Source organism: Hirundo rustica, chromosome 8, assembly GCF_015227805.2.
Source record: "Hirundo rustica isolate bHirRus1 chromosome 8, bHirRus1.pri.v3, whole genome shotgun sequence".
Taxonomy (NCBI): domain Eukaryota; kingdom Metazoa; phylum Chordata; class Aves; order Passeriformes; family Hirundinidae; genus Hirundo; species Hirundo rustica.
The window spans coordinates 31,446,069-31,719,342 of NC_053457.1; the positions used below are offsets into that span (position 1 = coordinate 31,446,069).

A 273,274-nucleotide genomic window follows, 5' to 3' on the forward strand; every position below is an offset into this window, starting at 1 on the left:
AGCAAGTGTTTACTTTTCCTGTCCACCTCATTTTCTCCATTATTGAAGATCCCCAGAGTCTTATCTAGATCCCAGTGGGTTTATACATTAACTCTCAACATTCCATTTTAAAGCAGGGTCTTAAGAAGCATCTCCACTCCTTATATACCAGACCCAGGGCCATGCAGTGATGCAAGCGTGTAACTGTGTGAAAAAAACTTTGCTTCACAAACATGTTCCAGCTTCCTGACCTATGAATTTGAATAAAATCCCACATTGCATTTTAATACAATAAATTCTTTATAACCTCTTGGGAAAAGGGCCACTTTCTTTGAAGCATTGCTTTTCCAATGGAACCCAGGGTTTTTTTCAGTCAAGAGCGATCAAGTACTGCTTTCCAAAGCAGTTGCAATGCAAAATTTGTGTTAGTACTGTCATTCAGGAGCAGCACAACCTAAATTTAAATCAATGCAGTTAGACTACTTGATTCATATGCTATTGCATGCCAGAAATGCATGCAGCATTCAATAATTTCATGTATGTACCATGACATTCAAACAAAGCACATTGTCTGTGAGAACAGTGCCTAGAAAAATCACTGCAAATGCAGTATCTTTACATATTTTTTCCTGTTAACACATTTTTCCCATTTCATTTTTCCTTTCTTCCCTTAAATCATTTATATATGAGTGGTTCAATAGTCAATAAACAGGAAATAGAGATTACAAAACCAACTTGCTCTTCTGCATGACATTTTATCCATCAATCTGTTTAAAAACAGCAGAAAAATAATTCTTTATGACCTCATTTTCTACATCCATAGTGACAGGCTTGTTGGCCTATGCCCTACAACCTACCTAATTTTTTCCTCTCAAGTATTGCCAAGGAGGTATTCACACTTTTCCAAAAGTGCACATCTCAGGCCTCTGACTGTAAGGCTTCATGCATTGGTTAAATAAAATTAGAAACCCAGCCTAAAAGAAATCAAACATGTCACAGACATCTAGACATGATATTCCATTACCAAAATTACTTGGAAATGCTACAGTTAGATGCTGTGGTTTCCTTCATTTAATTTAAAATTACTTCAAGAATGTTAATCATCTCACAGCAGTAAATCCTAAGTGTTTTCCAGAAAACCTGGAACTCTTTGTTCACACTGATTGTGATCTCCAGAGGATTAGGGGGTCTGTCCATAGAAAGGAAAACGGAGGAGAATAATTCAAAGCAGTCTTTGAAGAACACAATGCCTCATCATCTGTCCTTAACACCTCCAGTGGGAATCGGTAATGAGGATTCACCGGGGCATCCCTTAGGCTGCTCTACCTGGGTACAGGTGTTGCAGTTATGGACTCAAACCATCGTCTGAGGGCTGCAGCTGAGCCTGTCCCCCCAGGGGGCTGCACAAGCCTCTGGTAAAGCAGAGTCCCTGCCCTGGAGGGACCTGAAGCACCTCCCATGAGTGAGTTGGCCACAGTGGTCACGTAATGGCCAAACTCCTCAGCTGCTGCTCACAGTGGTGACACTGGCTGGAGCAGGACATGCCACTGGAATGATGGATCAGGACATGCCACTGGAATGGTGGAGCAGGACATCCCACAGGGCTGATGGAGCAGGACATCCCTCTGGAATGATGGAGCAGGACATCCCTCTGGATTGATGGAGCAGGACATCCCCCAGGGCAGATGGATGAGGACATCCCCCAGGGCTGATGGAGCAGGACATCTCTCTGTACTCCAGTGCATGATTGCCCACTCCCCAGCAGCTGAGGTACTGCAGCTCATTCCTCACACTCTTTTATCCCACAGCAAAGGCAAAGCCATAGGAATCGGTGAAACGCCTCAGTGCAGACCATGCTGAGATGAATTGCACCGCTCCTGCAGGAGCTCAGGAGCAGAGGTGAGGCTTGTTCCCAAATCCCTGCTGACACAGAGAACTTGGATGGTGTGTTGGAGCCCTGGCTCTCCTGTGAGCCAGCGTGTCTGCTCTGGGAACGTGGGCTATCCTCTCCCATCTGTGCCATGTCTGAGAGGTCACAGACACACAAGGGTAGCAAAGGCTCTAACTACTGCATCCCATAAAGAAAACAAGTTTGGACTCAGCCACGTGGACTCAGACTGCCAAGGAACTGGAGTTTCCTGAGTAAAAACACTTGTGCAAGCAATGGAAGCAAGAACAGAGTCTGACTTCACAGCTTACCAGGAGAGAAATAAAGAGGAGAAAAGGAAAGTAAAATTTCTTTCTATCTCACAAGGGAAAAGAGAAAAGAAGTGGATGATGTGCTACTGCCAGGATTAATGAGCTCTAGAACACCTAATAAAAGTGTTCAGGGACTTCTGCAATCTCAAACAGAAAGAAGCTGTGGAGATTTCACTCTTTTCACACATCCTACAGAAAAATCAGGAAGAAAAAAAGGGATGCATACTTGCACTGCAGAGCAAAATTCGCTGGGGCTCTGTGTTTAATTTGGAAGACAGAACATTTTGCCAGACAGAGGTGGGAGCACTGGTAGGACACAGGAACAAATTGTCTTCAACAGAGGACATTTTTGAGAGAAACTGTCCCAGGCTGAGAGCAAAGCCTCTGCACTGCAGTGGCAGCTGGGTGACGCAGCAGGAGCGAGGGCCAGCAGCCATCAGTGGGAACAAAGTGTGGGGAGATGAAGTAGAGGTTTGTGGGATGGACAGGGAGGGAGCATGAGCATCATATTCCAGCAGAAATTTCCAGAGTTGGAGCAAGGGGTGGGTGAAGGACTGTCAGAGCCATGTCGTAGAATGAATCATGGACTGGTTTGGACTGGAAGGGACCTTAAATCCCATCCAGTGCCATCCCCTGCCATGACAGGGACACCTTCCACTGTCCCAGGCTGCTCCAAGACCCAGTGTCCAGCCTGACACTGCCAGGGATCCAGGGACAGCCACAGCTGCTCTGGACACCCCATGCCAGGGCCTCCCCACCCTCACAACCAAGAAATTTTTTCCCAATATCCTGTCTGACCCTCTGGCAGTAGAAGCCATTCCCTGTGTCCTGTCCCTCCATCCCTTGTCCCCAGTCCTTCTCCATCTCTCCTGGAGCCCCTTTAGGCCCTGGAAGGGGCCTGAGCTCTCCTTGCAGCCTTCTCTTCTCCAGGTGAGCACTCCCAGCTCTCCCAGAGCAGAGGGGTTCCAGCCCTTGGAGCATCATTTCACAGTGAAACCAGCACTGAAGAGAGAGGTGACTCTGCTGGGCAGAGCTGCAGTGCCAGAACTGAGCAGACACCAAGGTGCCTGCCCTGGAGGTGCCTCACAGTGAGCTCACTGGCCCCAAAAGCTCCAGGGGAACAGCACTGAGCAGCAGCTCCAGGGCACAGCCAAGGCAGCCACAGAGTGCTGGGGACAAGGAAAGGAGGGGGAAGCACCAGCAAGGAGAGACAGGCTGGTCCCAGGTGGAGAAAACACGTGGGTTGCAGCCAAAGCAAACAAGAGATCCAAGGCTGTGGGAGCAGAGGAGGAAAACAGGGATGTGCTCAGGGAGCCTTTTCCAGAGGCTGGGAGAGAAGGGAGAGGATGACACATAACCAGCCAGGGACTGGCCACCTATTTGCACATCTCAGGGGGATCCAGGCAGCCCAACAGCACTTCTCACTGAGAAATAGGACAGTAAAGCTTACCCTGGAATGGGCCAAAGTTCACTGAGCACCATGAGAAGCACGAGGAGGGAGCAGCTCAACAAGCCCAGATGTCATTTGAGGGATTTTACAGCAAGCTCAGTAGCGGAGAGCGCTGAGGCCGTGATGCAGAGGCACCACTCACTCCTGAGGGCAGCCAGAGGATTTGCCTGCTGGCCAGGCACGTAAGAAGGAGAAAGTGGATGTGCAAAGGACACCACAGCTGACAGGAGGGCGAGTCTGGGCAGCTTTGAAAAACGCAGCCCCAGGAAAAACCTGTTTGTTGGGATGGAGCTTCGTGCGCTCAATGGCACAGGGGAACCAGCTGGAACATGAGTCACAGGGGACAGGCACCGACCCACAAAAACCAGTCAGGGCTGGCCAAAAGATGGCACCGGGGACAGCAGAGAGAAAGCCAGCCCAGGTGGCACAGAAGGAAGGAGTTAGGAGACACAGGGTGAGCTGGAGCTCCTCGGAGAGTGGAGCTATGTAACAGTGTGTCTTTTAGGAGCGGAGCCTCTGCCTAGGCCCCAATCCACCTTTCCAGTGGAAAAGCTGCTTGGAGCAAGCAATCGAGCTCTCCCAGCCACACACGCCACGAGGCTGGCTCAGCAAGAGAGAGGCAAGAAGGCCCTTTGCATGAGATCGAGTTCCAGCAAGGTTTATTCCAGGTGCCAAAGGGAATCCAGGGCAAAGAGGGGCGATTGTGTGCCCTGCTCAGGCCTAAGTGTGATTACAGCATCCTTGTGGCACAGGGGTGGCACTGAGGGCAGCTGAGGTCAGTGTCCTACAGGGAACACAGGTCTGGCCACCGGGGTCCCACAAGCAATGCATTAACAAGGAAAAAGAAACCAGGAGGATTTGGGTATCAGGAGGAAGAAGCAGGGGTGGAATTACAGCGTGTATTTCCAAGGGCAATACCTAGGGGTGTTTTCAATTGGCTTTAGGGACTCCACAGAGCTACATGATGGCAGCAAGGCCCACCAAGTAAACTGGGCAACCCAGCACAGCCAGTTCTCCAGGAGAGAATAAAGAACAACAAAAAAATCACTTTTGATCCATTTCCAAAAAGTCCCTTTACAACTCATTCAAAGCAAGTGCATCTCCTTCCTCGGCTCTTAAGTCCTGGGAAATGCAAACAGCGTTGTCATGTAAAAAGGACTGTGTTTATATCTACAGAACTGTGGTATTTTACACACAAAATGTCAAGAAAAATACAAGAAGTGAGAAAAACATATTGTCCACACTCTAGCAATAGCAGGTGGCCACCTGACATTTCTGGAAATACCTTTAATTGCACCTAATGCATTAAAAGGCCTCGAGCTTGTTGTGCTTCGTGGCTGGGCCTCCCCTGTGAAGAGGCATAAACTTCCCCAGTTTCCAGCTATTCAGCAGAAAAAGAGCCACAGCACGGCTGAACTGGCTTGTGTTCATTCCTGCAGACCTCACAGGGAGAATAAATACATTGAACATCAAGAGGAGTCCAGGTATTACTCTAAGCAGGCTCTATATAATTACTAAAAATAGATGCTATGGAAAATCCCCGTGCTTTAAGCCACTGCAGCTTTGGGCCAAATTCCAGAGGCTGTCACAGCTGACAATGTGCACGTTTGTTCAGCAGCAGCACAGGCCACATCGAGCTGATTTGGGACATTGTAATGTATGTTTTACTAATGAATTTTATGCTGGCCGTGCCAAATCAGCGAGTTTATTTGGGCACATTCCTGCAGATTGTAGAGATCGACTTGGAGCAGAAAGGAAATTCTTCACTTTTGCAGCGCTGTGGAATAAAGGGGATGTGTTCTCCCAGTCGAGGAGCACATTTGGCACGCTGAACAAGGGTCTTGAAGGCTTTGAGGAGGGTCTACTACAGCATGGTTAGAGTCCCTCGCATTTTGGAATGGACTCTTTGGGGAAGAAAATATTTTTTTCTGTTATATTTCCTATATAATCTGGGGGGGGGGGGGGGGGGAGAGGAGGGAAATAATAGAAAAAAATAATTTTTGCTCACAAGAAAATGTGTTTGGAGCCCAGTGTTGTGTTGTGTCCATTAAGGAAGAAGGAAAGAGGGTTCCTCTCACTGCTCCTGCCCATCACTGTGGATAAAAAGGGATTGTGTCACTAAGGCTGCATTGGGAGCTCTGTGTTGGGGGTCTCCTAAAAGTGGACAATGATCCTGCTCCCTTGGCTGCTTCCCATCCTCATCCCTTTCCAAATACCTCTTCCTCTCCTGGATGGCTGATGGCTGCAGCCTGGCATTAAGCAAACCAGGGAAGCTCCCATTGCTCATCACACCTGTGCTAGAGACAGGAAAATCCAGAAGTACCTGGGCGAGCAGGGATGAGCAGAGCAGGGATCCGCATTTACAGCTCTGCTGCATTCCGTCTCTGGGCTCTCAGAGCTCAGCCAAGAGAGAAAACACAAGCATTATTCGGCTGGCAGAGGAGTCAGCATCTCCAAGTGAAAACTTGTCCCGTCGGGACAGTGTGAGCAGGGGAGAAAATCTCATTTCATACAATTTGTCACCCTCCTTTGATTAAGTCTTAAGTTTTCCACGTTTTTCACCCTCTGTGCTTCTCCATCCCTCTCTCCCCCTTCCACAGTTCCCAGATTGTGCTTCCAACAACAATACCCCGTCTGAAAGGCCATTATGCAGATCCATGAATACATAATTCAGAAAAATCCAGCAACCACAACAGTCTCCCTTAACTTTTTTAACCCCATTGTGGGCCGGGTGGCGACGCTCAGCTGCGACAGGCAACGGTGGCGAGGGGGAAATATGACACAGGCAGGTTTTCCCACAGCCTTTCGCCCCTTCCCCGGGCTAATCCCATTGAGAGCACAATCCATCCCCAGCACAATGCAGGGATCCCGCCGAGGGCCGGGGACTGGCCGCAGCTCAGCTGCCCCGTGCCAGGGGGATCCCCTGCCACGCTCGGGTTTGGGGGTTTGTGGGGGCAGGAAGAGCCTCTGAGCAGGGATCCGAGCCTGGCTGCGGGTGATGGAGCCGCTGCGTGAGTCTGGATGTGAGAAACGCTCGGTTTGCGAGCAAAACCGGCACTGAGCGAATGTTCCTGAACGCCGGAAAAACCCTACCGAGCAAACATCCCAGCGCTCACACCCATTTGTCTCTGCCCCTTGCCTGCCTCCTGCCTTTTCAGAGAACACTGGAAAACAAGGCTTTACAGTCAGCACCCACACACCTCCAAACCAAAAGCAGTCCTTGCAGGGGGAGCTGAATGTGTTTTGTCTTTGTAACCCCGGGTAGACTGGCCCTGGGTGTCACTCGAAATCTGGCTCTACACAATCTGCCACGCTGTTGACTCTCCCAACAGCCCAAACACATCCTCAGTGTCTGTGGAACAGCCCCTCTAACTCAGCCCCTAAATGACAATTTCTGATTCCTGCCAGCCCGGTTTAGTGCTCTCAGTACTTTGCAGGGGTTTCCCAGGCAGCTCCATTCTCCGAAGAGCAAGCAGTCACCCCCAAGGTAATTCTGGCATTTAAATTAAACCACACAGTAGCTGTGAGCCTCTTTTTGCCCATTTCCAGACGACTGCAGTCAAAGCCAGTGCAGCAACTCCGTGCCCTGTAAAGATCCCACACAAGAGAATGGGATAACCAACTCTTCAGCCAGTGGATTAGCAGATTGTGAAAAGCCCGTCTCTAAAATTCACCACAAGCATTTCTAATGATCCATGGACTGATTTTTATTAAGTTTCCCACAAAGGTGAATTAGTGTCTTTCACTATGGCAACGGCAATAAAAGGATGTAGAATGAGTCCAAAAGGTCCTGGCTGCTGGGGAAATTGGTTGACATTCTGCAAGCCTATTCAACCAGCAAAGGGTTTCACTACGTGCTCTTCCCCCAGGCTGGTGGCTCCCATCACGTGTTCCCCTTCAGCTCACAGCCAGGGATGGGACAGGAGGAGTCCATCTCAGACTATCAGTCATAGAACTGGAGAATAATTGAGGTGGGGAGAACTTTCAGAGGTCAGCTGGTCCAGCTCCCTGTTATCCAAACATTTCCACTCAACCGTGTTTTTCATTCATAAGAATTCTCTTGCCACTTGTCCTGGAGCTTCACCTTTTCTGTCATTTCCTTGACAGAGCAGCTCCTTGATGGGCTTTACCCCACCCTGCAGCACCCACAGTGGTTCTTCGCACTGACACTCCCTCCATGGAATCACAGAATCACTAAGGTTGGAAAAGCCCTTTTGGATCATCGAGTCCATCAATCAACCCAGCACTGCCAAGGCCACCACAAACTCATGACCCCAAGTACCACATCCACAGGGCTTTCAAATCCCTGCAGGAATGGTCACTCCACCACTGTCCTGGGCAGCTATGCCAGAGTTGGACAACCCTTCCTGTGAAGAGTTTTTTTTCCTAAAATCCAATCTAAACCTCCTCTGGTTGATCTTGAGGCTGTTCCCTCTCCTCCTGTCCCTGCTCCCTGGGAGCAGAGCCCGACCCCCCCAGCTGTCCCCTCCTGTCAGGGACTTGTGCAGAGCCCCAAAGTCCCCCACTGAGCCTTCTTTTCTCCAGTCTGAGCCCTGTTCCAGCTCCCTCAGCCCCTCTTGGGGCTCCAGACCCTTCCCCAGCTCCGTTCCCTTCTCTGGACATGCTCCAGCCCCTCCATGTCCTTGCCTGAGGATGTCAGAGTTCCTGGCGGGGCTGATTAAATATCATCCCCTGTTTTTTCAGGAGGAGGAGGAATGGTGCATCTGAAGGATTAAGTGGCTCAGCACATTCCTGGTGTCAGGCTTGGCCTGAGCACAGCAAAATGGAGCATCAGCAGAGCCCTGAGGAGCCTTCCCTGCCAAAGGGGAATCCAAGCTGCTTCGTCAGAGCAAACTCCAGCAGTGAGGAGAGAACAAAGCAGGGAGCAGGAACTGCAAGGAGTGCTTGAGGTCACAGCCTGAGAGCCCTAATCAATAAGAATAAATGATAATCTTCCCCCAAGGAACCATCTGTACCTTTCAATCTTGTTTTGTCTGGAGTTGATCTAAGCAGAGGGGAAAGACATTGGCTTCTGCTACTTTTATTTACTGAGATGCTCTCTGTACTGACTGCCTTAGCCCCAACTCCATCTCACCTTACTGGAATTCCTCCAGTTTGATAAATGATTTGTGAAGTGGTCCAGCATCACTTCTTCCTTCTAGAGCACTATCAATAGAATATGCTCTCAGAGCACAGATTCCCCCAAACAGCAGGGCAAGAAAAACTTTTCAGGAAAGCAGCTGCACACTGCATATGTGCTGTGTTTATGGAAAGAGTAAACATGAAAAACAGACACATTTGGTTTTAATTCACTTTGACTGACCCAAGGAGTCCTCCCCAGAGATAATACTCAGATCAACACATAAATTTTCAAGTATGTGTGCATGACTTTCGCCGCATGTTCAAAAAGGCAGAAAGATGCGTGGGGAAGGATTTCTGAGTAAATTCACTGACACAACACCGGTTTTATTTGTGGCCTAATTCACCAGCCATTGCAGCCATGGCACAGCTGAGCCCGAGTGAAACCTGCTCGTGTAGGCAGAAGTACCTCGTGTCACCAGAGGCAAGAGCCAGAGGCTCAGACACAACACGTGGAATGATCTCCTACCCTGCAAAGAGCCCCGCTGCAGCCAACAGATGAAATCACGGGCTCAGATATCATTCGACACTGCTATCGCAACTCGATCCGCGATTACGGCTTCTGGGAAAATGTTCCCACTTCTCCCATCCAGCCAATTTTTAGGCGAGTTGAAGGCACTTTGTCACAGAAGAGCAAATTTTATATTAGTTTTATGTTATATTAGTCCTTCGCAGCAACGCAGATCTGGAAGCAGATGCCAGAACACGGTCCTTTTAATTATAACCAAAATGTTGTAATGTTTTACGTCCTCTGGACGCAAGGCTGGACCACACTGTGGTGTCCTGGCTCTCGCGGAGTCCACCTCATCAAAACATTCCTCGTGAGCTTTGCCTTAAGCATCTGTTTATGTGTTCTGCTGAGCCCAAGCCCTGCAAGGCAACTGCTCCTTTTGTTGATAATGGTGACAGCTTCAGTGTTTTTTAAAAAAGAAGCTTAAGTGGCCCCCAATTCAGATCTCTTACACTGCTTTGAAATTTGAAAATCCCAAATTTGCTTCTAACAGAGATGTAGCTGGAAGCACTGGAGGACAGCCCTGATGGCCACCAATTTATCGTAATTCTTCAAATTCAAGCCAACTGTCTCAGTACTATTCCACTGAGGAGGTGATATTGATGAAACTCAGCCAAATATGAGGGCAAAATCCCTTTTTTCAATTAGATTTTTTTTTTTTTTAAAGATCTCCAAAACAGAGTTCCACCATGCGACAACATCTTGAATTAATTGAGCTATGGGCAATCCTCGTTCTTTTTTGTGTACTATGAAATGTAGGAAACACAGATGCTGCCTGTTCAAACTGTCAAACAAGTTTCCTGATGGTAGCTCTCGTGTCTGCTACAGGCTTGTTGGTTTAACAAATGTTGTGAATGCAAAGTTGGAACATGTGTGTAAAATATTCCAATCTACAAACATTGGAATCATCAGAAACTTGGTGAAGGGTTTGTACCAACTCAAACAGCTCCAGATTTTACCATTTTCTGTTTCAAACACAACCACATTAACTGTGAAAAACCCTCATCACCCAAAACAGGAGACTTGCACAGAACTGCAGGCGGCTAAGTAAATAGTTGGCACATAAAAAGCCTTCCATTTTTCTTAGTTCGATTTAACAACAAAAACAACGCTGCAGGTAATTTATGGCCCTCCTTGCTACTACAGTCCTTGAAAAACAGGAGGATTAACTCGGTGAGAACATTGTGAAATCTCAGATAATGCATCCAATGGCCAGATACCATCTTTCCACACACATTTCCATAGGTGGAATTGTTGAGCAGTGGGCCAAGCACGAGATCTGGATGGACCTGACACACCAAAGGGCCCAGTGCAGGTGTGCAGCAGGAAAAGGGACAAGGCACAGGTGAAAACTCTCAGAAAGGGGTGAAATCACAAGAAATGTGGTTTTTCTATTGAGCCCGTGATGTCTGAGGTAACACAAATTAAGACAAACCATTGAGCTTATATATTCATGTTCCACCCTAACTTCAACATTTTTTTGGAGGACAAGTGTTTACAGTTTGGCTATAGTATGTGGCTATGTCTCGATCCAGAGGATTTTTATTTCCAATAAAAACAAGATGTATAGACAATTATTAGCTGTATTTTTAGTACCACCAGAAGGTTCAGGAGATTGTAAACCTGATTTTACTTACTATAAAATGCAATAATGAACATTGGTACAGAGAGGTTTGGGAAGAATCCCAGATGTTGGCTGGAATTGGGGAACTGCTTTCTTCGTTTGTCACACTTCTTATTAAATATCCAACTATTAATGTCAGAATTGAACTTTTTTATTAAATACCCAGCTATTTCTACACATCACCAGTGACTGCAGGGCTTCTAACGAGGACGGACTGCTGGCTTTCAAAGCCACGATTTCACTTCTGCTTGATGCAGAGTAAGAAACAGTGAACATGCTCAGTGGAGTCCGTTCATGAGGAGCTTGGTGAAGGCCAGATATGGGAGTATTTGACTTCCCTGACCTCACTTTTAAGAAAAGTCGAGTCACTTCTAAAGGCCTCGACAATTAGAGAAGGAGAGGAAAACCACTCCCACCCAGCAGCCTGGATTTTAATCTCTTACCTGGCACAGGGTGACACTCAGGGAGAGCGGTTCAGTGACACTGGGACGTTGGGAGACTTCAAAGCGCTCTCAAGAACCAGCAAATTAAAAAATAAGGTGCCCGTGGGGAGAGTCATGACATTGAGAAGCTGCAGCTCCCAGGCATTTTGGATCAATGTACAAGAGTGCTGCTCATGGGGCTTAATGAAACAATTACAGCCCTCCTGCTGATTGCCTTTGTTTTGTCCCACGAATCAATAGATTATCCACTGTAAATGTCAACGTGTTCCTGCTCTCCCAGGTCACTCTGCAAGGCAACGATGAACAGCACACAGCACTTGGCTGAACGTGCTCCTGAACTCCTGGCACAGATAAATGTCTCCCTTTCTAAGAAGTCTAAAGAACTGAAAGATGCTCGTGTGTGCAGCAGTAAAACCAAGGGCACAGCAACGAAAAAGAAACACAGAGGAAGCGTGGATGGAGAAGCAGCTGCTCAAAAGCATCAGGATCTTCAGGCATACAAAATGCATTTCTCTCTGCAAATGGGAGGTGTATTTTGACAACTTCATTCCTTTGGATTGATTGGAGGGTTTTAGGAGAGTTCTGTCTTTTCAGGGATGTCCATTTCTAATTTTCTCATCTCATTTTTTCTATTTAATTGTTCTGCTTTTCCCCCACAGTGTAAATACTAACTACTTTTATTTTACAATACAAGGCAATAATTAAACTAATGAAACTCAGAGTGAGATGTTAATAAAAGAAAAACATAGATTTAATGTATTAAAATCTGACACAAAGAAGATGCAGAAGCTCCACTTTCATCATGCTGCACTGGATTCCTGGAATATCTCCATCCCAGTGAACTGGATGAATTCAGGATGAAAATTTCCTGAACACAAGGTTTGAGAAGATCACCTGGGTTGATTTGAGGTGTCAGGAATGATCCAAGGCCAGCCTGGATGGGGCTTTGAGCCCAGGAAAAGCAGTTTTTCACTCCCTTTACCACAGTCAGCTTAGGAAGGGGAATGTTCAACACAACTGGGATTTTATGGACTGCAAAAATTTCAGGGACAAGGACAATCTCAATTTGAGGACACACGCAGCAGCTGCTGCAGCCAGGCCTCCTCCAGGTCTCTGGGCACTGCAACACTGCATTTGTATGAGAACTAATAATTAATTTATAATTGGGAACCTTGCTTTTTCAGCTGATGTGTCTTTGCTTTCACCTTGAGCAGCAGAGACAAATAAAGTCACAAAACAAACGTGTTGCAGTGCCCCTGGCAATGAAGTGTTGCAGTCTTCTGACCTCTTCTTCCAGTATTAGAAACCTTATTTTGACATCATTTCACTCCTGCACAGGTGAGAAAGAAATCTTGGTATCAAAAGAAGTTTAAGAATGAAAGAGGGATATGGAGAGAGCAGACAAACAATGCACATTAGAAATTATGAATGCTCCAGCTGCACATGGTTTGGTTGGAACATGGAAAGGAGCAGCACCAAAAGCATTTGGGGACAGATAAATCTGCCAGCTGACCCCCCTGTAATTGTTCTATTAATCTTGATTTCAGTAATTTACTGGTAATATAAAATATCTTATAAATTCAGTGTTATAAAAATCAAGATTATTTGTCTTGAAACAGCTTTTAATCCTGATTTTTAGCAGATCTGTGCTTCATTCAACTAAAAAAAACACTGAACTTTGTCAATCCCACCTGACAATTTTAATTTTTTTTTTCTGATAGACCCCAATTAAAAGCGGAGTAAAAAATTAAACTGAGAGTGAGATGTTAATAAAAGAGACTCAGAACATTTGGATACTCAGACAAGAAATAACTTTAATGCTACAACGACCTGCACAGGCTGGAAATGCCATCTGGTGGTTGCAGGTTCAGAGCACATAAGGAGAGAAAAATTCTGTTTGCTGGGACAGTGAGGGTTGGATCTCCACCATATTTTACTGAAGTGTGGTAAATAAATAGCGAAGAGGGGTCGGTGTTAAATAGAAAAATCAGTTAGAATACTGATTATGATTTGGAAAAAGTAACATGTATTTGCCAGTGTAATACACTGAAATTATCATTGCTTTGATTACTGGAGAAGCTGGCACTAGGGCCAAACACTAAAAAAGTGGATCGGTGGGACAGTACTTAAGCAAGCTCAATAAATTATCTTTAAAACACAATTTTTGGAAAGGTAATTGGGATTTTTAAGTTTAGAAAAAACACCACAGCAGGTTGAGTTGGCAACAGCCCCCGAAAAGGTCTGGTGGTGCTGCAAAGAGGAACCTCAGTGATGGCCCTGTACGGGCAGGACCAACCAAAGCAGGGTCACCTGCAACCAAAAGGATGAAAATTAGATAGAGGGTATGAAAAACTTTCAATACTTCACTGTTTACTGCACAGAATCAGCCCAAGGAGTTTTGTTAGAGATGAGTGCACACAGGGAGGGATCCTCTCGGGGTGGTGGATGTGTCCTTGCTCTGCTCCAGCCCGGAGGAGACGGGAGAAGCAACAAACACTTCTTGGAAGTCCCATCCAGCCTTCACTTTCCTGCCCCTGTGCAGACTTGGAGTGAGAATTCCAACAGAATTCATGTGATTTCATTCCTTAACTCAAGCTTTCTGCCACAAATGCAGTGATCTGCTCTTCATTTATTTTTCTATTCCACAATGGCCCATTGATTCATCCTGGACAACGACAATCAGATGTCACAGACAAAGGGAAATGAATGAAATCTGACACATTTATTTAAGCCCGTGGTGGACTAAATTATAAATAAATCCTGCTTTTTCTGCAGCACAAAGGTTGCAGACTGACTGTCCCTGTGGACTCTTCTCTCTTCTCACTACTTAACAGACTTTCCAACACTTTCTTTTGTCCTGATAGCACTCTCCCAGCAGGACTTTTGGCAGACACATGTATTGTGTGTCAAAAGTGAAGTGGAAATAACTGATGGGAAGCACAAAAAATCTGATGGGAATAGTTATAATAAGGAAATGAATAAACATCAAAACAGTAAAACATAACCAGAAAGAGCACAGCCAGAAAGCTTCTGAGCTGCTACTTGTCTGAGATGAGCAGTAAGGCCATTTTCAGAGTTAAGATTGTTCTGTATTAACATAGAGAGCATTAATACATGCTGTACTTAGGTTTATATGTCAACTGAATTAATTTCCATTCTTATTTTAATGCTGTTAGAAAACAAAGCTCTCATGAGATGAGCTTTAAATGTACTATAAAATGCATATAGCAGATAAATTTCTAGAACACTTTTATTTAGAAACCCACTGACCACAATTAGCTACATTTAGCATGAATTACTATTGTACACCTGCTCCTATGATCCACCACTTGGACTAACTCAAAAAACCCCAAATCATCTGGCAAGTGCACAAGTAATTCAGTGTTTTACACTCAGTCTGTGAGATTGAAGGTGCAGCTTTATAAATATATTGGTAAAAGATGTGGCTACAGTGCTTTGGGAAACGCTGATGATTCCCTGGAAAGTGATGACATCTGCCCTGAAATTGCCTCCACCCTTCCAAATGCAGATTCTTCCTGAAGCAGAGCTGGGACAAAAGGAGCAAGGAGAGACATGAAGGCTTGAGTGGAGATGGAGAGTGTGATCAGGACAGCACATAACACATGTCTGGAGGATTAGCTGGGACAACCAGGATGAGAAGGAATTCAGAAACGTGATTGATCAGGCTGGAGCTTCAGAGTGATCACCTGGCAATGAAATTCACAGATCTTCCAAAAGATTGATGGATGTAGACTCCACAGGAGCAATGGAACAGAAAATGTCCCACCAACATTTCAAGCTGTTCTGGGTGCTGGGCTTTGAGAAAAGTCTTGTTCAGGAATCCAGAATTACCAGGAATTCTGCCTCATCCAGTGAGAAAATGATGCAATGTTTGGTTATCTTTATGCACACAACCCAAATTTCTGCGTTGCTGGTTTGGCTCCTTAATTCAGAGACAGGTTTTTGTTCAACCAAGCTGAACTCAAATAAATAGCTAGTCCTGTCTAGTCTCCATTTGTGAAAAGTCTCTTTATTTTAGTCTATTCAGAAAAGTAGTATCAATTATATTTCATGCAATCTCTTCATTAATCTGCCCAGCTGGAACTAAACCTTAGTTCCAAAACAGGTCATGTGTTTTGAACATGATTTTAAATTTGCAGGTTCCCCTTCTAATCACTGCTACCCTTTGATGGATTCTTTAATTTTGCTGTTCACTGGACACTTGGTCACTCTCCAGGATAATGAATTTCCTACAAATTAACGCAGAAATCACATTCAGAGCTCTTATTTCTTATGATAATTCACAGAGACTGGAAATAACTTTATTTTCTACACTTGCAAGTCAAACAGGCCTGCTAAAAAGCAATTACAAACAACATGCAGGTTCTTGAATTTACTGACACGTGTTGATGCTGGACATGTGTAAGCTTCCCATTTCTTTCCAATTCATACAAAAAATAGCATTTTTTAGCACTGCTCACAACTCTGCATTTTCTTACCACCATTTTATGCTCATTTATCAACAGATGACAGAACAAGGCAACCTTACATAGGAGATTGACTCTCACAAACCAGTTACACAAAAAACCTTTTATAAAATAGTTTGTGCTAAGTTAAATATCTCTAAATTCAATAATCGTCAATGACAATATATTAAATAATATTGCAATAGTGGTGAATTTTCAGCTCCACTGAAGTCACAGGCAAAATTTACAGAACTTCATCCTCAGCCTCTGTCCCCCTTCCAAAAACAGGGATAGAGGTATCAGTCCTCAAAAATACTGCACCAGTTTCCTCCTAAAATAACACCAGAGTGAGTCAGATCTCAGCAAACCACAGGAGATGAACTCAGTTTTCGAGTTAATCTCAGTGTCGCCTGGTTTTGCTTTTTAATATAAATCCATATTTGAGTTGAGTACGAGCCAGGAGCCCAGTCTGCCGTGGTGCTGCAGTCCCAGTGGAGGTCAGAAAGTGAAAGCACCATTTCAGACTCACAGGAAATGGTCATTTACCTCCAGTGCTCACACTAAGGACAGCCTCAAGCTGTGCTCCGTTTTCAGGTTTGTACTTCTATCACTTTCCTTTAACTGCAGTCCTTAAAAGCTCCCCAAGAGAAACGGAGCATCAGATAAAAGCCTAATCCAAGGCATATCAGTAACAAATACAGACACAAAGAGACGGAGCTCTCCAGGAACTCTCAGTGGGGACATTAAGTCTGCTCCCTTGAAATTTAACAAAAACTTTTAACTTCTCCAGGAGCTCAGCGAGGCTGTCATTAAATGGCTTTGATAACCTTCAAGGTATTGCAATTCATAGTGAAATTCCTCAGTGCCTGTTAACTGATTTTATATCACATAAAAAGGTTTTCTCATTTATTTTGGTCGCAAGCCATATGGGCATCACCACTTTCCAGCACGCTGTGCAGGCAGAGAACTGTTTGACAGAGTGGTGTGAGTATTTTCTCCACAGAAAGGAATTCTTCACAATACTCTTCATGAGGGTTATTCAGTGGTTCTCCCCATGGCAGGAGGCTGAGGTAAGGCATGGACAAACCAGAAGGTACAGTGCAAAGAAACTTCTCAGTACCAGGCAACAGATAAACACACACCAGATATGATGCTGACGTGAATGACCATTTCTGCTGCAGGCTGGGGGCAGATCAATACCATGCAGCCCAATTAATAAAACACAAAATGGCTTTTTAAAGTTGCTATTGAAGCTGTACTGTCAATAACATTACAATATACACTAATTTCGTATCAAATAGATATGGAAAAACAAAGTTAAATCTGCATTGCACTTGATTCCCCGAGTTCTTACGTCTGCTCCACATAAAAACTAATGATTAATAATATTGGCCAAGTGTTTAAAATGAAATCAATGAATCCATGAATGATAGGAGATGTAACCCTCAGAGGGTAAAACTGAATTTGTTTCCTTTCTGGGGGAAAACCACCCACAAATCCTTGAATAAGAATCTTTGTTCAAAGGCTAACAGGAAACTCCAAGTTGATTCAAGGTAAATACCAGGCCCTGTTATCCAAGAAGATAAGAAACACAAATGCATTGGTAGTGTTACAGTGTTGTAATACATTACTGAATTATACAACAGCGTTATTTCCCCAAATTCCTCCAACTTATATGACTTAATAGGGACATAGACAACGTCTATAGATGAGATAATAAAGTGCTTTCACAAAGGATCACAACTTCCTGTGTTTCCAACAGAAGTATTTACTAAAATGTCATTAAGGATGTTAGCCCGTGAGCTGCTGCACCAGAAACAAAACAGTCAGTAAAAAAGCTGGAATATGGTATTTAAGTTTTCCTGTACTATTCTGCAGGAAAAAAAAAAGCACCTGCAACAAAACCCAGCAGTGGTACCTTATATCTTGTGTTTGTTAGCATAGTTCTGAAATGTGCACTGAGAGCTGCAGGATAAACCTCCCGAGCTCTATTTCCCATTAGCCATGTGCATTGAAACACCCACTCTCGTTAGACAAAGGATAAGGCTTATACCAAAAACCACTGTGCCACTTGGCTGCATATCTTTGGTATATTTATAGTGCAACTGTTCTGCTTCTTCTCTGAAGGGGAAAGTTTTCCAAAGCACTGCATCATCCCCTGCCACTGAGAACCCACCACCAACTCCTCCACTTGCTAGGACCTCTGACACCGACTTACTGCTTGAAACAAATGAAGAGTGTGCAGTGAAAATAATTTCTTCCTGTTTTTCAAATGTACTGCTGGAATAAAATTGTATCATGCCGGAAAGTAAGAGCATGTTTCAGTTCTCTTGCAAGATTTTAGGAGCATACAAACGTGAGCACAAATTTCACAGCAATTTTTAACAACAGATAGCCAAGGTGCTATTTGAAAACATCTGTAATTTAATGATTCTTAATCTAGATTCAGTCAACCTTTGTCTCTACCAAAAAAACCAAAACAAAACGAAAAAGAAAAAAAGAAAAAAAAAAAAGAAGAAGAAAGAAAAAAGACACCTGGTTTTCATTTCGCTTAGATACTTAATTATTCATAATGCATAGAAAGGCTAGAACTACTTAATTAAAATATACTGCAAGCGTTGTTTTTTCTAAACTGATATTGCTGAAGCCTTGCTGTACTGTAAGATTCACTGGAGGTGACCTTTACGCACAGTACCACGTATCGACACAAGCCTGGCTATGTACCTGTGTTTCAGCCTATCTCAGTGGGCACACCAGCACACGACTATGGGACAGCGCACCCGGGGGCAGTGCAATGAAATGTGGGGCCATTGAAACAGGGGCCATCTCACGGGCTTTCAGCTCCTGAACAGCAGCATCCTCTCTGAACAGGTCTGTCCCACCAGGCTCGCATACTGCTGCACGCTGGCCTCGTCACTCGGCCCCTTCCTCCTCTTCTTGTACACGCTGTAAGGCATCACGGTTCTCTTGTGGAGCACCTTCACCCTGCCCAGCTCCTTCAGGCGACCTTCATCGACTGCAGAGGCAAGCAGACAACACACAAACCCGTTATTTATGGTGTCCACGTCACCCTAATTGATGCCTCTAACTTCAATATGCCTAATGAAAACCACATGAAGTGAGAAAAGTCATCTGCAGATGAAAGCTGAGCTGAGCTGCAGAGCGTTCCTGAATCATGGCTGGGAACAAAACCCAGCCTGCCCAGGAACTGTGTCTGCAATGTGTGGAAAGGTAAATCGTGCATCCCACGTTTCTCATGGCGATGGATGGCATTTCTGAAAACACCTCTACTGCTGTATTTTAAAATTCACATTCATTTCGTGCTCCCAGAGCCAAAAGTCAAACTTTATCTGGGAAAGACTCAAACAGAACTGACCAGGAGAGACTTGTCTTTACAGAACCCCTTCCAAAACCCACCAGACCAGCGGGGACAAATGTATTAAAACCAGCAAGAAGCCTCCAGGATGTTTCCTCAGGTAAGCGTCAGGCAATAAACCATCTTCCCAGGTGAAACTCCCTGGCCCTCCAGCCCCAGTCTGTTTTTTCCTCAGTTTTCCTGGTTTCTGAGTTTCATTCTAGGGGTTACTCGTCCTTACTTAAGTCACTCAGAGCTCTGCAGATCAACAGGATGAGCAGTGCAAGCACTCCCAGGGTGGGTACAACACAGTTCCTCTTCAAAGACACACAGGCCACAGTTAAACCTTATTTCCTTCACATACAGACCCCTTGTGACTTAATTTATCCAGAATCAGCCACATAAGAGTGTCGTTGAACAAGTTAAAACTTCCTTATTTTTATGAATCCCATTGACACTCCTACTGCTGAACCATAATGTTATATGGCTGCTATGTGTCAGAAAAATCTGCACTACAGTGCTAGAAAACGCTTTAAAGAAACTCAGAAAACGTGCCACACATCCGAGGCCACTGCAGGATAAATTAGTAAAATTATTACAAAATAGTGGGATAAGAAATCTTGGACTTTTCTAAACTTCAGGTTCAAAATGTCACAAAGAAGAGTCAGCCCTGAATCTGAAACATGAGTTTGAGAATAGAAACCATATAAATTCCAGTAATAATAGAGATGCTTACTGGAATGCCAGTATTTTGGGACACGAACTATGCAAAGACTTCCTTTTGGACCTTCTTTCTGCTTTTAATTAATGCTTCTTAATGTTTTAAAGGAGGCCATGAAACTTTTCTCTGTGCAAGACATTCTGAAGATCCTGCCCCTGTTCATCCACAGAAATGGCCTCTCAACTTTTTTCTGCTGATTGCCTGAATTTAGTATGTGAAACTCAATGAAGGCTGCTTTACCAAGTTTGGAATGACTTCATTACTTTTATCTGTGTTTTGATTCCTGACATGAAAGCACAACGTGTTTCTTAAGACTTAACTGGGAAAACATGGTTTGAAGGAAGAAAATCTGAGCAGTACTTGCTAAGATTGTGCTCCCCACTAATTATTGTTGGCAATTACTTTAGATAAACACCAAGTCAAAAACACTTTATGGCTTTTTTTTCTCTCCCTCTTTGAAATCCATCAGGTTTTTGATGTGTGGCCAACACTTCCCTGATATCCCAATAGGCTGGCTTTACTACCAGCCCTTCTGCCTCTTCTGTTACATCCTCCTCCTTCCTGAGAGTTCACCAAGGAAAAAATCTGCAAGTTTAGCTTCTGGAGGTGACACAAGTGTAAAGTTATTTTAACTTCTCAAATTGGAAAGTTTATATTTACCACACCTCTAGACTGACTCCCAGTCTGTGCCCTGAGACGGATTTAGGCCAAGCTGAGCCCTCACAGCTCTGTGCCAAAAGCACTTTAGAGCTGTTCCCTACTCACTGTCTGACACTCATTGATTTCAGATACTCCCACAGCCTGATAGTGTGGCTGAGTTCATCTTCTGGCTTGCAGCGCTGCTGGCCCCAGGTTGGATTTCTTTGAGAGACTAAAGCTACTGTACCTTTGGCTTCACTGCAGCCTTTCTGGCTCAGCTGAACTCTGCTCTTGCTGCTCAGCATTTGTGCCTTTCCTCCACTTTTACTCGTTGCCTCCTCGCAATGAAAAATAACATTCCAAATTTCTACAATGATTACCTGTTCTTCCACTGACTCCCCTCAAAATCAAAGCTTTAATAACAAAAATAAAAGTACTGCAAAAGTACTTAAATGTGTGTAATTTAAACTCCATCTGTAAAAGAAACCTTTTGCTGAGATGTCAAGTATAAATTAAAATAACCTCAGGTACATAGTTAAGCTTTTAGAGATGGCAAATAGGAACTTGTGTCACCATCAGAACAAATCTGAAAGTCAAAACTCGGCCACCTTTCAGTTGCTGCTGGTCTGGAGGCAACATCATGGGAATTCAGGAAACTATTCCCTTTAAACACTATTTAAATATAAGCAGAATAAATTTAAGGTAATTTAATGGAAAATAAAAGCAGATTGGGCTCTGGCACACTTTAACAAAGAAGTTACTCTCCCAATAAGAAAAATTAAATATCTGCTCCTGTCGAGTGGCACATGGTGAAATTTGCTTTCTATTCAAGATGATGCCAATTGAATTCTAACAGGACTTCCCTGTGTGGCTGATGCTGGGATACAGCAGCAATCACAATTCAAAATGAGACCAAGTGCATTATTTTAAAAAGTTCCTTGCTGAAAATAAGAAAAAAGCATTGTTTTATTTCCAAGCTTTAGTGAAGAAATTTTACTTAATGACTTCCCTTTCTGGAACGACCCTGGCTGATCAGATAGTGGAACAGTATATTAGGGCAATTTTAGTCATTACTGAAATTACTGAATGCAGTACTGTTACCACTAAGAAGTTTTTAAAAAGTGCTTATTTTTTCCTCCTCACACTTTCTCATTTTTCACCTCCTGAGCTGTTGATTTATTGTAGTCTACAGAAGACACGCTGCATTTTGACATAAAAAATATACAAGGTTTCATCCCTTAATTCAGTTCCATCTATCAATATAGTCTGTATGGTCTGTATACACAAAATACAGAGCAATCAATTATGTAGATTGAAAGTTCCTGTAATTTTAGGAAACTGGGCAACTTGCAGCAGTGAACTGAAAACAGAAATATTATCCTGTAAGTGTCAGAGCTAAAATTCTTGTTGAGAAAATTCTTGTCACTTCTTCCTTTTCTCCCCCACACCCCTAAAGCAGAGAATTATTTATGCTGCAGTTGCCTATTGAAATTTGAATATAGAAGAGATTTCACTTCTAATTCAACCTTGCACTGTGACCCCACCATGACTGCAGAGAGGTGTTAAAATGTTCTGTTCCCAGCCCCACACCACTGCTAAATGGAATCCACATATGGAGGATTTCCTTTCTGAAAGCACCAAGCCTATCAGATACGCTGCTAAGTACCAGCAGAAAACAAAGTGAGCAGCAGGAGCCATCCAAAGCCTCTCCATGCAATGGGATGTCTTGGCAGGCACTGCCCTGAGCTCCTGACCCAGCTCACACATCCACCTTCACCTAAAGTGCTCAAAGGCACCTCAGCCTGCACTCACCCCAAAAAAAGGCTCCCACACCCCAGGGATGAGGAAGAACGTGAGGAGCAGGAAGCTAGAGAAGCTCCTGTACAATCCAGTCCTTATTTCTTTGCGCGACCCAAACCAACTTTCCCCTAAACCTCCTAGCTCCCTCTCAAACAAAAAAATCATTTTCAAACGCTGATAAGCATTCCTGCTGAAGTATCAGCATGAAATAAGGAGGAGTGATTTCACCTTCTTTATTCACAGCAATAGAAAGCTGGACAGCAGTGTGCTTTTCAAAGAAATCCAGAATTTCATGGTCGGGATCTTCTTCTTCCAGCTCAGGGGTGGATTAGCATTTTTCTAACATTACCTGGGGTAGCCCACATCCAAAAATGTTTATTCTTCACATGCATTAACCTTTATTATTACTCCCTAACATAAGCTGAAGTGAAAACCAGCTCCATCTGGTCAGAAAGCTGGGTAAGCACGTGCAAGGCTGGACAAGGGAGACTTGGAGTGGAGAGTGAGCCCTGAAAGAGCCTGAGAGTCTGAAAAAAGGGTGATGGTTCAAAGTTTCTGCAGAAAATTATTACTAAATCAGCTTTTTGGTGGTGGCTGAGTTGGGCCAAGCTGGTTTTGGTCCACAGTGATGTGGAGGGGCAGCCTGAGCTGCAGCATCCTGTGCCGCTCCTCTTTAGAGCCATGGCACCTCCTCCCCTTGGACACACTCCTCACAAACATGACATGTTTTAATTTTTTCATCTAGGGATGGAAGCAATCTAACTTTCCTTTAAAGTGCTTTTTTCCACTTACAGGAAAACAAGTGAAGAAATTATTAAAAGTAAAGTGACAAGTTTATTGACTTTCCTGTTTTCTAAACAGGAGAAAGGACAACTGCCAATTTCCAAAACAACCCATGTTAGTCACAGGAAAATATTTCTTATATTTTCTGTACAGAATGGACTCAAAGTTAGTAAGAAACCTAACTAAGGACTGGCATTTCTAACCCACAGAAAGAAATGTGGTACTCCTGCTAAACTCTGAAATGATTCTGCTTCTGATCCTAAGTTTAATTTCCTTTAAATGGTCCTTCAACTCCCTGGAATAATGAAAGTATTTGGCCATCATCACTTTGTAATTCTGCATCCATACTACACAGAGAACCTGAATTTTTTCCCCATCACAGAAGGATAAAACAGTGAAAGAAAGGAAAAGGCAAAGAACCAAGCCTAATTCAAAATTTAAAATATTTAAACCTGTGTCATTAACTGAAACCTCCGATTCACTTTGAAAGCAGACATTGAAGGAAACACACTCTACATTAAATTTCCTTTTTGCTTAAAAATGGAATCTCAAAAGAATTATTTCTACCTCTAAGCATTAAATCCACAGAACAAAATGTATGAAGATAAACACTTGACAGCTGCTGCATTTCCAGCCCATGGATGTGCTGGGGTTTCAATTTTGTTTCTTATTGTTTGTGGTTTCTTAATTTTGAAGCCCTTAGGATTTGCATGGTTTTTAAAGATGAACAGAATGTTCCCATTTTTATAATCAAAGAAAAAAAAATTAAAAATTCAATTTACAGGGAGATTAAAAGTTTCACGATACTCAAGCTTTCAAACTAGGTGTAAAAATGAAGAAAACAAGCACCATCCCTTGCTGGTTACACTATGGTGATGTCAATTTATATGAGAAACAGTACAGCCTTGCTGAATTTTTTTTTTTTTTTTAAAGAAAAGCTACATCTGGTTTACATGACCTTGTCACAGTTAATGATCAATGATTTTAAAACAAAGAAACTGCAAAAGGAAGAAACACATTAACTTTTCAAATTCTATGACTGAAACATAGGAGATATTAATTACTGAAAATTGAAAATTATTCCACCAGTCAGAAGCCAAACCTTTCTGTCCTTTGAATTTAAGCTAATTTCTTACCCAATTTAAAGCATAATTTCTTTTGTTCACCAGCAAATATAGGATGTCATCCTCGAAAACAAAAGGGCCAATCAGCAATACCCATTAATATTCATATTTATATAAAACAGTGAGATGAAATGTGCTTTTTCTCATATTGCCTCTTTCAAACTAGACTCATACATTAAGGAATATTAAATAATCCTATGCCTTGGGGTACAAAAATACTAACTCAAACCAAAATAAGAGTACAGTTAAAATGAAGCATAAACAACAACACACAAAAATTCAATGAAAAGAATTCTTAATTAAAACCAGGAAGCACAAGTCACAAAGGAAGTACAGTAAAATGCTCAGGATATTCTCAATCAGCCAAATCTCTGCAGTTACTCTAACAAAAAATAGGAACTTTTGAAACCACTGTTCAGAGGGAACACATTTGTAAGTGGAAAAATGCACCTTTATCAAAACGCTACCAATGATGCTTAAAACAGGGGAATTAATTTTACAGGTATAGGGATCCTTAAAGTGGAAGCTGCAACGAGGGGAAATCCTGAAGGCATCTTCCACCCCAAACTTTTGGGCTTTGTGCCTGAGCTCCTACAACCGGTTTACGACGTGGAGCTCCACGCCGCGCTCCACGCGCTCGCCCCGCTGTGCCGCAGAAACAATAACTCATTGTGCTGGGACTCCCGTTATTCCTGGGGTAAACATGAGCAGGGGCCAGCGGAAAACGTTTCCTGTCAATGCAGCAACTCGCAGCAGCTCGGGGCCTCAGCTGGGATTCACGGCTTCTGCCTTACCTGGAAACAATCCCTGCCCGCGCCGCCCAGGACGGAAATCCAACCGGACACGCTTGAAAGGAGATGCACACAAAACAAGATGCATAAAATCCTCAGCTTATTTGAGGAGCTCTCATATAATACAATCATTCTAGCCTACCTCAATATATTATCCTGAAAAAAAGGTGACTGGAAAACATCTACTGAAGGGCAAGATTTAAATAATAGAATGATAGAATCATTCAGGTTGGAAAAGCCCTCCTGGACCATCAAGTCCATCCATTAACCCAGCACCGCCAAAGCCACTAATCCATGTCCCCAAGTGCCACATCCACACAGCTTTTAAAACCCTCCAGGGATTGTGGCACCAACACCGCCCTGGGCAGCTGTTCCAGGACTGGACAACCCTTTCCATGAAGAAACTTCTTCTAATATCCAACTTAAACCCCCCTTGGTACAACTTGGTGCTGTTTCCTCTTGTCCTACCGAGGACTGACACTAATATTCCTCCAAGGATTTGCTTTTTAGGAATGCAGTGCAAAAAAACCTAGTAGTACCTGGAAAAATGTTAGTTAAATGTAACTGAACGCTTCCCATCTGAAAACAGCACGCAGTGCCTCTAAAGTCAAGATACTGTGACAACGACAACAAAAAAGGAATATAATCTAGTCAATGGCAAGCTGACAAAGATAACTTTTTTAACTTTTAGATGTTTTTCCAGAGGACAAAATGAAGTAGTCACTACAAAAGAAGTTGAATCTTTAGCACTGTTCTTGATGACTTCAAATAGGAGAAATGAGAATGTGAACTGCCAATGATGAATACTAGCAGCACACCCAGGGTACTTTGGGTTGTTTTTGTTGGGTTTTTTTCCTCTTTTAACCAAACTTTTTGGTTATCTAATCAACTTCCAGCCTTCAGCTGAAGTGCACTGGGCAGACAAGGGCCCGAAGCAGGACCACAGCAGGTACAGCCCTGTTTTGAAGGCAGGGGCACTGTGAATGTTCTCACATTCCTGTGATTCCCTCAGTCCTGTGCATGCTCTTCCTAACCCAGGTTTCCTGACTGCAGCTCCCTCAGCAGCCCGCACAAGGCAGCTTTGCAGATCAGAACTAGCAAAGTCAAAGCTTGACAGGGTCATTCATGGCCTGGCCCATTTTTGATGGACCTCACAGGCATTTCCAATGTCCAGCTCTGACTCTGGGAGTTGTATTTGCTTTGAGTCAGCACCAGGGAACCCGACCAAACTTTCTGCTGCACCAGATGTGTGTCCTCCACACTTCTCAGAACCTTTGTTAGTGGAGCTTTTCTGTTCCTTGAAGTATCCAAGTTATTTAGAAGGACACAGGAATGTTCTGCATTTTGAGTTATTCATTTCTCTTCAGAGACAGAAGGGGAAATCACAGTCAAACTCTAACAGGCACTTGGAAACAGCACATGAAACAACTCTGTCACTGGCTAGAAGGGAATGAAAACTGCTCAGATATCTTTGCAGAGACTTTAGCAAGGGACCTGTCATCTCAAGAACATAATCAAACGTGACTCTGTGGGAAAGAACATCAAACACTATTAAATCTGTGAATGAATGGTTGAGAATAGTAATGCATCTTAAATGGGAAAGATTAGGGATGGTGACCATGGTTGGGATGATAGGACAGGGAGGAATGGCTTAAAGCTGCAGGAGGGGTGGATGTAGACGGGATATTGGGAAGGAATTCTCTTCTGTGAGGGAGGTGAGGCCCTGGCACAGGGTGCCCAGAGCAGCTGTGGCTGCCTCTGGATCCCTGGAAGTGTCCAAGGGCAGGATGGGGCTTGGAGCAGCCTGGGACAGTGGAAGGTGTTCCTGCCACGGCAGGGGTGGCACTGGGTGGGATTTACAGCCCTTTCCAACCCAGACCATTCCACGATACTGTTCTATGAAAAGCCAGCACAAAAGACAAAAGTTAGAGATTATGCTTTAAGGAGTTACAGCTCCAAAACAATGGGAAGAAAATGGAAAAAATCTGAACAAACAGAAGAGTTAAATACTATTAATTAAAATATTTGAACTGCACAGAAGTGAACGTGGCAGAAAGCAGCAAGAGGATCTTTCAAAAAGAAAGGCAAAGTCCTCATTAAGACTGATATGTGAGGAGGAAAAAAACCCAGAGATGAGAGTCAAACGGAGAATTACAAATGCAAACACTTCCATGAAATAGGAAAAATTGAAGCAATTGGCAGTAGCTTATCAGCTAAATAAATCAGATTACAGCAGTCAATTTGCTGGCTAAATTAATTAAAACATGGAACCAATTACATTCCACGTGAGGGGCTGGGATGATGTCACCAGAGCAGGGAGTGAATGAGGATCATTCCAGAAGGTCTGACCCTGGCACAGGTTTCCCTGGTGGATGTTGGAGTGTGGCTCAGCACATGCCTGTGGTGTCCCTTCCATGGCTGCTCTGTGCCTGGGCCTAATTACAGCTGTTAACTTTTATCACATTTGGAAACCAGTCCCACACGCTCATTGTCCTCAGCACGAAATAAATCTGCACGATCGCTCTGCCTGTCCCGCATTATTAACTTTTAATTCCTGCTCTTGTGCTCCTAACACCTTCTGCGTATGGAAAACAATTTCTACAGGATTTGGCAGTCCTTGTCCTTCCCCATATTCCCCTGAATCTTCACCCAAATAAAAAAAAGCAGAATTATTCTGCTGGAAAATCAAACATCACAATGTTCAAAAGGTGCAAGAGTATCTTGAGCAGAAATCCATCTAAGAATCATCTTTTCAATGCAAAGTGAAATATGCCAAGATTTCTTTATTTTTCAAGGAAAGCCCAAAAAAAAAAAGGTAATTTTAAAATGCATCCATTTGTTTCACAATCTCTGTGATGGTCATCTTGGATTAACACATTTTTGAGAATTTTGCAGCCCAAGTTAAAGGTTTCATGAACCACACAGGAAGTCAGACAATTGTGCTGCTTGAGGGGCACTGATTTGCTCTGCTACATTTACGTTAAAAGCAGATCTATTTAGAATAGCAATAAATCCAAACTTTAAAATCACAAATATTTATTAAAGTTTGCATTGTCTAACTTTCACACCAATTTATGCCATGGCAGTTGCTTAGGACCCACAAATTAGGAGAACATTTCCTTTGTATTACAGAAGCACTGCATGTGAGGCTAAAACCCCATGCCAAGTCATTTCAATTTAATCCAAACATAGCAAAAAGTGAGGGAAAAAATGTGCCTGGCTACACCTTATTGGCATTATCTTCCTTTCTTAAACATCTTGAACACTCAAGGATCACACTGGATTTAGAAAGATGCATTCTGATGGCTCCAAGTGTTCATTAACTTAATTAGAAACAGAAACTCGTAAGATGTGTCTGTTCTAGAGAAACTGCTAGAAAGAACTGGGATCTCTCTCTTTTTCTTGGTTACAGAATTCAAATTTATTACCTATAGCTGTGATAACAGTGGAAAGTTACTTCTTTAGAAGACTTTAGCTTGTGATCTATCAGTCTATTTAAACTGTTTCCCAACTCTCTGAAGTACATAACACTATTTAAAAAAAAAAAAAAAAAATTATAAGCAGCAGTTGTTTTAGAGCAAAGCAGCAATTTCTCCCAAATCAGATGATTGCAGAGCTCTAAACAATTGGTTTAATGTTTTCCATCTGTGATTGCTTTGCGACCACATTTTCATCGACTCGAGAAGTTCGGTGCGTTTAGCCTTGTAAACATTACTGTGCATCACACCACCCTTCTAAACATTAACATCTCCTGTCTTTGCATTAATCCCTCTGCCTACATCCAACCTACATGGATACAGCCCTTTGCCAGGGACCTGAACTCTGAGACGTGACCAAATGGCAACCACAGTTCACTTTCAGGACACAAATATGTGATCGTGGCTTTTCTGTTAAGAGAAGGAACAAGACCAGCATCACGTTAATATATAAAAATTTTTAAATATCTTGTAAAATTAAACAGTCTCTGTACTGGATGGGGAAAAAAAGTCAACAAAACTTGTGTACACAAGTGAACACAATATTTATGTTCACATACATAGTAAATATAAAATGTGTTTGAAATACTCTTCGATAACAAACTGCACTAAAATTGTACATAAAATAAAATGTTTTAAAAACACAACACTAGAAATTATAGTTATTGAAATAGTTGTGACAAATTCTTTTTCTAGTGGAAGCTTTATGCACAAAAACATATATTTAAAATAAACAGTTTGTATAACTGCCTGCAGATTTCTGGTTTTATTTAAGTTTTATTTACTAGAACTAATAACACAGTTGCTTGCAAGAAGCATTAAGATACATGATGCAATCATTACTGAGAGGATTCAAAAGTTGTTAAATACTGGGATTTTTATTTCCATTTTACTACTCTAGCTTACTATGAGCAGCAGAATAGAATAAAATACATAGAAAGATGTATTTCTAAAGAAACAGCTTTTTCAGCTTTAAAAATCTGGTAAAAACATGTAATAAAAGTTATAAGATTAGTACAGAGAAAGACTGGAAATCTGAAGTAATTTCCTTTAGTTCAGCAACTCAGAAATGAGCAATGCGCCATGAACTCTAGGATATTACATGGAACGGGTTTTCTATAGAGTGATTCTTGTGAGTGTGAAGTGAGGATTTTCTGACCTCTCCAAAGCTTTGTGTGGTGCTCCAGGAGTTTTTCCTGAGAAGGGGAGCTCAGGCACTGATTTTAGTGCTGGTTTGGCTTTAAGTTTTGTCTTATTCTGATGGTTAAAGGCTTGCACGTGAACACGAGGCAGTTTCAAAGGCTTTTTGGAAGTCAATATCTTTCCTTTGTGCAGCCACAGCCTTGCCCAGCTCCTGATCACGGCAAAGCACAGAACAAAGCCTCTCCTCTGGATTCCACTGCCTATCGTCACTTTGGCTCACACCAGCTGGAAACAGCCTAAAGCCAGAGTTCTTCTAAGGGCTTCCACTCTGCTGGAAGAGGAGAGCAGATTTTACTGCTGTGCAGAGGTGGCAGATGCAAAGTCTGGTCTGCAGCAAGGAGTGGAAAGTGGCTGCTGGATCATTTGGCTTTGTAATCTTTTTAGAGGGTGAATCCACATAACAGCCTCCCTTATTCACCTCTACAAGTATCTATCAACGTGCTCGAGTTTGAATCCTACCATCACTTTTTTCTTGCTCTTGTCGAGCCCTCATTGCTCTACCTCCATGAACTACTACAAAATTCTTCCCGTCTTCTGTCCATGTCTCTGCCAGCTACCCACACCCTGATCACATCAGAGATCCTCACTTCTGAAGCTTCCCTCACTCTGCTTCACTCCATCTTCATTCCTAGCACCTGCAGGCAGCAATCTAAGTTCTACCTCTCACTACAGGATCCTACCCCAGAAAAATTTATGTTTTGAAGGAAACTGCTCTGTGTCTCCAGATGCTCAATTTCTTCTACAACTCTCACACGGCAAAAGATTTCTCCATGAACTCTGAAAGACAGCTAAGAAACTTCCTTAGATCCCTCTCTTTGAAACTCTCCTTCACTGTGATGTTTACAAAAAGGTCAGTTCAGTCTAATACTATTTAGTCTATTAATAGAATATAATTTAGTCTACTACTATAATTGACCAGGAAACCCAGAAGTGCCTCTCTCTCTCTCCCTTTACCCCAACCCTTTTGCATCCATCATGGTTTGTGTTAACCATATCCTCTGGAGCAGTCTTGTCTCCAAGAACACACAAAGGCAAAGGAGCCTGTGCTATGCCTTTGTTATGTGAATTTTTTTTGGTTTTTTTTTAATGTGCTGAAGAAAATACTTTCATTTTAATTAATGTATTCCGTTCAGTGCCATTTTGATTTCACTCTATTATTAGATCTGCAGGAAGCTGAACAGATGTGTATCAGCTTAGCCAATTTATCAACTTCAGCAAGCAAAATGGTTAAGACAGAAAAAGCGCTGAAGTCCTTTTGAAGTGCAGCTCTCAAAGCTCTGCTCACACAGCTTCAGCAGACACAGGAGGGTGGGAAGCAGCTTCCACCACTGGGATTGCTGTGGGCCACGCCTAAAAATTTGGATAAAGCTTTTTCACCTGGGTAACAGCCCCATGTTCACCCAAGTACAGCCCCCGTTATGTGACACAGTCATGTAACTATGAAGGCTTTGAAGCCACCACTCTCAGACTGGGACTGGATCTGCCCTCATCTGAAGTGGCTTTTTAAATGTCTTGACAGTCCAGCACTGATGGAAAGAAAGATTTGAAGTTTTCCACTAATGGAATTACCATCCCAAAAGTAGATTTTTTTACTTCGTGGAGATATTTTTCACAGACTTCTCCCAGGAGCAACAAACTGACAATCTCAACAGATATGAGAAAGAGAGAAAACATGACACTGAGTCAGTCTAGAAAACGGAAAGTGGAAGGACAAAAATGTTGCCAGGATACCAAATAAATGATTTATAGTTCTTTCCACACTGCTCTTGTTTCACAGGTAAAGCTGTTAGGGAAGACACCAATGAAGTAAAACCCTTAGGAGCAGTTTTGGGAGGAAGTCAATGGGTGTGCCCAGGAATATTTCAGCAAATGCTATAATGACTTACTTCTGCTCCTCAGTTTGACATGCTATCAAAGTCATTGACTGCAGAGCAACCTTTTAATTAACTACTTCTTTCTTTAGCATATCTCCATCTGTACTTACAGCTAATGGCTGTTAAATGAAGTTCAGCACTATCTCAATTTCCAGACTGCATCAGTATCCAAACCTTCTATCAGTGCACCACCTCACAAACTACTTAGTTCTAAATAAATGCCTGGTCACTGGTTATTAATATCAGAATCTTCATAAATCTCTCTCATTTATAAGATGATGCCAGGTCTTCTAAATTTTTCAAAGTGAACAGACAACAAAAATAATCTGTTCCAAGGCATGAGTTATATAAATCAATATTTTCTTATGGTTTTTTTTTTTTAAAAAAAAGCAGCCACATGAGTACCTTTTCCAGAAAAGTAAAAAAAATCTTATTTAGGAAAGAGCTGTGCAATGTAATGTGTATGAATGCTCAGAAATCCTTTTCATATTATAGAGGCTTGAAAGATCAAAGCACATAACACACTCTCCTGAACCTGCAATTGGTAAATTTATTACCTAAATTTTTATGATTTTTTTTTTAAAGGAGGGAAAACACATTCAAAAATTCAGTAAAATGTTGAACACATGAATTATGTCCCATACTAATTATGAACAAATTAGCATAAAATGGTATTTCCCAAATTTTCTGGCATTACAGACAGCAATAGAAGATGACCCTTGCCAGTGCCTGCTTCACTGCCCTAGGCAGCAATGAGTGTCACACCATTTCTCCCAGGGGTTTACTGGATCTGGTTATTGCCCTTGGATCCAATGCTGGAAGTCCCACTCCTGATAAATCACACCCTACTTAACCAACATAATTACGGACAGTGCCACAGAAAGCTGATTCAAGAGGAAGAAAACCCACCATCATTTGTACTGCTCCTCTTAAAATTCACTGTAACTTCATTAAACCTGCGTTAGTGACTGCTGGAGAGAGTAAAGAATGAGGAAGGGAACTGATTTCACTGGTGAGAAATGGCTTCCTCCGAGCAGCAACCCAAACCCCCAGCGCCTACGAGCTCCCAGCAGGCCCAGAGCATCCCAACGTGCAGCTATGTTTTAATTTCCTTAAACCACAGGACACGAGTCACAGCTCTAGCAGTGTCTGGAGCGAGGTCTTCTGTGCTGATAACGATGCAGAGCTTTGTTTTCTGTGGTTTCCAAATGCCTGCTATGCCACAGGGATTTCACACCATCCACAAGATGCTGCCCCTCTGCTTGCATGAGGTTTAACACCTTCACAGGCTCCAGTTTAGCACTCTCTCCTTTCTGAGGACCAAAAGCATCCCAAACACCACTGGCCTCCAAAATCATTCCCTTCCTCCTCCTACTTTGGCAATTTTTTTTCCAATTTCCCCTCACCAATCTAACAATGATGGGTTTGTTTGAATCTTGCTATAGTAGTTCTTATCATTATTAATATTCCTGTAGAGCAACAAACAGGCAGTGTGTGAGGAAAAGCAAGGAACTCAACAGCATTTCCAGAACTTCACAGTCCTGCTTAAGCAGTCTTTTCAAATTCCTTTAATTTATCTACACCCTGCACTTTGAGCAGTTAATTGCCTAGGGAATCCTACTAAACTACAGTAAAAAGTAAAAGGATCAAACAGAAAAAAAAAAAGTAAAAAAGAGTAGAAAGAAAAAACATAAAAAGAAAGACATAGCTGCTGAAGACTATGAGACTCAGACAGATAAATATGTGTTTTGGTGTCTAGAAACAGACCACAGTGTTACACACTCTTGAGCTGAATAACGCCACAAATCTCAGAATATATCACAGCCACATTCAATTGCTACTCATAGGAGAAAGAAAACTTCAAAACCAGGATATGCAACAAGTTGCAATTAATAACAAAAGTTAAGTTATTCCCTTTTCCCCCAAGCACCACACCAAGCATGGTCTAACAGCTCCCTTGGGGCCCGCCATTGGCCCAGAGTCAGTATCTAAAGCAAATTTGTGCATTTTTTTCCATTTGATTGCCTTGTTTTACAGTAGCATCACTGTATTGTGCTCTGGTCAGTAACAATTTCAACATGCCAATGCTGGTAAATCACTAAGTACCTACTTTAAACAATATGTAAAACTATGTCACATTACATCAAGATGTTTAAGGTGCTTCTGCTGTTTATTGTGTTCTTCACATCCACCGACTGTTAAACTCACTGTTTAATTGATTGTTCAACTAAATCTGCCACTCTGTTTCTTAGCAAAAGCACCAGATGCCTTTTAAGCTTCTTCAGTCTTTCCACCTTCCTGTATTGATTCCAGTTTAATTCCTTTATGCATTCATCCAATGGGAATGTAAGGGTGGAACAATTATTTTATTCGTTTTGTTCATGCCCAGAACAGCAAATATAATTTGAAAACAATCTGAAAGGCAGCAATATGTGTTAATTTTGAACTACTTAGAGTCTACAGGACAGAATGTACCTAAAATGTGCATTGCTTAAAAGATAAAATTCTCTATTTACTAATGTTTGCTGCAGGAGCTGTGAATTGCACACTTTCCATCCTTTACAGGTAAGATTTCCATGCTGCTCCAGCAGCAGACATTGGAAACACACAGACAAATTCGAGATATTTCATTCCTTGTGGCCTCACCTGCGTTTCCATCCTGGTTGAAGCGGGAGTATTTGGAGTGCTCGAGCAGGGGCAGGCATTGCTCAATGGGTGTCCACACGTAGGTCTCTGGACACAGCAGGTCTGAGGGCCTGTACTGACCCTGGCAAGGGGAAAAGATGAAAAAAAAAATTAACAAAAAAACCAAAAAGAGAGCAGTCATATCGGTTGCACAAGAACTCTGGCTACAACTTGATTTTCCAAAGAGCAAGGAATAGTTTTTAATCTAATCTCCACCAAATGAGTGCTCAGTGAAATCACAGGCTTTAGGCATTTCAGCACCATCTCAGGAGCACAAACTCAACCTTGGCACGTGATGAAAATGTAAAATTAACATAACACACTTCCACGATATCCAAGATGAACTAGGAAAGTTTTGGCTTTGCTTACTGGAACTCTGCATTTAAATTATCCTCTGGAGTTCTGCTGAGCTGGGGCCGACACTAAAAAACTCAGCACTTCCAAAAGCAGCTCATCTCAAGTGTTGGTAATTCTAGCAAATAATGGAGAAAAAAAAGAAAAAAAAAATCTAATAGAAAAACCCCGCTGAACAGTAAGCAGGACGCTATTTTTATTACATTAGTGATGGAGCATTTCGTTCATTGCTACTTAAATAGTAACACTTTAATTCATGGAGCTTTTCCTGGATTAGCTTACAGGTAATGATTAGTGAAATTCTACTATTTTTTTGGTTGATTTATTAAGAAGATATTCTTTGCAGACATTCCCAGAAACTACACAGCCTTAATTATTTTCCCCCCAGCTACAAAGAAAATCACCACCTCAGCACTAATAACCTCCCCTAATCAGATCTTCATTTGATTTAAAATAAGATTATTCAGCGGCCTATAACTTAAGTCAAAATTCTATCTTTGAGCCATTACTCATGCAATCCATACACTCTCAACATTCAGAGCCATATGGTGGCAACAGCAAATTAATTTTTAACTTGCAAATTCGTTACACATCTCAGCTTGAAAAACAGCCATACAGGAAAAAGAATGAAAAAGTTTAAGTGTACAAATTAAAAATTTGGGCAAATTAAAAAGACTGCGCATTATCAGAAGTCACCCTGCAGTTGATGCCATTAAGAGTTCTTCACACCGATTACATTAAATGGATAATTAAGATTATAATCTTGAAATGAAGTCAATTTACTGCCCAGTATCTGCTCTGAAAAAAAGGCAAAGAAGCCTTCCATGAGGTTGAGCAAGGCCTGGGAAGGGACAGCACAAAATTGCCGTGACAACCAGAAATTCCCAATTCTTTTTATACTCTTGCTGTTCAACTCTTCGTGATATTTAAAGGAAAATTAACTTTTTAAAAATATTCCCCACCAACAGTAAATTGTTGAGTAGGAAATACAAGAAGTATCTCTGATAAAAAGTCATCAGTGTCTGTGAAAAAAAGATAAAATCCCCAAGCTTCATGCTGAGCCTTGTCAGATACCTGAGGTAGATTTCTGGAAAGGTCTGTATGACTGATTATCTCATCTGAAAAACATCCAGGATTGACTTGTAACTATTACTGGGGTTTTTTTGTTTGTTTGGGTTTTTTTGTTTGTTTTGTGTGTGTTTTTTTGTGTGGTGTTTGGTTTTTTTTTATTAATTAAAGGCAAATTTTTATATTCAATTAAAACATATATTCCTCCAATTCCATTCAGAAACTTAAACCTCAAGGCCCAAGAAAATCCTCTAAAGCCAGAGAATGGAAGTGACATTTTTAAATAAACCACTTTGAAACATTATGCTCTCTAAACAGAAATAGTTGAAAGCTATGTGAAGGTAGTGCTTAAAGAACTTTTAATCATCATTACTCAGATGAAACAGTTTAAGGACTTGGGGAAAAAAATACGCCTTTTCAGTCATATTTGAAAAAAAATAGAACATAATTACTTGTTGATTTAAAGACATTTTCTCAACTGGCCAAGAAGGCAGAAATAGCCAAGGAACTGTCTTTCAGAGCTGTTGCTAAAACACAGAAAATACAAGTGGCAAATTAATCTTTCCTAGTAGCATGAGTTTAACTCATGGCTCTAAGAAAAGACAGCCCAGGCACTCAGTTTCCCTAGCAGATCCTGCTCCCACATCTTGAAATTTATCACATTTGTGAATCCCACACATGAAAATCACTGTGCAGCCCTATTCTAAATTTCCCACTCACTACTGTAACATTACAGTCTATCATAAAATGGGATGGATAAAATTAACTGCATTGAAGCATTACTGGTTTGGTTATGATTTAGAAAAACCTTCTTTAGCATTGAGCAGCACAGTAACAGGAAAAATTGATTTTCTGAACCATCACTGTAGATTCAATATTTATTTTGGGCTTCAAAATACCATAATTTGGAGAGGAAAGGGAAAAAATAGTTCTAGAGGTGACTTCCTTTAGATGTTTTCTCACCTCCAAATTTAGGAGCTTGTTAATAAATAGCTTGTTAATAAATAGGAGCCCTCCCAGAAGGCACAGGAGGCTGTGGGGATGACACATCAGTGACCCAGGACACCCAGTGCAATCAGAGGCAAAAATGAAAGAGCCCTTGGTTCTCTTTGATATCCTTCCTTCCCAGAAGTGTTTCCAAACACACCAGAAGGAAGGGAGCTCTCCTGTAAAGATGTTTTATTTACACTGCTGGTCAAACCCACATCCCATGAGTCATTCCAGAGAGGAGGGGGAACACAGGACGTGCCCAGGTGAGTTCCCAATGAACAGCATCTGCACTGTGCTTACATTGAGAGGATTAAAAAGGGAACCCACAGGACTTGATCAAATTAAATGAAATTAATTCTAAGGGCTTTTGCCTCCTCCCACCCTTTCCATAAGCATTTACCCTCAATTTATTTACTTCCTTCGGAACACTTAAAACCTCATATTTACTTATATTTAAAACCAATATATTTATTTATTTGAAAATAAACCACTACAAATCCACCTCCTACCTTCTTCCTCTCTCCCTTTATTCCTGGACTGCAAAAACACCTAAACCTGAGAACCCACACAGATTCTGCCTCATGTTCATGAGCATCTGTGCTTCAAGAAAAATGTTCAAATTTCATTACTCATTCTAAAATGATTACATCATCCAAATAAATTGACTCTGAGCATACTATTTATATTCCATCTTATTCTTAATATTGATTTGCAGCATACACCCAACATAAATCCAAAATAGAAAGGGGATCTCCTAAAAGGAAGTGCTGCAGAGGGATTTATCAGAATAGAACTTAATCAGATTTGCAAAACTGATTTTGAAAATCATTTCTCTTTGGCTTCAGATTAAATCAGCATTCGTTTCAGAAGTGATTCTGTCTATGGTAAGAAAACATTTTTGCTTTCTTTTATCTCATCAAATACAAGCTCTTGAACAGTAGAACTGTTTAAGTTGTCCAAACCATCTTGGGAACATTTAACTACAAGACTTTCAACAAAAAGTATCACCTTACAGACCATCCCTAAGCACTTGTCTCAGGTTTCAGCTTCTCAAACCCAATACCTCCTGCTGATGAAATGAACTCTGTCAATATAAAACAACTGCACATATTTCTCTCTCTGCATCTACATTTTGCCAAGAAACATCCAAGAGACAAAAATTTGCTTTTTTGAAATGTTTTTGGAAATAACCCCCGCCCCCAGTCTGGTGGAAAGTAAAGTGTCCCTGCCTGTGGCAGGGGATGGAACTGGATGATCTCCAATCCAAACCATTCTGTGACATCTCCATCAGACTGAAGGGAATTAAATTCTTTACAAATTCTTTAAAGCTATTCCATACCTTTAACCATCCTGGTTAAGCTGTCCTTTCCCCAATTTTGCTTTTCTTCTTTGAAACAGGGGAAAGAGCCACAGGGGGAAACGATTTCAATTGCAGTGTTCAACGACCATAACAACCCAATGCATAACAAAGGCACAAATTAGATTAAAAGTACAAATCAGATTAAAGATACAAAAAATAGATAAACACACAAAAGATTAGTATCTGACTAATCTATCAATGTTTGTGGCATTTTTCCTTCTATATAATATAAAAGACAGAGCCCTCAAAGTGCTTTCCCTTATACAATTAGACATGCTGCATTTTAATTGGAAGTTTCTGGAAATTAATTTTACAGAGAGACTTCCAAGCCTAAATTAATACTTCATACCATGATGGTTTTTGTTTTACAGTTTTCCAATTACAATCAGCCAGAACTTCTCTGAACTTTTGTTCCACAGGAAGGGCAAAGGCTTTAATGAGACTTTAGTCTGGAGATTACTTTTTAAATATTTTGCAAAATCTGAGGGATTTGGTAAGCATTTGAGATGAAAAACACCAGCAGAGTTTGTTTTTGTAGTCTAAGTAAAACTTAAAATGTAAAACTACCAAGAAAGACAATAGTCTCAAAAATGAAGGTCAAGCACCAGTAGCACTGAAAAAACAAAATAGGAAGGTTAAACTCACATTTAATTCTTTTATCAGGTACAGTTTACATCTGTATTCTATTTTTTCACAATAAAGCCATTGATCTTTTATTAAAAGTGAATTAAGACTGCCTTCATCTCCATTTCCAGCCAGCTGCCTAAAAAGAAGTGCTCTGGCTACGCAAACAAAGCAACCCCAAATTATCAACAGCGACCCATCAGAGCTGGGCAGCACTGTCCACGCAGGAGCATTCAGCCTTTCCCCTGGAAGACAATAATTCCTGCTGGAATCCCCCAGCAGAATGCTGCAGCAGACCCCTGATCCCTGATTTCATTCCATAAACAGAAATAAGAGTGTAAGGATCCCCAGGAGAGCCCTTGGCTGGTAACTTGACCTGCTGTGTTCTCCCAGGTCGGCTGTGCCAGCCCGGACAAAGAGCTGCACATCTCAAACCCTGTGTGCTTCCAGCTGTGCAAGGCCTAAAATACTGCAGAAAAACAACAAACTCCCCCCCTCGCCCCAAAACTGCCTCCACAAATTCACCCCCACCTCGCAGTCACTGTTTTAAACATCTTTTTAAACAAACAAAAATCCTGTAAGCAATAGGCACAGAATGAAGCAAGCAGCTCCGTTTATCCAGGAAAGATGGCTGAAGACTTCACCTTTATCTTCAAAAAGTACTGAGTTTACAAGAAAATATAAACCAAAGAGGAGTTACAGCACGGGGTAACTCAATTAACCAGTTGGATTTCACCAGGCTGCCTGAAACTCCAGTGCCAGCATCAAACAAGCCAATTTTGTCCAAAGCTGCAAACTTTGAAATAATTATGGATCCACATTTTTAGGATCCCAGAGCTGCATTCCTGAGAGCTTAGCCACCTTTCTGTTTCATTAAAGAATAATGTGTTGTAATCCCTAAAAGATGTTCCTAATAACAGCCAGAATTTAGTTTGCAGCTCACAGAACTTGAGTGCATGAAACACCAGTCCTTGCTCTTCAGAAAGATGCGTTCATTCTCTTTCAGTTACATCATCACAAAATCCGTGGAATGGGAATTTTGCAGGCAGCCAGGGAGCTGTAAGGTGCTTCCCAAGGCACCTCAAACATGGAAACTAAAGCAAAAACCACCTTCTCCCATATTCTTTGGTTTGCCACAAGTGAAATGTAAATATAATTTAATGTCATATTCCCAACAGAAATATGGAATCATAGACTGGTTTGGGCTGGAAAGGACCTTTAAGGTCATCTAGTTCCAACATTCATCTAGATCACTTAATTACATCACGATTACTTTTAACTGTCTTTCTAAATGTTCCTCAATGATGTTTAAATTGACTGTCCAAAGCAAATTTGTATATAATTTGCCAACTTGCACCTCTTTGTTTATTTCCCAAGTCCATGTAACGTACTAAGAGAAGTAACTGATAATAAACCCAAAGTGAAAATATTTCTGACATTTGTTTCTACATGTCAAACAAAATAATTTCCTGCAATTATTGACTATATATTCATACTTGGCTGTACTTCACTAAATATAAAGAAAAAAAGACATTTCAGAAGGTTTTCATAGTGTCCCTCAGGTAAATAAAATATTTCAGGTAAGTGTAAAACAGATTAAGATAAGTAAACGTCAAAAAGGAAGGCAGCCAAGTTTCACATTCAGTATCCTACAATTATCATGTAATTATTTGGCCATTAACTGCCTACATGCCCCTAACCCACCACAAAAGTGGAATTAAATTAAGTTTATCTTAAATTTCACTGAGATTGAAGGTAAATCTCAGCTCTTTATTTGCCTAAGGTGCTCTGCAAAGACGTACTTTTAAAGAAATACACTCACTTCCCCTCAAAATACCCTCAGAAACTTCTACTGTTCCTTTGTTTTCCCAACACGTGCTATTCCTCGCAATCCCCTGAACTGTTTGGATTTTGCTATCCTCATGGCTTAGTGTACACTCCAAATAGCTGCTTTCCCCTTGTCCTCTTTCCTAGAAATTATCTGAAACACCCAACACTTCCAAGCTTGTTTTTGATACTGGGAAACAGCCAACAGGTGTCTGAAAAGGCTCATGGGCTGCCAGAGAAAAAATTGCCTTACACTGAGGCAAAAAGGGAACTTTTAGGACAGGTTTTGAGGTTTTTTTTTTCCCTTTTCCCTTTAGTCTCCAAATCTGTGCAGCTTTTCTTCCTCCTTTTTTTACGCCAATACTATCCTTCCCTCCACTCACTGAGTAGGACGTGCCAAGGGAGGCTCTGGGTGTTTATGTTGAGCTCCAAGCTACGACCTGCGGCACATTAATATTCGAGCACACCATCCACGGGACCCAAGAAGCCAACAAAGTGCTGCTTGAGATAAAGCACATCCACTCCCACACGCCAACAGTTCTCCTCCCTAACACCACCGTATTAATCAACGAGATAATTCTGGTTTCGAGTTTAAAAGTGAGCGGTAATTAGCGTGGTGAGAGCCTCAGAGAGGGCTGCTGCATCATCTCCCTTATCAGCTTGGGATGCGACTGCCCAGAGCTGAAGATAAGACACAGCTCTGGGCATCCTCTCACAGCCACTTTCAAGCCCTGCTCTCTCCTCCAAGACTTCTTGCTAAGAGTTTGTCTTTTCTCGTTTATAAAGAGCAGTAAAGTGAGAGTCTTCCTTTTGTTCTAAGCAACTAAAGCCACGCTCTTAAAAGCCACAGGATCAAAGCCACTATGTCTGGAATAAATCTGCTGATAAGGCTTGCACAAAAGAGGAAGAAAAGAAGACCTGTATGTTCAGGAATTGCATCATAAAAAATGGATGACTAGATAAGAAACATGCATATTTAAATGAATATTTATGAAAAATTAATTTAAATATTTACAAGGGGCAGTGGTCAGTCTTTTATATTCCTGTTGTTCGCACTTGAGATTTACTCAAACCAGTTGGTGTCCAGTGTATAATAACATTTCTTAACTCAGACACAGGACATTAAATATCTGTGCCTATTCCCACTCCACTCCTCTTACTCTCAGTAAGAAAGATGTGTGTGTATATATATATATATATATATATATACACATAAATATATATATATATATTTGTGATTCTTGAGATTTCAGTAGCAGTCACAGTTCAGCCTGAGTTTTCCCTGGAGATGGTGTTTCACACTGCACAGCCAACAGTACAAACATTACAGAATGGTCCCTTCAAGACCAATAAAGTGCATTATTTACCCTGACACTGCTATTGTACCCTGGCTCCAGACCTTTGATGACAGCAACAGCAAATTTATGGATTCTGGGATGCCCTAGGGTGACTGTTGATCCAAAGCTGAAATAATAATATCCAAATCACAGACAAGTTTGAAGACAACTCTTGAAAATAAGAAACGAAGAGAAATACAACAAGTATGGAGCTTACATAAAGTTAGGGGCCCTTTTAAAGCATATTTTCTAAATAATTTTACATCACCAAACTATGATGTGTCTATTTTGCCTTCTTTACATTTCCCAAGGTTTGGTTCCTTTCTCTCTCTTTTTTTTTTTCTTGTTTATATCTTCTAATACGTGCAGTACACAATGGCATTTTATTAAAACAGACTATTGAAACAAACTTTAGCTTTCAATGTTGTTACATTAACTTTGTGTTTGATGTACACAAAAAAAAAAAGAGGCTGCTATGAGATGGCACTTACAGGAAAACTCTACTGGATGGAATTCCAGAGACTGCCACCAGAATATTAGGAATATTGGAATATTAAGAATATTATTAAGAATATGAATACTTTCCATAGTTTCAAATATTGTTTTATCTCTCTCATGCACTAATATTCAGGATCAGTGACACTAAACTGGCAGAACAGCAACATCCACACGAGACTGAGATTCCAAGGACTGTTCTAATTCAAGGTGTCTTTGTGCACATTTAGAGACTGAGATTCCCTATGAACTCAAAGGGTTGTGTGCTCAAAACATTTTACAGGAAAAAATTATTTTGTGACTGCAAATAAAATACAAAAAGGCAGCTAACAGTTATTGGAAATTGCCATCTAAAATTCAGTTGGGAACAGGCTAATTAAAGATGCTACCACACAGATTGCTCTGGAGCTGGAAGCCAGAATCTGTCTTATCTGTAGAGAGGCTACTCAAGAATGCTAAAAAAAAGCAGCACAGTTTGAGAAACTTAAGTGGAAAACAATAATAAAGAAGAGTTAAGCTTGTACATTTGAAGGCTATTAGCTTTCTTGAATTTTAGCCAACTTCTTCGACAACTTGATATTTTAAAGTATATTACAGAAAAAATGCAATATGAATTGCCTTTTTATCGCACAAAAATCAAAGAGTTAGGGGGAATAAAAATCATATGATTACTGAAATGGACCTGGTTTACTTTGAATCTGCAGCAGAAATTCTTAAGGAGACCCTAGCATTAAACTTGGAAAGGGAGATTAAAAAGAACTATGACAAAAAAGATAAAACCCAAGCGGGGGCCTCAAGAAGAATGCTTCATTAGAGACACAGCAACTCAGTTGACTCAGGTCTATCTCAAAAGGAGTTTATTTTGGCAGCTGGGGGAGGCAAAAGAAGAGGAAAAAAAAAATTCCCCAAAAAATAACAAGAAAAAGAAATTAGTGTCTCAATCATGTGGATCCCATATCCTTCTCTTGAAGGGCTGCCATAAACTGACAGTATTTTTTGAGTTCATTAAATTAAATGTATGAAATTAAGCGTTCAGATTTGTTTTCTTATATTTAATGTGAGGTGAAATAATCACAGGAAAAATATGCACAGCCTAATAGATCATACCCACGCTTTCCCCTCAGAGGCACAAAATTGTCACACTGATATCAAATAGCTTTAAACATTCATTAATGCCTCACTAGCTGGAGTCACATCTAAAAGAACAGCTTTCATCTGTAGCTTATGGACATATGCCACAGGAAAACTAAATTAATTCCCTGTCAAAGGGGCTTCTGCTATGGAGTTATCGAAGTAAAAACACCACACACAATGTTTACTTAATAGCAAAAATAGATAAACAAAATTAAATTTAGAGAATTTAAATGAAAGCGAGCATGTTTTAGATTTTTTTTTTCTGTACAACTGCGCAGCGGGGAAGCAGAAAATTTAAATTCAACAGAATTAAAGCACCAGCATGACAGAAATACATGCGAGGGCAGGGTGCACAATCTTTTATTTTCATTTTATAAAAATATTGGCTGTGGTTACAATGTGCCAAACATTGAAGCAATGTAAGTTAGTTTCTTAATATTCTCTGATAACAACCAGAAATTATTTTGCGGCATAAGACTCACTTCAACTCCAACCTGACTTTTCTCACAAGAACAAGCAACAAATCTGAAGGACAACACAAGAGGAAAGCAGGTATATTCTATATTTTTACTTTTCAGGTATCTGTGCAGTCTCCATTTACTCATTTTATCCATGCACAACACATGCATTGCTCTTGCAACTGCACATTCCCAGCTCCTGGATGAAATTGTCCAGAACTGTGCACCAACAGGGCACATGGAAATCTGCTTTTCTCCCTGCCCAGCTTCTCTGGATTTTTGATATTTCTGACTCTTCTCTGCCTGCATGTCTGTCTCCAGAGATGTGTTCTGTGCTTACTCCCAAGCTTTTTCCATCAGTGTCCAATCTCTCCCTGCCTCTCCCAGTGTCTCTCCAATGACTCCTCAGAGAGTTTTGCCTGGAGCCCCAAACTTTCCCTTCTCCCAGCTCCAAAACTCAAATTTTATTCCACTCAGAGCCCCTTTTCCAGCTCAGCCTTAGGGATCAGCTGTCCCTGTGTGACTGCTCAGACCAGCACACACCACTGGGAACACCATTCCCATCCTGGACTTTTCAAAGTCTTGCTTCAACCTCCAAAAGGGTTTAAAAAATCCAGCCAAAACCACACAGAACTTGCCAAAAATCCATCCAGACTCCGAGGGCAAGAAAATAAGACCTTCCCAAGGAAGTCTGGGAGAGAGTAGCCTTATACTGAATAAATAGTTTCATGCTTCTCATGCCCAGCTACCGACTCAGCCTGTGGAATATTTCAAGACATAATAAATAACAGATTAATTGACAGCTTTGCAAATTGTGAAACACTGATATTCACAAGTTGAAATAGACTCCTAATTAAGAATTCAGATGCATGAAGTTGGCTTTAGATTAAGATATGCTATGTGGGGTTTTCAAACTTTACACAATTAGATCATGTTGAAAAACAAGGTCACTTGAAAATCTGTCAGTCCAGCTTTTCTCATTTCTAGCTGCTTTCATAAATCTAAGAACAAGACATAATATTCTGAAGTCAGTAATTCGGAACAGTACAAGATTTTTAACTTCAAGGCTTTCTACCAATACACGGTACACTAGACGAGTTTTTTTAAGGCCAGCAACGAAAAATTAAATAAAATCCAAGTAACTTATCTTTAGTCATTCAACACTGAAATGCATGTAGGCCAGCACTGAAGAAACAACATCAAAAACAGTGGCACATCCAGGCAAATAGATGATAACAGTAATTTTAGGATAGAAGAAAAAGAGTAAAGTTGTAAGACAAAGGGAGACAACAGCACAGGAAAGTTCATTAGTAAAACCTTCATTTTTGCAGGATCCTGACTAAATAATGCTGTGAAATTCATAATAATGTGCCCTCAATGCACACACAAACATGTTATTCAGACAAAAAATCTGAAGGAGGAAAAGTGATAAATCTCAGTCTTTCAGTGTCTACAATTTGTATTACAAGGAGAGAATGCACCTCTGCCAAAAAATCTAAACCCCCTTGTCTCCCTTACATCTGCGGATTAAAAACTGAATAAATAAATACAAAGGCTCGCTTTACCAGTGTTCCAACCATGTGTTAGAACTTAAACCTTAACAGCAACCAAAGCAACAGCTATCTGCACAAAGGATCAAGGAGTATCTGTACAAAAAATCCAGACCATCAAAACACGTGTGCTTTAAAAGAAGTTTCTTCTATTGTCCCTAAAAATGTTTATTTTCATAGTAAATTTTCATTCATGAAACAAGTATCCTAATTTTAGGTCCATTTTGTTTGTGGAGCGTTGGTTAAACAAGGCTGCTTTGTTTGCTGGGAGAGGGGAATTTGTAAACAAAGGCCCTGTGTTCTCCCAGGAGTCCCTTCTCAGCAGGAGAGCATCCGACCACCTTGGGACCATCCCAGCACGTGGAGCTCCAACCACAGGCTGAGCTGAAGCCATCCCTGCACCAGGCTCAGAACAGACAAAAGCCTGGGGTGCAACAACAGGACAGTTTTGCCACCCCAGGAGAGATGGCTCGTGGTGTCCCAGACTGGAAAAGTGGGAAAGAAGGTTAGTGGGACCACATCCACCTCCAGCCCAAACATCTGTGAGAGGCAACAGCCCCAGCGCTGCAAGAAGCAAAATCCAAACTGCCACCACAGCCCTTGCCAGCTTCCCATCATCCTGGAATCACAGAGCCATGGAATGGTTTGGGTTGGAAAGGACCTCAAAGCTCAGCTCATTCCACCCACCTGCCACAGGCATGGACATCTTCCACTGTCCCAGGCTGCTCCAAACCTTGTTCAACCTGGCCTGGAACTCCCAGGGACGGGGCAGCCACAGCTTCTCTGGGCCATCTCACAGTACAGAATTCCTTCTCAATATCCCATCTATCCCTGCCCTCTGGCAGTGGGAAGCCATTCCCTGTGTCCTCTCACTCCATCTCTTGTCCAAAGTTCCTCTCCAGCTCTCTCGGAGCCCCTTTAGGCACTGGAGGGGGCTCTGAGGTCTCCCCAGAGCCCAGGATATATATTTGGTTCTCCTCTCCCTTTCTTTTTCTCCTTAACACTCCAAACTGAAAACCAGGCTGTAGCTACATTAGTTGTCAGAAAAAATAGTGAACTGAGAGAGCCCCAGGGCTTCAATAAATTCCCTATGAGATCATGCTAGATATAAGAAATTAATGAAAGAATAGGGCCACTAAACAAAAGTAGGAATAAGACACTGAAAACATGGCTGGATAGGGATGTATTGAAGTTTTGTTAAGCTGTTTTGCAGGAAATAATAACTGCCTGAGGACACAATACAGTAAAAATAATTGTATCCTTTCAACATGTTCTTTTTGACATTGACTTGTTTTCAAACTCCTCCTTATGTTATTAAACTCTGTCTCCGTAATTACAAACAAAATATTAAACTTCTAATCCTAGAATTCTTGTCAAGTAAGTTCATTTTTATCATACAAAGCTGAACAAAATGAGATTATAGTGGTAGCAGTCATTCCTTGTGCAGCTTTGCATCCATCATGGCCCTGTAAAACTGCCCAACACTTTTCTTAGTTGGGCAGAACACGTTCCCCATTATGCTTCCATCTGAATTTCTGCCATTTAAGGTACACAAATGTCCACTTGCATGTTTAGCAGACTGTTTAACATTATGTATCCCCAAAGTTCTTTGAGCTGAAACATCAACACTTCAGTTTTCTCTTAATACCAGATGTTTGGAAACTTTGCTTTATAAACACCTTCACATTAAAAAAACAAGTTTGGAGGCAAATGGGCTGGAATTAGTAACTATACTATAGGCTGTGTAAGTCCTGATCATTCCAAAACCCAGAAATTCAAGGATGTATTAAACATGCACCCAAATATAGGATTAGGGGGGTATTAAATTAAAACTGCATTTATAGAAGTCAAGTGCTTTGTTGCCATTTTAACAGCTTACAATCCCTCCTTTTCAGACTTAAAAAGAACTAAAAATTTCCCAGGCAATCACCTTGTTTTATTTTAAAAACAATAAAGCTGCAGCCTGTACTCATGTGCATGCACATCTTGCAGCTTCACGCACTTCCCTGCACTTTTAACACACTTAAAACAGACAGCAAAGCGTTATAAACACTTGTATGCTTAGCATGCATTTTGTCAATATTTATTGGCACAATATAAGTTGAAATGACAAAAGCTTTAATCAGTTTGAGTCAATCGAGATCTGCACATCTGAAGGACAGCAGCCAAAAATGCTGCTAAACATTTCTGCCTCTAAAAATACACTGTAACATCTCTCCACCTTCCTCCCTTTCCCCTGAATGGAAGACGGTTAAAAGCAATCAACAAGCCACACAATTTTAGTCACAAAGGCGAAAATGGAAAGAGCATGAGAAAAAATATTATTAAATAAACCATGGATATGCTGCCTATACTATCACCAAGCACCCCTTGAGAACACTAGCCCTAATAGCTTAAATAAAGAAAGAAAATCAATAGATCAGTGGAACAAAAAGCTCATCTTGTCTTCTGTCCATTCACAGAACAACAGTGCATTTGTGTTGGGACAAAGACAGATTTTGGCTCCTATGTACTTTTGCTCCACAGACCCATTCTTCTTCAATTAATTAACAATGGAGTCATTTTCACACCCTTTTTTTTTTTGTCATCCCATCTCAGTGTTATCTGTAAAAACATTTTTATTCTGAACAAGAAAAAGGGGAGGAAGCAAACAGTATCCTATGCTATTAAAAATTCTACTCCCTTGAAACCCTCCTGGTAAGAATTCCCAAATTATCCAACACATCTAACACAGCAAACAACTACTTTGAACAGTTTCAATCATTCCTTTTCAAAGAGCTCAGTTCTTCAGCTGAGAACAACTAAACAAAATAAAGTTTTTGGCAGTGGTTAATTCTCACAGGACGAGCAGAAACCTCAGGGCAGTTTCCGAAGACACCAAGGGGGGCTTTGGGGTTGTCGATTTTTGTTGTTGTTGTTTTCAATTTGCACTCAAAAAGACAACAACTCATCAAGCTCCCAGGTCTCCACAATAAGGCAACCTTTGAAAGCCTTTGGGAACTGAGTTAATTAGATTAAGAAAAAACTTTAAAGAAGCTGTAACAAAAATATTTCATTCGCCACTGACCCTCCTGCTTGGGGTCCTGCTCTGTGCAGCCTCTCAGGGCCCTCAAGGATTTTTGGGGAAAACTCAGCACCACCCAAGAGCCTTCCTAAACTCCACAAACTTCAAATGCTGTCTCTAATACCAATTAAAGAGAATACAAATCTGTTTTTAAATTACCTGCATCCATATAACCATGGTGGTTACCTCAGGGTAACACAAAATAATGTGCTCCCCTACCAGGGATGGGTGTGAAAAGACAATTAATCACCATAATCTGCAACCCAGTACTATCATAGCCTTGCTCTAGATTTTAATTGTTCATTTCTTACTTTGAGCTGCCACTTCAGGTATTTACTGTAATACTATAAATAATAATTTACTACAGTAAGGGAAGATAAAATTCTTCCAGCCGATCTCCACAAGCACTGGAAGGAGAAACCGTAAAACCCTTTATGCCCTGTCAACTCATTTTAATGCATTTCTCCTGAAAGCAAGAAAAATGCAAGTTTTAATACAGACTTAGCTAAAGCAGAATGGACAGCAGAGCAGAGAAATTCAACAGCATAGACACATTTTCTTTCTTAGCCACATAGTCACGAACCTTGACACTAAAAATAACTCAGCCCACATCCCAATTTAGCCCATTCTGAAAACTTTGTAGTTGCACAATTCCCTTCTCCTCCTTTCCACCCTCTCTCCTTGCCTCCAGAGGATACTATCTTCTTTAGCACAATGAAGGCAGTAATTCATGTTATAGAAACAAATGCTGGGAGCTGACCTCGGCATCTGAAGGCCTAATTTTAGCCACCATTCTCTAGGACAAAAATACATTGGTTGATTAAAATCTTCCAGGCTGCATTTAAATATATATATATATACACAAAAAGCTTAAAAAATGAGACTTGGAGAAAAAAAGGAATTGAGGGGTGGTTTTGGTGGATGGTTGGTAATTGAGGTTTTTAGAGAAGCCCATGAAGAGACATGTTGGTAGCCATCAGGTTTAAGAAGAAGGGTGATGCAAAAACCCCTACAAAATTAAACACAACAACAACGAAATAATAATCTTATTCTTTAGGAAGAAAAGCTTAGGTGAGACATTAAGAAAAAGAATTTCAGTGGGATGACCACTGAAGAACAAGAATATATAAGAATATATATTCTTCTATACTCACACCAAGGCAGAGATGTGCATGAGTGTATCAAGGGAGGCCCTCGGCTCACATCCTACAGGTTTGAAAAGTTAACACAAAAAGAACTGAACCTGTACTGCAGTAAAGGGATGGACTCCACAATCCATGATTCCACTTTTCCCTCCTGGCTCCAAATCACTCACCTCTAGAGGATTCTGGGACCCTCCCATCCAAGCACTGATGCTGAACTTCTTGCAAACTAGACTGTGTTTAACAACAGGCTTGAGGACAAATAACAGAACCTCATTAGTATATTCTGTTCATTAATTATACTTTTACTTGGAGACTCGGTACAGTCGGCAGCTAAACAAACTCAGACAAAGAAAACAATCATTCATAATAATGAATTATCATCTAGATTACAGTAACACTTCACAGGAGTGTACTGTGATACCTCTGTAAAATTAATGAGGTCTTAGTTAAACCAGGCCTCATTAAAATATCTCCCATTAAACCTTTCCTGGAAAATTGGAGAGAAAACATCTCTTGTGTAGATTAACTGGCTTGTCAGCCACCTCCTACTGTAAAGGCCACAAGTGAAATATGGCAGAGCCAGGAAAAGCAGGAGCTCCAGGCTTTCAGACCAAATAAATTCCACTTGACAATATTGCTTAATTAGAGCTAATATAATCAGCAAAACAGCATAAATAAGAGCAGCTGGATTTGGAATTCAATGAGAGAGCCAACACTCTGAGTTGTCACCATCTTCAATAAATGCGGTGCACAGATAAAATGAAACACTTTCAGTGACTTTGGTGACAGATTTGACTTTTCTGTAGGGCACAAGAACTTTAATATTTTGTACAACATCTGAACTGACCTGGCTGTGAACAGCTTCACATAAGGATTGTGTCAGGAAAAGCAAAGAGAATTAACTTCATAAATATGTTTCCACCTTTTTCATCACAGCACTGCACAGTGTCCATCTCTGAATATTCAAATTATCTCACTTTTGGGAATTCTCACAAAGAGACAATTACAAAGACAAAATTCAGAAGTACAGGGTGTTAAGTAGTGTTTGAGGACCATCCAATATGATTAAATCAACAAAACTGAAGTGAAGCAGCACTACATCAATTCATTTGCTTGATAGAAACTTTAAAAATACTCTTAATTCCATGAATTCTTACACTTACTAGCAAGGACAAAAGGATTTGTAGAACTATAATTGGAAAATTCTGAAAAGGGAATTTTGATCTCATTTCTCACATGAAGAAAAAAAATTAAAGACATATGAATTGTGAAATATGTTATTCTCCCTTAAAAAAAAAAAAAAAAAAAGCCACCCAAACAAAATCCACAGCTCTTTCGTTTCTGCATTTCACAATTTACAGTTCTCACTTTAACTGCCAGAGGTTGCCATGGAGTCCTCAAATGAGCTTTCAACTAAGATTTAGTGTAAGTCAGAAATGAGCTGAGTCATGAATTAGAAATGATAAATTTCCACCAGCTACCATCACTCAGAAGATGGTTTGCCTCAGGTTTATTAACATGATCCTGAATAAATCTTCTTAGCAGCTCCTTTTGACAGAGCCAGGCAAGTTACCTCCAGTAAGTCTGAAAACTGCCACTAGCACAGAACTGACCAAGAATTTAACAAACTGTGCCTCTCACTATTGGGCTTTTAAGGTAGGATTTTAGCTGACTTAAATCTTACACAAATTAGCAAAATCACATTTATTAAAGAAAATATATATATAGTGAAGTTGTCGCAAATTAACAAGATTTCTGTAACAAGTAAAAGGTGCAGAACACATCCCTGCTGATGTGAAAATGCAGGTAGTTAATGCCACATTAATCATATTTCTGTTTATTCTTCACAACATTTGGATTGGGAATCTTGAATATACAGAATATTGTTGGTTTTTTTAAGTACCACATGAAAATAGCTTGATCCAAATGAAGCTTATTTTCTCGAGGTGCAATAATGAGAAAGAATTGTTAACTTCAGAGGTCATCTGAGACTTACAGAAAGCATCATCTGCCCCGATAAAAGCCTAGAAATAATACAATCAAACATAAATATTATTTTCACTTCATTTCTGCTACAAAATTCAGTCATCTTAAACTCCATAAACAAATAAAAAGAAATGTGGATTTCTAACATTAGGAACATAAACATTTCTAACACTGGAAAAATAAATCCCCAGGGACATGTTCACTTCTCTCCCAAGGGAGTTCTAACTGACTTTTAAACTGAGTTTTAATGGGGACTTACTTTCTTTAAGTAAGTCCCCATTAAAAATATTTTAGCAGGAGAAATAAAGTGAAGCAAAAAGACATGGATGGGGTCTGTATCTGTTTCTAGAAGAAAAATGGGATTGCAGAAAAATGCTGTGTAAAATTCAGCACAGCCACAACACCTGTACTGAGGAAAAACTTAATAATTTACCAATTATACATAGCAAAAAACAACAGCTTAAGAAAAAAAATAAAGAACAATTGAATGATTGCATTCATTATCTTTACCTGCTACAAAAACATGGAAATAAACACTGATACTGATATTCTGCTTTAAATAATGACATTTTCAGTGGAAATCCCCTGTCAGCATTCAGTTATGGCTGTTGCTATCCAGAATGGAGAATCTCTTTATTCCTGCTTGCTGATGCTCATAATAATGTGGGTTTCACAACCTCTATACAAGTGTCTTGAAGAAAAAAAACCCTAGAAAGTGGCCTCAAACACTTTGTAAGAAGCTGTTAAAAGCAAAGCAGAAAAGGTTTTAAATATTTATTACTAGCAAGACATCAAGAACCAGAGAACTAATAATTTTTCACCCATGGTGTTTTCATTCTGTCCCACATTCTCACAGTTGTTTATTCCAACACTGTAAGTTCCATTTATTTGGTGCAGGCTTTCAGATAAGGAAAGGTGAAAGGAAAAAGCTTTTATAGAAGGAAGAACAAAAGGGAAAATGGTTTTAAAAAAAGCTCTAAGGGACTCTGCAATCCTGAATGCAGCACCTGCCTTCTCACATCCAAAAAACCAGACATCCCTCCTAGTCAAAACACATTTGATAAAATACACACAGAGAGATAAGGACTTCTTGCACCAGATAAATGTTGAAGGAACATTAAAGCAGCTTGATTTTCAGAAGCATTTAACACATGTACATCATGCAAAATCCTTTTGGAAGTCTTGGTCACCCTACAAGACTTCTCAAAATCCCTTTGGGTTTTAATGCCCAAGCTCCAGTAGAATTCAGAGTTGTCTTTCTCCTCAGGCACTAACCCAACCTGTCAGAAGGAGCAGCTGGGGTAAGGGCAGAGCGCTGAAGAAATCCATGTTCAATTTTAGCTGCTGATGCTCATGCAGAGGAGGATCCCAGGGAAGTCCAGGGAGGAAACAGAAGGAAGGAAGGCAGGAGGATAAAAATGATGTGAATAAGACACACACAAAAGCAGGGATTGCCTCCCCACTTGTGCAACTTAGCATTCTCAGGACTTTACTACTGTATGTTTTTGTCTTTATTATTTGCTGTTTGTTTTTAACAGTCCTGCCAAAAACCCAAAACCACTGTGTTGTCGAAACTTTTATTGCTTTGTTAGAGTAAATAATGGTTTTATAATGCAGATACGGCACTTCTTTATTATCAAACGGTGCTGCAAGCAACAGCTTGGCGCTCTATAATAAGTACTGACTTTTCAGGATATTTCATTGACTCCTTATGACCTGTTTACATAAAAAGTTGTTTTGTACTAATTGCAATTCAGATTTATTCCTATAAACTTACAAAATTCATCCTGAAAAAGCCACTAGTTTCAGGGCAACTCCAGTCCTCCAAACTACTCCCAGCTAATAATATTTTCATATTTTAAGGTAAATAGCAATAATACCAATGCGAAAATGAAGCTGAATAAAAAGATGACATACAAAGGTATAAAAACAGCAGCTATTCTTGTGTGGAATTGGTGACACATTTAGCAAATGTGCAAACCACAGAGGATCACATTAAGGCACGTCACATTAAATCTCCTTCCCTCACAAATTTCACTTTACACAGCAAATCCGAGCTTACTGAAAACATTAACTGAATTCCATCGTGAGACATGGTGAAAGAGTCTGGGCAGGGGAAGATGAGCCAGACTCCTGCGGATCTTGTGGATGTGGACACGCAGGCTACCACTGGATGCATTTCACTCCTGCACGAGGAGTGATGCTGAAATTCCTAAAAGCAGCCAAAGAAATTGGCTCTCAAGTGCCATAAAATTCCAGGGGCACCGCTTACAACCACAGTCAGTCCGAGGTATTTAGTTTAAGAATGATTAATCACAGTTGAATCAGGCTTTTGTTTCTCTTCTGACATTTCAGAGCCCTTTCTAGTATTCCATCTATCTGAAGTCTGGCCATGACTTGATACCAAAGGAGACTGTTTGAAATAATTCCATTTACTTTGGCCTGCATGCAAGTCTGGATAAAGGTTTCAGTCAAAACACCTCTTCACATCATAGAATGGTCTTAAAATGGCACACAGAGATAGCACAGCACGAAGACATTAAATCTGCTGTGCACTTCAAAGTGCTCTGAGTTATGTACCAGCATCAGTGGGGTGGCCTCCAGGGAAAGCACATCCCTGACCAAAACAAGGGCTGACCCATGCTCCAACTGCAGGGTTTGCATGCAAATATTGGAGCTGAAAAAGCCTCACAAAAACCAGAATTGTGGAAACTCGCGTAGAAAATGTCACCATCAAATCCCTCCCAGCACAAGAAGAGAAAGGGACTTACGGTCAACAGAGGCCAAATGGCCAATGCAAGGCAGCAAATACACTTATTATCTATACCAGAAACACAACCTCAAAATCTATTTAATGTCACTCACCACGAGACTCAAAATCAGTGTCAAAGGACTGCAATGGAAAGAGCAGAGAGTTCAGAAGTGATCAGAAAATACGAATTTAGTAACATGAAGCCACAGAGCGAAATTTTTTTACTTGAAGGATGCAGGATAAAACAGACAGAATATCAAAAGAAAATCCAAGGTCCTCTCAAGCATTTCTCTGATACGGCTGTTTGCTAATGGTGCTGCTTTTATTTCTGTAATTCCATAAATCTGCTTGTAAATTGCTGCATTTAACTGAAAACATTAACAACAACACAGACAGGACTTAAACACATGAGAAGCAACCCTGAGACCAACCTCATTTTCAAGTAAAATAGTCTCTTATGCTTAAAACTTTATCACACACTCCAAAATGCATTAGGAAAAAGACTTTGCATCATATGACTCCAGGAAAATATTCCAGGAGACTATTTTCCAATGTGAGAACTACCACATCTAACAGAGCCTGAGAAGGTTTCCCATAAGGTCGTGAATTTCTTCAGAGAACAATTCAAATCTTGTATTACCCTAACCTACCCAGAAAAAAATGGAACAAAGCCATTGCTCAGGGTTTTTCACTGGATTTTTCCATATTAACATAACAGGACTACAGGAATCCTTTTGTCTCAATTTAATGTAGATTTTATTTTACCAGTTTGTAAATATTAACCCATACAAGGGAACAAATCTGAGAGAGGCTGGGAACTAAAAGATATCCTAATATTGCAAAGGAGTCCCTTTCCCCCACCTTAAAGTAATTTCACTGGGACTCCACTGTTCCAAAATCACATTGCAATCAGTGTTGGCTGCTGGGGAACAAAAGGAATGGGAACAGTGAGTCAAAAGGGAGCTATATTTTAAAAACCTCTGTAATTATGTCTGATCCATGGGTTAGTTGATACTCTAACCATTCATCTTCCTGCCTGAGAATCCAGAATTCTCCAATTCTCTTGCTGTGCCAGAGGAATCCCAGCTCTAGGATCTGCTTCCAGGACTATCAGGCCTCCAATCTTCCTCTGGATTACACCCCATTCCTATACCAAATTGTACCAGTTGTGGAAAGAAAATCCTTCAGATGAAATGCTCACACTGACTCCCAATAACTACTCCCCAAATCCTGTGCCTTCACTGTAAATAAGTGCCTGTGCTCTCATAAGACACTTCTCATACAGAGAAGTGCTCCTGTGCTCAGCCTCCATTTCTGAACATCCCAGGACAATGAATTTGCAAAGAAATTGACATGAAAAAGGCTAGAAACCCAATGGGTAGCTTTCCAGCTCCTTAATTTTCTTTCCTGCATTCAATTTCCTTACCTGACACCAGTTTAGCATCAGTCACCCACAGCCTGACACTCTTCCACAGCAATGTCCTTAAGGGAAGGGAGCCTCTAACATCTCTATTAAACTGCAATAAAGCAGTCTTCGACACAAAATGCCTCTAAGTCAACCAGGCATTACTGAAATTACTTAATCTGCAAAGTCAGTACTTCCCCACCCTACTTCACCACTCCCAATCACTTCACAAGAGCAGCAGCATCATCCAGGTGCATTTCAGAGCTTAAGCTGATAATTTGGTTCTGGTGTTCTATTTCAGAGAGGGAAAAGTGGAACTACAGAATTAATGTCAATCTGATTTTCAATTCCATTACTTTTATCTTACTTCTGAAACAAATGCATCCAGGAAAAAAAAATTAAAAAACCAGAATAAAGGCCCTTGCAATTCATTTATTAGATTATTGCTGTCCCAGCAGAGAGTTATGTGTGTTTTCTTCTTACCCTCCCCAGTCCCAGCTTTAATTACCTTACACATTGACATATGTAGGTTTCTAGAAGACTAAAATATATATTCTACCAAATCACAGTCATATCAAATAGTCATTAATTCTAAGCTAGGGAAGAAAAAGAGCTTTTGTGAAGGAAACAAAAAGTAAAATCCTCCCACTACATTTTAATCAATTTCCATTATTTAAGAATGAAATCGAGAAGTGTTGTGGGAGTGTTGTATTCTTGATGCAACCATTTTCAAATTGCAGCACAGGCCCAACAAAACATTATAATAAATAATACAAATGTAGAGTGGTTCCTTTAATGCAATGCCTCATGTGTGAGCTTTATTTAATCCATGTACACAAAGTTCATTTTTTTTAGTAAAGCACTACAAGCAGCTGAACCCAAAGTTTCTTAGCCATGACATCTTTCAGAAATGGGATTTTTTTGCCATTATTGCCAGATTTGTTTCTTGAGTGCCCTGGTAAATGACATCTTTACAAGTCTTGAACCATGCAGGTTGTAGAAGAGACAAGGGATGTTCAATTGCAGTGTCTCAACATAAACAAATCACCCCAAACTTTTAAATATCTCCAAAGAATAAAGGAAATAATCAAAACCTTTGGTTCAAGCTGGTGATGTGACAGCCTTTAAAGATGATTCAGATGACAGAAGGCAGTTTTTTCCAACTCACCCATCTTCTTCCACCAAACTTAATATTCTCTTTGTTTGGCCAGCAAATGGACATGAAAATTCAAGTTGGCAAAGGGGACATGGACACACACACACACACACACACACACACACAAAATAACAAAACAAGAGGGATTTGCTCTTTTCAGAAAACTGAATCATCACAGTCACCTGCAGTGTAGGTCATAATCAAGATGAAATTCCTTCCCAACCGTCACTTTAATGAGCCTCACTATTTGAAAGGCAGCTGAAAACACTGCAGATTTTTAGCACATTTTGAGAGGGGGAAAAGAGGAACTGAAAACACTTTGCCTCTTTCTCTAGATTTTGTGAACTTTTTATCTTTCCACATTATTAGCAGATAAAAATGATTATGTGTAAGTGTTCAGCAAATTGCAATAATGTTCAGTACTCTGAAATTGTATCATAATAATATCCAAAAATAGTGATATGTTTAAAGGGAAAAGGTGCCACAATCACAAGAACTAAAACCACAACAGAGACACTCTAAAGCACTGAGGTCTGAACACAGCTGAAGCCAACAGGGGTTATTGTAAATGTTCTGTGGATTCTCCTGATCCTCTCCTCAAAATCTGCTCTGCCCCAAAATCTCTGCCCCAAAATCTCTGCTCACCAAACTTCTCACTGGCTTCATGGGCAGAGAAAGTCCCCAGCCTCAAACAAAAAATAAAGAGTAAAACCCAGCCAAGACCAAGAAGATATCTTATCACTGCCTGGAGTCACTAAGTTACAAATTTGCCAACCTCAAAAAAGGGAGAATTTTAGTGTATTGGAAGAGATACTGTAAACACGAGATAGCCAGGTAACCAAATGACCAACTGTTATCTGACAGCCTTGAAAACCTCTCTCAAGCCAAGATGTAATAAATAGCACATGCAGCTAAATTGGAAAAAAAAAAAAAAAAATCCCTAAGCCAAGTTAAATAGTAACCAGCATTCAAATTTAACCATACAAAGTCTACATTAAAATCCAAAATGACAATTACGAAATATTATGTTACTATGAACACTGTCAAAAGCTTCGAATAACAGCACACTAAGGAAATAAGTGAAAACACACTTTACCTTGTATCTCATTTTCGGGCATGAATGAATGTAGAAACCCATGTAATAAAAACAGAGATCAGGAGCTTTTTCATGAAGCTGTCTAGTAAAAGCAATTTCCCTGTGAGGGGAAAGAAAAGACTAATTACATTTGAATACAATTCTTCAAGCCATTTTACCTCTTCATATTGAAATATTTTACAGCTACCTGGCTTTTAATCTATATAAAGGACTAGACTTCTATAAAATAAAAATTAGGATCATGAACTCCAAACTAATGTTTTTTAAAATTCCAAACATAATAAACTGAAAATTATTACCTGGAAACCTAAAAAACAAATCACCAAAATGCACAACACCATGCCAGGCTTAAAAACACTTTCATTTCTGTGTTTGGTCTGCCAACTGCCTGATTTGAATTGAAATAAAAATGACTAAGATCCTCTGTTTAATATGATTCTTGTCAATATTCGTGTACATTAGAATTCTGCAGAAACTTATTGGTATTCTGGAATTCTACTGGTTAACATGGCTCAGGAAAACATCAGAGTGTTTTTGAAAAATAAGCTTCAAGGATAAGCCTCGTTTGTTCTATCATTTATGCTTCAGCAATTTGCATGTAAAAACATCCACCTTTATGAAACAAAAGGTATTTTTACCCATCCCATGTTAGTTTGCATGACTTTCTCATTTATTGTGAAAGAAAAATGTCAGTGTAGTCCAAAAAAAAGTTTGCTTTTTATTTTACTGGCACAAGGAAAGCACTGCTACTGCAGAGACCGAGCCAGTGCTTCCTCCATAATGATCATTTTTGCAGCATTTCTATCTGTGCAGATTGCTTCTGTAAGAAATTTGATAAAAAATGGATGCTGGTTCTCACTTTCTGTGTCAAAGGGATAAGAAGATGTCCCTGTTCACTGCTGGAGTTGGAAGAGATGATATTTAAAAGGTCTCTTCCAACACAATCTATTCTCTGATCCAAGATATGAGTACATTCATATAGGAAGCATCTACAAACCCTGGAGGCAATTTATCCCTTAAAATTAAATTAGTATTACTCAGTACTTCTTGATTTTTTTTATTCCTTTGGCAAGCCTGGCATTTCCAAGCAGCTTCTTCTCCCCTCATTCTCCACTCACACACCTACATATTTCAAAAGATTCTCAAATCCCATCCTTTCTGCAACTCAGCAGCAGCAGCAATTCTCAGAGTGGCATGAAGTGGAAGTGACAGCAACGCAGTCCAAACTCCTCAGAGTAAAATTGGCAACAGCTTTGAAGGTATCAGATTCCTTTGCAACTTCCCAAGTCCTCCCTAACTCAATGGTTTTTTCCCCCTTTTTGAAAGAAGAACGAGGTTGGCTCCCTCCAGGACTGTTGGGAACTCATTTTTATTGCCTTAAATGCTGCAGAATTTACAAGCTGCTTTTTCACAAGTTGAGCCATGCACGCACAGTGCAGCGACAGAGCTTTAAATTTATTATGTAGAAAATTTAAAATCATTTAAAGAATTCGTAAGCATGGATTATGTCAGTCTATTATTACATAAAGTAATGTGATATGTACAAAAACTAAAAAATAATTCTTAGGAGGACTTAGTAGTTTATATGTTCATCTTGCAAGGACAAAACCCAGTCAATTTTCAAGTATTTAACATTTGTAATGAAATAGTTCTAAAAATCTAGACCATTAAGAGAAAAAAAATCAACTCTTAAGTCATAGGAGTTCCAATGTTTTTCCACATTTGTTAATTCTGATTAATCCCATAAAATTGTCAGATCCTAATCAAAATCCAATCAAATTCAGATTAGACCTCTGAGATATTAAACTGCACGTGGTATATTACTCATAGCAAAGGTTTATGAACTAATTGCGGCAAGAAGTTTCCAAAAAGTGGCGTTTGTGCTTCACACAGTTCAAATCGTGCCATTTACTCAGTCTGGAGGCTGGCACTGAGAAGAGCTGAGAAGGAGCCTCTCAACAGGAGGCCTTGGAGAAAGATCTCACAATTCCAGGGCTCCCTTTGCACCTGACAGGGTGCAGTGCAAATCTCAACAGGTGAAAAGATTCATGCTACAGCTTCTCAGACTTGCAAATAGACATGTCTGGCATGAGGCTCCAACCCAGCTGCTTCATGAGCACCTCCCTGGGAGCACCACATTTGTCTGTGGCCAACTCATTTCATATAAACAAAGTAAAAAAGGTAAGAAAAAAAACAGAGTTACACAAGTATTTCCACTCATTTAGGGTTTGGTGGGGTTTTTTTTTTTCACTTATAGTAACAATGGAATCATAAAATTGCCTATGGAAGAAAAGCAGTAACTTGCAATTCCACATACAAGTTTTATTCACAGTGAAATGCAATACCCACAATTCCTACTGTTTTGCAAGGCCATGTTGGATAGTTAATTTCAGGCTTTAAAATTCATAGGATTACTCTCTCCATCAGGCTTTCTGAAGAGAAAGATAATGAGATTAACATACCTGAAAAATATACTTAGTGCTAGTACAGCAGGAGAGCACTAATTCAGAAGACAACGCTTTTTAGGTACTCTGTTATTTATGATCTCAATGTGCATAAAACTATAAAAGTGATTAATTTCATTTGGTGACTGGGCTAAGAAAAAGGTCAAAGGAAAAATTATTTCTACTCAGAGAAAAAAAAAGGGGCTTCTCCTGCTGAAACCAAGCAGTATTAAATTATTTTCAGGGGCAATAAAAACAAGGGATTTTGTTTCTGCGTGTTTTTTTAACCTGTGAAAGTATTTAGCTAACTAGAAAGATGCATCCCTAGTCAAGGATGGCAATTAAAAATTTACTTGGAAGGCAACCAACCCCTCCACAAGTACTTTGCTAAAGGTAGTGCTACCAGTGTATATTCAGACTAAAAATAAAACCCCACGTTTAGAAACAAGTATCAATTCCTACTGTTCCGTCCAAGCAGATAACAAGAAACGTCCTCTTACCGTAAGGCAGAGTAGACTCCCAAAGATAAGAAAGAGAAGTCTGGGTCGTAGTACAGATAGACCGAGGACACACAGTAGGGCAGGATATCAATGACACCAACAGCAATTATCTTCCCATCCAGCCAGTACTGCTGGTGGAAGGAGCCATAGCCACATTCCGGCCCGTTTGGGGCGTGCTCCGCCTAAGCAACAACAAGAAAGGGATTAACTCCTCCGACAGACTTTGTATGAAAACAGTTTTTATGAGAATTTCAACGCGCAAGGAAGTACTGTGAAAAATGTTGCTGGCCATCTGTATTTAGAAAAAGGAGAAAAGGTGTTTGAAAGGCAGGGAAAACGATGTTGGTTACTGGATCTTTTGTGGCCTTCGCTGTACTCACGGTGGGTATAAGCCACGTGTCATGCATCCCAAACTTGAATCTGAAATAGCTTCTGCCATCCAGCACTTATGGAACTGACAGGACAAACCACAATTCATCAAGCTATTAATGAATTATTACATGCAAACCTGGTGCCTCCAACACTCCCTGTCGCAGCAAGGACCCCCCAGATTCCCTCCTCCACATCCCCAAGCACTGGAAGCACTTTACCCACAGAAACTGAGTTCCTCAAAGGGACCATTAAATTTACTTCAGAGGACTTCAGATTTACTTCATTTATAAAAAAATCCTGAGCAGCTTATTCCTCATATGATTTTTACTCTCTGTAACTAACAAAACATCTTTTATCCAAGGACCTGAAACTGTGTGGCAACAAAATCTGCAGAACCTCTTGTTTGTCAGCCCACGTCAGAGCAAATCCTGCAAGAACACCAAGGGACTGGCTATTGTTGTGTGCTGTGGTTTCGGGTGTGCACTGAAGTTTGACTCTGGATGGGGTAAAGCACCTCGAGCCAGAAACTGATGCTTGAAGTTAAGAAGAAAATGATCTCCCTAATTTAAACTGTATTACACAACCAATTCTGGCACGCCATTTTCTCCCACGTCAAGTTTACTTTAATCCTGAATTCCACTGTGCTCAACTTAATTATCCATCTAGTCATGTTTTTCACTGCATTGCCAGGTCTTCAGAAAACTGCTTCTCACTCAATAAATCTGACAATATTGCCTGCTATTACCAACTGTTTTGCATTACGACAGCAGAAGGTGGGTTTAATCAAGTATTTTGATACAGTAGCCCAGACTGAAGAGATGATAGGCAAGAGAAGTTACTCTAATTGGTACCACATGTGTCAAAAGACATCAATCACGTGAACAAAAATCATTTCAACTGGCTTGCTCAACCAGCAAGTACCAAAATAAAGGCTACATAACAATATGTTTGAATTTTTATATAGTTATATACCTATAAAACCAACTGTGGAGCTACGAATACCCTAAATGTGAAATGATGAAACATTTGAGAGTAGTGAGACATTTGCAGTATGTGAGAACATGAAACTCAGATATAGCATATTAAACTGGGTTTCTCTTGTTCAGGTAAAGCCCACTTATCCAACAGTTATGGTTTCGTTCAGTACCATCAACTTTTCAACAGAGCCCAAAGAAATCACATGGTCAGCGGTAACAGTTTTAAGCAGGGACACAGTCAAGTAAAAGATGTTCTCTAAGGATTTCTCAGCACAGGTTAGGTTCCCCTCTCAGAGTGCAGTCAGCAACAGGAAAGTGAAACATCTCAAAGCCATGAGGAAATGTGGTTGGTAATAGAATACAGACTTGCTTAAAGAAGTTTCAGTTAAAACAGATTTTTCTTTCTTTGTCAAAAATTCATCATATAGGATTTAGTGAATGTTAAAGAAGATAGTCTAAGCCACCATTGAAAAGATTTTCACTGAAAGCAAAGTCTTCTGAAGTTAAACAAATGCTGTGCCTGTGTATGACCCCAAACCTCCAAAGAGCAGCACACGGATTTGGTCACTGGACCTCTGCAAACTGAAGCGTTAACATCAGTTAAAACTTTTGGTAAAGTACAATCTGCAGTTATTTCACTAATGCAGTTACAGTGAAATGTCATGAACATAAGAGAGTCTATGTTCTGGAACAGACATAATGAGCACAGCACTGATTTCAGGCAAAACAGTCAGGGATCTCTGTTACATTAAGCAAATAACATTTTAAAAAGAGTAAGATTTCTCTCCACCTTCAAAAATTCTCATACAATGTAATCCTTTATAATGCTTGTCAGTATTACATTTTCTCCCATTTCTCAATGAATACTTGGCTCCTTTAACTCGATTTCCTGTGCACTATCCAGGCAATTTGACCTGCAACAGGTCTAGAATATGAAACATTTTCCATTTCACACCACTGACATCTCCACTGGGACTGTGTTTGTCAAGGGTGATGTAAAATACACCAGTGACATCAGGGGAGCAAGCCCCACCAAAAAGAGCTTATCTTATCTACCCAAAATTATACACTAGCCCTGGAATCAATCCAGAAGGACCAAAGTATTTAAAATTAACACAGCCAAAACAATGGGCATAAATCACCAGCTCTTTCAAAGAGGTGACTTTGACAACAGTTTTACAAAATTGTCAGTTTAATGCTTAACATCAGTCAAGATGAAAAAAAAAAAAAAAGTTTAAGCAGCAATTAGAGAATAATAAATAATACAACAAAATTATCCCTCGACTGCATAACACCATGGCGCACCCGAGTGCTGAGGCTCCTTCCAGCTGCTCTTCCAGGACAAGATGGAGCAACTTGGGCAGGACAAACACTGAGATGACCATCAGTGATGCTGACACAACTGGCCCACGACATCCCCCTCACTCACTGAGCACCAAAAACAAGGAATCACACCCTGAACAGTCAGGATTTCCCCTGGAACTTTCTTCCAGGGATCCTCCCACCCTGGCAAGAGCCAGGTCCCAGCCCACGGTGTTCTGGCTGTGCCGAACCATTCCCACCATTCCACATTCGCCTGTGTGAACTGGTAAAATGGCAAATGGTTATTTGGTCTCTAAAATGAAAGGATGAATAAAGAAAACCCACCTTAAACAATTCACTTTACATTATGCTGTTTACTGCTAGAAAACTGCCTAGTTTTCTGCTACTTCATATTGTATCTTTTCTTTAAGGCATTTTTTCTGCCAGAGCCCATAGCCAAAACAGAAACTAAACTGAATAATAAAATGAGGAAATAAAAAAGACAGGAAGAGTTTGGCTGTTCATACTATTTGCAGCTAATGATAACATTAAAAACTCCAAAAATTACAAATTGAAAACATGTAAGATTTAAATTTTACTTTAAATTATTTTTGTTCAAAAGAGTAAACAGACTACACACTGCTAGATTTGCTTGTGGCAACTGTTTCAGAATAAAGAATTTCAAGAATCCCTTGGCCTCTGATATATAACCCCTTTTATTTAACTTCATCTAATTGAAGACATCTGTAGTGGTGCCACACAAAATTTAATTCAAGCTTAGAAATGTCAATAAAAAGTGTCTGTAAGAAACAATACGGGTATAAACCTGGCAGGGCAGTGTGCATCAACATCTACGTAGCCATACAAAATTAAGAATATAATGGCAGTCTGCTGCACGAGTTGACGAGGTGATAAAAGCCCTTTTCCTATAAAGTCTAATGAGCTCTATTACTCTTCAGCTTTCAGGAATGCAAAGGCCAGCGGACTCAGCAGAGAAAAGCAACAAACTCTCCACACATGGATTCACTCAAACTGCGACAGATCAAATTACCAGGGTAATTACTATAACCTGACAATTTCATTACAGTCACGCCGTCCCGAGCTCTTTAAGACTAACAAGAAAGACACTGCAAGGAATCCATGGCAGTTTGCTCACTTGAAATGAAGGAACAGCATCCCTCCTCAACTTTTACCTCAGGTTGTAGTCACACACAAGTTTAGCAAGTTATTTAGTAACACATTCTTTTCTTTTCATAGAAATAAATCAAACCCCATGAAAGACACGACCTTTTGTGCTTCTACTTTTTAATGCAGTGCTATGAAATTCAGTGGTAGCTTATTACCCAGCAAAGGAAACCTCAGGCTCCTTTGGAAACACAGCAGAGTCGTCCTTGCTAGTTGGTGAAGACAGGAATTCCGTGCCAGTCACCCTCACCGCCTCTAGTGATGGCATAGAGGACACTCCTACATTCATTACACAAAATAAACTAAATACATTCATTTCAAAACTCCCACCCTGAATGAATACGTACCTCCAGAGGGGAATCACAGAGGAATCGTGTGAACTGCATCGAGGTGGATCCAGCAGTAACACATGCCCAAGAAAACAGCCCAAATATGCAAAGCAGAAAAAGAAAGAAAACTATCAGCAACGTGGTAGGATATATTAATAGTCAAATACACTCTTTCAAATCCATGTCTTTGAAAAGCATCATCAGACTTTGTTTCTGGAAATTGCATTTAAACACTTAAACTCTCACATTCTGTTTAGAAGTACAAACTTATATTAATTAACTATGCAAAGTACTGGCTTTTCTATGAAACAGGAGATGGCTTTAAAAATGTGATGTGGGAGAATTATCAGCCTGTAATACAGGTCTGTTTCTGTGTCCTTCATTTTAAATTACACATTATCCTCCTCTGTGACTTCTTGCAACAGGGAGTCTTTTCCCACTGTTCCACTGATCACCATTGTTCCCTTATCAACAAAGAGAGGCCCTCATACCCCTTAGCAGAAATTAATTAATTTACATTCAAAATTAAAAGCAAGCTCATTTTAAGTTTAAAGAAGAGGAAGGGGAAAGAAAATCAACCTCCTGAAAGTGCAAGCATTTCAAACCTGGATTTTTGACTCAATATAAAATGATGTGCTGCCAATAATTACCCAAAAAGGCAATGTTTTAATGATCTGGAGCTTGTCCAGGATTCTCAGTGTAATAAAATACAATACTTATTTACTCACTATCATTTACTTATTTGATACAAATACTTCCTTATTGGTGGAGTCCACATTAAATACGTTGCAAAGTTCTGGTATGTATTTAATCCCAAACATTCCCTTGTTAAATAACTTCTTTAATACACAGTTTAATTCTCCCTCTTGTAATGGCTGGGTGATTTAATAAGTCAGCAGTTCCCACACTGCAAAGCAATAGTAAATAGGAAATTTAAATTAAAAGTTAGATTAAAAGAATACATATAGACACTGACAAAAACCTGACTGCTGTCAAGATTTTGTTGTCAAGAATTCCATTAAGTTCTGAGATTAATTAAAGGGGAATACAAGAAAATGGGGTGATTGCTTGTCAGCCATCCCATTTTTCCCAGGGAAGGGGAAGAGAGGAAAGCAGGCAACAATAAAAAGTGCCAGCAGTATCCACTGGTGCCTCATCTTGGTTATCTTGTCCTGCTGATCTATGGATTGATGAGAAACCTTTGGACACAGACTTTATGGAAGAACACTGAATTTCTACATTGTGATGGTGAAGGCAGGGCATTGTGCATTTTGTATAATTTACCATGTCAGACCTAGTCACTGTCACTCTAAATTACTTAGAGTTCGGAAAAAAAAACAACTGTGGTACCTTAATTAAAATGTAGAATTGGTTTTGTGGATAAGGAAAAAAATCACCAATAATATTTAAAGGAAAAAAAAGGTAATTAAAATTTTGAATTATTCAGTTTTTTGGCTGAAATAAAAACACACAGTTACAAATTCCTACGCTATGAGTGCATCCATCCCTACAGCCAGTGCTTTTAGAAAGTGCAGGTTTCAGAAAAAATAAACCATGTGCTATTAATTTTCAACTCAGAAGACCCCCAATAGTTCCTAACCTGTAACTTTAGCTGTATAGTGCAAACTAAATCCTATGGTGAGAAATCTGAGCCCACGACACTTTTCAAATAGTTTTATCAATCCTCCAGGCCCTGCTGCCCAATCCTTTGGCTCTGAGGGTGAAGAGGGAATTTTTAAGTGTACCTAAGCATAACTTCTGCTGCTACAGCTACTAGGAAAAAATTCTTAACTGCACCTGAATTTGTATCACAATCTCAAAGGAAAAAAAACCCACTGCAAGTCTTGTTGAAAATTATTTCACCCGATGATACCTGGTTCAGAGGTTGGATAATTTTCTTGAACTAGTCTGTACATTTATGTAAAAAGAAGAAACCACTAGATTCAATTTCTAAATCAACAAACTCATCTAACACTGCACAATTATTATGAACACAATTTAAAATTATCCAATAAACCATGAAAGAAATACAGCCAAAAGTTGATACTGCATTTAAAATAACTCAGTATGTCACACAAGCACAATTCGAATTCCCTTCACAAAGCCATGTTTTTCTAATTTTAATTACCAACTGATTTACATAAACTTTTAAAAGCTTTATAATATATAAGAAATCCTCAACATTTTTACTTTGCTGCAAACTAATTACAGCTGCCAGAAAGAATCATCTCAACAACAGGGAGTAAGCTTAAACATAATTAATAAACCTAAAAGAAAAAACACATCACTGAGAATGAAATCAAAGGGAGGGGAAAAAAAAAAAAAAAGGCAGAAAAATAAAAGGCAGGTTGGGTTCAACCCAAAGCTTCTTGCTGGAGTAAGAGCACGTGCACAGCTTTAAAAAGAGGTAATAAAGCAGAGTGTTAACACTTGCTCCATTTTACACATGGGGGAAGAGATTCAGCTGCTAAACCAGGAGCGGGTTTCACCTGGCAGCTCAGGGATTTCTGGAAGGGAAGGTTCCTGAGGTCACAGGAGGACATCACGTCCTTCTCAGGAAACCTTCCAGCTGTCACCAGCAGAAACTGTCCTGAGTTACCAATTATCTGAGATATTCCACAAAAAGCATTCATTTATCATTTCCCCTTTGGCAGCATTAAGAGTTTGCTTGTATTTGCAATTCACAGACAAGGAAAACTGAGTACTTGCCCTTTTCCTTGGGATGCAGAAAGGTTTTTTTAAATCCAGTCTCTGAATGGGATTAAAATAAACCAAGGAGTTTGGTTATGAGGGGGTTTTTTTTGCTTTATTTTTCACAGAAGTGGCAGGCTCATAGTGAAATAAAAAAAAAAAATTATGACAAATCATAAAACCTGCAAATCCAGTGCATCACCTCTGCGCTGCCATATTTGAACTGAAACAATCTTCCTTACCCAAAACAGATTAGAATCAGTCTTAACCATAAAGCTGTGCAGTGAAAAAGTTAAAATGAGTCAGACTTTTAATAAGGTGAGGAGAAGCTGCTAACAACCCTACCCAAGAAAAATGACCAAAATTCTTTCTGTAGAAATCAGGAAAATGGGACAAAAATGTTGCATTTTTACAGGAAAAGATGGTGCCAAACCAGCCTTGAACTGGGCAATAAACTAGAGCTCAGCAGAGGAATCAAAGACTTATCCCAGGGGTGTTTTGTAGCATATGAAATATAGCATATGTAATGTAGCATAGAGCATATAAATAATAGGGCACATAAAATGTAGCATATAGCATTTGTAGCTATTTGGCATCTTCAACAATTGCTTACAAAAATACAGACATGCTAAAACAATAGAGTTTCAGAGATATCCACAGATCTGAAGGTGAAGAAAGAGCCTTCAAAACTTAGGAAGAAGGATTTGAAGTTTACAAAAGAAAGAAGGCTTTAAAGTTTAAATGTGTATCCCAAATGTAGTTTTCACTGCAAGACTGGGGCTAATGAAACAATTGCTGCTACATTTCAGTTACAATTTCAATTCCTTTATGGAGTGGCAAAAGTCACTGAGGCTTTCTTGCTCAGAAGAAAACTCCTCTCAGTATACTGGAGGTTTATCAGTCTTACAGTGAAGAGTATTTAATTTTATTTCTATGGACTTACATAGAAAATGCAGTGGCGAAATCAGGAAAAATGAGATAAACTGAGATGCAAAAAAAAATCTGAGCTAAAATGATATGACTGTGGAAAAGTCACTTAATTGTCTGGATGCCTAAATTTTTTTTGGTCTTACAGAGATTTCATTAAAAAAATCCATGAATCCACAGCACTGAAGTCACAAGGGCCACACAAAAGGCACTAGGCTGTCACAGAAATATTCCTTCAAGTCTTTGAGTCAGAGCTACCAGGATGTGAAATCCAAGTTCACTGCAGTGAGATGTTCTGCTTCCAGGAGCTGTATAAAAAAGCTGTATAGAAGGCTAAAAATATGTACAAAGGCTATTGATTTTTAAGTATTCTCTCACTGGAATATAAGAGAGGAAACTAGGTTAGAGAGAGCTAAAAGTTTGATTAGAACTGATCAGAACGTTCTCCTTGGCATTTCTCAGACTTCTCACTCAGTTTGCTCTATTAGTTCAAGTGGATTCCTGGGAAGCAATTTAAAAAAGGAAAGGAAAAAAAAAAAAAGGGGGAGGGGGGGGTGAAAGGAAAACCTCACTCTACATATTTCAGTAATTTTTTGCACCTTTTCAAACAGTGTATCTTTTGTGTGTCCTGAAATTCTTTTCTTCCAAGACAAATATTTAGCTAAGCCCAAAGCAAGGAGAGAGCCCAGCTACTTTCACAGAGGGAACAGACAGATACTGTTTTTCTACAAGTTTGTCATTATGAAACCCTTGTGAGAAGTTAAATAAAACGTTTGCTTCAGGAGGTCTAAACATCAATAAACTGCTCACTCTTGCTCTCTCTGGAAACTACTGCAGGATTTTTATGATCTTTTATGGAAATGTTTTCTAGCTCGTGTAGCTGCCACATAGCTTGTTCCAGTCACACTTCAGCTGTGTTTCTTAAAGACAAAGACTGCTGGAAAAAGACTTGAGGATTCTGACACTGGGTCAGAAATGTGAAGCCTCTGATGAGATCATTAAAAACTGTTAAAGATGCCCTCTATTCTATCCAAATTAGCCACTGATATTGGGATCAAGAAATTTCCTTCTTCTGATGAAAAGGCAAAAAAAAAAGTTTTGACTTTTGATCCAGACTTCCACAGTTCCATACCTATATGCACCATTTCATCTGTCATATCACTTCATCTAAAACACAAGAGATTCAGGTGCCAAAGTGTTCTGAAATATCTATCTCCAGGTACTTTAGAAATCATCCTGAAGCTGGGGTAGAGCTGGACCACATCTTCCAGGTGATTTGCATTCTTCAAGGCCCTACCTGCATTTCTTACCCAGAAACAGGGATTTTTGCTGCTGAGCAAGAGTTAAAACATTTGCAGATAAGGACTGCTCTTAGCAAAGCACGGACAAGCCAGTACACAACTTCCATAAATCCAATGGAATTGGATCATCCAAAGAGCCAAACCTTGGGATTATACTGGACACAAGTACATTCTTCTTATTCTCAGATCATCCTTACATATATAAATCTACAAATTTCTTCCCAGAAATATAACCAAAGACTATTAAAAGTGACTCAATTTAAACAATAGACTCCAAATCCATATTTATCTATTTCTCTGTGCATGAATTATTACAACCAAGCTGTACTAGCATTTATTATTTTTCTTATGAAAAACAAAAAAAAAAAAGCTGGACAGACCTTCACCCACATGATTTGTCTGCATAATTATTTTACTCTTGACATGCTGATCAGCTCCATAATTTATGCTCCAACTGATCTTCCACTGATGCTAGAGGGAACCAAAGTTTTTTCAATATAAGGATGCTCTCATCTCTGTTAATTAGAGGCGTCCATTTCTCAGTTTTTCCAAGATTTCACGATTTCAATTTCTTTTCCTTATAGCTTGAACCATTTCACAAAATAAATATAACCACCACTAAGCCAGGAAATCACCCAAACAAATAAATCCTTGCAATTGATTACATTTGTGGGTGTTCTGTATGTTACAGACACAGCTCCTCAATCTAAGCATCATTACATCTTCCACTACTTTAAAAACAATCCAACAAAAAAGAAAACAACAAAACCAAAAAAAGCCCTGTTATACTGGGAATGGGAGATGGTGGCCAAAATTCTGGACCTGAGATAAGATTCACATAAAGCATTTTCATAAATGTCAGAAGAAATGCAAAGGATGGGGCAAACATTAATGCAGGTTGCTTCAATAGCTTCCAAAAATGAGCAGCTCAGGAACTTGGCTAATTCAATAGCATCCTTGGATAAATTTCTCCAACAGGCAGGGATACACCAATCTTCCTATTTTCCATTATTTTATCTTAACTCGTTCATAGCTTTAACTTCACTTTAACTATACTATACTTTAACTTCACAATCTGTTCAGGTTCCCCCTAATTCATCTCACTTTCTCCAACAACTCTAGTAAGAATATATATACATATATATATATTCCTCAAACAGTGGATGCCCACACATTTACACAGGAGCTTAATAAAGTTTTGTGCTCCCACAGAGGAAAATTGAAAAATCAGTTCTTCCCCAGCACTACTTAAGAGCAAGTATTATAAAGAAACCTTCAACAAGAAAATTGCCTGCTATGTTTTTTCCTCAGGACACCAATTCCATACAATACAAACATGCTGACATAAACATTCTTAAGTGCCAAGAAGTTTGTGTAACATCAGGAATTGACTCCACTCCAAAGCACAGAGAGAACCAGGTCAATTTTGAAGCTGAATTCCTGCAGCAAGTGATCAAAAGTTCTTGAGAGGGGTGAGAGGATTTCCAAGGTAGATTCGACTTACACCAGACAAACTAAGATAAAAATGGCATAATGAATATTTCAAAAGACTATGCAGAAAATAGTGGCTTTTATGCCAAGATAAAAACCAATCTTATTTTTTTTTTCTCTTTCAAGCTAAATTGGTTTTAATTCCAGGAGCAAGGAAGTACTTCAAACTGTTCCTAGAATATTAACATATTTGGCAGAGAGACAATGTATTTCTACCTCACCCAATCCTCTTCTTGCCACTGAAAGGGGAACAGAAGATTGTGGTGATGCTTCCAGAGAAAGGAAAGTTTCATCACAAGTCTGGAACATGGGAAAAGCTGTTTCTCCTGGAATTATCTAAGCCTGCACAAACATGAGGCCAAAGAGAGGAGATAAAGGCAAAGTAGAGAATCCCCTATGGCAAGCAATAAGGAAAAAGAGGATAAAAATCAGCTACACTATTAGCAGTGAACAGAAATCCATCTCCTTCCTATTCAACAGCAATTCCCAGGACAGCCTGTACACACCTTCAGGTGGTGAAAATCTGACTGTCCCTAACACATCTTTCTAGGCTGAAATCTTTCCATCATTGCAGAAAAATCGAGTTTCCAATCTGACCAGGTAATGCTTGGTACAAATCTGGTAAATAGCTCAGTCTCTCTTGGCATGCCTCCAATTTTTACATTATTATAATTAAACCCACTTATGCCAGCAATTATAAAAAGGGCAGAGACCACTACTTACTGTTATGAGACCTATTATTTTACTAAACAAAGTGAAATGGATTTTATGGCTTTCCAGAGTAGCATTACAGACATCTCACAAAAAAAAAAAAAAAAAAAAAAAAAAAAAAAAAAAAAAAAAAAAAAAAAAAAAAAAAAGGCTCCCCTTACACTCTTTTGAACTAAAGCCAAAAATTATGATGTGGTTTTACAACTCTACCTGGAAAACAGCCCCAGTTTACAAGGTTTCACTGCTGCAGGTAGTTCACTCTCAGGAACAGAAAATCCTGACTAGCTGACCAATAATAAAGCTGCACATCTGCAGCAGATAGAAGGATCTGAGGTAGCATTTTCATTAATTCTGCTAATGAGGAGGTTGTGCCACCTGCCAGAAAAATGGAGAACTGCTGCTTGCTCAAAACCCCGTGGCCATTTTTAATTATTTTTAATTTATTAGATTAGGATTATCCTCTGTAAACACCCTTTTAAGAGCAGGGTTTATCCATATGTAACATATTCTCATCAAGTCTCACAGGATCAGAGGGTGAGATATTTTTGCACTGTAACAGTGAGCTCCAGTTGAGCAGCATGCTTAGCAATGGAATGGAAATAAAATTGAGATTTTTAAAAGCTTCACCAGTTAAATTAAGTGAGAACATGAAAAATTAGGAAGAAGCATGTAAAAGACACCAAAGAACTTCAAGGCAGAAGATGTTTTTGCCATCAAAAACCCTCAGAAATGGCCATTTCAATAATTTAATATTTAGGTTAGCTCTAAGAGACAGCATTTCCCACCATTTAGATGTGCATTTGAAGAAGCTGTTTCCAGAAAGGTGCATGCAGTGAACTGTACCTCGTTCTCCCCACAGTCAGAAGGTGTCTCCTTGTGAACAGACATCTGATACTTGGCAAATAAAGTGGCAGATTGGTTGAAGGATGCTTTGAACTGGGGGTCCTCAAAGGAGACAGGTACTAACCTCACCTTCAGAGCAAGGGAAATACAAGCATTCTGGTTTGAGTGCATGTCATCAGATCATCTGCTTCTGAAGGTCAGGCTAGTGAAAGATCTCCTCCTATCCACTTCAAAGCCTCTGAAGTCAGTTTTCTGTCTCAAACATAATAATAAAGACAACTTCCTATTTTTACTGATATCTAACAAGCCAACTACAAATTTTACTCTTATTGCACAGTCTCAAGGACTTATTAAAATGTTTTATTTTTAATGGCAAGTTTTAATGGCACCAGGCATCGACTGCCCTGGTTCAACAATTGTTCTTGCTACATATACTGTTTCTCCAAACTCATGGCATTTTTTTCCTTCTAGAATAGAGGTGTAACACACCTGACAGTTCTCACATCTTACACTCCACCTATTCATTGCAGATTTCATTACACTTCACCTATTCAAGCAGCAACAATGTGCAAATTTAGATGGAGTGCACAGATTGCTTTTTAAAGCCTTAAATTGGAAGTGAAGAGAATTATTTCGCTCTGGTGAACCTTAAACCAACAATCTGTGTGTGTGATAAACTTTTGCTCACATCTTGGCCCTGGTCATTGTATCCTTCTGATGGAAACATTCAAAACAAAGCCAAGGAGGCCAGTTATCAGGCTGAGTGTCCAGCTGGATTTAGTTTCTATGGGATTTGTATTTTTAAGGCCCATCTCTGTCTCCAAGAGCCTCATCCTCTCCATTTCTTACCCAACAGCAACCGTACCTTTTCTGCCTGCAACTAAAACCAAATATCTGTGGCACTCACAAAGAGGTATCGAGAGTTTGCACTTTCAGGATGTTGATTTTATTGGATAGAGTATTTTACAAGCTCCTGAATATCCAATGGATATAAAATCCACATTTGCTTCTCCTAGAAGCAGGACATGTGAAATGGAGGGGAAGCTTTGCATAAAATGAAAATTGGCCTTCTGACCTGATTTATGGTTGGTTTATCAGGTGGGTCCTTGTGAATAACCATCTGGTAACGTTTATAGACCTGGTAAGACTCCTGAAATGTGGCTTTGAACTGTGAACTTGGTGGAGATGATCTCACCACCCTCACCTTCAGAAGAAGTTAAACACATTTATTATTAAAGGATCATGCAATAACTGTACATTTATACAGAACACAAACATCACAGCACAGAGAAATTTTACCCTCCTGCCTGCATAAGGGCCATCACAAATTAATTACCATTGGCCAATAGTCTTCTAATTCTCCAGCTCAATTTATGCTACTGAAGGTTTTCATATTTACCCTGAATAACAGAGGTTTTCAAACTGCAAATTAACTAAAATGCCTAGAGAAGAACTATACAATTTTCAAGAAATAATACCAACAGAAGCTATGCAGATCATAATTTTAAAGAGATTTTCTGTGCTACTTAAAATATTCTCTCATAGTCTCACACTATACTAAAAAAATACTTGAAAGGCTTGGAAGACTCAAATCTCTGCTCTTCATCCAAAAATCATGTTTCTATGGCAATAATCCCAAGGGGATTTCGAGGTATTTTTGAAATTGAAAGAGGAAGATGAAGCAGAGTTTCCATATTCAATTGACTTAAGTGTAATAAGGAGTTACCAGTCTCACACCATCACAATTAAACACACAAAAATAATACTAAAAATAATCTATAAATTAAACATTCTTCTTAGTAAAAATGATTGCTCCCTAAGCAAAAGAATGCTACTACATAGGCAGAAGTGTATTCTCTTTTCAAAAGTAATTAAAGTCATATTAATTTCAAAAGCTATCTAATTTTCAGAATGGTTCTGTTTTCACAAAGAGCAAATCTTTTTTCATCTTTGTAATTCTCCCTGCATCTTCTAAATGAAGATGCTCAGACAAAGCCATCATGCTCCTGTTAAAGAACTCAGGAAATGTGAAGGAGTTTGGGAGATGGATCAATTTCGTGCTTCTAGTCAGTAAATATTTTCATTTCTGGTACCATCATTGAAATTGATCAGGAAAACATTTAGTTAGTTTTCCAGCTTATGGAAAAAATAACAAGAAAAATGGTTTTTATAATTAACAAATGTTAGAAAGCCCCAAAGCCTTCCAGATTACTGTCTCTCGTAGATGTAGTGGTAACCACTGTGTGTTAAGCAAATTTTTTACTCTCATTTCTACAGCTTTCAAAGACATCAACACACACCAATGATGCTTGTATAGAGCAAATATCTTGTTATCTGATTAATTTCATGAAGTTACTGCTTCCTTGTCAAGTTTCACCAGCTTAGATAGTTTAAGTATTTACATACTGCAGACCTAAATACTGAATTTCTCTCATTATTTAACACTCGGTTAATTCAAAGTTTTTCATTTTCAAGTCACGCTGTATGAAATTAATTTGCAAGTTATTTTAGGAACTGAACTGGCCTCTGCTAGGACTGACTGCAGTGCAAGAGTACCCTCCTGTGGTTAAAAAGAGTGTAGCTGCACCATAACTGTGCAATTTATATAAATACATACACACACACACATATATATAGATAGATATGCACCCCTATGACGCATATCTATATCTATATAAATATAGATCATTCAGTACCACATATATTTCAAGATTTAAGCCATCACTACTCCATAAAACCATAAATACAGACCTAAGTTTTTCAAAAACTCCTTAACTAGATTTTTCCTTCATCTGCCTCCAGCAGCAGTGAACAAGACATTACCTCTAATTTGTGTCGTGCATCATCAGGTAGAGGGACAAATACAAAGTCTTCAATGTTTTTAGGCTGGTTTGTTTTAGATTTAGAGTTTTGCAAGAGTAAAGCTTGATCTCCTTGAAGTTGAGAGCCTTCTGCTGTGCCCATCTGGTTCTGCAGGAGCTTCTGTAGTTTTCTCTCTCTCCTTATGTCCTTTGCTTTCCGACACAGGGGCTTGCTCAGATCAGCCCCTTTCCCTACAAGGGCACAGGCAAAGAGTAAAACACCACATGTGACAAGAAAGGAGCAGCTCTTACCTCAGCACTGGAAAGCAATGGCTAAAAATCACCTTTTCCTGCAGACTGTGGTCTGAACTCACCATGGCCTTTCACATTCACAACCACCAACACGTGATGCCATGCTAATGCAGTGACTCTTCCACAGCTATTTACTGCAGCACTCTAATCTCCAATCACCTTGACCATTTCACCCCAAAGCCAAGGGTGTGTTAAAAAACTTGAAATGCTGAAGGACAGAAATACAACCACAAAATCACAGAGAATTGTTCTTCAGCATTCAAAGCCCACGTGGCTACACCACAGACTCCTGTAAAGACACGCACCCCAAAATGAAGCATTTATTTTTTTCTCACCTGGAATCCATAAGGCAGGATGCAGAAATGCTGCCAATGTTACTGTGGTCATGTAATGGAAGAGTAAAAGGCCACAGGAGTTTGCATCTTTGCTTAAAACTGTGTTCAGATTGTCTGTTTTAATTAATAAATTCCCTTTTTGCAGTTTGCTCCTATCTTTAACAGATCACCCATTTATAGAACTCTACCTGTGATATGGTATTTGCTAAAAAGAGAAGTCAAACCTACGCACTATTTCCCACCTTAATCCATTTGTTTCTCACTAACACAAGAACTGCGAGCTGCAAACCAACACAAGTCCAAAGACACGAGGGAATTACAGACACTATGTGACCTGTCCTCAGGCAAACAAGTCAGAGGAAGAGTTTATTTAAAACTCTCATGATGTATTTCAAGAGCGAGTACCCCATCTGTATTGGGATCTGTTTCGTGTCTCGTATCTTCTGTAAGCTGTAAATTAGCAGGAAAAACTTCTGCAAGCAGCGACAGTGCCTACACAGATGTAAGCAAACCTTCTTTTCTATCTGAAACTGTGCAGAAACAGACCATTATTCCTAGAGGACAATGACCTGTTTTGTTTATAAAGGAATAAAAATGCAATTAAACAATCTTATTACTGACTAAGTCTACATTTTCCAAGATAAAAACTAAACATCTTTCTATCTGGAAAATTTTAAACTAAATTTGACCTGTGACACCAGCTAGCCTGAAAAAAAAAAAACCATTAAATAAGCTTTCTGATGCTCTTATTATTCACTTCTATCTTTATAAACACCAGAAAGAAGCACACTAATGAATATTTCTGCTCTGTAAAATTAAATCTTTTTTTTTTTCTGAAATGCACTACAGTGTTACTTATCTGCAAGTTTGACCCAAAGCTATTTTTAACCTAACTGAAGACCTTACCTCACCTTTTCCAAAGCTCCTATTTTTTACCCAAGTCTGCCATCTGCTGTCAACAGCCACTTCATGTCTTTCCAATACTAAGTTTACACGGGCCAAATTTAATTTATTATTTAAAACAAGAGAGCTTGGAGAATTTGCACAATGGAAGTTGTATAAATAATAAACTATATAAGGGCTGTAAAGGTTTGTATAAGATCAAAATATAAAACACAGTTTTAACAATTCTCTAATATTTCTATGTAACACTGTTGATTCTCTGATGGAGCATTTCTGAAAATTTTCCTTTTATGTAGATGCAACAATTGTTTATTAAGCTGGTGAAAATCAGATCCAATAGGGATGAATGGTTATTAAGGAAAAAACATTATTTCACTTGAAATCAGCCATGCTATAGAAAGAGACAAAAGTACTTTGTTCTCCTAAATACTGGCACAGCATGCAACAGGTGAGTGACATCAGGAATTAGCAGGATGTCCCAACACAGGCAGAAATTCTAACGCCACAAGTTTCCACCAGGATGCTCCCTACCATGTAGCAGTAAACCACAAAGGGAAAGTCCCTTTATTTGCCAGGAGAGGCTACACAAAATGATCTGTAAGACAAGGCTGCCTCTGGGCCACAAAGTGTCAGGCAGCAATTCTACCTTAATTAAATTATTCTGGCAATAACAGTTTCTCTGGGCAACCTGTGCCAGGGCCTCCCCACCCTCATCATAAAAAAATTCTAATCTGAATCTCCCCTCTCTCCTTTCAGATCCTAGGATTCAGTCTTACTTAAGGTGAGGATAAAAAGACAAATATAACTTTTTAATACAACAAAATAGAAATTACAACATTACAAGTAACACCCAGCACCTCTCAATTTTTATGACGTAATTCCCATACACTGGGAGGAGGACAGGGAATAAAATCAAACAATTATCAATTTACTAAGCAAGATAAAAAGAAGGCATTTCAAGAAGATGTGAAATGATGGCAGCATATTCCAACTGCTACCAGAAATTACCTGGCTTAGGTGGTGCATGAACAGCTTTAGCTGAATGTGATGGCTCTGCAGGGACCGGTGTGTCTTTGTCTGCACAGATCTGAACAGAATCCGATTCCACCTTCTGCACATTCCCCTCTTCTTTTGTTTCTCCTGAGCCCTTATCTTCATTCTCCACCCCCTCAGTGTGATCCACAGCCAAGGGAGTCAGTTCAGACTGACTGACCTGAGACTCGCTTTTGTATGGAAAATCACACGTGGCCACATCCTCTGTATGGGAATCCATCGGCTCTTCTGTCAATAATTAAAACCTGCTTGAGTGAATTTCTCTCTGTACAACCATAGCTCACACTTTCCACAATTAAAACCAATATTAAATTAACTGGTTGCCAGTTTCACAAGTGTTTTCCCACAGATAAAGTGACTATTGCAGCAGTCTGAAAACAAGGTTTCCTTTATGACCCCGAATTATGAACATCAACTCATTTATGAGAACAGTTTTATTTTCTCCACTGAAATTGGACAGTCAACTACTTCATGTTATAACCTCAAACAAATAACAACAAACAAACCCAGCACACCACAGACACAAAAGAGGCAAATTGTAATGACTCAGAACCAATTCAAGTTTCACCACCATGAAGGGTTTGGTGCTGGATTAATGGAGGGTGACCATTCAATCACCTGGAAAAAACCTCTTTGGTTGCCCTTCCTTTTCTCTGCCACCAGATGCTCTAGTTAGTCCTCCCCAAATTATCAGTTTCATGATAGAAGTAAAAACATCATCTAATCCTCTACAGCACCCAGCTAGAGGTGAGGACACACCCAGGAAAATAAGCTGGTCTGCAGAAAAAGTAAGGAAATATTTTCCTCAATAACCCAAGCCACCTCATCAATTTGGCTTCTGGGCTGCTGAAGTGCTCAAGACACAGCCCAGCCAGGGCTCTACACACAGAATTCAAAGCCCATTTGCTATTTGATCACTCAGGCAGGTATTTAAATCCTCCTTCCATGCATCAGTACTGGTTTCCAAACACTCAGAGTTTCTTACCTTCACTTGCCACTTTGGAAACATCTCCTTTGGAAATAAATTTCAACATTTTCTTCAGCACCTTCTTGTGGGACTTGGAAGCCTGAAAATGCAAAGCCTGGCACCTTAAAAAGAAAAAAAGAACATTTCATTTGTGAAAGATTGTTTCAGGAAGAAAAGGTTAAAGAACCACTTATAAAAATTACATCAGTCCTTATGGCACTTTTTTTATGTGTATCTCTAGAATTACTGCAATACAAGCGTGAGCCTTTTATTTGGGCTGCTAAAGCAGTGCTTGTGGGTTACAGACAAGGCTCCTTAGAGGAAAATATCCCAGAGCTGCTGACGTCCCCATGCACAAACCCAAGAGCATATATTTACTGTTCAAAATATCATTAAAAGTAGATAAACTTCTCAATGATGATGTATTTCAAGCAGTAAACACAAATGGTGGAACATACTTGAAGTGATCAAATCCATAACAAAAGTGTACTCTGAGTTTCTTACCTTATTGTGTATTGAGGACAACATGTTTGATTCATGATAGGTTTGTAGACATATTTGCCACTTCTGAAAAGAATAATAAATATGCATTGATTTTTTCTTTTTTTGCTGTTTATACTACAAAAGAAATGAAGAGGCTTTTTTATTAAAATCACATCAAAACATTTCATGATGAAGAGTCAAAGAGGAAGTTCTTCAGTTCTTTGCTGACCGTTTTCTCCTTCTAAAATCACTGAATATTTCCCTGTTTGACAATGTCACATTATAAAAGGTCACGGACCACTGGACAAAATTACTCATGGATATATAAGTGTTTCCATAGATCTAAATTTCAAATGTGGACTCTAACTTTTATCTCAACAGACAACACGGCTTTGCATTTCATTTTTCAATGTACCTTCGCCATCCTCTGTCTATGAGATCCTGGTAATCTTGAACTGTCATCGAATGTGCCCACATACCTGAAATAAATAACACAGCAACACACTTGACTGACCGTGGCTTGCCTTCAGAGCACAACAAGCTCTGCAGAACTGGCTGCAGCCCTCTGCTCTGGGACAGGCTGGGGGAGCTGGGAATGTTCACCTGGAGAGGAGAAAGCTCCAGGGAGAGCTCAGAGCCCCTGGCAGGGCCCGAAGAGGCTCCAGGAGAGCTGGAGAGGGACTGGGGACAAGGGATGGAGGGGCAGGACACAGGGAATGGCTCCCACTGCCAGAGGGCAGGGCTGGATGGGATATTGGGAAGGAATTACTCCTTCAGAGGGTGGTGAGGGACTGGAATGGACTTCCCCGAGAAGCTGTGGCTGTCCCTGGATGCCTGGCAGTGCCCAAGGCCAGGTTTGGCTCGGAGCAGCCTGGGACAGTGGAAGGTGTCCGTGCCCAGGGCAGGGGTGGCACTGGATGGGATTTAAGGTCCCTCTCAACCCAAACCATTCTGATTCTGTGGTTACTGCAAATCTGAGTAGCTAACGGCCACTTATGAACAGATGTCTCAAAGGATTTGACATGTTCTTAAATATCGTAATTACTGATTTCAATCGGGTAAAAACCCTAAGCCCAACACAAACCCTGGCATGCAATCGACCGTATTTCCCTGACCATACCAGCGCTAAGCTCCCCTCTGCACTTCCCACTGCCCCAGAAATATACAAGGAAATCAACACAAAATCGCTGCTTAGTTCTGTCACATTCCTTCGGGAAGCACCGGGCCATAGGAGCCGTTCCGAGCTCCCGGCTGAGCGGGCGGGGGCTGCTGCCGAGCCGCCGCCCGTCCCCGCCGCCCTTCCCCGGCCCCGCGCCCGCCGCCGCCGCTTCTCGGCCGGCCCCGGGCGTCCGGCCCGCCCCGCCCCGCCCCGCCCGCACCGTGCGAGAGGTTGCCGTTATCGCTCCTGCAGTAGCCGCAGCGGTAGCCATCCTCCCCGCCGAAGAACTCGACGATGCTCGGGGAGCCGCCGCCCGCCGCCATCCCCGCGGCGCCCGCCCGCCTCAGGTCAGCGCCCCGGGCCGCCCGGAAGCGGCGCCCGCCGCCATCTTTACTGCGGGCGGCGCGCGGGCGGCGCGCACAGGAAGCGGCGGTGCCGCCATGTTCCGCGCGGGCGGCGCGGCGGCGCCGCGGCCCGAGGAGCTCCCGACCCGGCCCGGCCCCCGGCCCCCGGCCCCGCTCACCCGCGGACACCTTGCCCCGCGCCCCGCCGCAGTAGCCACAGCTGTAGCCCTCCTTCCGTCCCTTGTACTCCACCACGGCGGCGGGCATGGCGCCGGCGGCTCCGCAGCGCCCCCGCCCAGCCGCCGCCGCCGCCGCGCCCGGCCCAGCCTCCCCCGCGGGCGGATCGGGGATGGGACATCGCTGCCGCTCCTCGCACCGTGTCCCCGCACAGCGTGACCGGCTTCTCAGCACACACAGGCCTTCCAGGGCGCATGGTATATCCCTCAGCTGCTGCAGCAGGATAAAAGGATGGAAGAAATCCTGAGCTCTTCCACAGAGCCTTTTCTGAGAATGGAACAGAATTTCACGGACTTTTAATGAAATTAATGTTGCGGCCCCATAGAGCTGGCCTGCTCAAGGTCCGGGTTCCCAAACAAATACAGGAGAAGTTTGGAATAAAGGAACTTCTATCTGTAATTGAGACAGATTTCCAAACTCAAAGCTTTATTTCCAGAACAGGAAGAACAGCAGGGCAGTATCATTTCTCCTGCAGTACCCCAAATCATGTAGGACAGAAAGATTATCCCAGCAGGGATGTTTAACCATGGGAACTCCACTTGCTGCTGCTGGGGTGAGACAAGGGAGGAAAGAAGGGACACAATGTTTGCTTTTTACTAAGTTCATGAGTGCCAGTAAACTTTCTATGAACAGCAAACTGAGCCGTAATACATAAATAACCTTGTCACAAGTCTAAACCTCCTCAGGGTGCCCAGAGCAGCTGTGACTGCCCCTGGGTCCCTGGAAGTGTCCAAGACCAGGCTGGATGGGGTTTGGAGCAACCTGGGATAGTGGAAGGTGTCCCTGCCCATGGCAGGGCATGGAGCTGGATGATATTTAAGATCTCTTCTGACCTGACCCATTCCATGGTTCTAAACAAAGCAGCTCATATAAAGCATCGAGATGTTCCAGAAAAAAATAAATTTAATTTTTTTTAACAACATATACATATAAACATATACAACATATAACATTTAACAACATAGACATATAAAACAACTGTTGAGACAAATGTTTTGAGGTATTTCCTTTAAGGCACCTAAGGGGAAAGAAAAAAAAAAAAAGAGAGAAGACTCTAAGACATTATGTATTAAGATCTGGAACTGACCAAACAATTGTGACAGTAAGGACTTCAGCCCTATCACTGAAAGAATTTTATGAAAGAAGAAGGCAGAAGGGAAAACAGCCTGGTTCCCTCTAAGTCCTTCTTCAGACTACTTTAGTAACAACATCAGCTGTCAGGTAGTTAAGAAACCAAACACAACTAAGCTATGATTCTTTCCAACACTGCATTCTGAGTAGAAAGTTCCAAAAAATAACTCATCACTTAACTGAACATCAAACTCAAAAATAAAGGATTTTTTTCTGAGGTAATCATTGCATACAAGGCTAGAGTACATATTGTTTCATGAAGAGGACAGGAACACAGCAATTCCAGATGTTAGGGTCACCCTGCTTACAGTTCTTCTGCATTTGGAAGTCACCCGTAGCTCCCCTGAAGTTCTTCCACCTGCATAAGGAACTTACTGAGTTGGATTTGTTAAAAGAACTTACTTGAATTACAGTTACTCTGTCTCCATTTCCTCTTCAGTGCTCTGAGAAAGAGGGGGAATCATGGCTTCTCTGATCTCAAATGTTTCTATGATGTCCTGGTTAGAGATGACAGCAATGTGTCAGTCAGCAGAGCTGAACTATTTCAATTTAATTACCACGAAGCAAGCAATAAAGTTTCTGATACTAAAGCACTATTTCAAATTACTACATTTCTCCTGCACAGTCTGAGTGAGGGACAAAAGAGCTGCATGTGTGCTCAAAACTGCTTTTTGATTGATTACAAACAGTGAGGAAATTGCACGGAGAACTTCTCCTCCAGAGACAAGTCTTGTACTGAAGGGAAGGAACAGATTCCACATTTACCCAATCCTTGTGTAAGACAGTGAAGATAAGTCAGTGCACAGCTTAAAAACACTTCAACTGACCAAGCTTCAGGAATCAAGGATGGAATCGCTACCCCAATTCTCATTTTTCTTGCAGCTACAAACATCCCTTAGATCTGTGATTGTTCTGGCATCCAGAAGGTCAAATGCAGCGTTACAGCTGAACACCTGCCCTCCCCAGAGCAGGTAACAGCTCTCAGAAGCTTAAATAAAAAAGAGCTGCTCCCAGGTATGAAGTGCTCTCCGTGGTACCTTCCATTCTCTCTGGTCCAGCCTTATGATGACCTGGTTCCGTGCTCCAGCTCTGCTCTCCTCCTCCCCTCCACCGCTGGGTTTTGTGGGCTCTGATCAAAACACAGCATTTTCAGGATTTACACTTGTGAAGTCAGTTTCCACCAGAACACAAAAGCATCACAAAAGTCAGATCAATCCTACATGTTCCACCCAGTCAGTGTCTGTCAGCAGCCTGTAACACATACTACTGGAGATACTTCCTTAGTCTCACATCTTAAAAATTTAGGAACTAACTTTTTACAGAAGGACCTAAGTATTTCATTCCTTATGGAATCCCACCAAAGTCCTAGCCCCATTGATACCCTGTGGCAATGAAAGCCAAACTCATATGGAGAATGGAATTTCCCTTCCAACTGTTTGAAGCTGCAGCAGTTCCCAACTCTGAGACAAGAAAGTTCTTACACCCAGAAATACCTTTCTTCAGCTAAGTGTAACAATGTTCACGTATTTATTAGCAAAAATATAACTTGAAAGGTAATAACCTTTGATTTCTAGTAATAGAATTCATTTGTATAAATCAGCATCACGGTCTTTTTTCATACATTAATGTTTGAAAGACTTTATCCTTTCAGCTTCTCCTAAATCTCTTCCTGCCTTCAATTACATTCACTGCATATCCCCAGTTAAAAATACACCTAAAACTTTGTGAACACTTAACATGTAATGTTGTTACAATAACCAATCAGAGTGTTTTAAAGCTAGATTTTACCTATTACTGGCAACTCATCTTCATCCAGCTTTATTCTTGCAAGACCATCCTAAACAGTGAGATTTAAAGTTTGATAACTTAGAGCTTTCCAGTTAGGATAATGCACTGAAGTTTCGTATTTTTACTTATTACATAATCAAGAACAGGTACATACATTGATAAAGAATCTTCAACCAGTTTAATACAGCACTTATGCATAAAGAAGGCAGTCCATAGAGCACAGTGTGTAACTGCTGGATTATAAAAGTTTTGCTTTATTAAAATTGTCATTATTCTCTAAATATACTTGAGCTAACCCTTCATAATAACATTTCTATCCAATATAAAACCTGAATTAGTCAAAATATCCTTGTCAGTATTCATCTTTTCCAGAATTAATTTTATTTATTAGACAAACTAAGCATAGTTTTGAATTGCAAATCCATGGATTCAAAAATAACGTAACACCTTGCATTAACATAGTTTTCTACAGCCTCAGTAACTCTTCAATACTCTATGAGAACTTTTCTACATCTAAAATGTGAGCCAGAATCTTTTTTGATAAACATATTGACTGCAAAAATATCACTAGGTTTGTTGGTAAATTGATTGCAGTACAAAAAAATAAAGTCAGTCAACTCTGTTTCCTTTTTTATTCAATTACCAAAATATCACAGACTGTTTACAGAAAATAAATTACTATTCCTCATATTTAAATCCTAATTCTTCAGTATCAAAGCCAGAAAAAAAAAACAGGTCAGTATTTCTAATTCTAGTATCTAAAGTGATATTTTAAAAAGATGTCACACCTTACCCTGATAAGGAAGGACACATGAAACATGTTTTCCACAGTGCGTGCAAACGAGTTCGGATCAATGACAAAATCAAAGAAGTAAATGGGTGTATTAGCTGGGGATGCAAAAATGGCTTTGTTAAAACAAACAAACAAACAAACAAACAAGTGGTATGCACAGAGCTAACAGATGTAAACACAAACTTAAGAGAGCTGGTATACTTTTCAAAAGCTAAAGGGATGTTTATCAATTTAGTTACAATGCTGAATTCCCAGTTGCCTGCAAAAACCGTATGTTCTATAAAGTATATTATTTTCTTCCATCCTTTCCCCCACGAAGATCCATATATTTGACTACTTGACTGCCATCTACAAATGGCAGGCTTTAATCAGGAAAGAGGATTTACATTTACTTTGCAGTCAAACAGCAGCTGATTAGCATTCATAAAAAATAACCTAGTTGGTATACATGCTTCAACAAAGATCTCTACTTGCAGACTTCACCTCATTTTGTCTCTGTAGTTTTACCACTCCCTACTGTAGAAGACACAGAACATAACTTTCTCCAGTTAATGCTTAATTTAATCATACTTACGATCATCCTCAAAATGAGTCTGCAGTATTCCCAAGATCCTCTCTACTTCTTTTTCTGTAGCTTCTTGATGAGACTCCTCCATTTTTTTTAACTGGGAAAAAGAAACAGAGATTCACCTCAAATAACTGTTGTTGAATTACCAGAATATGCAAAGGCCCTCTGTGACTGGGCCCTTTGGATAGGAAGGCCGGGTGTCACCACAGGATTTCGGGTGCCAAAGTCCCTTTGGGGGTGATATAAATGGGAGAGGGCATGATGTGGTGACCCGAAAAAGAACTACTTTATTAAAAACAACAAACAGCAAACCCAATGTAGTAAGGGGTGCACCAAAAAGGGCCAGGGTCAGGGGGTTACTGTAACTCCTATAGGGTAGGATAAGGGCGGAGTCTGAGGGCAGGGAGCCCACTGGCAGAGAGGATTAGGAATATGCAAATTATTGCAGCAAAACATAACCAATGGTCACAAGGGGAACAGAGAACTTTCTAGACTAATCTACACAGGGAGCTGCCACAAGGCCTTGCAGGTAAGATTTCTCTCACCCTGACCAGGGGGATTTCTGCCTTAGCTCAAGGCTTTCTTCGACCCCAACAGGCCTCCTTTGAACGTGTAACATAAAAGTTGAATTTTTCTCCCTACATGCAACATAACAAACACACTTATGCAAACATGAGACAACTTTGCAGTTTTAGGTTTTAATTCCCATCTTACAATATCAATCTGAAAGGCCACGGTTTGTATGTTTTGTACAGATGTACACTTAATTTTCAGTAGCTCTGAGGAGTTGGGTTACACAGTGCTACAATCTGTGAGGTTAATGAAGATGATAATTTGGAATCCACAAACCCTCCAGCTCTTCTTCTTCCCAATACAAACTATAACAAATCTTTTCTATCACTATTTGGATTGAGTAGGCTGCCTTTTAAAAGGCAGCAATCAACCATTTGCCTCTATATCCTGGCATTATCACAGCCTCAGCTTCCCTGTAACAACACGGATTATATCTGCAGTTTCAGATGTAAGCTTCTTCCAGAATTCCCAGACCTTTGCTTTTCTGCCAGTGAATGACACAAAGAATAATAAGGAAACAGAAAGCACAAGAAACAATGGTTATGTGAGCTAATTAGCTTGCTGCCATTAACCACATTTCAGTGCAAATGCCACACCCTGTATAACACTCTAAAGAAAAACGGAAACCACGCTAATGTAAAGAAGTTTGGGTTTTGTTTCCTTTCAAAGCAACGGGCAACAGAACAAGTAAGCTCATCACTTGAAAAATCAGTCTGTAAACCCTATTTCTGAACGTGAAATTGGTCTGCAAATCCTATTTCCTTCCACGCAGTGAAATACTGCAGTCCAAACCAAATCAAGAAGCCTAATAATGGAGTCTGAATCCTTTAGCAGAAGTTCAGAAGGAAAGGGGCTGATGTGTGTGCCCCAACTCCAGCTGGACAGCTCTGGAGCCATCCAAGGATTGTTGGCAATAACAACAACCAAGGTAATCACACACTGTGAGAAACAACAGGATATAGAACCTGTTGGAGAAATAACCATATGAAGGTAGGGCAGCACTTTTCTGGGACAAACATGCTTGTTCTCCTCCTGCAGATAAGCACAGCACAAGCATCTGTGGATCTTGGATACTTCCTTCCCCTTACGGCTGGGATATCACAAACACTACACATTCATTGTCATTTGTAATAACTATGCCAGTACAAATGGTTAAAAAACACAACACTTCACAAACCTGAGCAGGCATTGCCTGTTCTGCTTTTCCTCTGCTAGCTTTCTTCTGCCTCTCAATCCGTTGCTTTGGTACTGGAGGCTCAGACTTGAAAGATCCCAGCCTAACCAAAACACAAAAAGCACACACATGCAAATCTGTTTTACACTGTATGCTTAGGAATCTTTATACTGAGCAGTGGATGATGTCAAGGAAGTGCAAAGTGATGACTGATACCTAAAGATAAAGCTTCATCACATTTAGAGAGTTCTGCAAGGAACCAGCCCCAAAAGTTGTTCCAGTGTGTTGACAGCCTCATACCTTGTGAACACCCTGCTGTGACTTCCAATTATGCTCAATTCAAGGCAGGAATCAGTTAAGGCCATTACCTTGAGCTGCAATAGACACTGCTTCCTTGGAGAAACTTACATGTACTGAAAAGCAGGAAGAAACTTACATGTAGTGAAAAACAGGTGCTCTTTTGAAGTACTTGAGTGCTTCTTCTCCCATTTTCTTCCAGGCATCTCTAGGTAAAAAGCCACCTGGATCATCCTGAGAGTCATCAGTTTCTTCAGTGCGATTTATACCCATAAAGGTCAGCTACCAAAAAAAAAAAAAAAAAAATCAAACAAAAAAACCCCAAAAAACAACAACAACAAAAAAGCTGCAATAAAAATTCATTTAAAGGTAAACCTGTAAATACATTCATGGTGAAACACTGTATTGTGGTGTTTGCCTGATACATTTGTATTTAATACCACTGCCTAAGAACTTTGGCTTTCCTGAGGATACCATGAAAACAGATGAACACTCAAATTCACCCTTGTGTTCAGCAACCAGTGAAAGCCAGAGGTAAACAAAACTTCTTAGATTCCAACACATTTTCAGTGATGTATGAAGTAGCACAACATTACTTATATTGCACTTGAGAGTTCAGATGTCTCTCAGTTTTTGAACTGGAAGAACACAGGAAGCCCAGCTGCTCAAATACCATAGAACTTCTCTGGCCTATCCCTGCATCCACCAGTCCACACTAACCCAGGAAAAAAATAAATTGAACTTCATGGTTTTTTATAGATTTGAGCAAACACTTGAGATTCCTTGTTGATCTACTGTAACATAAGGGAGAATTTTCAAGGAGCAAAAAAGCCAAGAGCCTGCTTAAAAGCTGTTCTCGATCCCACCCTTCCCCCAGCCATGGTACAAAGAGACAAAGTGACCAGTCTGAAAGCATTCAAGTGTCCCAAAGTCCCATTTCATGTCAGTGACACAGGGCCTCAGGAACTCTATCATAAAACATAGAAACCAGAGGACAGGATAAAGAAACTACTTAGCTACTGAGAAACTACACAAGAGTGACTGAAAAAAGAGCAGAAGAGCACAAGTTGACTGAACCATGATAAAGCAGCAGCAGTGCAATAATGGGGGAGGTGTCTGCATTTTAAGTCAGACTTTCCCCTACTGCCAGTGCTTAATATATAGTTTAAGACAATTAACAACAGTAAGCAGAAAGTTTATCAGAGAAATTGATAGGAAGAGCATTAAATTCCACCAGAACTGCCATGTACTGCCTGACAATCTGAGGCTTTATGGTTCTGTAACAGGGCAAACCTCCAGCAGAAACGTTGGCAAATTCAGAGCCTGGAACTTACCAAGTCTTCTGCAAATGCTGTTGAGTCAAATGCTGACATCTCTGAGTGTAACTCATTGGCCTTCTCCTTTCCTATATTGGATGCTAAAACTAGAAACTGGGCATCCAGCGCAGCCTCTCGTGCACGGCAAACTGTTACAGGAAAGATTTTATGGTGATTAATACAAAATTGTCACAAATATAATTATCAGATTCAGCATAGGGACCACCCTAGCTTTAGTGCTTTGGAAATCCTTTTACTGCAATGACCTCTAACACATTTACACAATCCTTATAATGATATTTGCATATCATTATAAGGATTCCTTTTTAAAAAAAGGAAAGAATGACAAACCGTGGAAAAGTAACACATGATCTTTAACAATAAATACAGTTCTATCAACATCATTTTTTTCACCTTTTCAAGTGAAATGAACCCCTCTGCACTGATATTTTTATGTGTATTACTGATATACATTGTTCCAGTGAATCAAAATAAAGCAAGGAGTTATTTCTAAGAGCAAATAAACTGTAATGATATTTATTTTTTCACATCAACTTACTCATCCAATCTTCAACTTAACACAGCTATTTTAAGTTATATAAAAGTTCTGATTAAGTACTTGGACCTCAACTTCACTCTTGCCCTCTTTTGTTTGTAAGGAATCATCACCTCACTCTTGGCCGAATACATCAATTCAAGACCACAGAATTTGTTTTACCGCCATCAAAAAGTGCATTGGCTTCTTCCAAAGCTTCTGTCAGCCTGTTGCTTCTGGAATTGAGCATGGCTTCTCGATTTTCTGTGGGAAAAGACACAAAGGAAATCCTGAATTACTTAAACATAAAAGCACTGAGAAACAATGCGCTTGTTTAATGCTGACTGGAGGCCAGGTGCCCACCAAAGCTTCATCACTCAACTGGGCCAAGGAGAGAAAACAGAACAAAAAGCTCACAGGTCTAGATAAGGGAGAGACCACTCACCACTTAGCTCACAGGCAAAACAGGCTCAACTTGGGGAAATGAGTGGAACTTCCATGAAAGAAACAAACCAGCCCCTAAAACTGTATGCTTGGTCACTTCTATAAACAGGCTGGATCACCCATAAACTGCACTGTAGCCTCTTGCAAAACAGCTGCACAAATGTATCAAGTATTCAAAAAAACAACTAATCCCACGTGTCGCTGGACTTGGCAGTGCTGCTCACACAACCATGGCCACATTTTTGTGAGGAAAAACAGCACAACTCACTCAAATGCACATAGGAGAAGGACTCACACACCTGTCTGGAGAGATGCTAAAAACTACATGGCGTTTTTTGGAAGGCCCAAGAAGGAGTTTCTGGTCCAGGCACATAATGATACCTGCAGTTTTAAACTAAAGCTCAGACACCGCAAAAGCAAAATTAAAGGATTTCACTGCATCTCCAGGTCTAAAGCTGACTGTTCCTCTGCACCACTGCAGGCACCACATGTGTGTTAGTGCAGCTAAATCCCTCGTAACCTCGCTATCCCAGGGGATGCAGGACAGGGGCAAAGGGGAATGGCAGGACAGGACAAGGGGGAATGGCCTCACACTGAAGACGACCACGTTTAGGTATCGGGAAGAAATTCTTCCCTGTAAGGGTGGTGAGGCCCAGAGAAGCTGTGGCTGCCCCATCCTCGGAAGCGTCCACGGTCAGACTGGACAGTGCTTGGAGCAATCTGGGACAGTGCAAATTGTCCCTGACACGGCTGGAACGAGAATACTCGTAAGGTCCCTTCCAACCGATCCACGATTTCGCGATTCCGTGCTTCCCGGGAGTCCAATTTCGATCTAAGTACAAACCCAAAGAAAGCATCGGCAGCCCTAGGAAGAACCCGGAGTGGCCAGGAACGCTCCCGCAGTTCCTCACACGCCCAGCACCGGCCGCCATCCCCGGAGGCCCCCTCGGCCGCCAGCCCGGACACCGCACCCGCGGCCCCGGCGCTCCCCTCGCCGCCTCCTTACGCTGCACGCTGGAGATGAGCTCCCGGTACTGGCTCCGGATCATCCTGTTGTGCTCCCTGTCGTCGCCCTCGCCGATGTTGAGCTGCCGCAGCCTCTCGCCCGCCGCCTCCGCCGTGTCCTCCTGGGCGTGAGGCGGGCGCGAGCGGCGGCCCCGCGAGGCCGGCGAGGACTCGCCGCCGTCGCCGGTGTGCGACATGGCGGGTGCGCGGCCGCGGCGGCTGTCACCCGGAGCCGCTGGATACGGCCGCGATGAGCCCGCCTCCCGCCTGCGGCGAGCTTCCCGGGATGCACGCACCGAGCCGAGCCTGCGCAGTCCGCCGCAGAGGATCGCGGAGCGGTCTGCGGGCACGGCCGCTGCTCGTTGAGCCGCTGCGCTTGTGGTCGCGATCTTCCCTACGGGCGCCGTTTTCCGCCCCGGGTTCTGCCGGCTGCGCGGTGTGTTCCACCGCGAACAGCGTCGGGCCTTTCTGACCGGCCGCGGAGGCGGTTACCGAGCTCTCAGCGCTCCTTTAACATTGACTTCCTTCCTCGTAAGGCGTTCGCAGGCGAGCCGTGAGCGGCGGCGGGCGGTGCGCGGAGCCCGGCGCGGGCGGGGCCGCTCCGCTGCCTCGGGAGGGCGCTGCGGGCGCGGAGAGCCGCGGGGCGTGGGGAGCGAGGCGGGGGTTTGGGTTGGAAGGGACTTTAAAGACCGCCTAGTTAGAATCGTGGAGTCATCGGGCTTGGAAGCGGCTTTCGAGATGGTCCGGTCCAACTGTCCGCCCAGCGCGGTCACTGTAACCCCTAAACCACATCGCGCAGCTCCTCCCGAACGCCTCCAGGGACCGCGACTCCACCGCCTCCCTGGGGAATCTATTCCTGATGCCTAAGTACCTAACAGTGGGAAAAAAAAATAAATTTGACATCTAATCTGATGTCTCACCCTGTCTTAGCTTAAAGCCATTTCCTCTGGCTGTCTCAGTGCAGACACAGCAGGGACCGGTCCCACCTCACCGCATCCTCAGCGATGTGGGCAGCGATGAAAGCCCCCCTGAGCGTCCTTTTCTTGCGACTAAAAACCCCCAGCTCCCTCAGCCACTCCTCAGAAGAGTTCTCTGGAATCTCTCCAGCACCTCAATGTCCATTTTTAGTGAAGGGCCCAACAGTGAATGTAATCACTTGAGGTGTGTCCTCACCAATGCAGAGAGCAGGGGGATGATCGCTTTCCTGGTCCTGCTGGTGCCTGCAAAATATAAATCACAACACTTACCACTTCCTTGTTGATTAATACTGTTATGTTGTTCTAACTCTTGTGTGGTGGGTTTAAGGTATTTTTGGGAGTATTTCCTCAAACATCTTCATCGATCAGCTTGACTCAGTATATAGACATGGATCTACTTCAGTTTCCCCAAACCAGTACTTCAGCAGGACGACAGACTGCAACTACACACAAGCTAGCTTTCAAAATATATGTTTAATATATGTAATGCTTCAGTTGAGCATTAAAAAAATTATATTTGAATTCTTGAACAATTTTCTATTCTTTGTGAGACTTGTGGAGTGCTGTCAAATTTGCATTGCAAATTTGATATGAGTAATTTGCTTTCGGATGCTGACAGAGAAAGGCTCAAGAGAGGATCCAAACAAGACTGGGGCCCATTGTACACTGCAGTACACAAACACGTGGTAAAAAATATTCAGGATGCAGGCTTAACAAATGTGAGTTCAAATTTTTTACTGTCATCTCACTATGCCTAACAAGAACTCAACATTCCGCAATATTGCAAGGCATTGCCCTGCTTTTTTGCTTTGAGAATTCTGCTTGCCCAGATGATCAGATCTGTGCTTTCCTAGTGATTATTTTGTATCTATGCCAATTGTTACTGTCAACAGTGAAAATGGTAAGTGAAGAAAATGTCCTACCTGCAGCTGACTGCAAGATTCTCCAGCTGTCTTTATACACCCAGACTGGTTTTTTGTCTGATGTTCATTCAGTTCTCATCCATGCATATACATAAAACCTTATTCTCATGGAATTGAGAAGACTCACATAGAGGAATCCTAAAATAGACGTTTCAGATCTAATGGGAGAGTTTCACTGTGTGCAGATTTCACCATTCCCTCTTTTGCTCCTCTCAGGGTGCAGAAATGAATGCAGAGTTTCTGGCATTTAGCAGCAGATCTCCAACTGAACTCTAATTCCTAATGTACAGTTCGTATATCCCATGATCATACAGGTACTGTATTTCAGCAAGCAAAAGTCAGTTTCCATTGTCACCAAATACAGAGCAGTAATGTGGTTTTTTATGGTGCTGAGCAGTGAATTACAAGAGGGATTCACAGTGCATCTCAGTTTGGGAATTGTGCAGCACACCAGTGCCCTTAAAACGTGGATCTACCGCTGTTTCATTTACTATCAAATCTGATCACTTGTCCTGATTTTCTAGCAGATGTTCCCAGGCATTAATGGAAAAAGATTTGTCTTTAAATGAGACCTTTTAGTCACTTATAAGCAACGTTGCTTATAATTTTAAAACATAAACCTTTTTGCATTTTCGTTGAATACACCAAAATAAATGCTCCCATTCAGGATGAAGAGATAAAACAAGAAATTAGTTGTCTGAAAACACAGCAACACAGGACCTGTTGCCCAGTGATGGCTTTTCCTGATATAAAGTTAATCCTGGTATCTGAAATGGGGCTTGGGCTAATTGAAAACAACAGAAATTAAACATCTGAGATATTTGGCATTCAGCTGCCAGCCCTGCAAGCAAACACAGATGAGGGGAAGCTCTTAATGAGTGTAGCTAATGTAAAAACATAGTTTTAGCAATGCAGAGGTGTGAATTAGTATACCTGGTTCTTGCAGCAGCTTTTATTTGTGTATTTACAGATAATCCTGTGGGAGGTGAAAATCTGGCCCCAGATATTCCTCAGCAGTGTGGATTAGGTTACAGCCCATCACATCACCATATGCATTGTGCCAGTCTAAGAAGGTATTTTCAAAGAAGTATGAAAGAACAATTATTAACAGAACTATGAAAAAAAGCCAAAACAAAACAGGGCCCAGTTTGGTGGGAAAAAAATCCTGGTAGGATCAAACCCTCTCTGGCACCAGAAACGCTTTCTTTTTAAGGGCTTAGAATGTTTCATTAAGTGAAAGACTGACACCAGGTTGCTACAAAAGTAACATCTGGAAGTCAAGCTGCCGGAGGCCAAAATGCCGAAAACCTTCCACTTTTTCCCTACAATCAAACAGCAGTGCAGAAAAATAAAATAAAATAAAATAAAATAAAATAAAATAAAATAAAATAAAATAAAATAAAATAAAATAAAATAAAATCTTTGCAAGAAGGACTAGGAAATATACACATGTATCAGTGGTGCCTCAGAGTGGAGAATAGCCAGACAGCTGCAGCCTTGGTGGTCCATCCAGCACATCTTGAATGGAGGAGCAAACAAATTAAAAGCAAATGCTGAATAATTTCAGATTTTTTGCAAAAGCGGAGGGCCCATTAGTGTTCTAAGGATTTGTGCACATATTTTGCAGAACTGCGTGGCGATTTTTTGGACATAAAAAATTTAATATGCTAATAATTTCTGTATTCACAGAAAAATAATGAATTGACTATTTCTTATAGGAGACTCTACAAATTATCACCTCTTGAACTTTGCCAATACCATGCAAACAACTGACTTATGCCTAAGCACTTTTGTGATAGGTTTAATCCTATCCCAGCAATCATTTCTTCATATTTTGTGCCAATGTGGACATATTTATATTTATGTGTTTAAAGGCCTGTAACTCACAACCCATTAGGAAAGCAATGTTTTGGGGGGTTTTTTTTGTCCTTTCTGGAACTGTATATCCCAAGGAAGGGATTTTTCCAGAAGTACCATGTGAGTGAAAACGTGCTCCACTTAAAAGCCATTTCAGCGATTGCTGCGGGTTTCCTGTTGCAGCGGCACGTGCTTTGGGGGTTTATGGTTGACACAACTCTGCTGAAGTGGCGTGGCTTGGTTCCCTGAAAGGCTCCCAGATGTAACACTCCAACTCCAACCACCCCGTTCAAAGCAGTGGCTGAAAGCTCCATCTCATCCCATGTGGGAAGAGCCAAAGCTGCGTTCCCTCTTTCCTGCCCCCCAGAGAAAACTGAACGCAGGCAGAGGGATGGAGACGGCAGCCGGGGCAGAAAAGTTCTTTTTGCTTCTCTCCGTCCTGCCAGGTAATCTCTCAGCGTTCCTAGGCTTTGAGTGCTCCTCCTGAGCTCCAGCAAGGCATTCCTTAGGAGACATGCAGAGCAGCGCTGACTTGCAGTGGTGTTTTTAAGGCAGCTGTCATTTCCGTGCTGGTTGACTTCAGGCAGCAGTGCTGTTGTTATTTACATTTGTCACCTGCTAAATTGATCCATTTCCCCAACCTTTGCTTGCGAGGTCAGGTGAAAGGGACAGCCTGGGAAGTTACAGTCCTGGAGCAAAAAGCCAGAGGGTGAAATTCCAGTGACATTGGTTTAACATGGAACTTGTCTCCCTGCCTTAAGCAATCCATATTCCCACAACAGCGGTGCCAACGTGCTGCTCCCAGTGCACAGGACCTGTCCCGTGTCATTCCCATCCAGCAACTGAGAATTCCTGGGAAGAACTGATGTGTCATAGCCCCACAGCTCCCTGGGTCAGATTCCTTACACTTCATAGCTCTCCAGCATAGTGTTCTCAAACATCAGCCAATTCACATTAATAGAACACTTTCATGTGATCCGGGGAGAAAGGGGATCCACACACCAGCCAGGAGGGAAGGAGTGCAGAAGGTTATAAAAATCAGGGACAGAGCGGTGCATTTTCATTTTTAGTCAAGAGGAAAATTGGGTAAGTATTTTTTTTTTTTTTTAATCAGTTCTTTAAATTTTAAAATGTCTAGACTCAAAACAGTTTACTAATTATGTTTTAGACATTACAAAAAGGCAAAGGGAGTGTCCGACAAGTAAAAGAATTTTTTTTCCTCTGTACCAGAAAAAAAGTGTCTCCTTTGAGGTTCTATAGTTTCATGCTCTCTTGTATAACTTGTTTTACAATCCCATACCCTATATAGCGTGTCTACAGGATGATGTCTTGTTTAGTCAGTATCTCTCTAAGACCAAGAGACTGATCATTAAATGTTCATGTCCTAAAATAGCCGTTTTAAAAACAAGTTACAACATTACAGACTGTCATAACTATTTGCAAATGCTGGAGTTGTTAAAAGTGGCTCTCTTCCACTTGTTCTTTTTTGTTTTGTTTTGTTTTTGCAGAAACAGTTCTAAGGGCTTATGTCAGGAAGGATTGCTTGTTGTTTTGAAGTTGCCATGTAACAACAAGAATGTGTGTTTCTCATGCAGAATTTCAGGGATGAAATGAGCTGGCTGCTCACTAAACAGATTGTGCAGATGTTTGATGATCTTCTTAAGTGGGAACTGTCTCCGATGTTTTGTCTTTCATGCAGAGCAAAGTTTGTTTCAGGCCATGAAACACAACACTGAGCAGCTGTAGGTACAATATTGCCTCTGGTGACCCAAAACTTAGAAATCTTCAGGTAGTTGAAGTCACTTCCAGTCTTACACACTAGGAGAACCAATTAAATCGAAATGAGGTTAGCAAAAGTTTGGTTGTTACTGCTTTTTAACATTGATGACATGATATTGAAATCCACTGTCAATGTGTAAGTCAATGGTCACTTCAGTTATTTCTGGATTTTATTATTGAACAGGGTTTATATTATCATCATGTTTTGGAAACTGTTTTCCAAGTTTAAAAAAATGGGTTTGTCTTCTGGCAAAACTAGCAATCTTACTGACAGGCACAGGATGACCATGGCAGGCATGCTTCTATCTGTATTATAAAGCAGGTATTCCCCAAAAAACCTGATCTTACCTTAAAAACAGAGTGTTTATAGCTTGAATTTTGTCTTTGTGAATCAACTCTTCAGGATCAAGCTGCTAACTGCCTTTTCCTTTTACACAGCCCAAAAAGATGGATTAGAAACCCACAGAAATATAGGAGTTAAAAAAAAAATACATCCCTTCAAGTCAAAATGTTTTCATTACAGATTCAAAGTTTAATTCAATGCTAATACATGTACTCACTCTATAAATCTTATTTTATAAGGATTTTGGACAGGAAAAAGTGCTGGTAGTTGACCAGAAAAGTCAGATGGGCCTGTGGGTAGATGATCTAATCCTCGCTGGCTTCGTTTTAATTAACCTGACATCTGCATGTGCATCACATCCAGTCATTTCTCCATCTCCAGGGCAGAGTCCTGTGACAATGACAGGCTTGGGTACCCTGGCCTAAGGAGATCAGTGGGCACTTTGCACACACATGAATTGCCTGGCTGGTGTTTTCATCAAGCATTTGAACAATCTGTGGGAAGCTTGTCTGGGGAAAAGCCAACATAATCTGACCTAAGTTACACTCGGGTTGGAGTTTTATCAGTAAAGTCCATATCAAGTTTGAAAAGAGTAACGTTTTACTCTGCTTCTGTGATCTAGGCTTAATGCTAAATGAATGGCTTAAGTGCAGTTAATTGATTCCACATTTAATTGCAGAAACTAATGGTTCGAAGAGCTGCACTGCTGACAGCCAGGATAAGAGTTGAGCCATCAGAGATTATGGTTTTTATTTTTCTTGACATAATCCTTTATAAGTACTGTGCTCTAAAAATCACATGGTGAAACAAAGCTTGATTTAATTTTTGTATGTTTTCATTAGAAGCTCTTTAATGCAGGATCCTGTGAAAATACAGCTGTTGGTCAAGATCCATATACAACATATACAAGCCTCAGCAAGCTTGACAAAATACTGAACTATATAGTCTTGCCAAATTAAATTTGTCATTAAATGCTAGTTAGGGCTTGACAGACTCATTTACTTCTCTGGTTTCCCAGCAAGCAAAAGATCCAGCCAGAACTCTTTATTCTTGGGGAAAAGCAAGCTTCAGCCAGCTTTGAGTCCTTGCAAATGGATTCAGATATTTATATTTATTTGTTTCATGTGTAAACAGTAGTGTACTGCGGGAAGTTTTGTAGGACTTTAATGGGTCTGTGCATAAATAAAAGGTAAGGATGATTTATTTTATTACCTAGATGAATTCTGCTTTTCTCAGTATAAGTAATCAGAAAAGATTTACTGGTTCATGGCAACCTGACTCGGTGAAAACAGTTTTTTCTTGCTACCAAAACATAATGTGATTAATATAGTGCTAATATTTTTGTTTTGATATGAACAGCTGCCGTATTTTCTACAGGGATATTTTAGAAGGGAACAAGACCAGTAGAATTGTGAGTAAGAAAGCAGGATGGTGAGATAATCTCCCTAGAAACAATGAAATAAACCAGAAAACTTTATCAGTGAACCAACACCATGGATGTTTCTGCAGAATAGATCTTAGGAACTGACCAACTGACACAAAAGAATTCTTTGGTAAATATTATTTCAAAATGTGTTGTCCCATTCCCAAAATGTGTTTCCTCCAGCAGACCTGTAAAAAAAAAATACCTCTTTTGGGGAGATACTAAAATAGGGAAGGATTTGTTCCTCAGCTCTGTTTTCTGTGATTCTGTGAAGTGTCAGCCAAACAGCACCATTTCTGTGCACTGAAGGTTCACTGTCAGATTTTCACAAACCCTCCAAAAAAGGCAGAGAGGATCCTTCTAGATCTTCTGAAGCACAAACAATTTTTGATGTTGACAAACCGACATCGTGAGCAACCCCTGGTTGAAGCCAGAAACACGATTGCTGCAGTAAGGAAAGGGGGGGAAAAAGTACAAAGGAGCTGTTTGTGAGTGCCAAAATCCCAGTTTCATAAATCTGCAGGTTTTGACCTTTTCTGCCTAGATTTTAATGTGTTTTTAGCATGAGTTCTCCAGCACTTGAGGGGGATGTGTGTGCTCCATTATGCAAAGCTGTCAGTTCTAACAGCGGTGTGATCTGCTGCCCATATTTTTGTCTCTGTGTTTTATATCCACAGCATGTTGATACTATTGAACATAGGGTAGTTATTAGTATCTGTTGTGATAAGTTGCATGCACACTTTTTACACTGCCTGTTACTCACAGTAAGTGAGTAAAGCTGGAAATTATACTTAACCACTTTCTTGATGAGAAAGACCTGGTTTTAGCCACACTTTTGGAGCATTGCACAGTTTTATTGAACCCATATGAAAATCTCAGCATGGTACAAAGGGCAGGAGGTTTAAATTCATGGTCTACATAAAGTGGGGTTGGGGTTTTTTTTGTGGGGTTTTTGTTTTGTTTTGTTTTTGTTTTTGTTTTGTTTTTTTCTGTTCCTTTGGTAGATTTTTAAATCACACAGTGCTCACACCAAGGGGTGAAATGTGTCAGGAGCACTGACCGTGGAAATATTCCTGCATTCTAATAAATGAGCCTCAACATTTCTTAATTGTCCTAGGTGCAATATTTAGTTCTTGCATGAAGACTCACCAGGCCACAACAAATATTTCAGTCATGGCTCTATTAAATCATTTCTACTGGTAAAAAGATTCAAGAGTTTCAGAAACTACGCTTAAGCTTTTTGCACTAATATATTGTACAGTTTCATAATATCATTTTGTGGCAAGTTCTGTTCTTACACATGAAATTTAAAGAGGTTTGAGTCAATCTATGGGCTATCACACTTTTCAGAGAAGAATATTACTCCTTTTTGGATGCACAGGAGTTCACCAAGTAATCTTTAGGAGTTTACTCAAACAAGAGGAAAAGACTCACATTTGGGTACAAGAAGAAACCTAAATCTTTATTCACACAAACTTTAAGCTGGACAAACAATTGTTGGCCTTATTTTGTGCTCATTGCACTGACTTGAAACATGGTTAATATCCACTTTTTATGCTTAGTTGCCTACACGCTGTCAGGGTTTTCTGTTTAAAGTAGAAATTTTATATATTCCATGTTACAATCCCTGCTTAAATCTGCCAGTGTAGTGCAAAATAATGTATAACAACTATTTTGTGAGCCTGGTCTACAGGGAACCCTCCCTAAATCAGAACTGAGATTGAGTCAAGGTACTGTAAAGCCTGCAGCTAGCATATTCCTTAATGATGATGAAATGCCAATGAAAAAAATACACCTGTAAATTAAGAGTGAACTTCTGAAACTGGATATTGGTCATATTAGTGGAAAATGAGAACACGAACATAAATAGTGGGGACTCAGCTGGAGAAGGCTATAAGTTATGAGAGTTTAAATCTGTCATTAGGTGAAGCTGATTAGGTTTAGGTCTGTCAGAAGGATGAAGAGTTGTGCCATCTGTAACAGCAGTGAGCAGCTTAGGTAACTTTATCTCCACCAACCACCAGGGATGACCAGGACCACTTCCCACCAGCACAGGGTTAGATCATCTTCTAAAAATGCCACTGCCACAAAGGCAAACATGAAACCCCGTCTAGAGGGGGATACTGCAGTTCAGGCACCATTTGTTGTCTCCAGGTTATCATAAATACATGAAAGACTGGCTGTAACTGACTTCTCTCAACCTTGTTTTGCAATTCTGCTTAGCTGAATCAAAGGAATCAGGGGGAAAATGGGTTTATAATTTACATTCAGCTTAAACATTAATTCATTGCATTAGTTTTGACACGGTAACAGGTATGAAACTATGGTAATGTCTGTAAAGAAACATTCTTATTAGTATGCAATTATCATCCTTTGGAAAAACAGCACATGAAATTATTTTAACCTTACTGTTGAGGGTTTTTTGGGTTTTTTTTAAATTTATTTATGATATCTTTCAGGATGATATTACTCTGCACAAAACTGTTTGTGGCTGACCTTACAAATAAGCATGAGGAAGCATTTTGGTCCTGATGAGCCTTGAAACATGATGGAGTCTTTTTGTGCAGGGTTAGATCGTACTCAGAAAAGTCCATCATCCAGGGAATATTCCATGTAAAATATAATCTCTTCTTTTAGAACAATAATGCCAAGTCAAACCAGTAATCATCTTTCTTCTGTACCATTCTTCTGAGGGCTGAACACCAGCTGTACTTTCCTGCTTGGCTCCCCTGTGCCTCAGTTTCTGCTTTTCTAAAATGTCAGCAGCATTCTCCTGCTTTGTGAATCAGTGAGGAGCTCACACAAGTAATCCAACCAAATGCTCACAGTACATCTAAGTGTTGTGTTTACTTAATCTAACTGTTTTCAAGGTGCAGAAGACTGAAGAAACTCAACAAATTTAGTTTCAAAGTAAATATTTTTTCTTTTTCCCAAACTCGGGAATCTTTGTAAACAACTTATGAGCACTATCTTGACTATAATTTCAGAGGTCAGTGACTCAGTTCCCAGAGTTAGTCCTGCAAAAATACACTTGCTTGGACTAGAATATGAAATCTAACCCCTGTCTGGCTATTAGCAAGTTGTCTTGATGTGCAGCTCTCCTGAGAGATTTATTTTCACAGCCTGCTCTCACTACTGATAGATCACGTATTGACAACTGCAAAATAAACAATAGCAGAGTTTTTATTTAATTTCTTCTCACTCAGTGATCTAACAGCTATCATGAAATTACTAAAAACAGCCTCAGGATGAATGGCCTCTAACTGAGGATGAAGAAAATCATCTGCATAAGATATCTGCATTTATATATATATGTAATATATGCATGTGTATACATCTGTGTACCTGTGTGGTGTCAGCAGAAAGAAAACCATTAAACCTCCTCCCCTCAGCCCAGGGAGAGTCTCTGAGCGCTGGAGGCTTTCCAGGAGCCCAGGAAGGAGTCCTGCCCTCCTGGGATGTTTGTGTGGGCACAGAGGGTGTGTGAGCACAAAGCCCAGAAAAGCAGCTGCAACCTGCCAACGCTGACATGTCAACAAACACCTCAGGCCAGAAAAGTGGGAGATTAAATACTGCTGCCATCCACAGTTAGGGAGAGACAGCTGCTGGCAGCTGGTTCAGACCCCACAGCTAAAGCAGAACAAGCAGGGAGGAACCCTTTCCACCCTGAGCAGCTCTGGATCTGCCTCTTCCCTGCCCCCAGAAAACCAGTCCCTGTGACAACTCCGCTCTCCCTTGTGTCTCCACTGAGCCTCTTGGAGAAAGGGAGGGGAAAAAAGGGAATGCACAAACAGAAGAAACAGGTAAACTCAGAAGGGAGAGCAGGAAAAATAACCTGAAGGAGGAAAGACCTGAAAAGAGGCAAGGAATTATTCATCCTGTGGCACATTCTTCCCAGGCCCTACACGTGCCTCTGGACATGTTGAGCCAACTGATCCCACCTCGTTCCCTGCTCTGCCTCACAAAACATGGATTTTTGTCTCTCCAAGTCGTGTCCCACCGCTCCCAGTGCTGAGAATGGACACCAGAGCAGGCAGACCAGCTCGAGGAGCAGAGAGCAGGTTCTAAAAATCCTCCCTTCACATCAGACCTCCCACTGCTGCTTCCAGAATTCTGCCCCAAGTCAGAGGGCATGCTCTTCCTGCCTCAGCTGTGAGATTTAGGAACAGAAATTCCTCTCTTTGACTGAATGACTGTTTGCATTCAGAGTGTGAAAACACATGTAAACTTTGCCAAATTGGCTGTGGACCTGACTTACACAGTCAAATATGTCTCATAATACAAGTGTTGGGGAGGTATTGTTCATAAATCATAATTAGCTGTTTAGAAAAGGCTAGCAGTAATATTAAGGAAATATTTTTCAGTCTTGCACGATGATAGGCACAGATTGACCAGGTGAGCTATGTAGGTCAGCCTCCCCTATAGCTCTCAAGCCCTGTTAGCTGGAGGTGGTGGTGTGTTACCCTGGTTTTTCTGAGTTTCTTTATTAGCCTTTTGATTTTCATAAATAGAGTCAGATCTTTTAGTTACTGTTGAATATTAGAGCAGTTTTCTACCTTTCCCACAGAAGTAATATAAACAAATCCTTTGTTTTTCATTCTCTGTCCTTTGTTTGCATATTTCTAACCTGAAAACAATTGTAACTGACAATTGGTCTGGTCACTGAGGCTGAGGGGTGGAAACCCCAAAAAGCCAATCTTCTGCTAGACCCAGAAATGTATAAAAAGTAAAAAAATAAACAAAGGGTCCTCCTCTTCTCTCCGCTCTCTCAGCTGTGAGCTGGGATCAGAAGGACCTCTGCCTTGCGAAATCTCTTGTCTGCGTGTGACTGCTTTGTGTGTCTCGGTGACAGTGCTGAGAACTGAAATAGGATTCTGTCTCCAGCTCTCCATAGCTGGAACGTGCACGTGGACATGGAGAGAGAGCCAGTGCTGCATATGGAATCTGGTGAAAAACTGCCGGTGTAAGTGTGGTTTGGAAAGAGGAATGTTCCAATACTTGGATATTCTTACTTGGATCATATATATTCTTATGAAAAACTTTTGGCATCGCTTTTAAGGACTAAGCCCTGTGCAGCGCTTTGACATCTGCAGCCAGTGCAGCAGAAGGGAATGTGCGTGACATGAAAACATTTAATGCTCAATGCCCCAGGGAAAGTTTATTGAGATCCACAGATGTAGGCACTGAGCACCATTTTAGGCACCCTGAGGTGGCCATGGCATCCTCATGGGACTAGCAGATAAAACACAGAATTATCTGAGGTCCAAGTCTTCCAAAGAGACAGTTAAGGGATAAGTAGGATACAAAAAAAATCACACTTAAGATTCCCACAATCACTTTTATTTATTATTGCTTGAAACTATATAGTATTAGGGAAGTTCTGTTAAGAGCTGAAATGATAGACTCTCTTTTTACAGCTGGGAGAATATTACTAGATAGAAAGTAAACCAAAATATTTTTAGCTCCCCCATGTTTCCTTAGGAAGGGCACCTCCTGATGGAGCTTCCAATAACATTAACTCAAATTCCAGCAGAGTCTGGTAACTGGGGCATGCTGAGGAAGCCAGCGCTGACATCCTACTTCTGCCACTTGGTGAGCTTTTTAACCTTGGGCAAATCCATTAATCTCCAAAGAAATATGTGCCTTCTTCTGCACTTTTGTGCCATAAAACATAACTTAAACATCTGAAGGAGCGCCCTGAAGTGCCACATGGGGCTGATTAGAAGCAATGGAAGTATGTCATCAACTGGATTTTTCCAGGCCAGGTTGTCATCCTGATTGAAAATTAGCCAGAAATGGGAAGAATAATTTTTAACTTTCATAGCCTGTTTTTTAAAACATGCTTTCATGTCCTAGTGGCAGGTAGCTCAGCGTCCCTGCTTCTTTTCTTTCACACTTGTAAATGAAGTGGGGCACAGCAGCCAAGGCTGGGCTGCATCCTCTGCTGTCCTCTGAATCTCATCCCTACATGGGCTCAGTGATGTGATCTCCATAGGCAATTTATGGTTTTCTTGGGGGAAGGGCACGAAAATACCATTTCACAGCTCTCACAAAAATCCAGCTCAGCTTTCCGTTGCCAAGCGACATCACGGGTTTACAGCAGATCCAGCTGCTGAAGTTACTAAGCAACGTCCTTCCCATCAAGTTGTGCGCTTGAAAATCATTGCTTGTTTATTAATTCTCATGATGGGTTATGGTTTCCCCTTCCCCAGATCTTGGTATGTGCTCTTCTAGAGTTTGTGAGGGAGCAAAAGCCCAAGGACTGTCATGGGTCATGGTTCCTGCAGATCTCTGTGATATTTTGTTGGAATATGCAGAAACTTGGAATGGTTTTGCACTATTACATCAGGACAGGAGAAGAGTAAAATTCTGAACACCTCCCCTTTCTTCTCTTTCCTGTGGGAATAGCTGGTGTGTAAGAGTATGCTCAGTGCTTCAGCAGAGCTTTGCAACGCTTCATGCGTAATACCAATCACGTGAGAGTAAGGAACATAAAACATTTTGTCTTAAATTGGCAGTATTTGTGCCATAAAGTAAAATGATCTCAAACTAATTTGTCTTCTACAAATACCTAAGGTAGCATGTCTTCAATGGACAGGAAACTATCTTACCTGTGTAGTGTGTGGTTGGTAAGTGTGCCCAATACCGTATATACTGGAATTAAATTTGATCACTCATGACAAATTATTTGGCTCTTACTGAAATGCCTAACTTATTAACCCACTACATAGCTTATCTTTGAGTCTGAGCTTTATTTTCCTCTAGTTTGAGTCTTCCAGTCCTCCTGGATTAAACCCTGTTTTGATCAAGAAAAGACAATCTCTCCCTGGATGAGCCTGAAGTGTGGATGAGGAACCACAGGGGAAATTCCAGCAAACAACAAACAGTAAAGCAGCCCCATGTGAGTACTTCTTCCCCCACAGTTCCAACATAAAATCAAAGAGAATAAATAGGGACATCAGAGCTGGTGGTTTACACTTCACACTGGAACAGAGCAGAAGATCATCCTCTGCAAAGGTGGGAACAGCTTGCAGTGAAGAAGGGCTGCTTGGGATAGAAGTGAGTTAGTGAATCCTAATTTAGACACGAGAGTGGGTCAGAAAACTGACCCGGAGGTACAATGCCAGTGCTGTCAGTCAGGGTGGTCGTGGGCCCAGGGATCAGAGCACAGGGTGGCTGTGTTGGTGTCACTGCCCTCATTTCACACGGCTCACGGCCCTGGCACCAGTGCAGGAGGTGCGTGTGCGGCTTTGCAAACCTTGCACAGCTTAGCCAAACAGAGGGACTCTGCTTTGCACGTGTGTTGATACAAACACACAATCAGAAATCATCATCTACGGATTACTGAAGGTCGTTTTCCCCAAAGGTTCTGCCAGACAATCATTTTGCAAGGCAGCTTCTTCACTTTCACTTTGTGGCATTTTCTGGCCTTAGCTTAGAAATGGAATAGCCCCTAATGTGAGTTCAGTTTGTTTTGATGAGGAAATAATGCAGCTAGCAGAAGTGAGGATGTATTACCAGGCTTGTGTTTTCCTGAGCTCCCCCAGGATCCCTGCTCTTAAATTCATGGCAGAGAGCCTAAACAAAAAACATTGCATAATTTGTTGTCTATAAGACACTCAATTCTGCAATGACCCCACTTTATTTTTAAGGAAGAGCACACTAAAATTTTGAATTGATGAACTTGAGATTTACTGGATTCTGAACTGGGCAGGATAGACCAGAGAACGCTGGATCACCAAGTTCATAAAAAGAAGAAATATTTAAAAGGCAAGGCAATTCATGTAGCCCTTGATCTTGCAACTGTGCATTCCAGCTCATCGCAGGCTTTATGTTTCCAGGTTCCAAGGAGTTTATAGATGGAGATTTTGTGGAACAAAAGTCAGCAGAGAACATTTTGCTGCCCTATGAAATCCTGCCTTTTGGCTGTGTCAGATATGACTTATCCATGCTGGATTCAGCAATGCTGCCTCTTCGAGGTGCAATAAACCCACAGTGCACCATTCCTTTGGTTTGTGCCCCCAAAAAGCTCCATGGGTGCTTACAGAAACTCGTTAATCTCCTGGAGTTGCCACTAAGGATAAATACTCTGTCTTTGGTTACCAGCTGTGTGTCTGAGCACCCCTTTGTGGAAGCATTGCTGGAACGGACAATCAGAGTTAATAATAACAATTAGCTGGCCCATAAACCAGTACTTCTTGCAACATCACATTTCAAAGGGTTTTTGTCACGTCTCCACCCTTCAGGATGATTAAATGGGAAATGATTTCACCGTAACCTGAACAGGCACATCAACATTTGCTAGCAGGTATTTCTGACAGCTTTCAAGGGTAATACAAGAAAATGAAAGATGGGCTTAAACACATAAACAAACCTGGACACAAAATGCAGAATAAATGTTCCCCCCAATGCTAATTTTCCCTTGAAAACAACACAGGGATAACTCCGGTGAGTTATTGACACAGTTCCACTGGACAATTTTTGCAAGAAGCACTGCTTCTACCACGAGCCAAGAAACGGTAGAAGTGAAATGTGTTTGACCCCAAATCGACGTTCTCTGGGGCTGCTTTTGTGAAAAACATTGGCACTGGATTTATGGCACTCAGAGAGCCTGGCAGGAGCAGGGGGAGGCCGGGCTGAGGAGGTGTAACTTGTTTTCTTTCTCGCCTGGGGTGGAGGCATGTTGGTTGTTGAGCAGGTTATGAAGGTGGGTCCCGCAGAGAAAGCCTACATTTCATGAGTCTGAGGAGAAGTGGGAGGAAAATCAGGTGAAAACTGGTGAGGTGAAGATGGAAGGAATGGTTTGAAGACACGCTCTAAAAGCGTCAGTGAAGCCAAAGGTGCCAGATCGGTCTGGGAATGTAAGTGCAACGTTCAACATCCTCTTGCTTGCTTTCAGGAGAGCAGCTGTTCAAAAGTCTCTGCAGGCTGAATGGACCAATTTGGTACCAGCGAGCTGTTTTTGAGATCTGTAGTGTTCAAATAATTTCAATAATGACATGTAAATTGTAAAAGATACCATAGGTGATGAATATTATCTTTTGGTTAACCTATGTTATATTTAATGGATGGATTTTTTAGCATGTTTGTAATGTTTATTTGGAAGTCTATACATATGATAAAGCACTTGTAGTTTGCAACCTAAGTAATGCCTGTGCATTGAATGATTTAGAAGTAATGTATGTAAAAAGGATTACAGTAACACTGTAATCTAAAAAATTACCTTAGCACCCTGCAATGTAATTCACACTTTAATATTATTATCGCTTGTTTCATTATTGGAGAATCTGTAATGTCTTGATTTCCTATTTATAACATTTATCTTCATTATTAAGCAGATGGAAATGTGAGAATTGTGTGAAAATTGTGAAATTTCATGCTCTAGGGAAAGAAAAGAGTGGGTAGACAATATGATATGATGTGTTAGTGGAGATTTTTGACAGCTGGCACTTCTGCTGTGCTCTTGTCATTTTCTACTTTGATTCCCGTGCCTTTTAGTAAAAAAACTGTAAACAAAGTATTGTTATCTTTCAACTCAATATTACAACTTTGGCCTCTATTAGCAGTTGCTGTCTTTAACAGTCAGTATGGCTGAGCTGGTGCAGAAATATTGACAGTATATTATGCACTGGAGAGAATTTGCTCCAAAATAAATGGGACAAGATTGTTGCACACATTTGCTAATCTATTTTAGAACTTGATGAGCAAAGTCTGCATTTTGCACAATTGGTGTACAAGACCCCACCTCCAATTAACTGAACAACTCCATGGGGATTTGGGAGAGTTTCATTCATTCCCCAGTTTATGTTATTATTGCAAATGCTTGTGAGGGGGCAATTTAGAGAGCTCTGAATTTTCAGGTGTTTTCACGTGCTGTCTGTAGGGACAGAAGAAGGTCTGGGGAGAGAAAAGCTCAGCAGGTCAGGGGAACAGAAATGCCACAATATTCGCTCTTAAAGAATTGTGCTGGCTGTTGAGGGAAGCACATCGCCTTAGTGGAGTTGTTCTTCACCTCCTGTGCATTTAAACCCTAGTCAGCAGCTCTAACAGTGTGAAACTGTTTTATTATATCAATACATACTCAAAATATTATAATCTTAATGTGTTGTCTTGGAACATTTCACTGGGCTGAGCCTGGGAATATTTGTGTGTGTTCATTACTCCATGATGGAGTACCTCGTACTTGGGGAACAGTGATTCTGAAAATGTTATATCCAGCCTTCAGCGTAGTTCAGAACTGTTTTAAAACTGCTTAAAGCAGGAGAGGATTTGGCAGCAATCTCAGCAGATAAAACCTCACGTTGCTAATTAATCACTGGAAGTGCAAGCCTGGCCCCAGTGGTTTCAACAGGAGCAAGTTCAAGCACCACTGGATCCCCTGAAGACAATCAAGTTTAAACAGAACAGAGCTTAAGAGCACAGCACCAAACTTCTCTCTCCCCAAGCCTCCTGTGAAGAAAAATAATGTTTTAAGTTTTAAAAAATGTACTGTGGTAATAAGTAACAGCATTCCTTAAGAGCTTGTATGGTTTCCTTGGCGTTCAAAGTGCAATCTCCCTTTTACAGCCTGACTTTAATGGAGTTTTTCTTGACACACAAAGCAGACCAATCCCAAATTCTTTGGGAAAAAAAAAACCAAAAACCTGAGGAGACTGCAATTTTCACCTATTCAGTAATAAAAAAAATACAGTGAATTTCAATGCATGAGCCCCCAAATACAATGTCTAGGACGAGAAAGTCTATAAGTGAATCACTGGTGTGGATTTTTACTATTGAGTATCCTTCCAAAAAAAAAAAAAAAAAAAAAATTTAACGATGCCTGGGGAGACACTTGACTCCAGAACTGCTCAGAGGTTTTTTTGAAATTAAATAATTAGAGCTGAACTAGTATAAAACCAGTAGTAATTATGGTAGGCAGATCCACTTGAGTCTAAAGAAGGTGTTTAGAACACAACACTGTAGCAGAACAATGCCTAAGAAAAGCAGGAAACAAAAGCCAGTGATCAGGATTAAAAATCCATTTACTCTTTTCTCTGAGTGCATTGATTGAAAATTGTTACAGTGATAGTCAGGTTTACCACCATGGTTCTGACAACGTGAGCAGACAGCTTGGTCCAGGAGTTTCAAGAAATAAAAATAGTTTGAGCACAGTTAAAACTGTTAAGATTTTCCTGTGGGCTCTCCATCCAAAGTGACTTTGACAAGGAAAATGTCCCTCTGTTCAAATGTCATGGGATAATCCAGAAGCAGAGTAACAAAGCTGAGTTTCAAGGACTGCCTTTTGAGAAGACAGCAGAGAGACATTAGGAAATAAAAGCGTTAAGAGTTCTTTTCCCCCAATTTTTGACTGAATGTCGAGAGGGGCAGCTGGTGGGGTGGCTGAGTTGACAGCCCTCCACAATTTCCAGGGCTTTCTGTTGTTTAATTTTGGTTTGGTGTTTTACAGCACACCAAAAGCTTTTTCTTTTCTTCCAGTGATCTTTCTTGAAGTGCTGAGTGATCCTGGACACCGGGGTCGGGATGGGCAATGAGAACAGCAGCGCAGAGAATGAGGTGAGTGCGACAGGGCAATTGTTTTTCCTCCCCTCCTAGCCTAGAGCAAACCTCTCAGAAACTGCTTCCACGGGCCACTAACCCCATATTTATCTTCTGCTCCCCGTTACACTCATATTTAAGTGTCATTCATGGTAAGTGAAAGCAGCTTGGTGTGGGTTTTTTTTTCCTTTGGCAATGACAGTGCTCCAAAGCATCAGGGCACGGTTCGGGGCGGTCGTTCCCTGGTGGAGAGGATCCCTGAGGGATGCCCATGGGATGAGCAGGGCTGGCTCATCCCAGCACCCCATCCTGGCAGCCGTGGGCAGGGAAGGGCTCAGGATGGCAGTCAGGCTCAGCCCGGCTCCGTGGGCAGCTGGCAGGGCAGGGCAGGACCGGTACCCTAGAGCATCACAGGGAATGACATCCCTGGGGAGGCTGAAACAGGGTCCTGGCCATGGGCAGGGTGGGGACAGGCCCTGGGAGCTGGGCAGTGCCTGTGGTGGCCTCAGAGCCCTGGCACACAGCAGCTCCTCCTTGCTCAGAAATGACCTTGCGCTGTCTGTGTCCCCATCCAGGACTTCACACCCGTGTTCCCAGGGTGTGCTGGTAATGCATGGGGCTGTTTGGTGGTTTATTTTTAGATTCTTGAAAGGGAGGCGGTGAAATGCTCTGGCTGCTGGTGTACAGTTACATTAGAAGTTATTACTCTGATACAAGTCTGAATAAAAGCTGTAATTCATTAATTTCAGCAATTCAAACACCGGTATGTATTTTTATCCTCTCCTCTTCCATGTGTCGTGGTAGCTGCTAAAATGCATCAGGATTCATTTTGCTTCCAGCATCAGGATTCACTTTGCTTCCACTTCAGGTATCAGATCTGTGCCTTCTGCATTGCAAACCCTCTCAAGGCAATCAGTATTACAACTATTACAGGTTTTTTAATAAATAATTTTTAGAAGAAAAATCTTCCATAGTTCGTGGTTATTCTTATTCCAAGTTTTATTGTCAGCCCAAGATTTGGTCCCAGTTTTTCTCAAGGTTTGGGAAGAAGGGACTGTGTTAATTTTTATAAGTAATAAGAATTTCTTCTCCATAGTGTACAGCTTCCACTCAGGAAGCTATTGGAAGCCAAATTTATTTGTTCAGGAGTCATCCTGAGGCTGAGAAGATTTTACTTAAAAACTACTGAATTTGTCAAGAAATGTAGTAAAAAAAACAAAAACAAAAACAACTCTTCTAAAAGGAAAGGAAGCTTCTGGTCTCCTTTTCAGACTGTAAAACCCAAAACAAAAGACAACCCACCCCCCTCCAAACCCAATGCAAAATAAAATATGCTAAGAATCTGAATTATTTAAAAAAAACACTATTAACAGAGAGATAACAAGAAATAGCAACAAAACTTAAATATTTTGATTTTCAGTCAGAAACTCCCCCATGTCAATAAAGCCAAATATACTCCCAAGCCAAGGAGCAGAGCAAGTAGCGGATGATGAAACTGGTTTGCATTTGAAATGTTAGCACCAGGCTTGGCTGCTCTTTTACTTCTGCATCTGCTTCTGGCTTTTGGGGTTTGTGACACTGGCTGCACATTTGCAAGGCAGATACATTTAAGTTTTCAGCAAGTTGTAAAAAAAAAAAAAAAAAAAAATAAATAAAAAAAATATCTGGTTTCTTTTAACTGTTTTTCTTTAGTAGCAATCAATGCTTTGGAGAAGCAGCCTGTACTTGACCCCCTTTGCTGGCTGCCTTTCTTTCCAACCCTAACACCATTGAAATAGCTCAGTTGGTGTTGTTCTTAGGCTCAGAACCAGTTGGTCTGGGTTGTTTTTGTTTATGTGTTTATCAGAGAACACCACTGCACGGCTCATACTCTCAGTGAGTCATTATTGGAAGCCTCACACATGGTTTGCATTAAAGCTGGGAGAGCCTGTGCTAAGTTTAGAACTCATTTAATGAGTGGGAAGATCTGTGGAATAAATGTGCTACTAGGAAGAATGTAGTAGACACTTGGAGAAAAAGTATATAGCCAATCTGTCTTGCAAAGACTGAGGAGAATGCCATCTAAATTTAGTGGCAATGAACAAAGATAATGCTTGGATAAAACAAGGCTGGGGCCAGCAGTATATTTAACAGAGTGATTTCACATATACTAACCATGTTCTGCTGTAAAGCACACAAAGTCCAAACTGCTGAGAGATTTTAGGATTGTGCCCTGCCCTATTACAGTGGGCTTATGCTGAATTAAACATAAGCTATTTTTAAGAAGCATTTTCCTTGAGTAGTGAAACTCCACACGAAGAGAAAGGAGAAATTGAAACATTCTGGAAGAACAGATATTTTGACCCAGTTTGATGCTTGAGATCCAGCCTTTAGCAGGCAAAATACAGGTGAAGTAATGGAGGTGTTCTTTAGTGGGAAGCTGTGGAAAGTTCTGCAGTTTTTGGAACTTTGAAAGGTCTCAACTGTTGTGCTGCCCATTAAACTGATCTTTCTTAATCCACCCAAAAGAACTGGGTATCATGGAGGAGTATGGCTATCATGGAGGCATTGTCTTCTGTTCCTTGACTTTTCTGGATGGCCAAAGTCCAAAAATCATCTACATGGCTTTAATAAAAGGAAAACACTCACTCTCACTGGAGCTGAGGTAACTGCACTTCCTCAGCCCTGCACCTCTGGATAGTCTGGACTCAGGTGCCAGCTCATACAGCCACAGTCAGAAATGAGACCAAGCTGAGCTGGACCAACAAATCTGCTCCCTAAAATGTCAGAGTGAGACACATGGTCTGTGGGATGCAGAGTGATCCCAGACGTAACTCAGCCTCATCCATGCTGCTCCAGGGGCTGTGCAGAGAGCTCAGGGACAGCTCCCAAAGTGACTGCACATTACAGGATTATTATTAACTTCCCTGACTGTATTTTGTCTTTATTTTTACTAGAATGATGCCATTACCAGGGCACTTTTGCTCTCATTTTAAAAGGGTGGGTGGAGGGTGTTGAAAACAGAAAGAGTTCTTTATGACTGGGGACATGAGCATAAGATTTTGACGGGCTTGAATAGGCTGGATTTTCTAATATGGAATACTTTTAACTCAGGGTTTTAATTCTTGCCACTCAGAGTTCTGAAGAGGAGCTCTGTCATGTTCCACAGCCTTTCTCACGACTACAGAAAAGTCCCCAAGTAATTGTAAAGCTCTTTGAAGGCGAAAACTGGTGCTGAATTGAAGTTCTGGTAATGCATCTTTTGCCCCAGAGTTGAAGAGGGAATTTCAAAGTCAGTTAGACATAAGTTATTTCTGCATATTTTGCTTTATCCTTTCTTCCTCTTGGTTTTCTGAATAAGCAGAAAAGCAAACAAAGCTGGTTATTCCACATCCCTGTTATTGTTCATTTCTCTTTAAACACAGATCTTAACGTGTGGTTATCTTTTAGTTCCTGTTTTCTGCTGTGAAATGTGTAAGACAGCCAACACTTGCCACGGGGCCACAACTCCTCAAGAGTCTGGTGGTTGTCTGAAACACCATGCTGTGATTCCTGCTCAGAATTCTCCCTCTGTTTCCTATGAACAAATCTGACTGCAGAGCACACCACAGCTAACATTCTGCATTATTCCTTTTCCCATCTCTCACCTGATTTGAGTCTCTCTGAACTGGTGGCTCCTGTTTGCTGTGGTTGTCCCTTCAGACCCTGGAGCTGCAGGGAGCAGCAGAGGACGCGGCAGCGGCGCTGTCCCGGCATTCAGCCCCATTCCCACACGTGGGAACTGGGCAAACCCCTCCGAGCTCTGGGGCTCACACTGCGTGTTTACATACTTTTCCAACAGTGCAATAACATCTGTGTACATGCCATTTTTCACGGCCAACTGGGAACAAAATCGCGTTCCCAATTTTCCGCACTCTATTTTTGCCTGGAGCGTTTTAACGGGATTCGCTGTTACCCTACACGGGCTCTTCTCTGGGTTTGTTGTGTGCACTGGGATTCACAGCTTTCACTCCCTGAATTGTGGTTCTCTTTCATTTCCCCTTCCATTTCATCCAGTGTTGTCAGGTTGTTGCTGTCAGTTGGCTCCAGTCTCTTCCTGATCCTTACATAGTCCTAACATACCTCCAGCCACCACATTAATTAATTCTTACTTCCAGTGGTAATTACTGCTGGTCCAATATTCTGTGGTAAATAATGCCAAGTATTTCTTTGACTTTACTAAAAAAAAAAAAAAATTCTCTGTTTTCAGAGAATTATATGTCCTTTTCTGCAAATGCAGCAAATTCTGGGACACTTCTCACTGCAATGAATAATTATTATTGTCATTATTTTTTACATCTTTCCTGTGAGTGAAGGAGAGGGGATGAAAGAAGAAGATTCAAAGTTGTGGTGGAGTTCTTAATTTGAAAGTATCGTGAAAAGGAAGTTGAGAGACTTCTCTTCTGAATTAATGGTTAAAGCTTCCTTCACAACTGTAAAGCCATCATCGTTTCTCATGGGTAGAGATGAAAAGGAAAAATATATTAAATTTATAAAGTTCCTCTGTAATTATTTACTACGTTTCTCCATTTAAAAAAAATAGTGTGAAAATGTTGGACCTGCGTTTTCCACAGTTGTGAAATTACCAGCCAGGCAAACAGTGTTGGCTGGGAAGCACAACAGAGCTTGGGACTCAACCTGGAGATTATTTTCCTAATAGTACTTTATTTGAATCTAACAGAATCTTCTCAAGTCATTTATTGTCAGGCTGCTAAGGACCACTCAGCAGAAAGCTGCTTTAGCCAAAACTGTCCTGACTGAAAATTGCAAGGTAGGGGACCAAGATTTTCTTCCCAAATTCATCAACTTTATTCTCTCTCCCTCCTGCTGTATCTCATACCCCTGCCATCCTTAAGGAAATAACACAGGCACCCACCAAACATCAGGAAAGGGACAGAGGAGAACAGCTGCAGCCAGGCTGGTGAAGGTACAGCGATAACCATGAATTTTCCTTTGCTTGCTGACCGCAGATGACATCAGACAGGGGGAAAGGTGAAGTTCAGGAACGAAGGGGTTACACAGCCGTGCTTCACTCACTCACTGCCTGCTCCTCACACACAGCCAGGCTTCTCAGGTTGCTGGGAAGACACCCATGTTGACATTACAAGAATCTAAAGACAAACAATCTGGTGCCCTCGGTGGGCTGGAAGAGTCGTAAACACAAAGCGCTGAAGCTTGAAGGTTTGAATTGTTCCTGCTGTGGCTGAGAGGAGACTGTATTCTGGGAAAAAAAGCTAAATCCAGGATAGGATGGTGACTATAAATATATAAATATAGACACACCAGTGTTTATTTTTGTGTTCACAGCCAATAGGTGTTCTCAGGAGGAAAAACAGCCCTTTATCTCTAAGAGAAGGTCATAGGTACTTGCAATCAAAAGCTGTAAGAATTTTTCAAATACCATTGTTACCATATCACAATTTACTTTGCTTCTTGTATTTGTGAGCAGCAAATTAAATAAAATGAGAAGCGAATGCCAATTTTTGCATTCCTGCCCCTTTGAGGGTTTTAATTAGAATAGGTATGAACTTAAAACTCTACTCCCGTGAGAGACAAATAAACCACGCCAGAAGCAACAGCAAATTACACCATTACTGATTAAAGAAAAAATCTACTGTAATTGCAAAATTCTATACAGAGACTCCCTTAAGGATGGAGTCTGCCCTTCCTATCTGATCATGTCATAATTACACCCAACTGATTAAGTAGTAATGATGTTTGGGAAGAAAAACGAGAAGTGGCCACGGCAGGCATCCCCTCCAAACTGCTGTACTCTGAAAAAAAGGGGTAACAGTGCACCAAGGTGTTTGCTAAAATCACATTTAGCTCCCATCCAAGGGGCTAAAACTGAGTTTTAGTGTAATTCTTCAGATCAGAAGTGTCACATGGAGTTCAAGCTTGGCTCAATATATTGGGTAGTGATTTGTTACTCTTTGGGATGGATCACTGGTTTTGCTGACCAGTGTTCACTGGTTTTAAGGCAAAGTTCCAGTTGTTAAAGGAACATCCACTCACTATCCACTTATTTGTTTTGGTACCACTTCTCCAAACAAGGGAGAGACAACAACTCTCCAAAGATACGAAGTTTTAAAACTCTAACTTTCTTCTTGGCAACTGTGTTCCTGCAGAACAACAACAAAAGCCGGAAGAGTGAAAAGGTGGTTTCAAAAAATCCTGTTCTGTCTTTAAAAATTTCAAGAGCCTTTTAAAAACCCTGATTTCCCAACCATGTGAACAACCTCTAGCAGGGAGACGGCTTTTTTAAAAAAACCTATTCTAACACCTCCCTCTCACAGCTCTTAATGGAAGACACGGAGAAAAACAGAAAGGTGATTTCTGGTTTATTGATTGAGATTTGTAAAGGCTTGCTCCAGCTTCCCTTCCACGAAACCAGAGGGAGTGGGAAGGGAAAATCGATGCAACCCCTCAAAGATTCCTCTGAGCTACTCAGAGCCCTGGCATGCTCCAGCAACTGCTGTCGAAGGAAATAAAAAAATTAAAATAAAAATAAAAATTATATTAAGAAATATAAATATAAATATAAATATAAATATATAGATAAATATATAGATAAAAAATGTATAAACTGCTATAAGTCCTCCCTCAATGGGGGGATGTGGCAGAGGGCAGATGGAAGAGGGAGCAACTTTTAGCGATAGGAAAGAGGGAGGGGAGTGAAGGCAAGTTCACCTTTCTGAGGGGGTTGAGTGGGAATGCCAGGTGTTGCCAGGAGAGCTGTGCTGTGCTCTGTGAGCTGCTGCTGTGTTGGGAATCTTGAGGTTATGCAGCATTAAAGGCATTTCTTTCTGCTGTGATAACTCCAGTGCAGCCGTGCGCATCATCCTTTTGGCTACATTGTTAATGGAGTTCTCCTTCTTTTCTTTATATATATATATATATATATATATATATATATATATATAAATAAATAAAATAATCTTGTTCAAAGCCATTGGGAAAATAAGGTGATCCTGTAGATTTACTTTGTGTTCTTGCAGACTCCAGTGCTTCTGGAAGGGTTTAATGCAAATTACATTACATTGCATATTTCAGGAGAATCAGTTCTATTCATTCAAATACTGTGTTGCCTTAAAGGGGAAAAAAGTATGAGCTGTTTAATTTTCCTCCTGTTGTTTGTATGCTCTCTGTGACAGAGCTGGTTGGTTTGTTGTTGGGTTTTAAAAATTATCCTAGACTTTAAAATGCTGAGAACCTCTGTGTTCTGCTTTTTATTATAATTATTTAAGTCTTCCAGTTAACTAAATCTTTATAATGAGAACCCTTTTCAAATAGGAGTGCACTACACTTGAAACAAATGTAGAACAAATTTACCTGCAAGCTTCTGTACTCAATCACTTCAGAGGCTGTATGTATTGAAACTCAAAAATTAATTTATTTAGCTGCAGCTTTCTGATGGTACTTGTGAACAAAACATAGTCTTTATAATTGTTTTCACACATGTTAATTAAAAATTCAAAAAGCATGCTTTGCAAAGCTAGTTCAGCACCTGATTTGCATAACTAGCCGAAATTTAAAAAATCAAATTGAAAAATTGAATTATGTTTTTCTTCTGTCTGGCTTAGATTCACACACCATGTTCTTTTGTGATGATTACATGAATACATTAAATGTAGAAAACCAATATATCAAGGTTTTCTATATCTTGGCATATTAGTAGTTCATTTTACATATAAATATCTACATTAAGACTGATTTTAGATTATTACTGAAATACTCTTCTGTGCTTCTTTTGAACATACGTGTGTGCTTTGGCCTTACTTAGGGCAACTTTTTGATCACTCAAACATCTGAGAGCCTGGAAAGAAAGAAATAAAGAGCGTCCACAGTTCAAACTCCTCTCTGCTCCAGCTGTGCTGCTGAGGTTGTTTTAATGCATGTTAAATTTGGTAAGGAACTGGAAGAACAAGAGTCAGATTTTTCTGTGGCCAAAGTCAGTCACTTAGGGGATCGTTGGGAGAGGAACTATAGCTTCTTAAACATTAGTTCCCTGAAAGGACAAAATTATTTAAAAACAAACAAAAGTCAAAACCAATCAACCCAAACAAACAAACAAACAAAACCAAAAAAAAAAAACCTAAAAGAAAAAAACCACCAGACCCCCGACCCCAGTCTATGGAAAATGTTAAATTTAGTCTTCAAATGTGTGCACACAACTGGTTTCTCGTGATCCTTCTCTCTTCTGCTGGATCTGCCCCTCCCAGTGTTTTTGTTTGGACATTAAGACCAAATTTTGGTGTAACAGCTGATAAAATCACTGGGACACGGGCTCTTCTCTGTGTCTAATATGGAAACATCCTAATGGGGTGTTCAGGTGTAGCAGGCACATAAATGTCCGTGTTCTGCAGGTCATTTGTGAGTTCTGAAGATGAACAGCAAACTTCTACCAAATCATTCTGCCCCAGAGTGTCCCGTGCCCCAGGGAGGCAATGCCAGATTATCCTGGCCCCACGTTAAGGTTTCAAAGTTTCCCCAAACAGCTGTACTGCTGCTTGTGGGTCTTCTCATATTTGTAGGGCTCTTCAAGCCTCAGTGGCCAAGAGCTGTTGGGTTTGAGGCTGGTGAGGAGTTTCCTCCTGTGCCACAACCCAGCCCCTGTGGCTGATTAACTCTTGGTTATCACCTGCCTGCTGGGATTTGTGACCCTGGATGACAATCCAAAGGATCCTGGTTCTCAGGGAGTTTTACTTTGGAGATTTGTGTGCATCCCCATCGCACTGTGGCTGCACAAGTGGGGTGGCTGTGATGCCTTAAGTTTTATCTTCCATGTGTTTCATGTTCTGTGCTGCCCAGGGGCAGCTCTGAGCTCACACTCAGGGTCACTCAGCTCTCTGCACACAGCAGTGACACAAAACAAATCCTGTTCCTGATGGACACCAAGGACAACTTTCAGAACCAAAAAGCACAAACAGAGGTGGCTGGAGGGAGGAACAAGAAGGATGGGACCTCACAGCCTGGAGCTGCAATTGGACAATTAAACCCCAATGTGCAAATGGACCAAAACTTATAAAAGTGTGAGACCTCGTGACCGTTTGTCCATTTTGTGACCATTTTGTGTCACCATTTTGTGACCATTTTGAGTCCATTTTGTGACCATTTTGTGTCCACCTTGGGTGTAGCCCTGGCCAGGCTCCTGTCCTGCCCAAGGTGTACCCTAAAGACCTTTTACCAAATATCTACTTTATTCTCCAGCTCTGTCCAGCCTCTGTTTCAGGTCAGCCTCCCCAAGGCATCATTGCAGCTCAGCAGAACGGAGCACTGTAACCTAAAGGAGCTTTTGGAGCTTAGTGGCTGATCCTGTGAAGGAGACACTAATGAGAAGCAATGTGTGGCTACTGAGACTGCACTATGTAAATGAGTTAATCACTTAATTGCTGTGCCTTTTCTGCTTCGGCACATGACAGAGGCTTGAGGAGGAGACAAAACACACGGCTCTTCATCTCAGGGGAGATGTGAGGTGTTCCTCCTGAAGAAAATTTGTGGTGGTAGTAGTAGACAGGAGGAAAAATGAATAATTAATTCTCACTGCTCTTGCCAACCGCTGGAGGCATCTGGACAGTTTTATAAATTGGACTAATTTCTTGGGGTTCTCCGTGTGGTTCTCCTGGCCCTGCCTGCCCTGCTGGGAAAGGAAAGGAGGTCATTTCTGTCTGCAAGGGGTTGGAAAATGATCTTTTTAATTCGGCTGCTGCTGTGAGGCATTTGTTTGTGGCCCAGCTCTGTGTCTGACCCACTTGTACCTCTCAAGATAAGACATGAAACAGGGACTAGGTAAGAGCATGGCCTCACCTGGCTTGGTGGGAATTTACCCACCCACTGATTGGGGGTTTTTCCTGGTGATTCATTTAATAACACATTGTTTCATAGCTCTTTCTCTCTGCATACTGAAATAAACTCCCCATGCAGATTTCTCATGCAAACAAAAGCAAGGCTGCCCAAAACTCTCCACCAAAATCAAAACAGAGCCCTGTAAGCTCACTCAACTCTATTTTTTCTTTTTCTCCCTGGCTGAAAGAAACAAAACTCCTTGTATAATTCTTGATGTTCTAGTATTGTTTTCTTGGTTTTTTTGCCATATACTCTGGGTTTTCAGCCAACATATATGCTTAGATAAATATTGTAAATGCCAGATGTCAGCACATGCTGGGGAAGTGCTTCACAATCACAAAACCAAGAGCCCTTGGTCTCTCCCAGCGGGAAGTGGGGAGATAAAGGCGACTCCTGCAAACCAAGCTGCAGTGAAGGGGCTCCTCCAGGGAAAGGCAGAGGATATGAGAGTTAATCAAATTTGTCTGAGGTATAAAGAAAGTATTTTTGTATTTTCAGTGTGTCCTGACCTTTTCAGCTGCTCATTTCATGGGCTTTGCTTGTCCACTGGGTGTCTCATTCCTGGCTCTGAGCTCCAGGAGCTTTTGGCCGTGTGGGAGCACACCGTGTTTGCACAGAGCAGCTCTCTGCAATTTATTGACTACTGCTAGAGCAAAATCAACATTAAAATGAGGGGGAAAAACCCCAAGAGATGAGTTGGGATTGTGTACTGTGCTTTTAATCTCTGGTGTTACCCTGCAGTGGTTCTGCCATCAGTAAATACACTTATGTGTCTTTAGGTTAAGTGTGCCTTAGGCTTTTCACAACTACAATTAAGAATTAAAACAGCAGTCATTTTATGTTAAGGGTGACTTGACGAAGCAGCTTTCCTTCTTTTTAACTATTGCTTGATGTGCCAGAGGATTTGAAAAAGGCCTTCATTCAGATTTTTTTTGCTTTTCACTCGATTGTTTCTCTCCATTACTCCAGTTCTTTTGCTATGCTCAAAGCACATTCTCAGCTACTGTTCAGGACAGCCTTTTCCAGTTCTTCTTCATGTTCTAAAGATGCTTCCTCCAAAGAAAAAATTCAGTCGGAAGGTGTCACTCACAAGCTGATGGAACCCTGATGCTTCCCCAGGGCTCTCTTCTTCCCCACAGCAGAACCAATAAATTGCAATAAAAGAAACAAAACAAAAAAATCCACTCATTGATTTTTTCGGATGAAGATCCTGGGTACTTAAATCCCTTTGAGAAGAGGTGATGCAGCACAGCCACAGTTGTGTAATAGCATTTCTAACTGTCACTGCAGAAGCTGCAGCATTTCCTGTCGCTGCTGTCAGAGAAGAGCAGCCTGGTGAAGAATCAAGCCCTCTGTTTCAACTCAGAGGCATTCTGAGCTCTGTTGAAGTGGGAGGGAAGGAATCTGGACTTGGATTCAAGTGCTGGGTCTTGAATGACATTGGCTTTATCTCTAACTTAACTCCAAATATGCTGCTGATATTACGAGTGTCCAAGTTTATAGCCTGTTTCCGTCCTTTCTCATTTTAAACTTGCTTGGCAAGGAAACATTTGCCAGGCTTGGAAGAAGAGAAGATGATACCCTCCTTGGGTCAGTAAAGGCCCTGCCTGCTTTAGAACAATTGTTACATTCTTCTCTCCCTCTTCTTTTCCTAGTACTTCATTTTGATTCAACCACTTCCTTCTGTTTTTATGCTGTTAGGGGAAAAAATGGCTTGGCTTTAGAACCTGCAAGTTCCATCAAAGCAGTGAAATCCACCACAGAGGTTGTCTGGCAGCGGGCAGAACAAAACTACTTAAGCTTATGCATTCCCCAAAATAGCAGCGGCTATTTAAATTGTTCTCTCTCTCTCTCTCATTTTTTTTTTTTTTTTTTTTTTTTTTTTCATCCTAGAACACTCCACAAGACTCAGAATTAGGCCAACCTCCTGGAAACGACCACAGTCTAAAATGGAGCCCCCAGAAAAAGAGCAGAGAAAAGTCTGGAGGTCAGGACATCTCAGATCCTCTTGCTGCTGCTGTGCCACTGGCTGAGAGTTTGTCCCCCTCGATTCCAGGACCTACAAGGTAGGACACAAGTTTCCTCCTGTGAGGAGCATTGAACCCCTGATGCTGTTGATAACTGGGGGATGTGCATTGTGTTTCTACTCATGTGCAACTGATTTTTCTCTATCAGTCATCCTGATGGATGATGATGATGATGATGGTGATGCATTCCTCAAAATAACCTCACACACCAGACTGCTCACTGATCACCAAACTGACTTTCTTGCCTTACTGCATTGCTATAAACCTGGCTCCAGCTGTCGTAGTAACCCTTGACCCAACCTTTCTATGCTTTTTGCTTGCACTAATAAACTCTCACCCTGAGACAGAGCAACAGTGAAGTGCCTTTGTTTGAACTTTTGGTCAGCCCTGAAATGCTCAGGCTGTTGGATCATAATGGGTCCCTTTCAATATCCTCTCTTCTCTTCTCTTCTCTTCTCTTCTCTTCTCTTCTCTTCTCTTCTCTTCTCTTCTCTTCTCTTCTCTTCTCTTCTCTTCTCTTCTCTTCTCTTCTCTTCTCTTCTTCTTCTTCTTCTTCTTCTTCTTCTTCTTCTTCTTCTTCTTCTTCTTCTTCTTCTTCTTCTCCTTCTTCTTCTTCTTCTTCTTCTTCTTCTTCTTCTTCTTCTTCCTGTGTAGTCCAGTCTATTTTACAATTATTGATATCATGCACCAGTTTATGGCAGTTGAAGTCCTAATTTAGGTATTAAATAAGATCATCATTGACCACACAGGTCAGACACATGACGTAATCTAAAAGGATTTACAAATAAATAGAGCAGCTTGTTTTCTGGAAGGGACAGCTTGGCTGTGCTGTGGAGCTCTTACACAGGGGAATATTTGCTATTAGTTCTATTTCCTCTGACTGCCACCAGCACATCTTCATTATCTACTGAAAATAATAGAGTCTGAGCAAGACTAAGTCAATTTACGGCGATAAAGGTATTTAGGCATGGAGTTTAAAGTGATGAAATGTTGCACTTCTTTCCTAGAGATGCTTTGCTTGTGCAATCCAGCATCACTCTACTGCTGAGCATCAGGTCTCTACATGAAACACCTTTTTCTTGGATTAATTTCTCCAGTCTTTGAGTGCTTCTAATAAGGGAAGCCATAGGTGTCATTCCCAATAGGTAAAAAAAAAATCAAATTTTTGGAGTAATGGTGTAAAGTTGGACAGGGTGAGATTTTTAATATGTATTTTGTTTGTTTGTTATTTCAGTTTACAAATACCCCACGTACCCTCTAGTTTCAGTTTCTCTTGATGGTATCATGCATAACCACTGTATTGTTCGTGTGCAACCATGCTGTCCTACTGAAGAAAACATAATTTATTTTTTTTTTAATAAACTAGGAAGCTACTTAAAAAATGATTCTGATTTGTGACAGCAAAGCAGTGATTTTCTGCTATTCTAATCAGTATGCAGGTTATGGAAAGGGGGGAAAGAGAGGAAATGATGAGCTAATAATATCAATTAAATGCTGATATTTACAGTAGACTATCACGACTCCTGCAGACTGGAGTTGTTTGTGGAACTTCACAGTGACAGACAGCATTTGTACCAGCATCCACCTGGTGCAGTGGAGACTCTTACCTTGGGCTTGGAATATTTGTGGCTTGCCTGCAGCAAGTGCAGTCTTGCTTTATTATTATGTTTGGGTTTTTTTTTTTTAACATTAGCACAGTAACTTTATCCTATTCCGCAACTAACTCGCATTTTTAAAAACGCATTGTTGAAAAATGGCAAAAGAGCAGTTCTGTAGGTGTTCCTTTTGGAAACGTGAGCACCTAGAACGCTTGGATTTCTACCCGGGCTGGCTAAAACAGCCTTGCACTGCAGCATGCAAAATTCTGACTCGTGGGAGATGAATGTTACACGGATGAGTCAGCTTGAAAGGATTCACTGGATTCTTGTTTCAGGAAACTTGCTAGATGGGCGGGAGCTCAGGCAATTACTTTTTATTTAGCCTTGCTCCTGAAAGGGCTGGCACATGCCTGTTTGGGGTGTCTTTTAAGTTACATCCTGCCAAAATAGAAACAAGGACAATAAACGGAAAATCTTTGAAGTTCCACATTCCAGCTGTTTATTTTTAACTCGCTCCCCTGTGCTGCTTTGGACGCATCTTTTCCACCCCGGAGTGAACTCTGAGAGTCTCGAGAGCGTGTGACCTGCCACCCTCGGATGGAGGATCTCTGGGTGGAAAATTACCACGCTTGCTTTTCCTCTGGGTGGCTTTCTTCTGTCCTCCACAAATTCTCACAAGCTGCTTTTAAACTCTGGCCTCCTGGAACTCAAAATGTCTGCGGCTCTAACTTTATAGTTGTCTGTTTCGGCCCAGTTTTTTAATAGCCTCTTACTCGCTGGTCCCGTGGAGATCATCAGTAATTAATCAGTGAACTTTCCACGTGGAACAGAAATGCTGAGGAGCCAGGAGAGCTGGGAAGCCTGGTGTCCATGTGAGGTGTAACCATGCCCTTCTCCTGGGGAATCCTCAGCTGGACAGCTCTATCCCACAGGCACCTCTTCCAGCAGCTTTAGGAAAAAGCAGATGCATCAATTTAAAAGACAACACACCCAGAAACAGTGCAGGGGATTAAGCAGCAGCAGCAGCAGCAGCACAGCTCTTTAATGTTCGAATAATTTAGTTTGGTCATACTTGAAATACGGCACGGCCCGAGTTTTATTCTGTGCATGGAACAAGGAGGTGAAAAGTGACCGGGGGTCGGGGAGAAGGGGAGGATGGCTCCCCAGAGGATCGTACAGATCATTATTCCTGCTTCCTACTTTTTCCTGAAAGCTTAGATGCACAGGGCGGGTGGGGGAGTCTGGCTGCTGTTAGCAGCCCTTTGGCCATGATGGATTTCTCATGTGTGTGTTTACACTGAAAAGTTCAAAAAGTGAATGGTTCTGTCTCTAAAGCTGTCACTCGCTTTTGTTTCGTTTTGTTCGTGAAAGGGAATACGGAAATGAGCTCCATGTTCCTCACTAACTTTCAGTACCTCTTAGGGACAGAGTAAAATGCGGGATTCCTCAACTCAAGGCCCTAAACTCAACATGTAGGCATGGATGTCTCCTGTGTCAGTGGAAAGGGAGCACAAACACGGCAGAGGCAGCTAGGCGTGTGCTGTGCATTTGTTCTCCTCGGTGCTTCCTGAATTCATCCTCACATTTCAGGCTCCTTCCCCCGGGAATGTGATCACTGAGGCTCAGAGTGACATCAGTGTGGATGGCAACCGTATGTGACCTCTGGGATCCAGAGGCTTTGGCACTCGGTGCTTTTCCCTCACGAGCGTGACTGGGTTGGGAGGGCTGTCTGTCCTTCCAACAACTGCTGCATGTTTTACAATGGGAGAAAAGGAATTAGAAGTGGAGATTTTAAATTACCTACAATTTTCTGTCGTGGTGCCGTCATTTCTGGTTGTTTATCCAGTACTCTTATAATATTTGGGCATCTGCAACCTTCCCCCTCCACACGCACACCCACTCAGATAGTAAATGTTAAATGCCAGAGATTTTGTCTGGCTGCTGCTGGTTTTATCTCCTCTTCTCTTTGCTGTGGATGACAAAACAGACGAATGGGAGTTGTGACTTCAAGTGTTAATGGCTGGTAGATTGAGTATGGCTCTTAATCTGGAAGTATTTATGGGATGTGCACCAAAAGTCATCGATTTCTTAGCATCCTTTACAGCTTCACACCCTAAACACGGAGCAGGCAGCGCTCTCCTAATAAACAGCTCAGTAATTGGGCAGGACTACCATATTTTTCCAGAAAAAGTCAGACTTGCCACGACATCTTCTAATGGTGGAAGATGTTAACTGCAGGTTTTAAAAATTAATTGCTAAACTGGCAATGCGCTTCCAAACAAGGAAATTGTCAGTAATTGTTTATGCAAAACAAACATTTTAGGCACGTAAGGATTTACCTTGTTGTTATTTGATGTTGTAACTGGAAGTAAAATATTCATATGCTCAGTGTGTTAGGGCCTTGAAATTGAAAATTATTAACTGTGTGCTTAACTTCTAAGATGAGGGAGAAGTTCCCTTTGGTGACTCCTGAGTGCAGTGGGACACACACATTTCAAGCTACAGATGCACCTATGTCTCTGCATGACTGCATTTTCTTTTTTTTTTAATCATCATCAGTCACATGAAGCAATTTTTCACAGCAAAATGACTCTTTCTGCCCTAAACGCTACATGAACAATGAGGAACTCGAATCTTCTTCCATGCTTTGTCATTTGCATGTTTTATTTTAAATAAGAATGAATTTTCCCCTTAAAAAATGTTGAGATAGATCAGATTACCCACAAAAGAGAACACACTTTATCTTCCTGCATTTAAAAATTCCAACTCTTAGGGCCATAGCTTTATGTTGATTGTATTAAATGGGTTGTCTAAAAATACTTGTTCCCTGAAAGCAATTATTGATTTTATGTAGATGGGGTTTTACTCAGGGGAATTATCCTCAGCATGTGGTGTAATTTCCCAGTAGTGCTATTCCCTTTAAAAAGAGTGGAAGATAATGGGACTAGGTGTGGCCTTAAGAGGTCACCCAGTCCATCCTTCTGCCCCAAAGCAGGATCAGCTGTGCTTAAGGCATTCCCAACAGATGTTTGTCTAACCCCAGCAGGTCCTGCAGACAGAAAAGCAAGACTGCAGATAATGAAAAGGAAGATGTAGGATCTGTTCCCTGCGTGGTTTTATTTGTTAGTTCCATCAGAGGGAGAAACATAAATTGACATCTCCAGGCAGGTCAGTCTGGGCCTATCCTATTGACTGAGAACTCAACCCTTCCAGTTCTGTTACGTTGTGAACAAAACACGGAGCAGCTGCAGCAGCGCCGATAATGAACCTGTGCTGCTCCACTCTGACAGAGTTTAACTCCCTGTCACAGCCTGTGCCAGCACTGCCGTTTTAATTCTGTTCAGCACACACTCATTACAAGCTTGCCCCAATTCCTTCACCCGCTCCTGAGTAAAATGAACAACTTTTCAGCATTACTGAGTACCAGAAACATTGCTCTGATGGATTCATAGTGCTGATCTCAGTTCATAGGATTGTCATCTCCCTTGAACCTGCTAAGTCACAAGTTTATTCCTGTGGCTCTTGACAAAGTTGCCGCCAGTATGGCAGTAGACAGTTCATGGGTTTGGACATTGTACTCAAGAATATTTAACCACTTCAGACATGTCTGGATCTGTTTCACATTTAATGGCTGCAAACTGAAGTCTAATGTAACAAAGAGGTCATGTGTAAAAATCTTAGAGAAAATTCAGTCAGATGAAATCTGAAAAACGCAAAGCTATGAGGATGAATGTTCTATATATTGAACATTACCAACATTTCCATCCCAGATTTATTACTGTGCATTTACCAGCTCTCTTGACAGATGGGATGGATTAATGGTAAGTAAACAACAGAGATAAAAGATGAGGAGCAATTATAACTGTTGATGGTGTTTTCCACTTCTCCCAGTGCTCAGCTTCACGGAGGTTAGAGGGGCTTTCCCCCTCACCCTCCACCTGGTTTTGCTCTCCTCCTGATCACCACATCTCTGACAGGAGCTCGCTCCCAGGGCGAGGAACCCTGGGCACAAAACTGCTAATGAGCAATTCAGTCAGTAAGAAGACAGACCTGCAACGCAGCAGAAAGCCTGACTAACAATGGGCTCCCACTCCTCCACCCCCTCCCTGCTTCCATGTTGTGGATTCTGTCCCTCCTCTTCTAATTAGGCTTCCCTGAGTGCAAAATTAACGCCAGCAATCAAGTGTATTCCTTGCTTAGGGAAAACCTCCTGGCCTCTCCCTGCTGTTTGCTCGTGTCCTGTCATGCCCCGTGTTGCCAGTGATCCGGCAGACACCAAATTCTGCATTGCCATCTCTGGCATTCCCAGTGCCAGTAAGTTCCATATGGATAGGTGTTTTCGGTGTGCTGAGGACAGAAAAATTCCTCTGGGCAAAACCATTCACTGAACATTTAAATAAAATGTGTTGGTGTTGTGAATTAAATGTTCAAACCCATGCCAAGCATGGCTGAAACTTGTTTAAACTGTATATGAACTGTAAGTTATATTTACCTTAGATTTGAGGCTTAGCATTAATATAGGCAAATAAATAGTCAAAAGACTGGTTTGAAAGACTAGTTTCAAGACTGAAGTCCACTGCAATGGCTCTGAAAAACGTTTTTAGGACCTGACAGACACATATTCAGCTTTAGGTGCAGCTGTCCCTAAAGAAATTGTGTTTTGGGCAGTTCTCAGAATAAGGAAGGGGCTTGGCCCCACCTAGAAGTGGATTTTGTGGATGGTAGCCCAGGCCAAGATGCTGTGTTTGCATAAACACAAACCTAATCTGCAGGGACCCCAGAGCTGGTCACTGACTCACTTCGCCATCAAGTATTCTGTATGTAAAACTTGGGCAGAGAAGCAGAGAGAGGCTTCTCAGATTTCTGGAGATTACTTAAAATCCAATCTTGGCCATACAGGACGTGTTTTAAGCATCTTTTCTATCTCCAGTCTAAAGGGGACCTGGAATTTCTGAAACGTAACCCTGTCACTGCTAAGCTGTGTCAAAGCTCTGAGCCGTCCCTCCCTGTGCAGCTCTGCACTGACCACCCAGCACCTGGCAGTGTGTTTTCTGTGCCCTGCTTTGCTTGGAATCCATTATTTCATGTCAAGTGAACACTGCCCCTTGCTCCTCCCTACAATTCTACATCCAGTTTGAAACATCTTTCTTTCCATATTCCCATGCCCAGGCATGGAAGGTGAGTGAGAGAACAAGGTTAACCTATTTCCTCTCCTACAAACCTCAGCGTGGAAAACTGAGGCACACACAGTGAAAAACATTTAAAATAACCTCTCCTTCTCGCAGTCAATCATCCCTGATTCCATTTTTTTCTGTATTTAATGGGTGGAGAAAGAGATCACGCCAAGGGTTACAGCTTAGATGCACTGAAATCAAAGACTGCAATTAAATGAGCTCATGGGGTGTGGATGGTGGCACAGCAGCATCCCACGTTCGGCTGGGTGAGCCCTTTGACCTTTTGGTGAGAACCAACTGAGCTGATTCGTTGGGGAAAACATTCAGCAGATGGGCCCTTCTTAATCTTCTGCTACACACTCGAGTACAGCCAGATAGCAGCACTTGCTGTGCAGCTTTGGCAAAGCGGTCTCTCAGAAGCAGAAACAAAAAGCCTTTCTTTGAGGTGCTGTGGGTTTTCCCAGTATGATTTTTTTTCCACTCATTTTCCCCCTGTTGTTCCTTTTCCCAGTATGATTTTCCCTCCTGTTTTTCCCCTGTTGTTCCTTTTCCCAGTACGATTTTCCCTCCTGTTTTTCCCCTGTTGTTCTTTTTCCCAGTATGATTTTTTTTCCCCAAGTTTTTCCCCTGTTGCTCCTTTTCCCAGTATGATTTTTTCCCCCATTTTCCCCCTGTTGCTCCTTCAGTCTGTCAGATGCGTGTCCCCTCTCCCCACACTTATCCAAGGTTTTGGAATGGTTCAAACGCACGCCATGAGCACGGCGGACTCTCAGGTGAGACTGGGAACACACTTTGCAGAGTAATAAGCATTTAAATCACCGTGTCTGATGGTTTAACTCCCAAAAGCAGATTATCAGCTTCCCAGTGCATGCAGTGCATGGCTTTGAGACGCCGGTGGCACAAAAGGGTTTGATTCTTTGCTTCTTATTCTTTGCTTCTTTATTGACACGAAACAAATAAACGTTTCCATTGTTGGCAGCGTCGGTAATGAAGGCATCAGCAGCCACAGTGCTGAAGAGCTGTCCAGCCCAAATCCCAGCCCAAATCCCACTCCAGAGGGGACGGGACAGAAAGCTGCCTTGCAAGAGCAAGGAGGACAGACAGACTCTGATTTCTCTGAGCGCTCTGCTGCAGCCAGGGAGAGAAGCGTGCCCGTCACAGACTGTGCCAAACTACACACCTGGGACTGCGACAGAGCACAGCCACCCCCAGCCCTGGGGAAGGACAAAGCAGAGGGATCAGCGCATGTCCAATCCGAGGACAATCCCGCTGCCTCCTCCACCAGAACCGGGGAGAACGAGCCCAGAATCCCACACCTGGAGCCCGGCGCTGCGGCAGCGCTGGCAGAAACGCGAGGAGCCGCAGGCACGAGCCGGGGTGAATCGGGATGGCTCCAGCAGGAACAGCAGCTGGGTGGCATCAGGGACACACGTGCCACCACGTCTGCCCAGGGTGAAGCAGCAGCAGGTTGTTTCGCTGCTCTGGAGGCCCAGCAGCAGCCAGGAGTTTTGGAAGTAGGTCAGCTGCCGGCGGGAATGCAGCAAGGTAGACAGAACGCAGATGGTGGAGAGGGTCTGGTGATGAGAAAGGAAACCCTAATCCCAAATTATCCAGCAACAGGAGGCTCAGACGGTGAAAAATTTGGAGCAATTGTGAATGCTCAGGGCTTCACTGAGATCTGTAATCTACAGATGGGGGCTGGAACAACAGCTCAAGGGAATGAGGCAAATCCTGCTCTATCTGGAAGCAAAAGGAAGCAATCAGAACCCTGTACTTTAATGTCAGGGTTGCCTTCTAGCCCTCAAAATCCCTTCCTGGTACCAAAGCCTGAAGAGCCTTCGAGGGAATATGTGCCTGGGAATGGCTCTCGAGATCCAGCGAGGAGTGAAGCAGTGAAAACAGCCTCTGAAAAAAACAAACCCCTTTTTCAAAGAGAGCTTCAAAAGGAGGATGAGCTTGTTAGTGCCGAGCATTTCAGCGTGCCTTTATCGTTTGAGAGAGAGGAAGAAGAAAAATCAGCTGTCACCACTGAAAGCCCAAAAGAAGCCAATAGCAAAGAAATTATAAAAGCTGATGATGCGTCTAGAGAAAGCACCACACTTTCTGAAACAGAAAGCATTATCAGTCCCACCAAGGAAAATTCAGTGGGAGATGAAAGATTATTGCTGGAAGAATATGCATTAAGTACTTCTTTGAGCAGATCCACAGAGCTGTACGAAAAGGAAACGGGGGCGGATGTAACAGGAAGAAAAAATGGAATCAAAACAGAGGATGCACAAGTGTCAGAAACCAGTGAATTACCTGAGGGCTCAAGTGAGGCAGGAAGAGAATTTTTGAGCTCTGTTAGTAGCTACCACCAGGACACAGAAAATACCCACTTGGAACACGATCCTGAAAAATTCAGTCCTTGTGAAAACACTTCAGCAGGTGACCTGGGGGAAGAAGGTGAGGGAAAGCCTCTGAATTTAGAGAGCAACTTTAAATCACCCAAAGGCAATTCCCAGTCTCATGGTTGTGAACCTAAACAACAAAGGAGCAAAGGGCAAACCTCTGCCCCAGATGGCCTGGAGAACAAGGTGGGGGCTTCACCTCAGCTGCCAAGGGAGGAATGCCCACGGAGTTTTGATTGCTTTAACTCTGAGGCAGAAGGCAAAACTTGGGGCCAGTCAGGCTGTGACGGGACTGAAAAGGTTTGTTTAGATGGTGCACACAGTTCACTGCTCCTCCACCCTGGGAACAATCATATTAAGCAGACTAAGCAGGTTGAGTCCTGGGAAAAGGCTTTTGCTAGAGAAACTGTGCTGGAATCTGAATGCAAAGCTGAGAGTGAAGAAAAGCCTGAGAGCTCCAGCAAGTCAGGAGAAAGTGCAAAAATGCCCAAATTAAAACTTAATCTCCAGGCCTTAAATGAGTTGGCAGGGACTATGGGACAAACCAAGGAGGCCTCACAAGCTCTGGAAACCAAAGAACAGAAGAATCCCATCACCAAAACACCTCACAGAGATCTAGAGCAGGAACCTGCAGCTGCACACAGCAGCAATGCTGGGGATGGAAATCAAAATGAGGGTGTTCAAGGAGAGAAGCACCAAACTGCAGTGAAAAGTTCCATGGAGGATGAAGATTTGACTCAGAAAAGTAAATGTGAATGGGATGTGCAAGCTCAGCTGGAGCAAGTGGCTGCAGAAGGTCACAGAAATACACAGATGGCTCGTTCAGAACCCCCCAAAACTGCAGTCAGCGCTTCAGGACTTGCTGATCACCAAGTTCTCACGGAGGAAAGGGGTGACAGCCACATCACTGCCGACAGCTGCCCCTCTGGGAGGGACACATGCAGCTCTCTGGAGGTCCTGGAGAGCAGGGTTGGAAAGGGGCAGGGAAATGAAGGTGCTCCAGCAGCTCCTCCCCAAGCAGAGCGAGCAGAGCAGTCACTGTCTGCTGCTGGTGGCAGTGGCTGCAGTTCAAATACAGAACTTGAAGAGCAGGCGCACCGGAGCAGCCTGACAGCTGTCAGGAGAGCAGATGATCAGCAGCACAAAGGAAGGGCACCACAACCCGAGTGGCTGCACCCAGATAATCACAGCAACTCGCCACAAAGACCTCTGGACGCTTCAAACAACCCTGACAAACAATCCTCTGTGCCAGCACCGCCCCAGCGTGGCTCTGACAGGCCAAAAGAACGGGACAAGGACGACAGCAGCACTGAGGACGGGGGCAAACACAGGAAAAACACTTCTGGTGTGACCGCGCTTAATTTGCGAGATTGCAGCGAGCAAAACAAAACCCATCCGAAGGCAGCAGAAAAGTGCTGCAGTAAGCAAGAGCCCAGCAAGCCCCAGCAGGGTGATAATTCTTTGATCTCAGCGAGGCAGCATGAAGCAGCATGTCAGGGAGACACGTTTTGTAAGGAGCTTGAAAAGAATGAGCAGCCAGGCAGCGTGTGCAGGAGGGAGGATAATCCTGGTGAAAGCCGTGCTGCTGCTGCTGCTGTGAACGCTCCTCCAGGGACACAGGACTCAGCAAGTGCCACTAACATGTCCCAGGCTTTGCCAAGCGATACGGAAATAGCACGTACTTCTGATAATTCTGAGAAAAACAACCCCCAAATATCTGGTCCAGAAATGCAAAGGAAAAGGCCATTAATGGCAAAAAAAACAGAAAATATTCTGACTACGGATGCGGGAATCATGCTGAAAGATGGGGACACAGAGATGAGTTGTGAGGACACTGCTTCTGTCCCAGAAACAAGCAATATAAAGCCTGCTACAAGTCCAGGGGCACAAGGATCTCCTCCACCGTTACAGGCACACGGGGAAGAATTTCTCACTGATAACTCACTTAAATCCAGCTGCACTCAAAATGCAACAGAGCAGCCTGGTTATTGTCAGGCAAATTTTACAACTTCTGCACTCAGCCAGCCCAGCCAGCAACCTGGAAACAGCACAGACAGGGCCACTGGGGGGGAGTCACTAAATAATGAGCTGGAAGTTGTAGCATCCCAAAACACCTTAGCAGGTACCTCTAATTTGCAGGGTCCCCCAGGTCCTCAGGTGTCAGCACCCTTAAGTTCCTCACCCAGGGCAAGCACAGGTAAAGCAGAAAATTCAGAAATCAGCTCTGCAGGGAATACGTGTGTGAGTGAAAAAGACTGTCCAAACCAAAGTTTTCGGGGTGATGGAGACAGAATTTTTGCCCTGTCAGAGACTTTGAATGTAGGGCAGAGAACTGGAGACTTATCACACTTCAACGCTGAGAAGCTGAAGAAAGAGATCTCTACAATTAAATCCAAAACAACAAAAAGTGAGCCAAGCTTCAAAGAGCAGCAAAGTGACAGTTCAGCAGAGTCTCTGTTAGCACTCCCTGCTCCAGAAGGGAAGCTGCTGAGCCTTTCATCATCACGAGAAGGCTGTAATGAGGAAATTGCAACCAATACCTGCGTAGATGACAAGTACGGTAAGATCTTAGAGAAACCTGGGAATTCAGAAAAAATGGAAGAGCCTTCAAAACAGAATAGTAACATAACCAGGGCAGACATCAGTGTCTCTGAGCAGTCTGCAGAGAACCCTGGAAGGGAGCATGAGGCTCTGACTTGCAGCTCTCTGGGCAGTGGCTCCAGCATCCCCGACTTCAGGGAGCACATCAGCCAGATTTTTAAAAAAACTGTCCACAGCACACTGAGTGCTGAATTACCCCCACTTCTGACAGAAAACCATGCAGGCTTCAAGCAGAGCCCACCTGCCAAGGACACAGCAGAACTCTGTGGCGCTGAGAACTTTTCAGAACCAAACAAGGCGGGCAAAGGAGCTCCCGAGGGCACCTCAGAAGCAGAGGGGCAAGAGTTGTCTTTAGCCACCGAGATTTCCCGCAAAGCTGCAGGGGGAAAATCTCTGCCACAAGAAAGCACAGTGGCAGAGCTGCCAGCAGCAAGTCTCCAGGACACTGAGGAAAGCAGGCAGCCCGCTGGCTGCTCAGAAGTGGTCCCTAGCTTGGATGGCGCTCCGTCTGCTGAACAAGCTCCGGGAAATCTGCAAAAGCCAGGCAAACCCACTGAGAGCGGTGAGATGCAAAGAGAGGACGGCGTGTGCGCTGGTGGCGTTGATCCTGCATCGCTAATGAGCTTAGAGATAAAGCAAGGACCAGCTTCATTTGATGGGGCAGCAGCTGGGAACTTCCCTGCGTGCTCCGAGAGCCAGCAGCAACCCACCAGAGCTGGCATCCCTGCAGGCAGCGTGCAGCGGAGGGACGTGGAAGGTGCTGCTGCCACAGAGGGAAACAACTTGATTACAGGGTGCAATGCCCAGCCAGTTTCCTCTGAAGAGGATGTAAGAATCCCTACTGCACAGTGCCAGGATCCCAAGCCAAATGAACAGGAGAGAAGCGAGCACGGTGATGCAGACGCCGCCAAGAGCATCTCTGACATGGCATCTCCAACGCTTGTCCCGGGAGGATCTTACAACCACGAAAAACTGCCAGACAATTTCAGTGTGTCACCTGAGGAAAACCAGGAGGCAAACGTTCACAGCAGTTTTGTGCATGACTTTAGGTCTCAGAGTGACGTGCGGATGACACAGGGCGAGGCAGTAAATAGGAAATGCTCGGAAACATTGGGAAATTCTCAAGATGCCCAGCAGGAAAAGAAAGTGAGCATGCATGGGTTAATAGATTACTTAAAAACTGAAGTAAGCCAGGATGATTGCTTGCAAACTGACTGGAAACTAGAATCTGGCAGTGTGACCGAGGCAGACGTGAAAGAGAACAGTGACACAGCGTTCAGCACAGCGAGGACAGGTAATGAAAAAAGTGGAGACATCCCCGAAACTGGTACTGCAAGGATGTTAGTCACTGCTGAGGGAGACCTAGCTATGAACACGAGCACTGAAGAGCAGGAGGCAGACCTGTACAAAAATCCCTCTCCAGCCCTCCCCGTGCCGGAGCAGGGCGAGCATTCTGCACGTGCAGGACTCGCTGTTGCTGAAAATCAGCCAAGCAGGATGAATTCAGAACAGGAAAGCTCCCTCCAGGATGCCAAAGGAAAGCTATCACCGCTTGCATTAACTGAGCCGAAGAACCTTGACCTCAGTGAACTTCAAGACGTGGCTGTGGCAGGATTACCCACGGAAAGGTATTTACTTTGAATTACTACGTGAAATGGTTGGCAGGAGCCCGGGGCTGGAGAGGGGTGCAATTTCCCAGGCAGGTGCCCGTTGTCTGGGCGGTTTGGGAGGGCATTTCACTTACTCTGTTCTTAACTTTATCTTAAATATACGTTGCTTCTGACTGTGGTTTACATGAGGAAAAAAAAAAAGAAAAATAAACCTGTAAGGACAGAAAGGTCCTGAAAGCTGAGGAGCACAGTTCTGAGCTGTTCCATCTGCCCTCACCCGTGTGTGTTCGCTTACGCTTCCCAGTGTTCTCACCTCATAGCCTGAAGTTAGGCATACAAATTGCACTTCCTAGCCTTAAGTTAGGAGACTTTTGCCTCAGTTTTGGTGACCCAGTTAAATGAGACCTGCAGCATTCACATGGTGTAGTGCAGTGTTTAAAAACAAGCCTATGGAGTAACCCAATTACTCACAGTTAGTTGTCTGGGCCTCCCTCTTATCCTCCTGTACAGTATAATTGCACTGACAGCGCCTTTGATCACCGTGTTATTCGGTGTTTCTAATGACATGGAGTTGTTTCAGATGTGAATTCTTCTGAGCTGGGACTTGTGGAGCCTCAGAGTCGCTTTTTTTGTTTTATTTATTTTTATTTTCCAAACCTAGAAGTAACTGCTTTAATAAAGTTAAGACTTTTTTTTTAAAAAAATTCTTTTTTAATCAGCTGCTATTTTGCTGTTTGAGCTCCTAGTTTGATATGCAGTTAATTCAGGATAATTATGATCTTAGAACAGGTGATCTCCCTTTATCTGGTCGTGTCACTGCTTCCTCTGTAACCTCAGAACTTCCTTGCACAGCATCCCTCTCTCTTCTGTATCAGAGGAGGCAGCGATGGCTGAGACAACAGCAGAGCACAGGGCTACAGGGAAAAGCTAAACTACATCAGACAATGCCAATGAATGGTCTGCAGAGGTGGAATCTTTCTGAGCAATCCCAAAAACATAGATGGCACTGACTGACCGATGAGGGAAAATGCTGCAGGGCCACAGTCCTTCAAGGCTGAGGGGATAAAACCACATTGCAAGTGAAAATACCTGAATTTGGTGAGAATGTGGGGGAGTTCTGCCTGCTGCATGTCAGGCTGGGATGGAGCTGAATGTCATCTAATTGTGTGAGCAGAATGTATGGTAGAAAAATATTAGAAGCGCTGGAAACCAGGACAGGCTCTGTGACTTTCTCTTGAAGGATCTGTCTACAAAATGACAAGGAAATCAGACCCTGTTATTTCTCTTGAGGTCCTTTCTTTTCTGTTTGCTTCCCTTCATTTGATGGGCAGCTTCACGGTGGGCAGCTCTGAAATTCCCAAACAAATCGCTGGCATGGGCTGGCTCAGCAGCCACGGGGGACTCCGGGCAGTGTGTAAATCTGTGCATGTGTTTCACGTCAGGGTGGGTATCATACTTTAAATAAATACCTGTGGCAAGCAGGGCAGGGCTCTCGAAACAGCTGCTGACAATTCACGGAGTAGTTGCTTAATGCTTGCATATGCTTCAAGAATTCCTTGTCACCTGTTTCTCCAGCGTGAGGGTTTGCATCAACAGGCAGCTGCTGGTTTTGGACTGTGGCTGCCCAAAAGGCTGAAACACTGGGGGCTCTCAGAGGTCCTGAGGAGCCTCTGCTCTGGTCAGGCTTGTTTACAGAGCAACGTGCATTCATATCACAACAAAAAAAAGAAGCAGAGAGCATTAGCTGAGCTGGCTGGTCTGTCTCCATCAGGTCCAATACGCTGATTAATCCAGTTTTCCTCTGGGATTAAAAGTGGGTTTGTTTGTAGCATTCAATTTCAAGGTGTGCTCCTTACGCTGTGTGTGTCAGGCACAAAGCTTTGAGAGCTTTGCAGTGGTTTCTTGCCCTGTCATCCTTACAGAGGATAAACTACTACAGCAAAATGGGGTGCACATTTCTAAGAGCTGTCTGTGAGGATATCGACCTGATATAAAGAACTCCAGGGATAAAGATTCCTGACCAGCTCTCAAAATAAATATCAATAAGAACCAAATTATGTTTAGGAGAAGGAAATGGTTCTGAGAACCATTCAGAACCTTCTTACTGAGAAGGAGAAGGTTCTGAATTATTCCAGCTTTGTTTCCTTCCCCTTCCACCGCTTCTGTGTAATTCCCTCTCTTGCAAGATCCCTCAGGTTGAAACCCCACTGAACTGTGCATGAGGGGGTAAAGTTTGTGATCTGACTCTTAAATTCTTGTTGGGATTTCTCCCTGGAGAGGAAATAGAGGAATTTCTTCCCTTCGTGGCTCTGCCCTGGGAGGAGGCTGGTCCTGAGATGAACAGTGAATCCAAGCACTGCCTGCAGTGATTCCTGCCCCCAACACCTTTAGGAGAGCAGCTCTGCTCAACTGATGAGGAGAGCCTTTATGGCTGCAGGCAACAGCACAGCACCAATACTTCCCTTCAAACCTTCAGTGAGAAGGAAATTCATTTTTGGAAAGGAGATTGTGGCTGAGCCATGATTCCTTGTGGAACTAAGCTGTGCTAATAGCAGAGGCAGGGAAGAGTCGGATTTTGTCTGTCAGCACTGAAAAAGACAAAAAAAACCCCAAACCACTGACTTGTACTGATGTTTTTAACTGTCTTTACCAAGAAAACCTGTATTTCTAATGGCCACATTTGGGCCTCAAAATGTCACTATTCCCATTTATTTGAGCATCCACTTGCTTCATTTTTCTGTCTGAGGTTTACTTGGAAAGGAAGATCAGGGCTTGAGTTAGGTTTGGTTTTGGTTTTTCTCCTTTCACAATGGATACCCACATATCTGTGATGCAACCCACATATTTGTGATGTAACCCACACATCTTCTTTCTTTTATGGAGGGAGAATGGAGGTTCCTCAAATGCTCCTGTTTGCACCACGGACCGTGACAGATGTTGAGCAGAGCGTGGAATAAAACTGGAAATGATGGCAAAACCTTAGGGGTGCTTAGAGGTGGGATGGATATTTTGGTAAGCTGCTGTAACTCAGCTGGCTGGCACATGCAAGCTGCCGTTGTCTCTTGGAAAAAGTACTGAGGGAGTTTTTGGAAGGGGAGGCCGTGAAGTCATTCCCAGATGTGCAGGTACAGAGAGCACATTGCATGTGCTGGCTGATTTGTTGGTTTGGCTGGGTTTGCTCACAAGCCCCTGGGTGTTCCAGGCTCCCAGAGATGCTCAGGGGCTCAGCTGGGCTCTCAGGGAAGAGCACAGGGAGCTGCAAGCACACTGCAAGCACTGACACCCATGCTCTTAGAGAATGCAGAGTTCTGCTGCACTGACTGCCATCACTTATCAAGCCAAACAATATTTTTATATGGGAAGTACATGGCAGCAGTTGCAGCCAGCAAAACTGCTTGAAGAACATTCCTTAAGTCCTCTGCATAGATCAGACAAGACCTCTACAGTTGGCCCAGGCATCCTTTTGGATTTGCTTCATTCTTTGTTCTTGCCATCAAAAATTGGCAAGTTCAGTAACTCCAAAAAGAATGTTCACTCCTCAGTAAATATGACTTGGTGTTTTTTTGGTGGTTTTTTTTTTTTTTTTTTTTGTCTGCGTGACAAATACAGTATTAAATATTTTAACAGTCTTGCTGGATGAGGTGGGGAATATAGAACTGCTTTTCAGATCAGGCAAGTGGGGTTTGAGCACTAAGGCTTTGTTTTGTTAGTTGAAAACAAAAGTTTGGAGTTAAAACTTTTCAAAACACTGATTATGCAGCTCTTTATTTCCCTCTTTTTCTAACTTCAAAATCGATTCAGGTGTGTAGCATCTCAGGCACACAAAGCAAAGGGAAAAGTGGCTGGAGGTGATTTACACGTAAGTGAAATGCACAAAATGAATCAGATTATTTATCTCTCCTGCCCTTCCTCCTTTGTATCTGAATTCTTTCTCTCTATTTTCCTCCCCTCTTACTGCCATTGTTATCCTTAGTAGGTGCAGCTGTCAGTACAGTTGTGCCTTTGGAGATGCCTGCAAGTCCTGAACTAAATTACCAGGACGGGCAGTTCTGTGGGAATTTCATCTGTCTCAAGCCTGAGATATTTAAGTTTGGTATTTTTCTATTCAAAGAAGAGTAAAAATTAAGACAACTTTTCTCTTACCCAGCAGAGATCTGCCATTGCTTTCTAGGAAGTGAAAGGGAGTTGTGCCAACCACTCTCATGAATTCCATTGACCGAGCTGACCTGTGGTTTAGGCAGCATCTAAGTGTTCATGAAATTTGTAAAGTATTTATAAAATGCTGGTTGGATAGAGTGTCCTGTTGTATTCAAAACACATTCCAGTGAAAAACCACTGGAGACCATGGCACACATTCATAAGATAGGCATTGACAGGGATGGGTGATACAAGAGCTGCTGTTTTCACACACCCTTGTGTTTCTCAAGACATTACATTTATTAATTTAATTACAAGACTTTGCTGAGGAAATCCAGCATGGACACTGCCATACTTTGTCCAATGCCAAGTTTAACATCATTTTTTGTTTTCTTTCATCACTAAATAAAAATTACTTTCAGATTACTTTTTTTTTTTTTTTTTCCCTAATTAGATTTCCCCAAATGTATTTTTCAACCTTGCTTTTTCCAAGTAATCTGCCTGTTTCCTCAAAATCGTTTCTGCATCTTACAGATCCCCTGCCCTCTCTGTTCCAACACAATATCTTATGGCTTCTTGGAAAACTGGGTATACAGTGGAGCTTCTTCCATGGTCCCTGTGTCCAACAGAATGTGTAGGATTAGCCCCAGCTTTGAACCCCTGAAAACAACAATTATAGACACAGGGATGAATCTGAAGAGCTAGAACTCCATAGTTCTTGCATTACCTTTTTCTTTCTATTTCTCCTCCTATCTTTTATGTTGATTCTTTGGAGCCTATCTTATCCATACCAGTCCAGGTGTATGGAAATCCCCAGATGCATTGCTAAAAACAAGAGGGGATTTTTTAGTTGTTGCAATTCCTTAACATCTGGGCACCCTGGAAAAAATGAAAAAAAAAAAAAAAAAGTTATGTGAATCTATTTGGGCCTGTTCACCTACACTCACCTCACAGGTTAATTCTTACCGTGGAGCCTCTTTGGCCTAAATGAAGTTCTCCCCCTCAAATTGCAGTAATAAGTGCAGAAACATTAATTGCTGCACCCAAAGGTGTAATTGTTCTGGATTCTAAGGTCCCTGTGAAATGCTGGTTGCCACCACGCTGTGCTGTGGGGAAGGACCAGCCCTAGAATGCCATGGCAATCTCCTTCTCCTGGCTGAAAAGTGCTCACACCTCCTCTTCGTTCAGCCAGGCTCAATCCTTGCTCTTCCCCAGCGCCCCTGTTTGGTGTCCGCCATCCTCAGCGAAACAACCAGCTGTCCAAAAGCGCCCCAGCGCTCCACTAGGTTGTTTCCAATTTAATTTCACTAATTGACTCGCTCTCCCTCTCGGTGCATTCCTTTCCAGACAGCTGGGTGAGAGGCTGCAGCCTGCCCTTAGAGTGGGTGAATGCTGGCCCAAAAATCTCGGCTCCACTGGAGCGATCCCAGCGAGGGACTTGGCCCCGAGCCTCTGGCAGCTCAGCCAGGGAGAATTCTGTCTTGTCCCGTCCTCCTTTTCCACCCAGACCATCCTACAAGCCCTACACCCACAGCTGTCCTGCTCTGTTTAAATAAGAGGGGTGTCTAGGTGTTTCAACAGATTTAAAAAAAATCAAATTAGGAAGACAGGCTGTATGTAGAAAAGTAGGATTTAAGTGGTTCATTGGCCTGGTGTTTCCCAGCCTCCAACTTGTCAATCTTGGCTTCTCTTTGTCCATGGTGCTCTGAAAAACAAGGAACATGCGCTCCACGAAACTCATCAAACTGCTATTTATTTTTTTTTAATTCTTCTCCAGACTGTTTTTCCTAGCTGCTTTGGCTAATGAAACCCAAACAGTGTAATCAATAAAGCTTTTTTTTTTAAAGGCACTCAAGAGCTTATGTAAAATCTTTGGAATTTGTAACCATGATAACATTGTTATGCTCTCCTAGCTGATAGAAATATCAAAGCCAGCTAAGAATAACTCTGCAGCAGACAGAGAAGATTGGATTTGTTTCCTGGAATGGGTGCAAAAAGCATGAATGCATTGCTCAGTTACTAACAACTAAGGAAAAAAAAAATAAATAGACACTTAAAAATTCCATTTCCCCTTCCTAACAATGTCATTAAATGACCCAAAATACAGAATTAGTTTCACTGAATATTTAAGAGTCTCCAAGATTTTCCACTTCTCTTTTTCTTTTCTTTTTGAACGTGGTGATGGTACATGAAACTTATATTATGTCTACCATTCTCCAGATCTTGTTCTTCTGGTAGAAACTCCAAATAAACTTGATTTGCTCGAGAAGTTATCATTGGAATTAGTGAGGCTTTGAGTCTAGCCTAGGGTTTTCTAAAAACCAATCTTACTTAATTGGAAATCTGCAAAATGGCAGTTTCCCATCACTCTCATCCTCCCAGATGTAATGGGTCAAGACTAAACTTTCCTTTAGATTAAGGTGAAAGTCTGGGAATTTAAAGAGACAGCCTTCCTAAAGCCTCTCCAGTAAAAATTGCTGGGAAATGCACAACCTAATTTTCAGCCACCACAAATGATGGCTGTGGGCAATTTGTATGTGGAAAGTAGTGGAAACATAAAGTTCAGGTGTTTGTTACAGACGTGGCTTGGTATCCCAGCAGGGCTGCTCTGCAGTTAATTGGGTCTGTGGTTTTGCAGAGTGCATGACTGTGAACCTCTGGTTAGGAAATGCAAACAAGAAACTCCTCTTTCGTTCTAAACAAACTGAAGTACATTTCTATGGATTCGTTGCAGAATGGTCTTAAAATGGGCACTGAGTTCCCACTAAGAACAATTTAAAATAGCACATGCATTTTTTGGCAAGGACATGTAGTGATAGGCCAAGGGAGAACGGCTTTAAAATGAAAGAGGGCAGGGCTAGATTGGATGTAGGGAAGAAATTCTTCCCTCAAAGGGTGGTGAGACCCTGGCACAGGTTTTCCAGAGAAGCTGTGGCTGCCCCTGGATCCCTGGCAGTGTCCCAGGCCAGGTTGGATGGGGCTTGGAGCAGCCTGGGACAGTGGAAGGTGTTCCTGCCCATGGCAGGTGGGGAGGCTCCTATAAATGTCCCTTCCATCCTGTGATTCCATGATTTATATTTTTTTAAAAGTGTCCCCCTTGGTACGTGCCATCCCGATGCTTTCTGGACTTCCCTTGCAGCGGTTCCCTGGGAGCCAGGGCAGGGTTTGGACTGTGGCACAGCCATCCTGTGGGATGTCTCCTGCCCTCATCAGCCACGCTGCTCCAGCTCTGGCCTCCAGAGAAACCTTCTGCGAGGCTTGGCAGCTCTTTGATGTGCCTCAGCCAGCCTTGCCCTGTCACTGTCTGTTATCTCCTCCCTCTTGCTCCCCTGTGGCATTTCAGCTGGTTCCCTCTGCACTCCCCAAGCCCTGTGTTCAGGCAGCTCAGGCACACCTCAGCTCTCCATTCCTGGAGTTTCAGCCCATCAGGTTCCCACCTTTCAATAGCAGAGGGCACTGGGACACAACTGGAAATGCTTCTGTGCCAAAGGTGGGTTGAAATCGCTTCACAGTAGGTCAAAGGGTTTTGGCACAGCAAACGGCTAAGGAGTAAGCAGGTGGAGGCCTGTTGTTTGAGAAAAATGAGAATTTATTCCAAAAACGCTCGGTTTGGTTCTGTTAGCAGGAACATGGCTCGTCTGTGGCCGCGGCTTTGTGCCAGACCGCTGCTCACAAAGAGAATAAAAATTTCTTTTAATGAATTGTCCTCTTCCCAGGATTTCCCTCCCCCCACCAGGGCAGTCATACCTGCAGAAGCCATTTGTGAAATGGCTTCCAGATGGCAAAAGAGGTTAATTCCCCCCAAACCGAGAGGGGGACTGGATCCTTGTACGCACATCAAAAATGACAGTAAATTTTTCCATGCCTGGTTCCCTACTGCTTGGGAAGCAGGATATGATAGAGATGCTCTCCCCAGAAAGTTTCAGCTCTGAGGCTCATCTTAATTCTTGCTGTCAGAGTGGGTGCTACTGGCTCCAATTCCTGCAGCCAAGTGAGCTCTCCCCATACCATGGCACAGTGTTTGCCCCATGAAAAGCCATGCCCTACACCTCAGATGACACTGGCACTCCACAGGTCTTTCAGCATTTTCACCCATTCCAGTGTCTGATTTGGTGTCTGGAGATCATTTGGTGTACTCTTCTATTTCCTGTACAGGTATCTGAACTGTTGAAAGCAGCAATGAGCACGTGAAGGGGAAATCCCTGTGTTCTGCTTTCAGACTAGATGGGAAAGCTCTCCTCTAACACAAAATTTACCTGAACAAAAACCTGTTGCCTCCTTTTGCTTAGAGAAGATCAGGCAAGGGCTAGAAGTAGAAACAGTTAACTTTTTTTTTTTTTTTAATGAAAGAGTTAAAAAATTAAAAATTGCATTTCCCCCCCACCCCCCCCTCCCCTGCAGCCCAGCAATAAATTGCTGCTTTGAGAAGCCCAGGAGGCATCATTACTGTACCTTAACCCTGACAGGAGATGCACAGCCCTGCTAGGGGCTGGACTGAGCTCTGAGGAGGATGAGTTAGTTTTGTCACCCAGGATGTGGCTAGCACCACATTTGGGAGACACGGAATCAGCTGGGAAACTAACTCAGCTAAACTGAGTCTCTGTAGCCCCAGCATTTTATCCAAAATATCTCGATTCCTCACCAAATGCCCAATCTGCCAACCTTCTTGCTTATGGTTGTTGTATGGCATGTTATAAACATGATAATCATCTCTCTGGGGAGAGACTCAATTAATTCCTTGGGTGCTGGCGGCTCGCATATGCAATTTGGTGTATCCTCATGCAGACTTAATTACCTGTAAAGCCCTTCTTTTGTGTGGTAATAAACCCATAGGAAACCCAAGAGATTAAGGGCAGGCAACTAATTAAAACTGCTCCATTTTCTTCGAGGTAAAGAAACGTGTAAGAAAACAGGAAAAAAAAATCTATGGAAAGAAAGCAGGCAAAGGAACCCATGAAAAAAGTTAGTGAAAAAAGATTAACCTCTAAGAAGGCAGGTAAAGCAACCTATGAGAATACCTGGGTGACTTTAGGAGTTGGCATTTAATCCAACAATCGAGCTGGGATTAAAAATCATTTGGTTTAGGTGGGGTTTTTTTTGTTGTTGTTTTTTTTTTTTTTAAAGAAGGTTATTTGTTTAGCTATAAACGCATAACGCTTCAGTGAAAATTGTTAAAACATTTTTAAAAGTTCTACTTAGTGCTGGGTTTAAAAAAAAAGATGCCAAACACCATCAATGAATCCAGGCCGTTCTTAAGTGACTTTTGAAGCGCTGGGAGCTGTGCGCGCTTTAAGCGTTACACACACCGTAATTTAATCTCCCCACATCCCCCCTCCACCCCCTTCCCTCCAGCGGATGGAAACTCCGAAATTCCACCGTAAAAACGAGGAAAGGAGGGGGGAAAGAATTAAAAAAACCAACAAGAAGACCAGGCCGGGCTGAGGCGGGCCGGCCGCCGTTTCGCCGCCCGGGCGGGCCGCGCTGCCCCGGGGCCCGCGGGGGAGGACCCGGAGCGGAGCCGGGCGCGGCAGCGCGGCCGCTGCGGCCTTTCCTCGGGGAGCCTCATGGGAGGAGCCTGCGAGCAGCAGCAGCAGCTCCGGGCTCGTATTGCTCGGCCTTTTGTGAGCTCCCGGGGAAGCGGAGGGAGCGGAGGGAGCGGCGGTGCCCGCCCGCGATGGTGGCGGCGCAGCGGCGCGGCGCTGTGCGAGCGTGGGGCTTGTGCTGCCGGCGAGGATGAGTGCGAGCAGGAACGCTGCTGCTTATTTCCTGGAGTTGGTAAGTAGGCGCTTGTGAGGGGGAAAGTTTGTTGGGGTCTTTTTCTCCCCCCCTCTTTTATTTATTTTTATTTTTTATTTTTTTTTAAAGTAACTTTTAGAAACTTTCTCCCGCTCCCCGCAGCGCTGCCTCCAGCTCTGGGTTAGGATTAACTCTTCTTCCCCCTTCCCTCCCTTCCAAAAAAAAAAAATTAAAAAAAAAAAAAAGAAAAGACTGGATGGTTTTGTGGCTTCTGCCCTGGCTGGGTTTGGGGTTTCTGCTCGAGTGAGGAGGAGACTCGGTGTGTGTTGTTGGCGCTGAGGAACTCCTGCTCCAGGTTTGCTGGCTGGGAGCTTCGGGAATTTTGGGAGCTTTGAAATCCTGCTCCGATGACATCAGGACGTGACCGAGAGCCCTTCCGAGGCTCCAAAAGCTGCTCCGTGGTGACGTGATGGGCTTTTTTTAATGGTTGACAGTTATTACAGCAAATACGCTTATTCACCCTGGGCAGGCGTGATTTATACTTCTGGCACTTTAATGTGGCTTTCTGCTGTCCCTCTTTTAGCTTGCGAAGGAAGTAGTGCTGTAACACATGTTTCAGTCCCTTTAAGTATTTTAGTCTAATATAATTGTGTTTGGTTATTGTAGTAACTCACCCTAAGTTTTAATGCGACCACAGTAATGTAGAATAGTCCGGGAAGAAAAATAAACCTATTTAATTGTTACAGCCAGTCAAATGTGTGATCAATCTGGGTGCACGTGTGACAGAAATTAAAGGATTTCTAAGGAAAGAGGGTTGGGTGAGAGAGGAAGTGCAGGCCCTCAGGTAACGTGTGACTAAACACCATCCCCTGCCCAGATAACTCCTCTGTCTTGTCAGGGTTTCCACCGCGAGTGCCAGAAAAATCCATTTTCTCAGAATGCCTCTGCGTGGTCCCTGACAGCTCCAGCAGAGCTTGGGGAGGTACCTGCGGGCACTGCCAGCTGCTGCACAGCTGGGCTTGCTTCCCACAGGTGGGGAATTGCCTCCGGGAAGTCTCGGAAAAAATCTGCTCTCAGACCCAGAACCAGCTCCCGCGTTTGTTTGCCTTTCTGGCGCGGCTGGGATGGAATTGTGCGGGAGGAGGTGGGACTCGCTGCCCGGTGCTGGGGGCACAGCCCTGTGTCCGGAGCTGGGCAGGCACGCGTTCCCACCTGGACTGTGGCCAGCCAGGGTGGTGGCGGCTCCCTCCCTTGGGGACAGCTGTGACTCAGCTGGGCTGGCTCTCCCTGGCTGCTCCGGGCACCGTCAGCAGCACCCAGACCTGTTCTGCTGTGATTCCTCGAGTCCCGCTCAGAGGAGCACCATGGAAGTCTGGAATCATCCCCCCAGGAGCTAGTTCTGGTGTCTTGGTGACAGTGCCTTTTTTCCATGAGCGTAGTTCTGCTGCCGTGCACATCAAACTCGTGTTTCCCCCGTTTTATTTGCTTTTAATTAACGCATGCCAGTTCATCTCTTGGATACCTTCATTACTGTGTTTGCGCGGTCCCAGCTCAGCAGGACTCAGCCTGGCCCAGGCCAAGCCTAAATACAAAGTGCTGGTGAGAGGCATTTAAGGCGTAGTTTCTTCTTCAGGGTACGGAATTCGAGAGATTTTTCCTAAATCACACATTTAAATGCATAAGTAGGTCTTTTGTTGGGTTTACAAAAGGCGGTGTATTGCCCAAAACTTGAACTTTTGACTGTGAATGCGTTTTTAGCTGGTAAAAGTAAAACCTTGGCTAAATCTAAGCACAGTGACCAGCAGAGGTGACCCCCAGTCAATGCTGTGTCTGAGCTTTTAAGCTGTTGCTGGAGTATGGATTCCTCCTGTGAGGATGGATGTTCCCTTAGTTCCTTAGGAAATTTAACCACACTTCCCATTTTAATCTTAGAATCTCATCTTTTTCCTGAAATGCTATTGATACTGAAATGGGTTTTAAAGTAGTTCATAAGGAGTAGTGCAGGAGAGGAAAAAAATAGTGGTTTGTTTGTTTGTTTTTAATGCTTTGCTTGTATCTTTTGCAGCAGTTCTGAGCTGTTCCCTAAACAAGTTTAGTTTTAGTTAGTGATACCTGTAATGTTGATTTCTAATAGGAGAAATAACTTCTTACCTCCTTCTCTGCTGAATCATTGACAGGAGTCCCAGTAATCATGGAAATACTTTTAAAGAACAGAAATACCAAAGAGGCATAGAGTTACTGGAACAGGTTATTGTTGGATTTTCTAGACAGCAAGTTTATTTCAGTGAATATGGTTCGTGTGAGAGATAAGCTGCAAACTAAACTGTGAGAAGATGAAACTAATATTATGAAGGAATGAATAACATGGATCAAATTTTATGAGGTACAGTGTGTTTGAATGAGTGAGCTGCACACTGATGTAGGTGCTGCTACATCAGCAGATCTTTTTCCTTTCCAAAGAATTACAGTGTAAGGACTTAATAGAAATAGCAAATTCTCTCAATATTTTTCTGAGATTGGTTAATACTTTTGCTTATGTATGGTTAAACTGAGGCTGAAATATTTGGCTCTTTGGCCCAAGATATTAGAAAACCAAGTATGAAATCTAAAGGATTTTGTTTGTCAGCCTTGCTGTACTCAGTGAGAACATCTTGTGTCCTGAAGAAAACAAAACAGCGGGTGATGAGAGCACTGAGAGCTCAGTCCTGCCTTATGGTTGTTGGTGCCATTTTCCAGAGATTTCTGGAGTAAGAGCAGGATCCATAAATCTTGCCGTTATCTCATTAAAGGCAGCCAAATGTTTGGGACTGGGAGATAGCAGAGTTTGAAATGCTTATTGGTTTCCCCTTGGAGTAAACTTGGAGCTATTGTTGACTGTTCAAAGGGAGCCACATCCAGCTCTTCTGATTGGAAAAACATGGACAGGGAGTAAATGCCAAGAGCCTGAGCTGCCTTCTGTCTCCAGCACCAGAATCAAAGCGTTTTATAACCCTCCTGTGAAAGTAGGGGTTTAAGGTCTGCGCCTCAGGGATGCCAGGAGGAGAGCAGCAAACAGACCCATCAGAGCACCCAGCACTTGCTGGCTCTGTGTCCACATGTGCCAAGTTGTGTCCCTGTCTGTATCTGAATTTCCTGCCTTAGTTTGAAGCCTTCTTAAATAGACAGAGTCAGACCTGCTGTGTTTAAGAAGAAATTAGATAGGTTTATGAAGTTATTTCTCATTCATTCATTGGTATGTAATGAATACTGTGGGTCCAGCTTTGCCTGAAACTTATTTGCATACCTGCCTTCAAACAGTGACTTGGAAAATATCTTTTCAAGGCTAAGTAGAGGCCTTAAAAGTGAAATTGTGAAACTCAAGAGCCTAAGGACACTTGATGGGCAGTGTCTTTCTCTTGTGACACACTGATAGCAGACTGCAGCCCGTGGTCTTTGGGCTGAATTTAGTGTGCTTGCTGCAGCTGTTGGTAAGCAACTGCTTGTTAAACTGCAAGGTATTTTCCTTTGCAAACTATTTCAGTCATGCTTGTCATAAGTAGAATTTGGAAGCAGTTTTATGTGGATCCTCTTCCAGGCTCGACCCAGAACCGAGGCAGCAGAGTGGAAAAAGCTCGTGGCCTTTTTATGGAGCTCAGTTCTTGAAACAAATTGGCCTTGAAGGCTGGTGGCTGCGGAGGGCTGACAGCAGGGACCTGGTGGCAGGAGCCTGGAGAGCCAAAGGCGGTTGTGGTGTGGGAATGTCACTTTTGGAACTCGTCTGAGCAGCCTGTGGATGGCTTCGTTGTTTGTGCGGCGCAGAGCAGGGTGGCTCGGCAAGGAGCAGCTTCTCCATCACCTCCCCAAGCCTGAGTTTCAGGTTGCTTTGTCCATAAACTATGAAAATCCCTGTCCAGGAGTTGGTTGTGCAGGAAACGAGAGTGGTGAGGGGCAAACACTTCTCACCAGGTCGGGGCACAGCAGTTTCCACTGCAGTTTGGGCTTGTGCTGTGCTTTCTACGTGTGTACAGGGAATGGCCTTAGTGCTCTGTCACAGCAAGAGGAAAACCTGCCCGTCTCCTCAGTTTACTCATTAGGTGCACAAAAAAGAAATTGTAAAGTGCTATTATCAAAATCTACTTTCTAAACACTCATTTTAAGGCAAAGCAGAGGGGACACCCCTCTTCCAACCCCACTTGCAACTCAGCAATGAATGAAAGCCAGTCCCTTTATGATAATAAGCCAGAGGACTTTAGAACCTGTAAACACCTTGGCTCAAAGTTCCCTACAACAGGCAGAGCCCTCAGGTGTGGTTAAACCAGAGAACCCGTGGGTAGTCAATTGCTCAGAGTTGTAATTGTTTTCCCACATGAACATGTTACAGAATCCTTTAGATAAAATATGGGAAGTGTGAGTACATTCAGGTGGCAGCCTTCAGTCGTTACCAGAATAACACTGAGGTTGTGATAGTAAAGTTTAACTGCTTGTTAGGTTTTTTGATTCAAAATTGAATTACAGTAAGGAGTCATCCAGGATCTCTGGATTTGCAGTTAGGTCATCATTTAGAGTTAAAGCTGAGCTCTCTGATTTAGAGCTTTTTGTTTATAAGCTGGAATTGCAAATGCTGAGTGACAGTTTTGAGTTTATGCACCTCAAATCCATCTGTGAAAGGTACCACCCCTGTGTGTTCAGTGTTGTATTCACCAGGTAGTACAGGAAACAAGATGGACAGGAGGGGCCCAGGGCAGTGTGAAATTGCACCAGCATTTTAAGGTCACATTTTATGGTTTACAAATGACTTGAGGATTTTGATGAATTTTAGGGAAAACTGATGCTTCAAGGTCCTGATCTCTGGGTGGTCACATGGCAAAGTCAGGTTGAAGTAGGCAGCAAAAACATTGTTTTCAGGGGGTTCCCATGGTTTGGTGTCTCTTAAAAATAAGCAAGTTCCCTTCTTCAGCAAGGCTCCTTAACTTATTGATTTCAGCAGTGTATTTCCAAATTATTTTCTTTAGTCATGAGCTGCTGGTGCTCAGTGGCACTCTGCTTTTCCCAGGAATTGGGACAAGGCTGGATGTCTCCCTGTGTGTGTTTTCCACAGCACCTGGACAGCTTTGACTCTGTGCCCCCACCGATGAGCCTCCCCAGCTCAGGTGAAAACCAGCATGGAGCTCCTTGTATTTTACGTGGTTTCTGAGTGAGGAAATCTTGTCATTTGTTCCAGCAGCAGCTCCATTTCTTCTTTGCTTTTCATAATCAGAAGCACAGTGGGGTTCATTTGCTGTTGTGCTGCGCTGTCTCATTGCTGCTGCAGTTGTAAGTCGGACAAAAACGCAGAGACTTTCAGTCCTGTGGGAACAAAAGCAACTTAGATTAAAAATGCCAACTTTCTCCGTGTTCCCTTACCACACGAGTTAGCTCATTCGCGCTCAAGTCCCGGGATTCAGAAGGATAAACAGCAGCAATTCTGCAGTAACTCAGACATTTAAGGCTGCCTTTCTCTGTCTTTTCTCTCCACAGCCCTCGTGGGCCAGGTGACGATAGTCAGTTGGCTTCTCCCCTCGATCGCTGCGAGCATCCCTTGCCTGCGCCTGCAGCCTTTGGAAATGCTGTCCCGGTGGGAGCTGCTGAGCTGACTGCAGCCAGGTACTGTGCAGGGCTGTGTCCTGGGGCAGGGGCTGCAGGAGGAGCTCAGCCCTGGCTGGGGCACTGCTCTCACCCTCCTTGGATGGATAAATGTCTGCTAGGGCCGCTTGCCGGGGGCTTTGCTGAGTCTGCCTGTGTCTGTCAGCAGAGGTCTGTACCAGAGGTTAAATCTCCCCTTGTCAAAACCTTCAAAAGAAGATGCTTCCCTGAGAAGGGTAAACATCCTTAGTGAAGGATTGGGAGCAGGGTTTTCTGGAAATCCTTGTGTGTTGATTGGCAAGCTTTGCTTTAGTGTTGGGAATGAGGCTCATTAGGCAAATTTAATTCTATCACTTCAGCACATAGTAGGGCCGTGACATGTGAAGGTGCAATATATGGCCTATATTTTTTTTAGGTGCTTTTATTTTCTTTATTATTATTTTTAATTAGTACAAGGTAACTAATCCTTGGGGCATTTTCTTTGAGAAGTTCTTTAACAGTCTAATGTTGATTATAAAGCATTCAGGTATCTCTGTTGGACTTTGGCCTTTTTGTCTGCCTTTGCTTGCACTGGGAAGGGAAACTTGCTTTCTCTGTGCTGGTGGTAGTGGGGTTGTCAGGATCTTCGGGCATGTAAATTCATCTTAACAATAGAGGAAGCCTTGTAGGGTGTGTGTGCCCTTCAATCACCGGGAGTTCAGTGGAGTGTAAACATACACAGTATATTTAAGCTAGCATTAAGTTCGTTAGCTGTAAGTCACAATAATACACCATCAAAGGCTGAAGGGACCTCGTGTGGTTTGCTCAATCCACCTTAAAAGCTGGGTGACTTTGCTGTTCAGCCTGTCCTGGTCTGCCACCAGTTCCCAAGCTGGTTAGTCACCAGTGCTGGCTGAGAGAGTTTGTGGGAAACAAACATTTTCCTGCAGTCAGAGTAAGATGATCTAGAGAAGCTTACACTGGGGAGCTAATGATGTGGATTTCTTTCAGTTCTTGTAAGTTTTTACTCAAAGAGTTGTGTTTCTTTTGTTTTTAACAAATGTAATTGGGTTACTGATGGGTTGTTTCGGTTTTGGGGGTTTTTTTGTGGATTCTGTTTTTCTTGCTAATGGATTGTTGGCCATAGTAGTGAGGCAGTTAGAAAAGAGCGGGCATTAATTGAGGTGGAGCTGTGAACTACTTTCTGAATGTGGAAGCATGAAAAAAGACTAGCACCGAAAGTGCCAGAAAGATTTGTATATGGTCTTTGGACTACAGTCTGGAACAGAAGATTGTGTGCCCTTGGGGTGATAATTTGCTGTTTGCAGGGAAAAAGGCACACAAGCTGTCTATGATTAAACATTTAGGGAGAGCAGTCTCAGAGTGCTTTAACTCACTGGTTCTTTTAAACCTCATGAATCCACTCTCTTTGCATTCTCATACGAATCTGGATTTTCGAGTTAATTATGTTATACCTTTTCTTTTGATCTGCTTCATAGCTTGTGCCTTTTCCATGTTTTATTGTTGATGTCTTGGGGGTGTTCCTTGCTCCACCCCAGCTGCACAGGCTGTGCTGGTGCTCAGCTGTGGTTGCCCCATCCAGGGTGGCTGAGCCCAGTAGGGGTGAGGGCACACGGACTGTGCAGCAACCACAGGATCTGGCTGTTGTTTCCAAATCCTGGCCTTGAGGGAGTTTGCAAGGATTTTTCAGCGCTAAAAAGTGCCAAACCAGTATATCACATTGGATGTAGGTAGTTTTCCAGTTCCTGAAACAGAGGAAACTGACAGAGAAATACCCTGTGGTCAACTGGAGTGAAGCTGGCTCTAAGTGCTTCTTCTGTGTTTGCTGGTTTTAACTCCTTTGTTTGTTTTTTTTAAATGCTAACTCTTGTCAGTGTTGTTTGTTTTCCTTACTCCTTCAGCTGCATCTGTGTGCCTATATAAAAGCCTACCTGTTCTCCTTCACCTGAATTTCTTGTCCAGGCTGTTGTCACTTGCCAGCTTCTCTGTGAGCCCTGCAGAGGGGTTCCCTGCTGTCCCAGCAGTAGAAAACCCAGAGGCTGCCACTGTTCCCACCCCCAGGTGGCAGCTGGTTGGCAGAAGAGGGCTTAAATCAGTGCAGCTGCCCCCCTGCTTTAACTCCTGTGTGTTCAGTGATGGAGCTCTGCTGACTTCCCTGGGGTTTGGTCTTGAGCTGATGAAAGTATTAAAACACGTGGGATTATGCTCACAGGCAGGATCAGTAATAGCAGGACTGCGCTTTTCTTAGCCAAGGGAAGAGCCTCAGTGATGTTTGTTCTTTCGTGTCATTGCCTTCTCTGTCATTAACAATTCACCTGTGTGTGGAGCAGATCATTGCCCATATAAGCAAGATAATGTTATTAAAGTCTCTGCTTTTTTGGCATGTTATGTAGAAGCACTGCCCCACTGCATTTCAGTGTGACTGGATACAATTCTCTAATGCACACACATGTGATGTCTCTGCTGCCTACTGGGCACCTCTGCAAAATGGAAATGTTACAGAGGCTCCTGAATGCCATGCTGTTATTCCAGTCTGTCTGCAGTAAGGTGCAATCATAAAGTGTTGTCCCCCAAAAATATTAAGTTGACGACTAAATTAGCTTTTGTTTCCGTGTGTTTCCCCATCAGGGGTGCCACATAATGCAGACGGTGTGCACTTTTGACCGGGGAAAAATAATGGTGCATATATGATGGGGGTTAGTTTGTGCTAAATGCCTTCCAGATGGCAGGGCAGAGTAAGAGATCAGGTTGTCCCTCCATCTGTCCAGTCAGGAAACTCTGTCTTTGTTTTGCTTCTTGAGGGTGACCGACTGCCAGCCTCCTGCTGATACCGTATTGATCAAGGACAACATGCTATCATCTGCTCTCCCTAAGTAAGATTTTATTTACTCCATCTGCAGAGAAGTGCTGTGAAAAGAATTAGGTAAAAAGTTCATCAGCAGTTCTGCCAGGCATTTTTGTTTAGCAGTGAAAGGCCAAGTCTGCTCTGATTTGCCAGTACATGTTGCACTAGGAGAAGTTTTGGCCAGGCACAGCTTTTTCTTTACTCTGCAGGTGCAGAGTTGTATGAGGAGTGTTTGGATTGGAAAGGTAGAGAAGGCAAAGAGGAGCCCTGTCTGTACAAGACCACAGCTTAGCTGGGCTCTGGGTTAGAGGTGTGAAACACTTCTGAGCTGTGTCTGTCTGTTCCCTGCAACTTCCCTCCTGGCTTGTAGGGGAGAAAACCCCAAACCTGCAAATGCCCAGGAAAAAATGACAGCCCAGAAGGCACTTGCTGCGTGTGTTTAGGGCTGTAGTTAATGTTGGCAGCAGAAGCAGGCAGGAGTACCCATGTTTGTGCACACAGATAGCCAGAAAATGATTTTTGAGGTTTACTTATAAGAGATGGTGTTTGAAGGTGCTCATTTTCTAATCAGCTTGACTCCACAGGATAAATAGCGGTCAATGTATAGTTTATTGTGCTCTGAGAAGACTTGGGCCTTTTGGGAGTATTCTTCCTGCAACCATTAAAAAAATACTGGTTGAGGAAAATTTTTAATGGAAAATCTTGTTTTAATAAGAGCTGTGGAGAGGTTTTAATGGAATCACTTCATGTCTGAGGTGATAAAAGTGCCATGAGTTGACACGTGGACTCCAGTTGATGCAGTGCTAGGCTGGAGAGTTCAGAGTGGACAGAAAGTTTGTATTTTGGACAGGGTTGCTGTTCTGTGCTGCCCTGCCTCAGTTTGTGCAGTCTGTCAGAGCAGGAGGAGAAGTGCACGCAGGGCTTTGGGAAGGATGGGGAGCAGAGCTTTCCTAGAAATCCTCGTGTGTTTATGGCAAGCTTTGCTTTAGTGTTGGGAACAGCACTTGTTAGTCAGAGTATCTCTGAAAATGGTTCCATTTGATGGGGGAAGCTGAAGGGCTGCAGGTGATGATCATTTGGTGTGAAGAGTGTGGGTGAAACAGGTGCTGCTAAGACTGGGACAGTTCTGTATGTCCATAACACCGGGGCCATAACTTATGTGCCTTTGGTGCTGGTTTGGCTGGGCCCTCTTGTGAATTGTTCGGGTTCTGCAACTCGTTGTTTGCTCTCCAAACAGATGTTCAGCATTCACTTATTTTTAGCAGCTCACTTTTTTTTTTTTTTTCTCTGCTTTAAAAAATCTTACTTTCGCTGCTCTCCGTGTGCCCCTATATAGTCACAGCGCCTTGGTATAGAGGGGATGCTGTTACTATATTAGTACAGAGACATTTTTAGTCACGGACAAAGGCCTTTGCATGAAAAAGGAAACAGCCTTTTTAATCATCATTTATTTATCTGCTTGTATTAACTTGATGGGGCTGAAAATTTTGGGTGTTTGTGTCAGCATCAGGCCAATTTGGAGAAACAGAAGGAGGGAAGGGAAGGAGTGAGGAAAGCAGAGATAATTTCTTAGAAGAAATATCTGGTTAATTGTCCCCAATGGCACAAAGCAGCTTTGTGGATATAAGCTAATCAAGGTAAACCACACTCACAAAGAGTAACTGAGTGGACAAGCACTTTGGGAAATGGCTGTTCTCGTGCTCCTGTGTATTGTGACTAAAGTTAGGGATGTGCTTTAGGCTTGTCCTCTCTTTGTGCACCCAAGAAGGGAACAGCCTGTCCCTGGACCTTACTAACTCTTCATCAGCAACACAATTTAATCTGCCGCCTACAGTTCCAGTGTAATTACTGGGGGAAGAGGAGAGAAAATTTTAAAAGGTATGACTAAGATAGCTGTTTATATTTAGTTCAGGAAACCTGTAAGAAGCTTCTCAGCCACGTCCTGTTCCCATCAGCATTTGTGTCTGTGTCTGTGTCTGTGGCAGCAGCAGGAGGGGAGGCTGTTGTGTGTGGCTGCTACCCCAGGATATTTGTGTCCCTCTGGTGTGTCTGAAGTGTCCTGGAAGGGACAGTGTGGTGTGACAAGACCTTAAACTGCTCCTGCTTTTGAGACACGGAGTCCCTGGTTATTGAGTTCCTTTTCTGCCAGTGCTTTAATGAGTGTGGCTGAGGGCAGGGGGAGTGGTGTGGTACTGCCCTGCTCCTGAGCTTTGCTGAGCAGAGGGACTTGACATTCGTGTAATGAGTTCTGGGATTACTGTGTTTAGCTTTACAGCCTAGGGAGAGCTTTTAAAGTAAGAGAATGTTTTAGTCCCAGACTTTAGGGATTTTTTCTAGAACACAAATTGCATAATCGAATGTTTATGTTGTACAGTGAAGGGGCTGTGTGAGAACAGCAAAGGAGTCATTAGTGGTTTGTTTATTTATTTATAACACTGATTTCATATAGAGTTAAACTCCTCTGGCACTTAATGTTATGGTCTATAAGAGCTGTCAAGACTTTGCAGTATTACTGATTGTGTGGTCAGCTGAGAAGTTAAGTGAAATAATGTTTGTAGGAAGGAGTAATTGGTGGGAGGTGGGAGGGAGAGGGAATTCGGGAGGGGGTGATGTGCTCCTTACAGCTCCATGTAGATCCAGCCAGAGTTCATCCTGTAAAAAGACTTCATTAAAGCTTCATGGGCATTTCTGAAATCTGTCAGCTTATTTTTAATATTTGTTTTGCAGCACTTCCAAGCCTGATAGCTGCAGAGTAGTTGATAACCACGTTTCTGAGGATGTGCCTTTGGCTGTGGCCCCTGGTGATGTAGAGCTGCCTGCTCAAGAAACCAAAGGTTTCACAAGGGAAAAGAAAAGGTATCGTGTGATTTCAATTGTTACAAGACTTTTCCACGTCTTTACATCTTTTGCTTAAGAAATGTTACTAGTGTGAAGGAGGCTGACTAAGTTTGACAGGTGTTTTGTCTAGGTTATATGAACACTTTGCTGCTAGATTTTGAGTCCAAATGTTAGATTTATCAAGACCTGGCTAATCCATGTATTTACTCCAAAGTTCCAGAAGAGGGAGCTTGGGCTACACTGGTTATTACTATGCTGATCTTTCCTTCTGTTTTTAAACTGTTATTTTTTTAGGATTTTTCCTCCGATATTTTCCTTTCTTGAAGTTAAAGCTTGTTGTTTTGTTTTGTTTCTGGGTGTGAAACTGTGCAACATCAGGTCCTGTTTAAGAGGACTGATCTTTTCCCTTCAGATGTTGCCAGCAACTTCCCCACCCCACACCTGATTTGCATTGTCACCGTCAGTAGTGAAGGAAGAAGCTTTTCAGCTTGGTTTCACTCTTGCTGAATAAATGTTACCTTGATTTCAGAGTTAAACGTTTCACTGCCTCAGATTGACGCTGATTGTTGCCGCAGTGTTTGGTAGGTGGTCCAGCACATTTTTTGCTTTCAGAACTCCTAAACTGAGACTCATAGAATGATTTGGGTTGGAAGGAACCTTAAAGATCATGTCCCAACCATCCCGTCTCAAATATAGTTGAGACACGTGCTTGGATATTCCTGTCAGAGCTTCAGCTGGTGCCCGTCTGAGGGTGATTAACCAGTCTGCTCTTGAGGCTCAGCAATCAAGGCCTGCCCTTATTGTGACATCTATTAATGGAAAAGGTCACGGCACAGCTGAGAATATGAAACGGGCACTCCCTGGAGAGCAGCATTCTCCACCCCACCGATACAGACTGGCAGCTTGTGACAAGAGGGATACGAGGCAGGAGACGCCGCAGGAAATACAGTTGTGCCACTACAGCTCTGTTCAGAAATGTCAAAAGATGCTGCTGTCAGCAGGAGGGTGCTCTGAATTATGAATGAAAACGTACACAATGGATGTGTTCTGCTGTGGAACAGTGCACAAATAGCTATTAGCTGCTGAAGAAACTATCGACTGTAGTATCTAGGAAACGTTGATTGATTATTTGTTCTAAACTCCTGATTGGTTTGATCAGAAGAATGGTGTCTTCACCTTTAGTGTATGTGCTGCTGAAGCACAGTTAGGCCAAGTCTTTGTAGTTCTTCTCCGTGACACTGCAGTGCACCAACCTGTGTGCCATTGACGGAGAACAGAAGTTTTTTGCACCAGTATGCAATTTCTGTCATCTGGAGAGGATTTTCTGAATTGAAGGGCAGATACAATGCTTATCCTCTAAAAAATGGAGGAAAAATGTGTAGGTGAGTTTTTCAGTTGGAAAATACTCACCCTGAGATGTTGGCTCTTTCCAGAGAATCATCCAAAATTGTTTGAACTTCACAGATACCCTGAATTTCTGGGAGTGCTGTAGTGCAGTCACAAATGACTGTTGTTTACAAATTCAAATTGGAACCACTAAAGCATGGAGGTTTGCTTTTCGTTTTCACTAGAATTCAGCTTCAAGGACTGGAGAAATAACTTTAGAGCCCTTCAGGCAAGCAGAGCTGCTATGCTTACCTATTTAAATTGGCTCGTGCCTCTGAAGTTTCTGTTTTGTTTTGAGATTGATGTAGTGTGTTTAATAATGTAAACATCTGTGTGTGCATAAGAAAATCTTGGTCTTGGACGCTTCTAGAGATGGGAAGTCCACAGCCTCTTTGGGTAACATGTTGTATAAGTAGAGTTTCTTGATGCAGAGTCAAAATGCAGCCTAGGATGTCAGCAGCCCCAATGTGCACTCCCAGCATCCTCATTATGCCTTGAGAATAGTGATCCTGTCACCCACAGCTTCATTCTCCAAAGTTGAACTGGTGTGTTTGTATCTTAATGGAAATTAAGATGACATAGAGGTGAGAATTAGAGTTGTCTATGTGACAAAAAAAAAAATCAATATTTTGGTTTTGAAAAGCAAAACTATTACTTGTCCAAACAGCTGTCTGCTGTTGTGATCAGCCCTTCATGTAAATGCTTCTGAGGCTACCTTGCATTTTTATGTGATTCCTGTGTATCGAGTCAAATCAGCCATGGAAAATAACAGCCTGCAAATTGGGTTGTGTTTCATTTTGTCACATTGGTGGCAAGTGTCTGGCAAGGTGCTGAACTTGTGCAACTGCTGGGCCACTGTGGGATTTTCTGCAAAGTGGATCCTTGAGGCATTGCAGTCTCTTCTATGATTATGATGGTCACATTCTGAACTGTGTCACAGACACTTCATGATTTGAGAGGAGTGCTGAAATATTGCTGGAGAGCAGCTGATTCTTTATGGAAGCCCTGTAGACAGAGCTGGAAAGTCTCTGAGAAGCTGATCCATCCCTTTGTCCTGTGAGGAGGAGAGATGGATCTGATTTGTTTGGGAGAACAATGACCAAGTGCTGGATTTGGGCACTTCCTCTCCTATAACCTCAGTACTTGCTTTGAAAATTGCACCTGTGATGTTCTGTGTGGCTGATGGGAATGGAGAGCTGCATCCTCCTTGCTCTCAGATACCAGGTCAGTTTTCCTTCAAAAGCTAGAGCAGACTGGAGTCTGAACATCTTGAGAGACTTTGGATGGATGGGGAATGTCTGTTGATCTCTGAATCTCTGAAATTAATTTTCGTGAAATGAGCCTGGAACCAATTGGAAGCACAGCAACAAATCTCTCTGAAAGCAGAAAGTCACAACAGTGTTTGCACAAAGCTCTACTTTCTGTGTTGTTGGGTTCCAAAATGTTTCATAATGCTTCCCTGGGAGGAAGCAAAGCTGAATAATTGGTGTCAGGCAGAAAAACAGGATAAGCTTTATGACTTCTGGGTTTTATTTGCTTGATCGTGTGTTGAAAACAAGTTTTCTCCTTTTGCCCACCTTCAGAGAGGCTTGGTGTAAAACAAAGGAAATAAAAATCAATGTATTGCCTTCATTTTGGACTGACACTGATAATCCTAGACTGAGTTGCTTTTAATGATGTATTCAAAACCAAGGAGGGATTAAATGGGATTCAAAAATTCAAGGTTTTTTCCCTTGAGTGAATTTAACCCTTTTGAAAGGAACATGTTACAGCATTTAAGTTTACAAATGCACTGAGCAAGGAAGAGATGAGAAGTACAAGTGAGAGATACAAATGCCTCTATTTCTTTCCAAAATGTGGAGCTTGCAGGTTTTTTAGGTTTTGGGGATTTTCTGGGGCGGAAGGAATGTGTAGTTTTGTGGGGTTTGTATTTGGATAATAGTAGTGTGTGTCTGGACTGTCTGGTGCACAAGTGAAGTGAGGCTTTTTTTAGGATAGCAAGAGATAGAAGGCATTGAAATGAAGTTGTTTAATTTTTGTAAAGCAAACCCAGGGATTTTTGTTGAGGCTTTGTGGCTGATACCATGAAAAGCATTTACCATCTCCTGGAAAACAGCATAAGAAATAGATACCTTCCACATAACCAGCCAGCCTGTAAAAAAATGGACAGGGATGAGCCACAGTGCTGCTCTTCATCCATTTCCACCATTCCAGGTTTTTAAAGGAGATTGTGTCCTGAGTGGTGTGTTCAGTGCTGCTCAGCCCCAGGCAGGAGGATGCTTTGTGTAGATGTCTTCAATTTATTACTAATACATCAAATTTAGGGTGTCTGCTGTGTTTCAAGCCCAGAACATTGTGGATTAAGTGCATGTTCTTGTAGCTGGCTGTGGGACTGGTGCGGTGGGGTTATCTGGGTGAGCCCACGATGTGGGGGGACAATCCTGTGTGTGTGCCCAGAGATACCCATGGTGTGTGCTGGCTGGGACAGCTTCCATCGGCCAGCAGCAGTTCCACAAGCAGCTGCCAGCAGCTCCAGTTTTAAAAGGCAAGGCATTCATGGGTGCTTGACACAAGTGGGAAGTGTCACCTGTTTTCTGACCACGTGCTGGGTGGGAATTTGGGCTCTCTGGGGTGTTCTGCCTGCAGGTTTGCTCAAAGAGAGCAATTACTTGTGTGTCTTGTAAAGCTGCTCTCAGTCTGAGGCGGTGGTCAAAAGGGTGATGGATGCCCTCTGCTTGCCTGTTATTCCTGTGTATTTTACAGGTTCCCTCAGGCGATTTATGGTAATTTCCTTGCTGGTAGAACAGGTTCAGCAGCACGAGAATGAGTATGTCATTACACTAATTAAACCATCCACAAGGAGTTCTAGAACGGCGCTGATCGTTCTGCATCCTGCAGAAACCATGGCAGTACGTGTTCAGAAATTGCACAGCTGCCTCGGGATGCTGTTCTTTGGCGCTGTGGTGCGCACAGTGACAGCTCCTGACACTGCCAGCAGGGTGGAGGACTCCTATGGGATCACCTCTTGTCCTACAGCAGGTAATACATGGGCTAAAACCATCATCAGGTGTATTTTGTATTTCACCGTAATCGCTATTATGCTAAAATGTGGCATGTGCTGTGTCTCCGATGCTAACTCTTCTGAAAACAAAAGCTTAAAGAAACCATTGAAACATGCTAGACATACTTCAGACCACTTTTGTGTTAGCTCTGATGAAATCAAATTGAACCTGTAAGCTGACTTCTTCAAGGCCACCCATCCTTAGCAGCCACAGCAAAGCGTGGCACCAGAGGGGGAATACTGCTCTCGTCTGCCTTCTTCATCCTGCATTTTCATAATCTAATTCTTTACTTGGGCCCTGAGGCCAGGAGGCCTTTGGGTTCTGCTTGCTGAAATCTCTTGCAGCAAGGTGCTGTGGGAGAGCATTACCAGCGCTGATCTTGTCAGCTGAGGGCAGCTGCGTGAAAGCCCCTAAAAATGTCAGTCCCCTCCTGGCATTAGGCAGCTCCTTTCCTAACAAGCCTGGCTCCAGCTGCTCTGGGGATTTTACACCTCAGGATGTTCAGAGACTTAGAAAGAAGCGTGGAAGCAAGATGAGCTCCTGTCGTTCGGTGCTTTTACAATTCTGGTGTTTGCAAATGTCAACAGAATTTGGGCATTTGGCTCGTGGGCACGCTCTGCAGAGGCATATTCAGCAGTGAAGCAAACTCCCTCCTTTGGTGTGGTGATGCTTGTGGTCCCAGTCTGAAACCCACGCCAGAAATTTGGTAAATAGGAATTCAAAGTTTTCTTTGTGATCCAAAGAATTCAGGCCTGGCTCTTACAGCAGTAGCATGACAGAGCCCAAAATCCAAAACGGAAGAATCTGTGCCTTGGCGGGAGGGGAAAGCAAAGGAGCAAATGAGAGAGCAGAGGCTGCAGCAAGTGAGGGGTGAGCTCTGCACAGGGGTTTGGCTGCCCTGACCCCAAACTCGTGTCAGAGCCCTCGCTCCTTCACCACGTCCCACACAGCCAGGGGGAGCAAGGGGGGAAGCACCCACACCTGGGGCTCTGCTCAGCTCCTGCAAACCTCCTCTCCCCCTTGGTGTGGCTCCTGAATTTCACAGCGGGCTTTGGAATAAACGTGGAATCTTGTGGGGTGTGCGGTTCTCACGTTGCCGATCGTAATTCACTGCCGGCCTCTGAAAGCCTGGAGCCCCCCCGGCGCCCTGAGCAGGGCCCCTTTTGTTATCTGTCCTCTGGGTTTCCCATGCTGCAAATTGCAATGGCTAAGCAGGCATCTTGCTTATTCATAATTCTTAATGCCATTAATCTCACTTGCAATTTAGATTAAGCAGTGACCTTAGCAACCAAGCGGTGATCAGTGGGCAGGGGCCACAATTATTTAATTTTTTTCCTTTCCTTCCTTCCCTTGCCCTCCTTTTCCCCCCCCTCCTTTCCCCCCCCTCTCCTCTTTCCCCCCCCTCTCCTTTTTCCCCCCCCTCGCCTTTTTCCCCCCCCTCTCCTTTTGCCCCCCCCTCTCCTTTTCCCCCCCCCCTCCTTTTTCCCCCCCCCCTCTCCTTTGTCCCCCCCCCTCTCCTTTTTCCCCCCCCCTCCTTTTTCCCCCCCCCTCTCCTTTTTCCCCCCCCCCTCTCCTTTTTCCCCCCCCCCTCCTTTTTCCCCCCCCCTCTCCTTTTGCCCCCCCTCTCCTTTTTCCCCCCCCTCTCCTTTTTTCCTCCCCCCCCTCTCCTTTTTTTCCCCCCCCTCTCCTTTTTTCCCCCCCCTCTCCTTTTTTCCCCCCCTCATCCTTTTTTCCCCCCCCTCTCCTTTTTTCCCCCCCCTCTCCTTTTTTCCCCCTCCTCTCCTTTTTTCCCCCTCCTCTCCTTTTTTCCCCCTCCTCTCCTTTTTTCCCCCTCCTCTCCTTTTTTCCCCCCCCTCTCTCCTTTTTCCCCCCCAAACCAACAAACCCATGGTGTCAATCCAAAGGTCTGTCATTCTCCATGTAGGGTTGAATTTCTGATTTACCTGTACTGGAATGGAATTAAGCTGAGGATAACTGGATTTTAGAAAGATGGCAATAAATGTATCTTTAAATGGCTAATTGTGGACTGTAATAATATCTCAACTGTAGCATGGCCATATACTGCAGTACATGACTATTTATTAGGCACTGCTATTAGGCACCTTTCACTGGTTTTTGCCAGTATACCAGAATGGGATAAATTTGTCACACAGTTCAGCTCATATTTTGTACTAGTTCTTTTATTTGTAGCACAAAGATGCTCATAAAATTAAGGGAAAGAAAGAAAGAAAGAAAAGAAATTTGCCTTTGTTTTACTGTTCTTGCTAGCTGGTAGCAGCAAGGGGTCACAGCCTGGCCATCCAGGAGATGGTTTGTGTTATCATCTTTCAAAATAATAAAGAATGTTAATTTTAAATTGTTGCCTGTTCACATACAATACTGTGGTGTCCTGGTTTTGGCTGGAATGGAGTTAATTCTCTTCTATTCCCTGAAGCAAAAAAAAAAGAAAAAAATTAATCGCACCTCTGGAGACAAAGATTGAAAATGGGTTTGGTTGGGTTTCTGTGCTCAGCTGTGACTTTCTAAAGGAGGTAACGACAGCACCAGTGTTAAATGTTGTCCCTGCCCCACAGCAGTGCAGGTGGTGAGCTGGAGTTTGGCTGGGGAAAAAAAAATACATGATGAATGTGGTCTCACAGAGATTCCTTGTGGCACATCTCTGGGCATGATGTGGGATTGGAGTCAACAAGAAAAAATGGGAAGAACCAAAGGAAGGGTAGAAAATGCCTTGTAGTCTTTCAGCAGCAACTTCAGCTCCTTGAGAAGGAATTTTAAGTGACTCTCCTCTAGGGAAGTGGAAATTGTAAGATATATCCTCTCTTGCTCTCTACGAAAGGGAGATGAGACTAAGGAGCAAAAGTCTGGCTAGAGGAGCAAGAAAGTCAGATTTGTAGAATAAAAACAAAGCAAAGGGAAATAAAGGTGTGCCAGGACTGGCAGAATGCGTGGTGAGCAAAGAAGCACAGAAATACACACAACACGTCTGGGCTTGTGCAGCCTGTAATGAGGAATTGCTTGAATTCTTGAAAAGCCTGTCAGCAGCGTGCTGTATAACCCTTAGATATAACCCTCCCCTGGCACGGGTTTGCTTTGCCACTCTGTCCATACAGATATTTTCAAGCACTTTGGTCCTTTTAGTCCTTTAGGAAAGATGTTGCTGTTCCTTAGCAGTCTGGTATTGTGGATAGCCTTGCTGTGAACCCTTTAATTCCAGGCAGCCTACAAATAAGAGAGGCTTGGGTGGTGAAAGCTTCTTCCCAAGCTGAATTCAAGGCTTTGGGGTCCAAAGGCAGTGTCATTAAAAAAAAATAAAAATATATATATATATAATTGAGAGGGAGAATTTTGTTTAAACAGTAATTTGTTTTTTAAAATATTTCCCCATCTTTTGTTTGTGGGGTTTTTCAGTGTGTGGGGTTTTTTGTTTTGTTTTGGGTTTTTTGGAGGGATTTTTTTGTTGGTTGGTTGGTTGTTTTTTTTAAGGAAATACTGTTCCTTAGAGTTGTGGCAGCAGCATTCAGATACCAGAGAAATCCCTTTTTGCCTGGGATGTTTGGTTTTGCTCTGTCTTTGCATTTTCTTTTCTTTGGTGCGTGCTTCTGCACAGTACCTCAATAATGCATTGCAGATAGGAGGTACAGCTTAATATTCACTGCTCCTTCCCTCGGGAATTGATGTGTGAGGGAGGCTTTTCTTTGGGCAGGCTCTTTGATGTTCTCTGTGTGTGTATGTGTGGTCATGTTTATAACTTGTGTAAATGCCTGGCACGATGGACACTGAAGCCAAGAGCAAAGAAACAGAACATAAATTCAGTATCTCAAGCCTTGTCATGGCCCTGCTCAGCAGTGGTTTTTGATGGAAGCCAAATATTTCCAATTGGGTGCAAGTGACCGAAGTTTGGATTTATATATAAACATGAAATGGAATAAGACCAAATATTTAGGAGTCTGTAGAGTGTTTTAAACAACTAATCAGTGGACATTCAGTTTGAATAAAACATTAATTTAGTAGAGGCCAAAATATGGCTCTTGCTTAAATGGGTGAAAGAGGCAGAGAAAATGATTAATTTTAAAGGATGGTACTGAATACTTAAATAGGCTTTTCAGCAGTGGGATCACAATAAGTTGTTACATGGCTTTTCATCCCTAGGCTGAAGTGCCTACGGCATCTTTAAATCCTTTGAAGCTACAACGGGATTTTTTTTTTTTTCTTTTTTTTTTTTTCTTTTTGAGCTACATCCGTGTGTTTTTAAGGTTCCAGAGAAGTTCTTACAAAATGCATTCAGGGTGTCAACGCAGTTCTTATATTTTTAAAAGCCCGCACTAAATTGAGTGCTAAGCTGCTGCTTCTTGGCAGGCCTGAAGGGTGAACTGGGGCCAGGCAGGAGAGCTAGAGCTCCTCTCATCTGAGGTATTTCTTACCAGTCAGGATGGGCTGCACCTTGGTAGTGTAACAGATTTCATGGCCAAATCAGAAGTAAATCTACATTTTGGCCTCTTGGAGGGGTTGGCCACAGACACCAGTTTAGTGTTTGTTTTTGCATCCCATAGGCAGCAAACTCTCTCTCTCTGGTCCAAGGCTCAGTTACAGCACGCGTTTTTTTGAAAGGCCATGGCCATCAGGAGTTCAGATTGCTGTAGCTGAGCTGCTTGGATGGTTCTTTTTCAGAGGGAAGAGTGCAATCCTGTCCTCTTTATGAGCAGGAGAAGCTCAGTGCCGGTGAGCTGTCCTCTGGTGAGTCTCTGAGTTGTGCTGTGAGCTGTGCACAAGAACTGGGGGGAGAGGGAGGGGAGAAGGAGACAGTGCCTTGCTTGTGACACCCCTCACCATAACCCAGAGCCCCCTGTACCTCAGAAAGAATGTGCAAAGTGGCCAGGACCACAGCTGGGCTCCAAAGGCTGAAGCCCTTCGTCCTGCAGGTTTGCCAAGACCTGCGTTTCTAGTGCAATTCAAATGTGCATTGCATAGAAACATTGGAGAATGGAAAAAAAACCCTCCACTGTACAGCTCCTGAAAGGACCATGCTGCCTCAGAATAGGATTCAGTCCCAGCCTTCTTTTATTAGGGCTTTGTTTATTTAATACATGGACATGTGAAATGTGAAGGAGTTGACACAGGAATTTTAAGTGTACTCTTTGCACTTGTTAGGAGTATCCCTGTTTTCCTCACTGTCAGGACAGTGTCCCTGTTTCCCTCTCTGCCAGGACAAACAGTGCCTGTGTTCTCCCTCTTGGTTTCCAGGTACCCGGTAGGGCTTTACTTAATTTGGTGTTTGCCTTTCTAGGGGTTTTTATTTCTCTGAGTCTTCCTTTTTCTCTGTAACGAATGAAATCCAGCAGGGAGCTGTTATGATATTCAATATTATGGTAGGTAGGGCTGGTACCCTGAAGTGAAGCTGAGCTGTAACCTCAGCCTAACGGGGACTCTGGATACCGACATGTAATTTCAGTCTGTTGGCCAGTTCCATTGATTTCCCATACTGGATGGAAATCCTGGAGTTATTAACCATTTCAAATCTACTGCCAAAGAGTATATAGGACATTTTCATACACTTTATTCACTTTCTGTGTGTTCCTTACTTGTGAATGGCAGAGGGTGTAGTGAGCTGCCACCACCTTGGCGAGGGAGGATCAGGGCTGAGCACTACTGCAGAGTTTGGGGGTCACTTGTGGCTCAGGCACCCAGCCCTGCTCCAGAAGTTCTGGAGCTCTGTCCCTGAGTGAGGCAGTGCTGCTGCTTCTCTGGTGGACTTGGGATGAGTCTTGAGCAATGAGATGCTCAAAATGAGGGTTTTAGAAATGAGGGTTTGGCTTTTCTCAGAAACAAAACAATCCCAAAATTATAACTGGCTTGAAAGCTTGTGGCTGAACAAAGTGCTGGCTCACAGGCGTTCCCCCATAGTTCAAAAAAAGTAGGGAAAAGAAAAATGTTATTCATCTTGATACTGTTCATAAAACAGAGTTAAATTTTAGGCAGCCTCTGGAAATGGAAAGTCCTTAATCTTCACTGAATATCCTTGTTTCCTCTTATCTCAAGATCAATTTGTTGTGGTTGCACCCAGAGAATCAGAACCATGTATTCAGCAGTCATTCTCCTGTCAAGCAAGAAAACCCAACTAGATTTCCATTAATGCAAGCAGAGGAAAAAAAATCCCGAAACTGTTGAAAGTGTGAGCCTAATGAGGAACCCACTAGAGCATAAAAGCTGTGCTGTGATAGGTGCTTGGAAGTCAGTGCATTTTAGTATTTTTGTTAAATTTATCTGATCCTTTTGACCCCTCCGCCCTGTGATGTATCCAGAATTGTTACATAGCTTCAAGCCATTTGTATCCCTAGAGTTTAATTCCTGGTACAGACAGCAGTGCAACTGATTTTTTTTTTTCCCCCTTTCTGCTTTAATGATGTGAAACACGGCTTTTATGTGAATCATCTGTTATTTGCCAGCGCCAGGGATGCGGAGAACGATGGTGCCCATCCTTTTCAGCCTCTTAGAATTCCCAGTGCGCTGGTACCTCCTCGATGGCAAAAGGATAAGCTGATTTGTAGGGTTTGGAATGCCGTACTTTCTGGTCTTAAAGATCCTCCCCACCTCTATTAAGCATCACCCAGCAAGGGGGTCTGTGCAGGCAGGAGCGGAATGGTTAAAGTGCCCCAGTGTTGGATGGAGCTGCTCCCACTTTGGCTTGTTTACCTTGGCTGCTCATGATATTCTCCCTACGTTCCTCACGGAAGGTTCCATTTTTTTTCTCGCAAGAGGGATGAGCTGGTTTGTGAAACGAAAAGAAAGCAGGCGTTCTGCTTTATTAACCCCGTGTGCCAGCGTCCCGATGCGCACAGCTCGCCGGTGCGGAGGGGGAGATGTGTGCGCGGCACCCAGTGCACACGTGCATTTGCATTTCAAATCGGCTGAGTCAACACAGTATAATGGTCCTGCCTGTAGGTCCTTAGAGAGCCACAGTAGCTGACAATGTGTGCTTAAAGGGAGGGTCTGCTTTTCTTCGTCTTCTTCTTCTTTTTTTTTTTTTATTTTTCTTTTTTTTTTAAAGCCAGTTTCCATAGCCAATAGTACCGTTCCAGGCGCCTGCACCGGAGCTGTTTGGACCGCTGCTGCTTAGCAGATGATTACCCTGTCACAGCAGCCGGGATTTCTTTCTATTTTATAAAATACCGTTCATCTGGACAGAAAAACAAAAACAAACAAAACCAAAAAACCAAACAACCCCCAAACCAAACAACGACCCACCGCCCAAACTGGCAGCAGTTCAGAGGAGAGAAGCTGCCGAAGTGTTCCTGCCTGTGCTGCCACTGATGCGAGCAGCTGTTTCCATCTGCACTGCAGCACCGCAGCCTCCACAGAGCCGGAGCTGCCGGGGCTGCTCGCCGGGGGGATTCCGGAGGAAGCCGGCCTTGCTGTCGCCTAGCCCCGAGCCCAGGGCACGCTGAGGATGGGAGGCTCGCAGTCCCTGCAGCAGGCACAGACAGCCGGCCTGGTCCGGGAGCCGTCTGAGGCCATGTAAGTGCGGGTCCCTTGGCTGTCCGCAGCCCGGGCGCTGCGTTCGGGGTGTCTGAGGCCTTTGTTCGGTGCCGGCGCAGCGCCGGGCTCTGGCGGGGTGTGGGTGAGGTTTGCGCCCTGTGCCCGGGCACCTCGGTGGCCGTGCGTGCGGCGCTGCCTGCCCAGCCATGTGCTTTGTCTTTCCGTGTTTTCGGGTGCATGATCGATCAAACGCAATGACCGTTCGCAGCGAACAAAAAGCCAGCCCCTTCCCCCTTCCCCGAGCCCACCGCCACCTCCGCGTTCGCGGTTTTGAATGCGCAGCGTGGAGCTCCCGCTTCGCCCTGCTTTTATTTCCAGGGCTTCTTTCTTGCTCTTCTCTGCACGGATACCGTGTTTCAGGTCACATCAGCCTGGTCACATCCATCCCTGTCACGGTGTTATAGCCTCTGCTGAAGCATAAGCAAGGTGTCCTTAGATCTCTCCTCACCGGAGGCCGGCTCGGGAAGATCGGCTGGGGGAAGGAGGAAAAAAGAGACAATTCGTGCTTGGTCAGAGCGAGTTAGCACTTTTCTGGCTGGTTAAATCATACATAAAAGTGCAGAGACGTGTGTGTGCATGCAGGAGTAGCAGGATCGTTCATTTCCCATTTGTAAATAGGATTTTGTAGTTTATTGGTAGAGGATTTATCAGTTTATTTAGCCAACAGTCTTTTCTCCTTAACCCTCCACCCGAGGCTGGTAAGGTGGAATGCTAGAGCGTGGTCCTTACCTCTGAATGGATTTTAGAAGGACTGCCTTGTCTCCTTTTGTCATTACAGTTATATAAATCACATTTATCTTAACATATCTGATTAGTGTTCATTACTGAATATGTATTTTGGTAAGTTTTAGGTATTTATCCATTAGGGCTAGTCTGCAAACTAACCTCTTTCAATTATTTTTGTTTAATGTAATGTGTGCTTGTTGAGGTAGCTCTGATTATGATTGAGGCATCATTTGTATGTTTGAGATAAGTGCTTCAGAGCCATTGGGGAATGATAGAGCAGTAACTGATAGTTCTGCCTCTGTAATAGGCCTTACAAGTAGGTATCTGCTCCCTATTGTCGTATTCCAGTATATCAGCAGATAGCTTTGCTTGACAGTGTCTTCTTATATTTGTAAGATACAGGCCTAACAGCATTTCTGCATCCTTTGTTCTTTGGATGTATAGCCTCATCAATTAATATTTTTTTCCCCTCTAGTTCCGTCTGACATTCCTATAAAAAGCATCTGTTTCAATAATATGGTGGAATAAATGGATGCCTCATTGTTTTTAAAGCACTGCAGATTATGTTTTCGTCTGCGCACACTGCTGTTGATTTTTAACAGTGGTCCAAGGACCGGGCAATAAAAGACATATTGCTAAACACAGGGTTCAGGATTTTTATCTCCAATTTTCACAGCCCTTTAAGAATGCATTCTGTTGGATGAACATATTGTTCAAGGTGCATATGTGTATATTTATACATTTGGGGGACACTTAAGTAAATTATATTGTCATTTCTCTCAATGGCTCCTTTTATATATAAACATACACATCTTTTGCATTAAGTCATTCCTGCAGGGTTTCAAGATGATCTTTTAAGGCCTGACATAATTAACAAATACACTTTTGGCACAGGCATCGTTCAGTAACTGTTGACGTCCTTGGGAAGAGTTTGTGGAAAGTATTACTAATCTTGTATTTAATAAATCACCAAGAGATTGTGCTGCTTTCTTCAACTAAATGCTCTTCAGAATGAGATAAGAATGGAGGTGTTTCTTTATGGGCCTATTTTATGAAACAAAAACATCCTTCTAGTATGTCACGATCATCGGTTCTGGTGAGAGGTCTTGACTTTATACCCTTATCGCTGTAACTTTTACCAATGCTTTTAAAATGAGGTTGCATTTGACTTGCTTTGCAAACATAAGCAAATTCTTTAATGGCAGTGATGGCTCAGAGGCAGAAACATCTGGCCATGTCCCAGGCAAGTTGGGCAGCTGCCCACGCAGTTCCAGCATCCCTGGAGTCATCATTTCTGCCATCAGCAGAGGCTGATTGCCCCAAGGAGAGCTGCTCCACAAAGGGAGAGCAGGGTTGGGTTTGGCTGCCCTGAGTTCATTGGAGTAGGGGTGGGGGATCATTACTGGAGTAGAATAGCGTCAAAAAAAACTACAAAGGCGAACAAATTCCTTAAATAGCTGCTGCTTTAGGAGTTCCTCCGAAGTATCCTATGGTGGGCTTCTTGATTAAACACTAGGGAAAGTTGTAGAAATAAATTGGTGTTAGAATCCGTGCTGAAAAGGTGTCTAGGTTAAGGTTTTAGAGTATATCTATGATTTGATATGCCCTTTTTGCATGCGGATGCCAGATTCCCAATTTTAATGTAAATTTGTTTCAGCCAGGATAAAAGTATTTGCAATAAACCCACTATTGATACTGACAGCCCGGGATGTTCCATCGCTCGTTGTGGGTTGTTAGCACTCGCTGGCAGCGGCCAATTGCCCTTTTATTTAAAGAAAAAAAGAAAAGTCAATTTGGAATGATAAAAAAGGGAAAGCCCAAGGGAAGTCCCTGACAATAAAAGTTAACTGCAGATGAAAGTGGGGTGGTTCAGACCTTGCTGCTGACGTTATGAGCGCTGTCATGTGCTTTGCGAATCGCAGCAGGCACCCTGGTGGTCACAGATTGAGCTCAATCAGGGGCACGTTTCCATCAGATAATAGGAGTGGGCTCTGCTGAAATAAAAGCCAGTGGCAGTGAGATGATGTTCAGCGTGCAGAGATTTGTTGGGTGCACACACACATCTGGTGACGGCGTCCTTGCGTGTGCCGGTGCTGCCCTGCTCAGGATGTGAGCAAAAATCAGCTTGCCAAGTGCTACCACCTTCATCTTGGTGCTTTTATTTGCAAGATAAATGTATTTCTGTCTCTTGGTAATGTTTTTTTTAAGTATTAGCAAACTGGAAACGTTGCTAGGGTTTTAAATGCTGGGAGCTCTTAGGCACTTGTCATCCCTGGATCGTTTTTCCTCACGAGCACGAACCACACCTTGCTTTTCTGGTCGCGTTATGGTTGCTGTCATTGCAGCAACTGGGCAGGATTTACATTCAGTGCCCATTTCTTGATCAGCCAAAGGGCTGCTGATGTGTTATTTCCTCCCATCAGGAGCTCTACGTGCTGCGTCTCTAACGTTTGCATCCCTTGCCAATCCAAGAGGAAAATGACTGAAGCCTGAGCCAGCTCCCACTGAAGTTGATGGTGAAATGCCCACTGACTTCAGTGAGAGCTGGAGCCAAGAAAGAAATTGAATGTCACTGATCATTGGTAGCAGGCCAAGACGTTGGTGTCCCAGTGGGTTGTTTTTCAATATTTCTTCTGCTGCGTGGTCTTTTGTTTGTTGGTTACTGGAGAGACTCGGGAAAATTTAAACTGGAAGAGTCTCAGCCTTCTGCACAGGAGATGTGAGCAGTTTTCTTTGGGTAAGGGTCTATAGACACATGTATTTATAAAAGTTATCGCTCCATATGTCTAAAAAAACCCTCCATGCTTGCCACCACCTATTTTTATTTTTTCTGTCTCACAAACCCGGAAGAATCCATTGTGTTGTCCTTAAAAGTTGAAAGAAATTAGTCTAGTGAAATATTTGCACAGTGTTGCATGCTCATACATAGGAAAATTGTCCAAATAAATATATATACATGAAAGAGTGGGATATATATATAAATTAGAAAATATTGAAAGAATTTGGGTCTTGGGAGGAGGGGAAGCTCCTGTTACTGAATTGATATTTAGTCTGAGTTAATCCCTTGACAGGCAGTTCTGCCTATTGTCAGCTTGTTATGGAGAAACATAAATTTGTTTTCTTCTTCCTCTTTCTGACAGCCTTCAGTGAGCATCCCCATCAATAATTAGAGGATGCTCTATCTGCTGGGTTTGTCTGCTGAGTAGGGTGAATTGCTGGAAGCCACAGGGATGTTTTACTTAAGATGTACCAGAAGTAATTCTTCAGTCAAGCTTCCCTGTCTTTCATTCCAGCCTCCCCTATTTGAGCCCAAAGGATCTCATCTCTGAAGTCAATGGCAGCGCTCCCTTTGATATGAGAGGTGGTTACATCAACCACTTCTTCTGTCACTGGAAGTAGGCAGGTCACGTTTAGACTTGAAAACAAAATGAGAAGACCCCAGCTTCCCTCACCCCTCTATTAACAAGGCACAGCACACGTCTGGCAAACCCATGTGCGCTCTAAAGCTCTCCATACGGAGTGGGGTGCCCTGTGCCATGTGTAACGGAGCCGCTGTCATCTATTATGTATTGTGACATGCAGGCAAATTGGAAAATACAAACTGACGTGAGGTGGTAAAAACATGAATGAAAAGGCATTTCCTGCACATGCATTGTGGCTGTCATTTACCAGCAGAGCTGCTTCCCCGGCTGCGTTTGCTTCTTTGCTTTTTGCTTTGCCTTGACCCAGCAGTCAGAGGAACTGATTGTTAGAATTAAATCAAAGATGCTCTTCAGCACTGTGTGTTTCAAGAGGTAATAGTCTGGGTGCTTTTAATGCTTCTCTAACAGCACCCAGAAAAGCAGTTCTGTCTCTTACAAGCACATTTCCTTTGTTTTAAGACCGTACACCTATAGTTTTTGTATTTGCTTATGTCTTGGATACCGCTTCCTTATCCATCTCTGATGCTTTGTAAGGATTTAGCTATGTATCAAGCTTCTTATGTAGTCCAGGTAAACAGGCATTTGAGTGGCAAGAGGCAGAGTTGTAATCACAGCTAGAAATTCAATGCAGTTTGCATTCTCTTGGAGAAAGTGGGTGGGTTTGCTGCAAGAAGCAAACAAGCAAATGTATTTTTTTACTGTGGAAAAAGCTAAGAAAAGAAAAGTATAATTTCTCTTCAGATCCTTAAATGCTCTGAAGCAACCATCTGAATTTAGAAGCAGGCTATGGATACCATGTTTTGTATTCTCATTAGAACCGGCTTAATGGGAAAAAAAATTGAATTAGTTTCCTTTTTCCACCACAGTCTTAAGTTTTCTTGTAAGGCAGGTTTTGGCCTGAGAGCCTTCATTGATGGTGACGCTAGATAAGATAGTGAGATCCTTCCTTGGCTCTGGAAACTAAATTGGAGTTTGCACGTGAACTGAATTTTGGTTCAAGCAACTGTGCATGTGTCTGAGACAGACCTCGGGGGAACTGTAGAGCTCTGCTTCTTGTTTGTTGCTGCCCTGCAGCATTGTTTGCTACAGCTCCTCTGCTTCGAGGAGTGATTTAGGGAATGAATGGATTCTTGAGAAATCTCTTTGAGAGGAAGAGCTGGGGCTGTTCATTCTGTTGGGGCAAATATGTAAACTTAGAGAAAATTTGTGTCCTTCCATTTTAAGCTTATTTGGTTTTGATTAATCAGAATCCTTGGAGTTTATGTCCAAATTTACACAATATGGTTTTCCTAAACAAAAGCAGGTTTTTTGTAGGGCTTAATGTAAACCAGGTTGTATCTGACACAAGGTATGGTTGCAATCACATAAGCTCCTGCTCCTTTAGAGCTTTGATTTCCTTCAACATAAAAACCTGCATTTATTGGTCTTATTAATAACAGCCCATTGCTCTCCTTAGAAATGAGTCCAGCACTGTGCCAGGAAAAGAGTTTGGTTGCTAGAGAGGAAGGATGAGCGAGGAATTCAGATCCCTTGGTTTAAGTTGCCGAGTGCAGGACCAAAGCGGGAGCTTGGCAGGGGAAGGTTCAGCACCTTGCTCCTCACCTGGCTGAGCTGTGGGCAGTGCAGCTGGGTGCCAGCTGGTGAAATGCCACTGGACATCAGGGATTTGATCTTTCCATCACACTGTGGTGCTGAGTCGGCGCTTCCTGAGCCGGGTGTTCCCACAGCACCTACGGGAAGGGATGGGATGGTTTTCCTGAGAGCTGCAGCAGCACCGAGTGTGCCCGCGGAGAGGTGAATGAGGGTAGTGGGAAACCTTCCAGAGCTGCACAGAGCTGGAGCAGCAGCAGGGGGATCTCACCCAGGATCTCACCCATCTCATGAGGCAGGAGATGGAATGAGTAGAGCCCAAGCAGAGATTTTGTTGTTGTTAAGAGGTTGAGATGTATTTTTTTTGTTCTTTGTTCCTACTGCTCGCTGGCCATGTTTCTGTCCGTGCGGCTGCTTTATGTGTTGAAGTAGAGGAATAAGGATTAGAGAGGATCTTGCAAAGTTCTTTAGGGAGGCAGTGCAGGGGCCAAAGAGGCACAGTATAGAACAGGTTGAAGGCAGAGGGTCTCTCCTCCTCTCTTTCCTTTTTAGTGAAGGTTTTCCCGCCTCTCTTCTCCACCTCTGTGCAATCCTTGCTCCTTTCTGAAAGGAAGGGCTGTGCACAGGCCTTACAGGAGCACAGCCTCATTTCCACATCTCAGTGTTTCCAGCAGTGTCCAGGATTAGCCGGTCCCCAGAAATGGAGGGTGTCCCACATTCATCCTCTGGTTTGTCCCCGGCTCCTGCTCTGGAGCTGCGTGGCAGAGCTCAGATGTGGCTCTGCTGAGCCTGGTTGCATTTAAAAGCTGGTTCCAGCAAACAAAGCCATTCTGAGCCTGTGGCTCTGGCTCCCAGTGAGTTATTGATCGGTTTCCCACTGGTGATGCTGTGTAGCAGGAGCGCAGGATGCTTCTTCATGAGGGGACCGTTCACACAGTGATGTTTACTGGAATAAAATTTTAGACCTTGGGACTAAAAGAAGAGGAGAAATACCTGCCAGGGGTATTACATATTTGAACATCAAGCACTGGTTCAAACACCAACCCCTAACCCACTAGGGTGAGCAAAGTGCATCACTGGCTAGGATTATTATGCATTAAGTGGTTATATTTGTTTTAAGTAATTTCCACCTTTGATATTGGGGTAACCTGCATCTTTCTTAAAAGATTTCTGTGGTTGAATATTCAGCAGCCTCTGGTGATTTAGGGACACGTTAGTACATTTGCAGTTGTGATGTCTGAAGAAGAGTGCTTTTAATTAAATTGCTTTTTCCTGTTGTACCTCTGAGAATAAAGCATCTGCTTGAGAAGAGCATAGGGATTTAAAAAACAATTTCAATTCTGAGTCCTGTTTCTGTAGCGTAGATATATTTATTATTCAGGCTGAAGCCAGTAAAAGAGAAAGCAGGCTGGCCAGAAAGGATGGGGGATTGTTTTATTATTCATTTATATCAGTGGTGTTGAAAAACATACCCTGCTAGATCTCAGGAAAAGCAATAAAAAGGAAAAAATTTAACATGATTTAAAGCAATACGGGGAACTTCTTGCTAATCAGTTAGAAAAATGATTTAAGTAGATTGAAGTGCTGCTGTAAGTGTGCCATGTTATATCCCGCAGTCTTTTTTCCTTCAGATGTGGTTTCCCACAGCTTGAGAGATTTCTCTAGCATTGCTGTGTGAAAGCAGGAAATGGCTTTTGTTGGGGGAGTGGGAATTTGGCTTCTGCACAAGATGTGCTCAAAATTGCTGAATAAACAAGGAGAAAAAGCAGGAAAAAATAATTCCTTCTTCCCATTTCAGTTATGGTAGGAAGATTGTTTATAAGACAATAGGCTAAACCCCAAAATTCAACATTATTTTTAAGATGATTGTGCCCTTTTAGTTCTCCTCCACTGCAGTTCTAATCCTGTTCTCTAAATATAACCATCCTGTGAGGAAAACCGGGCCTTTTTATAGCAAGTGATTAATGTTTAAGGTATTCATCGTTTTCTTTTTGCAATCTGTTAGAGAAGACACATTTCCAAACTGATCTGTGTGGCTTGGATAGCAGACAAGGCATTATTTTCCTTTGCTGAAGTCCCACATAATGATCCGAAAGGGGAAGCCATAGCATTTTATTTCTGTTATCTCACTGTGTAAAAAAAGAAAATCCAGATTGTTGTCTCTGAGCTCAGACGCTGAGTTATCCCAGGACTTCAGCTTGGAAGCGACTCAGTAGCGTCAGATCAGCAGCGGTGTGTGACCATATTCACCCATTCACACCAGATTTACCCTGGTGTCAGTCACTGACAGCTCAGCTGAGCTGTCTGAGGTGCTCTGGGGCAGCAGAGGATTTGAGGGGAGGCACAGAACCTCTCAGGGCAGAGGAATGACTTTGGCTGCAGGATCACCTTCCCCCTCCTGCCCCAAAATTCAACCTTGTGCCTCTCACGACACATCCTTGTGGGCTGCAAGTGCCACCTTTGTTGAGGTTATTTTTCTGGGGAGCTGTGTTTTCTGTAGGAATATTTATGCTGAAATAATCTTTAGCTCTTCCTCTGGAGAGGAGCTCCTGCCCTGCTTCCTGCACACATCCCTGTCAATATGAGCTCTTGTGCAATTGTCCCTGCGGTGGAATGGGATTTATTTGACATTTTAAGTGAGAATTGCATTCTCATTTTGAGTGAGAATTGCAGAGGATGCTTCTCTGCTGCTTCATAGCTCAGGCCATAAAATGAACACGTGATGTTATCCTGCTCTTAGGTTGAGCAGAAAGCCTCTGCTGAGAGAGGAATTGCAGATGATTTTGTGGAATATTACTCTGAATGCAAAACATGGTTTCTGTTTAAACCTTCCAGCTTTGATTGTGTTCATTTACAAAAACCTTTTTAAACAAATGGCCTTCGCTTTCTCTGTCCTGCAGTATTGTTTTTAAGTGGTGTTTTAATGCATCAGAAAGATAGCATGATAAAGAATGGAGATACCAAGGAAATTAACCTCATCCCAGTTCATGGATTTCTTCTATAAAATTATTGGAAATTGCTGTGATTAGAGAAGCTGGAGTTGTACCTTTCATTGAGCCATATGCAGTTTTAAAGTAAAAATAAAAGAGATCTGGAGACTCAGGAGCAGTGACTGTTATAAAGTAGGACTAAAATTATTCTCCAGCCTTATTGTTTAAGCTGAAATAATCCTGTGATGAAATGATGGCTTTGTTTTGATGGTCAGACTTTGCAAGGCAGAAACCTGTAGAACATGGCACGAGTGTTTCAGGAGAGTAGCAGCAAGGTGTGATTGCCTTTTTTGAGCACATAGGATTTATACTCTGTCCATGTGCCATACACACCTAGCAGCTTGCAGACTGAAGTATTCCCCTGTAAGGTGATGCGCTTTTTCAGTGCAGACTCACCACTAGAAATCTCTGTATTCCCACTGACTTCTGCTCAGTGGTCTGGGGCATTTTGCACATCACTGCAAGCAGACCCTCAGAGACTACTACCTTGTGGTTTTCCTGTGTCCACCTTGCAGGTACCAAACATAATTTTATTATGTTCTCAAGGCTTTGTCCTCATCCTGTGTGTGCACGTGAGTAATAATGTTCCTGTGGGAGCAGGGTGTGAGCTGAAGGAAAGCTTGGTGATCTCTTTCTTTTGCAACATCATCTTCTTGTTGACCCCTTTTTGTGGCTGGTCTCCTCACAGCATGGGTTCGTTGTGAATTTATTTAATCCTAGGATGGATGATAGTGTGAGAGAGGTCCATTAATAGTTAATGGTCAGAAATGTGTCCCTAAAGGAACTGTCTTGTAAATGCAGTGTGGTGACACGTAAGTGACGTGTTGGTACCTCCCCCAGCTCCTGACTCAATATGAGCATCAGATCCAGCACTGGGAACATTCCCCAGGGGACAGAGGCAGCAGGACAGATGGCTGTCCATGGTCCCTGAGGTGTCACCCATCTTTCAGCTCCAGCAGGCTGGGCTGAGGTTACTGGCTTTGCTCTTCTCTGGGCAAAAGGTTTTCACAGAATCAGAGTGGTTGGGGTTGGAAGGGACCTCTGGAGATCATCTGCTCCAGCCCCCAGAGAGGGCACTGAATTCTTCTGAGACACCCTGTAATTTCAAAGGTATGTTTTATCAGAGAAAAGGGAAATAGTTTGTTAGGTTTATGCCTCTAGAACATAATAGAAAGTTTGTGAGGTTTGTGCCACTCACCACATATATTTGCATTGTTTTCTAAAACCACGTGTTCAGCAGATCCGTGGGTGCTAGGTTTCATAGGCAGACTAAATCCAATTTGGTAGATGCCAAATATTAATACCTAAAATAACCAGGTAACTCCACCATTGCATCTCTGTTTTCTGTGGGCTGCTATACAGATTTAATATCAAAATTTAAAATCTGTAAGGATGTTTCCTAGTCAAAACATGTAATAAATAGTTAACAATCATCATGTTAAAAGAAGCTAATTATTGGGGAATGCCATGTTAAGTGGAAGTCACTGTGTAGGCAAATATTATGTAAAAATCACGGCATAGAAAGTTGGCACATCTTTGATATTATCCTAACCTGGTGCTGGGATTAAGAACATGACCTTTTATTGTAGCTGTAGAACATTCTTGGTCCTCATGAGCAGACCCTTGGGTCAGCTAATGGCTGCTGGTTTGAAGTCGTAACTTGATCTCCAGGAAAGGAATTACCATTTGGGCTCTCCTGATGATCTTGAATTACTATGCAGGGCTGTATTTGTAAGAGTCTGAAGGGGGGGGGTGGAAAAATAAAGAGGAAAGATTGTATGTGTCTTTGTATTAGATTTGTGTAACTGTACCACAAGTGATACCACACGATGAATTATGAGAGATTGGCAGTTATTTAATTCTATATAAACAAAAGGAAAAAGCCCTCAAATGTAAAATGTACTGAGCAGTCATTTTCCGCCTCTGGACTTTCCATACATTTACAATAACAAGCTGTTGATGCTGTTTAAATGTCCCAGGCTGAGTGAGGGAGACTTGAACTGAACTGACCAAGGGCACGGAACTCGATGAACTTTAAAGGTCCCTTCCAACCCAAACTATTTTGTGGTTCTGTGTATGTGCAGCAGTTCGGAAGCAGAGTTGAGAGCAGGATTGATCTTCATCTGGAGGGATGTGTTGCTGGAACATCCTGCCTCAGTGTTCTTTTTTTTGTTGTAGCTAACTTGGGTTTGGGGGATTTTTTAAGAGAAAATCAGTTTAGCCATTGAAAATGACACCTGGAAATCTGAAAAGGTTTTATCAGATTTTTACAGTGAATGAGCTTTAACTGAAATTAATGTATATCTCTGACTGCCTTGTCTCTCTGGCTTTATAAACTCTAAAGCTTGGAGTTACTGAGAGTCTTTCCAAATCTGTCAGCCTGTGTGGCCCTTGCCACTTCAGTAGAAGTTCCTGCTTAAGTAACGCACAACCAGATTGACCTCGGAAGGATACAGCCACTCCTGTATCCTTGGTTCTGGGCTCATCAGTAAACCACACCTGAATTATTCATGCAGGCTTTATGAGGATCATCTCTGAAAATGATCGATGGAGGTGAAACTACAGAACTCATTCCTCCTTTTTATTTCCAGCTCGTCTCCCAGTGGGAGATACCAAGAATGAAAGCCAAAATTAATCTTCAGTACTAAATTGAACAATCTAAAAAGTTGGTTGGTTGTGGGTTTTTTTTTTTTTTCTCTCCTTTTGTCTCTGATTGAGTTTCCTCTCATGGTGCATGATAAATGGTTCAGTAAATACTCATGTGAAATTTATGCCTTAGATTTATGATATAACAGCTGCAAATGCTTTGGAGGGCCAGACCTGATGGAATCTGTTTCCTTTAGATCTTGCCACAGATGGTGCTTTTGCATTAGCACAGCAGTGTTTGCTCATTTGGGTCCTTCATGCCATGTCCTTGGACTCTGTGTTTGCCTCAGATCCCTGCCAGTACCTTGTAGAGGAACTGAGCACTGTGTGCTGATCCTCTGGTGACAGATTCCTCGTTTGAGTCCTCAGGCTCAGGGAAACAGGTCTGCAGAGGAAATTGATGTGGGTTTGCATTTCCTAGAGGCGATGGATGTACTTGGACAGACATTTTCCCCTTGAGCTGCAGCTCTAGCCAGGTGTAAAGAACATGTGATCTAAAGAGGAGACACGGAAAAAACCAAAAAGACAAAATACCCATTTCTGTCTCCTCCCCCTCAGGGAGTCCAGCTGTACCTCAGGAAAGGACTGTAGGAGTTACTACCAATTAAAACTGGTCAGGGAGGCATCGCTCATCTTCTGAGTCCTCAGTTTCTCTGTACACCTCCAAATATTGCTTACACTACAGTTAGAGGGTGATCAACAAACATCAGCTCTCCAGTGAACCTTTGCAGTCCTTGCTGTCATTGCATTACCCTCTGAGCACTCTTGGGTGGCAGTGGAGCACAGTTTGGTTTTGTTGTTGTGTGTGTGTTGTAACATTGCCTGGCTTATTTCCTTCCAGTGTGTCCTACTTCGAAATACACCATGAGATTGAAGTTCTCATGTCAATAAAACACAGACGCAAAACAGCTGGTGACAAGAGTTTTTTGTGTAGCAGAGAGAAGGTTGAGTTTATGGAGTGCTGGCAGGGCATCAATGATATTGCTGACAGGTAGGAGGGACCTCAGTTAATCCAGGACACGTTCCACTAATTAGGGAAATAAACCATACTTTTTCCTAAGTGCAAAGTTTAGAAGGAAATGTCCAAATTGAAGTAGAGGCTCTTCACCTTAGCTTTTGTGGAGCAGATCCCCCTGAAGCCAGTCTTGTTACCTGTGATTCCACAACCCTGGCTGATAGGGAGCAGCTCCTTTGGCTCCATCCCCCTCTCCCCGCTCCCAACACAGGCAGCGCTTCTCAGAAATGCAGCTCCAACTCCTGGCTTCAAAAATTCATAATAACACCCCCCATTTCCTCTCCAGATTGGTTATATTGCACATCAATAGATCAGTACTCCATAAAGTAGTCAGGCATCTTTGTTTGCCTTTTTCCGGAAGTAGGCTATACACTAAATAAAAATTCTATATAGATTTAACATTAAATGAAGTAACTCTACAAAAAGCCCATTGAGCTCCCTTGGGCACATCCCAGTTCCAGTTTAGCTCCCTTGAGCGCCTCTGTAGGAGGTGATGCTGCTGAGCTCACTCCTCATGTCCAAGTCCTGCTTTGGAGTTTTTTTGATATTCTCTCTCCCTGCTATGAAATGAAACCAGGGAGCTCGGTGGTGCTGCCTGTGCTGCTGCAGTGTAAATACTGGAGGAACCCGAGGCAGATGGCAGTGTTCCCACCACGGCCCAAGGCCACAGCTCTGTGCAAAGCTGCTTTTTAATGAATTGAGTTTCTGGGTGGCAGCTGGGGTGACCTCACTCACTTCAGGGGCTGTGTCTGCCTGACGAGGGCAGGCAGTGAGGAGAGGCAGGGGAATGAAGATCATTCTTGCTTCCTGACCGCTTTCCAGCTACACTGGCAAAAAGGCAATTCTTCATTCTGAAATCGGGGAGGATTTAAATTGTAAGAACCTGTGGTTTGTAAAAAAGAGGTAATGTAACTTATGAGGCTGTGTTTCCACAGGGCCAGAGGTGAAGAAGAGAGGTCAGCCCTGGTGACTGCCTTCAGTATTTCCTCCAGAGATTTATGTAACGTGCTTGGGCAAGAGCTCAGACTTCCCAGATGAGAGTGGGAGTGCTCAGGCTCCCCATGTCGATGCAGCATTGCCAGATTTCGTTGGTCTAGTCTGATTCTTGGATTTCCCTCTTCTCCCCTGCTCTGGGACCCCATCTGTAGGTGTTGTATTTACTGTTTACCGCTGTCTTTCAAGAAGGGACATGATAGAGACAGACTGAAAGAATGTTTTGTGACTTCTATCATCAATATTTTTCCCCTGTTAGGTACAAAATCCAAAAGATACAGGTGGAAAGATAGGTATTACATGAAGGAATATTACATTTTATGTAATATTACAGGTGGAAAGATAGGTATTACATGTTATGAAAGGAAGCTCCCACTAATTTCCCAGGCTGGCTAAAGAGATGCATGAATGTGTTCTCCTTCCTGTAGCTCCCACTTTGTCACTGCCCCACAAACGAGTCCTGCAGGCTCACACTCTGCTCTTCGCTTCATCCTTGGCTGGAGCTTCAGAATCATATTCTAGATGGTGCAAGACTCTTCCTTTGCAGGGAACCTGCCCACAGCTGGACCTGTGGTGGCTGCTCCTTGTGCAGCTTTGAATTGGTGCCGACCCTCAGGGTGTATCACAATTTGGTGACCTTGTTTGGCGCCAGGAACTGTACAGGAGCAGCATTATTTCTTTTTGTTCCATGTATTCCCTGAATTTCTCAGAGAACAGGCGTTGTGAATTGAACCGGCTGAAAGATGTAATTTCCTTTTCACAGAAAATCGTCTTGTTCTGGGAAGATCTTTTCTTACCATTTGAACGTAGGACTGCAGTTTTAAAGAAAAAGTCTCATGTAAGAGACACCCATCCATATTTTCACTAAGGAGAACTGAACACAAGATTTAATATTTCCAGGATGCATGTTGACGTTGGAGCATAGTATTGGAATGTGCTTCCAGGCTTTATGCCCTTGCCCAGATCCCAGGCCATGATAAAGAAGGTTTTTCTGGTATTAAGCTTCCCTTCTTGTTTCTTTGTTAAATAGAATTTTCTTTGTGAGCACAATTGCTTCTCCTAAACAGGCACATCAGGATTTGAGTTATGGTTAAGGCAGTTCTTACTTGATTGTACTAGCTGAAAATCGGGAGCATTGCATCAGAATCTTTTGGGAATTATTAAATATTAGCAAAACAAAGCCTTTTGCTGGAGCTCAGGCACCTCAAGAGTCTGTCCACAGACTCAAGAGGTTTTCCAGAGTGGAAAACCTCTTGCAGTGAACAAAAAAAGAACAAGTATTTCTGTTTTTTTCAAATGGTTATGCCTAATTCATCCAAGGAAGAGACCAAGTAAGCAAAGGGAGCTCTCTTAAAAGGTAGATAAAAAGGCACCGATTCTCTCCAAAATTTGCCTAAAGAGGACCCAGAACTGCTCCATCAAGGCAGTTTAACAAATCCTCCTTTGAGTAGGACTATGAAAATAGAGGGGTTTTTTTTTTCCATTCCAGTTACTGTATATGTTACATGTGCTCTACAGTTTGGAGAAAAAGAATCTAAACATTATTGTTTGAGTATTACAGAGCTAGACTTTGAGTTCAGATTGTAGAGGGTGAAACATTAGTTAAGTGCAGCACAATGAAAAACTACGTGAAAGCCTGAGAGAGATGAATTACTTCTCATTTTGTTGGTTTAGATGGTAACTTCCTGGGTTTATTTTTATGACACTGGGAAAGTATCACACAACTCTGTTTCTCTTCTTCAAAGTTTCCTGAACCAGCTCCACGGCGGGAGGAGAAAGCTTTTTTGTTGTTGTTGAATACCTATTGTGAAGCTTTATTTACAGAAGCCCTTTGTTTGCAGCTGTTCTTTAAGCTTAGAGTATGTAGAATTTAAAACATGGTGCATCTTTGTAGGGATATGATTTGCAGTGATGCAGTGTGCCTCTTCCAGTTTGACTGTTCTGTGGCCTGAGGGATGAGGATGGTTAAAGAAGTGGCACAAAGGCTTTTTGAGGAGCTGAGACAGCAGATACAATATAAGGCCAGACACTGGTTTTGAGCTGTGTAAATTTGGGGAGGGAAAAAAGAAATCCCCAAACATCCAAAGTTATAACCTAGTAGAACTCCTTTTGCTTCAGGAGTAGGGGTGATGAGCCAGGACTTGGTTGGCACAGGGTCATGATGTGCATCCTGATGGGGTGGGAGGAGGTGGGAGCTCTCTTTGGGATTCTGTGGAGAAGAGGGAGAGGGGAAAATTGGGACCACTGTGCTCCTCGAGGTGTGACACGGAGGTCTCTTCTTCCCCAATTCTCCTAAGGCTTCCTGCTGTGATAGACGGAGGCAAATGAATGCAAATCCTGTATTTGTACTTTTCCTGACACAGAGCTGCTTAAAATAATCACAAGTCTCAGGAAACCAAACAGAATCTGGCAGCTCAGAGTTACCTTCTAACTCGAGCAAAATAAGAGGAGTCCTTGATTTGGGACATGCTTCTGGGCTTCTCGTTTTATGGCAGCACTGGGGAAAGGCAAATCAGTCCTGTCCTTTAGCAAACTGCTGTGTTCAATTTACTTCATTACAGACCAGCAGTCCAAAACTGCATCTGACCAACAGAAATGCTTTTTGAATGTATTTTGAACATATGTTCAGTGCCTATTGAATATGACACCATTGTTACTGCATTCCTTGCTCCCAAACAAAGGATGAAATGTTTATAATTTGCGCTCAGCTTAAGAACGAGTATGATCTATAGTTTCCAGACCTGGAAGGACAGTTTCTTATGGCTGTACACCTCTAAGAGCAAGTGGTGTGCCCTTGAATGGTTTAGATCTTCACTTAATGTTTATGTTTCTCATAATTTTGTGGAGTTGCTCCCTTTCAAGCTTGTGTTTCACTTGAATGACTCCATTTTGGGTGCTGCTGTCTCCTTCCTGGGCTGGCACCAACCCTCTGTTTTTGTGTCCCCGTGAGCACATGGTGCCACAAAAGGATTATTGACGATACCAGGATTCCGTGCATTTTACAGGCTGTCTTACCTTGCGTCACAAGGTCTGTTTGGAAAAGGCTCTAGTAAAATTCTGCTGAAAACGGGATGTAGTATTTCCATGGGAGGAGGATGCACAAGTTTGCTGCACCTCAGATATCTTTGTGTCTGCTCTCTCACCCTTGAGAGCACACAGAGAAATTGGGTGCTGTTTTAGATGTTCGGGGGTTTTTTAATGAAGCTGGGAAATTCTCTCCAGAAGAGTCTTTTTATTCATATTTTTTAGTTAATTCAGGTGTGCTTGTGCAAAGCAGTAGCACAGGGGCATTGGTCTGTGTAGCTGAGCCACCCTCACACTGCAAAGACGGCTTTGCAGGATGGATTCATTTCCAAGCGTGTGTTCACTTCTGTAACACAACTGACATAAATACTTGTCTAGGGAGAAGACCACAGCCACGACATCCTGCTCTGGAAACCATGCTGGAATGTCAAATCTCCTTTGGGAGACGCAGAGGTATCCTGAGAGCTGTGCTCTGTGCCACCAGCTCAGGATTCCCAGCGTTGCCCAGCCTGACCTGCAAACGTGACTCCTCACTGTGCTCACCGGTCTCTGCTTTGATTTTCCCCAGGAGCTCCGACTCTGAAGAAGCATTTGAGACCCCGGAGTCCACTACACCTGTCAAGGCACCACCTTCACCTCCACAGCCACCCCCTGAAGCAGCAGCAGCAGCAGTTGCAGAGGTAGCAGAGCAAGAAATAAAACCTCAGCTGCCCGTGGAAGATACAGGTAATGAGTTGGGACACGTTACTGGGGAGGTGAATATGCAGGGAGCTGTTTCTCTAAGCACAGGCAAGGAATTCATGCTAATAAATTGGCTTCTGGATTATTAGTTAATTACCTATGCAGAGAGGAAAAGGCCCTGTTGCCTCTTGGAATAAAGTGATGGAGAATCTATCCATAATATTTGAAAAATATTAAAAGAGAAGAGGAGCTCTCTAGAAAAAAACTTTCTTCCTTTTGAACCAAGCTTCTTTTTGTAGGATCTTTACAGAGACAGATGAGTAGAAAAAGGAGATGTGAGTTGCAGATGCAGGTACCTGTGTTACACAGTAACACAGCACTGTTAGCTGTGACAATTAACAAAATGCCATTTTCAAATATGCTAATGAAACAGGAGGTGGTCAAAAAGCCTGTTAGAACAACAGAAATACTGATTTTATAGGAGGAACACGGGGTTATGGATGAATGTATGTATGGTATACATATGTGAAAATTGGTACATACTGGGACAAGGAAACCTTTAAAAAGGGAGAATTGTGTTTAAAACCCAAAGAAATTCTTTCCCCAAAAAAAGTGTTCTTTGTTCTCCAGATCGAGTAATGGAATATGAGGGAGTAGAAAGCATGCTATTAGCCCAAAATAGCTTTGTTTGGGCTGTCAGATGACAGCTCAACAGTTTGAGACTGAATTCCCTATTATGCTATCTTTTTTCCAGCTGAAAGTCAAGTCATCTTGATCACCTGGCTAAATTGTATGCAGATAATATTTCTCCTAGCAGTCTAAAGCTCAGTTGTACTGTGTTTGGAAAGCGTTGTAGCATCCCACCAAAGGACTCAGGCCGCCTAAAGCATTTCTGGGAGTTACTCATTAAGCAGTGCTGCTTAGGATCTTGATTTATGATACAGGTTTATAAGAAGCTTGAAGAATTTTCTGCAAACAGATTTCACAAAATAAAAAGTAAATACTGAGGCACCCTGCTGCTTTTTCCTTTCTGCTCTTAGAATTCCCTTGTCATTGTAGCAAAAGTTACTCATTCTGTATCTTCTTTCGTTTTTTTAAGTCTTTAGCAATCCAGTGATTACAAAATAAGTGCTCAGAGAACAAAAGAACAGGGATGCTCAACAGGATTGGAGTGTGCTTTTAATTACTGCAGTAGATTATTTTCAGGCCCTTGATTACACATGTGCTTCCCTGGCACATGTGATTCTTGTCTCCTTCCATCCCAGTTCTTCCCCTCCTTTTTTTCAGATCTTTCTGAAGAAAAGCGGGGAACTGAATTTAGCTATTCACAGCCAGTGTGAACTTTATTGGAGGCCATTGGATGGCAGGGGGGAAACCACTTCATTTGCAAATCAGATTGTCCATGGGAGGCAACTTACAGCAAAGTGACAGAGTTCAGTGTTCCAAAACGATGCAAAACACAGTTATACAACAGGGGAATTTATTGGAGGGAAAGAAGATGCGTAATGCAGAAAAAATCCAAATGTAGGAGGGCGACACAAAGCGTTCATTTGTTTTGGAAATCTTTAGAAGAAAGAAATAATAGTAAGACTATAGGTGTTTAGAAATGAGAAAATTAAACGTTTTGTACTTTAGAAACCACTTGAGCATCCTGTAGTTTATTTATTTCGTAATTTATGTGTGTGGCTGCACACAAAGAGAATGAGTCTCTTCCTCAGGGCTCAGGGGCATTGAAGCAGAGCTCCTGGGTGGCACCATACAGCTAAAAAACAGGTTTCACTAGAGGAAGAGTGAGGAATATGGGCAGCTGGAGAGCCTGGCACAGGCACAGGGAGAGGCAGCACTGTCCTGCTGGGCCCCTGGTTCAGCAGCCACATGGCTTTGTCTTCACATGGGATGGGTGTCAGAGCGTGTTTGGGTGGAAGGAGGGAGCACAGTAAGTGTTTAAAGGATTATTTCATCTATAGCTGACAATAATTACTCAATGCAGATGGCTGCAGTTGTGTTGCATTGATACCATGAGCACAGCAGCTGGACCCCACCGCTGGAAAGCCGAGAGGAGAGTTTTTAATTAGGTTGACTTCAATGGCCGTTTAATAAATATGATGAAAGTGAACTGAGCTGGACTCGTGCTGGGTTTGTGCCAACTCCTGGTGGGATAAAACCTGCTGCATGGCTCTGGTCCATCAGCAGTAGAGCAGAGGAGGGGAGTCAGTCTGAGGGCAAGTCTGGAGGGGAAGGAGAGCAGCAGAGCAAGTATGGAAACTACCCCTGAGCCCCAGGAAGTGCCACCAGTGACCCCTTCCGTTCCTCCCTAAATAAATTCTGGGAAACATGGGTTATAATCTCGAGGCAAATTGCAGAGTTTGAGGTTGCAGTTACTATTTTTTGTCGTTATTTTAAATTATTGTTACTTGTCTCCTCAGTTTCCCATAGCAGTGGCCTCTTGTCTCTTGTTTCATCTATCTGAGTACCAGAATGTCCCCCAAGCCCATTCTCCCAAATACCCTGGTTTTGGCCAGGAATTCCTGCCTAGGAATTTTCTGTCACCCCCACTGCCTTCCCCAGATGATTACTGAATTCAGATTGTATTCACAGGGGAGAGTGGTAGCTGGAGTCCCCTCTGTGCATTACAGCCCAACAATCAGGACATGGGGTATCTATATCTGAGTCCTTCTGGTGCCAGGGAAATTCCAGGTCAGGCTTTCCAACAGAGACATTATGGTCCAGATGAAAGCAGACTAAATTTTTGGCATGGACAGCATTCTTCTTCAGGTTTTTTTTATCTCGAAGCCTGATACAGAAAATTTGAAAAGAAACTTTTATATACAACGTTAGAATACGTCTTAGAATAAATGACAAAATAATTTTTTCAGAACTTTAAAAAAGTGGTACTAAATGATTTCCTGACATCAAAGGGTTTTCATAACAAGAAGGAACTTGAAATTTCTAGCGTAAGGTAATTCCAATTCCTGTATGCTTTTGGCATTTTTTTCCTCATAACATAGTAACTGGGTGCATGTTGTATGCATTTTCCAGAGGTTTGCCTTGGTTGGCTTTTTCTACCTGTCAGAAGAGTGTTCCATTTTGTTTCCAGCTCAGCAGTGTTAAGGCCTATTTTCAGTTTATAGCCCTCTGCTTTGGAGATGCTTCAGCAAAGTAGTCCCTTGCCTTGGCTGCTTGTGTAAAAAAGCAACAGAAATTTGTTTTGTTTATGAATACAATATCTTACTAATGCTCTCTGGCTCAGGGTGGGATTCTTGGGTCTGTCCTGTGCAGGGCCAGGAGTTGGACTTAAGTGATTTTTATGGGTCCCTTCCAACTCAGGATATTTTGTGATTCTTTGACACAGAATCTGGTTCTTCCATAGCAGGTGCCAGGTGAAAATGACGAGTGTTAAATATGCCTTGTAACTCTGATATTTAGGTCTCAGCATCTGGATACAAGAAGTCTGAGTTTTATGTTGTTGGGTTTGGGTTTGGGATTTTTTTTCATAGTTGATCCTGCCAAAATTTGGCTGAAATCGGAGGAATTTCCTGGTGGAAGGAGCAGAACTTGGACCTTCTTTTTTAATGAATAAAATGAGGGGTTTTCAGGAGCTTGCTTGTTTTTTTATTGCAGTGTAAATTCTCCAGCTGTCCTCCACATTCTTGGAATGCTTTATAAAACTTAATATCTTCTTGTGGGCAGCTCTTACCAGTATAAATTGTGAGTGACTCAGTGCCAATAAAAAGCATAAACCCAGTCTAAAAAACCTTATGCTGCTCTCTCTAGGGCAAATAGGCTCTGCCTTAATTCCCATAGCTGCTGTTGTAGTTGTGATCAAACTGCATTTTAATGAAATACTGTAGTGATACTGATTGGTTTCATTTTGTGGTGTAAAAGGACGAATGTCAGTTCTCTCTGAATAGGCTGTTAACGTCAGGAAAGTATGGTCTTCGTGTCTCTTTGTAGTAATAAAGCCTTGAGTACCATTTTTACCTCCTGCCCCAGTAATTCTGCTGCTACCAACAGTGAGGCAGTCCTGTCATAAAGCCAGGAGAGGCTGACAGCAGCATTTCGCTTCTGCCAAGAGCCGTGTTTGCTGAGAGTTTCACATCTTGTTTCACAAAGACACAATAAAAAATATCGAGCAACACTCTGCAGAAATCTGTACTCTTGAGTAAAAAGGATTTGATGAGGAGGAAGTCGTGAAATAAGCAGTTAAAGGAGATTAAAGCCTTGCACTGTGTGGAGCACACAGAATTGAAGTGCTGGTTTGTTGGGAGTAGCTGCAAAGCCTTGCACGCTCCCTTTGCGTGATGCGTCCCAAACCTCAGCCTCTTATTTACAGTCCAAGTCCTGCAGGGCCGTGGTTTATTTTATTTTATTTTACTTTGTTTTAATGCATGTTTATACTACTTTGAACAAGGGCCTCGGTGCTGTTGAGGGCTTTGACGTAGGCTGGAATGAAAACAGCGCATAACTGCAGATGATTCCCTGTTCAGATCCCACTTTTCATTTCATGCTGACCTACATTTGTGCTCCGCTGACATCCCAATGTTTATTGTGATGTATTCCCCTGAAGTGCCTCCTGTTCTCTTTCCAGGGTGCAAGGGACAGATCAGGCTGATGTGGGGGTTTGTGGCGCTCTCTGAGTGCCCTTTACAGGGGTCCCATCAGTGTCACCAAGTGATGTGAGTGTGAAGTGAGCACCAGCCCGGCTGGCAAATGAAGCCTCATTAACGACCCCTCAGCCAGGCTGAAACCAAACCCAAACCAGTGGGGATTAAGGAGAAAAATAAACTGTTCTGAAGTACTGCCACGCTATTAGCATTCATTTAGCAGAAAAAAACACATTAGAATATTATTTTAATTGGTGTATCCTAGTGAACTTCCACAGTCTTAAAAGAGAAACGAAGTAGCTGTCAGCCCTTTGACAGTCTCTGAAAGTACATGGTGCCACTTTGGGAAATGTGTCCAATTCCCTTAAATCCTTTTCTGTCCTCTACACCCATAAATAATAATTCTTGCAGTCTTTGTGCAGACATACAATTTCTTCTGAAACAAAGGAATTTTTTTTTCCCTTTTCTTAATCCATTCATAGCGTCTCACTAAAATAATAATTGATTGTCTGTATTGCTTTTATGAACAGTATTAATGAATGTAGCAGGGCAAAATGAGAGTCATTCTGCAAAACATGTCAGGATTGGAATGAAAAGGATGAGCAGAAATGTCTGAAAACATTTAGGGGTGAGCAAAGCATTCATTTTCGTTTGACTGTTTTTCTTTATAATTGCATAATAAAAAAAAAAAGACAACATGAAGAAGGCTGTGTTGCTTCAACAGGAAACACGGGGGTATTTTGCTCCTCTGTGAGAGCTGTGGGCAGCTGGCTCAGCCCAGCCTGAACTGGGAGCTGCAGAGAGCTGTCCCAGGTCTCAGGTACCCCACAGGGACACACAGGGACAGAGGTGACCGTGGGACATTCAGACATAGTACAGTCACAGCAGGAGCAAACCGTGTGCAGGATTTGTAAAACATTTGAATAATCAACCTAATGAGCTGGAAGGCAGCAAGGACCATCACCTTCACGCTTTCCTGCCTCCGTGTTTTCTGATTTTTTGTTATGCACTCTTTTTCTACTTTGTCCAAAAGAGTTGTTATATCCCAAGTGATGAGACTTCTATCAATCATTTTAGGATTCCATTCATTAAGAAAACCTTTAATTGCAGTGGAAGGCTGCTTGGATTGAGAGTTTTAACATAAATCTCTCTACAAAATTTTCTTTTCATCAGTAAGTTAGACCTACACTTGGAAAAACCTGGTTTAAATAATCAATAGGGAGCTTCTAGCTTTTTAAAGGAAGATGTTTTTCAACTGAAAATATTTGTGGAGTTCTCTAAATGACCTCTTTTTTTTTTTAACCATAATTTATTTCATATTAAGTTCTCAATTATTCATGTCTTATTATAAACTTGTAATTATTGACTGCTTGGGGCAGATAGAGGAGCAGCATTGATGGGAGAGGAAGCCATTTTCCTCTGGGTAAATTGATAAAAATAGCACATGGGAAACAAAACTTAAGGTCGACATGTAATTACTGAAGCACCAGTCAATTTATGGGATGTTTACTTCATAAGAGCTCTGACACAATTGTGTGAACTCTATAGTAGCAGAAAATGGGAGTAAAAATGTGCTTTATGTGCAGTTTTTCTGGTATTTGCAAAATTTAGTGTATTATGGTGATATCCATCTGTGTAAGTGATCGTTTAGAAGAGGTGCTTTAGAGGCTATTGGAAATACGTGTTTTGTCTTTCCATGAAACTTCCCTTGGATTCTGTTCTGGGGAGAACAGATCTATTTTTCCCCCTAACCTGGTTCATATATTGGAAAATCCATATATTGGATTTTAATGCCTTTTTCTCTTACTTGCAGTAACATTAGATGATAACAAAACCTCCTAAGCCCCAGTTCTAAAAAAAGTGTTTGAAGCACGCTGAGTTTTCTGGTTGTTCCCACAGGACCGTGTTCAGAAGCTGAACCCGTAACCGATGTGTCACACAGTGAGCCAGTTCAGGAGAGCCCTTTCCGTCCCCCTTGCCATTCCTTCTCCACTGTCTTCGACGAGGACAAACCCATAGCCAGCAGTGGAACCTACAACTTGGACTTCGATAACATCGAGCTGGTCGATTCTCTCCATGCCTTAGGACCGAGCTCGGCAGAGCCCAAGAATCGTGACCCCAAAGCAAATGTCCGGAGAAAATCCACAGATTCGGTCCCGGTTTCCAAATCCACGTTGTCTCGCTCTCTCAGCCTGCAGGCCAGTGATTTTGATGGAGCATCTTACCTCGGCAACAGCGACACATTAGCGCCGTCAGCAGATGTGTATGGGACTGGTTCCAGCAGTGCTTCCAGTACCCTCAAGAGAACGAAAAAAACCCAGACCAGCTTCCTTAAAAAAGAAGCAGTCAGCCAAAAAACCTCTGGATGCTCCACTGGTGAAGGAAACCCCACAAGAACCGCCTGAGCTTGGCCAAGCAGCTTGTGAGGATAAAGCACCCGAGGTGAAGGCTGACTCGGCAAAGCCCGAATGTACTGAACCTTCCAAAATCTCTGCTGAGAAAGAGGAGGCCCCGCCTGTGCCTGAAGGATCCGACCCTTCGGATCCGGACCGTTTCGAAGGGATTAGTGCATTTAGCTCCAGAGGTGGCAAGGTGCAGAACTCTCCCCCTGCCAGCAGGAAAACACTACCTCTAACAACGGCCCCCGAGGCTGTGGAGGTGACTCCGCCGGACACCGGGGGACAGGAGGACCCTCCCGTCAAAGGCCTTGCGGTGAGGCTGGAGTTCGATTATTCTGAGGAGAAAGGGGGCGGTGAAGACCAGCAGGAGAGCACTCCTCCTCCCAAAAAAGCAGGGAAAAAGCCCGGTGCTAAAATGCCGCTACGGAGGCCAAAGACTAAAAAACCGGTGGAGAAGCTTGACAATGCTCCAACCACCCCGACCAAGTCGCCCACTGATCCGAACGAAATCCCCATCACGAAAGGCTCTTACACTTTTGATATCGACAAGTGGGACGATCCCAATTTTAACCCCTTCTCATCCAGTACAAAGATGCAGGAATCGCCCAAACTGCCTCAACAAACGTACAGCTTCGAGCCGGACATGTGTGAGGACTCCATTGACCCTTTCAAGTCTTCTTCTAAGATTGCCAGCTCGCCTTCCAAATCTCCAGCTTCCTTTGAGATACCAGCCAGTGCCAACGAAACGAACGGAACGGAAGGCGACAGCCTGAACAAACCTGCCAAGAAGAAGAAGACGCCACTAAAAACGTAAGTTAAAGGGCAGAGGCATTTCTAGAATAGATGCAGCACATTTCCTCCCTCTTAGCACAGTTACACAGGATTTACCTCTGAATAGAGAGAGCAGTGTGACCTTGGGTGTTGGTGACCACAGCTGGAGTCACGCTGGGGGGCTGTTTGTGCTCTCAGCCTGTTTCCTCAATAATTTGATATTTCCAGAACTACCAAGCCACGTTAGGCAACCTCATTTTTTAAGTCTTTGGGCTCAGTGTAGTTTTGAACCTGGTTAAACTGTAATTTTATCAGTTATGTACCCAGTTTTCTGTGACCTCATTCTGGGAAGTTGATGCTGTTCAAGATGAGCAAAGTAATCACACCAGCACAACTATTTTATGAATCATTGTGTTTGAGCGTGGGATGTGAAATAGTAAGGCAGTGACAAATCTCGTATTGCAAACAGCAGGAAGATGGTTTCATCCAATAACTTACGGTATTTAAAACAAAATTACCTGGAATGGAGGAGTGCAGTATTGAAATACATTTTTTTTTAATACAGATACATGACTGAGAAATGCGAAAAAATTCCTTCTTATGAAAGAGCTTACAATTGTGCAGAAAGTTTAAAATCTCCAAAAATCTCCAAAACTACAAAATATGTTAGGGAAATATCCAGCTTTTAGACATGGCTGACAAATTCCAGGATAAATTTTCTATGTTTCTGGTTTTAGTTATTTGGTTAAAAAACCTCTGTGGCTGGTTGCTGATATGCATGCTGCTTTATCTGTTCAGATATGGTTTTTTTGAGTTGGTGACCACTAAGTTATATCTGAAATTGATCTCCTGTGTGTATCTCAGAAAGTATCTCAGTTCACGTTCTTTTATGGTTTAAATGTTCCAGGTAGCTAACAAAAAGGGGAGCACAAATTTTAAATGTCAATTTAAGATAAGGGGATAATACGGTTAATGTAAAGCAGTACAAAAAGTGATCTCCTGTACAGGGTGAGGTGGAGATTAATTCATATTTTTCTGAATAGCCTCCTGCCTTCTAAGCTTTTAATTCAAGTCCCTTGTCAGATTTGAGGAAGCTTGTGCCTTTATTTTTTTAGTAGGGGTGTTTCTGACTTATGGATAGTTTAGACCACTGTGTAGTTGAGTTGCTTTTGGGAGAGGAGCCTGGTTTTGCTAGTGTTGCTACTTTTTCATGTTTACCTGAGACTTAATGGTAAATGACGCATTTTTTTCCAAGCCTATAGTCCAAACTGATTTGGTCTAAACCAAGAAGATTTAAAAGTATGACAGCAAGAGAGGAACAATTTGAATCTTACTGGGGAAGTGTAAAGGGAAATTTTAATATCACCAGATCTTTAAGATTTTGCAGGCAGCCAGAGTCTCCTTGTGTTTTCCAGTAGCTGGAGTTGACAGACCCCCAGAGTGGGCCTCTTGGGTTCTCCCATCTGCTTTGAATATTGGGAAGAATTCCAAAGTTACTAATTTAGGGGCAAAATGAGTTTACAGAGACTTTGCTAAGCTGCGTTTGTCCTTGAGAAAATCATCGCGGGGGAACCCTGTCCTAGAATCACAAAGTTTGGTGCTGGTGTTTATCATGGTGGGGAATTGAAGCTTCCCCAACTCAGGGTTCACAGGTTCTTGAGTCAGGAGGGCTGCAGGAATTCCCAGGCCATGCTTGGCGCTGCTTTCATTGCGTTGTGTTGTGTGTTGCTCACTGCAGCCCCATAACCTACTTTTGCAAGTGGTTTGGTTTTTTTGTTTTTTTTTTTAACAAAGATGAGACTCTTCATATTAATAACCTATTGCAGCCTGCAGCTGTGGTACTTTCTAGAAGAAAATTACCTTAAGGCTTGAGAGGGGATGCTAGGATAGGAGGTTTTATTAGCAGTGTTGAGGGGTGCAGAAATCAAACCCTCTGGACCAGTTTGAAAATGAGTTCCTCATGTTGGAAGGCAGTGATTTCTAGATTAGAGGTGAAGAAGCCAGGCATGAGTTTAAGCCTTTGCTGAGCTTGTACTACTTTGAATCTGAGCCATGTGCTCAGTCTAACTGATGTGTTAAATCAATAAAAATAAGCCATTTTTGTTCTTGAATGAAACTGCAGCAGTCTAAGCATTGACCTCCCCATGAAAAGATTTTATAAGAAATGTGAGCTCGACACAAATTGCTCTCTGGTCATCTGCCCGAGTGCTGAGTTACTTGGGGACAATCACACTGCTCAGGTGATGCTGAGCAAAGGGCAGCTGATGCCTCCCCAGTGCCAGCTCACAATGATGAGTAAAAATAAGTGGTTTATAGAGATATTGCTTGTGCAGAGATATTGCAGGCATTGCTCTGGAAGCTCTTGGATGGCTGGAGGCTGTTTAGAAACAGAAGGTGCCAGCTGTCATGAGCATTGCACGTGAGGAGAGACGAGCAGAAGCTGCCAAGCTTTTAAGTAAATGAAAACTCTTAGCCGAAGCTGTTTGGCGAGGTTTGCTTCTGCTTTGGGGGAAACCAGTTTGCTCTGTTAGAGCACCAGGTTAGGTTTTGGAGAGGACCAAATCAGCTGAGATCTAAAGAAATGTAATTTTCTAAACTGACCTGGGTAAATGGTTTGAAATGGTCACGTAGCTTTTTCTGTGCTGTCACAACACATCAGCAAACGTCACAAAACCTGGGATAACTGTGCCCTCTCCTTAAGCTTAGCTGCCATTCAAGAGCAGTTTTGCATCTCACATAATAACAAATACTGTGTTTTGAAAAGCAAGCAGGTGGCCTCCATCAGGGAAGGGAGGCACAGTGTGTTGAAAGGAACTTAACTTGAAAGTGTCAGCTTTGAGAAATGTGTTTTGTAAGATGAAAGCGTATCAAAAGCATAACATTGAACTAAAAAACATTGAAGGACTTGATGAATATTTTTGTTTCTCCTTGTGTATTTCACAATAAAAAGTATGACTTAAGATTATACAGGTAGAAAATATGCATGATCAGATTACCTTAACACATTAACATTGAGTATTTGTAGGTTAATCTTTTTTGTCAGTTCCTTCTGTCTGTCTCTCTTTTCTTTGTCTTCTTTGTCTTAGGATGGTAGAAGATGTGATGTCTGTATGTTCTCTGTTGTAAGTAATTCTAAGCTAACAATTCAAATTTCCTCTTTGATTTATGGGCTTTTTAATTTTACTTATTTATTTTGCTGCATGATCAGTTATTATTCAGCATGAAGCTTTTATGTTAATGATTTCACTTCACTTGCACATATGAAAGCTATTTTAAGTAAGATGCCTGACTGTGAATGAGTTTGAGGAATCTGTTGCCTCATTATCTGTTGCCTATCAAAGAGGATCCTAATTTAAAAGCTATAGAGATTTTGTATCCTTGAGCGAAAATATGAAAGTTTTATTTCTAGTGCTGAACAACATTGTACAATCAATTCTTTCTAAATACTGCATAGAGTGCTTGTCTTTCTTGAGGGAAAAAGTTATCCTAATTAATTCTGTCATCATAACTGCATAATTAATGGCATTGAACATACCAATATTCAGCTGCCCAATTTATTTTCCCCTCTAGATGTGGTATTGATTTACCCTCTGCCGATTGAAACCCACCACTAGAATTTCTGGTGTCAGCCTTGCCATCATTGATCAGGGATGAGCTGGTGGCCAGTAATTTTTGCCACTGCATCTCGGTTCAAATATAAAGTGCTTTCAGTGAGTTTGCTGTGGTATTTTCCTCCCTGTTGTAGCTCGTAACATAAATGGTTTTGAATAACTCAGGCAATGTGCATCAAGAGAACAGATAGGTAATTAGTTTATTCCTGGTTAGAAACTTTAGCCCATTTTTAGCCAATTGTGCATAAAGGCAACATTCATAATTATACACCACATGACATAAGGTAGTTTCTTCATTCCTTTTGCTTGTTTGAAACCTGTGGGATTTGGGGGGGCTACAGTGTCCGTGCTCCCAGTCTGCACTGTGAGCTGTCAGGGGAACTGGAAGCAGAATTGCCATATTTCTTGTCGTATTTGTTTTTAAAAAGGTCTGTTGTGCCCATTTGTAATGACACAGCTCATTCTGGCATCTGGGGATCAGCATCTGCCTCAGATGGTTTTATACAGTTCATCTAAAGCAGACCAGGTTTTTTCTTCATGGTTTTTGGGGTCATTGGAGCCTAAGTTTATCTCAGTTTTAATTCTCAGGTGAAGGTGTGGTTTAGACCTGGGCTTGGGATGTGAAACTGAAGCAGACAGAAGCTAAATCATTTCCACAGGGCCCCGGAGGGCGCCTGTGGTGGAGCAGGGATTTGAATCCCAGCCGAGCGGTAACTCTGCTCTGTGAATGTGTCAGGAGTTAGCATGGAAAATATGGCAATCCTGCTGTTCTCAGCTTTGGAGGGATCGAGGCCTGTTCCAAGTGCATGACAAAAATACCTACCCATGGCATGTTTCTCTGTGGTGCTGCTGCCTAATGGATGGGATTTTAATGCACAAGGGCTTACAGAGGTCGCACTGTCCGTGGCTGTCTCTTGCTAAGTGTGAAATGACCTGATTCTTGCTGCTATTACCGTATTAACAGTTTGAACTTTATTTTCAGTGATACATTTAGGGTGAAAAAATCACCAAAAAGATCCCCACTATCAGATCCTCCTTCTCAGGTAAAGTGCTGCCTTATTTTGATGCATGTAATTCGTGTTCTGGAAGGGGTAAAAAGAAGGAAATTTGATTAATTTAGTTGTGGAATTGTATGTTTAATAACAGAAGATATTTTTGGTTTAGACTTGTACTTTTAATAATAGAGGAGAATTTTGTAAAGAATATATGCATACGTCCAAGTATAGCACATTGGACTATTACTATAAAGCATTAACCTTTTGTCCTCTTAAAAAAAAGTGTGTACACAGTATATAGTAGATCTAGTATTTTCTCTGGGAATTCCTGTTAGAGTATTAAAAAATGTACTTTGGAAAGGCCTGTGTTAAGATGGAGCAAGGATGTGAATAAATATCTTCAGTCAGTTGTCTGAAAAATGAGACTATCACTATCCACCCTGGAATTTTTAGATTAGAAAGTATAAAACTAAATGCACCAAATTGGTGGGCTGGAATGGAAATAGAAATAAACCAAGTGGGCTGATCTACCAGAAACATGTGCTTGGATAGTTTGATTCCGTGTTGTAAACTGCTGGCAGGTGGTTTTCTTGGAAGAGTTAACAAAAGCTGCTCTTCCACAAAGGCCTGACTGCTTTGATGTGGCACAGCTCCTTCCATGCTGCTGTTCTTCTTCCTGTTATCCATCCTGTCCTTTTATTTGTGCTGCTTGACAGCATAGAAGTGAAGAAAGGGGAAAGGGTTCATGACCTCCTGGACCTACGAGGGTTTGCTCCTTAGAGGGAAGCCTAAAAAGTCAGTTTTGGCAGTCAGAGCCTTCAGTGATGGGTGATGTGTGCCTCTTGTGTCAAGTGCCTAACAGATTTCAACAGCTCTGGATCTTCTTTCTTCCCTGTTATCAAAGCAGCTTTGCAATGCAAGTGTTTATCATCAAAGAGCTTAGTTATACTGGGAAAACTTGCTGCTGGTAGAGTTAGTACTTTCCATTCGGTATTTTATACAGCGCCGCAGCAGAGATTACGGAATTAAAAAGATGGCTCTGGCGGTGCAAAGGAATTCCGAGGTTGAGCTGTTCCATGTGTGAGTGAAAGATAATGGAATTAATTGGCTCTTGTTTGCTGCAGGATCCTACTCCACTGCCAACTCCAGAAACACCTCCTGTCATCTCCACGGTGGTCCACGCCACGGACGAGGAGAAGCTGGCGTCCTCCGTGACGGGTCAGAAGTGGACCTGCATGACCGTGGACCTGAACACGGACAAGCAGGACTACCCACAGCCCTCTGACCTGTCCACCTTCGTCAACGAGACCAAGTTCAGCTCTCCCACAGAGGGTACTGTGTGCTCCAGCCGGGGGTTGCTTACTGAGACAGGGGCTTTGCTTTGGCCTGTGCTCTGCTGAATGCAGACTCTCATTAGGGAACCCTAAGAGTGGTGCTATGGCGGCTGTGGGGAGCCGAATGTAAGACCCCAACAGTCCCAGCCTTGAGTTTTCAGGGAAGAAAAGATGCTTAAAGGAAAATGAGAGGGCCCTTCAGAGAAAGGCTTTTGCTTCCTTTGTGTGATTGGTTGTTCTTCTCCGTGACCAGTGTGTTCTCTCGGTGCCTTCACAGGTGAATGGGGTCTGATACTGCTCCAGAGTCACTGAGCTGCTGATTCTGCCTGAGCCTGTTCCTTAACCTGCATGGGAGAAAGTCCCGTGTTAAAATTCTGCTCAAATTTTCTGTGTTGCATTAATACCCATGCCATGCCATCTCTCTTCCAGCTTCCTGGGCTCCAAGTATCTTCATGCATAAAAGTGTCCAGGACATTCCCTCTATAAGATAGTTACCATTCATATCTCCAGATAAAATTCCCCACTAGATCAGCCTATTGAAGTTTCTCCTGCCATACCTTCCTGCGAGCAGTGGAGAGCTACAGCTGGAAGTTTGTGTTTAGAGAGCTGTCATTCCAGGTCTCTGAAATTTGGAAGAGACAGAATTAAGAAAATTTGTGTGTGGCCTTCCTTGGGGCTACCAGAGGGAATTCTGCTTTGCAACATCTGCTCCAAAGGCAGATGTTCAGCTTTGTGGGTGGGAAGCATGTTTGAGTTTAACTTGGCTTAAACTTTTTCTTCTTGATCAGAATTCCATTTTTTCCCCTCAACCTTTCAGTCCCTGTCCCAGTCTACCATTAAATCTACTTTATGCCATTTTAGGCTGGTTCTAAATTTATGCCTGATTAAGAACTGCTAAACTTTTAGGTCAAGGTGTTTGACATCAAAAAGCAACAACAATCACAGTGCTTTTGTTCATATGCACGTGCTTGTGTGCCCTGGGCTTTTTGGAAATCTGTTGAGTATTCTAAACTGGTAGGTATTTCAATCTGGATGAATTAATTTGGCTTTATTGTCAAATTATAAATTTTAGACCTTGACTTCCTTGTGTTTGTATTTTAAAAAATAACTTAAAGAGAAAAAAAAGCTCCCCTAAATCTGGGAAAATGGAAACTGTATGGAAGAAAATGGAACAAAAGAATAGCGAGAGACACTCTGAAACAATCATTTTAGCTTTCAAAGTGGGTAGAAGAAAGTGAGCAATGCTCCTAATTAAATGGTAATTGTCTTGTCTCATGTGTGCTGCATGGTGCAGTTTCAGATTACACACTCATTATAATCAACAATGCTTCCGCTTTTCACATCTCTTAAAAATAATAATTTTTTTCCCCGTGACACTCTTGCTCCTGCAGCTTTGAGAAATTCCTGAATAATTTGAGGGCTGTTTCTCAGTGGAGATATTTTTACCTCTCCCAGACACCCGTGTATTACCCTGTAACCTTACACTGCTTCTGGAGGGACACAGCCCAGCTCCTGAGTCAGGCGGTGCATCCAGCCCTCCTCTGTTTCAGGCACTGCCCAAAGCTGCTGCCATTTTCCTGTTGCACAGACCCGAAATAAGCCGTAATTATTAGCAGAAAATTCTGATGTAATCTTGCAGCTATTTGTAGGAGGAGTTGGAGGACATCACTTAGTAAGTCTAACGTTGTACGTGTTTATGAAAGATAATTATCTTGCTTCGTGGGATACCCTGGGCTTTTCTGATTTCAAATGTATAGAGATAACCAGAGCCTAAGATTTTGGATGGGAGATGATGTCTGAGAGGAGAGGAGAGAGAGGAATTATGCTGGAGACTCCTGAGAGCAGTGAGACGAAACAAACGGCGTGTAGCCAGCCGCGTTATTCCTTTTGTTTCTGCTTGGACTCTTTCCATCTCTGTCCCGCCTTTTCTTTTGGTTGGGTTTTTTTTTTCTGTCAGCAGCAGATCTGTGTTGTCCCAGCAGTCAGTTTGGATTGGAGTTGCAGTGCTGCAGGCAGGTGGAGGATCCCTGTGGCTGTGCCAGCAGAGGACAGTGCCGGAACGTCTGCTGCCCCTGAGCCTGCCTGGACACTCTGGGATTGCTCTCTGGAGCATCAAGCTGCTCCATAAACGCTCCTGATGCACCTCCCTGGGCTGTCTGTGGATAAATGGGATACAGAGAGGCAGCTTCTGAACACTTCTGCTGTTACCTGGGATTTCAGGCTTCCTCCTGCAGTTCAGCTCCTCGTAGGGGGGTTGAATTCATCCTTCCAGTTCGGCTTTTGCTTTCACTGGGAAGAAAAGTGAATGAGAAAGGATATTGGTGGTGTCTGACACCAGGAGGTTGTCCATCTTGCCTGGCTCCCTATTACCATTAAAAACATATGGTGCTAGGGAGTTAAATGTGAGGAGCCTGCTTTTACAGCTTCCTCTTCACTTGCAGGTATTACTGGGAATATCCCCAACCAGTACTCAGGGTTTGTGGCTCTTCCTCTTCAGTGGTTGTTTGACAAAATGTCTAACTTGTGGAATTACAGTCCTTGTGCAGTCCTTTTAATTGCAAAAAAAAAAAAAAAAAAAAAAAAATCAAGCATTGTAAAATCAGACTGAACCCTCTAAAACTTTTTTAATCAACAAAACAGGCGAGAAATTATCTTCAGGGTTGTTTGCTTTTAAACATCAAATATATTAATGGTGGTTATCATCTCCCTAATGCTTCCCTAATCTTTTTTTTACAAAAGCTGTCCAAGTCTAGAAGGATTTTAGCACATGATTTTATCATAATGCAAATGCTAGTGTGCATTTCCTTAGGATTTATTTATAGTGGAAATCAAATTATGCAAATGGTTTATTGAATTAAGTCATGGAAACAGAACAAGGTACAGCATTTGGACAAATTAATTACGCTTTTAATTGTTAAATTAAGTTGTAATTGTGTGTAATTTGCTTTTATTTGAGTGCAGGAAGGTATGATCTCTTTTCCTCTGTAAGATCTCTGCTTCTGTATCAGCTACTGGGTGACCATGGACAGGGAAGAAATGCTGGTTGTTCCCTCCAGTGTAACTGGGAGATCAGAAGCACAGCAGCAGGAAAGATTTGCATTTTTATTGAATTTTAGACTTAGGGTTCTTTGTGAATCTACCTGCCTTAGACTCTTCCTCTGAAGACAGAAAGTGAGAACAGCCCAGTAAGCTGGGCTGATGTCTCACCCCTGGTTCATGAGCATTCAGGTATTTTAGGTATCTTTTCAGTGATAGCAGAGTAGTTGTTCTGAATTAAGAGTGTGATAAGCATGAAAAAATAGAAATTAATTTTTCTCAACAGCTGTTGAAATATTTTGTAAAAAAAATTGGCATTAAAATTGCCATTTACTGAAAAAATATGTTTTCTGTGATAAGATAATGTGATTAGGGGAAGTTGTCAGTGCTCTGAAATTGCTCTGAAACTTTTTTAGTATTCTGGTCCATGGGGCAAATGAAAAAGCTGGTTTTTTTTCTAGCAAGATGATTTGCCTGAAATGTGTCAAGTTCATTGTTGAAAATGAGTGAATATTAGCGCACCTTTTACTTTTTCTCTGTATATTCCACTTTTGATGTCATTGGAAAGTATTGAGCAGAGAATGAGTGGCCCTTGTCAAAGAGAAGAGCTCTCATTTACTTCTGAAAAAAATCATGTCATGGCATGTATTAACACCTCTTTTTTGTTTCTGTTACAGAATTGGAATATGGCAACTCATATGAAATAGAATATATGGAGAAGATAGGCTCCTCTGTGCCTGTAAGTTCTCACCTCCATTTCCATTCATTTGCATTCCCTTGTCATAATATACTATCTGATAGTGCCCTCAGCCTCACCACCCTCTAAATTAATTATAATGTGCCTGCAGCAGATTTGCAAAACCAGTTCCTTGAAATTGGCATAGCTGGGGTAAATTGCCTGTGCTTTGTTGTCCTGTGTCCTGTAAAGCTTGTTCTGTTCTATGATTTTATTTCTAAGCTGGCATCATAGTAGTTATTTCTGGAGATGCAAAGGCACTCGGTATGTCCAGCAGGGCAGAGTGCAGAGCTGTCTGCACCAACTGCTGAACTGTTTAACAAACTGGGAGTAAAACTTGGAAGAAGCTGGAGGGAATCAGGAGAGAAACAGAATTAGTGTGAAGTCTGGAATGCAGCATTATATATTATCACTCGTTTCACCTTTTTTTAATCATGGGTTTGAGAGCTTGATTAGATCCAGTGAGGGGATATCTGCGGGGGACATTAGGAAAATCAGTCATGTGGTGCTTAAACCAGTGAGAACATTCAATGGATAGTGCAGTAACACCCTCAGCCAAGGGGTGCCTCCTGCCTGACACAACCAGAAATCTGATTAACCCCAAACTGGGGAAAGAAGAGCCGCTACAAAGGGTGAATTGTTTAGATTTTGTTCTTTAATGGTTTCTTTCTGGAAGGGTTCATCTCAGTATCAGCATTACAACCCTGTGTTATTAGTTTTCTGTCAACTCCTTTGCTCACTAAAGGCTCCAGTGACCTGAATTAGCTTTAATGGAGGATGGTTGAATTGCTTAATGAGTTTCTCTTTCCCCGTGGCCAGCAGGATGATAGCACCTCGAAGAAGCAGTCCTTGTACCTAATGTTTGATGCACAGCAGGAGAGCCCGGTGAAGTCACCTCCCATCAGATTGTCTGACTCCACCACTCCCTGCTCAGGGTAGGTCAGTGTGAGTGATGCACAGGGGTGTCAGGGGAGGGGGTTACCCTCAGAGCACCTACACAGGCACTCCTTCGTCTCTCTGCCTCCTTGCTGCCAAGTTATTAGTTTAAAAATAGATTCCCATCTGTGTACACATACGATGGAGAACAGAGGGCAAAGATAGACAAGTTTCATGGTGGAGTAAGGACATGCATTTCTCCTTCACATTCTAACTAAGTAGTCCCAGATAACTGTTTTGCTGGACAGTGGCCTCCAACTTAAAGCTTTTTCCTCAGATACTGGGGTAATTTTCACTTTAATCTAGAAATCTGTTAATTGCAGGTTTTCACTTGGCTTTTCCTGGATACATTTTTTGAATAAGGGCTCTTGTTCCTAAGACCAGGATGTGGGAGTTGTGTTTGCTTCCAATAATTTTGCTTGTCAAGGACATCTGTTCTTGTTAGTAAGAGTAGGATTTTGGGAGAGAGGGAGGTCACAATGAGAAAGGGGTAGAAAGGCAAGTGAGAAATGCTGAAGGAATGTGACATTTCTGATGGAACCGGTTTTATTTTGATGTCTCCAGTGCATTGTTTTGAAAGAATATTTGAGATACAATGATGTAAAATTGAGTTGAACCAATGTGTGTATAAATATATTTTTATATATGCACATACACATGAAAGTGATGAAGAGGACATGCTCAGCTGTTAGCAGAAGAAATTGTGAAGGCCTTGTGCTCCACCCTGAAAACATGTACACAATCTTTTCCCAGGTCGAGTTTTGAAGACCCTGAAGCGCAGCAGTCCTCTGGCATGAAAATACCACACCCAGCTTCCCGAGTCCTAGCTGCCAGCCAAGAGGCACATTTACAGTCCCCTGACAAGGCCAAGCAGAAAGACCTGGAGCCCATGACTCTGGGAACAACTCCAGAGGCTATTGAAATTGTAAGTCTTGTATGATACGAGTTTGGGAATCGTTTTCCTCCAGAAATTTTACATTTTGCCTTTGACCCCAGCGACTTGGGCAGAATCTCTGTTGCTTATTCAGCCTCCTCTCTACCCTTCAGACATCTCCTGAAGACTCCTTTGTCTCTGCTGATGCTCTTCTCAATAGGATATCTAAGAAAGCCTCAATATGTGATCAGCCTGAGTATCTAGATCCTGACCTAGCAGAAAAGAATCCCCCAGTATTTGCTCAGAAACTTCAGGTTTGTAGCAGAAATATAAATGTCACTTTTCTTTCTGTTTGTCCATACACAGGCAAAGGGATGCTTTGGCTTATCTGAAAGGGGTGGAGGGAGGCTTGGAGGGGATGGGAAAAAGAAGTAAAATAATTATTTCATGCTTTCCAAAGTAACTCTCCCCTTTGAGGAGCAAAGATATTTTCACTTAACTCATGTAATTCATATAATACATAACCTAAATTTCATCAATACCTATCCTGTACCTCTAATGTATGTATTTTCCAGAAGTCTTTTCAAAGCAAATTTTTTTAAGCTTGAACACAGGACTTGAGGTGTGGAGAGTTGTCTTGACACCTGGTCTTAGTAGGTCTGTATGTATAAATTCATTTTCTGAGATTTAGGACCTAATTCTGCTGAAATGAAAATCAGGCTTTGTTTTTCTAGTAATTCCTCTAATGCAGAATTTGGCGTGGTTTCTTCTAGGAAAAGCAAATGGATCTGCAGAGCAATTCTATATTGTCAGGACATATTTTCTGGAATTTTTACAGTGAAATTTTAAAACAGCAAAGGTTGAACTGAGACCAGCACATGGCATAAATTCACATAAAGTGGGAATGAAGAGAGAGGAGTCTGTGACAAACTAGCTTTAGCTTCAGGAAACATTTCTTTTACATGGAATATTGTTCATACTGATCACCTAATAAAAATTATTTGTCTGTACAGCTACCTCAAAACGAACCCAACCCTGGAGTTTCTCTCACTGTCCTCACCATGAGAGGAATTCGGGGCGTTTGTCACACAAGAATTGTCCGAATTACACGTTAACATTTAACAATCCATTTTTTGAGCACGTCAAACATTTTTACCTTGTTCTTATTACATTTTTTTCCCTGGGGGGGGGGGAAACCCCCCCCCCCACCAAACCCTTTGACAGGAGGAGCTAGAGTTTGCAGCCATGAGGATAGAAGCGCTGAAGTTAGCCAGGCAGATTGCCCTCTCCTCTTTGCGCTCCAAGGTACCTGCTTTGTGCCTGCCCTGCGTGTGTGAGTGTGCACAGCCTGGGGAGCCGAGTGCTGCTTGTCCTGGGGCTCCCTGGGGGACACCAGCAGCATGCTGGCAGCAGAGCTGACACAGAGATGCTGTCACCCCACTCACACCCCAATTAACAGCGGGCAAGAAGCAGCAGCGTTCCGTCCGCGGGAGATGGGTTCTGCAGTCCAGGTGGCCGTTTGTCGTTTCTCTGAAGCAAGTTTTGTCCTGAAGTATTTGCTGGTGAAGAATACCAGGTCTGCTTTGGCCATAAGGAGGTTTTGTCTTCTGCTGGTATTTTCGGCTTGAAGTCAGACACCTTTGACTCTCGATGTTTGGAAGTGAGGAATTCAGTCGACCTTGCCCCCAGGCATCTGAAGAAAGGGACTGCAGCGGGGTTGGAAGGGCTACAGAGCTCCCAAGGGAAAAAGGCCTCACAACACAATGTGTCTTTATGAATAAAGATCTAAGTCTTATGTTTTTCATTGCTACTTCCAGGCCACGCTGGGTTAGTTGTGCCTCAGAGTGAAGCTTTGCACTGCTGTAGAGATGCACATGGTACTCGCTGGGTTTAGTAAGCCAAAAAAGTCATTCCATAAACATTAGTGGCTTTCTTGGGAAGAGTATCAGCTGAGTGGGATGCTGAGAGGATGGCAGTGTCCTGCTACAGTGAGACATTTCATTCCAAGTGAGGAGAATGTGCTTCTGACATGTCCTTCTCCAGTGACTTCCTCCTCTTGTACTGTCCATTAATGAGTCAGCAGAAAGTCTTTTGCCCAATCCTAAATCATCTGGAGTTCATTGCATCACAGCAGCATTTGGGCTGCTTACGGGGTAGAATTTCTTGGTGCTTTAAAGATCAGTTATTAAGTAGCTACTTCCTAAAAGTAAATATCTTTTTTTTTTAGGGTTAACTGTACTCCTCTGAAAAAACAGTGTTCATGTTTGATTTCTTTCACATACCTTAAACAGCCCACAAGCCACCTTGTTCCTGTTGTGCGCACTCATTTACTAAACACATTCCTCACAGATTTAGGAGTATTTCGGAGTATGTGGTTACAATCTTTTATTTAACTAAGAAAAACCTGCTGTTGTCTTCATTAGAAGGACTAACCAAGCTGAGACCTCTAATGAGGAGCATAAAGAACAGAGGAGGAAAAACAAAAATAATTTTCCTACGTGTGACTGTGCCTCCTTGCTCTGCTGCCCTGAATGTCAGGTGTTGGAAGAGAATGAGGTGGGATCCCCTATAGATCCTCTCTGCCTCCTCATTCTCTCTGGAATTTCTTGTCCTCCCAACATTTTGCTGGAGCATGCAGGAGTCAGCCCTCCAGCATCAGGAAACACCTGAGATGAAACATCCGTGTAATAATGTTACATAGATGCTCTTCATGGGTTATTCAGAAAACTTCTGTTTAAAATCCGCATTTTTGCAACCAGCCAGCTGTTCAGAATCTCACAAATTGTAGTATTTTAGACTGAAGAGAAGGCATTTGTGTGTTTGTGAATACTTGGGAATTACCCAGGGGAGATTCTGAGCTGCAGAAGTTTTATAGAATGTGTGGCTGCATTTTAAAGATGCTGTTCAGCATCATCACAGCCTCTTCTTTTGTTGGAACAAGTTTTGAACGCCTTAGAACTTAGAAATGGGGAATGGATTTCATGTGACTTTTTAGAAAATGTCATTAATCTATGTAACAAAGATAACAAGATGATAAGCAAAGGTGAGGAGAGAAAAACAGGCAGAACTCCCCCTCTGACAGAGAACTGGCAGGAGTTACTGATGATGACAAAGCCCCTTGTTTGTCCAGGCACAGCAATGCTTGTAGACCAATACCATGGGTGTCACGTTAGGCTGTCCTTGCATAGCTTTGCTCTTTCAGTGGGACATTGCTGGTGTTAAATTAACCTATGGTCACACCCCTTGTGACCTACAGTGACTGATGGCCTGGATTAAGTAGAACAGAAACCAGCAGATGATTACAGTGACTTAAATTTGGACGCTCCTGGCAGAATTCCCTTCTGGATGGCTGGCCTCCGTTCTTTTCTGAGTGCTGTATAATTACATTTAACATTTGCTAAGCGATGACTGGATGGGTAACAAGAATAGGATGATAAATAAAGGCAGAAGCACTTGTTATGACAAATTAGGGCACCTAAAATAAAGATTAAATACAAGCATTTTGTGCTAGCAGTAGGAGTGAGAATTAGGATGTGCTGTTTGTTGTTCTCGGGCAGAGGGGAGTTCTTTGGCCAATCCCAAATTTCTTGTCACAGACTTAAACAACAGCAAGACCAGTCACCTACTTTTACATGGCCAAGTATTTCTGTCTTCCAGTGTTGAGGTGAATTAACACTTCCCTGTTGAACAGTCTCTGTTTGGATGGTGTGAGGTAATTTTTTAGTAGGTGCAGCTTGAGTAGGGTTTATGTCCAGCACCCTGTGGATGCTGAGGTGATGGAGAGTAGGGTGCTGAGATCCAAGGAAAATAGAAACTGAAAGGAAAGGCATGGGCAAGAAACGGAGTTAGTGCGTTACAGCTTTGTGGGCCTCTCATGGTAGTGGAGGAGGATTATTTCCTTCAAACAGCAATGCCATTGGTTTTAGCAAAACTTTGCAGGCAGAAAACTTCTGCTTGGGTTTTCCTTGCCTTTCCATGTATTTGCAAGCACAAGTAGGTCCCACTTTGCATTGACCTGTCTGCTCACACATCAATTAAAGGAGTCCATCATTCCATGCACACCCAGGCAGCATTTCAAGGGCTTGGAAAGGGCAGCCTCATTTTCAGCAGGGCTAAACACACATTCCTCTCACTGCTCTGACGAAAACTAGTTTTCATTTTCATTCCATTTCTCTATTTTCTTCCTCTCTGACCTCCTGGAAGTGAGATAACTGCAGCTGGTTAGTAGATGTGCATTTGTTTCCCTTCTGGTCAGATATCTGGTTTCTGTGAAAGGTGCTGGGAAGAGAAACGTGTTGAGCTCTCAAATATTTACAATAAGATTGCAGTGACCTACATTTTGTAGTAATTCCCCTGAAGTCTCTAATCTTTCTGCACGAAGTTTAGTGACTTACAAATCCCTGCACTGATTATTACCCCAATTAACTGCTTACCTTCTCAGCAATTAGGTGTTAGAGCATTATTATTGGGTTATTTTGGGTAATGCCATCATCCTGTTGGTCAGGTGCTGTCATTTTCTCAGGGCAGGAATATTTTGCAGGTAGCAAATAACAGTTACTGAGTTATGCATCAGTTAGGAGCTGTGTGAAATTGGCTTTTGAAGTAAAACCATGATGACTTCTATTGGTGACTCCTGCCAGAGAGCCCAGCTGTGACTTGTGCAGGGTGTTTCCAGACTTAGGCCAACACTGGTTGGACCACTCTCACAAGCATTTCTGCTCAGTGGTTAAATTCCAGGAGTTCTTAATGCTTATTTTTGGAAATTTTAAGCTGTTCTGCATGTCCTTATTGCTATTGTTTTGTACAATTTACTCAAATGCAACGAGAACTAGAGCAAACATAACTGTATTGATGAGCTGTTGTGCACTATATAAAAATACCTGTACGTACGGATTAAATGCTCGAAATATTCCTTCTTTAGAAATTGTCATCCTCCCAGCAGTTACTTTGACATGTTTTTATATGAGCTTGGAAAAAGTTTGTGTTTCTTCTTGGCACAATGAATATTTTCCAGCAATCTCTTTATGAGGTCAGGCAAATTATGCTGCAGGAGACTTTTGAAATGTGACAGATGCAGTTCAGAGATCAGTATGAGGGGTGGCCTTTCTTTGGAGGACGGCTTTGATGATCTAATGGCTCTTTCTTATCTCTCAGTTATTCCTGCCTTGTGATTAAGGAGGGACTAAAGTACTTTTTTTTTTTTTTTTTTGTATTTATGCATTTACAGAGGTTTCTGAGCTTGTATCTCAGGTGTATTTTTTTCCTATGTAGTTGTGGTACGTTGGGAGATACTTTTAAGAGCCCAGGCTATGCAGTTTTCACAGATCTTGCAATGTTTTTTCTTCTGGTAGGAAAATCCACTGAGTCTGAGCTTGCACCTCCTAATTCTGCTGGAATTGATCATTATTTTGGCTGTTCATGTTAAAGGTAGCAAAACCTGAGAAGGGACAGCCTGCTCCATAAATCCTAGAAGTAAGAGCCGATTGACTCCCAGGTTTAAAAACAAAAATACCAAGCAAATTAGTGAGAGTCTCCTGTAAATGAAGATGCAGTGAGGTGTTCTGTAAGTAGTGTTTAGGTTGTTCTTGCTCTAATTAAATTTTCTTGCTTAGTCTTTTAATGTTGTTAGTGTTTCTTCATGTTCTCTACAGATGTGATATCCAGAACATCTGGTCCTGTGTGCATTGTGTACAATTTTTACTGCAGCTTCTTCAGTCAGGTGTGATACGAGAACTCACAAGGGATTCCAACAAAATTAACAGTGGGTTTGGATGCTTTCTGTGATCCTGGGCAGTGTGAGAAGAACTGTGAGGAAGTGAATGTTTTATGGAACAGCATCTGGCAGAATTTCCTGTACCAGTGTTGAGACAAGAATATGTGATGTTGAAATTAATGAGGACTGAACCTTGATCCAGACATTATCTACTCCCTTTCACATTCCTGTGCTTCAGTCACTAGAGTGTGACTCTGCTATTTGCTTTAAAAAAAAATACAAACAAAAAGTTGAAACAAAACCACACCACCCTTTTTTACAATAAAATACAAGAAAATAAATATTTTCTCTTTTATGTAAAAAAAAAATTGAAATACTCCTGATTACTGCTCTTTATTGTTGCAGATAAAGCCTAAAGACTTAGGTACAGCATTAGTGAACTTGAAGGAACAGAAAACACTGTTTTATGCACAAAGTTAACAAGTAAATTGGAAAAAATACATTATCCTCTTTTCAGCAGCAAGGAAATGCTGCACCAGGAAAACAGGATGTGAGTATCTATTTCCATCAGTGGATGGAAAAAGGCATTGATCAGCCTGACTTTCCTCTCCACTCATGGTCCAGCCCTTGTGGTGGGGACTTGGCAGTGTCCAGAGAAGCTGTGGGTGCTCCTGAACCCAGGAAATGTCCAAGGCCAGGCTGGACAGGGCTTGGAGCAACCTGGGACAGTGGGAGGTGTCCCTGCCCGTGGCATTAGATGGGTTTTAAGGTTTCTTCCAACCTAAACCATTTTGGGTTCTGTGAACTGTCCTTTGTAATCTCCTCAGTTTTAATGTGCTGTAGCTTGGGTTCTTTGCATCGAGAGTTGTTTGTGAGACATCTCCTGCATCTCAGCTTCATGTTCTGTGCTTTGCTCTCCTCATTTCACATGCTGCTCTTCCCTCTTTAATCTGGGCTGCTGACATGAGCAAAACTGACAGCTGCAAAAAAAGCCTCATTTAACTGACTAATCGCATGCTGGACACCAGTGGGGCAGCAGTGTCACTGCATATTCACACTTTTTATGTGGCATTCTTTATGATAGATACCATGCATTGACAGGCCAGACTTAAGAAAGTGAGCTGTCCTCTTGCTTCTGGTTTCTTGATTTATTTTTATGGAAGCAGAATTCCCCTTAACAAGCTTTCTGCCTTCAAATGGGATTCCTTCTGCTGATGTGCATTTCTCGTGGACATTGTGGTGAAAAGCAGTACCTTTTCCGAGATAAAACCTTAAAATATTGATGGCAAAGGGCTGTCTTTATTTTCTCTCCATATAGGTAATATGACTCTCCTGGTGCTTCTTATGGATCTTAAATGCATATTTTATGATTGCCGAATTCAGAGCTGTTGTCATTTAGAGGTGCACAGAACTCTAGTCCCTAGCACCACAGCCAGAAAACCCGTGAGCTAAACACCTCTGTAATGGTTTGTTTCTTTGTATTTAAAAAAACAAACACACAGAGAGAACCTGCTATCCCAGCAGATGTTTCCATCTCCAAAAGCGCGCTGTACTCCCGCATCGGCGCCTCGGACGCAGAAAGCACCGCGGCTCTGCTCTACCCCCAGCAGGACTTGGACTCTGCCCTGCGGCTCGCCAGAGCAGAGGTAACTGTTCCTACGATTTGGGAGAGGAAAAACCTGCCCCTTCTTGTTCCCTTCTTGCCCGTTTTCTCCCAAAAGCTTTGTGATCGCTTGTTCTGTTCTTGGAGCCACCCTCAGCCACGCTAAAGCCACACTGCAGGTTTTACATAAAGCAGATATGATATCAAAATAAATCCGTGTGTTTTTAAACCTCAGGTGTAAGCTGTGCGTCTTGACATTGCTAAATAATTATATAAAAATGGTAGGCTGCTTGAAATAGGAATAAAGAGATGTATTTTACAAAGCTATGTATATTAGTGTGGCTTGTGTGGCTAGCAATAGCAGTGAAAAGATGGTTATAATCCAGTGGGGTTTTTTTCTCTTTGTTCTCTGTTTCAGATTGTGGCCAAGGAAAGGGAAGTATCTGAGTGGAAAGAGAAATACGAAGAAAGCAGAAGGGAAGTGATGGAAATGAGGTGGGCTGTTAACTTGATCACTCTGTCAGAGAGCCTCATCTCAGCCTGTGGGTAGTACAGAGAGTACCATGCTCATACAATTGTTCTGCTTAGCTGAATTTGCTTCATTATTTTTAATTTCAGCATTTGCACTGATCCTGAACTGATCCTTTGTGTTTTCTCTCTATGGTGGGCACCACTGCTCAGGGTAATCGTTGAAAACTCCTTTGTTGCTAATTTCATTCTCACCCTCAGAATACTGAGATAAGGGAGGTTTTACTCCAGGTTAATGTCAGGGAAGGATTTCCTCTGGTTTGTGTGTGAATTCTCACTAGGATTGCATACTGAGGCTCCTGTTGCAGACTGGGTGAGTTGCCTGCAGAGCTGGCAGGGAGTTGCACATGCCACTGATAAATTCACTCTCCATAAATAGTTTTGCTTGGAAAAAGGAAAGAATGTAGGGGAGAACGTGCAGGTTTGCAGATAGTTACAGTAGTACAGGCTGCCTCCAGGACATCACTGTAAACGGTTGTTCAAAAATAGAAATCAAACCAGTGCCAGTAGAAAAGCATTTCTTGTAAAGGAACCATTCTGGACTATGAATGTTGGCTTTTAAGGAGATTCTTTGAACTAAGATGATTTTTTAATTACTGCACACACTAAGGTTGATTTTAGTTAATCAGTAGTTCTCTTGGCTTTTGCTCCCTTGTTCCCTTTGAGAGCTGACAGAAGGACCCCGAGCTTTTCAGTTTGTTCTGGTTGTATCTGTTCTATTTCTAGACCAGCCTGCCTCTACTACATTAAATATCTGTATACTGGAACGTGGTTTGACCTTCCTTTCCAGCCCAGGTCCTACCACTTGCAAGGATGACAACAAAATCCCTGTAGTGGATGATGTGAGCAGTGCTGCTCAAAGAAGCACTGATGCCTCCCATTCAGTCAGTTGAAAGGTTCAGCTTTGCTTTTTTTTTCCAGTTGGTAGGACCATAAGTGGGACAAAGCAGTGAGCTTGGCCTGCTCATTGATCTGATTTGAGAAAGCCATCAATTGCAAAAGAGAATGTATAAAATACTTCATGGAGTCTTTAAAGCTTAGTATTTTCTACCTTCAAAAACCAGAAAAAAAAAAGGTTCCCCCTCTTAACTCGTAAATAAAAGGGAACTGTCAGATTATTTTAGCATCCCTCCTTTAAGTAAGAATTTATACAATCGCAACTGAGACAGAATTTTCTTTTAAATCCCTTCAGTTCTAGCACCACCTTCTTCCCAAAATGAGGAGTTTCAGCGATTTAAAGCTAAACTCTGTATCTATTGATGACCTACATAAGCAATTGCTTATATCCAGGAAAACTCTGCTTGGGGAGGGAGAGTAGAAGGGAACTGCAGTGCAGAGCTCCACAAACGCTTGCACGGATGCCAGGAATTGCACATGGCAGATTGGAATAGCGGCAGCACAGGGCTCTGAGCCAAAGCATCTTAAGAAAAGCATCTGCAAAAGGCAAGGGCAGCCTCTTTATTTCTTTTTTGCCACCTCCCAGCGCCCAGCTGAGTTCTCCCACCTCCCTTGTGCTCTGTTGGGATGGGGAACAAAGCCCTGGCGTAGCCCTGAAATGCTTAATGAGGAGAAACAGAACGGAGTGGCTGCGAGCAGTCAAACCCAGGGAGCAAAACAAGGAGGGAACAAAATGAGGGATTGTAAGGAATGTCTCAGTGTGCAGCTCACACTCAAGTGTGGTGCTTGGTCTGTCCTGTGTCGGGGTGCACGTGTCTGCTGGCTGCCAGCAGGCACTGCCAGCCTTTTCCCTCATAGAAGGAGAGCCAGGGGTGACACAGAGCAGCTGGCACACTGCAGATCTGCACCTTCATCTTCCACACAGTCATTTGCTTGTGTGTGTGTGTGTCTCCACCCTCCATAAAGTCTGATCTGAAAAAAAAAAAAAGCAAAACCACAATAACCAAGCCAGATTTTCCCACAGGCACATGCCTGGAACGTGTGGATGAGAGGAAAAAATCTGGCGAATGTTGTCACAAAATGATAAATACGCATATGTGCACAAAGAAAGATTTCTCTTGGAAGTTAAAACATTCAAGCAGTCCATGTGTGGTAAATTAGAGATGCAGCAATGAGATGTGACATAATGATAAGCAGGGAGTGAAGGGATTATTTAGAGTTGCAAGCACAAAAGCATCATTTCCCAGAGAAGGAGAAGCAATGCTCCTGTACTCATGTCCTGCATAATGTAGCTGAATTCGTCTAAATTTCCAGGAAAATATCAGTTGGAGGAAATTCCACTCCAGAGAAGAGAAGCCAAAATGAGAAGCTTTAATAATGCAGGAGCTATGGAAGAGCTGAACCACAGTGTGCTGTACCATAATCCAAGAGTCTAACCAGAGGCAGGCAAGAAATATTTAACCATGGTTATTTGGAGGTCTGATTGATTATGACTCTGTGAGGGGAATCAAGCAGATGACCTCTGAGGCCCCAGACTCTGGTGTTTTTATGCCTTACAAATGTGCAGTCAGTGAATAGACTGAGTGTCTCAAATATCAACATTTAAGCCCATGTAATGTGTCAGCCTGGGGTTAAGATGTGCCCTCCCAAAGAGGAATGATGTGGCAGCATCCTTTGGTTCCCCAGCTGCAATGACCAGTATTTGGGCTGCTTGACTGAAAGAGGCCTTTGACATGAATCTGGAGCAGATTCTTCCCTGGGATGTGCTGCAGTGTTGTAATGCTGTGTTCCTTAGCTCGAGTACCCTGAGTCCTTGGCTTCCCTTTCTCTGATGATAAAACTTCCTGAAGGTGCCTTGTGTCACAAGCATATGACAAAGCTTTAAAACCCTCATTGCTTTCAGCAGGTTTTTGAGGTAATCTGCTTTGGACATGAAACCAAACCCTTCCTTTTAGAGCAAAATCCTTGCTGTTATCTTTGCTCTCCAAAGTGTCATTTATGGCTGAAAGGAGAAATCCCAGTGCTCCCTCTGCTCTCTGAGAGCTCTGCAGGACCAGGGCAGGGGGGATCCTGCTAACCTTAAGGCCAGGTGGCCTCCACAGAGCTCTGGGCTCTTATGATTCAGATTTGAGGCAGTTCTGGAATTACTGTAGTAGGTTTTTGGGAGCTCTGCAAGTTTCTCCTTTCCTTACTGACTTCCATCTCAGGATTTTCCCACATCCTTTCTGTAGTCTCACCAACTGCAGCAGAGCTCTAAAAATGGAGCAAGTGAAAGCGAGTTTCAAAAGAGGTGTGTTCCAACTCCAGTGAGCTGTTCCGAATATCCACTTCAGATGAAGTGTGGGGTAATTTTGTTTTTTGTAGACAGTGCTGTGTGGCTTGTGAATCAAAGCACAGATCAAGCTAGTCTCATTTCATTAGCTTTATTTGGCTCTGGGAAGGGATGGATCATCTTTCTAAATCACATTTAATCTGCTTATTTTGGCTAACCTCTTTTCAAGAAGGAAATTCAAAGCCTACCGTGAGTATACAAAATAAAACTGTCTTAAAAGTAGCATTTTGCCACCTCTGCTTCAGAAACAGATTTGGGAAATGGGACGTGATGGATTTTGTGCTACATAGTTGAATATTTTGATCTAGTTCTTTTAAGTGGTAGTGAATCATTTTAATCATGAGAAGAAAATTTGGATGATAGCCAGCACTACTCCTGTTCGCTTTACTTGCTACCAATTATAAGTTTACGTAAAGTTTATATTAAAAATAAACCAACACAGATTTGGAGAAGAGGGGAGAAAGTAATGGAAAAATTAGGCTCTTTGTAATTCTTGAGTTAGGCCAGCGTGATTGTGTTTATCATCATGATGGGTGATGTTTTGAAAAACAGAATCTGTTTCAAAGCAATCTCTTCTTCCTCCCCTCACTTTATTGATTTCCATGGAGAGTTAAAAATCTGGTGCAGTGTTAAAACTGTTGGTTTTATTTGTTATTTGGACAATAAAGAACATAAAAAATTGTGATGGGGTTCTGTATCTCTGGAAAACACCACAGTTTAGTTTCTGGTAGTGTTATTTGCTAAGTGTGAGCAATGATGTTGTTTGCCAAAAGTTTTTCTTTTTTTTTTTTTTTCCCTCTTACAGAAAAATAGTTTCGGAATATGAGAAGACGATTGCTCAGATGATAGGTAGGTGTTCCTACTGTGAAAGATGCTCCCTGGTTGAAGTCTGTTGGCTTCATTTTGATGCTGGCTGCATCTGCTGATGCTGCAGGGAATTGTGAATGCATCTGAGGACACCAGAAAAGGAAAAGTCAGGGCCTCGTTTGACAGCCAGCAGCCCCCGGGCAGTTCAGGTAACACAGAAAGCTCAGGGCTTTCCCTTCTGCACCAGAGCGAACTGGCCCACATGAAACAGGTTCAAATTCATGGGTTTCTCCAGGGGAGACTTGCAGTGACCTAAAAACCCCATAGGCATCAGCTGACAGCCGTTTGAGGGCAGATACCAAACTTAGCTCTTCACAACAACAGGGATTATCTGCGCTAAGTGCATCCATCAGACCAAACCCGAGATTAGCTCCAATCCCAGCTGGGAGGTTACCAGTGACCAATCCACCCCACAGTTACTTACTGACACAGGGGTCTCCTTCTGAGTCTAAATTATGACAAGTTTTGCCTCTCAGTAACTACAAACCACCTTTGCTAACAGCATGTGCCACAAATAAAGAACCCTGCGCTCAGTAGCACTTCAAACCCAAAGGTTGCAGGGCTCGTGTGGTTCCTTAGCGTGGGAGGTCTGGCCCCTGGGATGTGATTTTAAAGCCTCCTGTAAGATTTCTAAAGCTCTTTTTATTAGTCTGGCTGTAGAAAGCACCTGTGGCTTGTGCCACCCTGTACTGCTTCAGCTCGAAAGGCAAAAGGCTGAGTGGAATTTTGGGATCTCCAGGGCCAAAGTTGCTCAGAAGAGCACCAGTGTCTGGTGCTTTTGCTGCCTTCCTAGATTTCTTGGCCATTGGGAAACATCCCAGCCTCCTTTCAAGTGAAGGGTAAAATGGGCCAAATAAACTTTATGAGAATGACAACTATAATAAATAATTAATGGAATGGATATAATAATGAATAATAAATACTAATAATATGCTAGGCTTCATTTTCTCTGGTGTTATGCCTCCGTTGCCTTTTTTATGTTCAACTGAGCCTATGTGCTGCCTTCTGACGTGGTGTCTGTCATTGTCTTCATGCAAGTGTTCAAGCAGGAGTGACCAGAGTATGCAAAGAACTTATTTAAGTTTACAGTAAACATACCCTGGTGTGGCTTTCACCCTGAACCTGGCCAGTGCTACAGACACACAAAGGATCTGTCCTTTTTTCCCCAAGCTGTGCATACGGTTAACAGCAGATAAATTCGAATTCTCTTTTTGAGATTTGAAAAAGAAATCAGATTTTGAGACTGCAGCACAACAGTAATATACAGAATAGGAATCCTGAGGCAGAAGCACAGCCTTGGTGTACACAGTACATTCCACCATTGCCAGTCCCTCTTGTTGCAAAGAAATGAAGGTTCAGTTAGTACTGGGCCACTGACTAGGAGTAAATAAACCTTTAAACTTCAGATTCAGAGTATCAGAGCCCCTCAGATATTCTCTGGGGAGTTTTTAAGGGCTATGGCTATATAAGTAGTTTAATTTGCTGTCTGTTTGCAAAGGAACTGAACCAACAACAGTGACACAGAAAAAATCCTTTCTGTGTTAATTAGAGCAGTATGCAAATCATACAGCATGGTAATACGTTAAATGTGAGGCTTCTCCCTGCATTTAATGTAAATTTTTGATCTAATTGTCCCACTTTGTCATGCCATCTCTTGTAAATTGCTGTCCCTTCCGATAAAGGAATTCGCTCATCCGAATGCCACATGTGGAGGAAAATGTGTGTTTGTTGTTTGCATGTACTTCAGTGACCTGTTATCCCAGTAATGCCTCAGTGCTAAAGCAGAATATGCATCCTAACAAAAGAAATGCCTGTGCCGTTTCTGTTTATCATTTAACCCTTCTGAACTATTTATACAGCCCCGTTAGAAGGGCACTGCACATAAACCAGTTTCACCAATCCCTTTGACGAATATTCAGTGAGGTTGATAGGTCCTGCTGAGCTTTTTGTGTGTGCATTATGAGTACTGAAAATATCCCCTATTAACAATATATGACTGCCTACATTTGCTTCTAAAGGCGCTGAAAAATGTGCATTGCAAACAGTGATCGCCTTTGATTCCGAGGGCTGTGGATGGTTTAGTATTTGCTGTCATACATATGTGGAACCCCAAATTATCCAGCCTAGCTGCTGTGATTACCTCATGGCACACTGTGCAGCCAGAGCTTGCAAGCTCTCACTGTGGAGATCTCTGTTTAGTGTCACTTGGTGTATATTTTTTACTAGTGTTTTATCTTTTTTTTTTTTCCCTTTTTTTTCTTACACTTGCCTCAACCCCTAGCACGTTTTAGCTTACACTGAGGAGTGGGGGAGAGGAAAGACCAGGCTTTCCAGGCTGTGCTGCTGCTTTGTGCTTGGTGCCCACGTTTGCTGTGACAGCCACAGAGCAGAGCCTGGGTGACCCCAGTGTTCCCACCCTCCACACACCTGGGTCACAGCCAAAATCCCCACCTCAGCTCCTTTCCACTGACAGCTTTCTAATGGTGGTTTGTTTTTTGGGTTTTTTTTTTTTTTCCCTGTTAAAAATGTATCCTTATACTTTACATTTGAATACATTATGAAATTCTCCTCGTGAAGAACAAACAGATGTTGTGCTTTGTGCATTACAGGTTGTTGCATTACTTATTTGCTGCTTTCCTAACAATTCCCGATTTTTCTATTTTGCTTCCGTTTTCGTTGCTTCTTGCTATTTGCTTGCAAAAACAAAACAGGCAAGCCTGGTAAGTAAAGCTTTTCACCAACTTTCACACCAGCATTTTGCATCTTTACTTTCTTTTGCTTTTGTTCTCTGTTTGCTGCATTCCCATTAAGTCATGTGAGTAGTAGTGAGCTGAGCCTGAAAGCGGATCTGCCCTGGTGCTGCTCTGATTCTGTCAGTTTGGATAGTGTTAGTCCTGAGCATACTGCTGTTATTGTTGGTGAGACCTGGGCAGGGCCTGTTGCAGACGTGGAAGTCATTTAATTCAGGTGTTTTGATCACATAACCTCGTAAACATATTTAGAATTAAGGACGTGTAACCGCTTATCTAAGATTTGACTGGCGGACTGTTACCAGCGCATTTTATTGGAACTAAATCGTAGTCTTAGAAAATAGAAGGTCCCTTCCAACCCAAACCATTCTATGATTTTATGAAAATGTCACCTAAAACTCTAGTCCTCCTCCAGCCAAGTGTCTGCATTTTGTTGTATTTAACCACTTGGGTTTGGGAGCATCACTTGGACAGGCCTTGGAGCAACCTGGTCTAGTGGGAGGTGTCCCTGCCCGTGGCAGGGTGGTGGAGCTAAATGAGCTTTAAGGTCCCTCCCAACCCAAACCATTCTGTGATTGTGTAGCATTTGCCCCAGTTTCCCTTGATTGAGTTTAAGTGGTGCTGGGGGTTGAGTGTTGGAGGAGCTGATGCAGCTGAGGAGAGAGGAGGGCCCACGATATCCTGGGAGGAAGAGGAGGAGCTCAGTAGTAGTGAGGGAGTGTAATATGAATTACTAATGTCCTGAACACCCTGGAAGGAAATAAGGAAGTTGATAAAATACCTCAGTCAACAGGCTCACAAGAAGTAGGGATGTGGCATTAAATCCATGCAAGTATTTTGGATGATTATGCAAAGGGATCTTTTGCCCTGCCTGGAGCTGCAGTGACAGAAGTGTTGCCAGAGGTCAGGATTCTGCCAGGAAGGGGTTTGGAATTGTCTGGCAGGGTGTAATCTCCAGCATGATTAAACAAATCTAGTGTTGGAACATAAGGAGAGAGCCTCTGAGGTTTAGAAAAATAAACAAAAGACAACAAATGGTTTTTTGTTTTCATTGAGAACACATTAGTTTTGACAGTACAGAGGAATGCAGGGTGTCTCTAAGGAAGTAAAATAGAAAAGAATGTTTATTTTTAATAAAGTGTTTGATGTATCCAAGTGATGTTGTATTACAGGACTCTGGGCTTCTCTGCTGTGTCAAAGGTGTTTATTCACCAGTAAAATAAAGGTGTTACATGCAGGTCTTGAGAACTTCTCTAGTTCTTTTGATCTTCTGTATCACACAGAGCAGAATAAGCTCAGGTCAGAATAAGCTCTGCCCCAGGCAGGTGCTGTCAGGGATGGGCAGAGGAGCCCAGGAGCTGATGCACAGTGTGGCATCATCCCTGCTCTGGCCTTAGTCAGGCCAGCAAAAACGTGTATTTTTTGGATGGATTATGCAGAAGGAAGAGATTAATCTCAGTTTGGGAATTGACAGTATCAGCTTTGGTGTTTTGGAGCTGACCAGCACTATAAAAAATTCAGATGAAATCCTCTATTCAAAGAAAAACCCAAACTTCTTTAGTTATGTTTCCAAATATAAAGGCCCAGGTGAAAAGTTGTACATTGTGAAATGCCCCATGCTTTTTCCATAGGGGAACTTTTTATCTTACTTTAGTTTCTATCATAAACCAAGGAAAATGGTCATATAAAAGTGCTGTGTTTTGTGGGTGGGTTTTCCTTTCAGTGTCATTCAAAGCAGGCCTTAAAACATGGACACATGAATCATTGTTTAGGATGTGAAGGAAACAATGCAGCATTTTGGAAGACAATGCCAGATCTTTTCTTCCAGTGTTATGTGGCTATTCCAACATATTATGAGGTCAATTCCCTTGAAAATTCCTCCTCCATATGGATTTGTATTCCTGTTCTATTCTTCCCACCGTCCCTGGCTCAAATTTGACTGTACAGAGGAGGAGCTTGGCAGATGTTTCTTGCAGTTTTTTTTTTACATTTAGGAAGTCTGTCTACTGTTAGATTTCCTTTCTGCCTCTTGCTCCAGTAATCCTGAGAGCTGGTGAAACACTGCTTTTCCAAGGGAAGAACTGAATTCCACTGAACAAAGTGCCTTGTTTGTGCAGGCTTAGAAGATGCCAGGAGATGACAGGCATTTATCAGCAATGGCAAATAATTTGTGGCCAGTGCTAGGAATGTGCATAAATGTCCTTTCCTTCAGCTAGTGCATCTTCAGGCAAACAGGGGAAATCCAGCACCTGCCTTTTTGTGGGAACAGCTGGGTTCAGAGTGAAGAAATCATCAGTACAGAGATACATTCACATTTTCCCCCAACATCAAAATATTCAAATATCACTGTATTTAGCAACTGTTTTCCAAAACAGGCTTGTGTCTTTATATAATCTGACTTTTCTGGATCCTGTAAACTTATTAATACACAAATAGGGCAGAGTATAGTAGAAACAGTAGATGATAGTGAAATCAGTGGACTTAACTCCTGTTACCGTTCTGAAAACCTCTCTTTTCCCTACCCCTCTCTTCTTTCAGAGGATGAACAGAGAGAGAAATCAGTCTCCCACCACACGGTTCAGCAGCTCATAGTGGAGAAGGAGCAAGCTCTGGCCGATCTGAACTCAGTGGAGAAATCCCTGGCAGATCTTTTCCGGAGATACGAGAAGATGAAAGAAGTCCTGGAGGGGTTTCGGAAGGTGAGTTGTGTCAACATCTCCTTTAAAGAGCAGAGCTGAGCAGATTCTGTGTACCAGAATGTGCTGTGCTGCTGAACAGAAGGCAGGACTTGTGTTTCCAGCTAATTCTGACGTCCTGCATGACAGACCATAATCCTCAGGTGAAGGATTGCAGCCAGCTGTCAAATGCAAGCTGAAAAATTGTAAAGCTCTTTGCATTGTGTGATATCCTCCTTCAGGTGGCCTCTGGGGGGCTGTCAGTGTTGGACTGCAACCCTTCAGACAGCTTTGTGTGACTCTCACAAATGCCTGTCCTGCATTTGAACCTCTTGGATTAAATTTGATGTCATCTTCTCTTTTAAGAACGAGGAAGTGTTGAAGAAATGCGCGCAGGAATATCTGTCACGAGTAAAGAAGGAAGAGCAGAGGTATCAGGCACTCAAAATTCACGCCGAGGAGAAACTGGACAGGTAATTGAGTCATGGATTCACAGAATGGTTTGGGTTGGAAGGGGTCTTAAAACCATCTTGTTCCACCCCCTGCCATGGGCAGGGACACCTTCCACTGTGCCACGTTGCCCCAAGCCCTGTCCAGCCTGGCCTTGGACACTTCCAGACCTGGTGCATGGATTGTACGCATATTTTCAGGAGTTCATGCTGCAGAAGGGTTCCCATGGCTGGAGCTCACATCCCAAACTGATCCTGCAATGTGCAAAGCACGGGCTGTGATAGAGGGTGGAAAGAAATGCAATAATGAGAATTTCTGCCATGTGCTGGTGCTTCTTCTAGCTCCTGACCATACAGAACACCGTAAATTCCTGTATTGAACTAATGTGTTTGTTTAATGTATTTTCATGGGAGGATCAAGAAGGAAGCCGTTAGCCAGTTTCTTTTTTTCTAGATTTCCAAGTAATGACCACTTAAACCTTTTTAGGAGTCAAGTTCAGGACTCATAGTACAGTCCCCTGAACAAGAGATCAAGTTTGGAAACTGCCATTAAACACTTCTACCTAAGTCATATTTGTGACCCCAGCAGAGACACCTGAGAGGAGCATGAAGGGAGCAATTCAGACAGTAAGAAAGGACTCTGCAGCTCCTGCTGAGCAAGAGAGGGAGTTGTGAAAAGCCTTTAGGAATAAGTCTCAGAATATACCCAAGATGTGCAGAAGGCAGCCCTGCCCTCTCTCCCCCATTTGTTAAGGTGCTGTCCAGCCTTGGGCACCCTCTGCCCTTTGCTGTAGAGAACCTGATGTGACCAAACCCTGTGTTTTTTGCAGAGCCAACGCTGAAATTGCACAAGTGAGAGGCAAGGCCCAGCAGGAGCAGGCAGCGTACCAGGCCAGCCTTCGGAAGGAGCAGCTCAAAGTGGATGCCTTGGAGAGAACACTGGAACAAAAGGTAAATCAGGAGTCTGCTCTTCCCAGAGCCAAGCTCTGCCTGAGGATTGTCCTGGGGACAGCAGCACTCCCCAGATTTTAAGGTAAAACCCCCGTATGCACCAGCTGGACCCAGGTTTGTTTTGAGCCCAAGTGTTTGAGGCTGACCCAGCCTTGGCCAGAGCTCAGGGTGCACCTCTGCAGCCCAGGCCTTGGTTTGCTTCAGTTCTCAGCTTTCAGACCTTGCTTTAGTTTTTCTCTCAGGTTCTGTTTCCCTTTTTAGTGCTAGCTGTAATTCCAATGCTAATTCCAAAGTGTCTGTAGGAAATGCCTATTTATATCTCTGTGTTCTCTAGCTCAGCCAAGGGAGCTTGCTTTGGCATGGAACAGCTCGTCCTTGCTTGCAGCTCTGCAAGGCAGGGTGAAAATAAGGAAAAAAATAGAAAAGTGCAGCCTAGAAACAAAATTCCACTACGTATTATTGTGGTGTGCTGGGAGTGACTGCAATGGAGCTGTCTGCTTTGGTGCTAAATTAGATTTATTAAAACTGGAGGAGCCGTATTTGGAACAAAGGAAGCATTTGTTTGAATGCATGTAGCTCTACTGTGAATGTGAACACTTAGTTGTACTATATCTATCTATCTATATATATATATATGCACATATATCTGTATGTATAGATCTCCTGTTCTCAGCGTTGAAGAAAAGCTAATTTTCCCACACCTCTCCCACTAGTTAGATAATACTAAAATTAAAAAACCCTCATCTTAATGCAGCAATCCTTCTCATAATACTTCACATTTTATTTTCCAGAATAAAGAGATAGAAGAATTAACAAAGATTTGTGATGAACTGATTGCCAAAATGGGGAAAAGCTAACTCTTAACCAAATTTCTGGACTTCGATATTGAGTGCAATATGACCATTGGCACACTGATGTCCATACATTTATGTGGACAGGTTATATTTTCACTTTTTCGTATGCACTACTGTATTTTCTTTCTAAATAAAGTTGATTTAATTGTATGCAGTACTAAGATGACTATCAGAATTTCTTGCTATTGTTTGCATTTTCATAGTATAATTCATAGCAAGTTGATCTCAAAGTTCCTGTATCAGGGAGATTGTCAAGTTCTCTAAGAAATTACAAATTGCTGATCCTAGCCTTCCCTTTGTACATGAGTTCCCATGTTGGATGTCTTTTGGATTTAATATAAACATGTATTACTTGCATGGGGACTCTTGCCTTAAGGAATGTAAACTTTATCTGCATTTGCTGATTTGTAAAATAAAATTTAAAAAAAAAAAAAAAAAAGAAAAAAAAAAAGGAAAATGCATGTCACAAATGAAATTCTCTATTGTAAATAAATTTTTTCGTTGGAAGTTGAAGATAAGTACGGCTCTGTTTTGTGTCCTTCACCTGCTTATTTCAGCACCAGATGCTCTTGGGAATTAATTCCTCCATAGAAAGCACTTCATGGGTCGCTGCTTGGAACACTTTGTGGGTCACAAGAGTCTGCTGCTTATGTGCACATATCTAGGTCTATATCTTTCTGTCTCTCTAAATATATATATATATGTGTTGGATTTGGACCACTCAAGTCTCAAGCATAGGCTTAATCCTCCAAAATATTTAATGCTCTGACCCTGATCCAGCAAATCCCATGGGCAAATGTAATGAGGCTGTTGGAGGAGTCGGAGGCTGTGGCATGTGGTGACAGGATGGTTTTTAAGCATGTCTGGCACTGGAAGGTGACTACATTTCCTGCTCCTGGAAGAATTTGCCTGCAGGGCTGGTGGAGATGAGGTTGGTGTGATCAGAGGTGCAGCCAGAATAAGCTCGATAAGTAGCACTCTCGAACACCTCTTTATCCTGTAAGTTATCCTCTGCACAGGATTAGGGATGTAGGAGAAGCCTTAAGGCTCTAAGAGCAAACAAACTGCTTTCTTTGCCTAATGGTGCATCTCCTGGATCTCCATGATGTGGACAGTCTTCAGCCTGATTCTTGTCAGCTCCCTTTTTGTCCTCAAAAGTAAGTCAGCTCCTTTTTCTTTCCTTTTTTACTCCATTTGTATTTCCTGCCTGAGCCCCTGTGCTGTGTGGGCTCCTCTCCTGGGCTGGGTTGGTTTCAGGTCTCATTTTGTGTGTGTGTTTGGCAGCACAGAACTGCACCTCTGTAAAAATGAATATGTGTGCTCGCAGATCCAGCTGTCCTCACTGATAGCAAGGGTGGGTTTTCTGCTCTGCAGACTTCAAGTGTGGTATTTTAAATGCCTTTCAAATTCATGCTTGCCTTTGAAAATACCATGTAGTTTGAGGCAAGGAAAAGAAAGAGGGTTGAGGTCTGATTGTAATGTGTAAACAAGAGCAATACTCAAGATACACTGTTGTGCTTTCCAGCTGAATTGATGCTGTAAGAGAAAAGGAAAATTGGATCACTGTAAGATTTTATGTGTATACAATTTCCTTTGTCATGGTACTGTGGACCAAAGATCATGATGGAGGGGGAGAAAAAACAACTTGTGGGCTCTGCTCTGAAAATGTTACAAGAATATATGGATGCAGTTACAGGACATCACATGTTTCTTGTACTATTTTAAGTGCACATTATAACAGCTAAATAATCTGTGGTTCTTTTTTTTTTTTTTTTTTGGTTCAGTATCTGAACCATTTCTAGAAAAGAAAGATTGATAAGATTTGCAGACCCTTTGGATTTTCCAAAACTTTCTTGCAATTTTTTTTTTTTTTTAAATGTGTGCTCAAAACCATACTAGAAAGATTGATATTTTTAAATACTTCTTGCAAACTCTGAAGTGGTCTCTTCTCCCTTCACCCAGGTGAAGCACTGCAGTGTTACACCTGCGTAGGTTCCAATGATGATGACTGCAACAGACAAGGAAGTCAGCAGTGCCCAGGCCATGCAGATGCGTGTGCAGTCATTAGAGGACAAGCAAGTAAGTGTCACAGATGTGTCGGACTTGTTTCATTTGCCACAGAAGAAGTAAATAATCAGTGTTGGAAAGAGAAGAGTGCGCTGTAAGCTAAGGAGAAAACCAGAAGTAAATGTCTCCTCTTGAAATAAACCCCGTTAATAAATCTCAATCCCAGTTTTGTTGACTCAAAATCCCGCTGGGAGTGGTTTGTCGGTGTGCCAGGATGAAAAAAAGCATTTCAAGTGTTGCCCACTTCTTACTTGAGTGACTTAGCTGGAAATTAACATGGAAAAGAAGCTGATGAGCACTTGGGCACATCCAAAGACATTTAAGCTGCCCCAGTTGCCTCTAAGATAAATGGGAGTTATTTAAGGGGGTGCTTGCTGGTGTGCTGCCGTGTGTTGTATTTATTTGTGAGGAGCAGCCGAACCCGAGGTTGTTGCTCAGTGCTGGGTGGGGCTGAGGGGGTGCAGGTAGGGGCAGGTGGGTATTTGCAGCCCCTCTGGGCTCACTGTGGCTCTGTTCCAGGTGGCATCATGAAGTCCTGCTCGTTCAGGTCCTTCTGCGAGCGGGCGAGGAGGGACGGAGCCAGGGCGCCCGGCGTGAGCGTCCACTGCTGCTACTCCAACAACTGCAACGCCAAGAGCCTGGCTCCCAGGGTCACCAGCTCCAGCAGCTACTTCTCCCTCCTCATCTTCACACTGCTCTGGCATCCCTTGTTGAAGCTGACATGAGGGGGAAAAAGATAAAAGAAAAAAAAAAAAAAAAAAAAGAGTATCCAGAAGCGACAACTCTGCCTTCTTAGCAAGGGATGATAACATTTCCTAATCATGCTCTATGTACCATATATCTCACTAGGCAAAAAGCTGTAGGAAGGCCTGACAGATGTTTAGATAAAAGTTGTTTCATCTGCTAAATAGGTCTTGATCTCTGTGTAAGACACGCTGCCCTGTTGTTTATCCTGAGGGGTTGATTGTGAGAATACGTAACATTTTCCTGCAATTTAGATAAGGAGAAATCTTTGCTGAAGGTAGCCTGGTACTAAGGTAAAGGGCAAATGTCTGCCAAATGCTGTTTGCTGTTGGCAGACATTCAGAAGAAATCTAAAATTTTCAAGCACAAAGTGACTGAAAATTCTAGTAGACAAGTTAACCTGTCAGAGAGCATTGGTGTACTGGACAAAGCCAGGAAACTTGAAATGCAGATGATTTAGTGTTAATACAAACTGGTAGGAGAAGGTCATGAAGAGAATAATGCATGGAGGTGTGTTCTGTTGTATATGATACCTTCCTGGCAGGGAGGCTGGAACTGGACTGTCTTTAAGGACCCTTCCAACCCAAACCATTCAATGGTTCTATGCTTGTGTGTATTTCCTTGGAAAAAATCTTCTCTTTTCTGATCCTTTGAGAATCTTACCACAGCATCAGAAGAAGAAGAAAAAAGAAGAGTTTGGAAGTTGTTTTTGAACTGGTACTCCATCCAAAGATTGGCTCAATCTGTCTCCCCTGCTGTTTTTAAAAAAAAGTGATTAATCTCTTTCTTGTAGGCAAATTAAAATTTGAGTTTATAATTCTTGAGGTTTTAGTTATGTAGATAATTCTCCACTCTCTTAAACTGCAGTCTTTGAGAATAAGGGTGTATATTATCTACATGTCTCCCCCTTCGGTGATGGGATTGAGTTGAGGTGGTTTATGTATCATTTTCATTTTGCAAAGTGAATGAAATTACTTGGAGGTCTTTAGAGGTGTAAGGGACTAGATCAATGTTTTTAATAAACCCATTCATGGCAGTTTTACCAAGTAAAGGATCCAGAAGGGGTCACAGAGTAGAAGGCATTGTGCATCACTACCTCCTTTGATTCAAAACCTGGAGCGCCAGGCAAACAGATGAGTGATATTTGTAGATTTTAATGTCCAGCTGTGATGATCTGGTCCAACCCCTGGCACACAACGTGCACAGGATTGGCTTAAAGTCCAGCTGGTGTAACTGAAGTAGAGGTGGTCTTTCCAGTTCTAGTTTTACCAGGTCTACTTCCCTTTCCAGTTCTAGTTTTAGTTGCCTAGTCGGAAAAAGGTTAGGTCATCAAATTTACGGAACTCAAAAAATACGTGGCAAAGTAGTTTTTCCCCTAGCTTTGTGTTGTGACTTTTTTCCAGTACAATTCTTTGAAAAATCAGTTCCAGGCAGTGTGTAGTAGAATTCTTCACATTGTCCAGAATTTTATTAAGGATGCAAACTCTAGAGAGCTGCTTCAAGTCGATCAGTGAATGGAGTGTAACCCTCGCCTGCCTTGTAGCTGTTGCCTGTCACAGGGGCCGAGCTGTCTCCTTGTTTTACTGCGCTCTTTTCCCACTGTGGATCCTTCCATCACCTCACGGAGATTGTGGCTTCAGACTGGCTAGGTTCTCCTGGGGTTTTGTTCAGGTGGGCTCAGACAAGGCAGTTTGGTCTATTTTTAGTCTCTAGGCACCAACCTGGTAAAGCTGTTGAATATAAAGATTGCAACAATGCAGCAGATATTGGCTGAGAATGTTAATTTGGATTCCAGCGTCTCATCTGTATAAAAATCACTTAAATTGGTGTAAGTATTTTTCCTTTCATTCTCAGCTTGAAGCAGTCCCTTCAATCTCTTTTGCTACAGGAAGCAGGTATTGATTATATCTTTATCTTCGTATGGTTCTGTAACGATAATTCTGTATTGAATGTAATCTCTGTATATGCTCAGTGCATTTCCTTAATGAGAAAATAAATTACATGCAGTGGCTGACATTGTCTCCTGGTAAACACAACTGCTTCTTTTAATTGGGATTTCCAGCTGCATCTGGCGCTCTTGTTTTTCCTGCAGGAATCCTGTTAGGATTTGTTGGGTTTTGTTTTCTGTGTTTTTTTGTTTGGTTGGTTGGTTTTTTTGTTTGTTTGGTTTTTTGTGGTTTTTTTTTTTTTTTTTTTTAATGTGGGATATATTTCTTAAATCTGTTGGATAAAGTAGTGGATGTTGGTGGTGTTCTTGCTGCTATATTTCCATGGTAAAATAAGAAGGTAAATCTCTATCCTCTTGACAAACACCATCTGTCGTTCCTGACAGCAGCCAGGACTGGGATCTTCAGGCAGCTCCCACCGCCTCCATCCCATCCTGCCTCCCAGCTCATCATGGGCCCTGCTTTGCTTTTTACAGGAAAAAAAAAAAGATCTTTTTCCTGCCCAATTCTGACCCTGAAGTGTTGCCTGCACGTGGATATCTAGGAAGGATTAACCACTTTTGTGGATTGTTTTTTTCAGAGCTGTTTCATGATGGTTCTTGGCATAAGCATTAATGGGAAGACAAACGCAGAGAAGAAAAAAAAATAGAAGGATTATTTTTTAAACTCCATTATAAACGCAGAAAATATTTTAAAGTTTTCATTGCCATGATTGTACAGAGCTATTCCCAGTCACAGGTTCAATAGCAAGTTGGTTGTTTTGAGGTTAATTGCTGCTCCAGCCACAGGCTCCTTCTCCCTTCCTTAATGTCAACAGCAGAGAGGCTGATACTGAAATACTTTCTGCTGCAACTCAAAATGACAGGACTTCTTTTTCATCTCTTCTACCAGCTGGATTTATGTAGTGGCTCAGTTGGGTAAGTGCTGGGTTTGAGCGTAAAGGAAGGATCTCCAAAGAGATTGGTGATTTCTAAGTGAGGGAAACTCTCAGCTGTTATTCCTTTCTATCCTCTTGGTTTTGGCTGTACAAACAGCATTCCCTTATTTTCCTGTTCTTCTCAAGGGCAGCAAGAGCCTCAGGAGGGCACAGCTGAGCAGAGTGCCTTGAGCTCTCAGTAACAGTGAGAATGTACCACTTAATTTGTGTCAGCGTTCGTCCACATTGGCTTTTCTACAGTGAGTGCAAAGTATCAACTGGTCCCTTGTTCTTGATGGGGAATAAGCAGTTCTTGTGGCCTTTAAAATCTAGGTCAGACAAAATCAGCTCAATACTGGTTGTGCAATTAAATGAAAGTTTCAATTACATCTTGCTGTCACAAATCATGGTTTATTTTTCACCTCTTTTCCTCATGTGAAATTTGAGTCATGCATTTCTGTCCGGTAGGGATTAAACAAAGAACATGCTTGCAGCCTGAGTTACCATGTCTTTGTGTGCAAAGGAAGCCCAGCTGGGACAGATTTCATTGTGAGCATCACTCCAAAGGGTCTCGACCTCTCTGGACCTGCAGATGTTAGGACACAGCCCTGAGCTGTTGGCTGCGGTTGGTGACATGTCCTCGGGGAGGAGTTTTATGCTTCTGAAATCAGAATTCCTGACTGCAATTCCTGGAGCCCAAGGTTATCACCCTGCATACACATACACTCCCTCTTATCACCCACAGCCAGCAGTGCACGGGGTATTTATTTTTAATTGGTAAATTTGTGGCATGCTCAGCTGTGGCGTATTTACCCACAGCAGAGTGGGGGAAAACAACAACGTTAATCCCTTAAAGAGCGTAGGGAGGAATTTGCTGTTTTGGTGGCGTAGGTACAGGTGAACTTTGTCAGCATCTGAGAAAAAAAAACCCACAAGCAAAAAGCCAATGTGGGGTTGAGTTTGGAAAGAACCACAGAGGCAGCTCGTGGTGCTTGGCAGGGCGGCTTCATGGAGAGTAGGTCTTGTCAAAAACATCCCGTTTGGGGTTATGGGGTTTTGCTGATAAAGGCAAATGCATGGATTTTGCAACACATTTCAGATAAAATCACAGTTGTGATACACAGACTGAGAGTTCAAGAGCCAGGAGAGTGAAAGACTGCGAGAACAAGTTCTCAGTGGAAAATCTTTCCAAGTGGTGTCTTGACAGAGGCGAGCTCCCCTCATCTCTGACAACCTTGGGACGGTGCCACGAGAAGTGTCACAAAAAGAAGGGGCTGTCAAAGCTCTGACATGTCTGCATAGAGATATTCCTGCATGTTGCCATAGGGATGGGTTTCCAAGGGAGACAGGTGATGCAGTTCTCTGGAACAGAACTAAAGCAGAGGAATGGGAGTGGGTGGATGGGGCTGAGCATTCTATCATAGAATCTATCATAGAATGGTTTGGGCTGGAAGACCTTACAGCTCATCCATTTCCACTCCTGACAAGGGCAGGGACACCTCCCACTGTCCCAGGCTGCTTCAAGCCCCAATGCCCAACCTGGCCTTGGGCACTGCCAGGGATCCAGGGGCAGCCACAGCTGCTCTGGGCACCCTGTGCCAGGGCCTCAGCACCCTCCCAGGGAGGAATTTCTTCTCAATATCCCATCCAGCCCTGCCCTCTTTTTTAGCCACCCAACCCTCCTTTCTTCCACGCTTAGTGCTTGTAAGCCCTTAAGGACTACACTCTTCCTGAAATTCCTTACATCTTTTATAGCAGCCTGCCTTAGCCCCACAGGCAATATTTCTCTTGAAACGACCCTTTTAGCTGCAAGCACAAAAGACTTGCAAATATGAGATAATGTTTGACAGGTGAAGATGAATTTCTCTCTTGAAGCTCTTTCCCTTTTCTGAGGACTTCCTGCCTTTCATCCTCAACAAAGTGGCTTTATATTTTTTCCTTTAAATGCTCGAGGGGAGAAGGAATTTGAACACTGGCAGAGACTCAATCAGAAAAATAAGCCTGGTGTCCAAATCAGTGATTGCTACTGCTTTCATTGGAGACATTCAATGTCATGTTTTAAGCAGGCAGTCAGCCTCAGTTTCTGATTTTCAGTGGAAGAACATCAGTGTCTGTAGATCTGGAGCTCAGAGGGTCTGGCTGGTATCTCTTCAGCCAGGTCAGAGCCTGATCTTCCCTGAAGAGATTTCTGATTTGTGGGTTTGCTCCTGTGATCTCCCAACCTTAAGAAAGCTTTTGCAACCTATTTTTGAGATCCTGAGGATGTTCATCTCCTTTTGGCAACTTTTCTTTAACCCCTTTTACAATTTTTGGAGGGCTTTCCAATGAAAGTGAAATCTCCACAAGTGTGTAGTCACTAAATTCAAGTTCTCATCCTTATCTGTCACTGGAATGACATTTCTGATAGGAGCAATTCAGTAATCTCTGAATTTCCTCTTCACACTCTGGTGATCACAGGCCTTAATCAGCAGGGTGAGTTTTGCTCTAATTTTACTTTATGCTGAGCATTTGAAGGCTCAATGGGCAAAGCTCACATGAGCCGGCTCCAGAGGAAAGTTCCTGCCCCACTGGTTCCTGCCAGGAGCTGAGTGTAACACAGGATCCATCCACATCACAATTGGGGCTGCAGAGCTGAGGGTCAGGACACCCTTTAGAAGAAATCTGCAGTCACAGCAGGGAAATGAGCACCTCTGCAGTATCCAGTGGCCTCAGTGATTGTTTGGGTCTCACTGCTGATGCACTGCATCCATCAGCAGCAAGGGAGAATCCCTGCCCTCACCTCATTTAGTCCTCAAGCGTTAAAATTCACTTTTTGGAGCTGTCTCTTTGGACATCTCTCTTGCACCGTACCATTAACAGTGCTCGTGAGTGCTTGGCAGCCTCCATCCCTTGTTTCCACATTCTCCCAGCCAGCTCTGACTCCCCATATTGGATAAACACGTCTGGTTTTGTTAAATATTCTGTTTCAGTGCTTAGGAGTCTGGAAAGAGCAAATCAGTGACTGAGATGAAGCAAATCCTTGAGTGGGGCAGTGAACTGAGCCAGGAAAAAATGTTTGTGGGGAAATCATGGGAGCAGGGCTGTGCCTGGGGGCATTGGCAGAGGTTTATCAGCATTCCTGCAATCAGGGGTACGAGGAGCAGAGATCCACCAGGCTCCTTTGCTTTGGTTTGTACAGCAGATGAATGTCACCGAGACACACAAAGCAGCCACACGCAGACAAGAGATTTTCTCAGGGCAGGGGTCCTTCTGCTCCAGCTCAAAACTGAGACAGGGCGGAGAGAGAGCCTCTTTGTTTTATTTCTTCCTTTTTATACATTTGTGGGTCTAGAAGAAGATTGGCTTCTGGGGTTTTTCACCCCTCAGCCAAGTGGCTAAACCAACGGTCAGTTACAATTGTTTTCAGGTTAGAAATATGCAAACAAAGGACAGAGAATGAAAAACAAAGGATTTGTTTATGTTACATCTGTGGGAAAAAGGTAGAAAACTGCTCTTAATATTGTACAATAACTAAAAAGATCTGACTCCATTTAAGAAAATCAAAAGGCTATAAAAAACTCAGAAAAACCAGGGTAACAGATGAAATGGAGAGGTTTATCCCTGGGTTGGTTTGGTTCACTCACCCCAAGGCTTAGGACAAGGTGGAGCTTCTCCTAAAGCATCTTTCCAACATTTTGCTAATTTTTTCTAGATTTAGGAGATTTTTTTTTTCTTTAATGAGGAGGGGCTTGCAGAGTTTCATCAGTTGCTGGTAATTTCAGCTGAGATAAATGAGGGACTCTGCAAACCAGGGATTTTTTGAGTGCTGGCCTCCATGGGACTCTTTGAAGGATGATGACAAGCAGGGGAAAAAACCCACCAAAACTTACTTTAATTTGCCACCTCCTGAGAAGCAGTCCCTGGAAAATCCATCTCCTCAAAAGTCAGGATCCCTTGTGGAAACTGAAAACAATGAAGGATCAGGAGTCGAGTGATCTCATTTGACCTTTGCTTTAATATGGCTTATCCCAAGCTTTTTCAGCTTATCCAGACCTTGGCTCCAGCCTGCACTGTGAGCCCAAGGCTATTCGGGGCAAATCCTGGTGACCTCCCCTTCAGCTGGCTCTCCTCAGGAGGATGAAGAGGGGATTACTGCCCAGGGATGGGTGTCCTGAGCCAGCAAATGAAACGCTGCTGCCCGCCTTGGAGCCGATCCCTAAGCCATGGTGTGCTCCAGGATCGGTCTGTGCCCAGTCTCAGAGACCAGATCCCCAGGAGACAGATGGTCTGTGGGCTGCACTGCTCCCAAGAAATACAGTCAGTCACAGGCTTAAAATAGTGCTCTTTTTAGTTTTTTTTTTTTTTTTTCTTGCCTTAACCACTTTTGCTCTAGATTTGCCCAGCACCTACAGAAGCATTTTCATGTCTGTTATTTCCATTCCTTGGAAACAGATCAAAGGTGTCCACGAGCCCCAGCCAAGCAGAGGAGATGGGACTGGAGCCAGTGGCTGGAGGTGGGACAGTGTTTGGTGCTCTTGGTGGCACTGGAAGGTTGCCCTGGCTGCAGCGAGGTGCCTGCAGACAGACACTGACCCTCAGGTGTCCCAGCCTGTCCCAGCTCCAGCTCCCCTCCCAGAGCTGCCCGTCTGGATGTCAGCTTTGTCCTGCTTCCCTGCTGCTTGCTGCTGGGAATTTGGATGCATTTTAAATCAGATTAGACTCCCCTAGCTCTGCATGAAAAGCCTCAAGAGGCTGCAGTGCCGAATCAGGGGCTCATTTAAGGAGTTTTCATTGAGCATCGGTGCTCTTGTTCTTTATTGTTTCTGCAGGAAAATCACCTTCAATTCTTTGCTGCATAATTTCACTTTCCACTGTCCCAGGCTGCTCCAAGCCCCATCCAGCCTGGCCTTGGGCACTGCCAGGGTTCCAGGGGCTCTGGGCACCCTGTGCCAGGGCCTGCCCATCCTCACAGGGAACAATTCCTGCCCCAAATCCCATCCAGCCCTGCTCTCTGGCAGTGGGAGACATTCCCTGTGTCCTGTCCCTCCATCCCTTGTCCCCAGTCCCTCTCCAGCTCTTTGGAGCCTCGTTAGGCACTGGCAGGGGCTCTGAGCTCTCCCTGGAGCTTCTCTCCAGGTGAGCACCCCCAGGAAGGAGGGAGGGATTCAGAACCTGCAGCTCTCACAGAGCACAGTCGGGGCTTCCAGACAGGACAAAGTGAAAACCCCTTTCAGCCACACTGGCTCTGGTGAATTCATGGAGTTCTCAGGAAGAGCTGTTTGTTTTGTAGCATTCTTTTAAACTGCAAAATATAGTTCAAACAGGTCCACTTGAACTAGAATTGCATCTCTCAGTGGAATCAAACCAGCCACGGTTAGCTGGGAGCCCCCACCTTGGTTAGCAGAGGCTCCTGAGAACTGTTGTGCAACCTCTCCGCTTTTTAATTGCTTTTAAGGCCAGCAGCATGCACAAAGCGAGGTGTTAACCCTTGAAAAGTCAGCTGATCGCCAGGGAACAGCACACACACACACACACAGAGCTGCCACAGAGGGACATTTATGGCAGCAAAAAACCAGTTTTCACTTTCCTCCCACTGTGCTGGGGCTGGCAGGCAGCAGGACCTGTGCAGGCCATTCAATTACTGCTCAGCATCCCTGAAATGCCTTTGGCTGCACCAGCTCCTTAGCAGTTCCTGCAGTTCTGCATCCCAGCTGCTCTCTGCAGGCAGCTGAAGCAGATAATTCTGCATGCACCATGATGAAGTCCAGCTCTGCTGTGTGGTTTAAGCCATCCCAGGAACAAAAACAGTGTTGAGAACTACATCACAGGCAGGAAAAGAAACCCCTGCCACAGTGTCTGCTCCTCTCAGCATCTCACTTCCTAGTTGCAGGGATGAAAGATCTTGTTTCTGAAAGCTGGGGAACTTTTTAATTAAAAAAAAAAAAAAAAAAAAAAAAAAAAAAAAAAAAAAAAAAAAAAAAAAAGTAATTGCAACTTTAAATCGATAATAAGCAGCAACACTAGAAGGAGAACCTGCATCTTGTCAGTCACTTGATTTAAGGGGATAATGTCAAGCACAAGGCAGGGGATGAGCTGATCTACAGTGTGCAGGTATCAGTGGAAGCTGCTCCTGTGCACTCTGGATCCAGTGAGCAGATTCAGATAAAGCTTTGGTCTCTCGGCTTATCCTAATGCCTGAATTAGTTTGAGCTTATATTTGCATAGCTTATTGTGAGAGCATCTGCAGAGCTGCTTGCTGGGCTGAGGAACAGCGGGGCCATCGGGGAAGGAACCTGTCACAGGAGTGGGGAGGTGCTTTTCAACACAACCGCGTAAATCCAACTGTGATCAGTATTTATCTGATTTTTGAGTTGTCACAGCTCCTCCAACTGAAATACAGCCAGGAGGCTGCAAACTTGGTCACCATCACACTCAGGACCCTCTGTAGCCTTTCCTTTCCTTTCCTTTCCTTTCCTTTCCTTTCCTTTCCTTTCCTTTCCTTTCCTTTCCTTTCCTTTCCTTTCCTTTCCTTTCCTTTCCTTTCCTTTCCTTTCCTTTCCTTTCCTTTCCTTTCCTTTCCTTTCCTTTCCTTTCCCTCACCCACAGCATCTCCAGAGTGAGAGAACATCAAAAAATTATTTTCTCTCTTATCTTGCTACAGCACATGAAAACAAATATTGGCCACAGGCATGAGAAAAGTCCTCTTGGTTGGCTATTTCAACCAAAAGCAATGCAGAAATATTTAAACTTTTAGCTTTTCCTGAATTTGCAGAGTACAAAAACCTCTTGGCAAGCAGCAAGCAGACAAACTTCTCTTACAGACACACCTGTATCTGTATACAATTTATTCACCTTTCCTGTTTGAAAAAAACTTGGGTTTGCACATCCAAATGACAGCAACAGCAGTGATTGACAGTAATGTTGAAAATTTGAGATTCAAAGCTGCTACAATTTCATCTGCAGCCCCCTTCTGTTAATATTTGAGAGCCTTTAAATTGCATTTAATCTGTGCGTGTGATTTGTTCCTTCGGTGGAGCAAGGCAGCAAACAGCAAGAGAGAAGGGACCGATTAGGGTGATCAGTCACTGCTTTTTGGCTCATTAAGCTCCTTCCCAGCTGCCTGATGTTCTCCAAACTGACCCCACCCAACCTGGCCCGTGGTGCCTCTCCTCACCGAGAAGGATGAAATTGAGGGGATTGGCGTTGATGATATCAAAATCAAATTGTTCCTTAGAAACGGGGTTATGCAAAAATCGAAGAGCCTTTCCTCTGAGGATCTGGCATCCATGCAGACCTCAGTCCCAGCTCAGACCCCCTGTTTTCCCAGGGATGATGGAGAGCACTAGCAGCTCTCCTGTTCTGGAGCACTGCAGCTCTTCTCTCAGCCCAGCTCCTCCCTTGGTACCCCTGCTCCCTCTGATCTCTTCAGAATCACTAAAACATATTTTCCCCCTTTTTTCACCCCTCCATATACTAAAATAACCACTTATTCATGTTTCTGTCACCCCAACTGAACTTAAAGCTCCTTCTGAAAACTCCTGTTTCCTTGGGAATTTTTTCCTCCTTCCAGTTGGCAGCGGTTCTTGGGCACCTCTCAACTGTTCCCCAGCTGCTGCCTGTGCTTGGCCGGGCATCGGGCTCCCACGCAGGGCACCGAGATTCCCAGGCTGCTCTTACAATAATAGGAAACTTAACACCCATGCTGGGGACTGTTAATGTGAAAAGATCTTTTGAGCTTTCCTCAAAGAAAATGCCAGAGAATGTTCCGTTGGCAAACAGCTGTTAGCAGCCAGAGTCCTCACCCCACTCCGCTTTAACTGTTTCCTTTTGACTTTTGATCGCAAAATTGAGGTGTTTCTTTCTGTATGCTTTAAGAGCGTTATATTTCTCTGCAGCACAGGTTTCAACAAACCCGGAGTTTGCCAAGCTGTGTCTGAGGCTCCTGGCCAGAGGCAGAGACAGCTCTGAGGCCAGGGGATGTTCCCTGGGGTGGGAGGTCTCAAAGTGACTAAAGTGAGGATTGGTTCAGGAACTTCCGAACTGCTGCAGGACACCCCAGAGCTCTTGGAAAACACATCTGCATGCACTGAGCTGTGTAAAGCATCTCTGTACTTGGCTTTTATTGTGTCAGTTGGTAAAAACTGGGCTTGAAATGGGTGAACCCTGGCACATACACAAAAATGGGGTGCTGATTTCTTTGCCCATTGATTTAGGTCAATGTATGAGGTCATAGGATCATAGAAGGGACCAAACATTGACCTCATTCCAACCCCAGGGACAGCCTCCACTGTCCCAGGCTGCTCCAAGCCCCATCCAGCCTGGCCTTGGGCACTGCCAGGGATCCAGGGGCAGCCGCAGCTGCTCTGGGCACCCTGTGCCAGGGCCTGCCCACCCTCCCAGGGAAAAATTCCTTCCCAGTATTCCATCCATTCCTGCCCTCTGGCACTTTAAAGCCTTTCTCCCTGCCCCTGCAAAAAGTCCTCCAGCTCTCTTGTACAATTTTCAGACAATTAATTTACCCTCTGTGGTGTTTGAATTGTACTGGCATGAATGATGCGACAAACACAGCCCGACACCAGCACTCTGCTCCCGCTGGCAGTGGGCAGAGCTCTGAGACCCTGAGGATGCTCCCAGTCCTGCTCCGTGCCCAGAGTCCCTGAGGATGCTCCCAGCCCTGCTCCGTGCCCAGAGTCCCTGAGGATGCTCCCAGCCTCAACCGTTTCCCCAGCCCCAGGTGATGCTCCCAGCTCCTGTCTCTGCTCCCATCCCTGTCCCTTCCCTGTCCGTTTGAATGATGCTCCCTTCCCTGTCTCAGCCCCATCCCTGTCCCTGTTCCAATCCCAAATGATGCTCCCAGCTCCTGTCGCTGCCCCATCCCTGACCCTGCTCCATCCCTGTCCCTGCTCCATCCCTGTCCTCTCTCCATCCCTGTCCTCTCTCCATCCCTGTCCCTGCTCCATCCCTGTCCCTGCCCCATCCCTGTCCTCTCTCCATCCCTGTCCCTGCTCCACCCCCGTCCCTGTCGCCGCCCGTCCCGCACTGCTCCCTCCCGCCAGCAGATGGTACCCGGCGTTTACGAACAGCTGCTCTTTGCGTTCAAACATCCAATTCCAGCAGCGCACAGCCCATTCCAGCAGCACACAGCCCATCCCAGCAGCAAACATCCCGTTCCAGCAGCACACATCCCGTTCCAGCGGCAGCTCGATCCCGCCCGTGCTCCTCAGCTGCCCCGACCCGGGAATCCCCCGATGCTCAGAGCCCCGGGCGCTCCGTGCCCGGGTGGGACAGGACGGCAGCTGTCCCTTCCTTAGGTGGGACATTATTTTACCGTCCTCCAAAAAGTGTTTCCTGCTCCATCCATCAGCTCTGGCCGTTTCTGTGAGTCCTGCAAAAGCCGGCTTGGGCTGAGGAGCCATCGCATCCATCAGCAGCCCGAGAAGAGCCGGGAACGTGGAAAAGTCTCCAGTTCAAACCTGGGCTGAATTAGGGACAACCCGGGTAGGCTGCGTTTCCGCACAAAATAAAAATAAACCCTCAAATACATTTGTAGCTGTTCAGGCTTTTTAGGAGGACGGTGATAAGATTAACGATGAGAATAACGTCACAAGGCAGCCGATTTTGTGCTGTCCTTGGGTCACCTTACAAGCAGCCTCGTGAAAGTTCAACCAAAATTTGTTTCCCAAAACAGGTTTGTTTTTATCCATAGAATCAGAAAATGGTTTGGGCTGGAAGGGACCTTAAAGATTGTCTTTTTTCCAGCCCCTGACAAGGGCAGGGACATCTTCCTCTAGCCCAGGTGGCTCCAAGCCAAATCTGCCCTTGGACACTTCCAGGGATCCAGGGTCAACCACAGCTTCTCTGGGCCCCTGTGCCAGGTCCTGCCCACCCTCACAGGGGACAATTCTTCCAGACATCCAACCTGAACCTCTTCCTATTTGGTTTCAAACCATTCCCCCTTGCCCTGCCACTCTCTGCAGAGGTAAGAAGCTGCTCCTTGCCCGTTCTCCCTGTGTGCAAACCCTGGATCTGCCAGAGGCCATTCCCTGCCCCCAGGACAGACAGGACATTGTTCCTCTGGGGATGCAGTGGGAAGCTCAGGAGCAGCGCTGTGAGCACACACCAGCCCTTCCCGTGGGATGAGTGCAGACTTGTGAGCTTTGTCCTGCTCCTTTCTGCTTTCTGCAGGGACACCAGGCTGGTTATGCTCTAGTTTTCCACTCACCAGTGACTTCATCTTTATGCCAATGCAGAAAGCACAATCAGGCAACTACACGGTGAAACGGCCCCAAAAAATAAAAAATAAAGATAATTTTAAAAAAATCAATTTATAAGACTGGTGTCATGTATTGTGCTCAAAGTAAGTACTCTTACACTGAACACAGATTGTAATAAAATCACCTAAAAAAACCCCAAAAACCCCATTAAAACCTCTTCTTGTTTAGCTGTTTTGTCCATATCTGTTTCAAACTCCTGCAAATATTCTATGTGATATTGGCATCATTAGGAGTTTACTTGTTATGAAAGCTCTGAAGTTCATGATGGTGCCTTCCAGCTACAAGAACAAGCATAAAAAAATAACTCCCTTTCTGCCCTGTAAATATGACCAGAGTGACCCAGAGCAGGGGGAAGGCTGATGGGACGAGGCTCTGAACTGGACATCAGTCTTTTACACCCAGATACATAAATAGCTTATTTTTAAAAGATAGCTAAATGTTTCCCCACAGATATATAAACATTCTTCCGTGTCTGGAAACACTGTGTTGTAACCCAGCATACCATGGCCACCAGTGGAGCGGAGCATTCTAAAACAAACAAACAGCGAAGAAATGACGATGGGCACGAAAACATGAAAGCAAATTTTCTGGAAGGTTCCTCGTTGCTGCCCTTTTAAAATGAAACAGTCTGGGGATTTGTCAGAAGGTTCAAAATATTGACAGTCTCACCTCCCCGCTTTTGTTCCTGAGCTCTTCCACCTTCAGCTGCAGTGCAATTTTTTTGATATTAGGCATAATTTCTCTCTAATCCCATCCAGTTAATTATGTTTTGATAAGAAAGAAACCTCGAATTTAATGAAAGTTAGAAATAATTAGGGAGTACCATAGCCTACACAACGCAAACACTGGCTTAGCAGAAATGTGATGAAGGGCTTTTCCCCTGCAGGTTCCTGGTTTTAATATCTAATGGGGATCTGAAAGTCAGTAAAATGAGAATAGTCCTGATAGACAAACAAAGTCGATGCTCTGCTAAACAAGATGCTAAAGTCAATGCCCTGCCGCCCCCTAATCCGTGTAATATTCTCATTACTGTTAATTAATTCGAAATGAAAGAGTAGGCTGCAAAACGGACAGAACTGCAATAGAGATGCTCATTGATCCCTCAGAGGTGCCCCAGAGAGGGCTGACGCTGGCAGAGCTGGCTCCCTCCCTCATCCCATCCCTCCTCGCGGCGTCGTTTTGCTGTTTCAGGGCTGCGGGTGTCCCACCATCCCCTGCTGTGCTGCAGGCACCCAGTGTGGGTTGCTGTAACCACAGGCAAGCCCGGTGCAGATGTTTAATCCAGCAGCACACATCTGTACCATCACCCACAGCCTCTCCTTGCTCCCCAGGGGTGACCATTTCATTCCTCCCAGCCTCTTGTGGCATTAGCTGCCAGTGACACTGATAGTCCACTGATTGTCTTGTCCTTCCCAAAGCAAGTTTTCCAATTTCCCCGTCGAGCGTTGAGCAAAACCAGGAAATCAGAGCAGCTCCTGTTGTGCTTTCCCGACTTGTGCCACGGCCCGGCCTGACGTCGCCTTTTCCACTGGAAAGCCAGGCCGTTTTCCTTCACACCAGCTGCCATCACAAACACCCGTGGATCCCTCCACGTGTTTGATCACCTTCAGAGCGGCCTCTTCAACACGTACCTCATCCCTGGCGGGGTTCTCCCTATGCACAGCCAGGGACAATTTCCCTCCTCTGGCCTGGAAAACCCGTTCCTGTTCAGGTGGTGTCCTGGTTTGGGACAAATTTGGGAGAAAACCCCTGTATAGGATCCCTCTAAGGAAGCAAACCCAAGTGACCCCTTCCTCCAACCAGTCCGGTAAAAAAAAAAAACCCTTTGGAGAAAAGTGGAAAAAACTATTTTACTAAACAAATGAAGTGCATACAAGTATAAAGAATGAATAACATGAAACAATAAAACCTCTCCTTCTGAAGCGAGATGGCAAATTGAGAAAGTCCTTGCCGTGGGTGGAGCTCGGCTCTCTCTCAGTCTCTCCTCAGTCCCAGTCCCTCCGGCGCTGCTGGAAAATGCCGAGGTCCAGGCCCCGGTGGGCCGCAGGTGCAGCCCCCAGTGCTCCCCTGGGTTTTCAGTCCAGAGCAGGTTTAAACAGTTCCAAGGAAAAGGAAAAAAAAAACAGTCCAGGGAACTTCTCTGCCCTAGCTAGCTGAAACTTACTAAAAGCAAAAAAAAAAAAATCTCTGTCCTGCAGTCTCTCCAAGCCTCCGCCGAACACACCGTCCGGAGAAGGATGTGGAGGAGTCAGGCAGTTTTCTCAAAACAAACTCCGCGCTTCTCCTTGCTCTTAGAACCAGTCTTAAAGGCACAGGTCTCAATATACAGCACAAACAGAACAGACGATTGGGGATCCAAGCATCATAAAGTTACCCTAGGACAGGTGGGATCCTGGGCTCTGCCTCTCCAGAGAGCGCTGGATGTGGAGCACGGGGCTCCTGGTGTTCCATCTCCTGCAGCCCGGGGTTGTCTCAGAACCTCGGTTTCACATCCCCTCTATCCCACCCACGCCAAAACGGGTGACCCACGGCCTGCGCTCATCCTCCAGCTGCTGGCTGGTCCAAAATCCTCGCACCCCATGGGCACTCGTGGTGTGGGAATCCCAGCTCCTTCTAATGAGCAATCAATCTGCCGTTTCTCCCCTCCCTGGTAATCAGGCAGATCTGTACACAAGAGAAATGATTTCTTGGGCTGAAAGCAAGCTCGAGTGAGGAAGGGTGGTGTGTTTGTAGTTAGGAAGGCCCAGCACGGGCCTGCTGCACTTATCACTTTGATAAGGACATTTTATCAGCAGGCTTCTGGACTTTTCTGGAGCATTTTAATCCTCTGCAAGCTCCAAAGCAGGACAGGGGCAGTGAGGTGCTGGCGTGGTACCAGCGACACGGCTGCAGTGCTTTCTGAAACGACACCTTTGTTATCCTGCTTGTGTCTTCCAGCAGGCATCGCCGCCCCCATCCCAAATAAAAACAGCACAACCCAATGCCAGGGAAAGCTCCTGGCCCTCACCTGTGACCTGAAGCTGCTCAGGGCTGGAGCCCAGCACCAGGTGTGGTTGAGAAGGTTCAGCCCTGACCCTGGGAGCAGGTCAGCCCTTTGATCTCCATCCCATCCCAACAGCCAAGGTCACTCCAGATTTACAGTCTCATTACTTCCCAAATGTTTGTGGAAGCTCTGACTCCCCACCTAGTGCTTCCCAACCTGCTGTGGTCGGAAACAGTGTCACAGGGCTGAGCTCTCCCTGGCCTGCTAATACGGAATAAATAATTTATGCCAATCTGTTGTTAACAACTCTTTCCTTCCTGCAGATTATTTACACTCAGTGAATTCCACCTTCTGGAAGCAACTCCTAGGGATAAACCCAACTCCTGAAACAGTTCTGCTGTATTTTAGCAGGTGAGGAAGTGAATTTGAGTAGAAAGAAGTTAATTCAATTCCAATTAATTTTTTTTTAATAGAAAGTTTAATTTTGTAATGCATTTCCCTACGCTGCCAAGAATTAGCTCTTAAATAATTCTTCCAAAGGGCACGTTTCTATTTAATATTTTAGGTGTTCATGGAAAATCAAAGAAATCTGGTTTATTTCTTATAGCAATCACAGTACATAAATGTCAGTCTATTTGCTGTAGCACCCCTACGAAGGAAAGGTGCTGAAGAGGAAAATTGCCTCAGGCCTCAAATTATATCTTGCTGGAACCTGAATCACATTTTTTTGAAAGCTCCTAAAAGGCGTGGGAGAGGGTAATGATCTGTACTGAGATAACACAAATAATTTTCTTAGTCTTCACAGACTGAAATTAATTGGTCCTGAGCATGGCTTTAAATACGTGACATTAAAGAAGCACATGGTTGCCCCACAGGAACGAGCCACCCTAAATTTAATGTTGCATCATTATCTTGTTTTGTATTCCTGGCCACGTGATACTGCCTCTGGAACAGGAGGCAAGATGCTTTAATTGCACATAAATAATTATGTAAATGTAGATAGCAACGCTTATTGAAATTAATCATTCGTTATCCCTGTGGAAAAAAAAAAAAAAAAAAGGAATGGCAATGAGATGAGCTACTGCTGCTGAAAGCTGAGCTGAAATTCTGTTCCATTTCTCAGTCAGCCTTCATGAAATGTGCTTGATGAATATCGATTCACCCCACTGGATGAATCTGCCTGAGGGAGAAGACACTTCCCAGGGAGGGCAAGGAATATTTGTAATCATTGAATGCCCACCAAGAGATCACAAAACGACTCATGGAGAAGGTCAAGCTGCTTTTATTCACATTTGTGAATAAGGAAAGGGTGATAAGCGGAAGAGACATTTAAGTAGAGTTACTAAAGAGGGACTGAACATTAAAAACATTAAACCCTCCCCAAGATAGAGGTACCTGGATCATTCTCCCACCAGGGATCACTGCCACGAAACGTACAGGATCAGCTCCCAGGACTTCACACCAGGAGCAGTGCTGGGAAGAAAACTCCTATTCCCAGAGCCTGGCAAGAGGCTGTGAAGTGAGTTCCTACTCCTGCTCTGGGGCTCTCCAAGCCGGAGCTGGGGCTGGGCTCAGCCTGGCCCTGCGCTGCCCCATGGCTCCCACACCGCTCCCTCCAGGGCTGCCCCTGCCTTGGAGCCCCTGGGGAAGAGCCAAGGCATTTCGAGAGCTGGAGGCACTGAGAGGATCACAGGAGCATCACAAAAACAGCTGAGGGCTTTTTTCTGACCTTTTGCCCTTCACTTGATTGCCTGTTTCTTTAAAGAAAGTTTACTTTTTTTTTTTTCCCTCCTCCTTTAGTTTTTTCTCCTGCTATCCCCATGAGGCATTCTTTCCTATGAGTCATCCACACCATAAAGAAATTACTGTTTGGCTCAAAGTTCTGCTCCCATGCCTGGAATCAACATTTTTTCAGTCAGAGATAGGAAATGAGCTGAATTTGTGGGTGATTCACTATTTACTATTTTGACCTGAGAAGTGTTTTTACCACTAAAGAAAATCCTACAATAAAATACCTGAAAGGTCAAAGCTACATGGGACAGAAGGCAATTACGTGCTCTTTAATTGTTTCTTTACATCATATACAGTAATAATGCCTTACATCTCTGGACACCGATCTCACATTTTATTAGGATTATTAATGTGTCTAATTTTATTCCAGAATGGCATCTTAAATATTTAAAATACCTCTAAAGAGCATATTTTCTCGTGCAGCTCAGAAATGTGGTGTTGTTTATGCATTTATTTTTTTTAATGTGCGTTTGATACAACATAATAAAGCAATTTTTTTTCAAAATCTATTTAGCCTGGTTGCAAAAATCCTGTATATTAAAAAACCCAGAACAGTCCTGTGCACTAAAGCCCAGCCACAGACGGCCCAGAGGCAGGATCTGAACCATACAACAGCTGAAAGTTTGCAAAACACCCAGATTTGCCCATTTTAATCCAGTGCTGTTAGGTGGGGGCATTGGAACAGATCCTCTCTCCCTCCAGGGCCATCTCTTGGCGTGCCCAACCCTTTGTGGTCCAGCACAAACAGCACTGATGTGCTCCTCTGGGCATGGGGGCATCTTGGTCCGCTCACAGCAGCTCTGCTGGGCTTAGGATCCCTCCAGGGACCCCAAAATCAGCGGCTACACAAACCCCACGGAGCAGCTGTTCGCTTAAAGGAGTGAAAATAAAACCCTGAAAGCCTTGCTTGAACCTGCTGCAAGTCACTTTCTAAAGTTAGATTTAGACATTTCGGTCGTTATAAAGCAGATGCTGCCACCAAATTTGTTTGGATGTAGCCTCGCTGCAGCACTTTTGCCAGTAGAAACAAATTAGAAAATGCTGGCTATCTCCTCAAATCCTCCTGATTTATTTGTTTCGAACCAAAGCAGTTGCAGAAAGTTCTTAAGCAGTGAACCCCCACCCCTGGCAGGTATTTATGAAGAAGGTAATGATTGCAATTTCAGCTGCAGGAAATGGAGCACAACTGGGACCAAGAAGTGTCTGTTATGGTGTCCATCACTTCAGGTGAAAGGGAAGGGGGAGGAAGATGAGATGAGGAAAATGATTTCCCAGAAAAGGCCACAATACAATAAAAAAAAATACAATACATTAAAAAAAATTTTAAAAAAAACAAAAATATTGTTCAGAATGTTTTCTTTTGGTCGAAATGCGCATCATCCATGTTGTTACCCCAGGATAGCTCCTGGAAATGAGGACAGGTTTTCCAGTGCAGCTGATGTTTCCTATTTCACTGATATTCTTGCAATCACCATGAGACGAAGATGCCTCTCCGTGCTCCATTCGAGCACCCAGAGGAAAGGAGAATCTACCAATGATTTCTTGTCCCATAAATGCCCCCCAATACATGCACAGTGGTGCCAAAGCAAAATTCTTTCATGAATCCATGATTTTCAGTTGGGAGGAAGAACGAGTTTGAAAGCCCCGTACGCTGGGAGCAGCTGGATCTCGTACCACCCTAAAAACCCTCAAATGGCACAAAGCCAGTGTTAAACAAACAGAGCCCCTAAACTTTCACTCACAAGCAACAACGTTTGAAGCCATCCATCATTTTTGGAGCCTGATTAATGAGTGTGAGTGGCAGTGTGTACAACCAGCACCTAAAACAACTCTAACATTTTCCACTTTCTGCTTGGCTGTGACTACTTTAAACAATTACTTCAGCGGGTTTGAAGCCCAGCTGGGCACACGTTGTGCTGCTGGTGGCCAAGGGGCCTGTTGGCCATCACTGGGCACGTCAGGGATGGTCTCTGAATGCCCAGACAAGCCGAGGCTGTTGTGGATGCTGAGATGTCCTGAGGCTCCGCTCCCGCTCTTCACCGGGTGGAGATGAGGGGATCTCTGCTCCCCACTCAAAGGGGCTGTCCCCAGCTCAGCCTGCTGCAGCTGTTGGGGCTCCTTCCCTGGTTAAAAGCAGAGCCATTCTTAGCCTTTTTTCACCTTGGATGGGCGGTTTCAGGAGGCTGCAGCAGCTCTCACACACCGTGACACAACTGGAGCCCACCGCTGGCCGCGGCCGCCGGAGCGCTTGCAAGCCCTGCAGGAAATGAGACCTCAGCGGCATTTCTGTCTCATTTCTGGAGGAGCCCAGCCCCGTTCCTCTTCCTTTTCAGAGCATGAACAATGTGCAGAACAGTAGATATATACTGCTCCTGTGAGCTGGCGTTTTGTCCATTGTGAGTGCGGCAAAAAATACTGACTTTTCACAGAGTATCCTTTGTAAAAGCCAGCGGTTGCCCACGAGCAAACGCCAAGCCAGGTCCACAAAAACAATGAAATGACACCATTAAAACTTTCAATTCATCTTAATCCAGGGCCCTCTGGCATGAGCATTATAATAAAGCCTTAAATAAATAGTTATAAGAACCGTTTCTGTCATCACATCGCTGATGCAGAGTGGAAAACCCTGCAGAAATGAGGTGTCTGCATGTTCTGTCTCCTTGTTGGCAACTGCATCTCGCAATGCGCTGTCGAAAACAGCTTTTTAAAGTTGTGATACTAAATGTCACCGTCAGCTTTGTCATGATTCTCATCTCACCCTCACCCAGTGAACATAATTTATTAATAACCTGCTTTTATGTGAATGTGAGGTGTGAGGATTCAGCTCCTCTGAATTACCCCCTTGGGGGAAGAAGGACAGAGGGAAATGAACATCAGAAGTGCCCCCCTGTCCTGCTCACATGCTGCTCGACTTGGGGGTTCTTTCAGAGGGTTTAGAGGCAGGCAGCATTTTGTTTATTTGACATGCAACCTCAGCTGACCTGATTAGAATGAGTTACTGTCAGCTCTGGAGCTCTGAGCCAGAGCTCTCCAGAAAGCAGCTCGTTAATAACTGGTGAGGAATTGATCAGCTCAAACCATCCAAGGGTCACAGGCAGCCCAGCCCGATTCCTGCCCAGACAAGGTCCAGCCTCCGCAGGGAGGGGAACAGGCAGGTGCCACGGATGAAAAAAACCAAAATAATATGGGAAATGTTCACCCAAAGCACAGCTGTGACACAGAATTTCATGCTGAGGAGATGGAACGGGTTTGTTTTCGGGCAGGAGACCCAGAGGGAAAAGTTGCAGCAGGGTTTGGAGGGGCTGGGACACACCAGAAGAGGATCTGGGGCTTTTCCAGTGGCATCCCTGCTGTTGGGATGATTTAAAAGGTCACAGTGAAAAATCCATTAACTGGATCCTCATCTGGCTTTCCACCGTGACCCACAGGATGAGGGAGCCCACAGAACACGATTAATCGGTGCCTTGGAACTGTTGTCTGCTCGGGAGGTGGAATTTCAGAGCATTTCAGTGCATTTCTTACTTGTTTTCCTTCAGCTGAGGTTTTCCAGCGTGGGTGCACTTTTCAGGTGTGGCACATTATTTGTGTGAGACCTGAGGTGGGATTCAATAAAAACCAGCCAGGCCAGAGGCAGGGTGCACCTCGAACAGAGAAGGTGCTAGGAAGAATTCACTCTTATTCACCACGGAAAAAAGCAATTCAAACAACAGGTTTTCCTCAAGATTTAAGGCAAACCTGCTGTTTAACTCCTTTAATACCAAAGGCTGCTGAATTCCCAGGCAATAGCATGGCTGAGACAGATCACCATTTCCCCTTCAGAAAATGGAAATGGTGTACGATTGTTCTTTTCTTCTTTCTTCTTCTTTTTTTCTTTTTGGTGGGAAAAACAACTTCTGAATTCCTTCACCGCTTTCTGAGGGGAGCTACAATGGAGCTCAGCCAACTGTGACCTTTCACAAGGTGGGGGAGGAGATATGATGGAGTTGGAGCTCATTTCTCGTTTGCAACGAGCTCTTTGCAAAATAGTACCTGTGCTTCCAGGGCCCACAAATGCACAACTGCTTGAAGAAGCTAATAATTAATCTTCCTCTCCAGTTTCATCCAGAAGCCGCGGCAGTGGCTCTGTTCAGCCAACCCATAAACATATATATATACACATATATATATATACATAATATATTTTATTTTTTAATATATTTATTTGTGCCTTTTTAATATATGTATACTCTTTGCAATCAGAGCATTTACATCACTTTTAAATGCGTCACCACAAGGCAACTTGTGGAAAATGCTGATTGAAAACATGGGAAGTTGCATCAGAAACAGATTTTTTTTTTTCCCTCCTGCCTTCTGCGGATGCTGATTTGCTCCACTCTCAACCATTCGGGGAAATAGCAGGGAAAATGCATTTCCTTTTCTGCTGAGTTCCAAGTAAACCCCACGGATGACCAACCTCAGTGTCATGGTGATCCCTACCGCCTTCTGCCAGCTGAGAGTCTCCTTTATCTCAAATGCTGTGTTTCCTATTAATAATTACTCAACAAAAGCTTGGTTATGTATTATTCATCATTCATAGCTTAAAAAAAAAAAAAAAAAAAAGTCATTGACACCACTTGCACTGAGCTCTGTAAACCTTGAATCAGCTTGCACACATCTCTGCCAGAGCTGAGTGTCACCAGATGAAAAACACAACCATTGCTGCAAAACCATTTTTTCCTCTTTTCTTCCTAAAAGTTTGCTGCTTTGTTTCATACCAGGAAACAACTTCTTGTTCTTGCCCTGCCTGTAATTGTGTTTATTTGTTAATGCTAGAGACAGAAGGAGAAACTGCTGCTGTAACAGTGGAAACAATCTTAAATCGTCTTCAGCCCTGTCTTGCATCTGGCACAGCCTCATTTGTCCAACAGAGGATAAATGGGTTTGTAAATCCCACAAAAAAAGTCAAAGTGTCTCCATTATGGACTGAGGAAAGAGTGTTAATGATTACAGAAGGCTAAATTATGTGTAAGACAGCTTTCTTTTCATTTCCAATTTCATTTCGTATCCAGTTCATTAGGGTGAGTAGCAAAATCTCAAATGCACCTTTTAGTTCATGAGGAAAATAAGGGTCCAATTTAACGAGGGTGCTTTATGAAGATCAATTTTATTTTCTGCCTGCAAACAAGGGAAAAAAAAAAGAAAATAAAAATGACAGATCTGTCAAGAGCAAGATGCCCTTTCCCAGCGCTGTGCCAGGTGCTGCTCCTCCCAGCACCGCAGGAAAACACGGCTGCAGCCTCTGCCACTGCATTTCTGAGCACACAACGGGGTTTTTATGTCATTTCAAGCATTCAGATCCTGGCTTGTAACAAAACAGGGACCTTGGATGCTAGGCTGGAAAACCAACCAGCCACAGAAGCTCAGCATGCACGGGGCTGAGGCTGGGCAGGAGCAGGGATTCTGGTGGGTCTTGGGGAGATGTGATGCAGGGAAATGTCCTGAAATCACCTTTTCCAGCATTTGTCATTCCCTTTCAATCATTTTCACTTTGATGGGATCAAAGACAGTGTCTGCTCAAACATTAACTTCAAGCACTACTTTAATAAAGGTGGTGCTTTTTATTTGCTCAAGTCCTTGTGGTGTTTTTGTTGTCTTTTTTTTTTTTAATTCACTTGCTTAAAAATAATTTCCTCCCTTCCTCTTCTTCCTGCAGGATCTCAGGACCGAGGTGAGCAGCAGACACCTCTTAGTCATATTTTCTGTGACAGTTTGGTAACCTGGAATCTGAGCACCCTGGACAGATTCTCACCACAAAGACGATGCAATTCCCAGTCACGTAAGAGAAGCACCTCGTTCTGGTCTGCAGCTTCCCCAGGCACACAGCAGAAACACTTGCTGTCCTTTTCAGAGAGTTTCCAAATGTATTTGTTACCCCTTCATGCTCCTTCCACAATTTCTACGCCTCGAGCCGACGGCAGCGCAAATAATCGCAGGCCCTAAAATTAAAGGTTTTAGAAAGGCAAAGGCAGACAGAGTGAATAAAGTTCCACAGACTTTCCGAGCAGTTTGTCAGATGGATTTTCCTCTGTAGCAGGAGGCTGGCAGCAGTGACCTGTGCTGGGGAGCGCTCAGTGCACCAGCCTGGCCTCGGTATTTGTAGGCTAATTTTTGTTTTGAGTATAACCCTTGACTCATGGAAAAATAATCCAAGTGTTTTTGGGCTGGTCCCCGACTGGATCTTCCTTCAATTAAGGACTGTCTGTTTCAAAACACGCGTGGAGGAGCGCTCATGACAATGTTTTTTACCCTCCTGTGCTCCCCCTCGCCCGCTCTCCGAGAGGCAGGAGTGACTGGGAGCCAGCTCCCAGCAGCTGTTTGCTCTCTGGTGGCTGGGCTTTTCCAGGGAGCAGAATTCAGCCATCAGCTTTACCAGACCCCCGTGCTGCTGTGTTTAAACAGAAAGTGACATTTCGTGTTCAAAATTTGTGTAAAAATTCAATCAGCCTGTTTTCACCAGAGCACCACAACGGTTGCTTCAGGCAAAAGGCAACATCCCTCTGAATTTGCTCTGAATCCACCAAACAAAATCCAACCAGCTAAAATTAGTCCGGATAGGAAATTAGCTGGAGGTTAAATAAAGTTTTCTGCTACTTTGTTTTGTTTTTAGGTTACCCAAGAGATGTTCCTTCCTGGAAAGGGAAATAGGACAGAGATACATAGCTGTTTTTCAATCCCTTCGTTTACATGGACTCATTTCAAGTGGGTTTTATTGTGTGTTTGTGATTTAAACCTCGCCAGCCCTTATTTTTGGATGGAAGGATTTGAAGTGCCAGTGCCAGGTCTGTGTGCAGCCCAGCTCCCCTCAGTCCCTTTCTCCTGGGCAGGGGGGCACCTTCCTTCCACACTCTGACCTGCTCTGAACGCAGGTGGACAAGGTAAAAGAGTGTTTAAAAAAAAAAATTCCTTTGCACCTAGTAGTTAGAATCGGTATTTGTTGCAAAATTGCATTCCAGAGGAGATGAAATATTACAAGCTTTGCTATGTAATGTCTAAGCCAGAGGAGACAGAGCTCCTCAATCCAGCAGCTCCAGCCAAAGCTCAGTGAAATCTAACCCACAGACTTTCTGGATCCATATTTTATCATCCACCCTAACATTTTTTGCTTGGACATCATTTTGTTTAGAGAGACACTTCTAAACCTAAATCCAGGAGCTAAGCAGCCACGGCTGCCTGTGTGTCTGCTTCCATACATCAAACCAGAGCTGTGATTCCTGGGCTTCTTCCTTAAAGACAACAATTCTCTTTGTGCACATCCCATTTTCTCCTGCTTGCTGTGTTTTGCAATATTCAGGTAGAGGTATCTGTAGGAAAGCACACAGTGCCAGGTTTATTTACTGATCCAGGATATAAATCTAGTTACCTAAGCAAACACAAACTGTTTAAACAGTGCCTGGAGTAAACACGAAGGATGAGGTACGCTGGAAAGGATTCTAAAAATGCTCTGAAAGTTAGGGGTCGGTGTTTTGGGGGTGTTTTTTTTGTTTGTTTAACAAAGCTATACCATCACTTCACATAACTTCTGGGAAGGTGCTGGTGGGGGGAAAGAGGAACCTCAGCATTTCTATGACAAGAGGTTTTTACTATCAAGTACTTGTGCTACTGGGGAACTCTGGGAGGGAATTTGTGAATCTAAAGCCTCCTACAGCCCAGGGATGTCACAAAAGCCTCCCCAGAGAGGAGGGCAGATCCTGTCCCACCTCACTGAGGGTGGGATGTGTAGGGAAGAGCTGTCCTGGTGGCACGGCGAGCCGGGGACTTCCAGAGCTGTGCAGAGCCAGGTGAGACAGACCTGCAGAGGAATCTCCCTTCGAGGGCTGCTGTTTCCTCACTCCAGGGTTATGCTCCCAGAGCTAGCAACAGGCATGTGCAGCTCCAGAGCAGGAAAAAGCATTGTCCTAGCAGTGCTGGGGGTAGGAACACGGGGCTGAGGGTGGCATCAGGCTGGACAGCCGGCTCTTGAAGAGCCCCTGCAGCTGGAAGGGGCTTGAAGAGTGAATCCTTCCAGTGCCTCAGCCTGCAGGGAGCTGGAGGGGTCGCTTCCAGAACAGACATAGAAAATGTGGGAGGCTATTCCTTGAATCTCAGATTGCTGCTTTTTATAATCCCAGAATCACAGAATGGGTTGGGTTGGAAAGGACCCCAATAAGTTCCATCACCCTGCCATGGGCAGGGACACCTTCCACTATTCCACTATTCCACTATTCCACTATTCCACTATTCCACTATTCCACTATTCCACTATTCCACTATTCCACTATTCCACTATTCCATATTCCACTATTCCAGGTTTTTCCAAGCCCTGTCTCACATGGCCTTGGGCACTGCCAGGGATCCAGGGGCAGCCACAGCTTCTCTGGGCACCCTGTGCCAGGGCCTCAACACCCTCACAGGGAACAATTCCTGCCCAGTATCCCATCTAACCCTGCCCTCTGGCAATGGGAAGACATTCCCCCTTGTCCTGACACTCAATGACCTTGCCCAAAGTCCCTCTCCAGCTCTCTTGGAGCTCCTTTAGGCACTTTAGGCTCTGAGGTCTCCCTGGAGCCTTCTCTTCTCCAGGATGAACAATCCCAATTCTCTCAGCCTTTCCTCACAGCAGAGCTGCTCCATCCCTCTGATCACCTCCTCTGGTTCCAACAGGTCCAGTTCCTTCCCGTGGTGAGGGCCCAGAGCTGGATGCAGCACTCAGGCAGGGTATTTCATCCTAAAAAGAGCCTTGAGGTCCCGCTCTGCTTAAGGCCAGAAGGGCGTGAGAAACAACCTCTGCCCCGCAAAGATTTTGCTTCCTTGTTGCACATATAAAATAGTTTTTGTGGTACATCTTTTGGGATATAAGGTACCTGTGAGTGATGCTAAAAAGTAGAGGACAGAAAGAAAGATATTTTTAGCTTAGTGGGTAGACCACTGTTGTCCTCACATGCACTTCATAAATAATTTTTTGAGTTTCTGAAGATTTCTGAGGAGTACATTATTCAGAACATGCAGCTATTCCTCCTGAGACTGTGTTCACTGACATAAAACGCTCACTGAACTGAATTATTAATATTTTTTCCAGTATCTCGGAGTTTTTTTCTGCTCTGTACAGGATGTGCAAGTTCACCTCTCAAAACGACGAGAAGAAAGATGGAGCTGAATGTCCCCTTGGCCATGGCACCTTTCCATTGCATTTCTTTCCAGCTTTCCTCAGGACTCTCTCTGTGACAGTCTGGTTTCATCACAGTGTTTCCCCCCATGGTTCCTGATAAGACAAGCTGAGGATGCTGCTTTTAAAAAGGAAAGGGGAAAAAAAATCCAGAAAACCAAACCAACAAGCAGAAAGTGACAACTGAAACAGAACGTTGAATCAGAATTACATTATGAATTTTCTTGTGCGTGTTCTGGCTTACCTACAGCTCCCAAAATTCTGCCTCCTTGGATCTTCCACAGCCCTCTGCACCACTGGAAAATGCCATTGCAAAATGGCACTGTTTAAAGTCATTTTCTTCTCAAGGTGCTACCACTTTCAGCCAAATGATGATGGCACGAGAGGCCACAGATATCTTCCCGTGCTGGATGTGAGACCTGGTGTGGCGTTTGAACAGGTACATAAAGCAGACAAACAGGAACAATACAGTACAAGTTTCAGGATTTATCCTGCTTCTCAGAAGGCGCTAGCTGATGTGCTTCGTATGTAATGTGCAGATTTCTGGAAAATTATGAATCACGTACTTCTTTTCCTGTAAAAGCGTCAGCTGTTCTCTAGGATGGCAAATCTGTAATTCCTTCCATAGAGCAAAACAAATTAAGTAAGACTAATGAGGGTGGTGGGGAGAACATTTTGAGGAATGGGAAGGAGAGCACATCTGTGATGGGGAAGGGAAGAGGGGCTGGTTTCATGTGGATTACATGGTCCGTGCATGGAACTGGAGCACGGTAACAAAAAGGATTTATCACACACCAGTTCACTCTGATGGTGACTAACAGGGGATTTATTAAGTATGCAGGCTTCTTTAATACTTCTTCCTGTTGACTTTACTCCTGTTTGCATTGGATTAGGGATTGTCTAGGGCAAACCAGGTGAGACACCAAAGGAATTGGCAAGGACCTTCCGGCAAACGCTGTCCATCCCCTGAGTGTGAAGGTGCCAAATGCCAGCAGTCCCAAAGAGTGGGTGTTGTACAGACAGGAACAAACTCGTGTGTGCTTGAAAACGCCTTCATGGCCTTTGCAGTGCTACAGAAACATGTTGGGTGTTAGGTTTCTTTGTGATATTTGCCCTTTATTGAGATTATCTGTGGTTTTCTATTTTAATCATCTTTTAGGAGCCAAAACACCACAAAGGAATAATTCCCATTTATGAGCTCTTCTTTCAGGTGAAACTTCATCACGCAGCTGGAGTAAGTAGAATTCCCATAGCAAAAATGGCATTTCTGCCTGTTTGTGAAATTCCCTTCATTTAAAGATGTAATTTGATGTTGAGAAGAAAGGCAAACAATTACAGCAATCCCTCTCTGTGGTACAAGTACATTCATGCTTTGTCTGCCTTCTGATTGCAAAGACAATATTTACATATGCACACAAATCACATCACATATTGAACTACTGCTAGGACTGCAAATATTAAAGCTGGACTATTTTGTTTATGTTTTAAAGACCTGATGATCAGGAAATACCAAGGCACATTGATAAAATCCACAGCTGCCAGGTGACTTGCAGGGCCCATCTTCAGGAAGTTGCTTTCTGAGCATCTGCAGACATTAAGCAATAAGGAAATTTATTTCATTGGCACCTTCCTAATGAAGCCCTGTATCATCCAACAGGGCATGGAAAGGAGAGCTGTGCTGGTACCCAATGTAAATAAAAATAAAATAAACAACTGTAGCCTCTCCTCCTGAGGAGCAGGTGACACTCTGGGAGTGTAAAGAGCAGCACAAAGACTCCGTCTGCCTTCAGTAGCAAGCTGCATGTTGAGATGCCAGTGAAGAAGATTATCATAGTACACATGCTGCCATTTAATTATGCCCTTTCCTGTAAAGAGCCTGGCTTTAATTAAATGGCAAAACAAAGTGAGAACTTTTCTCCAAGCCATTTTGAAGTGCTCACTTCCTCCTCTGTGTGCTGCGGTTTATTAGATTTGAATGAGTAATGGGGTGGTTTCATTTGTTTAGTAAAATTAAAGTGGTCGGTAACAATTTCCTGCCTGAGCAGACCATGGGCTGATTAATAATATTGGGGATGGTGGTGAATAGGGGTTTTTTAGGTCGTGCTGCCTGGCTGCTGCTGCTTGGGGGTTTCCAGAACTGCTGGTGCATCACCAAGCTCAGCCTCAGCCCTCACTCAGACAAAAACTGTTCTTCCAGGGCTGGGCTGGCACAAGAGCAGCTTGGAAAGTGCCCTCAGAACTGAACACCAGGGCAGTGTGGAGGAGATTTTGAATCAAAATTTATTTTCCTTCTCACCCAGACATTTAATAATTTGCATTTGCAGGGCCAAGCCTGGGCAGGGTGTGAGCACTGGAACCCCCGGCGAGAGGTCCAGCTTTGGAGCAGGCATCTCTCATTTGGGATGTCAGAGAAAGGGTTTGCCTGGTCCTCTCCAGCCCGTTTTCCACTGCTGCTGTAGGGATGGACATCCCTACCATGGGACCTCCTCACTTTTCACAGAAACACGCCCTAATTTAACCTGCATCACGCAAATTCGCAGAACTCCATGATTCTGGGTCAAAACTCTAGAGCATCCCATTCATTTGAACTAACAGCAAAAACGGGATGGAAATCAAACCTGTCATACAAACCTTGACATGAAGCTCAGTATTTTCACTCCTCCTGAAAATCTCAGAGAATTTTATCTCTGTTTGTACTTTGAAAAGGCTGCACATAACCAGGGGCTACAGCCTCCCACTCTGAATGGCAATTACCAATTCATACATGTTGTTGGGATGGTCACGACACGTAGAGTGACACTATAAAAGTTTAGAAGGCTTCTTTATTATTAGTGACACTGTAAAAGTTTAGAAGGCTTCATTCTGTCTTTTATACAGTTTTTACAAACTTTGAGAGCAACTTCTAATTGGTGAATAGCTTTCTTGTTAATTATTCTATTGGTTAGTAAAAGACATCTTACTTGTTTATCAAATTTATCCATTCTCATATTGTTTACATTTTTTTTTTTACTGATTCTTATGGGACAAACCTTTTGTTATTACAGGTGCACTTATTTTTCACTCTCAGAATAGATTGCTGTGTTAAAGGAACTTCTTATTCTCAAAATAGCTTTATATGGGAACTTACAGATTACTTGTTAGCTGCACTTAGAAGAAATGACCGACTAGAAGAAATGACAGACTAGCTTTCTACCCTGTTCCTACACACACAAGCAAAATTTGGCCATCAGCTTTCCCCACATGCATCACAGGGTTTCGCCTGAATTTTATTAGTTATCTCTTCAGAGAATCAGACACACAGATGGGTGCTGACCAGCTCACCCAAAATCCGGAGTGACACAGTCCTGCAAGATGCATTTGGGAAAGGATGAGCCCAACCGCAGTTATTCCTGCTATGTCTGGATGCTGATGTGGCATTTGTGGTAAGTTAATGCTTACTGCACAGAAAACAGCTCAGACTCCGATACGACATATTAGGGGGAAAAAATAAAATAGGCATAGTCCATGAATTTTAAAATGTGGCAACAGACACGGAGGCAACACACCAGGCTTGTTGCAACACCTATTGAGTCCATGACAAAAAATGCTGTCTCCAATTATTGCCATACAGCTGATGACAAATATAATGCCTTTGCCATCAGTAGGCAAATACAAGGGCCTGTCAGCACATAAGACTTCAAAACCCTACATCAACATCCAGCAGCTTGTTTAAAGAGCTGATTCAACAGGCTGCTGACATGGGGTTTTGCTAGATTTCTTCAGCCTTTACCCGTTGATCTTCACGTCCACACATGACAAATAGCTCAGTTTGCACATTCTGGAAGCTGCAGAGTGTTTCAAGGGTCACAGCTAGCTAGAGAGTTCATTAGCACAGATTCTGTAAATAAAATATTGGTACGTCAGTGCCAGTCCTTCCTATAAGTGATGCCCGAGCGTGGAGCCTCCACAAGAATTGTTCCAGCCAAGGTTCAGTTCTGAACTACTGGAGTTCCCTTGAATTTTACTGACGTTTGTGTTGAAAGGAGAGTCTTAGCACCTCAAGGAAAATGTTGGTGGCGCGTGGACTCAAGTCATCATAGAAAAGGCTCATTGTTATCTCAGAATCGTAGCTCGCTGTTGCAGGGTTTTCTGCTAAGAGAAAAAAAAAAAGTAAAATTACCCCTGTGAAAGGAAAAGCACATGTTAAGTTGTTCTATCTAAAAAAAAAAACCTTCAAAAAGAAGCATAGTTCTTTCCTTAATCACACTTCCTAACGCAGATAACGCCGAGCCTTTGCACAGAAAGGAAGTCAGAGAAATGACGCCGTTCCACACGAACAAGCAGGTTGCGTGGGCGTAGCCGAAATCAGAAATTACACTAATAAATAATGTCTCTCCTCTGACAACCCAAAGCGCTCTGCAAATGTTATTGCAGTGAAGCAATACGGATGGGCAAATAACTCACAGTTTTAGGGCTCGAGGTTCAGAAAAACGTAACAATGCAATTGTGTCTCGCTGGAGGTGAGACGCAAGGCCAAGGAAGAGCAGGAACGACACGCCTGTGTTGTGACTTGTAGACCTGTGGTTTAACCACCAGACAAGAAAGGGCTTATTAAAATTAACAGTATTAGAAAAGATTATGCTCCCCAGCAAAATACCAGGTTCCTGTGAAGACCTGTGAATCGCCCGCACAGCTCTTGCAAGAAGTTATTTAAGAGACGATGTCTGTGGTTCGTCTCTGTGCGTCTGCGTCGGGACTTTTGAATAGTTACGCAGGAGTCGAACAAGTCTCTTTCCATCTTGTCTGCAAAGCTTAGATTTCAGGTAGAGATAAAAACTGTCTGCTTCACAGCAGGAAAACAAAGTTCTTAGAGCTACCCCTTCCTCATTTAAAAAGAAAATGTCTTTTTGCTAAAGGTTCATGGCCATGAACTTGCAGATGTTTCTCCAAACCAAATGCTTAGCCAGAAGTCATCTGAGAATATTAAATTATTAAAAATCAGATTGATTCCTCCAATATGGATCCTGGTTCACGTCTGGGTGTAGGTGGTGAAACACTCCTGGCACCCCTTTGAAGCCATGCCACACATGCTCTTCTTCTTCCTTGAGTCAGTCCTGGTGTTTCCTACCTTGATGAAGTGACTTTAGCACCTGGTGGAGGTGCTGAAACCAGACCAGGACTGATCTATTTAGCCTATTAATCATGTTTGTCACAGAGTGAAAATAAACAACTGTAGCCTCTCCTCCTGTCATGCTCATTGGAAGGAAAAATTAAATCAGCAGCTTGTGTCCATTATCTGCAGGTTCTTGTTGAAAATTGGCAATTTCCACTGTGTTAAGGCATGGGCTTAGATGGCAAAACCTGGCTCTAGACCATAGAAAGAGAAAGTTTGGGGGTGTTCACCTCTCAGATTTCCTGCAGATCCACACATGTTTTCTAATTTATCTTTGACTGAATAATATTTTCCAAGTGAGTTCTAATTTTACATGAACCATGAACAAGCTTATTCGAGATCAGCTGTGCAAATGTTTTTGTAAATCCTTCTGAATTTACAAACTACTCTGTGCCCTCTCTGACCCTCCAGCCTATGTTCCTTTGTCCTACCCCACATCTGCACTTTAAATTTCAGCACACAACTCTTGGCAGCCTCTGGACCCTGCAGGTCTGACTTCTTCTGACCTGTGCAACCCCAGAGGGGACAAAACACAGCCTGATCCAAAGCAAGGGATCTTGTTTAATGCCATCAGACCCACGATTTGGGCATAAACAGTTCTTTCCAGGATGACTCTATTTCAACATTTCTGTGTTTTATGAAATATTGTGCAACAAGGTGATACACAGAGAGGCAGGCTCCGGCCAGAACTGATGTAGCAGTGCCATCCTGCACTTGGGTTATGATTAATTCTTCCTTTCATCACATGAAATGTTGGCTATCAATCTCCTTCCCCTCTTCTTCTATTTTAATAGCAGCAGAGACACTACCTCAGATATATTACGGTGCCATAAAGGAGGCTGATTATTTATTTAGAAGAAATGAAATGTGGTTTAATGGAACGTGTGTTGAGCTCCAGGCCAGTGAATGGGTTCTGGTCTTCTGGGCCTCAGTGCAGATGCTCAGGGTTTTCAAAGGCAGATCAGTGTCAACTCATGAACCCTTTAAAAGCTCATCTTGGCTCTTCCCCAGCTCCTCTTCTGGCTGAATTGCAGCCCTTTGCCTGACTCTCCCACCACTTGAGATGGGAGAAAAATGGGCTCCGGCTCTTGATGAGCTCCTTAGTCTTGCTGGACTCTTAACACAAGGCTCTCAAAAACCTCACTCGCAGCCAGGAGAAGCTTTGCCCATGGGAGCCAGAGCTGCCGTCCAAGAAAAAGTATTTCCCACACAGTTGTGAGCACCCCAGGGGCACTGATGGATACGTCAGGGTTATGCTTGACCTTGCCCAAAATCTGGGCAGAGCAGCACCACCCCCGTGCTGCCCACGGTGCAGGCTTTGCTCGGCACTGGGCATGGCTCCCACTAACGTGGATTGGGATGTCCCAAGGGAATTAAGTCTAAAAATTCAGTTTCTCATGTCTCTCCAAGCTCTCACTGCAATCCCTCCACCACGGGGATGGTGGCCTGGTCAGAGATGAAAAGGAGCATGCATCAAAATGAAACCACGCCGCTGGGGAATAAAGTCACGTAGCTATGGGAAAAACATGTGTCTGTGAAGACTTCTCTTGACTTTAGCACACACATTCTGCTCGTTATAAACTGTCTTTTTATATAACTTGACCCAACAACATCTGCAAAATTCTTGCCTTTTTGAAAGAGCTATGAATAGGTCACTGTTTGTTTCTGATTAAGCCTGATTCATTTATCATTCCGGTCAGCCTTTCATTCCTGTAAATACATTTGCTCTCTAGTTTCTCAGTATTTCAAATACATGTTTCATAGTAATTCTGAGATCAGGAGCCAGCCTGCCAACGACCATGTGCACATTTCCACAGCATAAAGTTGGTTGGGTTTTTTTTTTTGCTTGCTAAAAACCATGGCAGTATGCTTGCACTAAATCACCATTTTGAAAAGGAAATTTAAGGTAATCATTTCCGTAAAAGCTTTAGGTAATGGCTGGTTGAGTGTTTAAGTGTAAAGTGTTCCTAGGGATAGTTCAATGAAAGCCCTGTTCAATTAGTTGCACAATTATAACACTGATTTACTGTAGGAAGTGTAAAATCTTTAGGGATAGCCATTAGTAGATAAACTGCACAGGTGATAATCTCCCAAGTTCACACACATTGATTTTCACGTCTTATTACACAGAAGTCAGTTTTAAAGCAGAGTTAAGTCTTAGGTACATTTTGTCAGAATTCAGAGCGTGTTGGCTAATTAAAATCAAATCTGAAAGAGCCCAAGAAACCCAGGGACATGCCTGCCCATATGATAAATATCAATGGGGGTAGGGAAGGAGGGACGTGTGTCGGGACACTGGTGGAGAGGACACGTGGTCCTTGGCTGCTGTCCTGCCCGCTGGGCAGCTGACCCCCAGCCCTGGCTCGCCCCAGGGGATGGCCAGGAGGACGTGGGAAGGAGCTGAGAGCCCCACAGGGGGTGGGAATGCGGGCCAGACACAACTCTGTAAGCCTGATTACAGAGAACAGCATGGTTTTTCACAGAATTTCCACTTGAGGCATTGACTCTGTGGTTTCTGTGTATTTCCCAAACTAATTTGGTTTCCCGCAGCAGGTAACCCCAAGGGATGTCCCAGGAAATGAGATGCAGGTTGACCCTGCTGTGTGATGCACACGGGGATGAGACAGGAGCTGCTCCAAGGGCTCAGGGGACTCGTTAATCCCCAGCTCCAGGACCAGCCTGTGCCCATTTCACAGCTCTCTGCTCAAGCTGCCGTAAAACCAAGTGACCACATCACACCTCCAGCCAGCGTTGGACTAATTTGGACTTGACAATGGAGGTGAAAAATGAGTTGCCTCTTCTCTGCACAGCTGGGCTCTGATCTCGGTATGATTTCATCTGTATTTCTAGAAATCTAGACGTTTCCAGAAATATCAGACTGAGTAATCTCTTCATGGCTCTTCAGCAACCCCAGCGGCTCCTACCACTCAGCCTGTTTGTTAAAATTAGCAAAACATTACATAAAGGCTAAGACAGTGCTCAGTGTGGTGTTGTGCTAAGTGAGTTCAGCTAAAGGGTGTTTTAACCAACACAAACTAAACTAACCTTCCAAGAACAGGCCGTGGGCAAGGCTGGGAAGTTGCAAGAAACATGAGGTAGCTGCTGGGAGAACGCAGACAGATGTCGGAAACATTTCCCCATCTGTAAACAAACAAACAGCCCGACACCCAAATCGGGCCAGTCTGGTGGAAAATATCAAAGTCATGACCTTCATCAAATGAAAGAAAACAGATTACACAGCAGCAACACTCACTGCTTTCCGTATCTCTGGGTACGCTGTGCCGGCTTTACAGCCTTCTCCAGGGGAGATGAACTCGAGTGACCGCTCTAGGTTCCACTGCAGCTTTTTCATTTCACAATCACCATCTGAAAGGGCCCAGTCTCTGTTTTTGTTTTCTTCCTGGTGATCTCCTCTGTTTTTAGGTCTACTCCATAATTTCCTTTCTTTTTGTTTTGGTTTTGTTTTGTTTTTCCTTCTCCTTTCCTCTCCGATTTTACCATTTTCATTTAGTTTTCCTTTGTTCAACTCCTTAATTCCCTTAGAGTTCTATATTTGGACTCCGTAAAACTAAATCCTTAATCCACCACTGTTATTTACACGTGCATTTGTTGAGGCAGCTGAGCTTAATATGCCACTTCTCATTCACTGTATCGTGTTCCCCAGCTACAAACAGGCCCACAGCCTACTGCAAGCGTTAAAAAATCCCCTCATGCGTATTTTAAGGGTTTCAGCCTTTCAGGTGGCTGAATTAACTTACTAGACATGATAACTCAACCAGATGCAATTGCCCAGCCTTGAACAGCCCCACCAGGATAAAGCCCCATTTATTTCAGCCAGGCATAGATGGTGAATGTCTTATTGTTTTGGCCAGAGCTTTGACCAAATAATTGTCTGGGATACCATACTTCCAATTTTGATCTCTGATGCCTCACTCTCTTTCAAGTGATGGTGTACAGAGCTGAGCTCTGTAGGAGCGGGCTGTTTTTGAATTTTGCAGACAGGAATCTTTTTTACATATCTGACCCCTGGTGTGTCTGGATGAATCCTGGGGTTTTCACAAAGCTGGTGTGTTTGTGAACAAGTGTGCAGCCAGGGCACCTCTGTTTGCCTACTTTGCACACCCAAAATCATATTGTAGCTCCTGGAATCATATCACAGCTCCTTCACAGACTCTCACTGTGGCCCCAGGCCCTCCTGGGATTCTCTGCTGCTCAGGCAGTGGGGGAGATGTTCCAGTGGGAAAATCCCAATTTCAGCAACTGGGGATTTCAATTTCTCCAGCTGCCCCCAGGACAATGCCACCTCAGAGCTTTCCCTGCTGGGAATTCATCCCCTATCCACCTGTGCTGCCCACAGGACAAAACCCCCTCCTGAATCCCAACCTCAGCAATTTCTGCTGTCCCCATTTACCTCCAGCAACGCAACCACCGAGCAAAGCGGAGGTGTCAAGCCAAGATTTGCGTTAAGCAAGAGCCCTGTGGGACCCTGCAAGGGAAGATTTGTTTGCGTGCTGCTCGCCCTGGCATGCCCGTGCATGCTTGTGCTGCATTCCCGAGGGAAGCTGGGTTCCAGGGAGCCGTGTGGGAAGCTGGCTGCTCCGTTCCTCGCTGTGATAAAGTGTGGTTGGGTCCACTTAGGAGAGCACTGTTCTGCGGTCTTTGTTTCAGCAAGGCAGCTCCCCAGGAGTAAATTGAGTTCCCTGCTCTGTAGGCTGGGGTGATTTTAAAATCTCCTTCTGCTTTTTGAGGTTAGTTGGAACAATTGAAGTTGTGGAGAGGCGGTAAGTAGCAAAAGGCAAATTTTGGGCTGAGGGTAGTCTGCATGTGCCTGGGATCTGCCTGGTGAATAAAGTGAAGATAAAGGAGGACAAGCTGCTGGGGCTATAACAGCTAAGGAGAGGCAAACACAGATTATTCCCTTGTAGGGAAAATAAAGAGGTGCAGTTCTGCCTCCTCAGGCTTGAACTCACGCAGGAAAGGAGGAGCAGGGGCACAGAAACTCTGACACCCTGCTGCATCTGTAGGGATGGTGTAGGAGCTTTATGCACAGAGCGCTCATCACCCCAACCAGAGGCCAGCCTGGCCAGAGACACCCCAGTACAGACACCCCGATACAGACACCCTGATACAGACACTCCGATACAGACACCCCGATACAGATACCCCTGTTCAGACACCCCAATACAGACACCCTGATACAGACACCCTGATATAGACACCCTGATATAGACAGCCCTGTTCAGACACCCTGTACAGACACCTCATCCAGAGATCTCCTCCAGGGCAGAGGGAGCTCAGCACTTGCCCTAGAGTTCAAACCTTGCTACAAAGACAAAAGCCTCAGGGGAATTTAGAGGACTTTTGTTTTGTTTTGTTTTGTTTGCTTAGCTTGTGGGAGTTTAATGTTTAATCATTGCAGAGGAGTGGGTTACTCGTAGAATTGTTAGCCGTGATTTCTGCCTTTCTTCCCTTTTGTCTTTTGTTCTTCCTTACCATGGCTCCCAGATTTTGTGGACTGAACTGGCTTCCCATCACAGCCCACTGGTCCTTGATTTCCCAAACTGCAATTTTACAGTGTTCACAGGAGTCTCTTCATTGAAAGAACTCAGATCAGAGGACACAGGAGTCAGGAACATCTTGGATGGCTCCATAACCCCACAGGAGGAGGATGCTTCCCCAGCAGACAGGCACTGGTCCAGGGGGGTCCCCTCACTGTGGGTACCACCTCTCCTGCAGATCAAGGAGCCACCTCCACAGCCTGCTCCCAGCCTTCACCCAGGAGAAGCAATGCCGAGATTCCAGAAAATACAGTTCCTTATTTCTCAAAGGAAAAAAGTGCAAAAGGAAAAAAAAGCTATAGTTTAACTCCAAACTCCAAAGAAGGGAACGTTTTGCTGTCAAGATTTTGGGATTTTTTTTAAATCCAAAATCTGTATCCTAAAAATAAAACAAACAAGCAAAAAAAGGTATCCCTAAAGCTGTAAAACCATGCATGGAGCCAGAGATAAGCTTGCAACTCCACGAGGGAACCCTGCAGGGCTCTTCCCTAAAGGGCAGGTTTGTGCCCAGCACAGCTTGGGGCTCTCCCCAGCAAAGATTCTCCTCTGTCCCCTCCCAGCCACAAAAATACAGCTTCTCTCTTTTATCCTTGTTTTGGCCACTCTTTTTCCCCTTAGAAATGTCAGATCTGGCTGTGGTTTGCCACTGCAAACCACCCTGATATGCTTTTAATGGAGAGAGACAAATTCATTTGATGATTTTGATTACTCTTGCTGGTTAATAATTAATTCGAAGCAGGACCATGAGATACTTCTATTGAATTCGTATTGCTTTTAACAAAACTGAAGGATGCTTTTAACAAAACTGTAACTCAATTAACCCCTGTAAAAAGGAAGCTATGCCTCTTAATTGCCATCAAATATTCATTTCATTTTTTTAACACTGAACCAGCTCCACGTCTAACCGCTCTAAACATCATCAATCCTTGTGTTAGAGGTTTATAAGACAGTATTTAACATCTGCAGAGGTATTTTTCCTACAAGTGAAGTCATTCCCAGTCAGGCACATGCCTCATGCCACTATGGACTCTTGTAAAGGTTTCTAAGGTGTGTTTAATCTACTGAATGATCTAAAGGATAAGTCAGTTCTGTGGGATTTTTTCCCAAGACAAAACAGGATTGACAGAAGCAGTCATCTTTTCATCATTGATGTCAGAATCGCATTAAAAAAAAAAAAAATGCATTTCATAGCTTAGCTATCTACAGAAAAATAATAATAATAAAAACTAAAATGCCACAGAACAGCCCAGTGCACCTGCCAGAAATGCTGTCATTCCAGGTATCAGGAGAAACAAAAATCCAACCCCCTCACCATGGAAAATGGGTCTCTGCCTTTGAAATATAAAGCCGTAACTTAGATAAATTTTATGGCTGGATGAGCACAGTAGCTGGATGGCAAAGGTAGAATTTGGCATGAGAACAGCTGTCAACATCTGTTCCCCCCGAGGATGACAGATGGCAGGGAGCAGACGCCAGCGCTGTCACCGGCTGAGCAGAGGTGCAGCTGACCTGGCAGTGCTGCTGTTTACACAACCCCTCGGAGCTGCTGCCACAACCTGTGGAGCTGGTTTCAGCAGGAGTGGAAAATCTGTGGAGAGCAAGGAAATGCTGAAAAGCCAGACAAGCTGGAGCAATATCTGGAGCGGTGTCAGTGAAATCCTTTTCAGCAGCGGTTCAATTTTGTCCATGTTCAGCCCTGAGTGTACTGCTGGATGGCAACGGAGCTTGGAAAAAGGGGTCCAGGGGAAACTTGTTGTCTCCTAAAGCATCCTTGGGGACCAAAAGGAGAGGTCAGGATTGCCTCCATGCCGTGTGGCAGGTCCTGGCCATGCCCCGGGCACAGGGGCTGCAATCTCCATGTAAAATCCTGTTCCCCACCTCGGCAGGGCTGGAGCTGGTTCTGGCTCCAGGTTTGCCCCCATCAGTGATAAATCCAGGGTGGATTCTGGATAGGAACTCTTGGCAGCAGGGGATTTTATAGATCATGTCACATCTGCATCCTTTACCATAAGAACATACTGAGAGAGACTTATTCTTACACTGACTTAAAAAAGTAAAAATACAACAGAGAATGTAACAAAGACAAAAGTTTTTAAATCAGCAAGACCTGATTTGGGCAGCTTTTGATGACAAAATATTCACAATTGGTTTACAAGCAGTAGCCCCATTGTGTAACATGCACCACGTGCAAAGGCTGTGGCTTCCCACACTAAAAATCAGAGTTGGAAGTTACAAACACTGAAATTTGGGTGAGCGTGGGATCAAATTTTGAGCTGTTTTAATTCCAGTGGCCAATTTTAATCTTTCCTCCAATATAAATAAAAAAGATCATTACTGAAGGCAGCAGAATTTTGCAATGGCACAAAGGGAGGTATAAAAAAGAAATCATGCAGGGAGTTCCTGGAAGGTAGGAAAAATGGGGTTTGCCCAAAAATTGTGACAGGCATTTCACCCAAGAAACAGGAATTATTAGGGCTGAAGGGAGCCCAGTTTTTCTGCTCAAAACCAACCTAAGAGATTACAAAATAATTTCTCTGAAGGAGATGTAGAGTAGCACTCAAGGAGCAACCTGGGAAGGGAACACCAACAGGCTAAAAAGCCATATGGGAATGTCTCCAGAGCCTCATCACTTCACATATTTCCTAAATCTAAACATTCAAAGATTTTTGAGTTCCTTCTAGATACTCTGAAATGATAAATATTTATATTCTCCCTTCTAGATAAAGGCACAGAGTTAGGTTTTTTGTTTTTCTTTTTTTTTTCTTGGCTATCTGCTTCAAGTTGTGTAGTATAATATGGGGGATATTATAGAGATATCCTTATCTTTTTAATAAATCTTTATTAATAGCTTACTTTATTTTATGAGCTTCGAAGTTACAATGTTAGCTGTTAGCCAGAGCCTCCATACACTCCAGCTCTTGAACACATTTTTAGTGGCTGTGTGGGTGACACAATCACATGCCAGTGGACAAGCCAAGGCATTTTCTCTGGAGCTTGGGCCAGTTTGGGGCTTGAACATTGCCTCTGTGCAGCTCAGAGTTCCAGGTGATACCTGAACTGGCACAACATCTCCCAGGGCAAGAGTGGGCTGGGAAAAAATGTTAACCGCATCTGAAATGATCAGCTGAGGCTGTGCTGGTGCTGTCCTGTGTGCCACAGGCCTGTGACACTTTGCACTGAGAATCCCTGCAATTCCTCCTCTGGTGTAAAACACCACATTTCAGATACTGCTGCTTGGGTCTCTACCTGCAGAGCTGTTCCTCCTGTGAAAAACCCTGGTCTAGGCCCCCTGTGTGAGCATCTGGGTACCAGAGAGGGGCTGAGGGGTGGTGGCACCAGCAGTGGCACTGTCACCACCTGGGACACTGCTCAGAGCAGGTGGAGAAAGCCAGAGTGCCATCACCAAGGGATTCCCCAGCCTGGAAATATCAGCCACGGCTAAGTCAGAAGGGTGTGCCAAGGGCAGGGCATCGCCACGTACTCTGGGATCTTGCTATGACTGAATGAAGCATTTTGTACTTTCACTCTGTCGTGGTTTTACCCCAGCCACCACCCAAGCCCCGTGCAGCTCACTCCCCACCAGAGACGGGGGAGAGGATCCAAAGGGTGAAAGCATGAGGGGTAAAAGTCTGCTGAAGGGATTTAGAGCATGACTTTGGGCTCCATCTGTTCTGGTGGTCACTCAGGACTGGAGAGGCTGGAGGGAGTTCCTGTGTCCCGAAGCCAGCTCAGGTCAGGTCACTGCTGCCCTGCAAATGCTTCTCGCAGGGATTCTCTTCCACTGGTTCAGGTTGTTCCTGCCGTAGCAGTTCCTGTGAAATACAACTCAAATCATGGCTTAGAACGATTTAAAAGGCACATCCAGCACAACCTCCAACCCCTGTCCTTTGAGGACTGGGATTTGCAGCAAAGTATAATGCTATAGCTCCTGGTAAAAGCACAGATGAGAGCAGCTTCAACCCCCAGCTTTACTCTGCACTGTACCCGCTAATATAAATGTAAATTACCTCTGTAACAGAGTGCATAGTGAAATACGAAACGAATAAAACACACAAAATAGGGAGCCTCTGCCTCCCATCCTGCCCAATGACAGCAGCGAGGCACTGTCCTGACCTGACTGCAGCAGCCCTGGGAGCTGAAAGCCCCCCGGGCGCTTTGCATATATTTCAGTGCAGAATACGCCCTTTTCTGGAGAAGATTAAGCTCTCATCTTTTAAGCTTTGAAATGAAATGAAAGCATTTCAGTCTTTTTATTGCAGGGACATTGTGTTTTAAAGACAATTCACTTTTTTTTTTTTTTTTTTTTTTTTTTTTTAATGTGGAATGGTTTTAGGTTAAAATAGACAAAAGGGGGGGAAAAGGCTTTTTTTTTTTGGGTTTTTTGTTAGTAAGTTTTATATTTAGAAAGATGGAAGCAAAATAAAAATTTGCTGTTTGGTAGAAAATGAGGAATCACCATATGTATTTTAGTATAATGCCATGCACATAGGAATGAGGATAACAACTGCAACATAAGAATATTAAACTCCTAACGAACTCAGAGTGTTTAAATATGGCTTTCAGAGTATTTAAAAGGCTGGGAAATTACTTCATCACTGTGCATCAGTACTTATCCACAGCAGCTACATCAGGGTGCTTTTCTCCTTCAATATCAAACTAATAACAAGATCCAGCGAGAGGCAGCCGAAGCTCAACGGATTCAACCTCCACATGAGATTAAATTTCCGAGCTCTGTCAACATCATTTCATCAGAAGAGATGAAGTTTTAGCTTTAAAATGCATATCGCAAATACGCTTTAAAGCGGCTTTTGAACGAAACGATCTGCTCATATGTGCAGGGATTTTACCGCTCCTGCTCTTTTCCTCCCCGTGGAAGAGGTTTTGTCTGCGCTGCCCTAGAGATGTCCATCACATGCAGGGCTCTGCTGTAAGGCACTGACTGCAGGGAAACCTTGGCTGTTTACCTGCAGGGATGGAGAGGATGTTCTTCCTTCATTACTCGTTAGGCTCGCTCAGGAATCCGTGTCACCTTCTCACGATTCAGAAACTGGCCATAAACAAGGGTCTGCTCCTTCTCAGAGTCTTGCTCACACGTTTCACTCACAGAACAGGAACCCTGAGACAGCAAGGGCTGTTCCTCCTCGGGTCACACTGGCTGGAGCCTTGGAGAATTTTTGATCTCCCTCCGTTATGGCAAATAATTTCATTAGGTAATAAATACTGCCTAATAAGCCCCATGCTACTGCAGTAAACTCAGACATTTATCCTCTGGGATGGAGTTTAATGACTGAGAGGCTTTCCTTGGTGGCTAACCCTGGAGGTGTCAGCAGAGTAATGACCTTGCCTGGTCACAGCCTCCAAGAGAAGCAGTCCCACTGAGGTCAGCAACACCCCTCTTAAAATAGTGCACAGGAGGCATACTGCATGTGGATGGAATTTGCAATATTGAACCCATAAAAACAGAATATAGTGACAGCATTTTGCTCTGCACTCAGTAATTGACTGACCAGGCTTTATTCCTGTTTTCCACGGCAACATAACTGTTAGTTTTAACAAAACCGTTTTGTCCCGGGCCGAATTAATTTCTTCAGAGCAATGAAGTGAGGTTTTGTTCATGACTCTTTATTTCTGCATATCTATAAAGTTGCTGAACTTCCTCTGCTGGGTAGAATTATCCATCATGAAAATACAATTAGGAATTTTGGGTTTTTTTGGGAATTTTTGGATATTTCTGCTTCTTTGCCAAGACGTGCAAGTTGTGTATTTATACTTACAAGATATGTGTCTGTGATTTGCAGATTCTTATTTGCATGTTTGCATGTATATGGATAAATATATGCTACTCCTCTGGCACTGCTGTTCCACTAGGAGTTTCTACACCTTGCAAAATAAACACTTGTTCTTCGGGGTGCCTATTGCTGCAGGTCACTCACCAAATGCTATTTATCATAGTCTGTATTCTGAGTGACTGAAATCCCAGTAGGAATTGATGTCCAAACCCTCCTACCTGTTCCAGTGACGAGATTCACAAGCAGGTTCTGAATGAAGGACTGGCACAGCAGGGACCTGCCAGCATTTTTTGCCAGACATGCAGACTGTTGTGGGGATACCTGCCAGGGTTTGAAAACTATGAATAGAGACAACTGGAGAGGAAATAAGTGTCTGTCTCATAGTTCTGCTGGAATATACTGGGCTCTGAACCAATTTCTACACTGAAGTCAGTGGTATTGCACGGAGGAGAAGCCAGAGCAGGCTTTGTGCTTGAATATTTTTAGACACGGCAGGGTAGGTAAAAATATAGATTCTGTCCTTTGTAATCTCTGTCATCACTTTGTACTGCAGAGTAGGAAAGTCCCTGGGCCACCCAGTCACTTCACACCCAAAGTTTACCTGTTTGCCATCACAATCACTTTCAGCATCACAACCACATTTGCACATTCCACTGAGAGGAATACTGAAAATACTGAGTTGTTTCGGAGTCAGGGAGCTCAGCTGAGCTTTAAGCAGCCTCTGTACCTCTACAATTCATAAGACTAGAACTATGAGAAGCTTTCTACTGAAAGCAAGCTTTGCTTTAAGTTGGGGCATTAGAGATAATTGTGTTTATGCCTTGGACACAAAAGATTCACAACTCTTCATCTTTTGGTTCTCCACGTGTGAATTTCATGAAAATACTTTTGTGAACAGCACAAATGACAGAATATGTCTATATAAAGATGTTTGTGTCTCAGTTTAAGTAAAGATAGTTCCTTATGTGCCTGATTGTCTCCTCACTAAATAAGAAGAATTAGGCCATCCTAGAAGCCAAGTTCCATGACAGAAACTATGGTGAAGTACAATATGAGGTTTGCTACCAAATTCCAATAAAATATACTCCTTCTTTTAAATGCAATCATCTTATTAGCCTTTCCTGAGTCCTGCTGTCAGAATATATGGTTATTCAAACCTTGTGTGGGAGGCTGGAGAAAAATATTTGCAAGTTAAGGCATATCAGACTGCTTTAGTTTGCATGTGTTGTGGAATGACTTTTGATTGCATGGCTTTTTGAGTGCAAAAAGGGTGTATAATTCTGTAAAAGGCTCTTCCACTTGCAGTGTGATGGCAGGACACATCCTGCAGCCAGGTAATAGCCACCAAAGTCCCGACAATGCCAGGATGAGAAATGCCAGTTTGGAACTCTGCTGGGGGAGATGGACGTGGTGCCGCCCACTGTCGATTGTCTTGCATTAACTCCAGTAAAACACTGTAAAGTGAAAAATGACCAAAAAAAAAAAAAAAAAAAGAAAGAAAGAAAGAAAGAAAGAAAAAAGTATGAATAATTGTGAATGAAGTCCGAAGTGACAAAGCTTCTGGCTCGTGCAGCTGCAGAGTGTGTGACCTCTCCGGGGTTTGGTAGGGAAAAGTTGCCATGGGAATGGTGCGGCATTGTTTGCGGCTGACTTCAGCTTTTATTGTTGTGCTCTGATTACAGCTTTTGTTTCACTGTGGAGTACGGTTGTTCCATGCCAGCTCGAAACAAAGATGCATTTACAGGCGGCGGCAGAGTTCAAATGATTTCCATAATTAGAGATATCACTGCTTTAAGCAAGGGGGGGGAAAACTGTGTTGCTATTTCAGAAAATAAAAAGTTTTTTCAGTATAAATTTAGTATCCACTTAGAAAAGTAGTAACTTCCTGGTAAAACTGGTTAAACATCATTACAGGAAATTGTCATTTGCTACTAGGATCGATGGCAAAGGCTGTGAGGCACCTGAGCCTCCAGGTGAAGATAGCTCAGCTGTGGGATACACAGACCTCGAGTTTTTTGCCACGTTAGCAAAGTATACACGGACATTTATCAACATCTTGATTTACTACATCCTTAAAGATTGTTAGCTCCAGGATGTCCTTGAGTAAGGGAAGCCAAATGTGCTACGTGTTCTAAGGGCACTGCTGACTCATATTCAATTTGCCATCAGCCAGGATCCCCCCAGTCCCCTTCCAGGGCATTGCTCTCCAGTGTTATTCCAAAATCTGTCCATACATCCAGGGTTGATCTATCCCAGGTGCAGAATCTGGCACTTGGCCTGTTAAACACCACGTGGCTGA

General features: G+C 42.9%; 4 protein-coding genes across 16 annotated transcripts; 2 read left to right on the plus strand and 2 right to left on the minus strand.

Moving 5' to 3' along the window:
• Window positions 1–15,645: 15,645 nt before the first annotated feature.
• ATE1 (arginyltransferase 1) lies at window positions 15,646–81,799 on the minus strand. 13 transcript variants are annotated; one of them, XM_040071569.2, is made up of 13 exons: window positions 81,111–81,240; window positions 80,406–80,469; window positions 80,012–80,074; window positions 79,526–79,629; window positions 78,496–78,768; window positions 75,960–76,189; window positions 73,137–73,265; window positions 65,191–65,223; window positions 61,008–61,189; window positions 58,064–58,163; window positions 34,224–34,344; window positions 25,028–25,079; window positions 24,495–24,925 (listed from the first exon to the last, which is right to left on the minus strand). In XM_040071569.2, the coding sequence occupies exons 1-13, from the start codon at window positions 81,217–81,219 to the stop codon at window positions 24,748–24,750; spliced, it is 1,638 nt and encodes a 545-aa protein (XP_039927503.2). In that variant the 5' UTR covers window positions 81,220–81,240; the 3' UTR covers window positions 24,495–24,747. The 13 variants fall into 13 exon arrangements, with proteins under 13 accessions (XP_039927513.1, XP_039927509.1, XP_039927512.1 ...); XM_040071571.2 differs by lacking the exons at window positions 73,137–73,265; window positions 81,111–81,240 and adding exons at window positions 74,212–74,340; window positions 81,673–81,799 and having other exon boundaries at window positions 24,504–24,925; XM_040071570.2 differs by lacking the exons at window positions 73,137–73,265; window positions 81,111–81,240 and adding exons at window positions 74,212–74,340; window positions 81,370–81,505 and having other exon boundaries at window positions 24,504–24,925.
• Window positions 81,800–82,615: 816 nt separating this feature from the next.
• NSMCE4A (NSE4 homolog A, SMC5-SMC6 complex component) lies at window positions 82,616–91,551 on the minus strand. The gene is made up of 11 exons (XM_040072018.2): window positions 91,356–91,551; window positions 90,089–90,169; window positions 89,389–89,519; window positions 88,194–88,336; window positions 87,761–87,860; window positions 86,017–86,107; window positions 85,443–85,537; window positions 84,650–84,698; window positions 83,899–83,990; window positions 83,264–83,358; window positions 82,616–82,748 (listed from the first exon to the last, which is right to left on the minus strand). The coding sequence occupies exons 1-10, from the start codon at window positions 91,549–91,551 to the stop codon at window positions 83,275–83,277; spliced, it is 1,062 nt and encodes a 353-aa protein (XP_039927952.1). The 3' UTR covers window positions 82,616–82,748; window positions 83,264–83,274.
• A 4,547-nt stretch (window positions 91,552–96,098) lies between these two features.
• Window positions 96,099–225,108, plus strand: TACC2 (transforming acidic coiled-coil containing protein 2). Its single transcript, XM_040071005.2, is given in 24 exon segments — window positions 96,099–96,197; window positions 105,422–105,557; window positions 110,132–110,209; window positions 121,949–122,121; window positions 129,834–135,473; window positions 150,825–150,950; window positions 156,502–156,630; window positions 185,568–185,725; window positions 192,184–192,593; window positions 192,595–193,493; window positions 198,048–198,108; window positions 199,185–199,392; window positions 203,108–203,169; window positions 203,986–204,101; window positions 204,856–205,027; window positions 205,150–205,290; window positions 206,201–206,281; window positions 212,192–212,335; window positions 212,711–212,787; window positions 216,855–216,898; window positions 222,205–222,365; window positions 222,708–222,814; window positions 223,621–223,741; window positions 224,533–225,108. Coding segments are annotated over 22 exon segments (9,129 nt in total). The 5' UTR covers window positions 96,099–96,197; window positions 105,422–105,557; window positions 110,132–110,176; the 3' UTR covers window positions 224,599–225,108.
• Window positions 225,109–225,664: 556 nt separating this feature from the next.
• LOC120755677 (CD59 glycoprotein-like) lies at window positions 225,665–228,137 on the plus strand. Its single transcript, XM_040071006.1, has 3 exons — window positions 225,665–225,752; window positions 226,558–226,674; window positions 227,182–228,137. Exons 1-3 carry the CDS (start codon window positions 225,698–225,700, stop codon window positions 227,385–227,387), a joined length of 378 nt encoding a protein of 125 aa, XP_039926940.1. The 5' UTR covers window positions 225,665–225,697; the 3' UTR covers window positions 227,388–228,137.
• Window positions 228,138–273,274: the final 45,137 nt, after the last annotated feature.

What these genes read in the sequence shown, in the direction of transcription:
- LOC120755677 (XM_040071006.1), top strand. Translation starts at nt 225,698, where the DNA reads ATGATGTGGACAGTCTTCAGCCTGATTCTTGTCAGCTCCCTTTTTGTC. An exon ending in CTCCCTTTTTGTCCTCAAAA is followed by an intron (nt 225,753 to 226,557) that starts GTAAGTCAGCTC and finishes CCCTTCACCCAG; the next exon opens with GTGAAGCACTGCAGTGTTAC. An exon ending in AGTCATTAGAGGACAAGCAA is followed by an intron (nt 226,675 to 227,181) that starts GTAAGTGTCACA and finishes GCTCTGTTCCAG; the next exon opens with GTGGCATCATGAAGTCCTGC.
- ATE1 (XM_040071569.2), bottom strand. Translation starts at nt 81,219, where the DNA reads ATGGCCCGGTGCTTCCCGAAGGAATGTGACAGAACTAAGCAGCGATTT. An exon ending in CAGAGGGGAGCTTAGCGCTG is followed by an intron (nt 80,470 to 81,110) that starts GTATGGTCAGGG and finishes TATTTATTTCAG; the next exon opens with GTATGTGGGCACATTCGATG. An exon ending in TCATGCACCACCTAAGCCAG is followed by an intron (nt 76,190 to 78,495) that starts GTAATTTCTGGT and finishes GTGCCCTTGTAG; the next exon opens with GGAAAGGGGCTGATCTGAGC.
- NSMCE4A (XM_040072018.2), bottom strand. Translation starts at nt 91,551, where the DNA reads ATGTCGCACACCGGCGACGGCGGCGAGTCCTCGCCGGCCTCGCGGGGC. An exon ending in GCACCTGTTTTTCACTACAT is followed by an intron (nt 87,861 to 88,193) that starts GTAAGTTTCTTC and finishes TGTTTTGGTTAG; the next exon opens with GCTGGGATCTTTCAAGTCTG. An exon ending in TGGACCAGAGAGAATGGAAG is followed by an intron (nt 83,359 to 83,898) that starts GTACCACGGAGA and finishes ATCTCTAACCAG; the next exon opens with GACATCATAGAAACATTTGA.